The following is a 243793-nucleotide window of genomic DNA, read 5'->3' as shown; positions in this document are numbered from 1 at the left end:
ATCATCACGTATTCAAATATATTCATAATTGAAAAACATTTCGCTGGAGGCCAGATGGGAAGAAAAACTTTCACTGATTATATTCTGCAGCACCTTGACCATGAATATTCCAATCTCATCACGACGTTGATCCCTCGAGGGAGGGAAATGGGTGTCTCTGTGGCGAAAAATTGTTGAGTAACCAAAATGTGCTTTTTGTCTTATACTTTGTATATGCTAAGCAATAAAAAAAACATCAAATAAATCCAACATATATACAAATGAATGGCCGAGTGAAAAGAGAGACGCCACTTATGAGATAAATACCATCGCCAACCGCAGCACTTCTTTTACGTACACCACATTTTATATTTTCATTTGAGCTACACACCGGCTACTTTCCAATTGTTAACTCTCAGCGATGGAGGCTTTCGGTAAAAATTAGTCTCAACCCGATCACCATCGAAAATGGATCCACAACTTCACTGAAACTCGATCAACCAACTTTTAAGTATATTTAGCGTGTCTCACAAGTGGAGGTATTCTAGTCACAAATTACATATTACCGCGTGTTGGTGTCACGAAAGCTTATCGGAAGTCTCTACATACGAGTTTAATGTTTAACCAAAAAATAATAAAAGAGCAGAAGAAAGCTAGAAATATCGAAGGTCAGTGTCTTTTGAGTGTCTCTCCTCCAACATCTTGCACGCTCCTCAAACAATCAACAATAGCTTTTGGTATTGACTTCCACCTTCTCCGCCGAATTTCTCAGGAAACACGTGATTTTATTGTGATTGTTTTTTCCTCATAAAACTGTGAAAGTGAAGTTTTTTTTCCACCGCAAGTGGACATTGAGAGGAAAATTTTAATTTTTGGAAATTCCAACAACCCTCAACCTTTGACGGAATTCATCACACCCAACAGCATCCAAACAAAGAAGCGAGTCATAAAACTGCAATGAGACCATAAACTTAACACCTTCATCAACAACAATGAGTTTACTGGGATTCCTCCTGATCATTGTCATCTGGATTGATTTCTTAATTAATGTTGGATCAGGTGGACTAGTTGGTGCCCAAGAGAATGATGGCTACAACCGTGTAATTGGCTACTCACTGAGAGAATCAATAAGCCAACAACTACCCAAAGAAGCCAAATTTTTCGATGAATTTGACTGTAAGTTTGAGAGAAAAAATATTTTTAATTAAAAATTTCCCTTTTCAATGACGAAAGACATTTCATCATCACCCGGATTTGGTCACTGATTTTCCCCAACTTCTTCTTACTAACCACAAACGCACCACATTGAAAAATTAGGTCAAAAGAGACAAAAATCTCAAACAAGAAGCTCTCACCTTCCCAAATTTAGTGTCTCAGGCCATGTGAAAAATTGTAAAGCGCGTAACTCAATTTGAACCCAACATGTGCGTAAAGAAAGCAAAAGCAGCACAAATAATATTTTTCTTGTAATTCATCCAACATGAGAGAGAATTCTAAGCGTGTAACGTTTGGTATTTCCTTTTGCAAACAAATCACTTAATTACACACTTTAATTGCAAAGGAAAGTCAATGATGGAAAAGTTAATTTTAGTTTTCGTTTGTGTGTGAATTCTCTGTGTTTGGTTTTGAGTAATTAATCACTCAAAAATGATTTTATTTTTAATTTTTGTTCAAAGAAAAATAAATAAAATCAGCTGATTGATGCATGAAGCAGAGAAAAAGTTCAATAATCTTTAAGATTAATCTCATCAGGGGGAGGACAAGTAATGATAATTAGATCAAAGTTAAAAAAAGTTATTTTATTCTTCTAAACAAAAAATACTGATAAAATTGTTTTTAAAATGCAGAACCAAAGAAAATTGTAACAGGGAAAATTAAATAAGTTTTCAAAAAATTTTCTAATAATAAAATTAAGGAACACCAAATAATTAAGTTCTTAATATAAAAAATCGTTTTGTGTTTGTTTTAAATTTTCAATATGAAGAAAAATTTATAAAAAAAGTAATATATCGAATTAGGATTCCTTAACGACTTTCAAAAAAATTTTCAGGATTAAAAAAAAATTCAGAAACCTTTTAAAGGAGTTTTAAAAAGGAAAATAATATTAAAAAAACTAAATATCAAATATCATAAAATTGAAAAATTATAAGAACAGATTTTTGACAGAAATCTATCTTTTAGTTCTTTAGAAAAAAATATTTCTTCCACTTCCTTCGAGCCTTTTTCAACAACTCTTAAATTTTATTCTCCAAGAATACATTTTAGGCTCTCAAACATCTCAATGATCCACCCCTTTTTTTAAGCATTTTTGGAACTAATCTCTTTTTAGCGTATCGCGACAAAAATTTCCATAAGGTTTTGACTCTACGTGTTTACTTTTGGTGTGTCATCTTTGGTATATAACAAAAGACAATTTTATATACTTTCACCGTATTTAACAATACAAAAGTGAAATAATTTTCAGCTTCTTTATTTTACTACAACTCCCCCTCCCACCTGCCTTTGGGACTTCCGTTGCGATAATTTGCATGTCTCATCGCACTTTGCAATCTCCTTGTTTTCACCCTGTGTGTTGTGTACGAAATTCTTCTAGATGATTGGTAATAAAAAAAAATGAAATGGTTCACATGAAAAAAAAGTTGTGAATTTTTTTCTTGCACTCCCAATCTTGAAATCATTTTTCTCCTCAATGAATCACACGAATCGCGTCTTTTTTCCTTTCTTCGCTACACCATGCTATTGTCCATGCGTGGATTTTTCTACACATAGCTGCACAAATACAAGAAAGTCACGCCGTGAGGAGGTTTTTTTTTAACATTATTTGAGAGATGTGTTGAAGAAGAAGCAAAAAAAAACAGTCTGGGGGATTTTTATACGTGAAAAATTTTGTGACTACGACAGAGGAGTTTTCATTTGGATTTTACAAGAGAGGTGGTGGCGTGTACAAGAAGTGTAGTAAAAATACAAGTGAAGAAATAACGCACAAACACAAGAGCAAGCTCGTTGAATGAGGTAGTGGGTAAATAATTGAAAACTGTAAGAAATTTCACTGCACGATGGATAACTTCTTCTCTCTTTTGATAGTATTTTTACCTCTTTCTTCTCCCAACACTTTAGTTCCACACCAAACTCCAAGACGTGATGGCAATTTTTGGTTCAGTCGCGACTAAAAGTGCAAAATTCACCTTTTTCGCAATATAAATTCATCATCCGAGTTCTCCTTTTTTATTTCTCTCGCTCGGCCTCTCAAATTTCTTGCACCTGTGCTTGGAAGTAGTTTATACCATAATAGTTTAAAAATTTAACAGTGCAGTGTTGTGAATGCATTTTGTTGCGCGAAAATGCTGCTAATCTCCAAAGCATTTAGATCAAATTCTAAATTGCTACATTGAAGAAGCAATTGGGTCAACTTTATAGCCAAAGTGTTACACATTTATATTGAAATTTCCTCTTTCCACTTCATTTTCAATTGCTTCTCTCTCTCTCTACCATCTCGTTTTGTGCTTTAATTGCATCTCATATTATACATAGAATCTCATTTGAATTAACAATCTGGTCCAACGCAAAGAAAGTTTCAGCAGTGTACCAGACGAGGAAAAATTTGAATTGAAACGAAAAGGAATGTGAAGAGACGATAAATGCTCAATGATGAAGTTTAAAATTTTATTATTATTATAGTTTTTTGTGAGTTTGTGCAGAAAAGCAAAGTTTAGAAATTTCCCTCGTAGTAAAATCAACATTTTTTTGCTGTGCTTGTGCTTCTTCTCGTACAATTTATTTTTAACGAGAAATCTTTATTCTCGCAAAAAGATCGAAAGCTATACATTTGGAGGAAAGTTTTAAGGTGAAAGAGAAGCTTAACTGAAAAAGGGAAGAAGAAAATGACTAGTTGGAGAATTTGGGCAAAATGCCACAAATTGAAAGTGAATGCTGTGATATTATTTGTGCTCATGAGTGCCCTTTTGGATATAGGGGGTCACATCACATATTCTACGTCGCGTCAAGAGCAGGACCTCCTCCTACTCGATGCCCTCACGCGAAAGCACCCCTCAAGTTACAATTCATACGAATCAAATGCAATTATGGATATGTTGGGAAGAAGTACGATCGATTTCTATGAAGAATTTTCCCCAATTTTTTCCTCTAAACTTTGCCTAACCATTTAAATAAATTACTTTTCTCTCTAATTTCCAGTGATTCCTCAAACATGCAAATACAAGGGGAAGAAATTCGACTGTGGCCTATCAATATCATGCGTTCTCGGTGGGGGCAAGCCAATGGATTTGTGCTCAGGTGGAATGATATGGTCATGCTGCATTGATGAAGATGTCCAGCCAGCCACAAATCCCAATCACGGAGCCATTCACAATGCCAGTAAGTATCCCCCACAACATCGCATTCACTCTCTATCAATTTTCATTTCACACACAAACACCCAAGAGTGCGTTCAACACTTTGATTTTAAGGTCAATGCAATAGAGTCAACAATAGTGATGAAGAGAAGAAAAAAATCATTGAACTTTCTCCCAAAGTGTCAATGGCAAATTAATTTCACTAACAGCAAAAGGAATTCAATTTGCACTCACGTGAAATATTATTTTCACTCCCCTCAAATGTTATTTCCAAAACGCATTCTCCATCTATTTTTGTCAAATCTCTTTTTTTTTCTATTTTTGGACACACGGCGTGAAATCAGGTGTTGAACGAAAGGAACGTGAGAAAATCGAAAGAGTTGGGAAGATGACGAAATATTTGTAGACAAAGCTTTCATTTGAAAATGAGAGTTTTTCTTGAGCATTAGTTTTTAAATTTTGCATTATTATATTATACATGGTTTCCTTAAACGATGAGCTTTCCCATTCAAAAATGAATAAACTCCTTAATTTTATTAAAATTTCATTAAAAAATATAAGAAAAATTAATCTTAAAAAATCTACAAAAAATAAAATTTAATTTTTCTATATTTTAACGAAATCTGCATACACGGATATTTAACACAGATTGTGTTAAAAATTTAGAATAGAACTTTTTGAGCTTTTCTTGAGCTTTTATACTACATATGTATGTACATATAAGAAAAGTAGGTATTCTTGAGTTAGTTTGAAAGAAAAATTAAAAACTTTGTTTTCTGTGGACTTTTTTGGAAGACCAATTTTTCTTTTACTTTTTTTTAAAAAACAATTTCAAAGAATATAAAGGAGTTTATTCATTTTTGTATGGGAAAATTTGTCATTTTTTAGTAAACAATTGAGACATGTCTCATATTGCAGAGGACCAAAAATGAATAAGTTTCCAAAGAAACTTTAATTCTCCGTTAAAGATTATTTGGGAAAAGTCATTAAAGATTTGCTCAAAAATGTAAACAATGAAGGAGATGAAGCAGAAAAAAATGCCTCATCAAAAATCATTGACGAAGCATTAAAGAGTTAATTCTTCGTCGATGATTTCTAAATTTTACATTTTCAGTTTTTCCTACATAGAAATAAACAAACTCCTTTTCAAAATTTTATATAAATTAGATTTTCATAATTAAATCTATCTCATTGTTATCCCTTTAAAATGCTTAACAATACATAATTCATATTCCATCGCATTTAATCATGTAATTTATACATTCATTACACGTCGTAAACAATGATATCCCACCAAATGAATTGCAGACTTCATAGTTTTAACGAATTCACATTTTATTTTGTATTCAATTAAAATTTTGCACAGAAGTATTAGGCAACACAAGTGGCTTCTCATATCCATATTTCATAGAAATGATAGCAAAAAAAATATTTGCAGCATGATAAAAGAAGTATAAAACATTGTGACATCATCGCAAAAAAAAGCCGCATGAGGTGAATTTTTGAGGAAGGAAAAAAAGATTAGACTTTGCAAGACAAAAGACAAGAAAATTATACAAAATTAGATGCGAAGCTCTTCTTTGGCATAGAGCAGGGAGTTATGCGGGTGGAATAAGACTGCATGTCGAATGTTACACTTTGTCTGTGCAATTTCGTTAGGTGTTGAATGCCATCCAATTTTTTTGGAGCATTTCACAATTCTTTTGTGGCTGTCGTGCAGAAATTGTGCGCACGGAGACATGCCTGCTGCTAGGGGGGAAGCTTCCTCCTCCTCGCAAGTCTCCCATGAACATCTAATGAGATTATTTCATTCAAAGTATTTTCACTTTAATTTATTCCACGAATACTGCACTTGCCCTACTAAGCGCTGAATTATTAAACAGCCTTATTTTATTTCTTTCGCATATATAATTTAAATTTTATTTGGAATTTTGGAAGCAAAAGCAACAAATTTCCACTCTACTTCCGCCCATGAGGGGCCCTTTTTCCCGGGTTCTTTCTCATCTCTCCCTCCGCAGTCATTTGCTATACATTTTGTATAGGGTACCTAACTCCCCCATCATTTACAGGTATAACAGATTGCAATGTAAACCAATTTGAATGTCACTTTTATTTAGCCCCAACAAACACACCAAACAGCAATCAACGTCCATTAAAGAGTGAAGAAGAAAACAAACCCCGCACCGTACATGCATCACGACTGTGAGAAGATTTTGCCCAAGTAAAGCACAAATTAAATCACAAGAAAACGCAAAATGAAAATGAAATCGTTCCACTTGAAAAACTCAACGGATTTAAACATTACATTGACTCACATCATTTTTATATCTTTTTTTTCTTCTTTTCGCTATGTACACGCCATACGGAGAGTGAAATGAAAAAGAAAATTATGTACTTCTTGCATCTCTATATTTTTATTTAATGGGAAGATAATTGCATTTTATTAATGGACATTCACTCCATTATTTTTCGTTAGAACCTTCTACCGAGAAGCCCTTTTTTGTCAAGTCACGTGCTTTTAGAGGCGAGGGGTTAAGTACTGTTCTTTTGTCGTAAAATCTTAACCATTTAGTATTACGCAATATAAAAATATTAGAGAAATTATTAAGAATTTTGAGAGGATTCTTTTATGGACAATTTAATTATATATTTAGCAATTTAATAATATATTGTGAGGATTATGGGAGCACAGGAAGTTAAATTTTGAGATCATATAACACAAAATTAGCCAATATAATAATTAGAGAGTATTTTAAGGTAAAGAGGGTAAAGGTAAATCAAATAAATCGTTAGATTATCATGAAGGAAAACCATACAAATTGAAAATGAAATTTCACGTTAAATTAAAGAATTATCCACGCTGAAAATATACCTCAAACATTACACTGTGCAACAAGATTAGTGGATTTTATCTTTGTTTTAAAACTCTTACAAAGAAAAATGGTTATAAGTGTTGGGCTTTAAAAAAATTATAGGATTAAAAAGAGGGAAGGGGGGAAATCGAATGAATTTAAGGAATTAAAAAGCTTTAAAACTCTCCGAAATTACGAAGTTGAGAGTAGAATTTTTTTTATATTAGAATACTCAGAATTTTAGCAATTAGAATTAAGTTTAAATCATCAGAGTTTTTTTTTTGGTAGCTCTTAACCTTCTTTTCTATTCAACAAGGGTATTTTTTTTAATAAGTTCAGCAGAGATTCCTTCTTTATTTCTGTGCTCCTTCGCAGAAAAGCTCTAAGAGAATTTCCATCCTGGATTTTAATTGAAAAAAATAATTATGTAAATTATGCTAATCATATTCCCACACTAGGACACAACATAATGCCTTTTAGCGAATATTTCCTGAATGAGACAAATTTCAGGTGATATAATACAATTGTTTGGCTTTTATCCAACTGCCGAACACTCCGTGACACAGAGACCAACCTATGTGAAACCAACATCCTTCCCACAACGCCCACATCGTCCTGCGCAGGATTGGATGCACGAAACAAATCATTTGGGCTTCCCCGTGCCCAATCGCCCATCGAGTATTGTGCCGGATCATCATTTTGGCATAACAGATGAATCACCGTATGATCCACTTGTGGATGCCATTGCGGGACCACCATTTGGGGATGATGTGGACCCCTTCAGGCCACATTACCACATGCAGACGCGCCCAGATGACGAAGGGTCGCCTGTGCATGGGATAAAAGGTGCAGCAAAGAGTAGAAAAAAGCCACAGAAAAACAGACATGCACAAAATAGTGGAAAAAATCGCACCAAAGCACCCTCCCACACTTTCGTAGCAAATAAGCACGGAAAAGCTTTAACATTTCATTTCAATTCTAACACTGAGAATTTTCTCTGAATTTCCCTGCAGGTTGTGGAGAATTGTACATGCGATCCAATCGAATTGTGGGTGGACACTCAACGGGATTTGCATCACATCCGTGGCAAGCAGCTCTCATAAAGTCGGGATTCTTAACGCGAAAGCTCAGCTGTGGCGGTGCCCTTGTGTCCAATCGATGGGTCGTCACGGCGGCCCACTGTGTAGCCACAACACCAAATGCAAATCTCAAAGTTCGCCTGGGTGAGTGGGATGTACGAGATCAGGATGAACGACTAAATCACGAAGAGTACAACATTGAGCGGAAGGAAGTTCACCCAAATTACTCTCCAGCGGACTTTCGCAATGACTTGGCTCTTGTGAAGCTCGACAGGGCTGTGGTGTTCAAGCAGCACATCCTCCCTGTGTGTCTGCCGGGGAAGCAGGTGAAGTTGACCGGGAGAATGGCCACTGTGGCGGGATGGGGACGTACGAGGCATGGGCAGAGTACAGTGCCGTCCGTTCTGCAGGAAGTTGATGTGGAGGTCATACCAAATGAGCGATGCCAAAGATGGTTTCGAGCCGCTGGACGTCGAGAAACAATCCACGAAGTTTTCCTCTGTGCAGGATACAAGGAGGTAAATATTTCCCCAATTTTTCTAATCAATTTATTCAATTCTAAAGGGAAGACTGGGGTAGAATTATTCATTAAATAAATTATTAATTAAATTAGTTATTCAGACTCTTTCGAGCTCTTGTAAAATTAATTTTGTAAATAATTCTTTAAGAAAATTTCTCTCTCAACATTCTTAGTTTAAATCCTTGTAATTCTATGCATTTTCCGAACTTTAATCTTCTTCAAATGTTAATCAAACTGGGACTAAATAAAATCACTGCAATTTTGAGTCAATTTTTGATTTTTTTTGTACAAGAAATCGCTGAAATATTCAAGCTAAATTAATTAAGAAAAAAATCAAAGCTTTTAATCGCAATACAATGCAAATAAATAATTAGAAAAGCTTTTAATTAATCAACGAAATGTAAGAAAATATTTAACAATTAAAATATTTTTCTTCTTTGCAGGGTGGCAGAGACTCGTGTCAAGGTAATCAAAAAAAAATAGGAAAAACTCATAAAAGAGCAAAAAAAATATTGCTGAAATTTTCTTCTTTTTTCTTAATTTATGCGCATTTAGGTGACAGTGGAGGACCACTGACGCTAACACTCGAGGGTCGCAAGACACTCATTGGCCTTGTATCGTGGGGAATTGGCTGTGGGCGCGAACACCTACCCGGCGTCTACACCAACATACAGAAATTCGTGCCGTGGATTGAGAAAGTCATGGGAAAGGACTACAAATTGTGATGTGATTTCCAAACTCTCTTCGGGGGGAAAAACCTCGCTCTCAAATTGCAGCCTCGAAAAAAAATTGGCAAAGAATTTTTTTTACCGAAAAAAAAAATAGCTCCACATTTCAAAATCAACCCGAAAAGGCGAGGAAAAAATATTTAATTTATGAATGTATTGGGGAGTTTGTAAATAATGTGTGTGCGTAAGCTTTTTGTATAAGGTTAATTTTTAATTTTTTTCATTAGCTAAAATAATGTAAAAGAAAGGAATTTTTTTTTATAAAATTAAGATATTTGTGTAATTAAATGAGATGTGGATGATTTATTTATTTTGATAGAAAAATCTGTGTCTTTATTTCGCGCTGAGCTTTCGTTCATACATAGCGAGAGCTTTTTGAATGTTTAATGCCTGTCTTTCTCTCATGTTTTCTCTTGGGGTCGATAAAACAGAGTATTTGCCGGGTGCTCTCATCAAAATTGATTAACAAGTCATTTAGAGATTGAAGTTTAATCTCATCAAAAATGCGAGCTGGAAGAATTGAAGAGGGAGAACCGAAAGTCAAGAGAATAATTCTTGAAACTGTTCTTTTACGCCATTCACCTTTTTATATCATCGTGTTCTCGTGCAAAGGTGATCACCGCAAAGAAGTTACGAGGCAGGAAGAACAAACCTCAGCTGAGGGGGTAAATTGGCCATTCTTCACTCTTAATTTTTGGTAGCCACTGAGATTTTCATGCACCTTAATTTATGTACATTTCTTTTTTTTTCTCCTCTTCGCTTCCTCTTTTTTTTCTCGTTCTTGTCCATCTCTTTTTTAATACCTCCACACCGTGTTTTCTTGTGACGAAAATTACAGTTATTTTGTACATCATACACGTTAATTTCTTCACACACCATTAGAGTTTAAAGACTTCTTCTTGGGAGTAGCATAATGCATTTGTATGTTGTAAGAAAAATGACACGAAGAAGCCAAGAAGAGTGGTGAAGAATTAAGAGAGAGAGGAAAAAAAGAAAGAAATGCCGCGAGATCACGAGAGAGCGAAATTACAAATAGTTGTTACACAACAGGTGTTTTTTGAATAATTCAAATAAACAATTCTCTCTCACTCGCTCCGCGGGAGAGCCATGTGTAAGAGAGACAACATGAGTTTACCGGAGAAAGCTCTCACCGCTCTGTGTGATCGTGGAAAGCTCAAATTTTGCTCTAGAATTTCTTCCAAGGAAAAACTTTTCTCTTTTTTTCTTTAACATCCAGAAAAAAATTCCCATTTCTTCGTCGTGATGAGAAATTAAATGAGAAGCAATAAAAATCGAGCAATAAGCTTCTACCGCATGATCGTGTAAGTATTAATGGGCCATGTGATCGACATCATTCATTACTAACAATCATAATATTCTTGCTCGCCTGTTGACATGCGATCGTGACACTTACATCTGGAGCAACACACCGAAAATATTTTAATTGCAATTGTGAAATATCTCGGGCTCTTCTTGTATGTTGAACCTCTCGCTGTAATAGCAGAGCATAATAATATTTGAGGCCAGTGTACTCAACGGTGCACACATGTTGACAAGATAATGGAGAATTATGATAAAATGTTTTAATATGAAAAATTCCACAAGTGAAAAGCTCTGCAAAGGCACCAATAAAAATTTCGGTGCATTTTATTTTTATTGAACTGCGTTCAATTTAAATTTAAATTAAGATTTGTTTTAAATATTAACTGAAAATTAACTCTAAAATGCAATAATATTGTTTTTTTTTTTCAGTATAGAAAAAATTACGAAACTATTCATCAGAACACGAGAAACTAAAAGAAAAGAACCGTAGATTGAAACTAGTTTCAAAAAAGATAAATTATCATAATTTGGTATTCAGTTTAAGATAAAAAAAAGTAAAAGAAGAATTTATAGAACAAGAATAAATTATTCTAAGAAAGTTCCACGAAATAAAAGAATCAAAAGATTCTCAGAATGTGAATCTTCTGTTTAATTATAAGTTTCGCGGAACACAAGAAATCAAAAGTTGTACAAAATGAACTGTCTTCAATTTTATGATTTCCTCATAAGTTTAAACAAGACAATCTTTCCTTAAAAATACCTATATGATAATTTTTAAAGAAAATACCAAAACAATTTTTAATTAAGAAAATAAAGAAACTTCAACAGCCTTCAAAGAAAATAACCGTCTCAAATCAGCCTGTAATTTTTACAGGTGAAATACGACAAATTTGGTTTACATGAGAACTCAAGATGAAGAAGAAAAAAAAAGACTTTACCAAACATTCGAGAGCTATGTTATAAATATTTTTAGCTACCTCTGGAGGATCATCAATGAAGATCACTTTGGATCGCCTTGAGATCAATTTGCAACTCGATGACAGTGAGGTTTTTGCCATTTGCTGCCTCTTCTTCTTTTATCAAATCTCCGCGATGTTGTGTTGTGTCCCCCTTTGAGTCGCGTCCAAGAATCTTCTTTTGCTTCATTCCTTCGCGCGATCGTACATCCATATGATCGCCGTGAAAGAAGAAGAAGCTACCACATCCAAAAGGCAACAATCTTTCTCTTCCACCGCAGCTCAAGACAGGTAAAAATGTTGGTGCAAATGAGATGGAGAGACCGTGCGGAGACCACCTCACTCTCGCATTGCTTGGAAAATTGGTGTTGAGGAGCTCCACAGGTTCAGTACCACAGTTCAGTGTGATTCTAACATCTTCAGTGTCAAGGTCTTTCGCTTGTTTCTCTCTCGCGATCGCGCGACCAGACTTCTTTTTTTTTTCTCTTCCACCACAACTTCCCACCAGAGGAATAATAGAGAGACGTTTGCATCTCATAGCATAACTTGGCAAGATATTGCAGTAGTCAGTTGATGATCACACTGTGGTGGACAAGTGCACTGCCGTTGAGAGTGTCCACCATTACCGCATTTGTGGGGGCGATCTTGAGGATTTTTTTTTTCAAGAAAGAAATCAAAATGTTTTCCAGCAAAGGTGACAAGATGCAGTGAGCCAAAGAGAAAAACATTTCTCCTGCACAACATTTGCACGTGATCGTGATTTTGGAAGGATTGTGGTGATCTTCAGGTGTTTCTCAGGTGATCACTGCAAGCAATCTTCGCACGCGATCTTGCGGGGCGATCTTGAGGCAATCTTCCCAGAAAGAAAAAAAAAAAGCTAAAACTCCCTGGGAATCGATGTCACTAATTCAGAGTTGTGGTCAAAAAAGACATCGGTGAAAGACGAAGGAAGAAAAAAAAGCGAAGCATATAAAGCACAGTTGGGGCAATAAGACGGGGCAACCTGAGAGAGATTTTGCCGTGTGTTGATCGCAATTGAAAGAAAGCAGCGAAGCCAAGAGTCGATCGAATTATCATGGAATTCTTGAGTGTGAGGAGCAAACCGTTAGCCAAATAACAGTTCTGTTGTGGTGTTTCTTGGCTATGTCAGTGTATTGCTCTCTTCGGTGCTTTGGTGAAGAGTTCATAATTTTCAATGCAGCCACCTCATGAGTGTGGCTCGTTGTCTTCCCCAATCCCGCACATTTTGCCACTGTGACACGACAGCTTATTTGTTTCTGTGATAAGAGAAAAAGTGAAAATTTCCCGCCCCACACAAACCAACATTTTTCCCAACAAAAATTTCTGCTGCAAGCATCCAAAACGAATGATAATGCCAAGTGAAACTATATTGGTGCATTACATATTGCTGTGAATTGGTGCTTTCTGTTGTAGCTTTTTTTTAAAGAATTTAAAATTTATTAAATAAGAAGAAGCTACGATATTCTTCTCCTCTCTCTAACCTCTCGGTGGTGTGGTGTTTGTGCGTGAGATCTTTTCGGGATTTTTCTTTTTAATTTGGAGGAATAAAAAAAAGAGAAACCAAAATCCTGCATTTATCAACCGAAAGATCGCTGCGCGAAGGAATAAAAGAGAAGTTGCAGTTGGTGAATCATTGGATCAACTCTCACACACCCACATAAGGAGAAAGGTAAGAAAATATGAGGATGTGAAATATGGTTTGAGGTCAAGGCTCAACGATTGAATTTCCGCCTCTTTCTCACGATTGGTGCGAGCTTTTTTTTCATCTCAATTTACCTCACCTCCTTCTAACATTTCCGCATACAATTTACCACAATATTATTGAATATTTCTGTCATTCGGAAGCTCACGTATGTTGTATATAAACTCCCTGGCTTTTGTGATCGTGATGCTGTGTGAATGCTCAAGAAGCAGAGAAAAAAAAGCACAAATCATCTTCTAAGGTGTGAGATAATATCCAATCATTTCATCATTCTGTGTCACGAAAAGTATCAAGAAATTATTGGAGATAATGAAGATGACCCAGATGGTGGGGAAAAATGTCAAGAATTTGCAAATTTTCTTTGCTGAAAAAATCCCCATTCGCGATTAGACGAAAAGACATCAATGAGTGCACGAACGACGAACCTGCCAGAGCGGTTCTCCAATATAGTCGGGGTTGATTTATCCGTTAATTAAATTAATGCCTCTTCAAACCAGGTGTGTGTGCTTTTTGTTCCCCCTCCCCCCATCTGTGCGATGATGCTTTTAGCCTAGGTGAGAATGTGCTATTCGTAAAATTAAAATAAAATCTCCTCTGTGTTGGGGATAGAACATCACATTCTGTAGTAAAAGTTGAACGAACGGACTTGATCGCTCTCTCGCGAAAAATTATTTCTAAACTTGATGCAAAAGTTAACTCCCGGTAGAAAGAAATGTACATATGTACGTATACCGTACTATATATAGCGTATGATTTTCAATATTGAAATAGTTGCAAGATAGACAAGAAGCGATAAATACACCACAATTTACACCCAAGAATACAAATAGAACAGGAATTTGTTATAAAGGAGAAGAATATATATTGCCTTACATTATATATAAATAAATGTTGAGAATAAGGGAATATACATTAATGAAGTAAAAAAAAGAAGAGTGTAAATAGAAGCATGAAGCAGATGAACCAATTGAGAGTGTGAGAGAAGAATTTTTCCATGTATATCTGTGAAAGGAAAATGCAGAGATTCAAGAAGGAAGAATCAAGCCTATGGGGATTCTTGTCATCTCATTTTCCATCCACATGCACACACACACATTACCAATAATATGGAGACAGATAGAATGAGACAAGAGAGGAAGTTCTTGATTACCTGTGGTACATCGTCGTACACCCATTCCCAATTCCGTAAGGTGCGCACGATCAAAACTCAAAGCAAAATCAACCGAGCATCGTGCGCGGAAGAGAGATACCCTGGCGACGTGGAAGTCTCCCCGCGCATTGAGGAGAAGGTCTCATCGGTCTCATCCATCGAAGAAGATCGAGATGCAACATCTTTTTCCATTATTTTGGTCTCATTTTTGCATTTTTATCCCATTGCACCTCCCATTGGTCTTTGGTCATCTTCACAGTCGCACATCATTTTGCTTTATCTTCCTCTCTTTTCTTTATTTTTATTTTTTATTTTTGCGCTTCATTTACCTTCGCCACACGGCATTAAAAAAATATCCACCCATCTGCACTTTGTAGCTTCTTTGGCTTCTTTTTCAATTGCAACAATTTGATTTAATCACCATGGAGAGAGAGAAGCCCACGAGGACGCTCTGGGAAGAATTTAATCTCAAGGGACGGAGCTTGGCGCACACAGTGGGTAAATGCCAAGCATCACAAGAGATGCAACAAACGGCAAAAGTTGATCAATTTTGCAGGGTTAATTGAGGAAATTGCAAAAAAAAAACAATGTGAAGAATAAAAGAGAATTTAAGTTTGATTTGTTTAAGGATCAGAAAATTCCGAATATTCTCAAATATTCGTTAGAATTTTACTTTCTCTCTAATTTTCGCTAAATATTCACACACACAATATTCTCAACTAAATAATTTGAATATTCCTCCAACATATTTTGAAAAAAAATCTTATAAACCTCGTAAAATATCATGAAAATTTCTCGAACATTCGTAAAATATTATGAATATTCTATAAATATTTTGAATAATCTAAAAAAAATTCGCATGAACGAAAATTATTATTTGTATTAAAAATTATTCGAAATATTCTTTAAATAAAAGGAATATTCACAAAAAAATATGAAAACACTTTAATTTGCAGACAAATATTTCATACCTTGTCCACAAAAAATATGATTTTTCATTAAAAAAAAAAGATTGAATATGATTTGGAATATTTGATTAACTTAAAGGCTTTTTAATTCATAATTGAATTCAAATTTTAATCGTTATTTTAAATTATAAGAAAATATTCTTTTTAAACTTTTCAAAATGTATTTAAAGTTTATTTTAAAATAGAAAAGAGAGAGAATTTTTATTCCTCTATTCTATTTTATTTTATTCTAATACACAAATAAAAAAAATCTTGCTCTTGCATTTCTTCCGAATAGCCCTATGTAAATATGCACAAAATTGCCCCTGGATTTTTGTAGGTATGTTTATATTTGCGATCTTCAAAAGGTATTCTTTATGATTTAAACGTTATGCAAAGGAGAAATATGATTATCTTGTCTCCCCATAATCTATCGCTGTATATAAGATTTACAATCCATTGTAAAATGTCTTCTTTATATTACCCTCTCTTCCTCAACGCATTCCTCACCTCCATCTCTTCATCCAACAGAGCCCAATTGTTTGGACACGTTGAGCTTGTAATTCAAATTTAATCAGTGAAGTGTGCAAAAAAGAGATTCACGATGATTCAATTCATGGGTCAATGTCTTGGCATCACACAGAGCTCACAATCTCGCGCAAAATACTTTTAATTTATACGTTAATCATTGTTGTGATGCTTTTGACACATTCACTTACCGCGTTCTCTTTTTTTCTGGGGTGTAGCTCATCTGTTTTTTTTTAACTCTCTTTCTGTTTAATTTTTACAGATGTACAAGACACAGCAAGGAGGATCTCGATGGAGACAATGGAGTCACAAAGTTCTCGGGGCAATTCTCATTCTCATCTCTATGGCGGTGTGCCATTCATCTCCAGTCTACTTGAAGAATTCTCACCATTTGTCACACTGTAAGTTCTTCCTGAGGGGCAAAGAAAAAAAAATAACACGAATGAAATCAAGAACTTGAGGATCACTTCTTATAAAGTCTGAAGAAGAAAAAAACATTTGCGCAGAACTTTCATTCCCAAATGTCTTGAAGAAAAAATAAAACTGTAGGTGGGCTTGTGCATGAATCACAATGAAAAAATGCGCAAAACTTTCGCGCCTTTAGTGTCAACGTGCTCATTTTCTCTCTTTGCATATTATGCGACAGAAAAGCAAAAGAGAAGATTGATGCGAAGTAGGAATTAAGTATTTAACCCATTTCTCCGGGTTGAACAACAAAAGCCACACAATTATGGGTGTGCAGAGTCATTTCACTAATTCCTCAAAATCTCTTTCTCTCTCACCACGTGACTCTCGGTGGGGTTTTCCGGGCGCATGTTTTTATCTGTGAAAATCCATGCATAAATTTTTGACTCATTCAATGGGAGTCTCTGTATGACTCTGTCTTTAGGATGGAAGTAAATGTTCAAAAAGACAGTCAATAACCGCGCATTGACATACATTTTTGCATCTCTCATTGTCCGCATTTCTTCTTAGGATGCGGTTATGATGACGAAGAGGAAGTTTTCCAAAAGAAAAACACTTTCTTCTGGTTTCTTCAATTTAAAAATTCTTAAGCAAATATTTTCAGTTTTTTCCATGCTTCTACAAAATGTTTAAATAATTTTGTATAAAATTACGACGTTTCTTCTCATATAATTTTATTAGAATCTTTTTTCTCATCTTTCTCTTTACAAGACACATCATGAGACCCATAAAACTTACTTAATCTCCGTATGAGATATTTTATGCTCAATTTCTTCACTCTCAAAACTCGAATACAAATTACCTTTAAAAATTTTCCAAACAAAAAAGAATTATGCAAATTAATTGGGATTTAATTAAAAATCCTCGGAAAAAGAGCTCGAAAATGTGATTAAATTTTGTTGTGTACGATGAGGTCACAAATTTAGTACAAAAATTAACAAACTTTACCTAATTAAGTGAAGGGCACACAGCACAGATGTGCTAGAGGAGACGGCTCGACTTTTGTCTCAAGACAATGTTAAAAATCTTTTCACTCTCCGAGACGTCGTGCGATGTTCTTGTGAGAATATAGAACGTCCCGTAGAAGTTCTTACGGAGGGCGAATCACAGGTGGATATGGAGGTTGGTTTGAAAGCCAATCCCACAAGAATGATATGGCATAGAGGAGAGGAAAAGAAATTAATTAACATGTTCCATAGGAACATCCTTGACCCTATTCAATCGTCAAAGAAACAAAAAGAAAGACACAAGATCAAGAATTCTCTGTGAGAGTGTTGTAAGAATTTTTGGTGCCATGTTACGTGGAGATGAGAAGGAAGAAAGAGAGAGGAAAGCTCACCTATGTGGTCGATATTCTTCACTATATGTGGCGCATAATGTGTAATTTCATTACATTGTACGCGGGCATAGTTTTCGTTCTTAATGTAGGAGATGATTTTCTTTGGATTCACTCAGTGAGATTCTTCCACCTGAGAACCACCCATTGAATATTCCCGTTACGTCCATCATCATCATATTACCTACAGTTGGTCAGATACAATTCGCATTTTGCACAGACATAGCTCCCCCCCCCTCCCATCACACACAGTATGTTGTATACAATAATTTCCCTTCACACAGAGTAATTATATCTAATTTCCCTCGCAACATTTCACTGACATGCCCCATAGGCCATCATGACAAAAATTTGTCTAATACAAAAGAGGTAGATTTGTATCAAAAAAGCTAAAATGGCGAAGACGTAGCCCCAGAAAGAAGAATTCCATCTAGAACGGGGCATGTTAAAAGCAAGAGAGAAAAAAAAAGAAAGAAAATGGCAAAATCGTGTTGAGCATCCAAAATAGCGCCCCAACTTCTTGTTCTTGGCACCCAACAATATTGACACAGTGTGTCGGTTTGTTTGTGAAAGAGATTGAGGTCACAAAACATGCCCAAGACTCTTGGTGTTGACATTGACACCCGCGTGGAAACCAACATATACTCATCCCGATTGACCGCAACAAAAGAAAGACCCCGAAAAGGGGGCAGAAGAAGAGGAAAAAATAAATAAAATTTGACGCACGTACGCAAATGAGTGCAGAGACCCAAATATTTTCTCTTTAACGTTGAACTCTCCAACTGACCCAACAATAAATTCAATCGAGCGCACTTAACTTCTTCCTCTTATACACGAAGAGATCATTAGAATATTTATCTCGGAGAATTAATCAAGATATTAATACGTCTTTCTGTTTTTTTTTCATACTTCCTCTCCGGTGTCTTCAAACGATCCTAATGAAGATCAATCGGGTCGCAACATCCGGCATCTACCGTGCAAAATTCGACGATCTGGCGAAGAAGGAATTTGCATGTTTGCCATCGATTGTCTCAAATCCAATGGCACACATCTTGGCACCTGCATAGATAGATTCTACTTTGGGTCGTGCTGTCACATAAAGGTGAGTTGTTTGGGAAATTCGTTGCATTTTCTTGGATAGCTCAATTTAATTTTCTCTTATTTATCAACGTAAAATTTAAAATTTAATTTTTCAAACGACTAAAATGGGAAAATTGAAAGCTTAAAGCTTTGATAAATGCGCATAAAAACTATAAATTCTCCCTTAATTAACTTGATTTTCTTTGGAAAATTAAGAACTTTTCCTTACGCTCATGGAAGAAAGCCTGAAAATTCTAACATTAATGGAAATTCATTGCATTTTCTTGAATATGATCAATTGGAAGCTTAAAGCTTAGATTTCTTTGGCAAATTACGAATTTTTCTAATACTTCCGCAGAAAAGTTTAATAAATCGACGGAAATCACAAAATTTGTTGAATTAATTTTAAAAATCTAATTATATAAAAATTCAGCCAATTCTAACGCAGAAAATAACAATCTTTTCAAAGAACCTTATAAAGTTATATTGTTGAGAAGGCTCAAAAGAATATTCTAATCGTTTAAGTAGCATCATTAATAAAAGCGAGACCAATTTATACATCAACCAGGTGTGCAATGCTATTTCCTGATTCATAAAGCATAAAACTTCCTCACTATAAACCGCATAGATCATCATGATTCCACACAGACCGTTCTGTGCGAAATTTTCCCACAAGCACAAGCTTAGAAAGGAAAATCATTGAAGTGGTAGAAAGAGAAGAAATGCAAAGAGAAAACTTCTTTTACACCATTATTACTTTTTTATTCACTCTCTATGTTGCGCATCTTCTCATAATAACTCCAAAGAATATTATCATGGTGAGAAAAGGTATTTAATGCAATTAGAATAAATTTATTCATCACTTTATCACCTACATAACATTCTATATAAAAGATGTTGAGAGTAGAAAGAAGTTTTTTCCCATAAAACATTAAAAAAAATAATTAATGTGCTTTTAAAAGAATATTTAAAAGAACAAAAAAATGTATTGTTTGTATTCTTGCAGGACGATCAACTGCTGGTTGAGACGGAAATAAGTGACAATAGTATAGATGAGAATACAATTTCTCACTTTCTTCATCAGCAAACGCATTCAAGTAGTAGTACGGTACGACCCTCATTGGAGGGTGAGTTGCCCGAAAGGACGGAGAGACCATTGGTACCCGTGTCAACAATTTCAGCCACCACTAGTCACATTTTATCGTCGTCAGAAAGTAGCGTTCCAGCACTTCATCATCATTATACGACCAATTATGATGTTATTAGCGTATCTTCCTCTTCTTCACCGTCATCCTCATCGAATAAAACGTCGCCGGTGCCCTCTTCCACATTGAGTACACCGTTAGAAGAAACGAGATTCACATCACCTGTACCTTTGCCCACAACAACACCTGAAAATGTTAAATTGTCCACATTTCAATCAGTGGAGGTTGTCACGAAAACCCCCGCTGAGGAGGTCACTACAACACCTGCAACCACCCACAGTACACGCTATCCAACGCGAAGAACAACAACTGAGGCACCAATTACAACTAGTAGTACTACAGTCAAGTCATCATCATTTAGTCCCAAACCCAAGCCAAAGCCTTCAAAGCGTCCAGCATCAACGAAGAAGCCCACAACAGCTACATCAACCACAAGTCGTCCAAAACCAACGAGACGACCCACAACAACAGCACAAAATGTTACGTCGGTAACGAAGAAGCCTTCGAGGAAACCCACAACGGAGACAACAACACCTACTCCGATAATTCCCACGAGGAAGAAGACCACAACGGCTTCTCCCAAAACTACTGCAGCACCGAAAAATACCACAGCAACTCCGGAGACGACCACAAGGAGCGCTGTGAAGGAGAGTTCGACAACAACCACCACGATAGCAACACCCACAACTACGGTAGCTACGAAAAACACTGAAAAGCCTGTTACAATTGCAAAACCGGCAACAACGGCCAAACCAGTAACTACGGCAAAACCAGTAACTACGGCAAAACCAGTAACAACAACAACACCTAGGCCAGAAACAACATCAAAACCAGCAACAACAGCAACACCAATTACAACAGCAATTCCATTGACAACAAAACAACCATTTGGAACGGATGAAGAGGAGAAGCCCTTAACAACACTTAGCTTCGTAGAGACAACGAAAGCTCCTCGGCCTAAGCCCAAACCAACGTCTTCTATTGTTATTGTTCCTCCAACAACAATTGCAACAGTAGAACAAATGGAAAGTAGCACGGTTGCAGATGTTCAAACATCAGTTAGTACAGAAAATGCAACGTTAACGTCTCATTCAACAACCGCAGCGCAAATGATAAATCAGACAACAGTTGAAGCGACAACACTACCATCAGGACTTGTTACGTGGACAACTATTGATGAGAGTGAAAAGAATAAGACAGCGAGCACCACCGAAGGATGGATACCTCTGCAAACAATCCCAGTGGAAACAACATCGGAAGCAGCTCCTGCAACCGAGGCAATAAATGCAACAACATCAGCTGCGGGAAATTTCTCCGTGTCAACTGAGACAACAGTGGCAGTAGGAAATGCTACAGATGGGACAAACACCACAGCTGGAGATTTAGGGCAGAACAGTACATCCGAGGCTACAACGCCCATGCCGTCGTTGGAAGGAATTGACTACAGACAGAGTGAGTTCAAAGCAAAGTCATGGTGAATGATAAAGCTGTAGCTAGGTCGTTACTGTGGGATTTGTCATTAGAGTTGAAATCTTTCCTCGAGTATAGATTAAAGTTAATTCTTATTAGGAGTTTTAATGAATTTTTTTTAGAAGTTGGAAAAATTGAAGGGTTTTAGATATATTTTACAATTTTGCGGTCAATTATGACAGAAATCTTTTCTATTCTTTCCTTAAAATTCGGGAATTATCAAATCTCCGGTATTCTGTGAAAAACATTTTAAATTTTTCAACAGTTTGCTTCGTAAAAGGAAAAATTTCTATTTCAAGAATCTTTTGAATCTTTCTAAAAGGATTTTGAATTCTAGGATAGAAAATATTGGGTGATATTCACTAATCAGACAGACCTAAGATTCTTGAAAAAAAGACTTAATTTTTCTTAAGATTTTCTAAGTTTTCTTAAAATTCTTTAGGTTTTCTTAACATTCATTAAGTTTTTCTAAGATTCATTAAGTTTTATTAAGAATGTCTTAAGTTTACATAAGTTTTCAAAAGATTCCTTTAAGGAAAAAGATATGATTTCTAAAGATAAATTTGAAATACTTAAGTTAAACGAGCAAAATGCATATTTTGTGATGATTTTTACGAATTTCTATTCCCGAAAACGATCAGAAAAAAATCTTGGTAAAATATTCATTTAGCCCGATTCAGCCTGACTGAAGAAATATTAAGTTTAGCTTAAGATAACTGTAAAATATTAGATTTTTCTTAAGAAACCTTAAGTTTTTTTTCTTAAAGAACCTTGAGAGTTAAGAAGTCATATGAAAATTAAAAAAAAAAATTATTAAGAAAACTTAAAGAATCATAAGTAAACTTAAGCCTTTCCTGAAGAATCTTAAGTCTGTCTGACTAGTGAATTTCACTTGACTTTAAAAAAATACAACTTAACTTTTAACTTAAAAGAAAGGAAAGGATTCTTAACCCTTTATAAAATAAATTTATTTAATTTTGGAACAAAAATAATTAATTAAATTCAAAGTCAAATATCTAAAGGAATTATAGAAGAAATCTCTTTAAACGAAAATAGAAAATATCTTTAATCTAAAATCTAGAAAAATATTGAAAAGAGATGAAATCAACTCTGATAACTGGGGGAAGAAGACAATCCGTTGAATCTTGGTCAAGACAATTCGATCAAGTGAAATTATTGTTTCCACATTTTTTTTCCTCCACCACGTACATCACCCAATGAGATCATATAATTATACCCCAAGCCGGTGTGGAGCACCGCAAGGGAAATACAAAAATATATAATGGAAGTTTGGAGTGTTGATCTGAGAGAAGACGATGTGGATGTTGGAGGGAAAAAAAACAGCCAAGCTCCAGAATCCTCAGCACAAATAAGAACAAGGGGAAAAATCCCATTTTTGCGGGCATCTTTTTCAAAGTGGTCGAACAAGATTTAACGTCTTTTTTTCTTCACATACACCACAAGTCAATTCACTCGCGCCCGATGATGATGATCTTACTACAAACTCAGCCCTCGCCACAGAAGTCTGACTTTATTCGCGACATTCGTATCATTTTTCAAACATCACCGGCACTCTTGTGTGTATCCTTCGTGGGCACACTGTGCAAGGAATTCCAAAGTGGGGGATCGTATACCAAGAATTTGCTCCCTTCTGTGCTAATTTTGTTGTTCTTGTTCTTGCGAAAATTCCACGCGAGTGTCCTTAAGTGGTTTTCTTAAGAATTTTCTCTCTTTTTCCCGCCACGCAATTTTTGCCATTTGGATCGTTTGCCGCGTGTGGTGGATCATGCATCCCGCCATCATCAACTCCACTCTTGTGGTGCTGGCAGTCTGTGGGAAGCGAATGTTTCCGGAGCCAAGAATTGTCGGTGGTACAAAGGCATCATTTGGACGGTGGCCATGGCAAATCTCACTGCGACAGTGGCGAACATCGACCTATTTGCACAAATGTGGAGCGGCACTTCTCAATGAGAATTGGGCAATCACAGCGGCTCATTGTGTCGACAAGTGAGTATTATAATTTTCAACAAGTTATTTAGCATCTCTTTTCGCGGGGAGGGAGCTTTGAGAGAAGACAAACAAACTACTGGAGAATTGCCAGAAAATGAGACAAGACGGACAAGACGTTGGAAAAAGAGTGCAAAAAAAAAACATCAAGTAAATATTTAACGTGGTCTACCCATAGACTGACAAAAAATTCATAAAACACGCGCGTAACGAAAATATATAAAACATTCACCTGAGAAACTTTCAAGAGCTTCGTAAGCTTCTGTTGAAATCATTTTCTGCGGGATTTCTCAAACTTCTTAAAATGCGATTCTATAAATGAATTCTCTTTTTTTTTTGACTTTCAGTGTTCCCCCATCGGATTTACTCTTGCGTCTTGGAGAGTACGATTTGGCGGAAGAAGAGGAGCCCTATGGGTATCAAGAGCGTCGTGTACAAATTGTAGCATCACATCCTCAATTTGACCCGAGAACCTTTGAGTACGATCTTGCCCTTCTCAGGTATTTAAATTAAATCTTAATTTAATACAAACTTACTTGATATTTAAGTCAGTCAGGCAGTGTTTTAGGGATCAAATTTCGAATTTTCATGAGCTTTTGAACATGACGTATTAGCCTTGTTTTCATAGCTTTCCTTACCTAATAAAATTTTTTAAAAAAGCCTTTTGAGATTACTTTCTTTTAAAGTAAATTTTCAGAAATCTTCTTTTTATTTATTTTTGTCTTGAAAATTAAGATTTTTGTGTCTCTAGCTTTTGATTAAGAATTAGAACTTATCGAAAGCTCCGAAAGTTAATTTGCCTTTTAAAGAAGAATTTTCATCAAATACAAACGCCAACATCAGAATTTTATAACTGAGGTTTGTAGTTAAAATAACAATGAAAAAAAAATCAAGTAATAAAGTTGGCATGTAAAATATAAATAAAAATACATTGGGGACCCGTACAACCCCCCATAATCACTTAATTCAAGAACGTACTCAATTAAACAATTTGTAGAAAAAGAAAATTGTTAATTAAATTGTTCTACAAAAAAAAAATCTAATTTGTTCAAATAAAATTTCTTAAGTTTATTTGGTTGAAAAATTGAAAATCAAATGTTCTAATCTCAACAAATTATAAGCTCTTAAAAGCTCTCTAAATAAAAGGAAACCTTCAATTTTAATTTTAATAAATCACTAAAAATCTAAATTTAAAAAATTTTTCTTCATAGAGATTCAAACGATTAAAGCATAAATAAAATAAGGCTGTACTATGAGCTCCTTATGTAATTCCTTATTCACTGCAAAATTGAGCTTTGTCAAGAAATAAAAAATGAATAAAATAAATAATTTTTCTTCTCTTATCACCTAGATTCTACGAACCGGTGATCTTCCAGCCAAACATCATTCCCGTCTGTGTTCCTGACTCAGATGAGAATTTTATTGGGAGGACAGCCTATGTAACGGGTTGGGGGAGACTCTACGAAGGTGAGTGTGATAAAGAAAAGAAAAAACTTCCCCCCCCCCCTTTACGAAAAGCTCATTAAAAGTGATGACGAAGCACTGCTAGTGATTTATTTATCACCCCAAAAGAAGCGCCAAGAGGTGATCACCTGCCGAGGTGATCATTAACTTCAAACAAAGGTGATACAATGGCCCTATTAATGGGGATAACCATGCTGTAAAAAAAAAATAATCCCGCGCGATTTATGTGTGAAATATACTCAATGTGCAGATAAATTTTCGAAAATAAGTCTTCGATGGTGATCTTTGGCTCGGTGTTTAGAGGCAATAAAAGCCGCACACAGAGATTCTGATTGTGCTCGCTTTCGTGTAAATTGTGTAACATGAGAACCCATTAAAATGGCTTATGGCAAACATATAGGCATGTTTAATTGTACATCAAATCACATTTTGTGTCTTTTGGATTTTCTTTCTATTTTTTGAGCATGAGAACAAGCTTATTTGTAATGCCTTTTAATTCCCTTTTAGCATTATATTGACTGATCAGAAAATTGAGTTGGATTTTGTGGCATAGGGGAGGATGGGGCATTGATGGATATTTAATCGGAATTAAATAAAAATCTACTTTATGAGAATTCTTCACAATTCTCCGTTAAGTTAGTTTTAATTTTTCCAAGAAACTTCACGAACTTGAGATGTTTACCAACTTCTACATAACAAACGCAATATATTGAATTAAAATTAATTAAATGTTTTTTCTTCCATCTTCATTTGCCCAGATGGACCCCTACCGAGTGTCCTACAAGAAGTGACTGTTCCTGTGATAGAGAACTCAATTTGTGAGGCAATGTACCGAAGAGCGGGCTACATCGAGCACATTCCGCACATTTTCATCTGTGCCGGTTGGAAGAATGGTGGCTTCGACTCCTGCGAAGGTGAAGAAGCGCACAAAGGCCACAAGTTGCCCATAAAAATTATCCACAATTTAGTGTACCTGCACCATCTTAATTGATACGACAAATTGCATATTTTTTTCTTCTTCTTCATTTTCAACAGGTGACTCGGGTGGTCCAATGGTTATTCAGCGTCACGACAAACGCTTCCAACTAGCTGGTGTGATATCATGGGGTATTGGATGTGCAGAACCCAATCAACCCGGAGTCTACACGCGAATCTCCGAATTCCGCGATTGGATTAATCAAATTCTGCAATTCTGAGCAACAACGTGAACAAATTCTTGTCCTTAAAAAAAGTGTTTCAAAGTGATGTGCTTCGCGGGAGATTTTTCAAGAATTTTCCTCATAAAAATTTGAGAAAATTAAGGAGCTTCCATGGCACGAAAATTTCAGAGAATAAATCTGAAAAAAAATTGAGGGACAAAACAGTGACTGTCCTAATACGATTTAATTCTTATAGTTATTGTTAAAAAAGATTTTTTTTATTAAATTTCTTGTTCAAAATAGTTATATGTTATCTTCAAAAAAAAAAATGTGGTTTTCTCGCAATTTGAGAAAATATATAAATAAATATTATTTAATAAAAAGACAACAATTAGTGTGTAAATAGTGCTAAAAAAAAAATTAGTTGAAAAAAATGTGTGTGAATGAATCAAAATGATTAACTGAAGAATTCTTTTTTAATGCAAAAAAATAGTAAAAGGATTTTTATAGAAAAATTGTGGACTAGAAAAAACTAAATAGGTAAAAGAAAAACCAGTGATTAAGTTATTTGCAATTCAAAAATATCAACTATATATAATGTTAAATCCTCATCTCACGAGATGATAAAATATATAAATAAATTATTTATATTTTTATTATTTATTCTTCTCCATCGACTTCCTTCCACCTTTGGAGCATAATTCCCTTCTTAAGAAAACAACAACACTAAAAAAATCAACAGCACAATTTTTGCATAAATTTAAATACTCCGTGTACACTCTTTTATGTAAATAACACAATGAACAAAATATAATGTATAGAAATATATATAAAAAATGGTGTAAGAAAAAAATCTATAAGAAATCTGAGAATAAAATATTGTGTGAGTCTTTTTCAAAAAAAGAACACAAGAAAAATTTACGACGTTTGGTCATTTAATTTTTCTCAATTCACTTCTTACTACTTCCTTCACAAATTCATTTAAGACGTGTACTACTTATTCTGCTCTGTAGATACTTTTTTTTTTGCAAATAATTGCTGCCTTATTTGGTATAGTCGTGGAAATTTTTTTAAAGGTACTTTTTGTCCTCTTTGCATTCTTTTTGAAAGTAAAATTGAACTTCTTGTGTTGTTTAGCTTCTGGAACGAATTTCAAAAAGTTCTTCTCGATGAGGTTTCGATAAATAGCGAGTTCTTATATATGTACGAATGAGTTTGTGAGGGTTAGAGGTAGGAATTAGAACTCTCATTTTCCTGAATTTCAAAGAGATTCGAAAAGCTTCTTCCAAGCAAATATTTAAAGTCTTAAAGCTTTCCTTAAAGACATTCTTTTTATTTTCATTTTGCTTTTTAACATTTTTTTTATTTAATTTATTTAATTCAATCACAAAACGTTCTAAAATTGTTATCCCATAAACAGGTACGATATATTTAGTAATTAAATCAATAAAAATTCCAATTGATTAATTTTTAATTATTATCCCCAATCGAGATGCAAATAAATGAATTCTGCAATCGCTTTGCTATGTACAAATTTGCCTACATTTGTGCGCTTTTTTGCAATCAATTCATGAGATTTTTTAATTGAAAAAATCCGTTGAAACAATTCCATAATCATCTGCACCTGTTTCAGCGAGTTCAACAAGAAAGTGTTCGTTTTCTTAGAAGGTGTCATCGCTTTATAAATATCAATGGGGGTAATAAAAAAATATTTTTATCCATTGACCGAGAAAGCGATTTTTATTGGAAAATTTGCATTTCTTTTGAAAATTTTGTTTACTTTTGTCAGGAAGAAAATTAATAAGATAATAATTTGGGTCGTATTAATAATTTTCTTGCAAAAACAAACATAACAATTTGTAGATAAAATTAGACGGAAGAAAATAAAATTAACACAGATATTTGCATGGGGTTTTTCCATGGTGATTTGAGCTAATTCTACATAGTTTAATAGCTAGTTCTGTTAGAATAGAGAACTTTGCAAGATTTTTTTTTAAATCTAGTTTCAAGCTATTCACATTTTTTACAGAAAAAACTAATTTAATTTAATAAAGAGAATTAATTTAACTACAAAAAATAGTTTCAAAAACAACTAATTTAAAATTCTTTACCTAAAAAACCAACAGAAAATTGCAAGAAAAATAAGAGAATTAAATGATTAAGCTGATTAATATAACAAAAGTAAGTAAAGAAATATCATAACTGGGTTTCTAGGTAATATTTATAATGTGCGTCGTTGTTGAATATACGTGAAATTAAACAGACAATGCGCACATTATTTCTCCCCAGCTTAATCTCAAATTGTGATTTTGGACGAAAAATCAACTCAAGAGCCAACGTACTAGCAAATCATCGAGCATATTCTTGTTAATTTTTCTTCAGAAAAACTCTCACAAGTGAAATTCATGTATAACAAATTTCTTAATTGATGAAGAAAAATGGCACACAGCGTACACGGAAAGATCATGACATAGGAAGGTACATAATATAGGTTTCAAAATACTACTTCCACCACACATGTTGTACGTTGTGGTGTTTTAGAGCGGCAGACTCATAGAGAAATGTGAGAAAATTGTGTGAAGAGTGGAAAGATCAAATATCCATATTTACCCAAATGCGTCAATATTTAACCATTTTAGAGGAACATATAAAGTTTAATAATAAAATAATAATTAAAAGAGAACTTGGCTCGTATTTTTCATGCAGAAAATTGTAAATTAATTTCCGTCTTTTAATATAAAAATTAATCCTTTGAATTAGCAATAAATTTTTCAATTTTTTTCCTTATAAAACTCACATTGAATAAACATTTAGATTGAGGTCACGTGAAGAACTTCTTTTCTTCTTTAATCCGTTCCTTTCTCAGTCAGAAGAAAAACTTTCGATTTTAGAATGAAAAAACATTCAAAAAATTAACCGCTCATCACAATTGCACCTGATTAAAATTTCTTTTCCTTGTCGTTAAAAATATATACATGAAGAAATGCTTGAGTGAATTTTAAATGTGCATATAAAATGTATGTAGATCATATTAATTATGCAAAATGTCTTTTTCAGGCTAAAGAAGATGTTTTAACCCACTATTCTGCAAAATAAAAAAAAACATAAACACGAAGACATTCATTTAAATTCATTTCACGCATAATTTCCACAATAAACAACAATATGGTTGTTGAATTTAAATATTAGCGTACAAAGCACTTTTATGAGTAGCTTGGGAGCTTAGGTGTTGAGCTGCAGGGAAGGAGAACCCTACTGTGATAACTTCTCTCTTTACTAATTTAGAGAATTTTTGTGTTATTCTTTGAAACAGAAATTCCGAAAGGAAAATTCTTGAAAAATTTTCTACTTTTTATGGTTTAAAGTACAAGAATTTGCGTTCTTCCTCTTTGGCCCGCGAATGAGAGGTTCCCCACCTGAGATTTAGAGTAACACTTTGAATTTCTTAAGATAATAGAGATGTTACATTCAAAAGAGAATTCACAAATCAATTCCATTTCTGTAAGACACACTCTTGACTCTTTTTTTTTTCTTTTTCTTCTTATTAACCATGCCTCATATCCAATTCTCTGTAAAACCCATCAGTATTGGAAAGCATGGCAAATTAGTCTGTGAATTTCATCAACAACAACCAATTTTTCTCTTGAGCCTCAATCGGAAGGTGAGAAATTTCTCATGTTAGTTTCTTCTTAAAGCAAAGAAAGAGTATTTTAGGGTCACAAAATAATTCTTTTTTGGGGTGAAATGCATCAATAAAGTCTTCAGTGTGAATCCTGACGTGAAGGGGATAATTAAAATTGAGAGGAGAGAGTTGATTTCTCCATAAATACCGCATCTTCAATCGTCCTCCAAATCATCCATTCGATTTTCAATCACAAAGAAGACAATTTTCAGCAAAATGATTTCAAACAAAGTTCTTTAGCTACATAGTTATATGTAGTATGAAATTATTGAGAAAATGCAAATGAGATGAGAAAATAATCATCTGAAATGGGATCTATTGGGTTTACAGATGGAATTTTTCTCCTTCACTGCAAGTGATGATAAATTACGTGGTAATCAACGTTTTAAATTACAGTGCGTAGGATGCACAAGAAGAAGAAAAAAATGAATGCAAGTAGATCGCCGCAGCAGGAACTAATTAAGATTAATGCAAAGAAATTTTTATCAAAACAATTTAAACGTTTTTTTTCGGAGCACCTTCCATATAATTATTATTACCATGTAATAATTTACACTCGAATTAACCTACACCATCCTAAGCTACGCGGTAATAAAACTCATAGCACAAATTTCCCATCGATGGGGGTACTTTACCAAACAACATACAAATCCACATATAACACAAAGCTCTGCTTTTTTCTCACATTATACGAAAGCAAAACCAAGCGAAACCATACGAGTTTAAACCATTAACTTCCCATAAGTAAGCACCTCTACCTTATGCGGCATCGTGTGGATCATTGTTAGATATTAATTTGATGTACGATGGAAACTAGAACAAGACATAGAAAAATTATAGTTTTGAGAAGAGAATTTCAAAAACTTGCTGTTTTCTTTTTCCTCATTTTTTTAACGCGCCAAAAAGACGCTCGCGGAAAAGCAAAACATGTGTGTGCAGACTTTTTTTGTGTGACATGGTGCCCTCTCAGAAATATTGTAATGTGACAAAAGTGAAAAGTTTCCGGAAATTCTTTCTCTTTTTCACTGCAAAATACACAAAAAAAACTTTTCCATCATCCCGCGCTGACATTCTACATTCTCTCACAATTGAGCGAGGACAAATATGTGAATTTCATGCAACGCATATTAATTTTAAGTGTCACAAACGCAAGAAAAAAAAGAAGAGTCAGCATTTTGCCATCAATTTACTCTCTCCTCATCAGAGCAAATACAAAATGTCACCTCTTTATCCCCCAAAGCACATAATAAAAGCAAGTGTAATGTAGGTAAGGAAATTGAAGGGAACTAATGAGCGTATCTCAAATAGAAAGCAATAGTTTCAGCATTCTATATTATATATCTTTGCTTGAGGTCTTTGGAGACACTGGTTGAGGCTTTATTTGTGGCTAAATTAGTTATTTAATTATTTTATCGTGATTTGCACGTTCTTTCGAAACTTTCATTGTTTTTAGAATATTTTATGTTAAACGAATATTGTAGTAAATCATATTGAATGATGATAGAAGTATTAACGACTGTGAGGTGTATATGTAGGAAAAGAATCGGTTGCAGTCTGTTCTCAGGTGTTTTTTATTACATAAGTAGCTACGTTGCGATCAATTTATGATCTTCATCAGGCTAATTGTATTGTGACACCTTTGTCAAAAGAAAATGCACTCATCCCATTGGCCGCAACTTGACGTCATGTCATCTGCTCCTCGACTTGGCGTTTTCTTTTTCTTGTGCAGTTCCTTCTGACTGTGTTATGTGCATTTTCTTAATTTTCTTTTGACAAAGGTGTCACAATACAATTAGCCTGATGAAGATCATAAATTGATCGCAACGTAGCTACTTATGTAATAAAAAACACCTGAGAACAGACTGCAACCGATTCTTTTCCTACACATATTGAATGATATTTGAGTGAAAATTGAGTTGAAATTGAATGAATGTGCAAAGCTTTGAAGGCTTCTCATTGATCATATTTTGGTTAATATGACATAATTTTATAAATTAATCAGAAAATGACTATTTTTGTGAATATTGCACCAAAATTGAGCCATTATTGAACTAGTTTTGGGCAATAATTGAACGATATTTTATGGTCTTTTAACATTACCAATTTTGAAGGAAATTAGACTATTTTAATAATTTCCTGATTGAATGGAATATTCTAAACTATTTATTTTTTTTTTAAAATTATCTTTCTCAATTTTTAATCAATCAATTTGGCTGAAGCTGTATTGACCAATAATTGACTCAATGGGAAGCTTTAGCTGATTGTTAAGGAGCTTTCCAAAATTATGTGAAAGGACCTCATGCGCAATACAAGGGCGAAGTACCTAATTGAAAGAAACGCAGAAAACAATTTTAACCCACCCAGTCTTGTAGGGAATCAAAAAAGGATAAAGAATCGCCAAAAATATTCACCAGTATCGACTGGGGTCACAGCGAAAAAAGGCAATAAAGTTTTGTAAAAATTCAAAAAAATTGGCCGCCATTCGCCATTTTGTCCCTTTCAATGCATGAAGCATATGTTTCAATGCTTCGTCATGAGCTTGTCGATGGGAGTTTGACATTTCATTCATTTTTTTTTTGGGAGAAAATAAAAAGAATTGCGTATTTTTTAGTTTAATTATCGTGGTAAATGTGTTTTACGTGTTGTTCGAGAGTGAATTTTATATCTGAATACCTGAAGGATGAATTCCCTCACAGCTTGTGACCGTCTCAGCGAGCACATCTCTCGTTACAAAACAAAGCAATCCAAAAACATTGGTCGTGGATCGTCTTGAAGATGGCTTTTTCACGAATTGAGAGATCATCTGCGCTGGAATCCTTTGCGTTTCACACCACCAAGACGGACAAGACAACAAAGAGGATGGATTGCTGGTTTTGTGATTCCCTGGATGTTGTCACGCAAAACCTTACGACGTTTCTTGGCACCACCTTTCCCAAGACCTTTTCCACGACCAATGATGTGCTCGCTGAGACGGTCACAAGCTGTCCGGGAATTCATCCTTCAGGTTCAGATATAAAAATCACTCTCGATCAACACGTAAAACACATTTACCACGATAATTAAACTAAAAAATAAGCAATTTTTTTTATTTTCTCCCAAAAAAATGAAATGTCAAACTGTCATTAACAAGCTCATATTGACGAAGCATTGAAACATATGCTTTATGCATTGAAATGAACAAAATGGCGAATGGCGGCTAATTTTTTTTGAATTTTTTCGAAACTTTATTGCGTTTTTTCTCTGTGACCCCAGTGGAAAATGGTGAATATTTTTGGCGATTCTTTATCCTTTTTTGATTCCCTACAAGACTGGGTAGGTTAAAATTGTTTTCTGCGTTTCCTTCAATTAGGTACTTCGCCCTTGTATTGCGCATAAGGTCCTTTAGGAAAAGTGATCATAAATTTTATTATTAGTGTGGGAAATTCGATATAACGAACACCTCCAACCAATTAGAGATAAAGAATATTTTTATTACCATAGGTTAGCAAAAGTTGCATGAACACACCGACGACGACACAGAAAAAAATCTTCCTCTTCCAATATTTTCACAATAAAAGGTACACACACGTGATGGGACTTTCGAGTGAACACCGTGTCAAGTTTGAAGATCAGCGTAGAGAGATAAATCTCAACATTTGACCTCACTTTTGGTGTCATTTGCGTTAAGTATTCTTTTCTCTTTGAGCACCTTTTTAGTGGTAAAACTCTCTGCGCTTCCTCCTTCATTTCGCCTCATAATCTCTTTCTAAACAGACTTTCCCCACACATTTTCCATTGTCCATTGATTCTTTTTTATTTTCCTTAAAATGCACCTCCAATGGGGGAAAAATTAATCATATACTTTGGAACAATGGATCATGATAAATTATCTCAGTTGACATTCACCTAATTCCAGTGAGGATTTTTCTTTGCTTTTGTAATACATTGAAAAGAATAAAAAATCGGTTTGTAATGTTTCCTATAGTTGAATGTGGTATAAGAATCTCTCTTTCCTCCATACTTTGACGCCCCCAAATTTAAAATCTCTATATTGATGCACTCTTCAGTGAGTTTTAAGATTGAAAGAGAGAGTTGAGAATGAATTAGATTAAAAATATTCCCAATAAGAATAGAATCGAAAAAATGAATCAATTCAATCACAAAAATTCAATTAGATATCAATGGGTTAATTTTTCTGACTTGATTATGTTTTAAAAAAAATCCGTTGGAACGATAAGAAAAAATAACAAAAAAGTAAAACTTTGAAAGAATGTTAAGAAAAGTCTGCATGTCCAAAAGAAACTTTTATGAATGAAAAGTAATTAATCTTTTGAATTAAGAATCTAAATCTCTTATCTATAAATCTCATGATCCACAAACATTCATAATAATGGAGGCTGTTCTTCACATGTAATTACCTCTACACAAGGTCTGTTCTCAATCGTCATTCTCTCAACGCACTTTACACGAAGATTTCTTCTCAATATTCCTCCCACTTGCACCTCCACTCCACCCCCACCTGATCCATCTGTGCAGGTAAAAATGCTTCCGATCCGAAACTTTTATGCATTTCATCTCGTTTCGGTTGCTTTTCCGCCATATCATGCTCCTCGTGTATACGATGTATCGCTCCTCTGCCACTGCATGGCTCAAACTACATAGGTAGGTATGTATATACATATAAAATGATGGCATCCAAAAGCAAACGAGCGAGCGAGAACGAAAAGATGCTGATGACGATGTTTGTGGTGTCTGTGAGTCGTGTCTTAATACATTGAATACCGCTATAAAGTGTACCAGTGGCCTAATTTCTCGAATAAAAAAAAAGAGCCAAGCTACACACATAGCACTTCTTGAAGAAGAAGTAAGTCGCGCGATTCCAATTGGATTAAAACAATAAGCTCACACACATAACCCGCAATTCTCTTGGCGCGTTCTGCATTTCTCATGCAGCCCACCACCTATTCATATATGTACGTATATATATAGCATTTGATTAATACTTCTCAATCATAATTTTGTGGTCAATTAATAATTGTATGTATTGTGCCCGCTGGCAGGTGTATACATTTTAAATTAGGAGAAATTCTTCATGAGAATTTAAAGCTCTTCTCATATCGAATTTAACTTGCATTGCGCCGTACAAAACTAGATGATCAAGATCAATGATCGAGGCGTGGTGTGAAGCCCTCAAACTCGATCGTGTGTGGACCAAACTCTTTCTGAGGGTCAAGAAGATGGTCAGAATTAGGTCAGATCGTGAGACTTGCTTTTGAAGCTTTCAAAGCTCCCTTTTTCCCACCTGAAGATCCTTTCCCGTTTCCCTATAAGAATTTATCAATGACAAACTTCCATTGAGGAATCTTCAAATTGGTCGTGAAAAAGAAGAAAATATTTGGTGTGTTGAAGTAAAAAAAGACAATCCAACAGGTGGCATGAACTTGAAAATAGAATTACCTTGACTCAACTTCACTGCCACTCAAGTATCTCCCTTCCCCATTCATCTGACTCTCTCTTGCACACATTTCTCCCAAAGACTTCTTCCCGCCGAAGAGACCCCGTTGATAGTCTCGCGCGAACATTGTTGAGCTCATTGCTGCTGCGTCTTCAGTTGGTCTCGAAAACCCATCGTGGATGGTTGTTTGTCTTTTGGAGTACCATACACAACCACACCACTTCATTCAAAAAAAAAAAAAGAAGAAGAAACCATCTCAATCCTCCTTATAGTGCTCGTTATTGTCTAATCTATTCCTAATCGAGGATTAAAGAAAAGAAAAAACCGCAAAAGAATTCATTGCAAAAAAAATCAAGTTTTGTGTGGAAGATGTTGGTGAAAAAGAAGAAAATTATGTGATTCCAAAGAGGCGAGAAAGATTGTAGAAAATCTTTGGAAGGAAAAAGAATCTTTGCAAACGAATAAGAAGTGCAATAATCCAGTTTAATCTTCAATACTCTTGGCAACATATTTTTTCCGCACCATTGCGAGCATTCTACGAAAGAGATTTTGCCCCAATTCGTGAGTGATGTTGGGTAGAAATTTATGTGTCATATTTTGGTGGACTCTATAGATGCTAATTTTGGAGTTGTTTTCTCTTCTCATAACATTCCTCTGTGTGCATATAGGGCAACTTCTTTGGCCAACATAGCTCTAAACACCTTCTAAGTTAAGAAATTGTTACTTTAAGAATTTTATTTATTTATTTTTTAAGTTTGTTCTGAAAGTGTTTTAATAAGAAAAAAAAAGTTATTCAAAATGTGGTTCTATAAATGGATTTTGATGACAATTCTTCTCAAGAATTCAATCAACGGATTAAGTACAGTCTCCAGTGATCGTGGTAAGATATTCCTTCACAAAATACTATTCATATAATAATATTTAGAACATGTTGCACCCATTAGAACCAGAATGAATACAAGACACACACACACACATACACACACACACGTCACGATCTTAATCTTTTGCACCCAGCTGGTGGGTTGAAGATGTTATAGAAGAAGAAAAAAAAATCATCATATAGCTCTGAATCTATAAGTAAATAATAAATTATGTCAAAACGGTAATACATTAGCATTCCTTGGAGCATAAAATTGTTGGAAGTTTGGCACACATTTTATTCATCATAAAACAATATAAATTCACAAGACAAGATGGAAGGTAGAGTGTTAAAGAAGCGATGAGATCAATAACGATGCACATCAGACAGCCGTGTTGGCACATGCCAAACATTTAGTGCGCGCTTTTCTTTATCGAAAAAAGTGTTATCTAATGCCATTGCATAAAATACAGTGGAGCCTCGTAGTGAAGCTTTAATTTACATGACACGAAAAAAAAATAAAAATCGGTCATTTATACCTATATTTATTAGACTTTATAAACTATAAATTATTAAATCCATTAAATAATATTTAGAGCACAAAGAATTAATCATTTGAGGGGCTTTCAACTTCTGTAAAAAGCAGAATATAAATTAAATCAAAGATTATTCGAGTTTTAGCAACTAATTACGTATTAGTTGTCATTTAAAATTGCAATAGATTCGTTATGATACGTGAAAAAGATATAATTTTATTGAACAGTAGCAAAAGGCATAATAGACTGTAAAAATTAAGCACAAACAGCAGGTCATTTAAAAATTCTACTTTTAACGACTATATCAACAATTTTCATATGAAGAATAAGATTTAGATCGCATAGACTAGAATATATTGAGCCAATATAGCATCTAACTTTATTTAATCAGCGAAACATAAACACAGAGGCGCCTGGTAATTTTCAAAAAATGATTTTCAGTGCGAAAGACATCAATAGTGGAGACGCCGGGTCACAAAACAATTCATTAACTTTTTTTTTCATTTTTTTTAAATTAGCAATTTTATACAATAAAAAAAAATATCATTCTGAACAGCTTTCAGTCAATTAAACTCCCCTTCGTTCTTCATACACAAATGAATAATATTTTCTATGAATAATTCTTTCTTTTGCTCTGTAGTAAATTATTGTTTTAGGCTCTACTGCGTGACTCCACTGTATTTCCGAAACTTTTTAAAAAAAAATAAGCCAAATTTTTTGGGGTTTTCCTATAAACTTTGTAAAAATCCATTCAAACGTAATCGTTAGCCATAAAGCAGTAAATTAATAAAAAAAAAAAGTAATCTTGAGAATATTAAAAATTTAAAAAAAATAAGTAGGTAGGTATAAAGATAATTTCTGCAGAGTGTTATAATAATATTTTCCCTTGTCTTTGATCTACATTTTCTCGTGAAAATGGCAACATAGATCGGCAATGAAAAGAGTTATGTGAAAAAAAACTAACACAGAAAGAAGAATAAATCCAATACGGAGTTCCCGATATGCTTCACGTGTTGAAGTCTCTCTCTACGGTGTGCTTAGAGAGGAGACGAAGACACGGAAGAAGGCCCCAAAGGGAAAATTTAGCATTGAAAAGGTGGTATCAAAATAAGTAAAAGTTTTAATGACAAACCGTTTCATTCACACGCAACCTGGGGTGGGAGAAAAGTATTTTTGGGGCTTCTGGGTTAATTATCTTGGCCCAATGTTGTACACAGAAATTGTGCAGAAAATTAGTGAAATTTCACTTCAATTAATGGGATGAAGAGGAGGTATAAGTCGAAGACCTTCTTCAAATATTCAATTCCGGTTGATCATTCGAGGAATTTATAAATGTACAATTATCTCTTCGTATCTCCTCTTCTTGCCACACTGTGCGGTAGGCGCGAGCGCGCGCATTTCAATTTCGATGAGACCGTAAAATGAAATTCACCACAATCATGTGCTTGATTTATTTCTAGGACACTGACTTGCTTATTAAATTTTTGTGTTGGATTAATAGAATCGCCATAGCTTCATTGTGATTTCAATTGGCCTCATTTCAATTCACTTTTCATCATTACAATTTTTTTCCTTCTTATTACTTCTTACACCATATAAGATCAATGATCTCTATTCACAGCCGCGTACTGACCAACACACTCCGGTAATATAGAAACCACGCATCTGTAAGAGATGCTGAAGTAGATTTTTATTGAGATTTATTCACATTTGCAACACTTGATTCATATTTTTTAGAATAAAATATTGTTAATAAAAGAATTTCATTAAGAAAAATTTAATATTTAGTTCTTCGAAATTCAATCAAGATCGTTAGAGAAATTAAAAGATTTAAATGCCACAGAAGACAAGAAAACAGTAATTCTTTTCTTTATGAGTTTTTCTGTCATAATCATAAATATAAATAAAAACAAATCTTTTAATTAATTTATAGTGTCTTACTAGAATATCGATTAAGAATTAATTTAGAATCTTCTCAATGAGAAATCATCTCAAAGAATCTCTATAAATCACAACTAATAAATTCAATGATTACTTTCACAACATATATATCCATAATGTTGCTCATAATTCTTTCAACGAAAAAAAAATAAAGAAAAACAACGCACATTGATGGGGCAACAAAAAATGCATTAAAGCGGTTAAGAAGAGACAAATTGTTGGGAGAGAGAGAGAAACTATCGCGCATCATAAATGGATCTTTTGCAATAATTTCAAGTAATATATGAGAACGGAACATTTCTCTGATTCCGTTAAATTGTATTAGCGTAGTGGAAAAAAAATTTTATAGTATGTCCACATTGGTTGCTTCTTCATCATCTCGTCCAACGAGAATTTCTTTGCAATGAACATTCTTGAAGGTAGTTTGTGTTTTCTTGCGCCCAGTCGTGTGGTCTTTTTCGATTTCTACTACAGGTTATGTACACAAACTAAGAAAAAAAAATTAACAGGTGGATAAGAAGGAATCTTATGTTCAATCTTCAAGTAATATTTTGCAATAAACCATTACAGGGGAGGGCGAAGGGGGCTAGGTAGTATGTTGCAAATGAGCACAGAATGAAATATTTTCAAGTTCAAGATCTTATTTGTACGCACCATAGCTCTTTTCACTCTGGCTACTGTTTGATGATGAGGTTGAGGGCATAAATTGCCTTACTAATCCGTTCTCTTCATCGCTCGATCATCATTCCCCCGAGCTTTGTATGTGCGGTGTGTATGCTGCCTTATGCTGCTGATAAATGCACATACTGATAGGCTGATGCGGGGAGATAATGTTTGCGAAAGTGCGGTATTTTGCCATTATATTGGAAATTATGCAACAATTTCTCTGGCGCAATCTCTTTTCCTGCTTCATTGACTCCCAAAGAGTGCACACAGGCTACACCCAGAGCCATTGACTTTTTCTCCTCATCGTCTCACACCAATTGAATTTCGTCATTTTACTTTCGTCCAAATAGCTTCTCTTCGCGCTACTCTCAATCATCAATCGCCGGAAGGCCACGTGGGTGATAGCATAACAGAGATCACGCGCCAATTTCCACGGGGAGGAAGGTGGATTTTCCCAAAGACAATAATTTCATGAAAATTCCCTCACTATTGAATTGCCCCGTTAAGTATCGGTAGATTTTTTTTCTTCTCACACCTCTTCCACCATGCGCGTATGATAATGAATTCACCACGAATGTTGCGCGGAGTCCTCAATAAGCCGCGCCATGGTATCAAGAGTCAAGCACACGTCACCTGTGCTGGAGGTATAAAAGAGATCAAACATAAATATTCTTCTTGAATGAATTCTCTTGTAAGAATTATAATTTTCGGCAAAATAGTACAACTGGGTGCTAAAAAGTCTAGCAAGTTTTTTTTTTGTCTCTTACAACTCTGCCTAATTAAATAAAGTGGCAGATGAATGGACAGGAAGCACGAGCAATCGGAAATGGACCTCAATTCTCTCTTTTTTGCCAAAACTGTTCTTGAATTACATTCTTGACAGCATCAGTGTTTTATAATTTCTCAATCAAATATTTCTGATGGCTCATTCCTTTTTTATGCTTCCACTGTCTTATCTCAAAAAGACGGCAATTAGCAAGTTGTTGCATATTCAATGAAAGTGGAACGATGTAATGTCTTAATTTGATTGAGGGAAAAAAATTCATTAATGTTTTTTGCTTATTATTGGAAAGAAGCCATTTCCTCCATTATGATCAGCGCACTTTATTGAATGTGCAGAAAATTAAGTCATAGAGCAGTTAGAAGGAAAAAAAATTCAGCCACTCTCTATGAATCAATTTCTTTTGATTTCCGTGTAATCTTTACTGAAATCTCATTGATTGACCGCCACGGGATGTCCAATCAATGATGAAGAATTTTAAATTCAATAATTTCGAAATTTTGTCAAAGATTTTCCCAATCAAATTCGATTAATGTTTTATGTTTCCGCGACAAGCACAAGTTGTAATTTGGTTAGATATTGTTGATTTAGAGTTGAGATTAAATTGATTTTATAATTTAATTTAAATTTAATAACGTTAAGTTAGGCTTTACTGACTTTATTTTTACAGATGGCACAAATCGCACAAATTAATTTAAAAAAAAAAAAAACCTTTAAATTCCTCAATCGTTGAAATATCTTATTTAACAAAATTGTTCTACGATTTCTAAAGTCTGATGATGAAGCAACTCATTCTAGATTTGGGAACGTCGCCATTATAGGCTGCCATCTTTTTTAAAGCAGCGTAGAGAACATAACCACACATTTTAGATTATTTAAAAATTTAAATTCTGTGTTTTGTGTAACGTTTCCTCAAGCTTTAGCGTTTCCTAACCGTCTTCAGGCTAAAACCAAATTATACGATTATGGTAATCCGATTCAAACTATTTTCGTTCGATTTAACAAAGTGGTATGCGACTTACCTAAGTTTTAATTCTATTAGCCTTTTTTGCGGGTCCTATCGTACCTACAAAACCTTCAAATCTGAATGAAAAACTCAACAAAAAGCTTTTAAAACATAAACATCCAGAAAACACTTTCTTTGGTGAAATAACATTTTATTAGCAAAAAGAACTTCACCTCAAGGTAGTTCCCATGCTGCCCAAAATAATTTTTCATTTCAGCCCAAGCAGTTGTAAAGTTAAGAAAAAAATCTAATGTGAGAACACTTTAATTGTTTCACTGTCCATGAATTCTTAAAGCTCATCCGGAGGAGTTAAAAATTTCTTTTTCAAACCATTGAAAACATACGTTAGAAACTCTTGTTTGAGATTTCTATTTATGACCTCATCCGCGGCCAATTTTTCACTTTCAACCACAATGTACCATCAATGGGAGACACGTGTTGGAAGTTTACTTATTCTTGGGTGCCATGATCAATTTTTACAAAAGATTTCCCCACCCACAATGACTCCTCAACTCCGTATGCTCTTTGCATGTGATGTTTGGTGCATTGTTGAGGTATTGCATCAACTGTCTCGCGCGCCGAGATTTTCTTCCGTTGCTGGATGCGCGTGTTCTTCAGACAAACTTCAAGCCGGTTTACTGGATGAAAAATCATTGAGAAATCTTCGTGGTTGTATTGTCAATCTTCATCGGAATCACCGGACCACACATCTCTCGCTCGCGCTCATCTCAAGATCGCGACACAGTGACTCGGCGCGAAGAAGTGCTAAAGAGAGAAAGACATGCAAAGTATCTCTTCCAGTGTGTGCAATCAATTCATTCCCGTTATGTCCTGAATTCTTAAGTAGCAGCCAGTATAAACTGGGACACCAACATATGCCCCCTCCTCTCCCCTTCCTCCGGAACGCATAGCAAAAGACATTGGATTGAAGACAATACACGATGGACGTTGAATTCTTGCACTCTTGTTGTGCACCAAAAATTCCCGGCCACTTTCTTTTATCACTGCCTCATAAATTTTCTTTACATACCTACATATATAGCCTAAAGCTCTGCGCAAGATATCTTGCAGTAGTTAGAAGAGCTCATATAAAAGATATATAGAATAGATGCCTTTTAGAGCCAAAGAGTCTGCTGGGTTGATATTAATCGAACATCTAAGGAACTTCTTAAGAAAGAGAAAAAGAAGATTTGCTGAGAGAAATGTTGCCGCAAAGGAGAATAAAGAAGCCAATTGAAATTGCATTTTTATGCCATCACAAGTAGCAAATAAATACCACTGATGAGGTATTTGAAAATAACAAGACACCGTGTGAGGAACGTGCGCCACAAATTCCAATTTAATTTCAATTCCCCATTCTTTCTCTTACAAGAAAAAAAAAAAAGACTTGGACACCTTCAGAGACTGTGTCACCGAAAATTGTCAATATTGTCTCAAGATGAAAGTCGTGAAAGAAATTTGGTTTTGTGTAAATTTCGCAATTGGCTAAACAACTTTTCAATTGTTCCGGAAGTGTTCTGTGTGTGTGCCAACAACGTACAACAAGCCTTTTTGCTTAGTCATACTCTTTATTTATTGATACAATGCTAATATTTCTCTATTTTAAGCTCTATTTATATTTAATGTGTTCTCATGAATATTAAAGAGTTAATAAAAGACTTTAAGATGGAGAAAAGCTTTTAGAAAAATTGTTTTTTATGAATGGGATTCTTTAATTCTTTGAAAATATTACTAATTGCTCTCAACTTTTGAATCTCAAAATGTTTTAAATACTTTTTTCTAAGACCTTATGAACATTAGAGGAAAGCATAGAATATTAAAGAAAAACGAAAAATGTTTTTCTTGTAAAAATAAATAGAACAACCGTTTTTCCATCTTATGTGCCATTTGAATCTTTTTATTTATCCAGTAATTTTAATTTAATTTTAAAGAACTTCTATTTTCTTTTAATATTCTTTAATCTTTTAGAATTTTTCGCCCATAAATTCAGTGAGACTTTCCACAAGATTTTCTTGAGTTCATGCGAGTAGTGTTAGAAAACAAATTAAGAGAAAAAGAAATTAAATTTGAGTGTTGAATCTCTATTCAAGAGCAACCAATTGAATTTAGGCTATTTTAGATTCTGTTCATATAAAATATTCGTTGTCTTACATTTTTTTAACGCCGCCTTTAGTTAAAACTCACGGCTACATTAGGTATTTTGTAGTACAGATAAGTTAAAAATTGAGTCACCATAAGGTGAAGACTGAGTCTACATTAGTTAAAAATTTAGTCTACTTTAGTCAAAGGCTGAGTCTAATTGAGAAAAGAATAGAGTCGCAAAAAGGGGAATTGAGTCTCAAACCATCTTTTTCTGCGTCACAATAAGGTAAATTTGCGTCAACATTAGTTTTAACCATTGAATTTATATAAAATACAAAATATTCCTTGAATATCTTTAAGATTCTCTTCAAAGAAGTCATCATTTGTCTTAAAAAAATTGAAGCAGAAAAATAGGCTAAAAATCCCCTTTGTTCCAAAGTGTTAAATAAAAAGTAAACTGTGTTGTTCACTTTCTCACAATGAGAAGAAAATTTAGTAGATAAGACATTTACAGAAAATTCCAGCATGCACATGCTTTGCGAACAAGCAAATTCAGCACTTTATGCAGATAAAGCGATAAAGATCGAATTTCTCTAAATTCAACTTTCATTTAGGAGAGAAAGAAAAATCGACAGAGGAGTCATTAGGGGGGCTATTTAGTCAAAGTCTTTAGCTGTAAGAAGATGATTCTCTCGCGATAGCAAAAAACATAGCTAAACCGCGTGTACCAAATTAAACTCTGATTAATTACCTTTTAATTGCAACATGGCTATAAATCTTTTCGTTTGATTTAATTTCACTGCTGAAACATCATCGTGCGGAGTCTCTCTCTCCTAAAATTCAACTCTATATGAGGCATCTACCAACAACGTGATTCAAAGAGGCGTCACTTTATTGCATTTAATGTTAGAGACATGGTGCAATAAAATGATGGGAGAAATTGGATGTTTTAACGTGGAAAAAAATCTCAAATTAGACATATTTTCAAGAGAATCAATTTCCTCACCAAGACAAATTGCTACAGATTGAGGGAAAAATGTGGCACATCAATGGAATTCCTTTTGCAACATCTCTTCACCTCCCAGTCTTGCCCTCGAGCTACTTGCGCGCCAACTTCTTGCGAAGTTTAGCGCAAGAAAACATATCAAAGCGCAAAAATTTTTGCACAAAAGAAGAGAAAATATTATATAGAGACAAAATAAGATGGTATGTAATTGGTTAATTAGGCAAAATTTGGAGGTTGATGGTGGCCACCAAAAAAACAGCCCGAAAGAAGAAAAAAAATTAACAACCAAAGCTGAATGAGTTCAAATTAACTCCTGAACTTTCTTTAATCATTCATTGCTATTCAAGATAGATTGGGGATTTTCTTTTCATGATGAGAATGAATTTAGAAGTGTACAATTTGTGAATTAGAGATTTTGTGCGCGCCAGAGAAGCTTTATTGAACACCCGCACGCGAAATTGAAGAACAAGCGCGGATTTGAAGAAGAAGAGAAAAAACGCGCAAAAAGGGAAATAAATTGACCATGTTTGTGGGTCAGAATCAGAAGTCAATGAGGCACGAACTTGGTGTACCATGAGAGAAGATCGTGACTCAGTTGCCAATGGGGAGCGAAGAAAAGTTGCTGAGAGAGAGTCTTGCGGAGCTGTGCAAATTGTCTTTTCACTGAAAACTTCTTTTTTCTTGTCATTTTGCAGAATCGAGAAAATTGTTCGGAGGCTACAGAATCACACCGAAATTCTGCAAACCATCCAAGTCACTGCCCAAAGATGATATTCGAGCTCATGGTCCCACGATCTGCATGTTCAACCATGAGTGCACACAGCGACAGGGACAAGTTGTTGGTGCCTGCATGGACGGGTGAGTTGATCGAGTTGTAAGATCTTTTCGCTTCTCTTTTAAGAATTGATGTTTGTATATAATATCAAAGGTTTCCACAAACCATCTCAACTTTCTCCTCCCATTCACATCCAGATTTCTCTTCGGCACATGCTGTCAACTCCAGGGAAGCGTAGACTCCCCCCTGACGCCACCAACAGACGAACTCGACGATCGACCCATTACAAATCAAGCAATATCGCAATCATACGAAACCTATGGGAATCACATTCTTCCCGGGAATGCCCCATACAATGAGATTAAAATTCAGGATAGACCTGCAACGACACCAGATAGTGCCCAAAAATTCACAAGTCACTACTATGTGAACAATGAAGCTGTTGTTGTGTCATCCCCCTCATCAGTGCACAAAGCATCCACCTATATGCCCATGACATCGAGTTCAACACCACCCCCGCAGGCTTCAACGAAAATCGGAGATATCTACCTGCCCATGGACTCAAGTCCGAGTCACTACAGTTCCGAAATCCCCACAAGACTCTCATCACCATTCAGCTCAACTGAGCCAACCACCCAGGAATATTTATCTGCAAGTCAGATGAATTACGTCACAAACAGCCTCCTGGACAACAACTTCAACACACACTTCACGCACAGCGATATAACACATCCAGGAGCTGATGCAGATCTTCTGGGTGACGATGATGCGGGCTACGCAAGACCCAGCGACTTCACATCCGCCGGCACATTTATCTCATCCCCAACACCAAAACCATCCACAAAGAATACACCCCCTAAACCAGAATTCAAACCCAAACCAAAGCCAACGACAGCAAGTCCCAATAAATACGTCCTGGTTCACACAATATCCAATGATAAACCGAGCGCAAAGCCAACAATTGGAGAGAATGATATAGAGTCAATTGAATCAATAATTCTAATGTTGAATGAAACAAACACAGGGCCACAGTACAATGCTGCTTCGACTCCGGAGGATCGTGAAACAACCTTCTACACCACGAGATATCCTGGTTACAATTACACTGATATTAATACGGATAAATACGGACCAACAAGTTTCTATGTAACGACGAAATTCCCAACATCTACGGGGAAGCCAAATCAAGCACAGAAAACAAAGAAGCCAGCAACGAAGAAACCACCATCTACGAGCTATGTCTCCAGCACGGTTGCCGTAACACCACGACCAGGTGCAACGACAACGAAGAAGGGCACAAAGCGCCCAAGCGGGGGCACGAAAGTTACACAGAAACCTCCATCAACAAGCTACGTTTACTCATCGCAGCCAACAAAGAGACCCACAAGCGTCACAGTGTCTACGAGTCCACAGAAATTCCAAACATCACCACCTCCACTCCTTTCCAGCACTACACCAACGGTCATCGTCTTGAGTCCCTTTGATCCCTCAAGTTCAACACTTCCACCAGAGCAGATCATTCAATCGAAGCCAATTGAACAGGAGTTCTACAATGAAGATGATACAGGATATGGTCAAGTTTCTGTTACCCAGAGACCTTCTCCTACTGTTGTGATTACCCCAAAACCCGCTCTTGGATCCTCCCCCTGGCCACAGCAGTCTCGTCCCACTAAACCTCCGAGTACATCATACGTTTATAGTCCTGTTGTAACCAAGAGACCAATTCAGCAGGCAACACCACCGTATGGGCCATCAAGTACATTCAGTTCCAACTACTACAGACCTCAGTATGAGCAAACTGTCTCCTCAACGGCCATTTACACAGCTGAAGAATCCGATGGGATCTATAACTACATTCAAACACAAACTGATTACAACAATAATGCCGTCTATGCTGGTTCAACTCTTCCATACCCAGAAATTTCAACCATCAAAGAAGATTACTTAACACCACAAGATGATTTGGTCAATTTCCCTCCTGTTAGAAATCCCAATTTAAATACTTCCCTAAATTATCCAGGAGCTGAAGAAGAGGAAGAAGTCGTTACACCAACATTCCTTGAAGATCAGAAATTCAAGGATAAAATGGATCTTCTTGTAAGCAAAATTGTTGCATCGTTGCAATCGAATTTTGATAGTTTGGCTGATGTTGTGCTCGAAAGGAATACAACAAATGTAATTCAGAAGCGTCCAACGGCTAAACCCGGAGTTGCTACGTCAAAACCACCAACGAGGAAACCAACACCTAAACCACCACAGAGAACAACTGTGCCGCCGTTGGGTGTTACATCGCGCCGGCCACCAACGAAACCTGCAGCTACTGGAGCTACACGGCCGGGTGTAACAACGAGAAAACCCACAGCTAGGCCGGGGCAGATTACCAGTAGTCGCCCAACTAGGAAGCCAACAACCACACTGCTAACAACCCGAAGACCAACGCAGAAGGTAACAACAACAGTGAGACCTACAACACGGCCAACGAAGCGAATCAAGACTACAACTGTACTATCCACTACAAATGCTGAAGACTATGACACTGAAGATGTTGGTGAGGAGCAAGATGGTGAAACATCAACACCTGTGACTGATGATGATGGGAGGATCCGTAAGTTTGAAACTTTCTAAAAGTTTCATCTAATTAAAAACATTTTTTTTTGTATTCCAGGATGCGGTATCCGACCCCACGTCAAGAGCGCGAGGATTGTAGGTGGGAAGAGTGCTCACTTTGGTGAATTCCCATGGCAAGTACTCGTCCGGGAATCAACATGGTTGGGATTGTTCACGAAAAACAAATGCGGTGGTGTCTTAATCTCCAACAGCTACGTGATAACAGCTGCTCATTGTCAACCAGGGTAAGCAACTTATGAGAATTCTTTCTCAATGAAAATCTTAACAAATTAAATGTCTTTTCGGCAGATTCTTGGCATCCCTTGTGGCTGTTTTTGGGGAATACGACATTTCCGGCGAAGTGGAATCTAAACGTTCTGTAACGAAGAATGTTAAGAGAGTAATTGTCCATCGGCAGTACGATGCTGCTACTTTCGAAAACGATTTGGCTATTCTTGAACTTGAGAGCCCTATTCACTACGACACCCATATAGGTAAGAATTATGAATTAAGATTTCTTTAAGCAGAAATTAAGAAAATTATTTGCTTTGCAGTGCCAGTTTGTATGCCGCCGGATAATGCAGATTTTACGGGAAGAATGGCAACGGTTACAGGCTGGGGTAGATTAAAGTATGGCGGTGGTGTTCCGTCTGTTCTTCAGGAAGTTCACGTTCCCATCATTGATAACAGTGTGTGCCAGGAAATGTTCCAAACTGCTGGACACAATAAGAAAATCCTCAAATCCTTCCTCTGTGCTGGCTATGCCAATGGGCAGAAGGATTCGTGTGAAGTAAGTTCAATAAAAATCAATTATTAATATTTTAAATCATAGATTTTCTATTGAAGATTGACAGCTTTAAGCGATCATAAAACCAGATCTTAAAAAATCGTGATTATTTAATTTTAGGCTGAGGATCACAAGATCATTGAAAGCTGAAGATCGCGAGATCGCACGATATTTTAATATTAAATGATTAAAATATCTTCCGCTCATCCCAAGCTTCTTGATCATATAATTTTTAACAAAAAACAAAGAGATCGTTAATTTAAAACAAAAAGATCGCATAATTTCAAACTAAAGATCGCAAGATCGCATAAAAATCACATTTACAACGACTTTTCATCTCAAATTTAAATTAATTTTATTTATTTGATTTTCAGGGTGACAGTGGAGGTCCTCTTGTTCTTCAACGGCCAGACGGACGGTGGGAATTGGCAGGAACTGTCTCTCATGGAATTAAATGTGCAGCCCCCTACCTTCCTGGTGTGTACATGCGAACAACCTTCTATAAACCCTGGCTTCAGAGTGTCACAGGAGTTCACTGAGAAGAAGCACAAATTCCGTCAGCAAAAAACAAAATTGATTTAGTAACAAAAATTTGACAAAAATCACCTTTAAAAAAAACTCCAATGTGTTAAATGTACAAGATCTGCCTCTCTTGAGAAAGAAAAATTCCTCTCAATTTTATTATTAGACGATGATCATTGAAATAATATTTTTCATGTGGAATTAATTGATATATCTTAACACATTTTCCGATTAAAAGTCGTCTTGAGAATCTCCCGTATTCTCAATCGATATGAAAATCAATGGAGTTGAGTAGTTAAATAGGAAGGAAACTCGCCTTTATTTAATTTTTAATGAGAAAAAAGTATAAATTCGGTAATTTATTTATTTTGTATTGTTGAACAAAAAAATGAATTGTGATGAATGTGAGGAATTGAGGAAAATTCTTTCTCTCTCTTTTCTTCCTATATTAAAAAAAAAAAGAAAAATGATGAAATTGTGTATGAAAAGTGTGTAAAAGTGTGTATTATTTTGTAATTTAGTCCTTTAGACTTATTTATTGTTATAAAAGAAACATTGTTAAATTATTTATTTTGTACATCATAGAGAAAATAAACTGTATTTATGTTTATGATTAAAATCTATAATTTAAAATCTATATTTTACCTCGAAAATTCCTCCTAAATCTCCCCCCAAAGCAACTGAATGGAAAATTCTTTTTATTTAAGAGAAATCATTTTGTGGCGCGCCTGTAAGTAGATTTTTAAGTAGATGAGACCTTTCCCATGCAACTCTACACCTTTTCTTCTGCCAAGCCCACAATTCGTGCTTGAAGAAATTGATTTTGCCATTTATAATTGCTTCTGGGAAAATTTTTGCGTTCCCATTGACACTGTGCGATGAAATGAATGTTCCGCATTTTGCAAAAATTATTCAATTAAACTCTTTTTTTATTAGATGCTTCTTTCTTTGTGCCTCAAAAGTCTCTTATAAATTTGTTACTTTACTTTTAAGACATTACATTGGGTTCTTTTGTGCTAAAATAAAAGCAAATTGTTGCTTAAAATTTATATATTTACGACGAATCAACAAGTAAGATAATATTGAGAGAGAAAAATGATTAGAAAGAGTTTAAAAACTTCTCTTTTTTTTCTTTACTTATACTTTTAACAAAACTATATAAATTTAACCCTTTCATGACACTCGAATATATTTATTGAAAAATTACTTAAGATACAAGCATTTCTAACGTTTAAATTCCAATGATTTTCACATAAATATATTTAATTAAAAAGGGACACTTTCATACTTTCAAGCGACGTTTCGATAAATTTATTTTGATTTTTCAAGTTAATTGAAACATAAAAATAATTTCCATAACTTTTTCTCCAAAAGAGAAGTTCTGAAAAGAACAATTTTACCTAAAAACAATCTCTTCTCGTCTTCTTTTTTAACATAGTTTTAACCCTTTCGAGCCCAACATGAAGCATAAAATCTTAATCGTCGCAACATAACATTATAACGATTGTAATTTTTATTTATTTGACGAAAACTTCTAATTATTATTTAATTAATTTTTTTTAGCAAAAATCTTTAGAATAAATCAAGAAATAAACATAACAGCGAAATCTAAATTTTTCTTAACTGTTTTTTGAGTTTATCTAAACATCCTCCTTGTCTTTACAGCATTCAAATCGTGAAGCTTCAAGTGTTTGTGATTGAAGTGTTTTGCATGTCAGCCTGTGATTCTTAAAGCAAGGTGGAATTCTTCGGGTACTTCTTGTATTCCCACGTACAATGGGGAAGGTATCTTCGTAGTATAGAGAGTATGTTTTTGGACATTCCAGTATGCTTCTCATACTATGTAGCGAGAGCCACTCGAGAGAGGTTTTTCTCCCACTGCTGTGTATACCTCAAAGAAGCGCGCGCACGCGAATGAAAAAAGCCGAAGACACTGGAAAGGCACCACAAGAGATCTGGCCAAGAGTGTTGAGTCTTCGCCGTGTTAGTTTCTCTGGTGCATTCGAAGGCAAAAGAACGTTAATTCGCAGACAGCTGTTTGCTCTCAAACCCTCTTACTACAATATTTTTGCTTAGAGCACGTCTCAGCAAAGTTTACTTTCCATTCAACTTTTTTTTTGGGTGGCTCACAAACCTTTCCCTCAAACGTACAAGACAAGTGCGGGCTTTTAGAGCAAAAGTAATAAATTAAAATAAAATAAAAGACATTTGAAAAAAAAAAGTGCTAAAATTGCGCAGAGACTCCACAAAAATTTGTGAATATTTGCTTTTCATTGAGCAGAACAGAGAACGTTTTCTCACAGAAAAATATTTTTTGGTGCCTTTCTTGACTTGCAATTTTGTTATTTTTTTTTACCTGAGAGCGAAGGTGTGTGCTTGCGTATTTAAAGTGTTTCTCAACATCAGAAAAAATCCCAACTCTGAGTTCTCCTTCTCCTTTAATCTCGTATTCCTTTCCCACTCTTTTGGATTACAAATTTGTTCAAAATTAAAACTTGAAGAAAAGAAAGAAAAAAAAGCTCAATAAGCAAAAGGTGACCAAAAAAAAGTGCCTGAGACTCTCATGGTGTGCCGACTATGGATTAATTTCAACTGTACATTTTGTAAGTGTCCATAGAAAAGAATGAAGAAAACATTCCACAGCATCACTAAATATTTCTTAATTATAAAATGCGGCTTGGTTTTATTTTATTTCTTCGTTTTTTTTTTGCACCCAACCTGTAGCTCCAATATAGATGAGAAATATACAAGCCCAAAGAGATCTTACAAAAATAATGTGTCCATTGTGTGGTGGTGTCGTTTTTTTTATCTATATACTTCTATCTTGTTTGGGAAAAATAATAATATAGGTATAAAGAGAGCCCGGTTGGAAAGAAATTGTGCGCGCACTCTTTAACTTCTATTCTCCTGTGTGGAATTTTAATGCGACGACGTTGTTCAACTGTCTTTGTACGCGATTAGCCTTTTTTTCCCTTCATCTTTGCTCTTTTCTTGCTCAATTCTCCAACTTCTTTTCTCCCATCGCGAAGAAATTTTACAATACACACGGAGATTCTCCCTGCAGATACTTAAGAATTTTCGCCACAATATACCCATTTTATACTATATATACAAAACCTTTTTCTCTCTCGTTTTTTTTTTCATCAACTTCGCGTCTTATAAATAATAATAGAGATGGTAGCAAATAAGCTTCTTCATTTATAGCCCGACGAGAGCATTAAAATGGTATTAAATGCGAAAAAAAGGGCAACATTGAGAGACTCGCGAGAAATCAACTTCTTGAGAAATACCAACAGCAAGATCTCTTCGGCGCTCTTGCACTCTGGTTGCTGCTTGTATATTTCATGCCTCCAAATGGAAATAGATCATTCACTTCCATGTGAACAAGATTATGCGCCAAAGTTAGAAAATCCATGCAAGAGAATAATAAATTCCTCACTACATTCGCACACACCATGATGCTGCCAGAGCAGCTTTACCATTTAAAATGCAATCTCGCAGCCGAAGAAATATAAAAATCACACCTTTCTTGAAAAATATATATATTCAAAATTACTTTAATAAAAAAAAATTATTATAATTCCCACTTTTGAATATATTTTTAGCACCTCGCGCGCATTTTCACTTTGAACACTCGCACAGAGTGAGAAGCTGATTGATGAGAAAGCTCCGAAAAAAGTCATTGAATAACCAAATAAAGCAAACTTTAAATATGTGATTAGGCCACTTTGGGCATGAACTCTAACCTATGAAACTGAAAGTAACACAAATCAAATAAAATTTCCTAATACGATGATTTTTTGTTTGAAATCTCTTCGTGAGATTTTGCTTTGAAAATTGTTTAAAAAAAAAACTTGATCTTTTTATAATTCGCATTCCTAATGACATTTTATTCATTTTGAAAATAAAATATGGTCTTGCTGGGGTTTATACGTCGCACAGTCATGAGACTTAAGCCCTACAATGAGGCTTTCAAGCAGATTGAACTCGGACATTAAATAAATTGAAAGATTTTCAGGAAGAGAAGAATTTTTTAGTTAAAAAAAATTTTAAAATTTTATTCAAAAGATTAAGAAAAAGTTTTTCTTTATTCTTCTCTAAAAATAAACTAAAAGCTAGGAGCGAAACTAAAAATCTATTGAAAGATCTAGTTTTAAAAGTCAAGACTTAGAAGATAGACAGTATTAAACCATAATATTGGGCATTACATTTTAATTAAACGGTTTTAACTAATAACTTGTGCATTCTAACGTTGAGCGATTAATTTCTAACACTTAATGTTTCTTATCCAATACTTGACGTTTTTTTTTCTAACGCTTGACGTTTCTATTCTATTGTATAACGTTTTATTTCCAACGCCTTGCGTTTATTTTCTAACGATCGTTCTTAAAAAGTTTCCATTTATTTCTTTAAGCCTGAAAATAATTTCTTCTTAACCTTAAAAGACTTCTTGAATTCACATATGTTTTAAGGACATTTAAACCCTCAAACATCCTCCCTATATCTGCTTCTTGCTTAAAGTCAATTTTAAAGCCTTAGAACTTTTAGAATCAATACTAGAATTTAATAGTTTTTCTTAGTTATTCATTCACTCGATTTTTTCCTTTCATTCCCTTCATTTCATTCTAATTCTCTTGCATAAAATCTTGTGGCATTTATTTTGTCATTCATCCACTTTAGACAACTTTTATTACATACATAGCACAGCCAATAAATTAGAAGCTAATGAGAGTCCTAATTTAGTTAAGAGAAGTAAACTCGATGGCCTCGATACCATCACTCTTCATGCATTTGATTTTACAACAATTCTACACACGTTTGGGCAATTGGGACGTTTCTTCTGTTTTTTGCATGAATTGCAAAAGAGAAATAGACATTAATTCGCATGTTGACAATGTTTACAAATTCACAGTGTATACGCGGAAAACGATAATAGCAATGTCCTACTGGGCAAGTAGAATAATTTATTAAAATGAGTAGTGCCGGGAAAGTTGAGAAGAAGCCAAATGTGGAAGATTTTTTTCTTCTGGAAATTGAATTGAAAATCTTTGAATTCTTTTGAAGATCAAATTCTGATCTCAAGAATAAATTCTTAAAGAATTCTAATTAAAATAAAATTCATTTGAAACTCCTTTTCCATGACTAATTTTTAAATAGCAAATCTAATTAGATTATGCTATTGTATTCAAGGTGTTTTGAACATAATGCTGTGGCTAGAGAATAACAAGAAACATCCTTTACTGATAAAAATCATTACCAATTACCTACAGGGAGATACAAAAGGCGTACAATAAACAATCATCATCTTATAGATTATTTTCGTTCAATGAACTGTATGCTATGCATGCGGAAAAAATGGATTTGAAATGAACGCATTGAGCTCTCTATAAGTTTATAATAATTCTTCCGGCGACACTACAATTTTGCCGCCCCAGTCATAATATGCCCGCCAACCTTTGAGAAATTATGTACAATATAATGACAGGTAAGACGGGAGAACACAACAGCGCCAAGTCAACAGTGATTAAATGATGAAGACTTTGAAGAAAATACACTAAAGAAGAGACCCCGTATGGGCGAGAAAGAAGTGGATGGAGAAGCAGCAGTAATTAGATTTGAGATTTGATCTCAAAAATATATATCTTTTTCTTTTGTATCACGGCTGCATTGTTACACCTTCCGACACTCTCGCGCGCCATCCAATTGGTACTTTACCCGGCACAGAGGAGCTTTTGCAATTCCACAACCATGCGCTGAATTGTTATGAAATAAGCAATATTTTCTAATATGCAAATTTCCTGGCTTTAAAATACGTTATAAAGAAGCACACATTGGATGTTACCTGGAGGAAATTCTTCTTCTTCTCAAAAATTATCGTTGCGGCGATTGTGTTTTCTCTCTTGTCTTGCAAAGCTATGCTGCGCCCGTAACATGGGGGGTTTTCTTGTGAAAAATATACAAAGCTCTTCTTTTTCTTTGCTGTTCACCTGCGCGCTGCAATTTTCAGAGCCTCTTCGCCAAAACGAATCTTCTTCTTCCTCGGTCTTCAGCTAGAAAAACCGCAAATTTGCCACTTGATTGCTCAATTTTTTCTTCTTCCTATAAACTCCAACTTTAATCTTCTCCCATGTTCTCTCCCTTTTTCCCGTGAATTCTTCCACACATTGTTGATTCTTTAACGGGAGTCACTTTGGGTGAGCAAAGAAGTCTCATTTTCGCTTCGCATTCCTTTATTGTGTGTAAGGTATGGTATAGTAGGTACCCTTCTCTTATACAACTTCCTATAGCTAACTTTTCGCGCATGAAAAGCCACTCCACACATTGTTGTACCCCGAGTAAACATATATCGCATAAATTACCATGTTCACAAACTATCAATGGAAAATCATGAACTTTTCAGCAAATCTCCGCGCGCAGACGGACAATTTTTCTAAAATGGTTTCGCGTTGTTGATGAAATTATGTGGAAAATTTTAACAAAGACTGCGTGCCTATTTGGCTAAAGTAGACCTCACTCTCAGCGTCGATTTGACCACAAGAAAAAAATATAGTACACTTCCAATTTAACCTTTTCATGCTTCTCTTATTTTCTTATGTATCGTTATTTATGTATAGATACATATAAAGCGAAATATATATACATAAGCAGAGGCGGTGGATTGATAATAAGGGTAAAGAGAAGGTAAAGAACGGATGAAATTTGCCTCTAAGTGCAGCTTCAATTTTTAAGGTTTAAAGGTTTAGACTAGGGCTAAGTTTATTAGTTCTTGACTAATTTTTTTAAGCCGGTCCGAAGTTTTTTTTTAAAGGTTGGGCCTTTAAGGTTTTAAAGTTTGGTCAGGCGGTTTCTGTGATGATCTGAAGGTTAGATCAGACCTACCTTAAAAAAAAACCTAAGCTTAGTTTAAGAAGCTTAAGGCAATATAAGATCAATACAAGAATATAAGATCTTGAAATAGCTTTTAAAAACTGAAGTCTATCTAAAACCTAGCTTAGAGAACTAAGGCCTAGTTTAAAAAAAATCAGTCTGGCCCTAGAAACAGACTAATGCTGACTTGGTAGTGAATTTTCCCAAACACTGTCAAGATTTTTTAAGAGATAAACCATTAAAAAACTTTTAAAAAAATGTTGAAAAAATTTTAAAATAAAAGATAATAAAAAAAATCTAATTCGGGTTCGTAAAACATATTGTGGATTCTCTGTATATTTCAAAAACGATTTTTGAGTCTCATAAAAAATTTAAAAATTAACGAAACAATTTTTATAATTAAAAAAAAAACAATTCCTAATATTTCTTTTTTACTTCCATTAAGAACGTAAAAAGTCTTATTCTATCGAGATACAATTTAAAGGATTCTCGAATCAATTTATAAAAATTCTTTGTAATCCCATTTTTAGTTCTTTAAGTAAATTTTACTTAACTTACCAAACCACCCACATATGTAAACCAATTCTTTTGCAATATATTCTGTTTTACTCTTTCTCTCTCCTCGAGAAATTCACATTCGACATTGACTGAGTTTTAATTGTAATAACCCCATAAAAAAATTAACAAATACCACGGAAAGATTTTTTTGATGAGGAGAATTAAGTGAAGGAGAGGCAAATAAAACCCAAAGTCTATACAATAAAGAAAAAAAAAGCCACAGCTCTAAAAAACAAACTAATTAATTGACTTTTCTTCGTGAAAATAAGATGATGTCTTGTAATTTATATATAGAAAGCGTCTCAAGACCGAAATGTGTGTGCTATGCAAAAAAAATGAAGATATGAAAACAAAACTGATTTACATGGAAAATGAATTAGATATGGAAAAAAACAGCTAAAAATCATTCACATTCATTGTTTAGGAGTGATTTAGCAAACAATTCAATCAGTTCAAAAATATGAAGAAGAAGAAAAAGGTGAGCAAATAAACAAACGAGTTTCCCGCCTGAAGAGAGTTCATTTGCTCTGTTTTTATTTTGTCACATTTGAAATATATCTGCATTTAAAATGAAAGTAATAGCATTTAATGGGATTTTAATAGCAAAAACACGAGACGCTTTTTATCCACATATGGCGGCTTCTTTTTCTCAAAACTCAACTACCCCCTCGGGGCCATCATCTGGCTCAATATTATAAATATATACCTACCTACCTAATGCTTTTTTCTCAATGCAGACGCAATCTTTCTTTCTTTTCTTCTTATTGGCTTTTTGCCGCAAAAACACTTCACATTGTACCTCTAAAACAATTATTTATGGTTCAATAAAAGAACACGATTGAAATGTCCTAAAGTCATACGCTATTATATTTGTGAAATGAAAACCTCTTTCATTCAATAAAAGTACACACATAGCAACAAAAAAAAACTTCAACATTGCATATGTATAGTAAAAAAAAACTTCAAGTTCAGTTGGAAGAGTAATTAAATGGTTAAATTATCTACGGTCCAATTTCATGTTGCTATTGTTGATGTTATTATTGTTGTAAGAGGCTTTTTAACATCTCTTCTCATTTTTTTTTTCATCGCTCGTCTTAATTTAATAAGAGATTGAAATGCTAAAAAAAAAATCACGAGCCACGCAAAGAGCTGAGAAAGAGAGAAAAATCAAATGAATCCCTTCCATTTCCATACACATCAGCTTGTAGCTACAACAGCACCATAGCAAGTTTTCATGATGAAACTGTGTCAGCGCATTTGGAGCTTCCACTTTTTTCTTACTTTAAGTCGATGGTGGAATCAGCGGAGTCTGTACGGTGTGGAGGCTCATCAGAGAGTCAGTGGCCCCCCGAAAGCAATCAATTGTCCAGTACTTTCACTCAAGAACACATTCCTCTCGCACAATCATCTTTCCACCGTTGAGTTTTTGCGCACTCACTAAGACTTTGTGTTTTTCCTCACAAATTGCAACTTTGCAATTATTACCGGAATCTTTCATCGAAGGTAAAACAATAATTTTTGGCCGTTATGCATTAACACAAATACAGCTTTTAGTTTGCTGTGAAAATTTGAATATTATTCTTAACGAATTTCTAACGTTAGAAATTCTCCAATGAATTTCAAAATTTCATATTTCCTTCTTAAATTAACAGTTTAGTAATTTTTCTGAGGTTCTAACTTGGTTACTAAATTGGATTGATTATCTCCTTTAAATTTCTAATGTTAAATTTTCGTTTTTTTTATTATTATTTTTTATTCCATCGGATTTTCTAACGTTTGTAAAAATTAAAAGAATTTTTTTTTAATCACAATATTCCAATTTTTCTCCCAAAATCATAAAATTAAAACTTCTTTACATTTATTTTTAATGATTGACATTATCGGAATTTCAAGCATTAAAAATTCCCCAAGTCATGCTAGTTTTTTTTTCTTCTTGAAACTTTCACTGCAATCTTGAAGAAAATATCAACTCATATTTTACACATCAAGTTTTTTTTGTTGTTGTATGTACCCTCAATCAATGGATGGAGCAAAAAAGTCTGTGAAGGAGTAAATTTATGATAAATGAAAGAAAACACGCACTAAAGATAGATCGAAGACGCAACAGAGTGCAAGAAAGAGTTGAATAAACATTTTTTTCTTCTTCTATTCACTCTCTCAAGTATCTCTTGTCCAAGTTTTTCTTCATCTTCAACTCCCCCCACACACAATAGGGCAACCGTTAAATAAATTTACAAATAGCATTTCAGGTAAAGTTTGTCATCTTGATGATAATCTCTCTCTCTTCGTGGCTTTTTCATGCATCTCTCTCGTGGGGCACGCTGAAATCCTCCTTTTGTCCACAAACATTATAGTATTTGTGGTGGCCTTCTTAAGCAAGTGCGCCAAAGAAAAGAGGTGCGCAACATCAATGGGGGGATTCATGATTCAACGAAAAAAAAAACAAGCAAGATTCACACCATTTTATACACACAGCAGACACATTGCACAGAAATGCAGCTAATTTAAAAATCAGAGACGAATCTCGCGATAGTAATTTGAATATTAAGTGCCTCGTTTTTTTTTCTTCTTCTTTCTCTCCCATCTAATTGAATTAAACAATTTCCGCAGATACTTTGTCATCCGTGAAAGTTTTTCCGTTTCGTTTTATTTTAAATTACATATGTCGCGCTTAGTATTATATACATAAACATAATCTAAGAAATTTAAAAGATATGTTAGGTACCCACCATCATGCATTGATGTTTATGCAAATTGCAAGAAAAAAATGCAAATAATTGTAAAGAAAATTATGCTGAGCGAAGAGTTCAACAAATCCCTCCTCAGTCCATGTCTGGAGATTTGAGTGGTATTTAGCACAAATGGACAAATAATGCCCCACAATATGGAGAGAGAGGCTGATGGACAAAAAAAATTGTATGTAGACAAAACGCACTGGAATCGTGGTGCAAAAATTAGAAAGTAACAATTTATATCCACAAGTCGAACTGCAAAATGCTGCTGCAGATATTCTCCTCAATTCACGTGTCACACAATGTGGAAAAATGCATATATGTACGTGGTAACGAAAGGAAGAAAAGAGTCAATATCCATGTGCAATAAAGAAGAAAATCCACACACAGTATTTTTCAAATCAACAGCCATTTAGTCGTAAAAGCCATTTGATTCGTGTGGAGACATTTTTACTAAAAAATAAAATAGCATAAAAAGAGTGAAAGAAAATGTGCAAGAAAAGTTTCTACTTTTCTACTTTGTCCTATGGACTTTGAGAGAAATGAAAGAAAAAGAGAAAAAACATAACATCATTGAGCTTTAAAACTTCCAATAATGTCTGTGACACGATTTTACTCAAAAGAGTCAATAGTTAATGAGATAGTCTTGAGTTTGCCTTATTTTTTTTTCTCTCAACATACTACACACATACTACACTTTATTTCTTTCCTTAATCCCCATGCGCCAATCATGTTATATATATGAAGAAAATCTCTGGCCGTTTGCACCTTCAAACCAATCATAAAAGCTTTCCTCGCCATCAAACAAGAAAGTTATTTAGACCGGCAGTCTCGAGCCAAAGAATTTATATGGTTGCACTTAGACTAATCAATTTAATTGCATATCGACGCTGATCATTTTTTTTTTCATCGCACATTCGCTCACATACTCGCGCAAATGATGGGGCTATACGCCGAGGAGCAAAAGCACGACAAACGAATGATTTATAAATGAAATATTTGATTAATTCTCTCTCCTTTAGCTCACAGCATCGGCGCGCATATATTCTCTTTTTTTGTGAACCTTGGAAAATTATTATATATGATCTTGCACGTTGTCCAATAAAGTGAGGAGAAAGGCTTTCACCTCTCTGTGTGAGAGGTGTGGTCCATGGTGCTGTTTTTTTATAGATTGTAATTAAAAGGAAATTCCTTTACTCAAGTACAACTATATAGACATACACACATCGTGTAAAAATGCCTTTTATCTCACCTGCCACGGATTGTGAACAAAAGACCGCCAAAACACTCCTTTTACGTTAATGTTTACGTAAGAGGTTTATTCGAAAAATCTGCTGATGTTGCATATTTGAGAATAAAGTCAATGTTTCAATATATCTGTTACTTGCTATTCAATCTTATATTTGAATTTGTTTTGATCAAAATCAATTGGAGAGAATCAAAATTATGTTTCTTCTGAAAAAACTTGCGGCCATTTTGTTTGAAAGGATTAGAATCCGAAAAAAATTATTAACGTAAACGATAACTAAAGTTAAATATGATTATAAAATAAACGATTAACGTATGATTATTAAAAATTTGTTCTGTGAAACTCTAGAAACTAGAAAAAATCTATACAACATAAGAAACCTAAAACAAATTTCGCGAAATACGAAAAACCATAGAACATGAATAATTAAGAAAAATAGTTCTATAAAACCAAAAGAAAAATTAATTAGACATGGAAAATTTTAAACTAATTTCTAGAAATTCTATAAACCAGAAAACATAGTCAGAACCTGAGAAACAGAAAAACTCCAAAGAACATGAAACATTTGAAATTTAATCTAGCTGATTAGGAAACATCAAGAAACCATTGAACTTATAGGACCTTATTCTCTGATATCTGAGAAACATGAAAATTTATAGAATGCTAACATCCAGAGTTTGGTGAAACACGAGAAACCAGAACGAAATAAATAATTGCAAAAAAAATCCCTAAAACGTGTATATCAAGACGGAATTACGTAAAACGTTAACCAAAGAATAATTTGCAGAACATAAATAAGAAATTAATTTAAAGAAACACAAGAAACCAGAAAAAGATCCTTAAACTCAAGAAAACACGAAATAAAAAAAGGCAAAATACAGTCAGAAACATTAGATCAGACGTAGATCATCCTCCAATCGTATTAAGTTTTCTTTTCTTATGTTAAAATATTATTTTTTTTTTTTCAAAAATAAATAATGAATTTCTCTTGCAATTTTAGCGAAGAACCCTGTGGGACTTCCCTCAACAAAAAAATGCATTGTGGTCGAAAGTTTTGCCCTGAAGGAAATTCGTGACATATCGCTGCAATATATACATACATAGCATACCTTTGCAGTGCTAAAAGCCCCTAAAAGCACCTTCCAAAAAAAAGCAAAACTTACTTTGAAAAACAAATAAAGCAAGACGTGAAAAAAAATAAATAAAATCATTTCACTTTCTTTCGTGCGAGATGTTATTTTTTTTGTTCGGACCTGAACATTTCATTCGCATAATTGCCACATAATTTTCACATCTCCTTCCTTCACACACACCGCACTGTGGTTGTGTACAACACCCCAAACACTTTATGGGAAGAAAATGAAACATTAAAATATTTTAAGTGCTATTTACTCTCTTTTAGTTGGGTGTGTGAGGAGAATTAGAGATGCGATTCTCACACGAGTTATTTGCATTTATTGTATCATTTGTTAAATAGATAATTATATATGCATTTTATAATTGTTTTCTCTCACTGGAATTATATCTTTTTATAGTTTTTATTTTTTTTCTCTATCTCCAACAAGTTATGACCAATTATATATAATTTTCCACGCTTTTTTTCGGGTGATGTGCACGAGAAAAAAATTGCGCGTTGAGTATTTTGAGGGGTAAAAGAAGAGACGTCTTCTGCCAGCATATCAACAACTGCTCAAGCAAATTGGATGATCTCATACATAATTTACGAGCTGAGAAAGATGAGGAAATGCCAAAAAAAAGATGTCTCTGAGAAAAATCAACAAAATGATAAATTTATCATTTAGGAAATTCACCTTTTGCCAGCGAAAATGAATATATTTCTTTTTGTAAAATGATCTCTTGTGTTATCTGGAATTTATTATTTTTTCCCGCCATTTTCTTCATCAACGCAGCATCATCATCGATATAATGATGTTTTCTTATAATATATTATGAAAAATTTCACTAGTTAGATTGGCAAAAGTGAATTTCCAATCCTGTCACTAACCTCCAATATATATAAAATAAAATGGAGAAAGAGAGAAAGACGAGAAGATTGAGCAGAGAAAAATAAAAGCAAAACTTGGTGCAAAAAAGTGCTTGATCGTGAGTTTAATGCTTCTCCTCTACGATTGGGGTACATTGCTCCATCTCTTTTCCATCTGACTTCATTTTAATAATTTTTCATTCATCATTGACCCTGATGAATGGACATGTAAATAAACAAGACAACTCTCAGCCCCAGTGCGTACATAAATGGATGAGGTGAAATTTGACTTTCATCTTTTTCGATATTGTTGTTGTCTCGCATTTTGCTATTAACACACCATCGAATCCAGTTTTTGATCCATTCCACCAGCTCCTGAGGCACTCTTGCTGCCACCAGACCAACCCAAGTAAAACCCCATCTCCTTTAGCTCTTCAACTGACCGCTCTCAGTCAGACCGTAATCTCACGTACCTATTACTATGTATTGTATATAGCAGAGAGGAACAAATCAAGTGTGGAAATTTTGCAAGCATTCCCACACGGTCTAGGCTTCTTTTTATCATCAAACATGCCCTTTTTTGCACAACAAATGCGCGCATAAACCATTAAACTTGAATGTCCACCACACCATCGCCACATAGAAAAATGATCCATTTGCCTTTCCACGCAGAGACAAAAAGCTATATACACGCTATAGCTATATACCTACATAGCAATAATGATTTCATTTAAAATACGCGTCCGGAGTCAAATGAACAACGAAGAAAAAAAAGATCTCAAGTTGACAAAAGCATCAAAATTGATGAAAGTTGCCGGCAGCTGTTAAAACTTTTTCTTTCATTTGAATTGTCTTGCCTTCTTTTAATCCCCCATACCTGAAAAATTCCACACAAAAAAACCAGCCGCGTACGAGAGTGAGAAGCATCCAAAAATCGAGAGTAAAATGTTCGCAAACTTCGCGTACAAGTTTCACTAATCACCTCGCAGTTTAATCATTTTTTCGCTCTCTCAGAAACTAGACTGTATGGGGCTTAAAGATTTCGGAAAGGTGCTTCAAGTGATTCCTCTTAAGTTTGAGTTCGTAATAGGATGTATTAGTTGTGCGTTGTTATTTGATTTATTAGTGGAATTTGTGAGAAATTATGGGAAAGAGAAATTAGGATTTTTTCGTGAATGTCGATCCTTTTTAACCCTGGAGGGTTTTGCTGGCAAAATTTACTTACTTTACTCCATAACTACGTTAGCCCTTTCGCGTTTTTTTGGGTTATACGTAGACCCAAACTTGAAACATTTTATTTTCCCAATTTTTTTTTTATAAATTCAATTGTTTTTCCTAGTTAGAAATACATGAAAATTACGCAGAAGTCGAAGAAGACGTTTTGCTTGAAAAATGTACTCTGAGATCATTCATAGAACAAATATCGTGATAAAAAAAAACACATGTTTCAATGTTTTTATGCTTCACGTTGAACGGTGAAAGGGTTAAATCGTCACAGATTTTAAATTTATTAAACATTTCGTGATAAATTCTTCATTTGTGTGTGAAAAATTTAATTACCTCAAAATAAAAAGAAAACTTGGAAAAACATTTTCTTTTTTGAAATAAAATTGAGTTCAAAGTTTTAAGGTTAGAAACCTCAAGCGTCCAAAGGTTAAAAAAATGTCTGTTATTTTTTTTTTAATTCTGAAATGTAGGACTTTTTAATGTTTTTAGTTGTGATTCTTTCTTCAGAGAATTTATTCTCGAATCGTAGTTTAGAAAAATTATTTTTGTATAGACTAATCTCCATAAATCTGCATAATTTCATTTTTTGCAGAAAATGTTTACAAAATTTTCCTTTTTTTTCTCTATAAAGGTCCATTAACGTAATTTTCAAGAAAATTTACTTACAGGAATTCATAGGTTCATCCGGTTCATCTGATTAACATAATTTCCATCCAGAACATTCAAATTAGAACCACTAAAACTATTTTAAAGATTTAAAAATAATCAGAACTCTGTTGTTCTTTCACAACCACAAAAGTTTTTCCTCATGAAAACTACTGAAACATAATGTTTCATGCAATAAAACATGTTAAGAGAAATTATTTGCTAATGGCGCGTATTTAAATGAAACAGAAAGATTTTTCTGTTTTAACGTTTTTATCACAATTTCTAAAAGAATTAAAAAATTAAGATAATTCTAAAATTAATATTTCATAAACTTTTTTCCCAAAAAAATCCAATTTTTTTTGTGAGAAATACCAACTACTTTGTAACGTTAGATTTATGGTGCACACGCAGCAAGACCCCAAAAGTGGCCTTCTCTCATGCTTTCTCCTCTATTTCCTTCCAGATCATCGATTGTAGTAGATTGGCGCACACAGATAAATCACAATGGGGAACTCCAATAGTTTAGCGCACTACAGTCCGGACATTGAGGAGAAATGGCATCATTCCCTGCCGCAACCGACGTACCAGCAGCAAATAAAGGTCCTCCCCGATCTGGGGGATGGGGCACGTCTTCGGCCCACCAATAATGGCGTCATCCTCCACTCTGGTGGCACCCTCACAGGACGCAGGGAATCCATTGGAGCCATCACGAGTGGTGTCCATCGATCACGCAGCATCTCCTCGTCGACGCATCATCATGAGATGAAATACAAACCTGGTGCTCTGCAGCGGCATCACACTCAACTCGAAATGGTACCCAATGGGAGGAATTATGCTGCTCAGGAGATGAACTACAAACGCTTTGGGTCGGAGCCTGATTTGCGCTTCACCGAGGATGACATCATCCAGCAGCAGGCGCGCAATCAGCAACAGGGCAAGATGCCGAAGGGGCGAAAGAAGAAGGTACCCAATGCTCCAGCAGCACAGCCTGGCTATGAATACGATCCTAGTCGCTTCGGGTGGAAGCCACGGCAGGAGATTGAGAACCTTCCGGTGCAGCAACCGCGGAAGTTGAGGTTGTTCAAGACAAAGGCAGAGTCAAGTAAGAAGCCCAATAATCCCGCGAAATTGGCAACAGAAGCATCCGATATGCACTTCAGGAAGCCATTTGTGGACAGGAGGAATAAATATTTAAGGGAAAGTCGCCCATCTCAAGGTAAAAAAAAATCATTTCTTTCATAATTTTTATTTGAAAGAAAATTCATTTCTTTCTCTTAAAATTTTTTTAAATAAATTCAAAAGGCATTTCCTCCAAGACAAATGGAAAGTTTGCAAAAATCCCTAATTAGGAGATTTACGAATGATTTCTATTTGGAAAAAAAGAGTCATTTAGTGGACTACAAATTGATTTTTTTTACGATCAACATCTTGCATATTCATTCACAACATTTTCGCTTAATTAGATGCCCCACACTGATTTTTTTTCCAAATGAAGAAATTTAATCTCACATTCTCACACTTCTCACGATTTGTCCAAAATGAAGGAGAAAAATTGAAATGATTTTTCATTTAATTTGTGGCTTGTATCCGCCTTCCTCCACAGACGATATCAACTTGAGACAGCCAGACTTTTCCGGCACAGCCAAATCAAAGATCCAACTGCTCCCAATGCCGCAGTATCGGCGGGAGAAGTCTTTCGATCTGAGCCTCTTGCTGAGCCGAAAGAAGGATGAGAGTAAACCCACACCTGTCCCAAATACCTTCAGGAAGCTCTCGGATGGGAAGGAGTTGGATGTGAAGATTGCTCCCACGAATAAGGCAAAAGCTCCAACATCTCCCATTGCGAAGACAAAGGTCCGGCGAGCATCGCAACCACCACAGGTGGTTGGAAATGACTTCCAGAAGGAGCTTCAGGAAGCAACGAGAAGACGCTCAATGGCAGTGAAGTTGCAAACGACGGATAAAGCCCAGAAGGCAGCTGCTGATGCAAAATCTCCCGCCAAAGAGATGAGCCCTGCGAGGAATTACGCAGCGCCCAAGAAAGCACCCACGAGCAAACCTCTGGGTGACATTGAGCAGAAGATTGTGGCAAAGCCAAAGGAGCAGATCACAATAAAAGTCCCAGCACCGGAAACACCAATCCCACAGCCGCCGTCGCAACCTAATCCTCAACCTGCACAGCCTCAGGTGGAGAAAGTAGCTCCCAAGACTTTCTACTTCGGCATGGGAGACCCTCAGAGTTCAAAGGTGGTTGATTTGAATGTTGAAAAGGTCGAAAATGAGGCCATTGACATCTTCGCCGAGAGTATCCTCAATCTCAAGCGACGCCCACGCCTCACAGACTCCTCAGAGTCAGCCATGTCATCCGATGCTGAGGAGAATATGCTGCAGGATTTAGCAAAGGGAGACGATGAAATGGACAGCATATCCCTCAAACTACGTCCAACACTCCCCAAGAAGCAATTTGAAATCCCGAGATTTAGTCCAGCAGCTGCATGGAGATTACTCTCATCGGCAGCAGACACTGAGAAGGAATTCAATCCGTGGAAGATTGAAAAGCCAGACAACTTCAGCTCGAGTGATCGTCCTCCTGACACCTCGGTAAGTGCCCCAAAGCTGCACAAGAAAAAAATCCAAAGTTATAAAATTTCTCAAAGTATCCCTATTGAAAAAAAAATCTCTTTCTAGTCCCGCAATGAGGAGAGAATTGAGCGAATCTATCGTGAACCAATTCCAGGCCTGCCGGACAACAAGAGCGGCGACAGTGGGATATCCGGTGATGCAGGGCTCCTCGAATTGACCGATACATCGCCAATTAATGTAAACAGTGCCACAGGAGAGGACCAAAAATTGGGACCTTTTCTCTCACCATGGACCCCACAGCAAGATCTCGGGGAGGAGAGTAGTTCCGACGGGGATGAATTGAAGGATAAGGCGCAGAAGGAGGAATCCGATCAAAAGCACGCCTTCAGCTTATCCCTGCCACGTGAGAGTAGCATCTACAGCGACAAAGTGGACAAGCAGTCCTTCAACAGCCTCCAGAGACTCCGAAGAACTGTTTCAGGAGCTCTAAATGGGCATAGTGAACCCGGACAGCTGGACATTCCACCCTATCGCAATGATAATTGGTTTCTAAGTCGATCTGCTCCAAATTCCATCGAGAAGAATCCTCTTCCATCCATTTCTGATCAGGTAATTCATGCCTCCCTTCAAAAAATAAATTATTTGAAAGTTCCGGAAGTTTAACAATTTTGAGATTTCTTTTTTTCCAGGAGGACATTGACAAAGATATTCCACCACCAATGAATATTGTTCCATCAATGCAACCTCCGTCATTTAGTTACTTAGCCGGTGGGAAGCATTTTATGTACCTGCCGCATCGATCGGTAGTTAAGAGTGACTCACTCAAGGAGAAGAGTCCACCAGTCAAGCGAGAAGAGGAAACCCAGCAGAATCACAGAGAAAGTCTTCAGGATTCACCAGCACCGTGGACTGTGAGTAAAAGACTTCTTATTGATCTTATTTAATTTTTTAAAACAAAAAAAGACGCAAAAGGACGCTTGAAAATTGAGGATCGCCATATTGAATTTTCAAAAAGTAACGACTTTTTCTTGCAACCAAAAAAAAAACTTTCAGCCTCCAGTGATGAAGACATCAAAGTCAAAGAATCATCGCTTCACCTTCCAGAGCACAGTGCGTCAAATTGAACGACGCCGGCTGGCTGAGAAGCTCTCCAAGGAGGCCGAACAGAAGGAAGCACAGCGCCTTAGTGAACTGGAGGCAATGCGGAGAGTTGAGGAGGAATTCCAGAAGAAACGTGCACGGGAGAAGGCCTCAATTCGGCAGCAATTGAGGATGTTCTCTCTCGAGGAGAACGGCAGCAATTGCACGAGTTTGCCGCCTGAATGGCAAGTCAATACAGTAAGGAAAGAAGCCAATTGATCGTCATCCAGGACACGTCTAACGGGGAGAATTTTCAAATTTTCAGGCCAGAGCTGATCCCGATGGAGCCGTTTCGAGTCCAACACCAAGTCCCACAGCCGAAGATGGCCAGGACACCTACAAGCGTGATGCAAGGAAGCTAAGTGACGACATGAGTATCTTTATGCCACCACCAATGTCCCGGAAGCCCCTTCATACGGAAATCCTGTCCGAGATGCGCCTCTCCGGGCGACGGTACTTTGACTACAAGCCCGAAAATGCATCCTTTGGCAATCGTGCTAATCACTTGCCGCAAATTGTGGGCCACATCCCCGCCAGGAGAGATGTCGAGGAAGCCATGCGCTTCTAATGAGCCTGCGTGTGGAGCATTTAATATCCATTTTCTAGTCAGTGTTCTCACTTCTTCTACCTTCTCGAGAGTCCCCCATCCTGGACGTGAATCTCTTCCCCTCACAAATTCCCTTCCTTTGAATTTCCTCAAAAAAATGGTTAATGGGCTTATGGCTATATTGTAGTTGCAATTAACGCGATTTCTTCCTGCAGAAGACGTTGGAGAAAGAAGTTACCTGACTTTTTTTTTAATTGAAGCAAAAAAACTATTTTTTGCATTCTATTTAAATGGGGTAATCATTTTTTTTTATTTTTTTAAAAAGCTTTGCACAAAAAACATTAATTTGTACTTCAAAAAAATGTTAAATCTTTTTTTTTAAGATGGAGTTTTAAAAGAATAAAAGTCAATGTGCAATAAGAATTTTTTCAGATCACTCAAAAGTAATTTTACAGATAATTTAAAATTAAACGATAATATCAGGGAATGTAAAAAAAAATGTAGTGCAGTAAAAAAAATTATTTGGCAGTTAAAATTATGTGTTGATCAGTAAAATATTTTCATTATGAATAAAGGTTAATTCATTAATAATTTGATAATTAATTGGGATTATTGGTTAAAAATCCATGAAATAAAATTGATTTTTTGTTACTCTAAAACCACATTAAAGAATTTTATGCATAGGACAAAATAAATTTCTTTACTGATCAATGAGAAAAAAACTTTTTTTAAGTTTTTGATCAACAAATCTTACTGATCAATTTAAATTTTAATAGTCAGTTTTGTTTTCCAACTGCCTAATTTACTGATTAACTGATTTTTCTAATTTTACTGACCAAAAATATTTTAATCCAATAGGGCAATTACAGTCCAATAGTCAATTACAATTTTTACTGACAGAAAAATTTTCAGATATTCATTTCTTACTGTTCAAAATGATTTTAACTGCTAAAGAAATATTTAACTAATTGGTTTTGTTTCACTCGTTTCACTTCTTTAAGATTATTGAAATAGTTCAGAAAAATCAGAAAAATCGGTTTTAAAATTAATTAAAATTTAGGCATTAATCAAGCAGATCAAACTGATTGATTTACTGATCAAGTTGCTTTTAAAAATGTACAGATTTTCCTTAATTTACTGACCATACCGATATCAATTATTTAAAGCCCTAAATGGCTACTTTGATTAATTAGCCTGTGAATTTCAATATTTTAGTTTTAGAAATTCGTTTTTTTTTTACTGCTCAAAATTATTTTATTCAACGCTGAAGAAAAATTTTACTACATAAAGATTTTTTTCTCTTAAAATCGCTTATAAAATAATTATTTTACTGATCAAACAAAACAAACTGATTTTTTTACTGATCAAATTGAACATTTTACTGCTTATTTTTTTTTTACAGTCGTGCTCTCGTGGTAGGACCGTCGTCAAAATGACTTCTCCGCGGTAAAACGGCTTCAGAATGAAGTATTTTGCCTTCGCAGTGGGACAATTAGTACTATTGGAAAGGTAGGATACTAATTGTCCCACTGCGAAGGCAAAATTCCTCATTCTGAAGCCGTTTTACCGCGGAGAAGTCATTTTGACGACGGTCCTACCACGAGAGCACGACTGTACTTACCAAAATTGTCCAATTATAAGAAATTTCTGAAAAAAAAATTCCAACAGTTTAATGGGGCCACCCTGTAATTATGATCAACGCTCGTACAATTCCTTGTGAAATGATTACCCCTCTAAAATAAATTCTTAATTTAACAAAGATCATTGTTTGAGATACTAACAGATGTTTATTTGAGAAAAGAAAAGAAAATGTTTCAAGATAAATATGCTAAATGGAATAAAAATGAGTTATTTCTTCTTAAAAAACGACATGATGTTCTTTGTTCCGGAAGCTGCCTTGGCGCGTGCTTTGTCCTTTGTTGATAGCTTCACCTCCGGAGTCTTCTCCTGCGGTGCGAGATCTGAATCTGCAAAAACATTCTCCTTGCTATCCTTGATGTCTGTCTTGCTCTTCTTGCCCGCTGCTGTGTCCTGAAGTGTCTTGGAGGACTTTCTCTTCACCGAAGAAGCTGTTACTTTGTCCTCAATTCCCAGCTTTGTTTTCAGGGAAGAGCTCAAATCCTGGGAAATGTAGTCAGATACAATGGTAAAGGCATATGTTAAGTAATTCATTTCATCCTCAGTCTCATCAACGGCGTCCGGGGAGACAAATGTAGCTGAAACAGCTCCCTGACCAACAAAGATTTTTTTCCCCTTCAGAACTTTGGCAACTTTGTGGCATTTCTGGCACAACCAGTCCATGGTTTTGGTTTCATTGTACTTGAATCCCTTCACAATGCCCTTTCCCTTCTGATCAGCCACCTGAAAGGGATAAAATTAGGTTCAATTAGGTGCTTCAAGGAGCAGCAATTGATGCACAACTTACTCGCAACATTTGCTTTTCTGTGAGGATTTTCTGCAGCCGGAAAATGTCCGGGAAGTCCTGATCGACTAGAAAACTATCCATTGGTGATGCCATCTCACTGCAGACATCCACCAGGTAGGGTAGGATGAGGAAGAGGGGATCAATTGGGGTTGTCATATAGATATTCCCATCAGCCTCGATGGATTCATCCACAAACCAGCAACGATGGGGCTGACAGAACTGCAGCAATTCCCGGATAAGTTTCCCATCAGCTGATACAATGTAATTTGATCCCTTGAGGGACGATGGATTCTTCAGGGTAATCACATCCAAGCCGTTGCTCTCGCATCCTTCCTTAACCTCCAAAAGACTCTTGTCCAGGAAGCAAATTCGCGTCTCTCCCTTAGCCCGCGTGAATACTTCGCACGTCTCAGCACCATCTTTCTTCCCACCTTTCTTCGTACCTCGTACCTTGGACATCTTCACACCTTGATTACCACAAAAAACGCCACAAAGTGCCGGCAGTGAAGCGGAGTTTGTTGGCCTGGGCTTTTTTGGCGCGCAAACTCTGACATTTCAAACATTCGCGCTTTCTCTTCGGGAAGAAAAATTAAATAAAAGAAATTCCACCGCTAAAATATGTTAATTATTTTATTGAATTGCATCTCACGATCTTGAGAATATACAGATATTCCCCACGGATTCTTCTCTCTTTTACAATACTACCCGTGAAGCCCATTTCGTGGAATGTCTTCAGCATTTCTCGAGGTTTATTCTCACGAAGAAGCAGAAGGTAGAACGCGGCACTTTGTGACAATTTCTCCCCCAAGGATGGTAGTAATCTCCTCACTGTGGCACATCCATCTACCCCACCCGCCCAGGATTTAGCTAAACATCCAGCAAATGTCTCCTGATCCTCCGAATTTGCTTCATTCTCTTCCGTGGGCACGTAGGGTGGATTGAAGATGAGCAAATCAATTGAATTGGCCCGAAAGCTGCTCAATAAATCCATGGCAATCACATCCACGGTGGCTCCATTGGCCTGGGATGTCCTCTTTGTGGCCTAGAAGATTAAGGAGAGTCATTAGAAAACTTTCCCAAGAGCCTTGGTTTTCTTTTCTTTTTTTTCAGGTGTTCAGGTTGCTTCAGGTGTTCGTCAGAGGAAATTCCCGCTCTCCCAAGGAAAAGCAGCAATTAATCGCGTTTCTTGTTTGACAGTGACAGCGCGATACAATTTGACAAGGAGTAAGTGAGAAAAAACAACGAAAACCATCTTTCTAACAAAAGGTATGGGTACAGCTTAAGAACGGCTCTTCTTCAGTGGTTTCGCTTGTCGTTTCTTGGGGATTGTCCTCCTCTCTCACTGTTCCACACACTCATTAGGGTTTTCCGCAGGGTTTTCCTTTTGGCGGATATTCTTTGCCTTGGTTTTATTACCTTGCAAGCATGCTGATTGATATCGATTGCAATACAATGGGCAGATGATGAGAGACTCTTGGCCAGGGCAGTGATGATAACACCACTTCCTGATCCAATTTCAACACAGAGAATGGGCTTCTGAGCCCTAATCTGTATGAGATCTTCCTCGAGGGCATCCAATAGGAGAAAACTGTCTTCTGCTGCTTCGTAGACAAACTACAATGAAAAAAATTAAAGATTAGATCACATTTTACGGGAAACTGGGGCTAAATCAATGTTAACCCTTTCGCATTTTTTGGGTCATACGTAGACCCAAAGGTGAAAATTGCATTAAATTCACGTAGAAGAGGCCAAAGAAGAAGTTTTGCCTGAGAAATGTTCTCTGAGAATGTTTCATGTGGACGTAAAAGGGTTAATTTATAAATCGCCTATCCCATGGAAAAGTATGGTAACTGCATAGAAGATAAAATTCCAGCTAAATCCATTACTCGCACCTTATAATCTTCTTGTGTTAAATGAGTAAGAAAAGGCGTTTCCATCTCCAGGTACACAGCAAGTTTTCCGGGAAATGGTAAATGTAGATTAAATATAATTTAATTTGTAGGAGCGTTTGCCGAAGCTTCTTCGGATGAGCCCAAATGCGGAGCAGAAGTGGCAAGTTCCGAATCAAGGAGGGTTTTCCTTCGCAATTTCTCCCTATCCACCTGCTGATGGAGCCTATTGAGGCGATCCTGAGCTCCCTGGAGAACGTTCGTGACCACTGTGACTTTGTGCTTGACGTTAATTAATTTCTTCACGTAAGCATCCAGTTCCGGAGGTGTTTTCTGGGATTCCTGAATCTTCTTCAACTCCTCATGCAATCTATCTAGTTGTTCTTTCAGCTCCAATTGTGATACTCTGAAAATAGGAAAACTCAAAGAGATAAGAATTTTATTGAGAGGGATTTTCTTGCAGGTGATTTCATACCTTGTAGTGCGAACTTTGTCATCCAATTGATCAATGGCAGGCTTGAATAGGCCCATCAAACCCTCAGCGAGGGTATCTCTTGTTGGATTATCACAGAAATTCTCAGTATTTTCCTCCTCAAGGGATGTTGTACTCTCGCTGTCGTCACGATCCATTTTTATGACAACATAACCTCAAAAGCAAAACAGCGCCAACGTCAAATCGCGCGCTGACAACCCAGCTGTCAAGCCCCCGCAGGTTATTATTTTTTCTTATCGCTGTCGTGAGTGGGGATAATTGCAAAAAAAAAAAAGGTGCAAATAATCATATGTTGGAAGATTATGATATCGCTTTGGTCATGGTGACGATGAAGATTGAAGAAATTGCCGAGTGATACAAAGAAGTTTCATTTCATTCATTCATTCGAGTGCGTAGAAAAAGGAAGTTTTACTTTAGCTCTGTAATAGAAAACCTTGACATTCTCTCTGCCACACAGAAGTGGATAGTTTGTAAACAGTTTGCATTATTTCTTGCATAAGTGCGTGATTTATTTGAGTTTTTTGAATAAGAAAAGCCCTAAAACGACGGAAAATTCATCCTCAAATGGCATCTGAGTGTGATGTTGTAGCCCCAAAATCTAACAATAGGTATTACACTGATTTTCATCATTTTCTTAATTTTTCTGCACGTTTTCATTGAGCACCGTTTGAGTCTGTGAGATAGAATAATTAATTCCGCTCTATATTGGCAAAGTCCAATGTTCTCTGGCTTTCGTCATGCATTCCTAATTACAGAACTTATAAATAAACTAATCGATGTAATGAAGAAAATATTCTAAAAAGCCCCAGACAACAGGCGAAAGCTTTGGCAAGAATATTTCTGAAGGTTCTGAGAGTTAATCTGGAGTTAGTAACCTCCTAATGTTATGATGAAATAAAATCAAAATGTGAATTCTTAAATTTTTATTCATCACCTCAATGAGTCGGCATTATTTCGTTCTCCAGCAGAGCAATTTGTCAAATTACCCCACGTAACCTTGACTCTCAATTATCCCCCCTCAAACGAAACACAAACTCTCACATAAGTCGATACATTCATGTTAGATTTTATTTCCTGATATGTACACCGATAGAAAAACACGCACTATCCGAGGAAAAAAAAGAAGTGACGCATTAATCGCATCTGACCCATTTTACCCCATCAAAAATAAGAAGGAAATTGGAACTACAATATGAGCGAGAGAAAAACAGATAAAAAAATCTCTATGTGAAGCTCATTCTTTAGATTAGAAGTCTCAATGAAATCAGCAAGGAAACAAGTGGTTGTGTTCGCGATAAAACGTGTGCAAAATTTTCAATATGGAAAATTGCTGTGAAAATTAGCAAAAAAACCCCAAAGAAAAGTTCAAATTTAGTGCATAAAACGTTACTCCTGATATATCCTTAATCTGTGCTATTGTCAAGGAATGCAATTTGTGTAATAATTTTGTGGTGCAAAATGCTGTTTATCATAAAATACGTTATTTTCACACTTTCCAGTTGGGTTTGGGGTATTTTCAATTGGACCACCAAATCCCCAATAATGCTGCGGAATGCAGAGAAACGAATATTTTCATGTAAGTATTGAAGGTTGAGATTCTCATTATCTTAATGTTTAGTTTGTAGTAAATAGTTGGTATTCAAATGGCAGCAATAATAGCAAAAACTTAAAAGTTCAATCAGTTAAATATTCTTCTGAAGGACTTTTAAGAAGAAGTTAAAAGTTCATGATACTTTCTTACAATTTTATTTTTTATTAATAAATTTAATTTTTCGACATTTACTGTTGCAAGTGACGATTTGTTTACTAATATTTTATTCAAAATCGATCAAGACGTTTTAGTACAGTTTAGTAGTAATAAAATACTCTAAAAAGGAAATACGTGTATTGTCAGCCGGGTTAAGATCCTTGCACAAAATCCCGCAAATGGCCAGCTGGGATATTTTTATAAAATAAGGATTTTTGAAATTCAACGGTTACAAAAAAGATGGCGTCAATCTAAATGAACTGTCTCATGCTAATTTATTGTTCTTTGCAGATCTCAAAAATGCCTACCGCGGATGGTTTGTCGACATTGGACCAGTTGTGGGGGAAGCTGACAAAATCTGGACAATTTCCCTTAATTCCGACTCACCGAAAACTCCCCTCGTGCTCCTCCATGGATTTGGCGCTGGCGTGGGTTTGTGGATTTTAAATTTGGACTCCTTCGCCGAGAATCGTCCAGTCTATGCCATTGATATTCTCGGTTTTGGTCGAAGTTCACGTCCAAAGTTTGCCTGTGACGCCATGAAGGCGGAAGGGCAGCTGGTGGCGTCGATTGAGGAATGGCGTCGGGAGATGAAACTCAATGAAATGATTCTGCTGGGACACTCAATGGGGGGCTTCTTGGCCGCCAGCTATGCCATTAGTCATCCCGATCGGGTGAAACATCTCATTCTGGCCGACCCGTGGGGATTTCCGGACAAACCAGCGGACTACGGGAGTAAATACAACATCCCGGTGTGGGTGCGTGTTCTTGCCTTTGCCATGCAACCCCTCAATCCACTGTGGGCTGTACGAGCTGCTGGGCCATTTGGGCAGTGGGTTGTCTCCAAAGCACGTCCAGATATTATCCGGAAGTACACAACAGTAGTCAAGGAAGAAGAACTCATACCGCAGTACATTCATCAGTGCAATGCTCAAACTCCTGCGTAAGTTTTCCTTTTTTTTTTTCAAAATGGCGGTTATTTTTAACTGCAAAGAAACTAATAAAATAATTTCTCAATATTTCAGTGGGGAGAGCGCATTCCATTCAATGATGTCAGGCTTTGGATGGGCGAAACATCCAATGATTCACCGAATGAAGGACCTCGATAAGGACGTTCCCATCACAATGATGTACGGATCACGTTCCTGGGTTGATAGGGCATCCGGTGATAGTATAAAGCTCTCCCGCATCCACAGCTACGTCAACATTCAGGTAAGAAAAACATTTTTTTTGCTGCAAATAAATCACAAAAAAATACTGGAAAATATTAATTTTCTAATTAGGTTATCAATGGTGCGGGTCATCACATCTATGCCGATCGACCGGAGGTATTTAATCGATACGTAAACGACGTCTGTGCCCTCAGCGACGGCCAGAAAGCGTCGGGGGAATCAATAGACAATTCAACATGCGAAGTCACCACAACAACCACGGAGGAGATTGCAACAATTGCAACAGATGCTGCTGCAGAGAAAGATGCTCCAGTGATAGAAACAAAGTGAAATAGCCTTAATCATCCATCAGCCACCCTCAACTCCTGTGAATTTATAAATCAGTGAAAAACTTGCATAATATGCACAAAACGTATTATCTTAGAATTCGTACAAAGTGAGAATTATTATTAATTTATATCAAAGAATTTAAATACATGAGTTTGCAAAGAAATTATTGACTTGTTTTATTCTTTCTCAATAAAGCTGTGAAAAGCTCGGAAAATGTTTTATGATTTATTTATTATCTTGAGAACGTGGTGCACGAGTTTTGCTGAAGTCTTTAAAGAAATTAACTCCTTGTTTGATTCAGTTTGGCTCTATTTCTGTGTTAGGCAACATGAAGGTTATTTTGCTAGTTTCTCTGTTAATTTGTGGTAAGAAAAACTAATTAAAAAATAATTTTTTCTACTAAAGAAGTCTTTTAAAAAAATTCTTTGAAAGGGCTTGAAATGATTTCCGGGGAAGATGAATACTATGAGGAGTCAGCAAAGGTTTACCATCAACCTGATGATAGCTACGTTAACGAGAAAATCCAGGAGGAATTACAAAATAATCAAGAAAATAATCAACATGAGATGACGGAAAATGCAAAAGAAAAAGTTCAAAATGTTCATCAAATTCCCGATCAAACGCAAAAGTTTTCGGAATTCAACCAGCGTCCTTCTTTTGAGGGTCAATTTCCCGGCCCAAGACAACATCCTGTGTATCCTGTAAACTTCCTAGGACCACCTGTACGTCCCCCATACACAAATAGTGGAAATGATAGAGAAAGTCAATCAGATGGAAAACAACAAGAATTAATGGAAAATCCAACTAAAAATCAATATTATCCGTTGAATCAACCTCAGATGGATTTGCAGTATAGGCCACACTATCCTGGTATACAAAATTATCCACAGATTCCAGAAAAACTTGAAGAGGAAGAAGTAGATGAAGATGAATATCACCAACCGGAATTTACGTATCGTCCTGCCGTTGATCCAAAAGGATTCGGGCACATGGAGGGCTATCCTGGCAGGCAAAGGTGAGTTTTAATTAAAGTTTGTACGAATTCAGCTAAGAAACTTGTAGAAGAAAATTAAATTGAAAATTCATGGCAATGGAGACGCCTGGTAGTCACTAGGCGCCTCCATTGCCGTACAAGATCAAGAAAAAATATCAATAATGATGCTGAGTTGTCTACTTTTTTTGTTCTTATCGCGTTAGACCTAGACATTTGACTTTCTAACAAATGATTCTTACAAGCTTATCAGCTGCAAAAAGTCGTGACTCAAAGTGATTTTATTGTTTTAAGCGTTTTAAGTATCCAAAGGTGAATACTTCAGTTTAATCACCTCACTGCAGTTGCTGGCTTAACAACAAATAATTCCGATTTATCAGTTTTTTTTACTTTAAAATTGTTTTATGACCAAAGCAGAAATTCATTAAAAAAAAAAGAATTATTAATTAAAATTTATTTTAAAAAATAATCTCATTAAAATGAATCAATTAATTTTTTTTCTCTCCCAACAGATCGTACAGCTTTGGAAGACCTCATCCGTCATATCCACATTTCCCGTGATTTTTTTAAAGCCCAACATAGAGCGAATTAATATAATTTTTCAATTTATACAATGAAAGTTGGATTGAATCCTTCAAATTAATGAAATAAATTCAATTGAATGAAGAGAATAAAAACTCACCCCCTTTTTGTTCACGAAGCTCATTTCTACTCTCATTTAATCTTCCTTTGATTCTTGTTTCACTAACTTTTAAATTTGTGATATTTCCCAAAAGCTTTGTCGGCCCCCCACCCACCCACTGCTGGGTGGAAAACGAGATATTGGCGTGAAAATTGAAAATTCCCAGCAGAGCACAAGAGAGTGGAATTTCAATGCGAACGCCGAAGAGGCAAAAGTGTTGGGGATTTTATTGATCAATTAATTAATGGGATAGCGTTGCCGTAATCCCATAAAATCCTCCCGATCCACTGTATTTTGTACTGCCTCCCCTCTGCCCATTCCATTCATTTTTCACCATACATCAACCAACTGTTCACTCCACTAAATAAAATCACCCTTTGTCGCAAATACACCACATTTAGGGTACATTCTAAGGGCATCTTTGGCGTTGATTTGCTGTGAGGTGAACAGCTTAGAATGGTTGAATTTATATTTTGCTTTTAGTATTGAGCAGAGGGGAGGGGCGAACAAGTAGCTAATAGTTAAACTATTGAAATTATTTTTTATTACATATTTTATTTTTATTAATGTTTAAGCTGCTGTGGGTGATAATCACCCCTAGTTAACCCTTTTATAAAATATTGAAGTAAATAATAATTAAAGATTCATAAACAAGTATCGATCAAGCCGTTTTTTTTTCTCATTAATAACACTTTGATGATTTTGCTGGCCACCGTGGCCAATTTGAGTTTTTTATATCGTCCCAAAATTAAAATTTATTTAATATTTCTTGATAAATTCTAAATCTATGTGTAGGGAAATTCAATTAGCTCAAGTTTGTAGAAAAAAAAACCTTGAAAAAAATATTGTTTTAAAAGAAAGTTAAGGTCAAAGTTTTGAGGTTAGAAACCTCAATCCTCCAAGGTTTAAATTAGAAAACTGTTAACTAGAATTTTTTGAGCAAAATTATTTATGATTTCCTTTATTTTTACATTTCATTTCGACAATAATCTTCATGTTAAGTTTTTTTGCATAGAAATTTTTTTTTTCAAAGCTAGAGAAACAGAATAATTTTAATATCGATTGAAAATATTTTGAAAACACCAAGGAAATTCTTTGATAATCTTTTTAAAAAATATAGAAAATTGCCGACTGATGAGAGGATAAAAAAAATTTATTTTCCTTTAAAAAATTCCTCTTTAACAAATTTGCTCTAAATCTGAATTTTTATGCAAAAATTCTTAAATTAATTAATTATAAAAATTCATCTAGAATAATTTTATTAAATATCTTAATAAATTTGTCACAGAAAATTCAGCCATTCCCGACATTTAACCACCCACAAAAATCAATGCAGGAAAATCTATTTTCCAAACAAATTATACAAAAAGTTTATCTTGAAGAAAATGTTGCAAATTTTCCACCCTTTGTACCCGTTGAACCCTCCGGAAATTCGTGCCTTTGCCTGTGTGTGTTTGAAATTCAAAGCCATGACTCCCTGTGCGCATTTTCCATCCATTTTCGTAGCCACGGGGAATGGGAAGAAAATCCTCCTGCAGCACTCACAGTATCAAGTCCACAATTTAACCCAACAATCTCCATTCTAATGCACATCATGGCAGGTAGGTAGAGCACGGGATGTACTTAGAATGCTGTGCTATGTGTCGCACATATATATTTGTGCTATAACACCCCCCGCCCCCTCCTACAAGGGGATGAATTTTCAGGCGCCACAGCAAACACACAGAAAGTGAACACCATGTGCGGAAACCCCTAAAGCCAGAGAGTAAGCTTTCTGGTGTGTGGCAAAGCTTTTCCACCCACCGAATGTTGAATGTGTATACCACCCCCCAGACGAAATATATATGCATTGATTCTCACCCCTTGAGTGTGGATTTGAGGGTGGATACACTCTATTGCTTTTGTCATAGAGTAATCGGATTGGAGCGTCATTTGTTACGTTGTGTATTTTCATTGGTGAACACATTTTTCACCATCTGAGCTTTTCGCTCTTTCTCTCATTCTCTCTCCCCCTCTCATTTGCTCTTTCATCCCCCGCGCAACATGAAAATCCCACAACATGGCAAATGAAATTTTTCAGCACACACAACTCTTGTGGTTTTCGCAAAAGAGATTTTTCTTTTGATATCTCGTGCCACCACCCTCCACGACAAATAATATTCTTCCCTCTCTCTATATATGTATATTGTATATAGCAATCAACTATAAGAGAAAGTGCCCCAAATAACACGACGAGAGATGTGACAAAATGTCGTCACATATAAAAGTTTCATAAAGAAGTTTGTGCAAAGACATCCGCAAAAATCTTATTACATTTCATAAGAGAAATTCATTTTATGTCTTTTCGTCTCCAGCAAGGAGCCATCCCCACACATAGGGGATGTCCGTAAGCACAGACAAAGACTATCAACCACCCCTAAATCATCCAAAAATACTCCAAAAGGGTGAGGCTGAAGAATAACAAAATAATACATCAATGGCAATTTCTTTGATTGAATTTTTATTATGACATTCAATCTTGTTTGATTCATTCGTCCCCCCTATTTCTTTCCCTCATCCATGGATTTTTGCAGAAGATTTAGGGCACAAACAAAGACTTCTATTTTATGTTTTATGCTCCTCTCACAGACTAATGCATAAGATTTTGATGAGAAATGGAAAGAATTAAATAAAACTTCTTTTTAGAAAAATATTTTAGAGAAAATTCTTGATTTCTCTTCTTTAACATTAAGTGAGATTTCGGATGAATTAAAAATTAAATTTTAAATGTTTTTTTTAGTTAGGATAAAAAGAAACAAATTCCCTAACTTAAATTTTAGAAAGAAGCTTCAAATATCTACGAATTAATCTTCAGTTCATATTAAAATTTTTTCAAGAAATAAAGTCTTCTTATTTCAATATCTTTCAAACCTTTCAAATTATTTTTAAACTTTTAGGCCCAAAGAAGTCTCAGAAAAACGAGAAAAACTAAAAATAAATTAATTACCTCGGTATTATATAAAGAAAGAATTCTATTTATTTGTAAAAAATATTATTTTCAGTAGAAAATTGAATTATTTAAAAGAATAATGGGGGATCTCACCTTGAAGTGTAAAAAATCGAATAAATATTGTAAGACGAAAAAATTAAAAAACCTTTGAATTATCTTCTTTATACAGGTACATATTACTCCATTCCTTTTACACACACACACACATATATATATATATATATAGATTAATCAGCATAAGATTAATATCAACGTAAATGAACATAAAATTATAAATTTTTGACTGAACCTTAAGAAAATCAGATAATACATTAATTGTCTTACACCTTTGCGTCTTTCTTTTACATATTTACGTGAGTCTCCAAGATAAAAATTAAATGTTACTGTTTTAAACTCCTCAGATAAATTGAGAATAATTTAGAATAAAAATTAAAAGAAATTAATTTTTCTTTTCTTTAATTTTCTTTTTAATTCTGCAAAAGTTCTTACAATGTAATAGCATCATAGACCATTAACGTATTAATCCCCAAGACTTTGGAATACCCGCACCTAAAGTCTAATCCTTAAAGCAAATCCCATAAAACACCCCCACCCCCATCGTGGACTAAATAAAATGAAAGATAAAAAGCTCACGACTAAATGTGAGAAGTTCGCTAAATGTGACAAAATTAATTCCATTTGAATTTTGAATTCTCCAAGAGGGAAGAATGAGAGATTTTTGTGCGCTATATAGTAAAATCGATGAGGACTCATTTGCATTTAATCTACCCATCCTTCTCGTCCTAGCACCGCACTGTGAATTTAGAGAGCGAAAAGAGCCAAAAAGGAGAAAGTCGAAAATTTAGAAATCACGGAAAATTTACTAAATTGAAAAATCATTCAACCCCTTTTGAGCACAACCTCACCCTCAACCCTCTAAAAATTTTCTAATCTGTATACATCTTGTGGCGGATGGAAATTAATCGATGCAAAAATTAAATTAAAATATCCACCTTCAATCAAAATCCAACCAAAAGAGAAATTCTCTGTGATTTTCCGGTGACCGAAAAGTTTTTCCCAAATGGCGCTGAAAGGGATGGCAAAGCCCCCGAATTGGGGTGAGTTAGAGCAAGATGGAATGATTGGTGGAATGAAGAAGGAGAAAATGGAAAATCGCGCCTGAATTTTAACACGTTAAAAAGCTCCCCCATGAACAACAAAACTCCCGCATTTTCATCCCTTGCGTCGTTTTCCTTGGTGGTGGTGAAAAGTAAGGGCTTTTCCTCTGCTCTACAACCCCTCCTCTCCCCGCACCGCTGCTCTTGTGTGTGGAAAATGTGTGGAAATGGTTGCGAAACTCCGCCCCAAAGGCGTGACAAACATCAAATCAAAGCATAGAATCGTATTTCAGTTCAGAGTTCAGGAGCTCTACATGAGCAGCAGGAGTGTTATGAAAATAGCACACAAAGTCAACCTAGCACTGTTAGAAAAAGTATGAATTGGAGAATTTATTGAATTAAATAATATATTGAAGAATATTTTCATTAATTAAAATAAGAGAAATTAAGAATTTTTGAAAAATAAAAGTTTTTGTTGAAAAAATGCAAAAAAAAAATTTACAAAGCTTTCGGCATTTGTAGCGGAGTTAGAGCATATTTTGTTGCAACAAAGAGCTAAAATTTAATTTTTTAAGAGAAAGAAGAGTAGAATTAAGTATAATTGTATCATTATAGCATTATAGCATGTAAGTTGTAAACTGCCTAAATCAAAAAAAGAACTGTAAAAAAAACTAATCTAATCTTTCAGAAAGAATTTTTAAGTTCTTAGAAGCTTTTAAGCTTTATTCTTTAAGCTCTCAGAGATTCTTCATCCAAAGAAGACTTTAAAGTTCTTTAGAAATTATAAAATCATAAAAAATTCGCTTTCATGAGCAGAATTTAAACATCCCGAGCATTCATTACGGTGTATTAAAAAAAAAGGCGCAGAGTAGGGTAAAAATGTCGAGGACGATTTCCAGCATTTTGCCGAGAGATTGTAGCAAGAGGAGAGTGTACCAGGAGAGATGTGGCATGCGGAGTGTTTCGGGTAAAAGAGGGGTGAATGGTGGTGTGTGTATTTCAGTGGGATCAACTTCTGGTCGAGAGATGGTTGACAATTCGTGTGGCTGTGTGAATTCAGAAGAGCACAAGAGGCGGGAATTTCAGCATCATTTGCTGGGAAAGCTTCCACCCTATTTCATCTACAATCACACACACATACGCCAACGAAAAACACGGCACCAGAAGCCACCGCGGCACCAGCAATTTTCCTCATCTCAAACAGCATCAATAAGAAATTGATGGTGGTTGATGCAAATTTATCTCGAGCGAGAGGAAAGTGTGGAAAATCAAAGTGTTTTGCAGTCAAAAGGCCAAAAGTGGTTGAAAAAATTTTTTTGGGGGAAAATCTATTTCTAAAAAATTTTCTCTTCCCTTCCATTTTTCTTAAATTGTGAATTTTTTATTTTGTAAAAAAAAATTATTCGTGAAGTTTTAGAAAAGAAAATTCAGTGGAAGCTTGAAAGCTTTGAAAAGGGTTTTCTTTACATAGTCTTTGTGCTTTAGTGGTGTGTTGGAAATCATGGAAATTTCAACAAATAATATCCCCGATGGACAAGGTAAATTTTCCCCCTAAGAGTGTTGTCTGTTTTTTCAATATATAGAAGAGTTCTCATTGTGGGAAAATTATGAAAATTCTGTGAGGTGAGACGATTTCAAAGCACGTCCGTTGAGTGATATTTTTCATCTCATTTTCTTAATCAAATTGTCATTTTTCCAACCGCCCTCCGTCCATCAAATCCACCCCCGGAGGTGTTTCTTTTACAATTTTTCCTCAATTTTTCGCACAATCCACCAGCACAGTGTATGTAAAAATATACACAGACAATTTGACACATAAAGCCCTAAGGTTGTTCGCCTTTTGAATACTAATGTCCTGCCACGAAGATTTCCTGTGAGAATTTTTGCAACTCCCACAAAAAAAGCTCTTATAACTCCACTTACACATATTGCTAAAAAAAAGAAAGCTGAAGAATTATTTATTTGTGGATTTTGTTTGGAAAATATTTTCCTCAATTTTTAATTCTTTTTATTAGGTAAGAGTTTTTAAAATCATTTTTCTTGAGATTTAATAAAACGAAGCAAAAAGAATTTATCAAATTGAGCTTATTGTGCTTGAATTTACTTTCTTCTTTCAAAGAATAAAATTTGTAAACTAATTTCAAAAGCAATAGAAAAAAATTAAATTCCGGAAAACAGCTAAAAACCTCCTTATAGATTCTAAACCAACCCCTTAAAATTCTCAGATTCATAAATATTTCAAATGAATTTTCTTAATAAATTTAATTTCAAAAGAGCTAAAACTTATTGAACAATCATCGCACTACATTATATCAAAAACAAAACCAACACTTGGCCTTGTCTTACTAATTTTTCTACACGTGTTTGAATTGTTTAATTCCGAGCCACGATCTTTCCTACAATTCCTATTTAATTTGCTGCCCCCCAGCACCACTCAATAAAAGAGCGTCTCTGTGCCTTCATATTTTATTAAACTTTACTCAGCTGATTTTATACCACGAAAAACCAACAGATTCGCAGTCAATACTCCACAATTTATACACCGAAATTAGAGAAACTGGATGAGAAAAGACGAAAAGTCACATTTATTGAGAAAAGAATTTAACAAATATGATAAAAATCATATAAATAACTCGCAAATGATGACACCACACACACAATAACATTAGCAATATCACGACGTCTCTTATCATGAATGTGCCGCGTTGAATATTTTATTTATTGTACTACCAATTGATTAAATATCAAGTGAGAAATTTCTTGATATATTTATCCAAATAGAACTTCCTTTTATTTTCCCCTCAAATTGTCTTGCAAATAGAGTCTGACTTTGTGGTACAATGTTAAGGGTTTTTTTTTTTTCTATTTAATTCTGTACACAATAGAATGATATTGAATTTTGCAATCAAGTGCAAAGAATGTGCAATTAATATTTCCACACAACTATAGATTTTCCTTGAGAACATTTTTCTTACATTAAATAAATTTAATATTTTCTTTTAATTATGGGGTGGATTACGAAAATTTTTGGTGGATTTTTGCATATTTATAAGCCTATTTAAAAACGATATTCAATGCGAAAACACCTCATTTGATGAAGACGAGAAAAAAACACAAACTTATAGTGACGTCATTCTTTGCATTTTTGAGTTAATCTTTGCCAGCTTTTTTCAGCTAATCTCAATGAAAAATAAAAAATCTTATTGGAGATTATTTTTATTCTTTTTTTAATGTTCTAAAAAAAATTGGGAGTGAATTGATTCTCCCCTCGAATGAAGAATTTTTCCATGCTAAAGCGGACAAACTCCTTTAATTTAAACAATAACCCAAAGTAATACTCTGAAAATTTTCTTTATTAATTTCGACGCTCCCGAAGATTATGAACTATACTCCTATATTCAAAGATAGGAATATGGTTCATAATCTTCGGGCATGTCGATTTGTAGTCAAATAAATTCGGTTAAAGGGGTTAAAGAACATTTAAAATTTTATTGAACCAAATTTCAAGAACTTGGATTGAAAATTGACTTTTCTGGACAATTTTGAAAAAAAGCCTTGGGCACATTTGAGTTAAATATTGGGTTAAAAAAATTAAAGAAAACTAAATTTATTTTTCATCTAAACCACTTCCTATTCTAAATTGCAAAAATTCTAAACTGATTAGTAATGAGAATGAAAATTTTTACAATAACAACTCTAAGAAAAGGAGCTCAAGATATAAAAAAACTATCCCTTAAAACCAATGCAAAATAGACCAAATAAAACATTCTAAATAGGCCTCATAAATGTCGCAAACAACCCAAGAAAAGAATTAGTTTTTCTTATTGGAAAAACATTGTTAGCAAAAAAGAGCTCACCCCCGCACAAAAATACCTCCATATAGTCATGATGGGGGCGCGAGAAAACAAGAGGAATCGCATGAGAAAATTTCAAGTGAGAGATAAAGAAAAATTACTGAACATTAGGGAAAAGTTTTCCAATTCTTTCGGAGGATGAGGAAATTTTTATTGGAAAGGAAAATTGCTCTTCTCGCAGGAAAAACCATTTGAAAGTTTTGTTGCCCTATTCCACTGATTTTTTTTGTTTCGCGTCTTGGGGGCGAGAGGAAGAAGCAATATTTGTGTCTCTTTGTTGCCAATTCGCGAAATACCTCAAGCAGAAATTAAATTACAACCAAAATGTCAAATCCGATTTTCCACCCACTCTGTCCGCACCAGGCTCGTCATTTCATTTGCATGATGCTCACGAGGAGGGAGGGAGATGCCTTCGAATTTTGAATGGTTGGTAAATATGCTGAATTTGAACGTGAAAGGATTTCATGAAATGTGAATAATTGCAAAATACCTGGAGAAAACAATAAATATATATACTTTTAATGCTGACAGTGATCTCTGCACAAAAACCCACGCCTCACTCCCACCAAAGGGGATGTATTCTGTGTGAGAGGAATATTATGCTCTTCTTTGGGAAAATGGGTGAGAGATGGAGAAGAGTATCGTAATGAAATTTCCCATCATTTGCACTCATCGTTTCGCTTTGTTGAACACCGTCAAAAATGATTAACATTAATTCGACAATAATGGACGTTATATATTGAATTGATGGAAGCAACAGAGAGTCAATAAGTGAGTCCTTCGTGCATCCACAGCCCTGTCCTCTAGCTAGACCAACTACTCTGCTTTGGTGAAGGGTTGCTTCTCAATTCAATAAACGATATATTTATCCATTAACTTTATTGCATTACATACCACCCACAAATTGCCCTTGCAAAGGACTATTTTTATCACCTTCCTATACGGTTTATATAGAGAAGCTTTTAGTAGAATTTTCATCAGAGTTTAGGAGTTGCAGTTCACAAAGACAAATTTTTCTATACGAATTTTCCTCACACAAAAGAAAGCTTTTTTCTATCAAAATTCCAAGCAAGAAAAAAGTCCAAAAATAAAATCTTTATTGATGTTGAATAGAAGATGTGAAGCTGAAGAGCTTTTTTGCAATTTGAAACATCTCCCCAAGAAACGTGACATGACTTTAGGAACCATTGAGGGCAATGCCTTCATGCCGCCATGTAACTATATAGAATTACTGATAGAGATGGAAAATTAGTTTATTTCGCTTTTCTTTCGCAAAAGGTGACTCACGTATAACTTTTTATCAATTTCCCATCAAAAACTTTCTCACAGAAAAAAAAAATTCCTTTAATAGATTTTACATTTGAATTTCTTTCAGAGAATTTTCTTCCATTTATCCCCCAAATTGGGGTAAAGAATTCTTCATCCAATGAGAACTCAAAGAAATTCTTTCACTTGAGAATTCTTTTTTGTCACATTGAATAAATTGCGTTGGAAAGGCACAAAAGTATTAAATCAAATAATTGACAAATTTCATTACGACCTCGTGCCTCCCGTATGAACTTCAACCCTCATCGTGTGCAATTTGTTGAATTGCAAACCAAAGTCGAATCATTTTGCCAACCCCCTCTGTACCGGGAAAATATACATATTTTGCGTGTATGTTCACCCCTCGGATGCAAAAAAAAAATCACTCTTCTCAATTAGAGGGTGATTACGAAACAATTGACCCATGCTAGGGAAGAGGAGGCGAAGCTCTGAAAAACAGAGGGATGGGGTGATTGAGAAGAAAAGGGGTTTAAGTGAATTATTCACTTTGAATGGAATTTATTCCGGAAATATCCTTGGCAAAGAGTTTATCCTTCGGGGAATATTTACGTGTCATATAATCAACACTTGAGGATTTGTAATTCATAACCCAGCAATTTTCTCAATTGATTCAAACCCTTTTTGGGTGTGGGAAGTTTTTATTCAGCAATGGAGATTGTTTACGAAGTCTGCATTATAAATAAAACCATCATCCCTCTTTTTGAGCACGCAAAATTAAATGTTTCAATTTCAAATATAATTAATTCATTTTGTTCCATATTTGTCAGATCACAGAGGAAGCTCCCCAGGATCATGCTTCCCGACGCCACCGAGCCACTTGATGCCGTGGCATCCACCGCCGAATGGAAATGCCGCCGGAAATGGTGGTGGAAATGGCACAGGGGCAATTCACGACGGCAACGGAAATACAGTAATGCCGGGAAATGGGAGGAAAATTCAAAATATGAGTCTCGTGTGCGTCGTGTGTGGGGACACGAGCTCTGGCAAACACTACGGCATCCTAGCCTGCAATGGTTGTTCAGGATTCTTCAAGCGCAGCGTCCGACGGAAACTAATCTACAGGTAAATTCCCTTTCATGCGGAGAATTTCCCTCAATTGCTGGGTGATAGGGGTGAATAAATATTTTTTTTATATTTATTTTCTCATCCCCTTTTGCCGTAATACATATACAATTATATCTGTAAAGCCACGGTTTGGCTTTTTCTTAAACTATAGAGCGCGCACAGATTGGCAAGGGTTGTATTGAATAGTTAGATGAGAGATTAATTTAATTTAGCTGATATTTCCTTTTATTTAGAAATATTTTTTTTTACTCCTTTTACAGAAAAATTAATTACATTTTTTGTTTTAAAATGCCCTCAAAAAATTTTTCCTACCAATTAATTCAACGCTTCATATCACTGTTGGATAATTTGGCCCTCTAGTGCCGAAAAAGTTGAAAAAAGGATAATTTCTATAAAGAGAAGCATTCTTGATAGATTTTCTATTTTCTTTTAAACTACCATTAAATTCTATTAGTTTAGAATGTTTAGATCGTTCGACTTCCTATAGAAGACTCTTTTGAAAATACAGAAGTATTTTTTTTAGAAATCTTATTAAAATAAACCTAGAAATTTTATAAAATAAAAAAAAACAGAAATTTTATAAAATAAAAAAACAGAAATTTTAGAAAATTAAAAAATTGAATTTTAGAAAATTCTGAGAATAATATTTGAGTTATAATTCCAGAAATATAACCAATCCAACAAATAAAATTAAAAGATTTTGGAATTTAATTGGAAATTAACATTAACATTTTAGTCTTCATCAATTTTCTCTCAGTTTAAATCCAAATATTGGGCCTTATTCAGCGACCAAGAAACTCTTGAAATCTTTGAATTTTGGACTGAAATTCCAAGATTTCAAGCGAATTTCAAGGGTTTCTTGGTCGCTGAATAAGACTCATTAGGTAATCTTTATCTAAAGACATGGAAATAAATCTCAACTCTGATACATATTCCATGCTTTGCCATCGAAATGGTATCAGATGCTTGATGATGCCATTTAAACGGGGGATTTAATATTTAAATTTATTCAGCGACATAAAAATCCGTGAAAAAAATAACTTTTAGTCCTCCAGCTTACATTCAATTTCCCCGCCCCTCCCTCCCATGGGGTGCATATCAATTTGTACGTATATATTTCTCCGGCAATGCAAACACCAGAAAATTATTAATTTATTCACTCTCCGGCATCACTGTTGTACACTTTTGCAGCTATTGCACAGGGTGTGTCGTATGAATAAGATTGTGGATTAAGTGTGGCTCTATGGTGCAGAAGGAGCAAAATAACAAGGATCAAGTGAATCCCACTTGGTACCAAATGTGACCATCAATTTGCCGAATTTGCCTCATGCCTCCTACTTCTGAAATGCATCACATAAATCCCATCCATTGAGGAATATTTGCTGTACGCCACCCCACACAGATGGCATACAGTGAAGGCAGCAGCAGAAAAAAATTATTTTCTTCATTGAAAGATTAAATTTTTGTGCTGATTTCGCTGTGCAAACAAACAAAGGCATTAAATGGACATTTTGGGGAATTTGCAGAGTCTTCGATTAAATTGCAAATATGTATCATCAAATGTGCTCAACACTTAATCCGGTCAAGAGCTCAACCCCCCAAATGAAATCAATTTATGTAAATTCCACCCAAGAGCGAATGAATCAAAACGCAATTATCCCTGATTGGATGGTGGTGCGCAAAGGAGCAAAAATGTAGCAGATTTTTTGGCATTCGAGTGAATCCTTCATACGCCAAAGTTGCTTGAACTTCATCAGCAGAAGCTATGGAGGATTTAATCCTTGCGGTTGGGAGGACTATACCTATCTAGCCGAAAAAAGCAGGGGTGAAGTATTCAGGATCTTCTCAATGAATTTGCTGTGTGGAGAAAATCTCATTTTTGTCCTTTCTTCCACCATAGCGCAGATGGTCAAAGAAGACACTTGAATTGATTTGTGAAAAATTGAACTTCTCACCTAAATTTATCCTCTTGTCGCATCCTCTCTATCTCTTCACCAATTATTTCCAACTGTAGGATAAAGATGGGAGAGAGAAAGAGAGAAAAGAGATGAATTTTGTCAAAGGAATTGAATTGAAAAACAATTCACTGGCAGCTCTAAGGGGTGACTTCATTAATTTCAATGAGATAAGCATCTCATTGAACATATAAATTGAACATAAATTGAATATTTTTCACAATAATTAATGTAACTAAATGCAGTTAGTTTCGGGAGGGTTTTTCTTTGATTTTCCCTGAAGAAAGAGATTTTTTTCTTGAAATAATAAGGTAAATTCTTCGAGACAAAAATATAAATACTTAAAAATTCATTGAAATGATTCTTCCTTAATTTATTAAAATCGGAAAATAAGTTAGGCAAATATTTTAAAAATTTTAAAGAGGTCAGAGGTTAAAAATTATTTTTTAATCAAACATTTCTTAACCTTCTGTAAATCATAAGGGATGATAGTAACGACCCCTCACATTATTTCGCTCATTGCCTAAAGGGGCTATTTATTTATTTATTTATTTATTTATTTATTTATTTATTTAGTTTATTTATTAATGAATTAATTGATTGCGAAATCAAATTATATTGACTCTATGAATATTCGCAAATATTCTGCATGCTTTACGAATATTTGAATTTTTTTATCTCTTTGTTAACCTCTTAATTATCTACTTTAATTAAAAATTAGTAAAAGAGAAAGAAGAGAAATTAATTAGATCTAAACGATCTTATTGTTCTTTTTTTTTTAATTTGCAAAGCAATCGTGGGGAAAAAAATAATAAAATGCAAACGAATTTAACTTCTTGTTCTAATCAATTCAAAATGAGGTGTTCAATGAATGAATCAAAGACCAAAAGTAAGACCATCCGTTAATATCCGTTAATAATCTTAAAAATTCAATAATTTACCTCACTTTTCAGTTTTCCACAAAGTCTTGGAGAATTTTGCAAAAATCGGTCGTGATCTCTACGTGGAAGCTGTGGAAGATGGAATTTACTTCCGCGCATTCAATTCTAGTCAAACTTCTTTCCTTGAAATGCATTTCTTCAGGGAATTCTTCAATACATACCAATTTTCCTCTTCCGCCGGAAGGATTGTCTGTCGCGTGCCCCTCGTGAATATCCTTCGTGCCGTTTCAGGGGCAAATACGTGCATCCTGACACTTGATCGTCGTACGGACAACATGACAATTCAATTGAATATGAGGATTATTTTTGTACCAATCCTGGAATTTGTAGCTCTCGACGTTGAATATCCTCCTGATGATGCTCCGAATATGCTTCTCTGCATGGGGAATATCCTCTCCAATGTTACGATGAATTTTCCGGATGATTCTGATGTTACAGTGGATGCATCAAAGGAGCACGTAGTGGTGAAGAATTACATGGATGACGGTGTTGCGGAGGAAGACCTTCAAGGGGATGGAAAGAGGTGTTTTAGTCTGCAACCAGGAGAATTTTATATCTTCAATATTACCCGCAAAACGAGGATTACCTTCAGTTTGGTGTATTTCAAAGCATTTCTGGCCATTGTGGAGATTCTGGGCATGGAGACACTCGTCAAGTTGGATTTTGGCAAAGAAGGAGAACCCATCTTGTGCTCAATTCGCTCAATTAATGAAATTCACGTGGAAGGATTCTTACTCTCGGCCACTCTTGCTCTAATCAGGGATGATTCCTCCGACGTTGATCGTTAATTTATTTCTTTGAGAATGCTGAGAGACACATACATATTCCTGTTAAATTTTTGTATTTAATGGAAGAATCTTCCTTATCAAAAAATAAAGAAGGGAATTCGTTTAATTTTCCTGTTTTAAAGGGATTTAAAAAATGTAAATTTTATTCGGAAAAACCGTTAAAATTCGTTAAAAAAATATTTTCAATCAATAAAAATAATTCTTTTTTTTTTAAAGAATTTTCCTAAATTTTCCTTTGCAGATGCCAAGCAGGGACAGGACGTTGTGTAGTGGACAAGGCTCACAGGAATCAATGTCAGGCGTGTCGGTTGAAAAAGTGCCTCCAAATGGGCATGAACAAGGATGGTAAGATCATCACAAAGAACCCTTTTATGATTGAGACTCACACACGCCAGGAAGTAGGGAAAAATCGGGATTTTAATGATGGGCAGGAGTTTACACAGGATATTTATGCAAATTGAGCGCAATTAGCACATCTTTTGCCACACACTCACCACAAGAGACGTGAAATTTAGTGTAAATTTAACCAATTTAGGCGACAAAGAGGTCCTTTTATCTTTCATATCGCGCACAAGGGGGTGGGTAGGAGGTGCACTTTGCATACCCACCCCCCACCCCGCCCTGCAGCACGTGCATTGCCATTCCGTCGAAAAGAACACCCCCCTCTGATTTTTTGGCGGGAAAACTCAATCAGCAAGGAAAGGCAAGCAATACAAAAAGAACCCAGGAAAGGTGTCACAAATTGAGGACGCAAAGAGAGACAATTTGCACGTCCTGAAGGACAATCTGCCGCAGGGAATGAACAGGGCTATGAGACACGTGTCCCACATTGTTTTACCACCCGTGTGTTTTCCCATTTTCAACACGCTGACTTGCATATGACCTGCCATTCGTGGTTTCCGCCCCTCTGATTTTCCCATCTAGACGTATGCAAAAGTTTATCCCTTGCGGAAGTTCTTGGTCATTTGCAAATGTAACTTTTTAGGCAGCATTCTGCCGAATGGATTAGCGCGTCAGACACACAATTAAATTGTTTCGTGCATTTGAGAGACTATAAAGGATTTAATGCGGAATTTTTAGGGATATCCTCAAGTTGACTGTTTATTGACTCATTCACTTGGGGTTCAGTTGGGCAGACGCTGTAATGGCGTCTCAATGATTTTTTTGTGAGAATTTTCTTTCTTATTCATTAAATTTGTGGAATTTATGCATTCTTAGGGGAGGTTTTCTTAGGAAAATTCGCTTTTTTTAATTGAAATCAATTTATTTGATTGAGAAAAGAACTTTCGGAAGATTTTTTTAAAGGAAAGCGTGGCGTCCTTTTTTTTTTTGGTAAATATGGCAGACGAGTATTTAATTCAATTTCTTTCCGTTAGAGAGCGAGTAATTAGTATAATTTTCCTTGGTATTTTCTTAAACCTTTTAACTCCCCAAAACGTAATTCTTATTGTGAAAATAAAAAGTAAAAACCTCCAAATATGTAGGAATTTCCGGTTTTGTATTTTCCTGAAGATATTTCACAGATAGCACACGGGGAGTTTACTTCACTGGGAAAGAGAATAGCACATTGTCCTTCAAGGCACCATTCAAAAGATTTAAACGTAAGATTTTGTTTCTAACGTTAGTTATTTCCGGCATGTTTCCTTCTCTTTCCTTTTAACAGTTAAAATATTAAAAATTCTCTTAAAATTTAGGGATGCTCTTTAAACTTCTTTAATAACTAAATTGTCCCAAAATTGATTTAAAGAAAGAACTTTGTGGTGGCAAAAGATTAATTTGGAAAATTAAAAGTTTAGCAAAACTCCTACCCTTCTTGATAATTAAAAAAAATAATAAAAAAACAATAATTTATTAAAAATAAATATTTATTTAATAAAAAATTTTTCTTTTTACAGCTGTACAGAATGAGCGACAACCACGGAATACAGCCACAATTCGTCCGGAAGCCCTTCGGGATATGGAGCAGGGACATGCCCTCAGGGAGGCTGCTGTAGCTGTTGGGGTGTTCAGGTAAAAGAACGCACAGTTATGACGGGGAATGTCTCCTTCCTGAGAGACCCCACGTGGAAGTTGCCAATGATTCCCAGAAGTTTCGATAATATTTTCAGTCCGCCCGTTTCGCTGCTACCATCCAATCGCTACGGTCCAGGACTTCTAACTCCTCCAGGTTGGTTACACACAAAAATTTTAATAAAATTCCGGCTAAAAGAACAAATTTTTCTTTCATTTCCTGCAGCACTCAATGCAATGCCCGTGAGCACCTTGTTCCAGAATCCATCGACATTCCCATTGACGAATAGTATTGCTGCCCATCACCATGGATCCCCTCTGGGGGCATCTGGTGCATCTCTCGGTGGTGGTGGCATCATGAGAACAGGTAGCAGCAACAGCAATCACGAGAGTGTCTGCCCAATGAATGCCTCAACAACTTCCAGCAACAATTCCCAGCCAGGAGCCTCACCGCCGCTGAGTAATTCAACAAAAGAGAATAACCGCGTGGAGAATTGCGTGAAGGTACCTCCGGAATCAGCAAAGAGTATGTCTTCGGTGGGTTCTGTGAGTCCAATTCCCTCCAACGACAACGATGGTGAGTTGTACTTCCCTCCTCTTCCGGCAATCCCTAAATAACGACAAATTCTTTTTGCACAGAGGACTCAATCGATGTAACCAACGACGAGGAAACCGACCGTTCACCCAATGCACCTTCAATGCACTGCTTGATGCCACCGAAGTTCTATGGCCATCCACAGGAGACGATTTTCGAGACAAGTGCTCGACTCCTCTTCATGGCAGTTAAGTGGGCAAAGAATCTCCCAAGTTTCGCAAGTCTCCCATTTAGGGATCAAGTAATCTTGCTGGAAGAATCCTGGGCTGAACTCTTCCTCCTCAACTCCATTCAGTGGTGCATGCCACTGGATACAGCTAGCTGCTCTCTCTTCTCCTCCGCTGAGCACTGTGCCAATCTCACAAATCCCGGCGTCATGAAGCAAACTCAAGTAGCACAGGATGTCCGGACACTCCATGACACTCTATGCCGCTTCAAGTCTGTCCTTGTGGACCCAGCTGAATTCGCCTGCCTCAAGGCGATTGTTCTCTTCCGCTCTGAGACGCGCGGCTTGAAGGATCCGGCTCAGATTGAGAATCTTCAGGATCAGGCACAAGTTATGCTGGCCCAGCACTGTCGTAGTCAATTCCCCGGACAAATTGCACGCTTCGGGCGGCTACTGCTGATGCTGCCACTCTTGCGGACAATTCATTCGCACAAAATCGAGTCACTCTACTTCCAGCGAACCATTGGCAATACGCCCATGGAGAAGGTTCTCTGTGATATGTACAAGAATTAGAATAACACATTAGTGCAGTAAATCCATGTAATGTCTGGTCAGTAGAAAATAAAATTTGGTGAAAATTAAGTTTATTTTAAGTTTGGGGGGAAAATGGTTGCTTTAACGGTTTAAAATTTAAAATTTACCCTAATGCAACTTTGAGGCTGTATTCAGTCCATTTTCCCGCGTATTTAAGGCCCTGTTCTAGAAAACCGTTTATAGAATACAAGAAAATCAAAATTCCCGTGAAAAAATTGCCAAAATAGCCGAATAAAAGAAAAGTGAAAAAAAAATCATTTTAAAAAATCCATAAAACGATATTCTACTACATAATTTTTTTCTAGTGCAAAAACATAGAAAATTGCCTACAGCGCCTCTAGCGTAATAAAGTCAAACTAAGGTGCTTGTATTTATTCTAATTTTTCTACACATTTTAACCAATTTCCACGTGAAAAATAAAAGAAAATCTTCCGTAATGAGTTTCTAGTATTTCTGGGAAATAAGAAAAGTGTGAAAAACGTCAATTTAGCCTTTGAATTAAAAGAAAAAAGATCAAAGAGTAAAAAAAAGTGAGGTTAAATCATGTTTTTATTTTGACGTGTCGTTTTTTCTTTTGAAAAAAATTGAAATATTTTTCATTTCCAGGAGTTTTCTCGAGGTTGTGCAGTGCTGATAAGGAATTAAGAAGATTGTGTAAATAATGTCAGATCTCAATACATCCGCATCTGACCGGAGTGACGACACGCTGTACCGCAGTGCTCTGGATAACAGTGGATTCGGTTCGTGATCTTTTCCTCCTCCTCACCTTTTCTGCTTCATTTACTAACCATCTCATCCGTGGGGGGAATATTTCAGAGTCCGAGAGTGATGCTACCTTGTCAGCAAGTGAACTGAGTAGCAGTACTGTGGGGAATACCATGGAGAGTAGTGTAAGATTGAAGGGAAAATTGAGATTCTTCAGTGGCATTAAACTTCCTTCTTTTCAGGTGGACACGTCAGTACGTGAGGCAGATGATGAGAGAACATTCCTGACACCAGAAGCAAGGGCACGCCGGAAACGTAGCCACGATGAATTGATTACAATCAGCAGTGAAGGTCAGTGGATGAAGATTTTATCTACATTTTCACATGTTTCTCAATCCTGGGCTTTTATTTGCAGATGAATCAGACACAGGAGGAGCTGTGTCATCATCCACAACGGCCACAGTGACGGAGAAGCTCACTGATACGCCAAATCCCACGGCAAAGTCTCCAAAATCCAGCTCAGAGATTCAAATCTACGAAAGTCTCGAGGAATTCGACAGGAATCTTCCGCCGACAGTGAGACTCCTGACCACACCACATGGCAACCGGGTGTACCTCGTGGGGACGGCGCACTACAGCGAGGAGTCTCAGAATGACGTCTCTCTCGTGATCCGGAATGTTCGCCCAAGGGTGGTAGTGCTGGAACTCTGCAGCTCCCGGATTCACATTCTCAAGTACGATGAGAAGACCCTGCTGGAGGAGGCGAAGGACATCAATATGGCCAAGCTGCGGAATGCCGTGCAATCCAATGGGATGGTCATTGGGCTTCTTTTCATCCTCCTACTCAATATAAGCGCCAAGCTGACAGAGCAGCTGGGCATGGCACCTGGTGGGGAATTCCGTCGTGCCCTCGAGGAATGCCAGAAGATCCCTCACTGTGTCCTACATCTCGGTGATCGCCCCATCAACATCACCCTCCAACGCAGCCTGTACGGATTAACCTTCTGGCAGACACTGAAGCTCGTGTGGCGCCTCGTGACGTCGGATCTGAAGATCAGCAAGGAGGAAGTGGAAGAGTGCAAGCAGAGTGACCTCCTGGAGAAGCTGATGCAGGAGATGGGTGGGGAATTTCCCGCCTTCCAGACTGTCTTTGTCCAGGAGCGTGACATCTACCTCTGCCACTCCCTCCAGATGGCCGCTGCCCCCCATCCCGATGGCCAGCCACGCAATATTGTCGGCGTCGTGGGTATTGGACATGCAGCGGGAATTGTGGCCAATTGGGGCAAAGTTGACCCGAAGCGTATTCCGGAAATTCTCGTCATTCCACCCCCAACGCTCCGTGGAAAGATTATCCGGGGAACTATCAAGTACGGCTTCCTCGGGCTCGTGGGTTATGGCATTTTCCGCGTTGTTCGTCCCATCCTGCCACGAATTTTATGATGTATCCTCTTCATTCTCCTGTAAGCGCCCTCCTCACCCCCCAACAATGCAACAGTACCGACTTCCTGGCCAAATGTGTGCCAAGATTTTCAATTAATTTTGCCTCATCTCGCGTGTATTTGTAAATAATCTCTATGGTCCAATAAAGAATCTATATATCGAGGAAGAATTTTTTTTGTTTATTTTTATCCCTTAGGGAGGTCTGAAGCTTCCAAGAAACCCTTAAAAATTAGAATTGATTCGCTTAATTGATTTTGGTCAATTTCTTTTAGGTTATGAAGGACGCCATTTAAGGAAAGTTGCTTGAAAACTAAGATGGCGACGATGCTGACACAAAAATAGAAGAAAAGATGAAGAAATAATTGAATTTATTAGATAATAAGAGAAGAAATTACATGAATTTTGCATAGTTTCAAAATTCTCCTTGCAATCTCAAACTTAATAGATCAAAATAAATCAATTTTTAAGCAATTTTCAAACAAAAATCAGTGAAAGTTCAATTTATTATTAAATTTTTCATTTAATTGAAGTAAATTTAACTAATTTTCATCTGAAAATATGGAAATGCTGGAAAATCAATAACCGGATGTGAAGATGCACAAAAAAAAACCGTTAAAAGTAGTTACAATTTGAATTAAATCTCTTTCGTCAATTCGTCAAGTTTTCTTTCAATGTGGTAGTGTTACGGCCCAACTATCGAGGTGAGATGGAACGCGTGAAAATATACCTCTATCTCACTTCCACACCAACTAGTAGCGCCACAAAATACCAGCGGATATATTTTAAAACTGCAGCTGCTGCATGAGTGTGCAAGAAAACAGTCCAAAATTGTAAGAAAAAGTAATTTATTCAGTGTGTTTCATTGTGAAAAATATTCATTAGATCCCAGAGAAGAGAAAGCAACGTACAGAACATGGTGAGTGATGAATTTAATTGGTAAATTTTAGAATTATATGAGGAAAGCCGGTGTAAACAATTGACGGCCATCTTGTAAAATTATCCCGGCAAAATTCACGTCAAATAATTTTCGGAGAAAAATTTTCCGCCAAAAATTGTCTTTTTGTCAAAAATTTCCCACAAAATTTATTTTTCACGACAAAATTTTCATTTTGTGGGGATTTTTGCAGTGAATTTATGTATTTTCCACGCGGGTTTTATATTTATTTTTTTCACATCTCCTATCTCTTTCCCACCCTTCCGTTGGATTTATTTTCTCAACAAAAATCGATTAAATAATTCAGGCCGGATGGAGAGAGAGAGAGTGTAGTAGAGAGGAGAATAAACATCACGTGGGCTCTCGCGAAATCAGCCAATGGGTGTGCGGGAAATTCAAAATTTGACCGTTTTCCTTTGTGTCATGCGCAGAGAGAGAATTTCTTAGCGGCAGCAGAGAATTTTCGAGACGAACAAAAGTTTCGTGCGCCAGTTGAGTTTTGTTTGTGGACTGAACTAGTGTGTGTTGCGTGAGTGGAAGATTTTTCTCATACAATTTTTTACCGTTTTTTGCGGGAAAAGCAAGGAAAATCGTCAATATTGATCATTTTGGGTGTGAAAAACAAAACAATACGTCAAGGAAAAGTCACAACTGTCAAGTGAGCGCACGTAGAAGGTTCTCTCGTGCATTTTCCCGCTGAAAAATTCCCTCCTGTGTATTTTTCCATCCCCGACCGTTTTTTTTTATTCATTCTCTCTTCCGTAACCGCCATTTGTGGAGGGCGAAATGTGTGAATTATTCGATGATATGAGCTCAGGATTTCACGATGTTTTCCTCAATAAATTTTCGGTGAGTTTTCCAATTAAATCAACAAAATGTAAAAAAATATTGAAATGAAAAAAAAGTTTCCCATGATTTCCCTTTTGGCGGGATCGACGAAAATGTTCACCCATCCCGCTCGCACACACGTACACCGGTATGGGTGTTTCAAGGCGGGAAATGGGGTGCGAGCGAGAAAGAACATTACAGTGTAGCCGGCCGGGTTTGTTGGGCTCACACGGCCTTGGAATTGCGGACGAGGCGGACGAGAAGAAAAGGAGGCGATGATTTCGATCGCTCGCTCAAGAGAAGCTGCGAGCTAAACCTTCCCTCCCGTTCCAACTTTTATACATATCCAAACTCTCCCCTCTTAGTGCGAAAGGGATGGGCGATGCATTTGCCATCTCATTCGCCACCACATCATTCCCGGAACGATGAGCCAACATCACGGGAAAGGTTCCCGCGCTTTTCCAACCAAAAATTCACACGAAGTTTATTTTCTTTTTCTTTTATTTATTTTTTTGTCAACGTGGAAATTGTCATCATTTTTTTTTAATTAAAAAAAGAAAACATTTTATCTCTTCGTGGTTTTTCTGGGAAAAGCTTTTTTAACCGGTTAATCATCATCAATTTCTATTTGGAGTGAAATTGCGCGCAAATCGGTTATCGCGCGGGGGTGTGATAAGGTCTTGAGAAGAATTTTCCAAACATGCGCTCATTTTCCCATTTTTTTATTAAAAAAAATTATTTGTTTTGTCATTAATTTTCATATAAAGAATATTTATTTAATAAGGAGAATTTCTGAGAAGATTAAAAATAAGAGTGCTGCAAAATTCGCTGTGTGCTCGTATTTGTAGTGCAGTGTGATAAAAGTATAGATTAGTTATCATTTATTGGTTGTTAAGTCTTATTTTCTTCTTAAATTCATCCTTAAAAATATTAGAAAAAAATTCTTAATGAAATTCAATAAGAAATAAAAAGAAAAAAAAATAAGAACATCAATGGGAATCGAACCCACGACTTTACTATCAATTCAAAGGAGAATATCCTGTCACTTTGAACCTCTCGGCTATCAGTTAAACTACTTTGAATTAATTGAAATGAATTATTTGTTGAAATTTTCCCGAGAAAATTAAATCCTCAGACAATTTTTTTTTCACAGCTTTTCTGCAAAATAAACATTTTATTTAATTTTAATATAAAAATGTAACATTATTATAAAGAAAATGAAAATATTGCTTGAGAGAGGCAATTCCAATTAAATATTTTATTCGCCACATTGTGCACCACAATTGACCTCATTGGCAGTGAAATATAACTCTTTCCCGCGCTTTCTTATCAATCACACATTTTTCCACTCATGTAAACACACAATGAAAGGAATATGGTGTGAAATAAAATAAAAATAAAAAAAATAGAGAAATTCCTGATAAGCAGGTGACGTTTGAGATTTAATTCTCTCGCACATTCAGCAATTTTCGTGTGAGAGTGTTGAGAGCGAACTTCCCAAACATGCTGTATGTATAGAAATAGAGAATATTTTCAATTCTTTTCGTGTTTGGCGCAAAAGAAGAAAATTTTTCGTTATTTTTCTGCGGCTCACGACATGTCTCCCCAAACCCAACTTATGAGAGGAGAGAAGAGTAGAGAAAAAAAGGTGTCATTGACATTAGAAGGCGATTTGTGGCCGATTTGAATGTGCGAAAAGAGCCGAGAAAAAAAGCGCAATATTATTAAATTAAATTGCTTTTGAAGAAAAAGAAAATAAAATAATAAGATGAAAAGATTTCAGCTGTGTGGGGGGGTAAGAGAATTTTCCGTGGCTGGAAAAACATCAAATTTGAATATTGTCATCGTATTTTCTTGCTAATTTCCTCACAGCGGTCTTTCACACCTTTTTTCTCTCTTTCTTTGGTAAATTTGAATATTTTACAGAAGAAGAAAAAAAAAGATTAAATTGCGCCGAAAATATTTGTATATGATGTGGCGAATTTTTTTGCGTCGAAATAATTTACAATATTCTCAGCAGATTTGTGTGAGAGAGTGTGAGAAATTTTTAAAGACGTGCTGGGGAATTTTTTTAACGTTAAAATTAGATTATTGACCTAGGGTATGATCCGCACGAATCTTTCGAACTCTCCTCTTTCACTCAAAGGCAAAATGCTATACATAAATTGAAAGTAAATGTACCTTCGATGAGTGAGGGATTTAAAAATATATGTATGTATAGAAGATCTTCCCAAAGTTGTATTTAATGATGATCCCAACAAAAAGGTTTCACGAGTGTGAGGGAAATATAACATTCCAAGAGAATTAATTATTTTCTGCTTCTTGTCCAAAAAGAGATGATTTAATACAGATGCATGCTGAAAGTAATGAACCAAATGGGTTTACTTTTTGATTATTTCTTGACATGGGTAATTTCTTTCTATGTAAGATTTTTAGACTAATTTTTAATGAACGTTTTATTAGAAAGTAATTGTTGATGAGACTAAATGAAGGTATTTAAATTAAAATCTTGTTTTCCCTTTACAGAAATTCCTGAATTTTAAACCCTTTGTCATTTAGGAATTTTTAATGACTTCAAATGTTCTTTATTGGTCAAACTAAATACTTAAATTGTAATTTTTGTTTAAATTTATCAAGATTTTTATTAATTTTGTGGGGAAAAAAGAATTTCATTACTGGACTCGATCCGGAGACTTTCAGCTTATAAGGATACAACGTTATTCATCACACCACATTACAGACCTTTATGAACTTATGCATGTAATAGTTTTATTCCATTCTGTTTTGTTGATATAGCTCCTAAAAAATATTGAAAAGAATAATAATGAATACAGGAATAATTAAGATAATCTAATAACTTGATTTTAATTTTTTATATTCGTTATTTCTTGATTTATTCATTATCTTAGTTTTGTGCGAGACTAATTTAGCCACATACTAAAGCGGAAGGGATTTTACTCCTGAACAGAATTAGTAAAATTCTAACCTCTTTTACTGTAAAAATAATAAAAAATAATAATAATTAAAATGGTTAATTTCCTGAAGGTAAATGCTTTCCTAAAAATAAAGTTCTTAAAATTTAATAGAACTTCATTCATTAGGCTCCCCTGTCTTCTTTACAATATTTTTCAAAGAAACTACAACACTTTATTTAGATTCCGAAGTCAATTTTCGATTTTTTTATATTGAAATTCAACATTGCATCAATATTTTAATCATCAATCTGTATAAATGCAGCACTTGCTCACTTTTTTCTGCATGGACCACATTCTTCGGGGAAAGATTGTTGTGAATACAGAGGAATTTCATTGAATTTTATACACTTGTTCCATGGAATATTTCCATGAGAAACTGCGGTGTGCCCAAAGAGGATCTCTTCTCTATTGTTGGTTGATCTTGACCTGAGAGAAGGAGAGAAAGGTATAAATTTTTTTTTTGGGTTGAAAACATTTTTCCCAGAGTTAACAACCCTCTGTGAAGGATTAAGACAGGTAGATATGGGTCGCAAAGGGCATGAAGGACTAGAAAATTCCTTCACAGTCAGTCCTTGAGTTTCACCACAAACAGTTTTAGTTTCAAAGTTTCCTTCAAAGTGATAAGACGTTCTGCAATTTCTTGTGCAAAAAATCTTTGAAAGGTGATTCTTAGAGGAAATTTTACGTGAAGGTTCGTACAGTTTTTTGATTAAGTTTAGTTCTCTAAAAATTAAAAGACAAATAACTTTGTGCATGACGATGTTTTTGGCGGGAAAGTAAATGTGCGCGCCTTGTGGTGACCACGTGCTTGGAAAGAAAAGTTATTGACACACACATAGCAGAGGTTTTTTAATTTCGTTGTGTCTCACCACCTCTTCGTCGATTAAATGCATATAATAAAATGTTGTGAGAACATACCGGCTTATTGACATCATTTGCATATCATTTTGTATGTCTCTTTAACGCATTGGAGGGAAAATTAGCATTCACAATTCCTCTTTCTCTTCATCGCTGCGCTCTTCCTCCATGAATTTATTTATGCTCACAAAATACCGGGAAAAATTTTCTATGAGCCGCACATGAATTTTGTTGTCAGCAAAATTAGCCGGTATGTGCTTTGGAATGAGATGGAATATTATTTCTATATGTAATTTTTCTCTATTCTCTACCGGCTAAAGAAAAGAGAAGAATAATGTTTTTTTTCACATTGAATGAAGTAAAAAAAAATACAAATGTGTCTTCTAATGTTGAGGGAATAAAAAAAATAAATTTATGTGAGTTGAGCAGCGAAAGAGAAAAAGGCAAAAAAAATGTTCAGCCATGAACTGTGCCGATGACTCAATTCGGAATGGATTGCTGGTGGTTCTTTTTCTTTCTCTTCACTAAATTATTTTTTATTTTATATACTCGGATGGAAGTTCTCAAGCTCTTCACCTTTTGTTACATGTTGCTGATTTTTTTTTCTTGCTATCATGACTGGTTTTTCGCGCGCCAAAATTAACCATGTGCTATAGAGGCGCTATAGGTTAGAATATTTATTTCTTTCTGGGCTGGTTTTAAGTGGATTTTTCTCAAAATGAATCCCACCTACCGCATTGAATCACATTTGGGCACTTTAAATTGGAATATTAGTTCAGGGAGGTTGTGGAAAAATACGGCGATTTTTTCTCAAGACAAGACTGTTATAAATTCATAAAAGACGCGAAAAATTGGGAATTTATAATTCGTCAATTAGATCAGTTAAGAATTATGAGAGAAAAAAAGTTTTATACCTTTGGATTTGAACCGGCGACCTTCAATTCAATAAGTCGACAACCCTAGTCATTGACCTAAAAGACAAATTATTCTGCACCAGTGAATACAAACCCTCCAGCATGAGTAGCAGACTAGAATGACTAAAGGTACGAAATAAAAGTGATTGAATTTCATTTTTGGAGGGAAATCTCAAGGAAATTGTGATTAATTAATATTAGTTGATTATCTCAATAAATAATTGAGTGTAATGATTTTGTGGATAATTTTCTCGGGGGCATCCCTTTGGAAGGTAATTCGATTAATGGGTGGGCTGATTAGGAGGAAGGAGAGAAGTATTGTGATGAAGAGGAGAAATATGAGAGATGTGTGAGGTGATTTCAGGGCCAACATTGGGTTGTATGTAGTGTGTACATAGTATGTTGGAAAAGGAGAGGCAATGAAGAGACAAAAATGGCCACCAGGAAGTGGTTTGAGAGAGAGAATGATGAAACAAGAGAAGAGAAAGAAAAGGACATGTGAAGACAAAAAAAGTCCACTTGAGGAAAACTTGATGGAAAGGAGCAAAAGTTAAAGAGAAAAAAAAAGAAGTCTTATGCTTTACCAAAGAGATACCAAGCAGACAACCGAAGACACGGCATAAGTGTTGAATGCATGTCCCTCCTTGGTGGATGATGGCAAAAAATAAAGGGAGGTCTCGGGTGAGAGTGAGAATCAATTGCGAAAATGACTATAAAAGGGAAGAAGAAGAATACAATGGGATGGTTTTTTTTCTTCTTATTACTTGCTCTTGTACGTTTCCTTTAGTCTTCTTTTCCTCAACTTCTTCTCCATCGTTGTGTGTTGAATTCTTACAAAATGCGCGCCATGGTTGGGATGTTGGTGAAGAAGAAGTCATGTTCCCAGAACCAGTTTTCTACATGAGAAAATTTTTCCTCTAAAAATACTTTAATGCCTTTTGGAATATTATTCTCTCTCTATACTCTCCACGAAGAGCCAAACCACCCATACAAAAAGTTTACATGGGGCTTCTCTCACTTACGATTTTTCTTACATGGAGTAGACGCATTTTACGACGATGATGGATAAGGTGTGGAGGAAGGAGAATGCAGGAGAGTGGAAAAATTTTATTATAAAATTAAAATCACTTATGGAAGTCACTATACTTTGTGCAGAGCTCAAGCAAAAGTCCTTTATATTGTTCTCTAAAAGCATATAACACACGATGAATTGATTAGTTTCCCTCTTAAAAAAAATCTTTTACTGATTTTCCTTCCTCAGTATGGAAAAGCGTAAACAGACACAAGTCATTAAATTTATATGTAAAGTACTCAAGGATTGGACGTGGGGGCAACATACAACAATCTCCGGTTAATATTTCAAAACACGGTAATCTTCAGAAGTGTGTTTATCATAAATTTTGAATCTTTTTTTTTTAACTCTCAAGAGTGTCTTGGTCTCTGTCTCACAAGGTTTCGGTAGAGAAGATCACGATGATCTTGCTCTTGTAACATACATTAATGCGCTCTTGGGAGAAATGATGGGAATGTTTCTATGGCAAATCAAGAGTCAGCTGTCTCTGCAATTCGCCACGGAAAGCCTTCAATGGTTCCCCTAGTTCCGTATTCAATTTGTTTCAATTTTTCATCTCAATATCACAATTTTTTGGTTCATTTAAAAATTATTTTTGAGAATGAAAATTTAGGAATTAAGCGATGTTTTGAGGTTTGATTTGAATTAGATGTTCAACAAACTTTCTTATTTAAATTCTTATCGTTAGATTTTGATCATTTGAGATTCTATGATTTTAATAAGATCTGCTAATTTTTGAAAGCTCAGAATTCCTATCTTATTTACATTTAAATTGAAATATTTTCTCACAAAAAAAAAAGATTTATTTCTCCAAAATATTAAGAAATCGTTTTAAAAGAAATGAATTTAATAAAAAAATAAAATCTTAAGTATTCTAAGGCTCTAGAAAAAATCTTTACAAACTAATTAAATAAAAGAAAATACCGAAGATAAGACTTCCATAAAAAATCCTTTTTTGTATAAAATTTCAATTAAAAAAACTTAAAGAAGAATTCGATTAAAGAAAAATTAAACGTTGAATATTTTTTCAAAACCCAAAACCTGAACTTACTTAATTAGGAAATTAGTAAATTCTTTCCTAAACAATTGATTAAAAGAAAAAGGCGTCTATTAAAAAATATCTTAAATTTATATTTTTATATATATAAAAAATCTTTACTTTTAAACTTAAAAATTAAATGATAAATAAACGTTATTCCCACAAAAACTATTAATTATTTGTTATTAGGAAAATTCTTTATTAATCAGTTAATTTAAGGGAAAAGTAATAATAGTAAAACATTTTTAAGAAAAACCTAATTTTATATAAAATTTCAATTAAAAATACTTGTTTTATAGCTGAAAGTTTAATTAAAAAAAATAAAGCCTAAATATTCCCGTGAAAATTGAAAAATTTTCAGCTAAACAATTAAAAGTGAAAAAAAAATTTTTTTTTTTTATTTTAGTTTAAAGAAAAAATCTCTTTTAGTAAATTTTAAATTAAAATAAAATATAAACGATAAATATCTCGCCAAAACCTATTTATTTTAATAGATGAGAATAAGAGTTTGATGGCATTTTATTGGTAATTCCGTATTAATGGTCCCATGGAGACAGAGAAGAAAATCATTATTCAACTTTGTACTTGAATCTCATCCTCCCGTGAACGACCCTTCTTTAAAATGTCACAAGAGAGAGTGCTATGTACACATAGGTAGGGCGAGAGGCGATCCAACAGTCATCTCATCTCCCTTTGGGGCAAACTTCTATTCACCTTCCTTCCGGACTTGTCCTTTCTACACAACAGTGTGACATTCTAGTGTGTCTCGCATAGGGAGTGGCAGGCAGGCAGGCAGTGGCTCTAGAGCTAGAGATCAAGGGTAGAATGAACATTCCATGCTAAATCTCCCGACAAAACACCTTAATATTTCATCCTCTCGCCGCGCTCTTTCTCTCCCGCTCTTGCCGAATCCACTGACCCGAGGGGTGAAGGGTGGTGGTTGTGTGCGCCATCCTCTGAAATTGAGCTTGGCGGGCTGTTTTCTGTTAGGGGGGTGGTGATGGTGCTTAGGGGTGAATGAGCATGCGCATTTGACATTGGGTGGTGGCGAAACTCGAAAATGTTCACATCTCATGGTGTCTCCCTTTTGGAATTTTCAAGCCATGAGAGCGGCATTTTTAGCATCCCCCCGAATGGCAGAGCCAAAATAAATCATAAATCACGTGCTTCGGGGTACGTTCGGCTTTCAATGCGAGACTCACTGATGGGGTTTTTCGGTGCGGTACTCACTCAAAAACAACCCCCGTGTGGAACAGCAAAAAAAAAGTTGCCGCAGTTGGGAATTTTGTATGGGGTGTGTACTGTGTGAGGTTTGGGTGAAGAGACAGAACAGGGGGTGAGTGGGTGGTTGGTACAGAGAGGGTAGGAGACACCCAAACGCACACATTCTCACTGCAATCGGCGAAATTTTATTGATTTTTTAACTTAATTCCGTCTCTCATCCAATGGCGCTCAACTATTTTTCTCTCGCGCTGGGACTTTGGATTTTTTTTTTATTTTTTGGGGTTGATGAACAGCAGCAAGAGAAAATTTTTTCGGCTGGATAAAAGTTTTCACACGCAATTCTTCTTTTTTTTTCACTGAGAGCTTTTTGATGGCCCCAAAAGGATTTGTGGCTGGATTTAGGGGTGCTTTTTATTGGGCTGTTAAAAAGCACTGTAAAACAATCTTATCACCGTCGTGTCATCTGCTGAAGAATTTCATAAGTCCTCCACACCGTTTATCTGCACGAAATGATGTGGATTAAAATAATGTTGGAATTTTTTTTAGCATGACATTGTTTTTTTTTTGAATTGTAATTGGTATGAAAAATTTAAAGAACTATTCTGTATTAAAAAAGTCTTAAATAAAAAATGCATAAATACAGTCATTTTATGGATAATCTCATAGTATAGAAAATGCAGAAATTTTAGCATACTCGTTAAGACACTTCCTTTATATCCTAAACATCCCCGGATCGAATCCATAAAAGAAATTTTTTTCCTCAAAAGTGAGCACAAAAATCACCCCAAAAATAGTTTCTTTTATTAATTAGTGAATGATAAAGTAGTAAAAGAACAAAGAGGATGAATTCTCTTCATTCTCTCGGGCATTTTAAACAACTCTTTCAATCCAAAGTGCATTAATACGACCTATTTTATTTTATTTTTATTTCGTTGTAAACTCTGTTTTTATTCCTCCATCCATTTACCTCTTTCTCCATGTTTCTGATGACTTAATTGGAAATTATGTGTTGAGACAAAACACCCTTGGAGGCCAGAACTATATAATTCATATTCCTTTTTTTCGGAAACTTGTAAAATTTCATTCAGCTGCTGCATATTAATGATGGCTTTTTTACATATGGTTTTTATATAGACACAACATTTTTTTTTGGGACAATAAATTGGCAGTTGTGCGTGTGCCAAAGAGAGAGGGGGAGAGAAGAAAAGGATAAAAAAGGAAAGGAAGAAAAAACAGAGTCAATAATCAATTTGGTTTATTTTGTCTGCAAACTATATTATTGTGTGTTGGATTATTGGCAAAGAATATAAGGCCTCAGCAGTTGTTTGGGTGTCTCTTTTCGCAGGCAATATGTATAGATATGTAGGTATATATTTTGCCTTTTGTACATGAACTAAAATCGACTTTTGGCGCGCAAAACACGTGCTCAGGGAGTTGAATGAATTTTATTTTCAATACGAATTACATGAGTTTTTTTTTTCGTAAAACCTCCACACATTTTCTCCTTTTTCCTTAAACAGCTGCCATGTTGTGAATTGTGTTGTATAGGTATATTATTTCATCGAATGTGTATTAAATTCGGTTACGTAATGCTCTTTTACCTCATGACATGGGTCATAATAACCAAAGGTAACCAAACCTATACAAAACATTTTCCAATGAGGAATAGAAGAGAGAGAGAGAGAGAGTTCAGCATAAAATGAAGAAAAAACATTGATGTGGCAAAAATTAAATGGCAAAATAGATGGGGGAGGGAGGAGGTCTTTCTCCTTCATCGAGATACGCATTTGGAGTGTTTACGTGGGGCAATATTTGCTCTAATGATATTTTTTTTTCGCCAAATGTGTCTTGTGATTATGTAGATGGCATATGGAGAGAGAGATGGATGATGTGAATAATAATAAAAAAAATTTACTATTCACATTTCGTGTCATTGCTCCCAAAAATGTAAACGAGTGAATATTAAGCTCAAGAACTTCGGGGTAATAATGTTCTTTCCGTATAGCAAAAAGAAATCAACGAGATTTCTTTTTTTAAACACGCAGAATGTGGAAGGAAGTTGAAGAAGAAGATTTGAAATATGTTTGATTGTTTTTTGTTCTAATCCAAAAATGGGTAATTTCGAAGCTTTCAAATTCTTTTTAGAATTCTGTAAGAATTATTATTTTAGTTTTGTCTTATTAGAACATTTGCTTATGTTCAGTGTCCGTCCATTCCAAACGGTCAGAGTTCAAAATACGGTTCAATCGACAACGGCTTGTATTTGAAAAAAAATTACAATGTTTTAAATGGAGCAACGATTCTCAAACAACAAAAAAAATAAAGCTACTTCCTCTGAAATAATATATAATGAAGCAAACTGAATTTATGGATTGTAAGGAGAATAACAAAAAAAAAAGCCTCACAGTTGGTTTTCGAAGCTCAGAGACTCGTTGTTGTTCATTTTTTTGTTGATGTTGTATATATACTTGAAAGAAGTGCAATGAAAAGAGAGCTTTGTTTTTGCTTGATGCGATGGCGGCAAAACAACATGTGCGAGTATTAAGAATTTTTGCCGGCAATTGCCGGAGAAATAATAAAAGAGCGTATGTATGCAAGTCCAAGACAAAGACTTATTTTCATTCTCCTTTTTTTCTGCACTTAAATTTCACCAAAACACATAAGAGAGAAATTTTCCTTTCTAACCACATTCATTCACTTCCTCCCACAACCCTCTAGCATAAAATTGATTGGATTATTTGTTTTCCTGCAGACACTTGAACTTTTTCCCTCTTTTTCTATGTATGTACTTTGCTTTTCTTGGTGGGAAGATTATCTCGAGAGAAAATCTCCCGTAGCGTGCAAAAAGTCACTGAAACGTAACCTGAGACTCTCCAAGAGTTCTTTGCTGGTGATTTTTTGTTTAAAGTGAAAAGTAGCAAAGTGGGAACTTTGGGATATTTTTTAAAAATAATACTTGTTTTTTAGGTTTTTTTTTTAAATATTCTATTAAAAAATTATTGAAATTTCTTTAAGGATAAATTATAAATTAGAAATTAGTCAAAAAATTTCATTTTTTGAGAAAAATTTGGTACTGTTTAAAAACATTAGGTTAGATAATAAGTCCTGGCAGTACTATAAATACTTTAAGTCATATAAATATTCGTAGATTATAAAATAAATTTTCTTTTTCTTTCAATTTATTTTTCAATTTTCATTTTGATTTTATTAAAAATTGCATAAATTGTAATTAAAATCTCACAAGTCCTCAAAATCATTCCACAAGTATTGTAAAATGTATTTGAGGGACTGAAGAAATATTTACTATGACTTATCTGAATAATAAAGAAATATTAGTTTATTTAAAAAAAAAATAAAATAAAATTTTGACAATTTGCTTTTCAAGAACTTTTAGAAATTTCATCTCCTGTAATTCTTTAGAATCCCATAAATCCTTCATGATTCATTCTAAGGAAATTACTAAGGAAGCCTAATTAAAAACAACACTAATTATCAGAAATTCGAAAAGATTTTTGGGACTTATTAATAAAGAAACTTTTCTTTAAACTTTTTGAATTTTTATATAAATATTTTTGGTAAGTCCTGTAAGTTTATTAATTTAATTTGAAAAAGAATTTTTATTTCTAGGATCATTTTAGGACTTTTAAGGATCATTTTGTGGAAGAAATTAAATTAAAGTTCGAAAATAAAGAAAAATCGTTAAAACTATGTATTAAAGAAATTAAAAAAAAACTATTTACTATCCCTTTAAATCACGGTTTTTCTTTATTTTCGGACTTCACTTTAATTTAATTTTTTATTCAGAATGATCCTTAAAAGTCCTTAGATGTTGCCTAAATTAATTCTAATTTTATCTTTTTTTTATTAAACAAAAATTCTAAAGAATCTTCAGAATTGAAGGTCAAAATATGCAAAAGATTTCCTCAGGTCGTTGACACGGTATGCAAAAGGGCGCTAAAAACTTTTCATGAAGATTTTCATTAAAGACTTCTTCTCCTGCTCTCTCTCTGCATGTTTTTCTTTTAATACTTTTTTATATTTTTTATTTACATTGTGATTGTGGCTTAAGGAGTACGCAAAGAGGGGGGGTCCAAAAGCCACACACTTGAAGTTCTTGTGTGAATTTTTTGGCGCGAATCCAATGATGGATTGCATGGAGGCTAACATAGAGCGAGTGCACAACATTTATTTCCTCTCACAGCACATACTGTGAGATTGAAGATCAAGGATAATTGCAGATGTGGAGGAAAAGTATTGAGAGATGATTGCTATTTTCGTCTCTTATGTGGTTATAAATTTATCCTTATTTTTTTAATTTTATTTCTTGCATTTTCTCGTATTGAGAACGTGAAGTCAGTGAGAGAGAAGAGAATATATTTATAAATTTTTGGCGTGAGAAAAGGCGGTTGTTGTAGTTGAGTGTTTTTGGCGGGACCCTCGTCGTTCAATATTACAAACTTTTTCATCTCATTCATCTCTCTCACATTGAATATTGTATGTTGTATATATTCCTCCTCTTGGGCTGTTGTGTTGCCTTTTTGCCGGGTTTCTTTCTTGTTTCAAAAAGACTATACCCACCGAAGTACCTACGAGGCAGACTACGAAGAGTTTTGCCGCGCAATCTCACGAAAATTCAATATTCTCGTCGGTTGTGAGTGTGGTGTGGTTGCCTGGTGGAGAGGTCCGGGAAGACGAGTGCCCCCATAGTGTGTGCTCAAGTAGTGCGAGTGAGATGGTAGGTAGCTCAATCGTTAACCCTACTATAGACGGATACGACTTTTTTTTGTTGTTGTTGCTTCGCCCTTCCAATTCCCCCCTCGGTGTTCTTGAAATTTTCTCATTCCCGCCAAGAGTATGAGAGTGAACTGAAGAGAGACACAACCAATGGCTCTAACCATGGTTGGGAATGAGATGGTGGGACAGATGCAATTCGTTTGAATTTCTAGTCTCTCTTCTCTGAAATACAAACGAACATTTTTACTGGGTATGTGCACTCTGATGGTATTTAGGAATTAAAATTGGTGAGATGTGTGAGAAATAATGATAAAAATTCGGTACAATTCACTGGGGCCTTACGTTGGTTAGAGGTACACACCAGGTGTGCAGGGTTGGTGTGAAGGAACACCTTTTCATGTAGGGATGAATGGCTCTCTTCCTGCACACACAACTCACGTAAAAGTCTGAAGGAGATAGCATCAAAATAAAAAGGGGAAAGTTGTGAATTTTTCCTCGTGAGTTGGAAAAATTTTCGTAACGTTCATACGAAGCATATGTGCTCTATATAAAATTCAAACAAACAAGATTATAAAGAGCTCAAATATAGCGGTGAAAAAAAAAGCAAGACAAGAAACCCCAAAGACGTTACATGAGAGAGGAATAAAGAAATAACCCAAAGAGAGTCCCATTTTAACATTTTGGACTTTTGGAATGAAACCATCTGCCGGTGTGGTTTCACTGTTGGTTAATTCTTCAACCATGCGAGGGGTTCTCGCGCTCACACACAAGAAATTTTCCATTTCCAAATGAATATAAAGGACAGAGCGAGAGATATGTGAGGTTTTGTTCTTTTGGCGCCAAATTGGATATCACTTCGCTGTGAATCGTGACGATAAAACACGTTTTTGGCGCGTACTTTGTGCCTCATATTCCCCAACAACATACAACTCCTTTGTCCCGCAGAGACCATGCACAGACAGACTCTGCGGAGAGATGAAAATGAGAACAGACGAGGGGGTCTCATGCGATTCCCCCCCCTTGAATGCTACTCGTGTGTGCACTTTTGCGTAACTCCCACGTCTGATTCACAAGGAATTTGAAGGTCTTTCCTCTTAATTTCTCTCATATTGGGGGGAAGATTAGTTCATTAAGAAACTTTTTTCTCATGGTCGCTAATAAGATAGATCTATAAAGATTTAATATTTATTGACATTTTGTAAATTGTTTGTTAAAAATCTTAATTTCAATCACTTACATAAACTCTGAGGTCTCTTAAAAAGTCCAAAAAATAAAAAAAAAATGAAAAGACAAAAAAAATTTCATTTGACACAAGTTGGAACAAAATCGGTCGAGTAGAACTCGAAAGAAACTTAATTCTTTACTGAAATATGCCTCCATTTTGAAATTTTTCTAATTGTCAGTGTTAAGAGATCAGTTTTGTCTGTCTTGTCATTTTAAATCAGTTTGAATTTCAAATGAAAAGCGAAAGAATCTCAGCTAAAAATAATGAATTCCAAGCAATTCATAATTTTAAAAATTTCTGCATCCGTACACTTTGCTTTCTAAATCCGATTTGTCATTTTTGCCGCTAAATCATACTTTTTTCCCCACATTCTATATTTTCACCACTTCGAGTGCGCGCCAAGTTCAAATATTATTTTCTGTCATAAGTTTTCCGAACAATAGCTGTCAAAAGGTTAACATCAACGGCATTAATGAATAAATTTAAAGAGAAAAAATTCTTTAATACTTAAGAAAATGATGAAATTGGAGGCTACAAACCTAAAATCTAGAACATATGGCAATTTTAAAATTTCTCAGAGGAAATATCTCTCAAGATGACCCTGAAAAACTTATTTGCATTCTTTCCTTCGTTTCTGGATCTTAAAAAAAAATGGTTCATAAATAATCGCGGAGAGTAAAAAACCCCGACAAGGGGCGTCTTGGAAGAATAGTAAAAAAAAGTGGGTGGATTTTCTAAGAAATTCCAGAGACATTTTTACTTCCTGTTTGTATTAAGGGGGGTTTCTTGGACAAACTGTTGAAATTTCCATATTTTTAATGTTTTCACTTTTCTTGGGGTTTTTCTTAAACTTGGTTTTCCGATGTTGGTTACATTTTTAGCCTAATTATTGAAGAGTAAGAAAATCACTTTCCGCCATTTTAGATGCGACGCCATCTTGTGGTTTTCCTCAAAACACAAAGGTAGGTTTTTCTCAGGATCTACTGGATGGATTTTGATGGGGTAAAAAGCAAATGAAAGAGGAAGCATCAACGAACAATGTACCGGAATGATTTTTTCAATTTCCATTCAGAAGCTATAAGAAGTGCACAAAAATATATTTCTACTTTTCTCAGCTTCAAAGTCGAAATTACAAAATCTGTTCTGGTACATTGTTCATTGATGCTTCCACTTTCATTTGCTTTTTACCCCATCAAAATCCATCCAGTAGATCCTGAGAAAAACCTACCTTTGTGTTTTTAGGAAAATTTCAAGATGGTGAAAAGTGATTTTCTTACTTTACAATAAAATGTCTTTAAATGTGGTCAACACCGGATAACCAAGTTTAAGAAAAACCCGAAGAAAAATAAAAATATTTAATTTCACCAACTCTCAAAAGAGACCCCCCTTAAATGACAATTCTTTATTATAAATCTGCAAAGTTTTGCAACTTTGAAGACTGATTTATTTTTCTAAGAGAGAATTTCAACAGAATTTTTAAGAGAATTTTTTTTCTTAAATTTTTCTTTGTAGGATCCCGGACCTATAATGGATTTCTATATATCAGATTCAATGCAAGACATGCTGGACATTGATATAAGATCAGAAGTTGCCACAGTAGTTGGTGGTGCGAGTGAATTCTCATCATTAATCAACTACGATCTCCCATCATTGGATCTCGATTCAAATTCAAATGACGGAGAAATCTCCTGGCTTGGGGGACCCAAATGGTCAGCTGGGAATGACATCTACGCAGACGTTGGGGCGTGCGTCAATCCGAATTCTGTGATGCCCGTAATTTCGTCGTCGGTATTCACAGCATCACCGCGTAATCAGCTGAATCTCAATACAAATGTCAATTTAGCCCATGGTGGGTGCTCACCGGCGAGTCCGAAGGAGAAGAAGAGTCACTTGACGTTCTCACCGAATCCCATTAAGATCCCCATGGTGAAGGATACGACGCACACAACAACGGTGAATGGGATGAAGGTTAGTACGTTGAATAATTCACGTATTGAGGCGATAAAGAGGGATTTGAGTGATGATCTCAAGGTAAATGAGAAGCCCAATGGGAAGCACCACCATCAAATGGGTGGGATGCCACAGATAACGACAAGCACAACAAATGGGGGGATCCTGAAGAAGATGAGCGGCAATACGATTGAGTTGGCAGTGGGTATTGGGGGATTGACCTTTGCCAATAACAATACGGGCAGCATTGCTAAATTGAAGCAGAATGGCACAATAAAATCCTCCCTGACCAATGGCAATATAATTGTACATAAGCGCGAGCGCGAATCTAGTCCGCATCACCATTCAAATGGTATCAGTCATCACATTGGTAATGGCATCAATGGGGGCCATGGGAAGTTGCTGCAGAAGAGTATTGTGATGACATCAAATGGCCACACACGGCACACGCTGGCCAATGGGACAAATCTCATTGCAACATCAGCTCCGGGGCAGACGAAGATTAAGATTAAGGCAGCCGGGATGGAATTCCCGAAGCCAGCTTACTCCTATTCCTGCCTCATTGCCATGGCACTCAAGAATTCCCGCAGTGGCAGCCTGCCCGTGTCGGAGATCTACAGCTTCATGTGTGAGCATTTCCCATACTTTAAGACCGCTCCCAATGGGTGGAAGAACAGTGTGAGGCACAATTTGTCCCTCAATAAGTGCTTCGAGAAGATTGAGAAGCCCACGACAAATGGGGGGCAGCGCAAGGGATGCCTATGGGCAATGAATCCGTCGAAGATCAGCAAAATGGATGAAGAGGTGCAAAAATGGTCACGAAAGGATCCCCTTGCTATTCGCAAGGCAATGGTGTTCCCGGAGAATCTCGAGGCACTGGAGAGGGGTGAAATGAAGCACGGGCACAGTGGGGATAGTGACATTGAGAATGAGGGGCATTCGGAATCAGAGGGCAACAGTGATTCCGAAGCAGAGGCAGAGGAGAGTGAGATTATGGATACCCCAGAATCCTGTGATGATGACGTCGAAGGGGATTTTGACGTTGAGGTAGGGAGAATTTTCTTTTTTTAATTATCCTTTTGTTTAATCAAATAAAGTGTTTATGAAGTTTTTATTTTAATTCTATAATGTTTTAAGTCAGACTTAAAAAGAAACTAAATTAAAACCTTATGACCGACTTACAAATTTTAGGTCAGACTTTAAAGAAACTGACTTAAAACCTTAAGACCGATTTAAAAAAAATAACTGACCTAAAACCTTAAGACCGACTTAAAAAACTGACTTAAAACCTTAATTCCCACTTAAAAAACACTGACTTAAAACCTTAAGTCCCACTTAAAACCTTAAGACCGATTTAAAAAACTGACTTAAAACCTTAAGTCCCACTTAAAAAACACTGACTTAAAACCTTAAGACCGACTTAAAAAACTGACTTAAAACCTTAATTCCCACTTAAAAAACACTGACTTAAAACCTTAAGTCCGACTTAAAACCTTAAGACCGATTTAAAAAACTGACTTAAAACCTTAATTCCCACTTAAAAAAACACTGACTTAAAACCTTAAGACCGATTTAAAAAACTGACTTAAAACCGTAAGACCGACTTAAAAAACACTGATCTAAGACGGACTGAAAACCGACTTAAATTTTTAAGCCCGACTGCGTAGTGAATTCCACCCATTGACTTGAAAATTAGCTAAAAGTTTATTTAAAAAATTTTAATAGACTTAATCTTAACTTTAATACTACTGATTTCGACTTGAATAAAGCAATTCTTTGTGGCTTTTAAAGCTTAAAAAAATTCTTTGTCAATTTATATCTAAAATTTTGCAAATTTTTACTTAAAAATCAATCAAAAGTTTATTTAAAAATTTTAATAGGTTGTCAGTCTCATATATTCCTGGTTTCAACTTTAAAAATAAATAATTTGTCTTTTTTTTATTTTTTAAATTTAAATTTCTTTTTCAAAAGATATCTGAAATGTATTGTTGATTTTGGCGTCAAAGATAAAAATTTATTTTCTAAGTTGGAAATTTTAATTATTTCTACATCTTCTGTTTAATCTATTCCTGATTTTGACTCAAAAAAAAATCAATGATTTGTCTTTTTAAAAAATTTTAAAAATCATAATTAAAAGACATTTGAAGTGGTGCTTAGAAGAACTTTAAAAAAAAATCAGTTAAATGATTATTCTGTGATTTTTGAATGTGATTTGCTTGAAAGGAAATCTGATTGGTAGCTGATTTCAAACTACAACCTTTAAAAATGTTCTGAATTTTTAATATATTTTTTTTGCATCGCAATATGTCTGATATAACATTGATTTCCACGTACAAATTCAATAAATTGTCTCCTTTAAGATCCTAAAAAACGTTTTTTTTTTTTCATTAATTTTATTTAAAAGTTCTATAAAATTAAAAAAAAAACTTTTAAATAATTTTCCTCGTCGTTAGCACAAGATTCGAACCCACGACTTTAAGCTTGTGAAGGAGTTTCCTCTGAGCATTGAGCTAAATATTTGAATGTTTTTTGTTGGTTAGGTTGCTGATTTGTACGATGAGATCGACATTGAGGACTCAAAGGAGCTCCTGTCGCTCAATCATAGCTTTGTGGATGACAATGGGGATGTCCTTCCGCTGCCAAAGCGAGCACGATTGGATGTTAACTATTCCATCACACCTGCCACGCCAAATTCTTTTGGGCTCTCGCAAAATCAACACCTCAGTACGTCCACACCGCAACCGTCTCACAATCGTCGAAAGATGCAGCTTGTTAACCGAATAGCCTAGGCTGGATCCAAAAAAAAATGGAAGAATTAAAAAAGAGGGGGGTTAACCATTGCTGGTCACTCCCCAAAAGGCAACCAAATGTGAATATTGAACCACCCACGCGAGAGTATGAAGGAAGTTGTCTCTTATATAGTAATTCTCTACCCCCTCTCTATGGAAAATAAGTGTGTGAATGTGTTTCTATATTAAAAAAAACATGGTAAGTTTCCTCTTGAAATTTCCGGATTGTGATGTGAGGGAGAATTTTCTTTTTTTTTCTCAGAAAAATGGGGAAATATAAAAAAAAAAGAAAATGCATTGTAAATTGCAAAAACCGGAATGCGTGAATGTCCTTAAAAAATGGGATTTTTTCTACCTTTATTTGTTTCTAAAATGAAGGAAAAAAAATCTCAAAATCACAGCTGGAAGACTCGTTTGAAGTCAGGTCCAAAAAAAAGAAGAAAATTGTAATAATTTTGAAATCTCTGTGACATTTTAAAAGAAAAAAAAAGAATGAACGTGAAGTCTTCAAGTGTTGAAAAAAGAGAGAAAAGAGTTTGAAAGAAAATTCCAAGCAGAGTAAAAAAAAAGTTGTAGCTTTTAATAAAAAAAAATTCTTTACGCTTTTTTTTTAATAATAATTATTATACCTATTATATATTATGTATCTCTTTTTGTAAATAATTTTCCTTTCACACCCCATTCTCCCAAATAAAATAAAAAAGAGAGAGAAATTGCAACTTAAATTTTTTATATAAAAAAAAAATATTGAAAAAAAAGAATAAAAAAAACTATTAATTGTAAGTAAATATATCCATTAGATGATAGGAAGAAGAGTAATAAGCGAAAAGAAGAAAAGCTTGAGAAAAGAGCGTTAATGAAGATTTTTGAGAACAAATGACAGGGCTGACAGTGATGGTTAAGAAAAAATTAATTATCGGATGATAACATAATCAGAGAGAGTATGAGGAATGTTTTTTTCTTTTTTCGAAGAGGAATTTTTGCATAAACTTTTCTAAACCAAATAATAAAAATTAAATATTAGGGCAAACATTCTTCAAACGGTAGGTCTTCCGCAAATTTAATTAATTTCTCAATTTTTTTTTTAAAAAGAAAAGAAAAAGTTTGTTTTTTTTTGTGGGAGGAATTAGAGAAAATTTCTCATTCGTGAGATAGAAAAAGAAAAAAAAGCAAACAATTTGTAAATTTATCTTATTAGTCCTTTTGTGTGCAATTTTTCCCCTTTAATAAATTCCACCCACACCTCCCCCCTCCCACCTTTCCCCTCCACAATTGGATGCGCACCTAACTTTAAAAAAATCCCCAAAAGGAATATTTTTTTGTAAAAAGTTATTTAGTAAATAAAAAAAATGTAGATTTTCACGGTTTTAAATCACAAATTTAATCAAATAAAAAAAGTGGTGGCATTCTGCAAAGGATTTTCAAGCAAAAACTGTGGGATGTTGTAAAGAAAAAATTAAAAAATGAATAAATAAATAAAAATTAGTAAGAAGCCAAAAAAGGTTTCCAATTTGCAAAAGTAAAAAAAAATATCCTTGTAAAATGATTTTTTCTTGCAAATTTAGTAAATAATTCCTTATTATAATTATTAGAAGTTGTAGTTGATGTGTAAAAAAAAAATTTTGAAGAGGACATCTGTGCCGGAAAACTTAGGGCGGAATTAAGGGATTAATGGTGGCTGCAAATGGCAAAATGAGGGAGAGTAAGAAACTTAAAAATCAACAAAATTCGTGACAAAAATATTCAAAAAATTTTAGAAATTCTGAGTATTATGGACCAAAGAAAAAAAAAGGAATATTTGAAAAAATCCTTAATTCTTTAAACCGTGAGTGTTTGAATAATATTCTTAATATTTTAATGAATATTCTTAAGATCTTAAAAAATATTCTTAACATATTAAAAAATATTCTTAATACTTCAAAAGAATATTTTTCATATTTTAAAGAATATTCTTAAGATCTTAAAACATATTCTTAAGATATTAAAAAAATATTCTTAATACTTCAAAAGAATATTCTTAAGACTTCAAAAGAATATTTTTAATATTTTAAAGAAAATTCTTAAGATTTTAACAAATATTCTTAAGATTTTAAAGAATATTCTTAATAAAAAATACTTCAAAACAATAAGATTTAAAACATATAAATTTCCAAACTCTCAAATCTACCCCCATTACCCACACAGTTTATTTTAATTAACTTTGCAGTTTATTTTTAAGTTTTCTTTTTTAATTAAACCTTCAGCCTAAAAAAAATAAAATTTGAGTTCTGCATAAAACTGTTTAAAAAAAAAATGGGAAATAGAAAACCAAAAATAGTTGAAAAAGTTCTCAAAATGATTGCAAAGTTAATTTAAATACAAAAAAAAAAATGTTTCTTCGAGATAATTTTTTGCAGCACTATTAACCCTTTCGCGTCCGCATGAAACATAGAAATGCTCTCAAAGGACATTTCAAGAGTCAAAACGTAACGTATTTCCAACTTAAAAAAAAATACAAAATTCATTTAAATTCGATAAAATAGACGCGAAAGGGTTAAGATGGTTTTCGCTATATGGCCTAACTATTACTTTCCATGAGACGTGAGAACTAATGGTTTTCCCATCTTTTGGTGCTCTTCTTTGAGGCATTCATCAGGGAATTTTTTATTTATAGAAAATCCATTTTCTAAGATTTTCTTCAATTTCTTTTTCTTTCGAAATAGCCAGAGAGCAAAAAAATATAACCCTTCCGTCAATTGCTATTTAAGTCGGCGCAGATGTCGTAAAGAACTTAATTTCAAAATTTCTCTCCATTTTTGCATTTTGCAAAGAATTTTAAAAATGCAGAATTTGTCCACAATAAAAAATTATTGGAAATAATAAACTTTTACTATTAGCGAAAGAAAGGATATACCTAAAAGAAGGACGAATATGGCTTACATGGAGAGATAGGAGAATACATAAAATTGTATAGAAAAAAAAAGAAAATGAGAAAAAATTGCCAATTCAGTATTCAGAGAGAGAGTGAGAAGAAAAGCAAAAAGGAAAATTTTGGAAGGAATTTTTGGGTGGAAAAGAAATCTTTTTTAAATGAAGAAAAATTGTAAAATAGTGTTATCATCCCCTCGCCCTGCTGCACACTGTGGAGGTTCATTTTTACTGAATCTCCCGGCGAAAGAAAAAAATCCTCTCGCAGTTTCTTAATTTATCTTCACACATTTTTTTTAATAATGGAAAAATCTGTGAAAAAAAGCCCCCGATGAGAAAAAAAGAAGTACAAATAGAAAAAAAAGAGAAAAATAATCCTTTATGTTAATTTTTTTTATTATTATATTATTTTTAAATGAAAAAAAAAAACAATCTATTGCGAGACATTGACTTCGTCCTCCGGATGCAGAGGATTGCGAGGAGAGAACGCGATATAAGAATCCTATTTGCTACTATTCTAGTGATAAGAAAAAAAAACTTTTTGTAAGAAAAAAAAAGAATTTTGTATGAAAAAAATAAATGAAAAATCCAATTTTTGCGTTTTTTTCTTCTTTCATAATGGGCCTTATTCAGCGACCAAGAAACCTTTGAAATTCGCTTGAAATCTTGAAATTTCAGCTCCGTCCGAAATTCTGTTTTTTTTTTAGTTTATAGATGCCTTCTCGTTCTGCCAAATTGTTGTGACACGCCCAGAGATAGGGAAAATTTCCCCACGCTTAAGTGAAGGGAAAATTGTTTTGTTTTTGTAGAAAATGTAAATAAATTCCTTCTCTCTGTGGGCACTGAAGAAAGCTCCGAACAGAGCCGAAAGCTCTGGAAAACGTGAGTTTTTCTGGGTGAGAAACCTCCATTTAACCGACGAAAAACCCGGAAAATCATTATTATAATCTTTTTATTTTTAACAACTACCCTTCCATGTCATTTCCTGCGGAACTACGCTACACTTCCTCCACTAACCGGAAGTTCTGATGCTGCTTCTTTGGGATGACATTGAAGTATTTCTTGTAGATGGTTTGTCCTTCACGTCCAGCATAGGCCTTCTGTACCCAGGAGTGATTCCAATTGAGATCTGTCTTCTCACACGTGATCACCACCTTTCCCGACTGCATTGCCCACAGGGTGCCATTCCGTCCGAAGCCCACATTCAGCCCCGGATGGAAGCGAGGAGTTCTCTGCAAAGCCAAAAGTGTTCCACTCGTCACAGTTGAACCATCCTGTCGCTTCCAACCTCTGTGCTTGGGTTTGGCATTCCCCTTTCCCTGATTCCTCGTACTTGTTCCTGCCTTTTTACTCGCAAATCTCACGGAAGCTGCGAAAGAAGATCAAGAAATTGGTCAGGAAAAACAAAAAAGTGAGGTTATGATGAACTTCTTTGTGGGTGTTGTGTTACCATTTTGTGGAACAATACTGCCCAGGATTCTTTGGTAGCTGCCAGTAATTGTCTTCAGGGATGGAAGGAAGCTCATCCTGCTACCAAAACTCCCATATAAGTCCCCGGAAAAACTAATCAACAAAAGCCCCCAGAAAGGGAAGAAATTAAGAAGACTGCGCTGAAAAATTAACTCGGCTCGAAGATTTGGGAAATTTTTATCTGCAAAATCGGCAAATGAAAGAAAATCAGGAATAAAAAAATAAAAAATCAATAAAATTACCATTTATTAGTTGAAATATTCAATTACTTTTCTAAATAAATAGATTTTTCGATCGTGGAGAGCTTTTAGAATATTTTTAAAATTAATAATTTCCCATTTTGACGGTTATATTTCTCCAAGCATAAAAATAGTTTGAATGTTGACCTTCCAAGAATGAGATGTAAGATAAGTTGTTTGCCCTTGCGAGAGTGAGAAGAAATGATTAGGGAAATTTTTGTGTCCGCCCTGATTCTTCAGATTCCAATGATTTTCTGAATCTTATTAAATAAGTTTTTAAAATGTAATTTAACAAATTAATTTTCTTTTTAAATGTTTAATTACACAAAAGAAGGCTTTGAAGAAAATATTAAAAAAGAAATTGAGAGAATAAAATCTTAGAAATCATAGGAAAAGTAAAACAAAACAAATAAAAACAAAAAAGATTCAAAAGACGATTTGAAAAAACAAAAAGAGAATCAGGTGATTTACCCCTTGGCGGAATCAGGCGGCCATATGCAAAAACGCCTCATAACGCGTCGTGTTGAGTTGTCGTGCAGTGCTTAGAGTCGTTTGGAAAAAAGACAGAAAACTCTGGAAATACCCCCAATTTGTGGTGAAAAATTGTGGAAAGTGTTACTTGTTATTCCGTGTAATGGCATCGAAAACGAAAAAGAGTGGAACGGGGACGCCCTTAGCGGCCAGCACGCCCGTACCGGGTGGAAAGACATCTCCAACACCGGGTCCGAATGTGCGGCCCGCAAGTCCGCTCAGTCCCACTCGCACAAGCCGTCTGCAGGAGAAGGCTGAACTGCAGAACCTCAATGATCGCCTGGCCATCTACATTGAGCGCGCCCGGAGTCTGGAGCAGGAAAACTCCCGGCTGTCGCTCCAGATGCAAACGTCGCAGGAGACGGTGACGCGTGAGGTGACCAACATCAAGTCTATGTACGAGCATGAGCTCTCTGATGCCCGGAAGCTCCTCGATGAGACGGCTCGTGAAAAGGCAAAGCTGGAGATCGACACGAAGCGCTTGTGGGAGGAGAATGAGGATCTCAAGGCGAGGTAAGAGCGCCCCCTCCCTGAAATGAATTTCTTCTTCACTTCAATCCCATCTTGGTGGTGCCCCTGAGGCAGTGACCATGAATTATTCTGGCCCGAAAAAAAATCCGCTAATTTATTCCAACGCATCGACCTCTCGCTCTATTGCTCGCGCTTCTCGCCGGGAGCACCACCACCACATGCCTTGCCTGACGAAACGGCCACAAATGTGGAGTGTGATGTCACCCAGCGGAATGTCGACGAGATCATAAATCGCACACACGCACGCAATCCCCAATGAGAGCACTAACTACTCTCCCAGATTCTCTCTCTTTCCAATATCTTCCCGGGTTATTTCATAACATTCCACGGCTGATAAGGGAGGAATTCCACGCGAATCCTTATCATCCGGAAACCCAGATAGGAATTAATTTTATTTGTCTCTCTTCTCCACGGGGAGGAAGAAGTGAAATCTCGCGGTGTCGCTGTGTGAGAAATTTTATTTGTGGAAGACCTCAAAAACTACTCACAGGGTGATACATCATCACAGCAAATAAAATTCTTCTGGCCTTCCTGGAAGTGCAGATGACGTACTCCTCTAGTCTCATGTGTTCTCCTCAAGTACTCTTCCAAGATAAATTTCTCAATTTTATGACTTCAGATTATTTTTTTTTAAAGTTTAATCTCTCAGATTTTATGGAATTTTAATGATTTTTAGAATACTTGGAAGTTGGAACGTTTAGGCAGGTAGATTTTCCTTAAATTACTCGATTGCTTTAAGGATTACAAGGAAGAATTATTGGAATTTAGGTAAAATTAATCAGGATTCTTCTGACTTGATTTATTGTCATATTAATTTGCAAAAATATTAATTTATAGATTATTCTATTTGACAAATCTTTAAAAAAAAATTTAGGTTTAGAAATTAAGGGTTTTAATAAATTTATGGACAAACTGAAAGATATTTCTTTAGTGAAAAGGACCAAAAATCCCTATTTAGCAAGATATTTTAGACTTGTGTGTCTTTTAAAGTTTTAATATGGAAATTTTATGTGAAAAGTTTAAAAAAAACCCTAAGAAAGCCTAGAAACCTTTTTAAACATTTTAAAAATTTATTTGATCTATTTTAAAACATTATAAAAAAGTTTAAGAAGAATAAAAGAAAGCTTAACTATCTAATTTTGAATCCATGGCTTTAATTTTCTGATTAAAGTTTATTTTACTTAGCTCTTGATCTAAATAAACATTAAAACATAAACAAAATATGGGGAAATCGTCTTTTAGATAGAACGTGTAAAAATTAGAAAAATAAATACCGTAAGATGGGGTGTTTTGGGATACGCGGGGTGTTTTGGGATTTATTTTTAGAGGTATTTTTAAGGCTAATTTGTAAGAAAAATTGATTTGATTTTTAGGGCAACCTTAGCTAAAATTTTCCGGGGAGTCCGAAAATGGCAACTATTTTCATCCCCCTCCACCCCCACCCCCCCCAAAAATACCGTTTTGCAAAGGTTTGAGGTCCTTAGAAGGCTCATTGCAGTGAATAGAATCTAGATTTATGAGAGAGTTTGAATCTTTAGCAAAAGTTCAAAAGCTGAAAAAGGAAAAAAAATAATTTCAGTGAATTTCTGATTTTCTTCGGGCTCATTAAATCAATTCCTCTGAAAGTCTAGACTTTCCTGAATTTTTTAAAGATCCTTTAAAACCTTTAGAACTTTTAGAATTTATTTTTTTTTTAATTTTTCTATTTAGTTAGTCTGACAGTTTTTTATTCTTCCCAATTTCCAATCCTTAGGTTAGGTCTTTAGATCGTGTGAAACCTAGAACTGCTAGAACTATTTTTTAAATGTTCTTTCCGGTTTTTATTTTTTATTCTTTTCTACAGTTTTTTAGATCCTTTATTTCTCAATGATTTTTCCAAAAACTTTCCCTAAAGAATTTTTTTGAAAAAAAAGTTCATTTTCTTACAAAAAATTAATAAAATTCAAATAAATTAAAATATTTTCCAACAAAGAATCTTTTCTTGAACATCCTGTACGTGATATATTGACTCTGAATCTGTGTATGAGGTCAAAGACGAGAGAAAGAACTACTCTCGCGCGTGCAAAGAGAGAAAAGTTGCTGCTGCAAAAGACCCCAAGGCGGCACAAATTGCGTCACGGGAGGCCATCTCTGTCGCATAATCTCTTGTTTATGCTCTTCTACAAATTTATCCAATCCACCTGTCCTCTCCGCATAAAGATTCTTCAATCATTTTCTAGATTTCACAATCATTGTCGCGCGGAAATCTCACAAATCTTGAGCAAATATTGAATTAACATTACACACACAGATAGGTAATATTACCTTTTCATTGAAGACCTCGCGTGAAGAGACAGAGATTCCATAAAAATGAACGATGTCGAGGTTTTTCACGAAAAGAGATGAAAAATTTTTGAAATTCAAAAAAAAAAAACTTTCGGGTCTCTCCGCGTCATTTCTGTTTTTGGGCGTGATGTCACCTAAAAACATACAAAAACGATACGCACAGATACAGAGAAAAAGAGAAATAAAAATTAAATAAATGTGTGAGCCCCGCGGCACACGGAGAGGGGCCAATAAAATGAGGGAGAGAAAGAAGTGTGAAAGGCATTTGAGGAAAAAAAAATGTTGATTGTGGTTTTTGGAAAGAAAATGGAAGAAGAAGTGAACTGTGGGAGTGCCTCATGATGGCTTTTTTTGTTGTTGTTGTTCTATGAGAGCGAGAATAGAAGCATTTTAGGGTGAATTTTCGTTCCAGAATATTAAATTAAATTAGAAACTCACAGAGAGGCGAAAGAAATTTGATAATTGAATGATTTTTGTTGAGATTTTCTTACTTTGAAGCTCAAAAATAATTTTTTTCAGCAATAATTTATTAATTTTTCGTGCATTGTGCTAGAAAAATTATTGCTGAATGGCAAATACATATTCTTACAGCTGAATGAGCTTCTTTTCTCCCCCTTTTTTTTGGTTGTCAATTTAAAGAGACGCTAAATAGGAATTAAATTGCCAGTTTTTCCCTGAAATTGGTAACCAGCAGCAACACAATAATCAATTGAAACATGTGCTGTACTTTCGCAGAAGATTTCCTTGCCATATGGGCTAAGCCATAAGAGCATCTGAGAGAGAAACTATGCTCACTGAATTTCTCTTTAATCTCACAGAACATTGAGAGAATTGTTTAATTTAAATTTCCAAACGATTCAAACCCTTTTTTTCCCTCCATATTTCCGGTGATGATTTAAAACTCAAAAAAAATCTTGGAGTTTAAATGTGGAAATTAACCCTTGGAGGAATTTGCTGGCCATTGTTGCAAATTTAATTTTTTAAATCATCAAAAAATTCTCTTAGCATTATTGTGATTTTTACATTTAACTGAGTAGGGAAGTTCAATTATTTACTTCAAGTTCGTTAAAAGAAAACTTGAGAAAACATTTTCTTTTAAGACAAAAATTAAGGTCAAAGTTTGAGGTTAGAAATATCGGGTCCTCCAAGGGTTAAGAAGCGCAAGATTGGCTTCACAGAAATTCTTCTTTCGTGGAGTTTATTTACTCACCAACTGAGCTTGTCTGTGATGGCCGAGAGATGATGTTTGTCTCACTGGGTGAAGGAGAAAATCCACAAAGATGATGTTATGCGTGTGTTGTGATGAGGAGAGTGTTGAAAGCCCAGGAGATGCGGGATTTTGTGGGCCAAATTCGTGGCTATTTATAGAGAAAAAGGAGACAGAGAGAGAGAGAGTCTCTGGGGCGGATGAGGAAAAAGGTGGATGTGAAGAGGAATGAAAAAAAAAAAAGAAAAACTCCATTGAAGGTCAATGACCAAACGCGTATTCTTCTTTCACTTTCATTCTCTGCTGGGACGCGCTTCCTATGTACATGCAATGCATTCCTTTCATCACCTTTCACCGGGAAAAAGGAATATTTTTTTGAAGCTTTAAAGAATTAATTTTTGTAGAACTTTAAAAGGGGATTTTAAGTGCACTCTATAGATGCCTTTGAAGGCTGAAATTTTCTTCAAAAATGTAAACAAATCAAATTGATAAGATATTGATAAAAATCTGCTTAGTTTTATCTAAAATAATCCGTTACCTATTTTTAATATTTATTTGACTGTTTTTACGAAAATTTTCATAGATTTATTTGAACTAAAAAGATCAAGATCATTTCTCGGTGATCAATTGAGTTACAATATTTCGGAGAAAACTAAAATTAGGTTTGTTTATAGAGGGCTTGGAGGAGTTAATTTACACAGTAGGGAGGCGTGTGGCAAAGTGATGCAAAATAAGCATATTAGGCAATGATTTGATGTCTTGAATTTAATTTTTAATAAAAATTCTGAGAGGTTTTAAATCAAATTTAATAAAGAAAAAAGGAAAATGGTGTCGATTCTCTCAAAAATCTTTTCTTCAATTGTTCTAAGATAATTATCGTTTTATAAAAGAATTTGTTCTTCCTTAACGGAGTCTGAAAGATCCCTAAAGAATCTTAAAAAAGAAAATTTCCTTAAAAACACGATGAAAGAAAGAAATTAACTTTCAAAAACTTTAAAGAATTTTCATAGAATATACTAAAATTCTTATAAGTAGACTAACTTTTAGAAATGAAGAGATTTTAATGAGAATTAACTCCAATGTTTATAATTTTTATCATTTTTTGAAGAAATTATTTATTCCCTTCATCAGGTCTTCAAAACATTGGAAATTTCGTTTTTTTTTAATTGCTGCATAATTCTTTTTAAAAATTTCTCGTTTAAGTCTAATTTAAAGCTCTTGCAGTTCTAAGGGACAAGAGATTATCAAATTTCTAGACTTTCTAAGTCCTAATCTTTGTCCAAATTTTTTTTTCTTTAACCTCTAGGCCGCCAAGCGGGGTCGTTGAACGACCCCAGCCCTATATTTCGTGCTATAACTTAATAAATATAAAAGTTAGCGTTCCCATCTTTTGGAAATAAGTTCTTTGGTTATCTGAGGAGGTTGTGTAAAAATTTCAGCTCAATCCGTCCACCACAAGAAAAGTTATTAAGAAAAATGTAGAAGAAGGGAATTCAAAAATTGGTGTAACGGCCATGCTGCGGAAAATTTCTTAGAATGAAGTTAGTCACATCATAAATCATATGGTTGAAGGGGGTTGAAGGGTTGTGTTTACTTTCTCACTTTACCATCTCAGTGTCAGAATTATCGCGAATAAGTAACATAAACAACATAAAACATAATTAGAAGCATATAAATGTGCAAAACAATAAAGAATATTCGAGAAATATTGCTATTTATCACGGTGCGGGAAGTGAGGGGAATGTGGGGAAGTAGTGAAAAAAAATACCAGTTGCGGTCAACTTCGTGGCAAATTTCTCACGAAGAAAGTGTGAAAAATGAGTGAAAAATGTTTTTCCCTAATATCTTCTTCTGCGTGTTTCCGGGTGGCGAATTTGTGGTGCAAGGGGCAAGAGGACTATATAAGGAGTCTAAAGGTAGTGACCCGACAGTTCCCGGTTTTATAGTTTATGAGAAAATCGACTTCCTTCTTGGGGTCGTTCAACGACCCCACCTTGGCGCTCTAAGGAAGCTCCAAGGTCTTGGCGGCCAGCAGGTTAAACAGCTGAGTCTTTGTTGAAAAGAATTCTAACAATACAACTTAAAAAAAATGATTAGAAACATTTTCAATTGATAAGAAAAAGAAAATCTATAAAAAAGTCTCTAAAGATTCTAAAAAATATATATAAAAAAAGATTTTTAAACTTACATAATTAACATTTCAAAATGTAAAAATTTCTTAAACAAAAATTAATAAAAGAATTTGAATAAAATAATTCTTTAATTTTTAGTCAAAACATTTCTTAATTGAAAAAAAAAATCTAATGCCGCATTGCCTGATTCTCGTAGATTACCTAACTGATTTCTCCGAGAATTCAACTTTTCTTTAAAAAAAAATCCCTTTAAAACAAACAAGAAATGAAATCCTCCCACACATGGAAAAAAAATTATGCGACGTGTCCTTTATTGCGTGCCCCTTTGGCATTAATCGATTTTCCAGCGTGTACAGTAAATATTTCTTTTATTTTTGGCATCTTCTCTCGCCTTCCGTTTTTATTGCCACAGCCACGAAGTTTTTTTTTTAACATACTTTCAAGGAAAATCGATCAATTTGCTAACTTTTCCCTTCTTCTTCGTTTTCTCTTTGCCCTGGGTGATAATGGGTACGATAGACTCGACAAGAAGACGAAGGATTTGGCATTAGCTGAGAATAGTGCCCGTATGTATGAGTCGCGATGCAGTGAGTTGACAGGCAAGTACAACACTGCGTGCAATGAGCGTAAGAAGTATCAGGATGAAGCCAAAGAATTGGCAAAGGAGAATGAGAAGCTTCGACGGCAGCTGGATGATTTGCGGAAGCATTTGGAGGAGGAGACATTGGCGCGTGTTGATTTGGAGAATAGCGTTCAGAGTTTGCGCGAGGAGATTTCCTTCAAGGATGGTGTGCACCAGCAGGAGCTCACGGAGACACGTACGAGGCGTCAGGTGGAGATAAGTGAACTCGATGGGCGCCTAAATGAGCAGTATGAAGCGAAACTGAAGGAGTCCCTCCAGGAGTTGCGTGATCAGTATGAGGCACAAATGAAGGCGAATCGCGATCAAATTGACATGATGTACGATGCAAAGATCAAGAATCTCCAGAGTGCCCTCAATGCAAATACAAATTCAGCATCGCAAGCCTTTGAGGAATTGAGGCAGACTCGTATTCATATTGATTCACTCAAGGCGAAGATTAATGAGCTCGATGGGCAGAATGCAGCCCTCAATGGGCGCATCCATGATTTGGAGAAGCTCCTCGATACGGAGAGGCTGCGTCATGGGGATCTCGTGAGGAGCCTCGAGGCGGAATTACGTCGACTGCAGGAGGAGATGAATCAGCAACTCCAGGAGTATCAGGACCTTATGGATATCAAGGTGAATTTGCAAGAGAAAACCTTCCTTTCCCGCTTTATTGGGTGTTTCCTTCCCAAACGCTCCCGGTTGTCCTGATTTTTTTTGGCTTATATGTTTGAGTTGTTTTAGCTGCTGTTTTTTAAATTTACTAATTTACTAACTTTCTTTATGTGAATTAATAATTAATTTTTTGTGATTAACTTTCTTAAAAAAAAACAATTCTAACTATGTTGCTATTGTGTGTTTTATTTAATTAAATTTTGTGTGCTTTGTGTGTGTTTTTTATTTTTTTTTAAGTAGGTAAGTAAACGTAACAAACCTTTTTAATTGATATTTTTTAGTAGTTAGTGTGTTAACGTACTTAGAACAAAAAGTCTAATAAACTAAACATCTTTAGAAAATTAATAAAACTAATTCTGAATTAATATATTCTATAAAAAAAAATATGTTAAAAATACAAAAAACATGAGAAAATTAATAATTCTAATAAAAAAAATATATATTTAATATGCAAATAATCGTGCGAATTGTAAGAACAAGGCTGTAGTCTTTTGAGTTTGTTCTTGTTGAATTAGTAATTTGCACCGTGTTGAATAGTAATTTGTATTTAATAACTATTCATTAAGTGGATGGTTCACGTAGAGAAGAAGAAGTAAAGCTTGTAGAACTATTCAGGTTTTTTTCTACCATCGCTTTACCTAATGTTTTGAAGCCTCAGGAAATATTTTTATTAACTTTAAGTGCACTAGAGCTTGACTAAAGAAAAAATTTAAAAATAAAATAGAGAAAACAGTGAAAGCAAATAATTCAGATTATTTGTCAAATAAATCAAAATATTAGTTTTTAGTCCTAAAATGGCTTTCAGATTGAAGAGCAAAAAGCTTAAGAAAATATTTAATTCAAACTTAAAAAAAACTAAAATCAAGACGAAAAAAATAGTAAAATCAAAACCAAAAGTAGTAAATTTCAGGTTTAAAAAAAATAACTTCAAACATAAAACACAAAAGCTGTGTCTGAAAGAAACACAGCTAAAATTATGGTAGAAAAACTTTAAAAATATTTATTTCAAACTTAAAATAAAAAGTCTCAAATCAAGCCCAAAAGTAGAAAATTAATGCGCAAAAATTACTAAATTCAAGCTAAAAAAACATCAAATTTAAGCCCAAAAATATTGTTTGGTTTTCAGTCTTAAAAATGCAGAAATTGAGTAAAAATTTTTTTTTAAATATTTAATTTAATTTAAAAAGCCCTAAAGGTGCTAAATCTAGTCGAAAAGTAGTAAATTTAACCACAAAAGGTGCAGTTTTTTTTAAAATTATTTCTTTGTTTTTTTTTTGTGAATGACGTATGTACATATATGTGAGTTAAAATAGTTATATCTTAGAAAATATTCGCACAGTTTATCATAAAAACCCAAAATATTTGCCTATGTTTTGTTTTTGAAACATAAAATAATGTTTGACAACTTAAAAAAAAAATAAGGAAAAAAAAATGAAGATAAATCTTCCACCCTGTCGGGATTCGAACCTTCTTCAATTAGTGTATCAAACAGAGTGTTATCCTACTGACCTACTAATTTCCTTAATATAATTTTTAATGATTTAAAAATAAAAAAAGATTGGATGAACAAATTATTTGATTTTAATACCTTTTATTTATTATTTGAATTTAAAACAAAATTTAGATAAAAATTTAAAGATTTTATGATTTTTCGTCATTCGTTTTACATTTGAAACGGACACTTAATTTAATAAGACAAGATTTGCTTGAATAATACTACACAAAAACCTTTAAAACATTAAATAGGTCATAAAATATAACTAATTGCTTTTTATGTATTAACTTTAATGAGTAGTAAAAGAAAGAAATATATGTTTTTCTTTTTCTGCATGATTCTTAAGTTCTTTTTTTATTAGTTAAAAAAGAAAGTCCTTAACAAGGAAAGATTCCTTAAGGGTGGTCTATTTTGAGAGGTAGTGAAACTAAACTTTGTTTGCAAATGTTGGCCACATTTAAAGACTTATTATTGAAGAGTTAGGAAATCACTTTCCGCCATCTTAGGTGCGACGCCATCTTGTGATTTTCCTCAAAACACAAAGGTAGGTTTTTCTCAGGATCTACTGAATGGATTTTGATGGGGTAAAAAACAAATGAAAGAGGAAGCATTAGAGGAGAATGTACCGGAACAGATTTTTAAATTTCGATATAGAAGCTGAGATAGGTCCAGAAGAATATTTTTCTACTTTTCTCAACTTCTGAATTGAAATTCAAAAATCTATTCCGGTATATTCTTCTCTAATGTTTTCTCTTTCATTTGTTTTTTACCCCATCAAAATCCATCCAGTAGATCCTGACAAAAAACCTACCTTTGTGTTTTAGGGCAGTTCAGTGGAAAAGTCGGAAAATCACAAGATGGCGTCGTACTTAAGATGGTGAAAAGTGGTTTTCTTACACTTCAATAATTAGGCTACAAATGTAACCAACATCGGAAAACCAGGTTTAAGAAAAACCCCAAGAAAATGAAAAACAAAAAATATGTCAATTCTAACAATTTGCCCAAGAAACCCTCCTTAAGTTCTTTTTTTCTTATAGTCAAAAAATAAGTCCTTAACTAGGGAAGATTCCTTTAAAGAAATAAATCTTCCTTTACAGGTATCCCTGGACATGGAGATTGCTGCTTACGACAAACTCCTCTCGGGCGAGGAATCTCGCCTTAACATCACACCAACATCCGGTGGAGCTACAGTGAGTTCATTGTCATCATTTTTTCGCTCAGGAAGCCGTCAGGGCATCACAAGGCGCACCCCATCGCGTCAGGGACCCCAACCGGGGGCAAAGCGAAAGCGCACGTACCTCGAGGAGTCAGAGGAGCGCAATTGGAATGATTTCTCCGTGACGGCATCCGCAAAGGGGGACATTGAGATTGTTGAGGCAGACCCAGATGGGAAGTTTGTGAAGTTGCGCAATAAGGGGAATAGGGAGATTCAGATTGGGGGGTGGCAGCTGACACGCACTGTGGGCAGCAATGAGACTGTCTTTAAATTCCATCGTACGGTTAAGGCGGATGCTGATGCCGTGATAACGGTGTGGTCAGCTGATGCGGGTGTTACGCATGAGCCACCAACAAATATTGTCATGAATGGGAAGAAATGGTTTGTGGGGGATAACATGAAGACGATCCTCGTGAATACGGATGGGGAGGAAGTGGCTGCATCTGAGCGCATTCGTACGCACTTGTCCAGCTTGGCGTCCAGACATCGTGAATCCGGCTACGGTGGGGATGATTTCTACCATCATCAGAGTCTCCGATCATCATCGCGAGCATCCCCATTTGGTAGTGCTGATCAACAGGGGACAGAGAAGTGTCGTGTTATGTGAGTCACACCATCACAAATCCCTCCACAATCAGAGAGCTTCCCTGATGAGGGGGTTTAATGCTTCAAAAAAAAAAGGAACTTTTCTGCTGCAATGCTGAGGTAAGGAAGAATTGATTGATCGAAAGAAGAAGAACTGGAAGGAAAATAAGGGATGATGAAATTGCATTTGTCTCTTCTTTAGCATTTTCAATTCTCAATGGAATCATTTTTTTTTAAATACAAAACACGTTATTTTTTTTTCTTTAGTTCTTAACTTTTTATTGAAGGAAAAGAACAATATAATTACAATTTAAACAGAAGAAAAGAAAAATTAATTTAGGGCTAGCAGAGAAGAAAAATCCCTGGACTAACGAGTAAATCGTGAAGTATATAAGAATTAATTATTATTAACATTAAATGAAGAAAGCAAAATGAAAGGAAGATACTTGAAGATGGGAATGAAAGCTTCTTTGCTTTTTTTTCTTTGTTGTACTCCCCTCCCCCCCTGTCCGGAAGAACAAACAAATAATTTTTCTAATTTGTTTGAAAGCAAAAAAATAAAAATTATTGTGTTTGAGACTAACATTTCTTTTGTTTTCTTACAATCAGATTCTAAATCTGAAATTATTTTTGTGTCCAAAGTAAATTTTTTTTTTAGAAAAATCGTGCAAGAATTTTGAAAAAATAAAAACTCATCTTCAACCTTTAAAAAAAAAGAAACATTTTTCGTGCATAAAATATTTTGCTTCCGTATTAATGAAATCTATTAGAGATTTATTGTAGTGTTATAGAGCAAGAAGAAAAATAATTGGGCATGAATTTTTCAGTCCAATCTTTCATTTAAAAAAAAAAAGAATAAAATAAAGTGAAATAGTGAACGAAATGCCTAAAATCCAATAAATTGGAGTAAAACAGACAAAAAAACAGACACAATTTAAAGAGAAAAAAAACTATATTAGAATGTAAAGAATGAGAATTGAAATACAATTAATAATTAATTAAATAAAAAAAAAGAAAAATAAATTTTTTCTCCTAACAAACTTTAATTTTAAGATTTTAGTTTCTCTTTTTTTGCTAATTTAGTTTATGATTTATTTTTTTAATTTACCTTTTTTTTTACCTGAGAGAATATTTCTCGGTGTACTCTTCCTTTTTGGATGATGGAAAATAATACTTCTAAACAGTCACATTTTATTTAAAACAAAAAACAAAAAAAAATTAAAAGAACAACTCTAAAAAAAAAAAGAAGGAAAAATCCTTTTTAAAACATCCTGAATCCTAACGCTAAAACTGCCGTGAAATTGAAAAAAAAAATAATTTTTTTGTAAGATAAAGTCAAATCTTTTGCTATTTTTTGTGTCTCCTTTCAATAGTCATTAACAATAATTATTTGTGTTCATTTAAGGTCTTTTATTTGCGCATAATTTTATTTTATTTTTGTGCTAAATTGTAGGAAATAAAAAACAATTAAGAAAAAAAAGTGGAGAAATTAAAAAAAAAAGTTTTTTTTTGGTAAATAAAATGAAATGTGAATGAAGAAATTTGATAAAAAAAAATGATTATTAAAGAAGAAAATACTTAAAGGAGGGTGCTAAGAGAGCTCTTCAATGGAGAAGATAAGCGCGTTTATTTTAAGGAGGATAAAAACACATTACACAGAATAATATTAACTGTATATTTATATGTACCAGAATAAAGTTGAATTCTCTACAAGAAGTTTTTTTTTATTTATTCTTAAATTCGGTTCAATAATTGGAATTTATTCGATGATTAAAATTCTCTAAGAGGGAATTATTCGGTTTATGGAGTTGAGTTAACGTTGTTAGATACGCTAACTTCGTTATGAAGCTCCCAGAGGCACAAACCAAGAGAATGAAGCTCCATCTAGTGGTTCAACAGCAATAATGTACATTCCACATTACAGATGAACTTCAGTAAACGAACATTTTAAAGTTTTTGAGGATAAGAGTTCAGAATTCTTATGACCAATCAATCAATCTCGTTTTTTCACTGAACCCTTAAATTTTCGGAAACAAGTTTGCCTACAGGAAAATTTGTGAGGCTATGATGCTTCCTTTTTACAGGACTAAATTATAAAACCTTCTAAGTATATGGATGGAGTTCTAACCGACTTATAGGCCATATGGTTACCACCTCTAAGGGTTTCACCCGAAGACTTCGATTTTAGGGTATGATCTCCGGGCTATATTTTTTTTTTACTTTAATTATCGGAAGTACAAGAAAACTAAAAAATCAGAAATTGAAATAGACTCTGTAATTTGGGAAGTTTCGATTTTTTTTTTAGCTAAAGGAAAATCGTCTTAAGTCAGATCTGAGTTTTTCTAAACCAGAATACACTTCTTTAAGCTAGACTACAGTTTTTTTTCAAACTAGGTTTAGGTTTTTAAACTCAGTTCTAAGAGTTTTAAGCAAGACCTTTGTTGTAGACTAGAATTAAGTTTTTTAAGGTCAGGCCAGTCAGACTTTTAAGGTTTCAATGTTAGATCAGGCTGAACCGGCAGAACTAAGTCTGAATGCATCTTAAAAGTCTGACCTAAAGGAACTAAGGTTCGGCTTAAAAAAAAATAGGCCCGACTTAATAAACGGCTTAGCTTTGTTTCTAAAGTCGGGCTTATATTTTTAAGACAAATTTGCATTTTTGAGGTGTCACACAATTCACCTTACAATTGTTTATGATAAAGCTCAGAATGTAATGTGAGGTGATAACCCTAATAGGTCAAGAAAGTTAAGAATTTGGGTCTGAAAAATTCAAAGACACCCAAATATTGCACCATTCGATTGCAAAAATAAAAAAAAATCTTGGGTGAAATTCATTTAGTCATACAGTCTTAAGATCTCTTAAGAAAGACTAAGACTAAGGGAGTTATCACACTACAGCATTAAAGGCTTACATTAAATTCTGAGCAAATGGCTCAGAAAACTGAAGTAGGACAGAATGAATGATGTTGTCTCTCTCTTACTTATGGAGAGGATAGAAAATCAAACACCCCATTAAAATTCAGATGCCGAATTTCTGCAGATGTCTGTAGGAAAAATCGTCAGTTCCGAAGAAATTCTTATAGTGGATGTTTCAAAATTTTTTTTATGGAATATGAATAAATACCTACATATGTGCATATTATGTATGTAAAGTCGAAAATCCCCTAAATGCTACATACATACAACAAAACTTGTCATCAATCGCGACATTTAATGTAAATCGACGGTTACAAAATATACCATGTTGGTCCCATACAAAATGTATAGGACTTAGCATAGTACAATTTCGAACCGACGAAATGTAAACATTGAAATGTCATTTTCAAAAATAATGTGAAAATTTTATGCCAGAATATTCTTGTTCTACTGGCGAGAATTCATTTTATCCCCAAATAGATCTCCAATTTGGTGAGAAATGTAGTATTTTTGAGTTTCTACACTTCATTTCCAAGTGCTTACTTCCTATCCTTCCCATGAGCAAGAGAGAGACAACAATGTGGTGAAATCGTTCTGTCCTACTTCAGTTTTCTGAGCCATTTGCTCAGAATTTAATGTAAGCCTTTAATGCTGTAGTGTGATAACCCCGTAAGTTTTATTTTTAAGCAAAACTTCAGAATATTTAAATTTTCTTAAGAATTTCTCAAGTTTTATTAAGAAAAATTTAAGATTTCTTAAGAAAAATAAAAAAAATGTCTTAAATTTTCACAATTGAAACTTGAGATTTCATTAGTCAGGCTGAATAGGTTAAAATTCATATTTTCCGAAGATTTTTCCTGACGGTTTCTGTTTATCTTAATTTGAAAAAATCATTGAAAAATATGCATTTCGCTTGATACAGTCTGACCTAAGAAATCTTAAGTTTCACTTTTGAATACTTTGAAAATCATAACTTTTCCTTAAGAAATCTTAAGAGAATTTCTAAAGAAAATTTTAAAAATCCTTAGAAAAATGAAGTATCTTTTTTTTAGTTCCATTTGAAAAAGCTTTAAATGTCTGAGCTTTTAAAAGATTTTAACCCTCCGTATACTATGAGGGGTAGCTGACCGACCCCAGAGCTATATTTCAATTAATTGCGCCTTAGTTCTTAAAGGTATAGAACCAAGCTTCTGTAAATAAGTTCCTTGGTTATCTGAGAAGATTGTGTAAAAATTTGAGGTCAATCCGACCACTAGAAAAAAAAGTTATTAACAAAAATGTAAGAAGAGGGAATTTAAAAATTGGTGTAACGGTCAAATTTATTCCAGTTTTCTTCCATTGTCAATCTTTGTCTCTTTCTAGACGTTTGTAAATTCAAAAAAATCAAGACAAATATCATCAAAAATTCCATCTAAAATGTATTTTTGTGTTCTAAAATGGACAAAAGACTTCCTAGGAAGTACCAAGGAGTCTATTAAAGCTGAGTTGATAGAATGAATTTGCTTTTTTGTGAAAAATTCTATGGGGTCGGTCACCTACCCCAATAGTAATGCGCGTGAGTGTTTTGGTCACAGTATATGGATGGTTAATAGAATTTAAAGCCTTTCAAAAACCTTTAGAAAAAGCATTTTCTGCAATATTAATTGAAAAAAAAAATTCTTTTCTTCACAAAACTAACGTAATTAAGCGCAACTTAGGATTATTGTTTAGTCTTTAAGACTTAAGTGGAAGTTGTGGAATACAAATTGACTCACATCGAGATCTCGGGAAATTGGATGTGATTCATTTTTTGCTCTGTACTTCAATGCAGATTGTCTGTATGAGTTCTTCATGACAGCGCAAATAGTAAACAAAACTTTAATAATTTAGTTAGTGGTTGTCGTTTTTAAGGGAAATCATTTTCTGTGTGCATTTCCACCGCCCTTTGCAATAAATGTTGGTGAAAGTATTGGGGCGAGATGACAACGCGCAATCCCCACACCCTCATGGCAATGTCCGTGGACGATACCTTTGATTTCCTCTTCAAGATCGTCCTCATTGGGGACTGTGGCGTGGGAAAGTCGTGCGTAGTGGAGCGCTTCAAGTCAGGGAACTTTGTTGAGAGGCACGGAAATACCATTGGGGTGGATTTTTCCATGAAAACCATCAATATTGAGGGCAAGAAGATCAAGGTGAGTCCCTCCGCATCCAGTCGGAAGATCTCAAAGAATGTTAAGAAAATGATTTTTTCTTCTTCTTTGTATATTTTGTTGTTAAAGCTACAAATCTGGGACACAGCAGGGCAAGAGAGATTCCGCACCATCACACAGAGCTACTACAGATCAGCCAATGGAGTTATCATAGGTAAATTAATCAATGGGCCATTTCGAGGGCAGCCACCACAGCTAAGCGCATTCATCCAATTTTATTGCACAATTTAAAAGCTTTTCGATGAATGTTAAAAATTTAATCATTTGACCTTTTACGCGCGCGATTTTTCTTTCACACTCTCTTAAAGAAAAAAAAACAAGCAGAATCCGCCCTCCTTATCGTCTTTGTTCTCTCACTTTAAGACACTGATTAGCATAATTTCTGCGTGAAAATTTATGTTTTTCTCAGAATTATCTGTATTTGTCACCACACGTGCTTTCAATTAACTTCAATTACAACATTTTCTTTTTCGCAAAATCGCTCCCAAAGTTGTTCTAATCAAAGTTTTTTTTCTTATAACCAAATATGAAGATTTTAATTTGATTTAAAAAAGAAAAGAAAATTAATCCATTTCTCACAGAGTGGTGGACTTTCTTTTGCAAAAGTTTTTGGGCAAAAGTGAAACATCCATAAACATGCGAAATTTATGATTATTATGATTAATTTCTTCATGTACGAACAATAGCAATTTTCGCAGACAAATTGAGCATTTTTTTTTGCTTTAATTTAAAGAGAAATGGAAAGTGATCTGAAAGTTTCATCCAATTGAAAATTCATTTCATCCACTTGAATTTCTTCAGAGCACATAGAGAGGAAACTTTTTTTAACCGACTGACAAAAAAAAGGAAGACTTATTTGTTTTAGTGGGAAGTTATCTGATTGTAGTACCGCTGGTACTAACTGTCATGGTATAGGACAGATTGGCTTATGTGTGTGGGGTTGGCGGGAGTCTTAAGGTGACTCTCTCTCCCAACCACCGTAGTACGGTTGGCTCAGTTGCTCGTGGGCCATGGGGTCGTACGGACGGACCCACCCCATAAGTCTGAATCGTAGTACCTGGCTATGACAATTGGCACCTCATTGTCAGGTATTTTACAATTCAGAAGTGGGATAAGCCCAAAACTCGTTCGCGGAAGTGGAACGCGAGAAAATAGTGTTGAAAAGTGGAAATACGCGAGTGAAAAATTCCATGGCGTCACTTTGACGTCACCGTGTGGAATTCGCGGAAAAAAGTCCACCGTTTTGGGACTTTCGCGGCGTAGAAAACCACGTTGTGGCACCCGTAAGTGCTGTTCAGAGTTTTTCTCGTCGGAAAAGTGCCGTGTTTGAGGAAAACGCGTTGAAAATGTCAAGAAAAACGTGAAGAAAAAGTGCCACTTTGGCATTTCGTGGCGTTATCGGTCGTAGATTTAGCGCGAAAATGTCATTCGTGGGGCTCTTTCGGGGCATGGGAAGTCGCGTCGTGATTTCCTTCGATGCGAAAAACGTTTTCGCAAAGGAAAAAGTGTCGCGAGTGTAAGAAATTGCGTCTTTTCGCGACGCAATGGGACACAAAAGTTGCGCGTGCACCGATTAACGGTACATTTTCGGTGCGCGCAAAGACTCTGTGCGTATGTGTGTGTGTGTGCGAGCGACGAAGAGCGGCGCAGCATCTTCATCGAGAGAGCGGAAACACACACACACCAACGAAGTCTCTCCTCGATGCAGCGAGACTCGCATGCGGAGAATGCGGCATGGGTGTGTGCGGTGAGTGACGAAGAGCTCCGCAGCGTACATCGTGACGACAGCGACTCACACACACACACAACAACGAAGGAGCATCATGCAGCGGCCTGACACGCTGAGGATGATGCGGCGGAAAAAAAGACATGCAGGATGATGCATGTAGAGTAAAAGAGAAGGAAAATCGCAAGTATTTTCTCTTGGTAGGAGAGTGGTATTCTCCGATTAATTATAATTGATAAATTATATTTTTATGGTTCACCCTGAAAAGCGCTTTTCATCCCCCTGTTATGTCATTCTCTTGATGAATTTTATGTTTATCTGTAGCATGTTAAGTTTAAGAGAATGTTAAATGGAAAATTCCTTACAGCTGTCAACGGAATAAATTATGGTTTTGAGTTGCATAAAAATTATAATGAACCAATGAGTTGAAATTTTCATTGAATTCGGAAAAAAGGAATTTTAATGGAAATTTCAAGAATTGAAGAATTGGTTGCATTCTTTGAAATGCAAAAAAAAATAAATAAATAAAAAGGAATTGAAAATTTCAGGAAATGAATATGAAAAAAAAAGAAAAGTTTGTTTCATGGATTTTAAGTTGCATGAAGAGTAAGAGACCAAGCAGCGAAATTTTCAGGGAAGTTCAGTTGAGTAAAATTTCAAAAATAGAAAGGGAGAATTCTGATTTTTGGTTTCTCAGGCAACAAGGAGCCGAAGGAAAAATTGGTTGCAATTAAAAAGTATGTCGGTTCGAAAATTCTGCAAATGGGAGTGGTCAACTTGGATTCCCTAACACGCCTATAGGATGCAGTAGTCTCACAATGTCAAAAGGCCTTGAAGAGTATGGCAGGGTAGTGAGGACGGTTGAGTGGCGTAGAGTGAAGAGTAGTGATTCCTTTTGGGATCGATGTTCAGGGAAGCACTTGATACCAGGGCGAAAAGAAGATCCTCAGTATCTTGGTTTTGTATAATTTGGTATCAAGAGAGAGAGAGAGAGAAATGTGTTTCTGTGTAGATAAGAGAGTGGTTTCACTGAAGCATAGTTAGGGCTTGAATGTAGTGAAACAGACTAGTGGCGTTGTAGCATAGGTAGTCTCTCTTTTGTGCAATGCCTACCGAGGCATCTGATGATACCTGAGCGGAAGGAAGTTCTTCGAGGTTATCGCTCTTATCACTGGTGTGGTATCATGCGAAGAGAAAGGTACTTGTATTGGTACGTAAATAGTTATTTACTGAAGCGTATAAGTATAGCATTGCAGTATAGTGCACGGATAAGAGGTAGTGTGTCGAAGTAGCGTTTCTCTTCTGATCAGGTTTACTGAAGCATTGGATACCTGGGCGAAAGAAGTTCTCTGAGGTTATGGTTTCGCATAATGAGGTATCAGGAGAAGAGAAATGTGCTTGTGCACATGGAAGAGCAATTCACTATGTTTATGTGATCAGTAGAAATACTGTGATAAACTGGCTCTTCAAGCATCCATAGAACCAATCTGATGTCTCAATAGATATGGTAGAATGGATGAATAGGAATGTAGGTCTGGGCGATCAATGGACGCATTGTAAGCTAGACAAGACATTCAGGTCATGTATTTATGCAACCAGTTAATACTAAAGACAACATTCATGAGTCTGCGTTGATAGGATGGTATAGAGAGACAAATCATGAGTCTGTGAGTAAATGATACTGGTGTAGATAAAGCATGACGAGGTTTTCGTGGAGAGGCATCATGCTTGCATGGTGGGCCTGTTACGTTGAAAACCTGAAATGTCGTATTGGTTAACATCAATCCAAGGGCAAGGTCCAAGGTTCTTGATAGTTAGTCATACGGCGAATGGTTTCTCGGAGACACTAGTCTCTATGGAACGAGCTTACGGTTCCTGGAACTGGGTAAGCTAAGTCTAGACATATGTTCCATGAGAAACAAGTAACATGGCGAAAGCTGTGTTGAGAGAACCTTCTGTAGGTTCATGGGTGTGATGATTTTGTGTCAGTGCACTGGCGTACTAAATCAAACAGAACCCTTGTGTACTTGGGCTACCAGGTACGGTTCCATTAGGAACATTTTGATATGATCTTCAGTTTGTGAATAGAGTTGTTGTCTAATACAGACTTGTAATCTATACATAGGACCGCAGTTGTTATCGCATTCATTGCAAATATACTGGTCGAAGATCACGGGAAAATTCGGTCAATCTGTCTTGCTTTTCCTAGCTTGTGCCGAGGACGTCACAAAAGTCAGGAATGGCCGAATGTAGTACCGCTGGTACTAACTGTCATGGTATAGGACAGATTGGCTTATGTGTGTGGGGTTGGCGGGAGTCTTAAGGTGACTCTCTCTCCCAACCACCGTAGTACGGTTGGCTCAGTTGCTCGTGGGCCATGGGGTCGTACGGACGGACCCACCCCATAAGTCTGAATCGTAGTACCTGGCTATGACAATTGGCACCTCATTGTCAGGTATTTTACATGATTAAGTTTTTTTGGAGGTTTAGTTAAAATATTTGACTGTTTTTTTTTCATGGAGTTGGTTGTTTGATTAAAAATTAAGCGTTTTAGGGATAGATTCTGATAAAAATCTTTTCTTTTCTTACAATTCGTCAGTTATAAGATTTTTGATATTCTGAGAAAAATCTTATAAGATTTTACCTTTATTTTTTCTTTCTTTAATCTTTCTTTCGTTTTTGATGAAAAATTACATTTCCATGGCTCTAAAGATCTTTCTAACTGTTTTGAAGAACAAGAAATTCTTTGTTTTTTCTTTTATTAGAACGACCATAGAACGATTTTAAATCATAAAATGTCAAAATCTTACTAAAACTTTCAAGTTGTTAGACAAGAAAAGAAAAGATTTTTTATCAGAATCTACCCCTTAATTAGGAACTGAGGGATTTTTGAAGGATTTAGCTGTTAGTTCTTCTTTATTTTCATATAAATAATTGCGTTTCTTAAGCCAGGCCTAAATGTTTTTTTTTTTCAAGCCAATTTTAAGAAAGAGAAGAAAACCTAAAGCTAGGCTCAAGTTGTTTTTTAGGCCTAGTCTAAGGTTTTAAAATTAGGCCTAAAACTTGTTTTTTAAAGGAAAATTTTACAATTTCTCCCAAATTTTTGCTTAACCTCGATTACTCATTTCTCCAGTCGGGTATTTTTTTCTTTTCTTCGAATAATTTTCTATTCGAAAAATTATTACATAAGGAGAAAAAAAGTTATTCAGCGTCAAAATTGATGAAAAGCTGTTATTAATATTTTTTCTGTGATTTTCCCGCCCACAAGTTTCCACAGTTCAACCGTTGTGCAACCTGCTATTATTCTGTGGTCTCCATTCAATATTTTTTCTCTTTAAATATTACATATAGAGGAAATTATGTTGAGTTGCTTTCCATTCACAAAATTAATATTTCATTCACTAAAGCCAAAGTTTCGATGAAAAAAATAAATCATGAAAGATTTTCTTTCTCCTTTTTTTGGTTCTTTTTTGGGAAATTCTATGAAGAAGGAAATTGAGAGTTTTCTTATCGATTTGTTTGATCAACTAATGTAACTTCTTATGAGTTATTTCTGTTTGTTTTTGCAAAAACAACATACTTGCATTGCCTTATCGCGCATTAGGCCTCTATTTGAATGTTTTTAGTGTAATAGAATGTTGTATCAGAAGGAGATAAGAATTTTTTTGCGTATTAAGTTATTTTAATTCAAAATGGAAATAGAATTTGTGTACTCTGAAAAAAATAGTTTGTATTTGAGTTTGTCAAAGTTTGTAATTCCCATACATTTTTTAACAAACATGGAAGTGAAAAGGAATCAAAGCCCTTTTTTGTCAAAGGAGATTACTCTTTAATCTCCAAGTATGTTATTTCAAAATAAACTATCCAAGTTTGTAGAAGCTTAATAATTGTTTGTAAAAATTTGTATAAAAATTCGCATAGCGCTCCTTACAAACCTTAGCAAACTTTTACAAGTTTGTTTATTTTATTTGGTATCTTTTAAAATAAAAGACATTCTTTTAAATGAGAATCAACAAAATTTATTCATTTTTTTTTATCATTACAAGAATTTAATAATAATAATTACATACTAATTTTTCTCTGATGAATCCGCTACCGCGTATCATAGTCCATCCGTATGCTATCAGGAGATCTCTTCCAACATTTCACAAATATCGGTTAGGTCGGGATGACTCCTTTTGCATTTTTCCCTTGTGTCGTTCAAAAATTCCAGGCCTAAGGGTTTTGGGGGGCTTTCTGAGGATACCGGCAATCTGCTACTTCCTTCATTCGCAGCGAAATTTTACCCTATAGGTACTAGGTACATAGATGAAAACAAAACTTAAGTCGCTATCCAAGGAATTCCTCAATCATCTCGTTATCTATAAATAAATAAAAAGGATATTTAATTCGAGGATAATGCCATTCATGATTGAGGTTATCTTGAAATATCTTACCATTTAATAACCTAGATGCTCCAGGAACTTCAAACTGTACACACAAGTATCTTCAAGAATCTTTACCTTAATCTGTGATTTTCACAGAATATCCTTTTTATCGTTTTTTTTTTTAATTTCCTTAAAAAAACAGCGTCCACTCTAATGAAAATTTAACAAAATAACAAACTTTTGAACAAACTTTATCAAAAATGTTTGTTAATGTTTAATTTTATAAACAAACCAACATATAAACATGTTTGTAAAGTTTGTAAAAAGGTTGTTCTTCCAAATTTATTTTAATTTGTTTGCCAAAATTTGTAAAATTTTTGTTAAAGTTTATACTTTTTTTGTATTTTTTTCTCAATTTACAAACATTTTACAACCAATAATCTCCAAATAACAAAAATGTAGATTACATATTTACATCCCAATTAATATCCTTTAACAAACTTTGACAAACCTCGCTACAAACTATTTTTTTCAGAGTAGCTACAAAGAAATGATTCTTAGGCGCGTTAACTTCTTGTTTTAATAAAAACTGCATTGAGTTTATACTAGCCTTTCATCAAAGCTTTATCCCTTAAGCAAATGGTAGCAAATGAAAATGTTAAGTCAGAATAAATCAGTCAATCCGAGCTCTTTTCTAACAAAAACAGATTTTTTTTCATTTTTTTTTTTCAAATTTATTCTGTTAAATGTTTTTTAAATAAAGAATTAGTCTGAATAGAATTTAATAGAATAATTCCCCCTCGCCCCTTTGCAGTGTACGATATCACAAAGAGATCGTCCTTCTTGAATCTCCAACGATGGATTGAGGAGGTGCGACGCTACACTGCCTCAAGCGTAATCCTAATTCTAATTGGCAATAAATGCGACATGGAGTCTCTGCGTGAAGTTGAATTTTCCGAAGCTGAGGCTATGTGTGAATTTGTCCCCGAGATTCTCTTTGTCATGGAAACCTCCGCCAAGGAGAATACAAATGTCGAAGAAGCCTTCCTGTGTCTTGCCAATGAGCTAAAAGTAATGCCAATTTGTGCTTTTATCCGCCCAAAAAAAGGGGGTGGTAAGTTTGAGAATTAATTAATTTACAAAAGAAATTGTTTTGCTGTTGCAGCGCCGACATGACACACTCAATGCTGATACGGATGAAGGTGGAATTGTCTTGGGCAAGAGTAAACCACTCAATCAATGTAGCTCCAGTTGCAATCTCACGTGACTCCCGTCCTTACAAAAAAAAATAAGGAAATTTTCTCTAACAGCCACGTAGTGCCTTAAAAGTAATGAGATCTAAAGAAGAAAAAATTGCCGGAGAATCTCAATTTCTAGAACTAAAATCTCTAATGGCCTAGATTAGAAAATTTGTGAATATTTTGTCTTTTGTTCACGTGCTTAATTAGAATGTTTTTCTTTCTTCTATTTTCTCTCTCAATGAGCAATTTATTTTCATTGTCTAATTTGTGTTATGCGACATGGCGAAAATATCACAAAAAAATTTAATTTATATATAATTATGATTTTAATCTGTATAAAAGAAAAACGTGACCTATTTCTCAGTGATGTCCACGAACAATGATATTTTATTTGCGAATGTAACGTGAAAGTTGTAGAATAAAAATAATAATTTAAGAAGATAAAATTTGAGTTTTGATAATCATTTTTTGGGGCTTTTAACACATTCTCTGCAGCTGGACGCCATGGTACGTTCACTAACGGTTGAATAGTATTCTTTACGCGGTAAAAAATGTCACAAAATGAACGTTTGATACGTATTCGTGTCGAAAAATATCAAAAAACAACCCAGTTGGAATATATTTCGTAGTTTTTTTCAATAATTATATTATTCTTAGAATTTTTATCGGAATGATCTACTTAGAATATTTTTCTTTCTTGCCCTAGCTGGGTAAGAAGTGAGTGTTGCTGTAAAGAACACAAGAAACCACAAAACAACCTAATAAAAAGGATACAAAGAAACTTCCGCAGAATAGAAGAAATTGGATATAAATTCATGAAAACGTTAAAAATACAAAAATTGTTTTTATAACAATAAAAAAAACTAATTTCGTATTTTTTACGATCTGCAAAATAGTTTTTTATCCAGTTTCTTTTGTTCCACAAAATCAATTTCGCAATTAATATGTTTTTAACTAGTTTCTCGTGTTCCGTAGAAATAATTAGGAATTTTGTATGTTCTTCATAATTTCGGTTAGATTTTCTATAAAATTGAAACTATATCAGCTGGGAAAACTTTTTATACGGCAATAACATTTTGTTACAAGACACGTAATAAATAAAATCTATCTTCGAATATTATACTTGAAAAGGAATTTATTCGGAGTAGCAGTTGGTATAATGAAAGGCTTAGGCTCTAAGGGGGGGGGGGAATTTAATTTTCTCACCGTTAGAGCTTGAGGATACTATTTAAATATAATAGCAAAACGTCGCTGGATTAGCAAAATTTAGTCTTTACATTACACCGACTGCTACTCTGAATAAACTTCAATTTTCACCTCAAAACAGTCGTTCAAAAATTCTCATAATACCCTAATTACTCAAAACCTTAGAGTGTTAAAAATGAATAAAATAATATTTAAAAATAAGTAATATCCAAAACACAATTAACCGGTGTAATTATTTCTTTATTCTTCATCTTGCATTTTATTATATAATAATTAATAATTTTCTTTTTCATTTTCTATTCATTTTTTTCTTCATTTAATTTTAAATAAACTTTGATTTTTTTCTTCATTTTATTATCAATGTTATCTCATTATTCATTTTCCTTCCTTTTTCTTTTTAAATTCGATTTTAATCTTAATGCTTTGTTTTGCTAATTTAATAATTTTCTTTCCAAAGAATTAAATCCATTGAGAAATTTAAGAAAAATTTGTAGGCAAAGATCCCTTTTGATCTTTGAGCAAAGTATTCAATGAGATCTATTAATTTATTTTTAATAGAAAAAATTTAGAGGAAGACAAGAGAAAATTATCTTTTTGGCACAATTTGATTAACTTTGTTTTATTCACTCCAAAATGCAAAAGAAAAGAATTCCTCAAAAAGTTCAAATAGAATGAAGATGAATTATTATTTTTTTATTAAAGAAAAATCTTCTCAGAGGAAGGCTAAAAGATTATTATTTATTTATTTTTTTTGTTTCAAAATGTCACAGTGATTAATCTTTTGCATCTTCTAACACATATTTGTGTGCCTTAAATACTAAACTAATTTGTCATCATTTATTTCAACATGTGGCAGTGATTTCTGTTAACACAACACTTCGTACAGAGGAGGATTCATGTGAAGAGTGATAAAGTCTACAATTTAAAATTCTTTTTTTTCCTAGTGATTAACGTTTTTTTCATCTTCTAATTTTACTATTTATATAATTTTTCTTTTTTTCTAAATATTTTCTCTCATTTATTATCTTATTGTTTTCTTTCTTCTTTTTTTTTCTTCTTAAAACACTAATAACAGAGAAGGTGCGCGTGGTGTGAAAACCCAAAAAACTTTTCTTTGGGATATGTTTTTTTATAAATACTTTTTCTTTATTTTCTTCTACATTTTTTATGATTTTTTTTGACTTTGAAGAATTTTAATTTTTGGTAAAAGATTGAAAGTAAAATTCAACGAGTTATGAAAGAAAATTTCACAAAAGTCTTTGTTTTAAAGCTCATTTTGATATCTATAAGCATAACGTTTTGTTTCTATTTCGGACCCTTTTTTCAGAGCGTCCCAAAGAAATCTTCTTAAACTGAATTTATAAATGATTTTTTAAAAATATTATATTCAAAATAATAATTCGTTAAAAGATAAACTTTTAATTGCCTAAAAGATCTTTCAAAATGTAAAGCTGTTGGCTTATAATAGAGACGTTTTTTTTTTAAAATCTTTTTTATAGTCTGTTTCTGCCAGGACTGTATGCAGAGAAAGTTTGAGTTTTTTTTAAATAAAAAAATTAAAATAATTTATTTTATTTTTTGGGGATCTGTATACGTTAGAAATAAAGGAAAAGTTAAATGTTAAAATTATATTTCAAGTTCGTTTTTACGGAATTATTTTACAATTATTTGAAAGCTTTGAGTTACATATATTGCCTAAAAAGTAACCAACATAGTTAAAAAATCGTTTTTTTTTCTTCAGCTTAAATGAAACTTTCAGGAGATTCTGAAAGCCTTATTTATCATTCTGAGAACTTTACGAGTTCAAATTGAAATTGAAAGCGAAATATTCAAGAATTTTGTGAGTCACTTTTTGCCCACAAAACAGTAAAAGCTTTCAAAAGCTCTCTTTTCGCACTTATTGCCCAAATACAATTTCAGATATTCAGAACAGAAAATGAATAATAAAACAAACTCCCTGCATACGTCACTGCTTAATTAATTCATTCTTAAGCTTTTCAAGCTGATTTTTTTATCTGTTTTTGTAAAAATCTCTATTTATTGTTCAATTTTCATTTTTTTTTGTGAAAATTTTGAAAGGTAAATGTTCCAAATCGACACCAACTCATCCCTTCGCATCTAATTATTTTTTTTTATTATTCCTTTTTGGGTTCTTTTGTACTATTTTGAATATTTTATTCCTTCAAATTCTCCTATTTGTGATTTTTTTTGTTTATTTACCTAATATTTCAAATTGCCTAAAATACCATAAATATCTAATCTTTAACAGCGTCGGAAAGAAAAGGAGAAAAATAGTGACGAATTTAGTGAGTTTTTCGCATTTTTTTTAATTACCTAGTATTTTTTTTATTTTATTTAATCCAATTTTCGTGAGCGAGAAAAATAATTTTTTGATCTAATTATTCGATACATTTTGTGCGCACAATTTCAAAATGCTCCGTGAAGGGTTTTTCTCTTTTCTTTTCTTGTGATTTTCATTTAAATTTAAATAACAATTTCCATGCGATTTCCTTTCCGACTGACTTTTGCCGTTGCTTCAGGTACACGACCGCATTTAAAGGTAAAAATGACTGTTTGCTGATTGAAATTGGCTTCAAATCTGCATCAGCAGCCACACGGAGCAGAAGAAGAAAGATAAATTTTTATTTATAATAAATTTTCTTCATTTCCGCGTGGAAAATGCTTCGCGGTACAAAGAAGATTTTTCTTTGTAAAAAAAAGGGGGAAAAGAAGAAAATAAACTCACTCTGTGCTAATGTGAACTTCGGGTGGCTTTGCAGTGGCATTTTGTATCACGAGAAAGAGCTTTGTAACAATTTCAATGACGTGACACGTCTGGAAGGCGAAATCACCTTTTTGCCGGCTCATTTCCGACTGCCGCGTCCCGGTGGGAGAAGATGAAGAAGAAGGAAAATCAATTGTGGGAGGAAATATACAATGAAGACCCCCCTGTCCCTTACTGTACCTCACTAGAGGAAAGGGTGGGAGGTTGGGGAAATAAATTTAACGTAAAAAAGGAGAGAAACGAAGGAAGATAAATGAGGATTGTAAGGGGTGGAGGGACTCACCTGAAAGAGACATCCTGTGGGAGAATCGGTTGACTGGTGTTGCTGATAGAGCGTCTGATGACGGCACCGGCATCCCTCGGGGCAGTAGTAGGTCTGCACAAGTTGAAAAAAGAAACCACAAAAAATCCCTTTTTATTGGTCAGTTAAACCCATTTTTTCGTTTTACATTTCACTGCTGAAAAAGCTTTACAAAAAAAGGTTGATTTGATGGAAGAATTTGGCAATTTTACTCAGCAGCGCAAGAGTATTTCGACTAATTCAATTGATCAAAATTAACAATTTTATTCAATGAACGAGTATTTTGACTAATTTAAATGGTGTAAGCAGTTCGCGCAATGAGATTTAACTGAATCATTCTGCCAATTATACTGAAGTTCTTCATTAATTTTTACTCAAGTTTTTGTGTTTTTTCTAAACTAATTCAAATGCACTCTTTAGAAAAAAAAATTGGTTTAAATGACTGAAGTAATCAGTTACGATTTTCCATCATTTGAATTGGTCAAAACGACTGAAATTCTTCAGTAATATTGACAGAATAATTCAGTTGAATCACATTGTGCGAGTACTGCAATGATTTGAAGTATTTCGGTCGTTTTGACCAATTCAAAAAGTGAAAGATCGTGATTGATTACTTCAGTCATTTAAACCATTTTTTTTTCAAAAGAGTAATGATGGAAGAGCTTGATTGAATCATTTATTTACTTTATTTTATCATTAATTTAATTCAGCGATTTTTCCTGACATACGTTTTTACTCTTTCATTGAATAACTTCTGTCAATTTAGGCCATAAAAATCAATTAAAATAACATTGTTAAGGTGCCCTTTTGCTGATTACTTCAGTTATTGTAACCAAATAACTACAGTCATTTTGATCATTAACCGTCCGTACATATACTGTGACCAAAACACTTACGCGCATTACTATGAGCTTTAATAGATTCCTTGGTACTCCCTAAGAAGTCTTTTGTCCATTTTAGAACACACAAAAAAATTTTTAATGGATTTTTTGATGATTTTTTCAATATTTTTTTTTGAGGTTAGAATCGACAAGAAAGAGACAAAGAGTGACAAAGCGAAGAGAAAATGGAATAAATTTGACCGTTACACCAATTTTTGAATTCCCTCTTCTTACATTTTTTCTGGTGATCGGATAGACCTCAAATTTTTATACACAATCTTCTCAGATAAAAGGAACTTATTTCCAAAAGATTGGTTCTATACCTCTAAAAACTAAGGCGCAATTAATCGAAATGGGGCTCTGGGGTCGGTCAGCTACCCCTCACAGTATACGGAGGGTTAATATCTGCCTTTTGATCCTTTCATTGATTAATTTCTCTCAATTAAGCACAAAAAAATCAGTTATAATAACTGATATATTTTGCTAAAATGCCATTTCACCGATTACTTCAGTCATTTACACCAATTACCCCGAAATTATCCAAAAAATTGATTTTAATCCCAAAAGAATTCTCAACTCACCGGTCTTATGTGAAAGACAGCAATGTCATCGGGGTAGGGTGAGAGGGAAAGGCGGTAGATTTCCGTAGCAGGAACACGGTACTTCACCTGCAGTGTCTTCTGATCCAGCAGAAGCATTGAACTCGTGGACAGGACTAAAAGAATCGGGACGAACTTCCTCCCCGGAAAAGGAGAAAATTAATTCTAAAACTTTTATGGATTTTTCTTAATTCTAATTCTTTTACCTTTCCGCTCGTTCTTGTGATCTTATTAATAATATCCGCAAAGACCACGTACTGATCATTTGTCTCCATTGAGATTCTCTTCCACTGAATATTCTGCCTCAGCCGCACGTAGTCCCCGATAAAAGGACGTCCAATGGATTTGGAATAGCAAACTTTCCTGTCTCTAAAAATAATACTCGCCGTCACTTTTTCGCGCATCCGATTGCGGGCTGTTTGGTCGAACAACTTCCTGTATTTGTGGCACTACCAACAAAAAAAAATTAAGAAGAAATGTCCAGGAAGTTCCTGTTAGAAGCTTCTTACCCGCCATCGATGGTAGATTTTGCGTAAAAGTTGCGACGTTTCTGCCAAGTAATGCGGCACACGTGGCCATTCATTGCAAAGTGGACTCATACTGTCCAGTGGAAGACGATGTGGCAGTAGGATGAGGAACTGGCGACGTTTCCAGTTAATGTAGTGCCTTTCAATCACCTCAACGACCCAATTGATCTGCCTTTGGTACTTCACCACGCGATATTCTTCCCGGGACTGTTGTCCATTAAGAGGAGAAACGGCGTTGATTTGGGAAGAAAATGATAAATTAGAGATTAAAATTTTAGAAGAAATTTCTTTTTGTTGTTGATTTTTTGAGCAAATTCTTATTCTATTCTTTTTTGCATTTCTGTCTAATTTTGATGAGAAAAATATTTCTGATCAAGAGGAAAAATTTAATAAGGGTTTTCTAACCCTTTCTTAACAGATCAGAATCTTGGAAAGAAATTCATGATAAGAGCGATTAGAATTTTATAAGATTTTTTTAAAAAGTTTTTTGAGCGAATTTTTGATCAGAAATATTTTTCTCGTCAAAATTAGACGAAAAAGAATAGAATAAGAATTCGCTCAAAAAATACTAAAAAGAATTTCTTATAAAATTCTAATCTCTTATCATAAATTTCTTTCCAAAAGAAAGGAGAAATCGAAAATGATTCTGATCTGGTAAATTCATTAATTAACTGACCACAGAAATATTTAAAAACAGAAAATGATACTTCTTAGACCGATAAAAATTAATTTTTATCCATTCGGCGAAATAATTTAGTAATAACCAAAATGAGTATTTTACTGACTAAAAATATACTCTATTAGACAGTAAAATACATGTAAAACAGATTTAAAAAAAAATAAGGTAAATTAATATAAAAATTCCCACTGACCGAAGAAATTCTTTGGCTGTATAAAAAAAATATCTTTTAAACGAAAGATATATTTTTCTTGAAGAAAAGGATTAGTTCACTAATCAAACTGAATACTTTACTCAGCAAAAAGTGATTTACTGATCAACAAAATACAGACAAAAATAAAATTTAGAATAGAATATTTTTTGATTAAAAAAAAACTCAAAATCCGATCTATGTAACACATATTTAATTATTCGAAATTTAAAATTTTACTGACCAAAAATATTTTCTTTAGTGCTTGTAGAATGAATTTAGTATTTTTTTACTGACTTCATTACTGGTCACAAGAAAATTTTATTAATTAAAAATAAAAATTTACTGATCGAGGAAAAATGTTTTAAAAGTAATTTACTAAATTGTTCAGGAAAATTAATCATCTGTCTTTAGACAGATTTTTAGATTTTATTGGTCAGTAAATTTTTAAGTTTTTAGTTATTTCTTTTCATATTCTGTTATTTTGCTTAATAACTTTTATTGCATATTCTACTGGAATCTATAGAAATATAAAATTGAATAAACTTAACTGACCAAAAGCAATATTTTGCAATATTTAAAAAAAAAACACTTTTAACATTAAAGAATATTTTGCTGACTAAAGAATTTTTTTTCTTGATTTACTGATTAAAACTTTACTGATAAATAAGAAATATTTAACTGGCTTATAGATTAATGTTCTGGACGCAAAGAAAATTTTACTGGCTGGACAAAAATACTTAACTGATTCACAAACTTTACTGACTAAATTTTTTTTTTTTAATTTTTAAGTAAAGTTATTGAGTATACCTACTTTTAAACATACTTAACTGCTCAAGCAGATTTTTTCTTACAGACAAAAAATGCATTTTACTGATAAAAAAATTATAATTAACTTTTATAATATTTTACTGACCAAATAAATTTTATTTTATACTGAGCAAATAAACTCTCTAGCTAAATAAATCATAAATTTTCTTTAAATAAAGGAAATTTTCTTACCCTCCACTTCCTCCATGCCTTTGCAATTGCAATTTGACTCCGTCGAAGTCGGAGGAACTGCCTCCGTTCCCTTGATCCCCGGAATGTTTTCTGAATCAACGTGGCAAGCTCTGCGAGGCGCATCCGTCGGAATTCCTCCATCTCCGTCACTGTCCGGGGACTACGGATGAAGACACGTTGCGTGCAGATGGTGAATTCCGCCGTGGGCAGTGGCAGAGAGCGAACAATCAGCGCGATGGCTTCCACGATGGAGCCACGTGGGAAGTGTGGCCATGTGAGATTGTTGAGGAGTTTGTAGCGCGCCAGGAAGGCTACGTGGCTCATACTGAAGCAGTAGCCACTGCGCCAGACACTGAGAACTGGCATGAGGCTGAGGTAGCGCACCTGATGCTGCACGAGGGACATCTCAAAGTGTCGCGGCTCCTCGAATTCATTCGGTTTCAGGCAGAACACGTAGTGACACTTCCGGCGCGTCAAGGTCTTCAGCAGTGTCTGAATGCCAACACGGAGATTATTTGCCAGCGACGTGGGCCGCTTTGAGCCACGCTGTGCTCTGATACAGCCCATAGCTAACGCTCCGCGGCAGCTGCTCGGAGTTCTTCTCCACAAAATTCACCACACTGTAGCTCACTGTGCCGGCATAGTGGCGAATTTGGAAGGTATTCGGGCAGCTGACTGTGTCATCAGCGAGGAAATTGGGATGCCCATCGGAGCACTGATGGATGCGCGTGAGGTAGATGTCGTCGCAGCTTACGTGTGGCTCATCGAGGAGACTGAGAATCCCATAATTGGGGCGATCGAATAAATCACAGATGCCAGCATTGTCAAAAAAGTCCACGTGCTGCCACTCCAAGCCCTCACGCACGTACAATTCCTGCTGCTCACGCAACACCATGCTGAGGAAGTGCTGCTGCAGGCGTTCGCTGCAGTAATTGATGGCCAGCTGCTCCAGGGAATTCCTCTCGAGCACCTCAAACCCTGAGAAGTCGAGCACACCGAGGAAGCGCTTGTGCCCATTGAGGCGTGTACTCTTTATCTCCTCATTCACGCGTGACACGAGCCACACAAACAACCTCCCATAGAGAATCCTGCACAGTGTTAGCTTCATCTTTGTCGCCACCTCTGCATCCACCTCAATCCAATTATCGGGGATTTGTGTCCAATTTGCACTTGTACGCGTGAGGCAGAGCACGAGGACGTCCACGTGAATCTCCAGCAATTGCGCGATCTCCACAATTTCATACTCATTCGCAATCGTGCACCCTTCCGTGCCGTCAATGTTGGTCGTTGGCAGGAAAACGAGATTCCCCAGCTTCAGCACAACCGCCAAGATGCGAAAAATCGACGTGATCTCCTCGCACGAGAAGCCCATCGTGTCGAGGCTTCGTTTTGAGCGTGAAAACGCCAGACGATCCTCCTCTGTGGCCAAGCTGTTCTTCAACACTTCGTACTTTTCGATATTCCGTTGCAATTTGAGAGCTTTCAGCAGGTGGATGTCCGCTCCGGTTAGCAGTTGGTAGAATATATTGAAATTCCTCTCATTTGCCACAAAACTCGTCACGCGAGTCTTCTCGAGCATGTCTTGAAAAAAAAAATAGAAAGATTTGTTTCTTAATTTAATTTGAAAATTAAAGAACTTTCTTGAGAAAATGAGTTTTCTTTTCTTTTCTAGATGTTTTAATGAAACTTCGAGAAGATTTCCTTTTAATGAAAAGAAAGGATTTTTTTTTCAACAATTTAAAAGAAAATTGATAATTTATTTAATTCTAATTACAGTCGTGCTCTCGTGGTAGGACCGTCGTCAAAATGACTTCTCCGCGGTAAAACGGCTTCAGAATGAGGAATTTTGCCTTCGCAGTGGGACAATTAGTATCCTACCTTTCCAATAGTACTAATTGTCCCACTGCGAAGGCAAAATACTTCATTCTGAAGCCGTTTTACCGCGGAGAAGTCATTTTGACGACGGTCCTACCACGAGAGCACGACTGTAAATTAATCAGGAAATAAGCTCAAGAGCAAGCCAATGATTTCATTTAAATGATTTTTGAAGAGACTTTGGGTGAAATTCACTAGACAGACGAGTCAGACAGACTTAGGATTCCTTAACAATGAATAATTGACTTTCTTTAAGTTTTTTTTAAAGTTCCTTTAAGTTTTATAAAGTTCCTTTAAATTCTCTTAAGATTCTTTAAGTTTTATAAAGTTCCTTTAAATTCTCTTAAGATTCTTTAAGTTTTCTTAAGATTCCTTAAGAAAAAAGTTAAGATTTCTTAGGAAAAATTTAAGATATCTTAAATAAGTCGAGCAAAATACATATTTCTGATGATTTTTATGAATTTCTATCACAGATGCCAGCATTGTCAAAAAAGTCCACGTGCTGCCCAAAGGTGGCCAGAAAAAATCATTGAAAAATGTGCATTTATACGATTGCTTAAAAAATCTTAAGTTTCGCTTAAGAAAAATTAAAAATCTTAAATTTTTCTTAGGAAATCTTAAGTTTTTTTTTAAGGAATCTCTTATAATCTCTAAAGAAAATTTAAAGAAACTTTTTTAAAAAAACTTGAATATTCCTTAAGATAATTTAAGTCTGTCTTATTAGTGAATTTCACCCTTTGAGTACAAATTGAAATGGGGACGCCTGATACCCGGCGTCATCACCTTCTTTTCCTTCCAAATTAGTCACAAAGAGTTTTCTTTTCTAAGTTTTTAAGCTCTTCAAGAGATCCCCAGAAGCTCAAAAAAATTAAATTATTGGATCGTTTTTAACAACCAAGAAATCCTTGAAATTTCAGAAGACATTCTTGAAATTTTAAGAATTCCTTCGTCGCTGAATACGATCCAATTTATTATATATTTTTTGATTTTCTTCTGAGTTCTTTTCATTTTGAAGGAAATGTGGAAACGCCGGGTACCTGGTGCCTCCACGATTTCTTTAAATCCATCAAAATTATATAAGAATATAACATGAAGGTCAGTCTAAATTTTTAAGCTCTTGAAGAGACTTTAAAGAGCTTAAAAATTAAGTAAACTTTCATGTTTTATTTTAATTTAATTTTAATTTAATTTTAATTTAATTTAGTTTTAAAGAGGGAAAGTGGGGGCCCGGGTTATAGGCGTTTTCATTTTAATTTCAGCTTCAAATTATACTCAAGAATAAAAAACTTTTCACAAACTCTTGGAGAGCTTTAATCTATGTAAGTCTCTAAAGAAGAATTCTTCAATCTCCAAAGAAGCTTTTACATTTTGTGGAGTTTTTCTTGAGATTTCTTTTAAGTCTTCTTTTGAGATCTTGAAAAACTCTTCACAAGAACTCTTGAAAATTCCTTAATTTTTGATCGGATTAAGGGCTGGATTTGCAATGTATAGATCCAATGTATTGGAAATCCGGCGCCTAAAAATCTCATAAAATCCATGAAAATTGATAAAAATAAAATAAATTTGACAATTTTTAATGAAATTTCGATTGATTTAGAGGAAAAGTAGAGGAGACCTCAAGTACCAGGCGTCTCCATTTTTTCATAAAATTGAAAGAAAAATTGGAGGAAATCAAAAGCTCACACAAAGCTCATCTTTCTAAGAGATCCTTTTATTTTATTTAGGCGTTTCCATTGCAATTTCTTCTCAAAATTAAGCAAGAGTTCTTTCAAATTAAATAAACTTCTAAATTATGTTACTTACAGTGATAAATATGTCCACCGATGACGTCTCCTTTAAAATCAATCTCAATATCGAAGAATTTTCCCTGAAATTAGAAAAGTAAAACGTCCCGTAAAAAATCCTCCCAAAAGAAATCTTCTAGAGATCATTAAAAGATCACAAGAAGATGCCAAGAAAATAAAAAAAAAAGCTCACAAATCGACTAGAATTGCGATTCTTGGTCGTTTTAGCTGATCCCATGGCACTCATAAAAACCTCCGCATGAGCAATTTTCTCCCTGTATTGCTGCAATTCCGCCTCTTCGGTGGTCATGCGATTCCTGAGGATTCTCCGGAAGTTCTCAACAATGTTCGAAATGTTCCCATAGCCGGTGGAGCTTCGTCCAAAGTGCGGTGGTGGCGTCTTGGCACGTCTCACGGGTGTGCGATCACAGTCCATTGAGCACTTTGACGTCCTACTCGTGGTGTTGTTGGCTATGAAACCGTAACTTTTCGCTAGACCATCCAACGTAGCGAGCTTCTCCTGCATGCCAACCTCCTTGCGATGGAGTGAACACGATCGGCGGAAGGGCACGCAGTCATCGTAGAGAGCTCGCGAAAGGACAACATTCTTCTGATGGTGCTCCCCGTGATGCTTCGGGCACATCCTGCTCACACGTGGCGTGGAATGCGTGTGAGTTTGGCACTTTGACGGTAAACACTCTGAGCTCTTCCAGTCTGGCATTCGGTCGTGGCAGCACCGCTTGAGGCTTCCATACCCCCCGGATTTGTCGCTCTCAACACTCCTCTGGCGCAGAATGCAGCTCCCACGCGATTGGCTGCCCGGAGAGTCGAGCGTGGCTTCATGCTTGGGCGTGGAGGAGCGCGAGGCATTGCTGGAGCCACGGGAGGAACAACAGAGGGACCCCGTGGAGCCCCTTTGGCGGGATTTTGAGTGATTCCGTCGAATTTGGGGGATTCGCGTGAGGAAGTCCACCACCATTTGGGCTGTTTCACTCTTCCCACTTCCACTCTCACCCGTCAGCACAATAGCCTGGTCCTCATGGAAGTCCAATAGATTCCTATAGGCACCACTCGCAACGCCAAATCTGTGCATAAGATGCGAGAAATATTTGTCTTGAAAAATGTCTTAAAAATGTTTAAAAATCTTCTTCAGAAATTTAATGATTTTTTTAAAGATTGAATTTGGTTAAGCTTAAATCATTTTATTTGAAGCCATTAATTTTCGTAGAATAGAATTTGATAAAATGGGAGTTTTTAACGTAAATTCGCAGGGAAAATGAATCGAGAAACAATGTAAAGGAGGAAAGGATATTATGCACAATATATGTTTAGTAAATCCTTTTTAAATTTTCTTTAATTTTTAACTTATTTTGAGACAAAATTTATTAAATTAATTTGTCTAATTCAATTAAGAATAGGGGAACCTGGGGTAATTCGGTGAATTTTTGGGAGATAATTTTTCCTGAGTTCCGTGGAAATATTTGAGATTTTGACTCACAAAAATTAGTTGGTGTTCCACTTCGTGGCCAACACCAAGTATTGTAATCGTCGGAAAAACCGGCCACCTCAGATCGGGTTCAAACTTGGTATGAGCACGTTTTAGACATCCCACATTACGAAAATGGTGGTGGAAAATTTTTGATCCGGCCGGCCTGCCGGCCGGCCTGCCGGCCTGCCGGCCGGTCGCCTAAACTTTGCCTTATAACTTTCGAACGGTAAGAGATAGAGACTTCCGGTTTGAAGTTTTCTATAGAAATATGGGTGTAAAATTTCATTTTTTCGCATTTTCAAAATCCAAGATGGCCGCCGTCCGCCATTTTGAAATACTATCAATCACTTCCCTTATAGCTAGAGGTCTGAAATTTTAGTATGTTGTAGAGCTCAGAGAGACGTTTTCATCAACAATTCATACTTGACAATCGGTCAAGCGGTTTAGCAAATATGGCGGCCTTAAGCAAAAAGTGTTTTTTCGATACAACTCGAGAACGGCTTGACCGATTTTGATCATCTTGGTATCAAATGAAAGGTTTCAAGAAGCCCTACAACTGTATAGAACATTCCAAGTTCCAAAAACATCCGCAAGAGGCGCTAAAATCAAAAACAAAAATTGCCTAACTTTAAGAGGCAATATCTCCCAACATCTGTTATAGATTTCCTTTAAATTTTGATATGTTGTAGCCTGACTCAATATCTGTCACCAGTCCGAAAATGAAGAAAATCTATGTCGCCGTTTAGAAGATATGGCCATTTGAATAATTCTTGCATTTGAAAAGTTCTAAGAACCATATCTCTTGAACCGCTTGTCCGATTTGACTCAACTTTGTATCAAATTAAAGGTTTTGCAATTATCTACAACTTTCTAGAACATCAGAAACCTCTAGAACCATTCCTTCAGGACGAAAAATGCGAAAAACTGTTTTGGTGAAACAAAAATCCGCCATTTTGTGTTCTGGAGGTGACCTTGAAAATTATTGAGATATATGTCAAATTATAGCTTATTTCAAGACCTTTCCAAAACTAGTCATGAAATTTCTGTAGGTGTTATAGAACAAGAGATATGACAATTTTTATGCATCAAATTGCTGAATTTCACTAAAAAATCAACTTTGCCTACTAATATTGTTCACAAATAGTATTACAACGCATAAACAAACTTCTACACGTTGTGGGACACCAACTCTTATAACTGGACGCGTTATGATTGACTTTTTAAGATTTTCACGATTTTTTTTTTAATTTCCTTTCTGTGCAATAAATAAGTCAATCATAACGCGTCCAGTTATAAAAGTTGGTGTCCCACAACGTGTAGAAGTTTGTTTATGCGTTGTAATGCTATTTGTGAGGAAAAGTCGATTTTTTGTAAAATTTAGCAATTTGACAGATTAAAATGCTTATATCTTAAGTTCTATTAAACCTACAGAAATTTCTTGACTAGTTATGGAAAGGTCTTTAAATAAGCTATAATCTGACATACATTTCGATACATTTCAAGATCACCTCCAGAACACAAAATGGCGGATTTTTGTTCGACAAAAACAGTTTTTTGCACTTTTCGTTCTGAAGGAATGGTTCTAGAAATTTCCTATGTTTCAGAAAGTTGTAGAATTTTGCAAAACCTTTAATTTGATACCAAATTGAGCAAAATCGGACAGATCGTTCAAGAGATATGGCTCTTAGAACATTTCAAATTCAAGAATTTTTCAAATGGCCATATCTTCTAAACGGCGACATAGATTTTCTTCATTTTTGGACTGGTGAAAGATATTGAATCAGGCTACAACATATCAAAATTTAAAAGATTTGCCTAATGGGGATTCTAAGATATTGCCCCTTAAATTTAGGCAATTTTTGTTTTTGATTTTAGCGCCTCTTGCGGATGTTTTTGGAACTTGGAATGGTCTAGACAATTGTAGGGCTTATCGAAACCTTTCATTTGATACCAAGATGGTCAAAATCGGTCAAGCCGTTCTCGAGTTATATCGAAAAAACACTTTTTGCTTTAGGCCGCCATATTTGCTAAACCGCTTGACCGATTTTCAAGTATAAATTATAGATGAAAACGTCTCACTGAGCTCTACAACATACTAAAATTTCAGATCTCTAGCTATAAGGGAAGTGGTTGATGGTAGTTCAAAATGGCGGATGGCGGCCATCTTGGATTTTGAAAATGCGAAAAAATGAAAATTTACACCCACATTTCTATAGAAAACTTCAAACCGGAAGTCGCTATCTTTTACTGTACTCAAGTTATAAGGCAAAATGTGGAGTCCGGGCCGGCAGGCCGGACGGCCGGATCAAAATTTTTCCACCACCATTTTCGTAATGTGGGAAGTCTAAAACTTGCTCATACCAAGTTTGAGCCCGATCTGAGGTGGTCGGTTTTTCCGATGATTACAATACTTGGTATGCCACGATTGTGGTATACCAACTAATTCCCCTTTATCCACAAACATTAATATTTTTTTTTATTTCTCCCCAAAGAACTTCCAAAATCATTATTTATAAAAACTTCCATTTAAATTGTAATTTGATTGAAAAGTTAATGAGAGAATTTTTCAAACAACATGTGAAAGCTAATTAATTTCAATTGCGGTGAGGACACAAATGCGATGAAAGGCGAGGAATTAATTTAACAACTACATCATTAATTTTATTGATTTTTAGGGAATAGTTTGGAAAACTCCAAAAGGGAATGGAAATGAAATGGAAATAAAATCATGAAAAAGAAATGATGAAGATTAAGGGCTTAGCAGGGTAATTCATTGAAACATTCCTTAATGCTTTAAAGAGTTTTTAATTACATTGGTTTTTCTTTTTAACCCTTTGTAAGATTTTTTTAAAGCATTTTTTTTTCAATAAAATAAAATCATCTGATTTTCGGAATTTTTTTTATTATTGTTAGTCGATTGAGGAAGTTTTTTTTGTTGTGTTGGTGACTAATCTCCTTTTCATGAGAATAATTGTTTGAAAATTCAGGCGCTGTCTTGACGAAATCAAAATCATTTGCCTTACAGTTGTATCGATTGAAAATCATTTAAAAAAAATGTTTATTCCAGAGTTCATTAGAATTCATAATTTTTAGAAAAGAATTAAAAATTCTTTTGAAACTTAAGAAAAATATTATTCAGTTAAATATGTTAAAAAAAAGAAGGTTCTGTAATTTTTCTGACCAACATTTAAAGCAAATTCTGCTTGAATTTCATGCAAATTCCTTGGGCAAATCTGGGATAACTCCCACGCAATCCCAACCATAAGGTTGAACATCAAAGTAATATTCAATAAAAGTTTAATACAATTTAAAAAAGGAATCTTGTGCTAACACTGGAAACTTTTTAATAAAATATTCCAAACTATACTTTTTTTTTTAGCCACATTACGTGCTAAAAATTCAATAATGTGGATTCCACTGAGCGACCATTAGATATTCCTGCTGCTGGTGAAAAGTTTCTTTTTTAAATAAAATTCTTTTCTCTAATGCAGAATAAATTGGTGGAAAGTTTTCGAATTTCAGACGGGAGGATATAGGGAGACTATCAAAAAGGCATTTTTGGGGGATGAAATCAATATTAGAACTAAATGAAAAAAAGAAAAAAGAGAATGAAAAAGGACTCACATGTGAGGTGGTAGCTTGAAGAGACCCCGTGTGGCGTAGGTCTTTACGAGTTCCGGCGTTGTGAGTGGGAGTGGCTTGAATGGATTTATGGACACGAGGTATGTCCCGATGTAGGTCTAGAAGAAAAAAAAAAAGATGAAAAGAGAAGAGAAGAAGGAAAGGAGTTAGAATGCCAGGAAATAGAGAGAGAGAATGAGAGAAAAATGTGTGGAATGTATTACATAAATGTGATCTCGTTTGTAGCGGAGATGGAGGTTACTGATGAAATTGTCCTCAGTGGGACTCTCCAGTAGTACTGAGTCCCAATTCCCCACTTCCTGCTCCATATTTGGCATCGTTCACACCGCAAAAAAATCCCCTTCCGTGTGTCGCGCGACATTCTTTCACGCCTCATGATGGGGTGTGGGTGGCCATTCGCCCGTTTCCTCAGATCCGGGGGCGGAAATGCGCGTGGGGAAAATGTCAAAGCTCACAAATTGCATTATTGGGATGAGTTCAACTTCTTCGTCTTCACACACACATACACACGAACTGAATACGGGGCCCCCTTTTTCTGCTTTCCTTTTTCCTTCCGTCAATCCCTTCAATTTGCTCCGTCCCACCGTTTCCTGTAGCCAACCTCCGGGAAACTTTCTCCACAAAGCATTCAAAATGAAAAAGAGAGAAATGATAGAATTTTCATTAATTTCTCCTCGTGAAAAATCTACGCAAAAGAATGCAAAAAAAAATTCTCTCAAAGTCACAGAAAACGAAAGTTTTTCATCACACTCTCAGCAAGAAAAAGCTCTCAACTTTCTTCCTTCCAATTTTACATTTAGATAAAAAAAGGAAAACTTTCATTTTACCTTCTTGCGAACTTTTTTTACTCTAAATTTTATCTTTTTGCCTTTTTCTTTGGAGGAGAGAAAGAGATTTTTTTTGGAAGGAAATGTCGGGGAAGATTTTTCTCGGGATAAAACACGCCACTTTCCCAAGCGCACACACTTTTCACACTCACATAAGTTTTTCTTCACGAACAAGACGAGGGCAAGGAGTTGATAACAGCCAAAACAACATTTACTCACCATTTATCTCCCTTCCGCAGCATCCCATTTAGATTAAGCTATCCTCTTCCACGCGAAAGCTTCCCGAATGTCCTCTCGAGCTTTGTCGGGAAAATTCCTATTAAAGCTCTGTGTATATGCTTTTTTGGATTATATATGTGGTGAAGCATATGCTTTATCATGTAAATATTCAAAAGCTCTGTGGGAATACATTTATCTATCTGTTGGAGAGAAATGTGAATTAATTTGTTAATTTTGAGGAAATAAATTTAGCTTCCTATGGAGAGGATGAGGAAAATTTTCATGTAGGTAATTTTTGAGGAAAATTTTCTGCTTGAGAACTTTCTCAAAGAGATTTTTCTTATTATCAGGAGAAGAAAAGAAAGTCTTTGCGCATTTCTAGACTTTATTGTTTGTTCAGAATGTTTTAAAAAAAATCTTTTTAAATGATTCTAATTTTTTTTTTAGAAAAATTAAGATATTTAAAAGAAATCAACCCTAAGTCGAAAAATTGAATTTAAAAATTTCCCTTGAAGCGTGGAATAAAAAATAAATAAAATGTTTAAATTCAACATGGAGGTCAATTCTGTCAAAAAGCTTTTCCTTTCTTCGAACAAGAAAGATGTTGTAATATTTTCAAAGTTCTTGAATCAATCTTTTGCCGTGTTTTAGAAGAAGAACAAAAGCTTTACTTTTCCAAAAGTCTTTTTGAAAGTTCCTAAAGATTTTTTCTATAACGACTAAAGAAAGAAAAAATCTGTCAAAATTTTGTAATATTTTTCACAGAATGGGTCGTATTCAGCAAACAAAGAAATCATTGAAATTGTTGAAACTTTAGGATAAATATTAAAGATTTCAAGGATTTCTTGAACGCTGAATAAAAGGTTTCATAGCTCTAAAATTGTAAAAAAGGAAAGATTTTTTGAAAGAAATCGACTCCAAGATTGAAAATTCAATTTAAGAAATTTTTCTTTAAGAATAAGTTTTTTTATTCGCCTTAAAATTACTTTAAGCATTAAAGAAAAATATTCAAACACTGAATTAGAGTTCTATGTAGTCCTCAAGAAGATCCATAGGCAAAGATTTTTCAGAATAATTAAAACATTAGGTGAAATTCACTAGTCCGACAGACTTAAGTTTTCTTAAGAAATACATAAACATTCTTAAGATTCTTAAAGTTTTCTTTAAAATTTCTTAAGTGTTTTAATAAGATTCTTAAGATTGCTTAAGAAAAAAACTTAAGATTTCCTAAGAAAAATTTAAGATTTTTAAGTTTTCTGATGCAAAACTTAAGATTTCTTCAGTCAAGCTGAATTGGGCTAAATGCATATTTTTCGATGAATTTTTCTGATCGCTTTCGAGCGTGGAAATGTGTAAAAATCATTAAAAATATGCATTTTGATCGATCTACTTGAGAAATCTTTAGATTTCTTAAAAAAAAACTTAAGAATCTTAAATTTAACTTAAGTCTCTCTTAAGGAATCATAAATCTGTCTGACTAATGAATTTCATCCATTGCGAACTAGTTAGGTCCATCACAGGCTAACCTGAAATTGAAGGATAATCCTTGAAATTTACTTAAGGAATATTTTTGGATGATCAAAATTCCGGATTTAAAACTTTCCAAAATATTTGCTCAATCAACTGAAATTGAAGTATAAAAAATTCTAACGTAGAATGAAGAAAGTGAAAGAATATTTTAATTTTTTTGTATAATTTATTGTTATACTTAAAATTTTTCGTCACTTTTCTTTATTCTTCACATATTTTTCCATACATCACTAATTTTAAAATTAATATAGGGTTTTTAGTGGATTTTTCCTTTCGTCATTATAATTCTGTTTCTCCCATCAATCCTTGTTCTTTTTTTTTTAATTTTTTTGTTACTCATTTTTATAATAATAATTAATAATTCATGCACCTACTTTATATTGTTTTCTCTGTTTCTCTTCCTTTTAATCCTTTCTCATTTTTTTTTTCAATTTAATTAATTAATTAAGACAAAAGGGAGGGGAAAACATATGCCAAAAAATATTTTTTTAATTTCTTTTTATCCTTTTTGCGCCCTCGAAACTTTTTATCTAATTTCTGCATTTTTTTTATACAAGAGGATGTGGGGAGAGGGTGGAGGTTAAAGTTGTGAGAGCTGATGAAATGATTAAAAAATAAAATCACTTAATTACATTAATTTTCTTTTATATAATATATCTTTTAAAATTAAAACAGTCACACAGTAATCTCAATTTGTACGTTTTTTTGTGAATGATTCTCATTTAAATTCTTTCTTTTTTTACATTTTTTTCTTTCCCTTAATATTCATTGGAATTTATACAAGATTCTTATACATATTCCCTTGTTTATTGATTGTTTTTTTTTCTCACTAAACTCTCATTTTTTTTAACTGTACAAATTGAAATTAATGCCGTGGAAAATTTAGCTATAATTTATGTTTTTTTCTCTCTTTTCTGCTTGATTTTTCCTTCTAAAATGTATATATTTTTTCGAGAATTCAAAAATTCCGCAAAGATTTCGTGAGAAAAATATTTTCCTCAAGAAATCACGAAAAGAATTCATTTTTCTCTTCATCGGGAGATCCTACAATCACTATTAACTCTTTTCTGATTTATTGGGAGGGGAAGGAGGGGTCCATTTCGTGTGATTAAAAATGTTTTGTGCGAAAAATAATTATACCATCTCTGTCTAAGAACTTTTTGTTGTTTTTGTATTTTTACTGCACCCTTAAAATATCCTTTCTAATGCTTCATTTGTGTGTGTGTGTGTCATTTGTGTATCCTTAAGTCTGTCTATGTGTGTGATGAAATGTCCTTAATACGTCCTTTTGATCGTTTTTTTTTTAATTTAGTATTTCCATCCTTTTTTAAAACTATTTTCTTATTTTTTGTCAACACAAAAATTATATTCTTTCTTTCACCACATTCTTGGCTTCTTTCTTTTATCTTCTCTAAATTAAAATGATTTTTTCTCATCTCATTTAAGCTTTGATATAAAATTTTATTATATTAAAATTATTTTTATTTAAAAAAAATGGAGAAAAATTCTTTATTATTTGAAGAAGTAAGAAAATGTAAAAATTAACGATTGTCACATTTTACACTGAACGACAAAAATTTAGCAAGATTGACTCGTATTCTGCTGTTAAGATTTTTATTGTTCCTGAAAAAAATTAATTTTTTGTTGAATTCAAAAATTTTGAAGAAATTGAAAGTTGTTAGAAAAAATACACTGAAAAAAAAAACAAAATTAACCCTTGGAGGACTTAGCTGACCACCGTAGGAAATTCGACTTTTCTTTTTTTTTTTTTAATCTTCACAGAATGAAAAAATTGAATGAACGTCTCAAGAGAGTAGAAAGAAAAGTTTTAGAAAAACATTTTCTGTTTGAAAGAAAATTGAGGTCAAACTTTTGAGGCTAGAAACCTTAAGCTTCCAAAGGGTTAAAGAACTTTTCGAGCTTTTGTTAAATATTTGTCGTTGAGTACTTCTTATTTTCTGCTCTTGCCTATGAAAGAAAACTCTTTTAAATTCACTTAAAAAGACTTACTACATAATAATTATCCCGAGAAATAATCAAGAATATCCTTTTTTTCCTTTATTTTTCTTTTGTTTCCTGTTAGACTATTTTTTTTATCTTTCTTTAATTTTATGATTCTTTTACATTAATATTTTTCTCTTTTTTTTATTCACTTTTAATGCACTTTTTTGTCTCTCTCTCTCTCTCTAAGAATGTGAGTGGAAAATAATAGAAAAAGAGATGCTATAAGTTCGTTCCTTTTCCTTAAAGATTTGTCATCAAAATTTCTTCTTTTTTTTTACTCAAATATATTCACTTATTAAAGCTTTTTGTTGATTTTTTTCATCTCTTGTTCGTTTTACTTTATTTTCTTGTTTTTTTTTAGTCCATAAAGTGCCTTTTTGCTCATTTCTTTTCTATATATTTATGTATTTTCCTTTAAAGTTTATTCCTTTTTTTCTTTTGTAAAAAATTAAAAGAAATAAAATAAATTTTTTAACAATACATAGCTCTTTGTTTTCCATATCCTTCTCAGTTCTTTTCGTTCTTTCTCATTCTTGGAGACAATCGTAAATTTATTAAATTCTTATACAATTAATTGCACACCCTAATAAAAGAAATTACTAACCCATGACTTTTCTTAATTTTTTTTTACTTTCCGTTATACCACCTAAAAGGAAATTTCTTTCTTAATAAAATTATAAAATATATAGATTTATCATATTCTTGCATGATGTCTGGAATTTTTCTCTTTTTCTATATCAATTTATAAACACAAATTTTGCCTTTCGTTTTTCATCTCTAAAAAATAGTAACACAAAAATATCATCCCAGATTAATTAATTAAATTTAAAATGCTAAATATACAAAAAAAAAGAAATCTCATAAAAATATGAAATTATGTAGCTAAAAGAAACTTATTATGGGGATAAAATATAGAAAAGATTGCAAAATAGAAAACCTTTTAAAAAAGACTTACGGGGAAATCCATCTGCTGCTTTTTATGGCTCTTCGCGATGATTGATTTTTAAATATTCTTTAAAAAAAAATTTGGAAACATTAATTTTCTCTTTACTCACGACAAAATAGTTTATCACAAAAAATACTAACATTACTATATTGAAAAGAAAAAATATTCTTAAATAATTTTCTCATTATATATTCCTTTGAAAAATATTTGATGAATGTTTGCAAAAAGAATCTTTAAGAGAAAGCTTTTAAATTTGTTGTTTTCTTTGCTTTTTAAACAGAAGAAAATGATAATTTTTCTAAAATTTTTTATCACTTTTTCTATTTTGGGCTGATTAATTCAAATTATTTGAGATTTTTGCTTACTTTCAATAGAATTAGGCTTGAAAATAAATTAAGAATTCTTGCCCTTATCTTGATTTTTCTTTAACCTTTTGAACGCTGTGATCAAAATTCTCACACGCATTGGGATATTCGTGTTTTAGCAAATCAAAGCTCTTATTTTAACTTTTTAGGCATTCAGATTGATCAGTGAGATGTAACTTGAATCAATTTTTACAGGAAAAATTAGTAAAACCATGAAAATGACAACAAAAAACGAATAAATTTGACCGTTATACCAATTTTTGAATTTCCACTTCCTACACTTTTGTTAATAATTTTTTTGTGGTTGGATCGACCTGAAATTTTTTCATAATATCCTCAGATAACAAAGAAATTTACTTATTTATAAGAATTTTGGTGTATAAGCTAGAAATATAGCTCTGGGGTCGGTCACTTACCCCTTACATGGCAATGCGAAGGTTAAACTTAAAAAGAAATAAAGAATTCTTGTCCCTTTCTTGATTTTTCTTTAATAAACAATTTTTAAGCTTTTTTTTAGGACTTCCCACAGAATCAATCCCCCTATTAAAATTTGTATTATATTCAAGAATAAATCAGAATTTTTTTCAAACTTACCTTAAATTGTTTCATAAAGTTTTTAATAAGTTATTTAAAAAAAAAAACATTGTTTTTTAATGTATATTGAATGTCTATAGACCTGATGAAGGCATTAAAACATTCTCGAAATGTCAAAGATAATCAAAGAGAAATGTCCAAGAATGTCATTTCGTGTATTTTGTAAACATTTTTAATTTAATTCTGAGTAGTTTTAAAATATTTTATGAATCCTGAAAAGGATTTAATTTTCAATGAAGATTCCCTTCGTAATTTTGCAAACATTCATCAGAAAATATTTCAATATTCTGCAAAAAAAATCTCAAAAATTACCTTTTTGTAATTTCCAAAATAAAAAAAAAAAATCTAATATTAAAGTGAAGAAAAAGCTTTCTTTAGCACTATTTTGTGACTTATAACGTGTAATATCTCTGTATTTGCTTCTGCCTGTGTAAGTTGTGTGAGGTAACAAAGAATTTCATAAATTAGTTTTTTTTAGCACTGTGTTTCTTTTTCAAGGAAAAAAGGCTACAAAGGAGTAAAAATTGGTTATCATTTCTTCCTTCTTATCATCGCAATTATGAATTTCACGTTGATTGTATTCAAATTGTTCTATTAACAGTGTTTTAACATCTATATTGTGTGCACATAATTCGTCACAAACAGCGTCCTGCGCGCAATTTCAACTTCTTCCTCACTATGCAATAAGATTTCTTTTGGATTTCATGTTTTTTAAGTGTGTTTGTTTTTAACATTAATGTTGGTGGAAAACAGGTACTCCGCTAAGTCCTTTTTGTTTCCTTATTTATAAAGTTTTTCTTTTAATAGCTTAATTCCCATTTTCTCTTCTTCTCAACAGCATCGTTTTCTTCTTTACCACTGCTTTTCTTATTACACTTTGTCACTTTTTTTTTTAAAGATTTTCTTTTATAGTTTTCTCTACTTTTATTTAATATTTAATTACTATTTATTATCGCGACTTGTTCTCTTCGCTTTTTTTTTTTACAATTTTCTTTATTTTTTTCCTGAAAATTCCCATCCGAATTAAATGTCTTCTCGAAGTTAGATGAAAAATAGTGCTGCTTTCTATCCTTTTTCCTATTTTTTTTTCATTTCTTTTTTTTTAATGTGTGTATGATATACAATTTGTCACATTTTTTCTAATAATTTTCCCTTTGTTTTTTTCTTCAAATTCTATGTTTTTCTTTTTTTTTTTTGTTTTACTAAAGTCAAATGATGGCATAAGGATAAACTTTCAATCGCATCTCATTGTTTTTTTTTCTTTTATGTCTTTAGCATTATTCTTATGGTTTTTTGTACTTTGTTGTTTTTTCATCATCATCATCATTAAATTTACAATAGTTTTTTTATTACTCTATTTCATCACATCATTGATATATTTTCACGTTTTTTTTCTTCTTTTTTTTCACCTTTGTGCTTAATTTATATCGATTTACATTTTTTTCAAATATTTTTTGGGCTTTTTTATAAACACATTTTTTGTGGATTTTTCTTGGTTTTTTCTTAGATTTTCTCGAGTTTTTTTTAGCAATGAGTGTTTTGTGTGTTCACGATTAACTTTTTTGGCAGTTTTCTTGCTGAAAATTTACAAAGAACGCATTTAGAAATTAGCTTACCTACTTATGAAGATTTCTTTTAATGTTTGCTGGGAAATTTAAAAATTCTTTTTGTCAAATCAAAAAACTTTTTTTTTTAATTTTGAAAAGGCTTTGATAGATTAAAGTTCTGGGAAAAATTCTAGGGCTAAGAAAAGCTCAAAAAATTCATCAAAATGTTACTCAATTGATCGTTAATAAAAACGTAGAAGTTTGCATAATTCTAAACGCGTTCTTTCTGTGAAATAAATTATTTTCAAAACATTTTTTTTCGAGATTTCTTTTTCAAAAAAAAAAAAAAAAATGTTAAGAGAACTATTTATTATGGTAGTGTTGTGTAGGGTAGAGAGGGGCAAAATGAATCAGTAAATCAAAATATATTTATTAATTTAATTAGACTGATTTTATTTTTCTTTATAAATAATTTTATTCTTTGTATTAGATGCTCTATAAAATTGATCTATAAAAAAAGGTTCCTAAAGACATTTTTGACACAATTTGATAAAATATTAACAGACAATTTTTGACAGAATTATTCAAATCGAATTAATCTGTCAGACAAAAATTGTCAACTATTTGTATAATTCCGGATTTTCATGAAAAAAAAATATACCTAAGCAAAATATTTGACAGATCATTTGTGTCAAACGTTTTGACAGAATATTTGCAGATCACTTGTGTCAGAAGCTTTGACGGATCGTTTCTAACAGAAATATTCTGACATAAATTTCAAAATAAATTATTTCTAAAAGAATTTTCTTAACGAATCTATTCTAGGTAAAAAATTCTTGATGCAAAAAATCATTAAAGAATATTCTTAGCAAAGAAAGAAAAGAAATCTTTAGAAAAATTATTCTTTCTTAAAAAAAAATTCAATATCGATAAATGATACTAAACCTGATTATTGTGAACTGATGAAATATTCCCTTCAGCATCCAAATTTCTTCAAGCCCATCCTTTTTGCTTTAGTGATCCATTTTGCCCTTCTTCAGTGTTTCAAAACTTTCATTATTTTTTCACTTCACATAAAGATCTTTTTGAATTTTCTTTTTTTTTTTTTTAATTAAATCCACAATTTTTTTCCTCCTCAAAATGAATCTTGAAGGATTTTTCAGGGGATTTTTCTGTGTTCTTTTTTTTCATCACGATGGTCATGCAATATTTTTCATCTAACATCTTTCTGTCCAATATTTCTTTTTAAAACCGAATTTTCTTTTAACGTTTTCCAAAAAGTTTGATCTCATTTTTTTTAAATTAGAGTTTTGTTGATTTTTCCTCATGAAAAATCCTCAAGTTTCTGATTTCACTGAAACTTCTTCAACTTTTCCTTTTGTTCTCTGTTGCTTCATCTTAAGTAATGTCTATCTTCGCGTATGATGATTAAGTTTTCTTTTTTTTTTTTTAAACTTTTTCTTTGTGATATCAACATGGGATCATATATCGTCCTTAAAATGTGTATTTGTGTGTGATTTTTCTCTCTCTCTCTGTATTACTTTCTTGTAACATATCGTTTAATCTTAAATATACAATATAATTTTTTTTATTAAAATAAAAAATCAGGATTAGGTCCACGGGGGGTTGGGGGGAGGGGGATAAGATTTATGTTTGTATGTGTGAATGTGGGGGAGTTTTTTTATGTAAAAGGGGGAGGTTTGTTTTTTTATTGTTGTAATGAAACTATTTTGCAAGGTTTGTTTGTTTGTTTTTAAAGTGAAAAAAAAATGTAGGGGAGAGGGGGGATGGTGTGTGTGTGTTGCCATCAGTCCATTAATTCACCCACTCTATTGCTACCTTCGACCAATGAGACCATTTGGTGTTTGTGAACTAGCTGTATGCCACAGTTCCAGCTCCACAAGGAGGGGAAAGTGATCCGATGGGATGTGCGGATGTGGACAACCAACGACTTTATTTTCACGTAACCAATCCGCCGAAACGGGCCCCAGTAGCCCCAATGGCGTCATCCCGGTTCTCGTGTAAAAAATATAATCAATAATACCTTTAAAGTCGAAGGTGTAATTCGTGTAGGGCATAATGTCTTCACTGTATGCTGAGGCCAATTTGAAGGAATGCGTAAATTCATTTGGTGTATCACTACCGCATAACCGCTGTAGGCATGCTTTGTACCCCAACTCCTTGAAATCCTGATGATCCATCGACACCCTTCCTGAGCTGAGGAATTCAATTACCCCCGAATCCGGGAGGGAATTGAAGTCCCCACATAGGAGGAGTTGCACATTGTTGCTGTCAAACTTATGACCTGGCCGAAAGCTGTGACCCGCCTCATCGAGAATACTCTTCAGCTCATTACTCAGCATCATGGTTTGTATGAGTTTGACATCACAGAATTCCGGGTCCCAGTGAATGTGTGCCGTGCACACGAGAATTGGCTGCGCCAGCTGTGCAGCTTCGGGTGAGAGTCCCTCCCACGCGGACTCCTTCACCTTCAGCAATGCCGCAAGCCCAATGTTGTCCTTTGGCATCACACGATTAAGCATGTTGTCTGATCCCTCGGCATTTGCCATTGCCAGCTGATTGAATTCCACCAGGTGTTCCTTAATTAGGGAAAATCTGCAAAGGAAACAAAAACGAATATTTCTTTTCTATAAATCAAAAAAGATGGCTTTATCTGAACGAAATTATTGGGATCTTTGGAAATATTCTGATGATTCGCCAAGGAAATTCAAATATAAGCCTATGTCTACAAATGTTATAAAAATACTTAAATCAAACCGAAAAGTAAGTAAATTTAACCCAAAAAAAGACTAAATTCAAGCTGATAAATATTCGGCTTTCATTCCTAAAACAGCACAGATTGAGAAACAAAACATTAAAAAAAAATATTAAAGCCTTAAAAATAAACTAAATTTAACCCGGAAAGTATTAAATTAATGCCTAAAAGTAGTAAATTGAACCCAAAAAAAAAAGACTAAATTAAACCCAAAAAATCCTAAATACGTTTTTGGATTTTCTTTCCAGTTTTGAGCTATTCGGTTTTTAGGAAAAGAAGTGAAGTTAAATATTCAGATCTTCGGATGATTCACCTAAAACCCCAAAATATTCGCCAGATAAATACCCCTTGTAATCAAGAGATCAAGAGAATGGGAAAACGTGGTGAAAGATTGGACATTGCTGATCGTGGCTGAAGTTTGTGGCAAAGGATCGACAAGGTATGGAGAGCTCCTGGGACATCAGACTGGATTAATTCCCATATGGAATCCAAATCAAGCCACGAAAGAGAAAAATAAAAGAAAAATTAAAGAATCTTCTCTGAACCAACAGTTTAGAATCTTTTTCTGCATAAGAATGAAATCTGGCTAAAAACAAACTTTTTGTAGCTTTAACAAGCATCTCAATGCTTAACTTTATTTACATAATAAAACATCTTTTTATTTAAAAATTTGTCTCTTTAATGATTCCCTGAATTTTTTTTGCTAAAATTTAAGTTTTATATAATAACAAAAAGAAGCATAATAATTTTAGTACAGAGGTAGTCACTTCAGACAAACCAAGTTAGTTTCTCTTTAAACATTCATTGAGAACGATTCAATTTCTTAAGCATGAAAATGGATCTAGAAGATCATGGGCAATTCTATGCTTTAGATTATGTTCTATTTGTGATTGTGATTCTAGTGTCAGTTAGCATTGGTCTCTACTATGCAATCAAGTCAGAGAAAAAGGCAACAACTGTGGACGATTATCTACTGGGTGGAAGAAAAATGGAACTTTTCCCAGTTTCCTGTTCTCTCGTCGCAACTGCCGTTTCAGCAAATGCTTCTATTGGCATTACAGCAGAAGTTTATGCTTATGGGACCTATATGTGGATTTTTCTGTATAACTCGGTGATAATGGGAATTTTAGTGTCGTGGATTTTTTTACCAATTTTTTCCGAACTAAAATTAACTTCTGTGTTCAAGTACTTTGAATTGAGGTTTAGTCGTAGAGTTAAATTGCTTGCTAGTGGATTATATTTGTTTAGTAGCATAATCCATTTGTCCTACATAGTTTATGTTCCTGCTGTGACCTTTCAACGTGTCAGTGGATTAAACACTCACGCAATGATGATTATTCTCTCAGTCATTACGGCTCTATATACGTCAATTGGAGGATTTAAGGCCGTAATATGGACAGACGTAGTGCAACTTCTCTTTATGTTTGGTTCTATGATTATTATTATATATGTTGGAATTTATTCTGCAAATGGAATTGAGAATGTCTTTAATGCAGCCAATCGCGGAGGAAGAATCATCATTGCTAAGTATTTTTGAATTTTTTATCTTTTTTTTTTGACGTTTTATCTAATTTAATTTAATTTTTCTTTTTAGTACAAATAAAATAAACTCAAGATCATCATTTTGGAGTCATATTTTCTCTAGCGTCTTAATTGGAATCTACCAGAATGGTTTAAATCAAACGAATATCCAGAGATTTCTCTCTTGCTCAAATTCAAGAAATATGAAATTATCAGTTTGGATTCTCGTTGTCTTCTGGAATATTTTCCTACTTCTTTCGGTATTTTTGGGAATTATTATATACGCGAATTACGAAACCTGTGACCCATTTAAAGCTGGAATCATACGCAGAATTGACCAAATTGTTCCACATTTCATTCAAGACAAGGCCTATCTCTTTAAAGGATTCAATGGAATCTTCATTGCGGGCATTTTCTCAGCTAGTCTATCAACAGCATCATCCTACCTAAATGCTCTAACTGGGATAATCTATGAGGATTTTATACGACAAAAGTTTCCAAATTTAAAAGAAAATTATGTTGAAAATATTCTGAAGAACACTGTCTTAGTTTTGGCTCTTCTACAAATTGGATTAGTTTTCTTTATTGAGAAAATGGGGACAATGATGCAGATTGCATTTCAAATCGTTTCTATCAGTACATGTGCACTGCTTTCACTCTTCTTTCTTGGAATTTTCATTCCTAAGGCTAATAGCAAGGTTAGTTGCATCAATTTATGTTTAAACATAATAAATTTTAATGTTTTCTTGAAATCCGTTTTAGGGAGCACAAGCAGGAGGATTGGCAGCCTTTGTTTGTGTTCTTATCCTTATTATTGGAAGTCTTAATGTTAAACCTGAACCTTCTCTACCTTTTCGGACTGATGGCTGCTTAAACCAATACAACATAACAGAATTTAGCGTCAATTCAACTGTTAAACCTTTAATTGAGGAGAATAACGACGTTTCTTGGCTGTTCAAGATCAATTACAACTACTACGGTATAATTGGGGTAGTTGCAGGCGTAGGTGTTGGATACATAGTGAGCCTACTCACTGGAGGCTATACTGTTAAGGACCAAAAACTTATTGCAAAATTTTTAAGAAAGAAACGTTTACAAAGGGAAGAAGAGCAGTTAACACAACATGAAATGAGTTAAATAGATAGAAGGGGTTAAATAATAATAATTTAAAAAGAAATTAAATGAGCTGATTCGGTTAAGAATAGCATGTTTAAGAATACTGTGACAAATAGAATTTTCTTATCATTAAAGAAAAAAAAGGGCTGTAAATCGGTATTAATTATTTTAAAGACAAAAAGCTTAAATAGATTCTTTGATAAATCACGAAAAAAACTTCTCAACCCCCCAAGATTCTTCTCAAAAATCATAAATCTAAATCAAAGAAAAAATCTCTTCTCATTCTACCGAGATTTTGACAACATAGAGACATTCTTTGGGTACAAGGTGTAAAAGTAAAATCTCTATAAAGCATCGCTTGTGTGAAAGAAGTAATTTATCATGGACCTTCTCTCCTTATGATTGATTAGCAAGATGTGTGTGTGGGGAAAAGACGAAAGAGTGATAAAAAAAAATTAAAATCTCACCTTGATGCTCGGAAGAAGATAGCACATCCATCGACGTACTTCCTCTCATTTTCCGCCATCGTTTTGGCGCGTGATTTTGGCGAGAAGATTCCTTCGTAGCCGTCATTTTTGAGTTCAGGCTTGAAGAAGTTGTAAAATTGATCCGTCTCCACTTCCTGCAGGCTGATTATGTCGGCAGAATAGTGACGAATCTCATCAAGAATTGCCTAAAAATTTAAAGAGGAAGAAATGTAAAAGTTTTCGTAAAGAATTTTCCAAATTAATTTGTTTTAATTTGTTCTTCCTTTTACCTTTTTCCGATACTCCCATGCGAGTGCCCAACTCTGGCAATAGCCATACATTTGTCTCGTTGCGTATTTATCGCAGAGGACGTTGTAGCACATTACGGTGAATATACCTGCGCCGGAGGAAAGTTTTACAGAAATGGCAAATATACACAAAATGATTTTGCAGAGAAATTTGCCTCGTTAGACAAGTCAATTGAGCAAGGAATAAGACAGAGGGGGACGCATGTTAAAATATATTATTCATTACAATAAATTTTAAACGTTAGAGAAGTATAAAATTTACTGACCACTCGATTAAAGGTTAATTGGGAGACTCTCAATGCGCGACACAAATTCTCTTACTTCTTTCTCTACTCTTTGCCACATATGTAGGCTTCTTAAAAGTAATCTATCCACCCGACATCTTATCACTTTGTTTACGGTGATGACTCTCTCACAGAGTCCACCAACACCACAGAGATGCGCTGCTGCTGGCTGCTGTGGCAACAAAGTTGAGGTGGACTTGTGCGTTATAAATTGCTACTGAAGAGATTTATCTACGAGTGAGATGTAGGCCGGTAAGAAGTCAGAAAGAAGCACAACATAGAGTAGAAGATTGGCCAATTTTTGAACGTGCGGTGCTATTAAGAATTCTTTCACATTAACTATTAGATACTAATTTGGATAATCGCAACAGTGTATTAAACTGATTAAGCTAGAGTGGATAATAATGTTTTTTTTTTCTTTAAGATTTTGTCTTCATCTATAAAGGATTTTTCGGATTATTTTATAAAAATTTAGCCATCAGATTAAGCTTGAATTAAAAAAAAATCTTGAAGTCAAGGGGTTAAGTATTCTCTACATTTTTAACCCCTTCTGCAGTAAAAATTTATTTTCTTTCTCAGTGTGCTCCCTAAATTAGCATATCATATCTCTAATCTAATTTTCAAAGAAGAAAAGAAAAGCAGAAAAATAAGGAAAATTAATTAATTCAACCAAGAAAATTATATGTAATTTGTTTTTCAAATCTCACACACTGCAAGTAATTAAATTCAATGCTTACAATTTTGCTCCAATTAAAATAATAATATTTGAATTTATTCATCCCTAACTAGTATTATAATTTTCACAGTTGGTAGTTAAAAGAAAATTTAATCTTTATAATCAAAAGGAAACATTTTCTCTCATGTTGTGGATAATATCAATGTCAGTGAGCAATTTGTTGGGAAAAAAAAGTAATTTGTTCTTTCATTGGCAAATAGAGTAATTTAATTAAAATTCTTTAGAAAATAATGTCTCTTTTAAGTTTTTTTTTTTAAACTGTGCACGGGCACCTATAAAAAGCAATCTAAGGTGAGAGTTAGTATAGAGAAAATATCCGTAATTTGTGCATTTATGTTGCGAGAAAAAATTATCATATAAACTGAGATTAAATGCATATAATTTTCATTCAAAATGTTTCCTGCGTTCTCTCCTTTAACATTTATGTATTATGTTTGCAAATAGATGGAGAGTAATATCTTGTGGCGCAAGATCTCGCGGCTATTCTATGGGGAGAAGATGGGAAAAAGTGATAACTACGAAAAAGAAGAAGAAGAAAAAAAAGATTTAAGAGTTTAACAAGCGCACAGAGAGTTCCCTTTTTTGCAATTTGCATTAATTAATTGACGAATATTAGATCAGAGGGCTGCGATAACATAATGTCGATGTGCGAGGAAAGAATATTCAATTAAAAAAAGATTAGAAAAAAATCTTACATGCTGGTCGAGAACGATTAGGACGAGCTAATGGAATCCATGGACGTTGTGGCGGAGGTCCTGTACTAACTGCAAAGAGAAAAAGGAAAATTATTATTTATTTTGACTAATTCTTGTAAGTGGAAAAAAAAATTTTTTAAAGTTGTTGCATGAGATTTTTGAGCATAAAAATTCGCAAAAGTTTGGAGCAAAAACGCGTAAAGTGGAGGAGCTTTTTCTCCAACGATGTGTAAATAACCCAGAAGACCCATCGTTTGTATAGTTCCCCTTTTATGCTCTCTCCTCTCCTTCTTCTTTCACGGTTGCACAGTATTTATACAAATAGGGCTCATTAGTAATACCACAGAGTAAACAAAATCCCCGAAGAAGTTGGTTGGAGAAGCATGGGTAAAAAAAAATAAATAAAAGCGGGGAGACTTCTCATATTACATGGAAAATAACAAGATCACTTTTGCCGCGCATAACCAAAGAGTCAAATATCAAAAGGAGAAGTGAGAAGCGAACTAAAAAGCAAGGAAGGGTGGGAGGCTAATGGGGGGCACATCAAGAGTGCACCACATAGCTCGCATATGTATGTACATAGCAATGCGAAGATGAGAAAGAAAACGATGCGCCAAAACCATTGTTGAACATGCTGACGAGCAACAATTGATACGACGTGCAACATGATCGTGAATCGACATAAGGGTCATGGTTATTGATCTGTGCAAACAAATTTATTTTACAATCCACCACATTTCAATCCCCATCTCTTCTCTTTTTACCCAAGTAAAATCTACCGCATTTTGTTCCTTTTTTTTTTCATTTTTCTCTTCCTCCTTACTCCTCCGTCCACCTCCTCCCATTCACCCACAGACGCCACACTGAAGCAATCTAAAGCAATTTCATCTTCTTTCGCACTTCATCCATATAAGCACGAGGCACTTCGCCGACATATTTCATAATAGAATGAGAATGATTTCCAAGCATCGCAAGATGTAAAGTGATATGCGGCGAAAGAATTAGTCGTGCCATTTTTATTCATTTACCCATAAAAGGGAATCACCGACACGATCAAATGCCGGGAGTTTCGTTTGATTAGCTATTGGGATGAATGATTGAAATTGAGAATCAAACCGAAGAATATATTCCTCACAGCATAATGCCAATAAGAGCATGAAGTTGCAGAAAAATGATCTACTGATCTTCAAATGATATGCCTACATATTGTCTGTCTAAATGAATTTCAATTTAAAATGTAGGGCACATACCTGGAAATTAAGAAATATTTTTTTGTGGTTGCTTCATATTGGAAATTTTAAAGGAATTCCTTGTTTTATCGATTTTTGAAGTAGTTCTTCAGGAAAGAGTGTTAGAATAATAATTTAGAAAATAAATTTAGAAAAATTCCTTTCATTTTTAAGGGAGAGATTCTATGAACAAAACAAACAAAAGGAAGAACTTTAAAAGATAAGTTTGAAGCAAATGTCAGGCTTTGAGCAAACACTATTAGAATTCCACATTTTTCTATATTAAAACTCCATTAGTAAGATACTGTTTGTTTAACCTTTTCGCGTTTTTTGGGTCATATGTAGACCGAAATGTGAAACATTTTATTTTTCTAAATTTTTATGAATTTAATAGTTTTTTCAAGTTACCAATACACCAAATTCCCGCTAAAGAGGCCAAAAAATACGTTCTGACTGAGAAAAGTACTCTGACAGCATCTACAGAATAAATAAGGTGATAAAAAGAGCGCATATTTCAATGTCTTATATTTTTTAACGTTCATTTTTAACGTACAGATAAGTTAAAAACAGGGTCATTATTAGGCAATAGTTGAGTCAAAATTAGTTAAAAATTGAGTCAATATTAGGTAAAGGCTGAGTCTGCATAAGGCAAAATCTGAGTCATCATAAGGGATTTGAGTCACAAAAATTCTCTTTTGGCGTCGTAATTAGATGGACTCAATTTGAATTGAAAGATGGTGACTATTAAGGGTTCAACATTAACTAATCAAACTAATCTTAAACTCTTCATTTTCTCAAGATCATTTAAGAAATATTTTAATTTTAGTTTATTGCGGAAGTCAATCAAAACGCATATCGAGGGCTGCATTGTAAAACCGGCTAAGTCGGTTCGGAGCTCATACCGACTTAGCCGGTTTTACAATGCAGCCCTCGATATGCCATTAAATTGTACCATCTGACAGGAAAATTAGTCTGAACTTTTACACTCAAATCTAATGATTCTTCTAACAAATTATAAAAGAATGCAGATAATTTGCTTATGGTTATTTTTCAAATATCCATTTAGATTTTATTACTAAATTTTCCCTGAAGGTTAATATCCCCACCAAGATCCTAATTCTCTTCTTTAGCTAGAGATGAAAAGAGAGAATTTTGCCCACCCATAGTAATTGAGTTTAATTTAGTTTCTATATTTAATGACTTCACAAGTCAATTAGAGCAAGTTCAATTAAATCTATCGCATTTAACTGCACCAGTTTAGAGATCCCTCCTTCTGATTTCTCATTCATTCAAGCATTTATTTCGTTTACTACCTACCTATACCTCCTTTAAGAAGCTAAAGAGAAGCTACACACACAAAGTGAAAGTTTTATGAAAATCGAATTAATAAGAAGGAGAACTGCTTGATTTTTTAGCTGTGATTCTTTCTTCAAAGAAGCACAGCTTCTGTGTACACTCTAAAATGCAAAGTCGTCAGATCGGGCTCAAACTTGGGATGAGCACGAATTAGGGTCCCTACATTCCAAAAAACGTATGCGCCAAAAATTGTTCCGTCCGGCCGTCCGTCCGTCCGGCCGTCCGGAACCTTTCGCTAAATTACAAGAGAACGGTAATAGATAGAGACTTGCGGTCAACGGCAAAGTTCATATATCAGGTGGAAGACATCCGATTATGAAGTCAAATCCGACACCCCACCCCTCCGTCCGCCATTTTGAATAACCTCAAAATTTTGTTTTCGCTATATCTCAGCCCCTGTAATAGCTAAAAATCCGAAATTTTTATATGTTGTAGGGGCCATCAATACCTTTCCAACGATACCTCATTTTTGAAAATCGGTCAAGCCGTTTAGTCAATATGGCCGCCACAATTTTTCATCGAAAATCGGCCATAACTCGAGAACGGCTTGACCGATTTTGATCAACTCGGGCTCAAATGAAAGATATTAACGCGCCCTACAACTGCTCGGAACATCGCAAGTTCCAAAAATGACCGCAAGTGGCGCTAAAATCGAAAACAAAATTTTCGATGAGTTTTCGATGAATATCTCGAGAACGGCTTTATAGAATTGCTTCAAATTTTGATATGTTATAGCTGGCTATAATATCTTTCATCATGCCAAAAATGAAGAAAATCTATGTAACCGTTCCGGAGATATCGCGTTTTAAAGTTAACATGTCATATCTTGAGTTGCATAAGACCATATGTGTTTTATATATATACACATATAGATATAAAAGTAAAGTAAAATATATATAAATGCATAGATATATACATTATATATACATATAAAAATTCAAAGATAAAGATATATAAACTGCAAATATAAAAATTAAATATAGTATGGATGGAACAGTATAAAGCGAAAGAACGGTAAGTAAAACTTACAGGCTGTGATTCTTTCTTTGTCAATGAAATGTGAAGATGGCAGAAAATTGAGGATGGGCAAATTTTGAGGAGAGACTTACTCGTGAGCCGAATCACAGCCAACGCCCTCTACGATTCAGACTTTCTTCAAAATTTCAGCGCGTTGGCTGTGATTCGGCTCGCGAGTAAGTCTCTCCTCAAAATTTGCCCATCCTCAATTTTCTGCCATCTTCACATTTCATTGACAAAGAAAGAATCACAGCCTGTAAGTTTTACTTACCGTTCTTTCGCTTTATACTGTTCCATCCATACTATATTTAATTTTTATATTTGCAGTTTATTTCTTCTTCTTTAACCACCTCCTTCATCTAGTTCTAGAAATTTGAAATTGCATAGAGATTATTTTCCATTTGCATCCATTTCGTTTGCTCTTGAATAACCATTTAATATTGATTTCCTATCTGTATATGTATTTTGTTGGTGTGGTAAAGTTTTTTGCTATTTGCATTGATTCTCAATTTCACAGCACATAGGCCTCATTCTCTTTCGCATGCCCTCACATAGAGACATGGTGGTAAATATAGAGTGAACGAGGGGTATAATAAGGTATCTAAAAGGCTAAATAGAAGTGTCCGCGGTCTGATCAAGACGTATTATTTGCAATTGCAATCCACTCGTGTACGCATGGGATTTGCAATGGATTTTAAAAGATGATGGCATGGCAAAGGGAATGCAAGTGATGTGTACATTTTGTCTTGACAATTGCATGCAATATATTTCCACATCTGCGTGGTTCTTCTCTTGTACATTCCTATATGCTCTTATGATGCTAACTATCATATACAATACAAATCAATCATCGTCATCGCAAAGGCAGCAACTGCGTGCGGAGCTTCTGGTGGTACAACCGTGGAGCAGAAGCCACCGCAGCAATCAAACGTGAGCCACAAGATCTCATTGCAAATAGCATATAAATGAATGCATAGCTCGAGGAAATCACTGATTATCGTCTCTCACAAGAAGTTAAGCTTCATCCTCGTCTCTCCAATAGGCCCCTCACCGCATCCTCCTTGTATTCCTTTTCCCTTCCATCTCTCACTCTTTGCGTATTTGTCCGACACATCTCACATGCATCGGCATTGCTGACAATATAATAATTACTTATGCCAATTGCTAATTACCAATTTGCGGACTCTCACTATCCACTCTGGTTGTGCTCGTTGCTAATTCATTTTTCCACAACCGCGTGAGCCAATCAAGCGCATCTCAAGTTCAGTAATGACTGCAATCGCAACATCGCGACCCCCAACAAGCAATAATAATACGCGGAATTCAGCAAATATACACTCCACTCGTAAACAAAAAGTGCGCGCAATAAACGAGACAACGAGAGTGTTAATTGAATACCTCGTTTCTTTTTTTTACTCTTAAATCCTCTTTGGCGCTCTTTTACCTTCAACTTGAATTTTTGCAATTTGTTTTGCTTCTTTGTCTCCTCATTCAGGGGTATATATTACCATTTCATCTGTGAGATCTGTGCACATTTTTTTACGAAACATTTCTCACCTCGAGAGGTTGGTAAATCGTGGGAAAAAAGTTTTGGGCAGCATAAAAAATTTTATTAGCATAACTTTTTAAAGAAATTGTTGGTATTCGAACCCGGGTCTTTTAGGTGAAAGGCAAGTGTCTTGACCGCTTTGCTAAAATAGTATATCAAAGAAAGGTAAATATGTAAAATACCTGACAATGAGATACCAATTGTCATTGCCAGGTACTACGATTCAGACTTATGGGGTGGGTCCGTCCGTACGACCCCATGGCCCACGAGCAATTGAGCCAACCGTACTAGGGTGGTTGGGAGAGAGAGTCACCTTAAGAAGACTCCCGCCAACCCCACACATATAAGCCAATCTGTCCTATACCATGACAGTTAGTACCAGCGGTACTACAAATAAAGACAAGAAAATGAATTGTAAATATATAATAGTGGAAAAAATAAAGAAAATAAACGAAAAGGAATATAACGGATGAAATTCACTAGTCAAACAATATTCCTAAAGAAAAACTTAAGATTACCTATGAAAAATTTAAGATTTTGAAGTTTTCTTAACCGAAACTTAAGATTCCTTCACTTAGGCTAAATAAAGCTAAATGAATATTCTTCGAAATTTTTTTGATCTTCTTCAGGCAAAGAAATTCATAAAAATTATCAAAAAATCTGTTTTTTTGCTCGATTTACTTAAGATACCTATCTCAAGTTTGGCTATAAGAAATTTAAGAATCTTAAATTTTTGCGCAGAAATTAGAGAATCTTAAGAAAACTCATGAATACTTAAATCCTTAAGAAAACATGAAGAATTTAAAAAAAAAAAAACTTTAGACTTTCTTAAGGAATCTCTAAGTCTGTCTGATTAGTGAATTTCACCCAATATTCTGTTACTGATTTTCCCCTTAAATCTCCCCCCAAGGATAAATAAATATGAAGTTCACAATGGAGTAAAGTAAAACCAAATGAGTATATAGTTTTTGTCTCGCGCCACAGACCATTTGTGGACTAATGTAATGAATATAATTTTTAAAAAGTGATTATGACGACAATACTTTGCATTGAAAATTAATTTACATGTGGCAGAGTGAAAATTGTATTTGAAATAGCAATAAAATTTGCATTTTAACAACTCCACAAGAGAACTCATCCTTTTTTTGTGTGTGGTGAAATAGAAGAAATATAGAGTTGAGTATTTAATTTAAATAATGTTCAATGGAGCCATAAAAATTCTTCTTACTGTGTTTTCCTTACTCTATAGGTCTACTCTAGATTGCAATGTTGAGATAAATTCCTTTTCTTCTCTCCACATAACATATTTTCCGCATTTCAGCCGCAAGTTGCATTTCCACAAAGTTACCATTATGGTGATTCATTGCACATGCTGTGTAAATTATGATTAATTTACATAAAAATCAGCAAGATATGGGTACATGCGAACAAATATGCATACTAGAGGAGAATTCCATATTTGTGTAAATAGGTTTTTTTTTATTTTAATAAAACTAAATAAATAAATAAAATCCACACCTAATACAACATTTATTTAATTGCCATGTAATAGAGGGAGCGAATATGGGAAGAGGAGACATCTGCGACCATCACTTGTACCCCTTCAACAGTATTATTTTTCTTTTTTGTTTCTTCTACACACAAATGATGGGAAATGAATGGTGGGTATTGCATTGAACAAGGATCCTCTATAAGATATGGCAAAAAACATTAAATAATCGCGGCTTCTTATATTGAAGATTTCTCTGTTTTTCTCTCCACACACGATGCAAACTTGCAAAAGGTAGATATGTTGAACATGGCTTAATGGGATTGACGACAATTTTAGACGCATAAGCTTTCCCTTTCACACTCATAACTTCAGAGTATGGGGAAAAATAATTATTTATCTGTGGAATCATGCTAAACACACCCTTTTTCATGGCAAATCATCAAGACAATCACCATGTGTCACTAATCATTTGCAAAAATCTTTTGCGCGCAGCATGTTAAGGGAAAAGGAGAAAATGAGATAATTTCTGAGAAACCCGGAGAGAAGACGCTCCATTATAAGGGAGCATGTAGTTAATATTTTCTTATCAATCAATCACACGAAGGGAATATTCGCAATATTGCAATGTAGAGATGACAATGTACTAAGGGAGAAGAATTTAAGTTGAAGGTATAATAGTATCGTGGACAAATTTAATATAGGGGAGATTGACAGAGGATGAATGCAGATTTATAAATAAAAAAAGAGCTATTTGAACATAATATTCTTTTATGGGGCAAACACATACAGCTTCCGAGGTAACTAAGAACTGTATTCATTAGAAGGAACAAGAGGAATCTTTTTCCATAAATGAACACATTTAATGAGAATAATAGAAAAGCATTTAAAATTCCTACAATGCAAAACAAACTAAATTATTAACCAATTCTTTTTTAAATGCTTTATTTTACCCCATACTCGCCGTAGGTTTATTTGCAAATGAAGCCATTAAAATTAGCATAAATAAGTACATCATTTGCTATGAAGAATCAACCCAAACCCAAAGAGTGTTGTGACGAGTAAAATGAGAGTAAGGTTCCGGAGAATTTCCATCAATTCAAACGCAAAGGCACATAATCTGCGATGTTTGTTACTTCTTTTGAATTCCCAACAGAGACACACTATGTCAGGATTTTATTACTCCATTCGCCAATTTTATAGCCAAATTGCACACTTGAATCATTTTCACTTACTTTCCATGTCAGCAAGCTTTATTATTATTCTTAGAAGGAATTTGTGTCTGGCCGTTAAAATTCTACATTCAAGACATTCAACGTCTTCATCCGCAGAAGGTATTTTGAAAAGTAATAAAATTTTAAGTTCAATGTATTTTATTGTGTGCCGCTTTTTGCGGAATATTTCCCTCAAAACAACACCCTCATTTTTTTTTATTATTTTGAAGACAAATTAACAGTTTATTTGCTAAAAACATTCATCACGTGCTTTTCACTGTGTCCACATACACCTTTAAAGCATCAATGACAGGAAAATTCATGGGAAAATTGTTCTAGTGTGGCAAAAAGAAAATTCCATGCAAAGAGGTCTCATGTCTAATGCAATGAATCATCCACAAGACGTAAGAGCACACAGAGAAGTATGTATGAACACATAATGTTGAGTGGATGATTAATCGTCAAAAGTGACCAAGATCGCTTTGTAATCCTATTTAAGAGGTGATGGAAACACGTTCTTAATCCCATGATTGTCTTCTTAAGTGGCGAAACTGACAGAAATTTTTGTTCGCGCGGAATTGCACAAAAGAATCATAAAATTAATGTAATGTGAAAGAAAGAGGAAAATAAAATTGGGACAAGAAGACTTTTATTTGACAAAATTTATCATATTGATTGTCACCAAATTTTGTGAGAATTTTTTTTCATTGTACATTGCGTCATAAATCTTGAAGAATTGGGTTTAAATTGCTTAATAAATTGCATTGTGTATTGCTATAAAATTAATCATATTTTAGGGGAGAAAGAGCAAAAACATTGCTTTGTATGAGGAAATATTTATCAAGATAATGGAGAAAATTAAAGTTTTTTCTGGAGATTTTTATTCAATGATTTTTTTTAGCATTGAATCATTTTACTTAATTTTGTATTGATTTCTGGTTGCTCAGAGATAAGAACTGATAAAAGGAAAATATAGGAGTATGTCTTTCGCTTTCGGAAACATGTAGTCCGGCATTGAATTATTTTCCAATTTATTCAAAAATGTTTTTACCAAAAATTTCTTTTACAATAATTTGCTTATTTAACAGAATTAATAAATTCTTTTCTTTCTAACCCTTCTAAGAACAAATTAAGAGCACAAACAAAAAGTCTGACTGATCCAGGCCATCCTCCTCTAAATATTTTTTTGAAAATAATTTCCGCATAAATTCTCACAGAGGAAAACATAAACTTTACTCATCATATAAAATAACTTATGAAGTTCATTAAAATAAATCCATACAGTTCAAGTTGAACCTTCCCAAGTCATGGTCAAAAAATGCATTCTTCATGAACAAAAAATATGCTGCTGTCAAGCCTCGGCGGACTTTTTAATAAATTCGCCTTTTTGTGCGGCAATCTTCAGCAGCAGCAAAAGTGGACACAAAGTACGTGGTTGGAAAAAATATACAACAAGAAGGAAAGAAGCATGCAAAAATGTCCTCCCGCCTTCATAATCATCAGCAGTTGGAAATGTTTTCTTCTTCTGTTATGTCTTGTGTGCAATCCGCCGTGAGTTTTGTATGGATTATCACGACTCTCTCAAGTGATATTTATTGCGTTTAACAATATAAATCATACTCTTGTTCATTAGTGTTCCTAGACTGTTCACAATATAATAAATGTGTAATACATGGAGGCATCAAGATGAATTAAGTGGAATGAGGAGGGTTGAAGCATTTAAATTTGCATGTGCTCTTCTCACATGGTGAGGAGGCAAACACACAGAAAAAAAATAAAAGAACAACCAGATGATCTTCCCGTGTTCTTGAGGAAGCGAGCAATGAGGTAGAAAAAGAATTTTGAGGAGTGGTTCGCTTGACACATCTAGAAGATCTATCTTGATCTTTTTTATACACAACATAGCGCGAAGAAGGTGTTGGGAAGGGGGAGGCAGGAGGGACGCAGAGAAGTAAAAACCTTGTTATACTATGAGGTTTTCCATCTTCGCCCAGCAGCCACCATGAAGTTTCTCTCCGCTCTCGTGCAATTTGCACTGAAATCTCGGACGTTCGGGGCATTTATTGTGGCAGCACCACCAATTCTCAATGGGTGGCATATCAAATCATAAATATTTTATACTACATTGAACATTTTACCAGACAGACATACCACACGTACAGACAGTGAAATCGTTTGGTACACCAGAGTGAAGAAAATTAAATGATCTTTCCCTTAACATTTTCTCTTTGGCTGCACCCAAATGCACGCGCGCGCGCAAGATTAAACTGATCGGTAAAATTCATTTTGGTAATGCTGAACATTTCACCTTAGACGAGACTCTCGCTCATACATTTAACATTATCTCATCTCATTCACAATGTACCACACAGCAGTGAAAAATTTCTATTGCCTCCAGATGTTAAATTAAAATAAAATATTAAATAAAACCTTCCTTTTGCTCTGTGAGAATTTCTGTCACAATTTAAATCTTTTCCTCGTATGTGAAATGACATTTTACAACTATCACAGAATAGGGAATAAGGTTTTTGGTAAAATTTATTCATCTTCATCCAAATCAGCTACATCTGTTTGTCTGAACATCTTATTAAAGATAACAGATTTCTTTTTATTGAGATACCTTCGTGTGAGAAACTTCTGATGAGGAAGTTTACTATGAAGCATCACGTTGTAATTAATCGTCAAAAGTCTTTGCATTTTTATATTAAAGCTAATCACCACGTCAAAGAGATCACAAGCTCTCTTACCATGTGATCAATCAATGAAAGATCACTGATCATGTCTTGTGGTATTATACAAAGACCCACAAACAAGATCATCTTTAGATCTCTTTTTTTTCTGTACGCTGTTCTTGACTGTGAGATGTGTATTTAACATTGCAGAATAGCCCAGAAAATCTCCCACGGAGATGAATATTTTTTCTTTTTCGCCTTGCATTCGCCATTACTTCTCTTTTTTTTTAATTTTATTACTTGAGGATAAGAAGGTAGGTAGGTTTAGCAAAATTTAATGCAAAATATTATGTGTGTGTGCGGTGACGAAAGAGGCTGCGCATAATAATAAATTTAAGTTACACTTGGAAGATTCACTGAGCTTTCAGGGCATTCAACTAAAATACCATTTACCATGGAATTATGCGTTCAATATCAGTAATGTCCAATCACAATAAAATTTCATTGAAATAATAATAAAATAATAATAAAATTTCATAAGCAAAAGTGAAGTCTTTGCTTGTATATTTTCACAAATGATCTTTCTTTAAAAAAAAATACCGCATGAGGTAATTCAAATTCTTGTTCTATACTAAATTTATGTTTTCCTTTTAATTTAAATTCAAAATCAGAATTCAAAATCAAATTCGAACATAAAACTATATGTTTTTCATTGGAAATTTAAAGTAGATTTGAAAAAGGTAGATAAGTTCCTACGGAAAATTAAAGAGAACCCTCAAAATTATAGAGAAGTCCTAAAATAAAAATCTCGTGAAAGAAGTCAATTTGAATGTAGAGAGAAATAAGAATTTAGTCTTCTTTTTATTTCACTGTCTCTTTCAATTGCTTTTCGCTTATTTTACCCCCCTTCCCCTGGCTCAAACAACAATAAAGGTGGAAAATATACATAATGTTGTTGTTGGTTGCATTGTTAAACATACAAAACGCGTTTTGTACAGCAATTTATGCAGCATATAAATGAATGTAGTGCTTCACAGTGTCTTTTAACTTTTCTTTCTTTACCCTCTTCACAATCATACCGAATGGTGGAATCAACCACCTCCTCCTCGTGTGGATTCTCTCGAAAAGAAGAACCCAACATCTCTTTAGCTTATGTTGTATACGAAGATGAATATATAATGTTATAATTAACTGTTTACTTTATCAATGTGCACACACCGCCAAGAGGTAGACAAATATGGAATTCTTACTACTTCATTTTGTTTTCTTTTTACTACATGTCCCCCATGTGGATGATTGTTGGTAAATACGCACAATGCTAAATTCAACACAGTCCGATCGATATATTATTATTGAACAAAAGGTCAGTATTTATGCGATAGTGATTCCCTCCTCTTTTGCCACAACTCCAGACACTGAGGAATTTTCTTTAACACCCAACTCTCAATATCTCGAGATAATTGTCATTCTTTTAAGAACTTCGATTGGTTTGTGCGGGGCAAAAAAGCAGAAATGGTAGAGGTAGGTGTTTTCACTGTCTCAAGAAGTGTAGAAACATCTTACAACTCTTAGACATATTTGCAGTACCTGCCTGCTGAAGGAGTTGCAAACATATGAGGGTGCTCTAGAATTTACAAGCTAACCTCTCCTTATAATTATTCTACATGTCTGCTGTAAAGATTCTGAATAGATAAAATAAACTGAAAATAATTTAATTTCAGTTCTAAGGAGCTTTTATAAAATAGCGACATCTAACATCTGAACAGTTTTTCATTTTTAAATGAAGAATATTAAACTTTGTACTTAAAATTAAACATTTTACATTTCCCTTTTTTATTAAAAAAAAAAAACACCTACCTGCCTAACTATAAATGTTTTATTGCTGCCATATGAATTCGTGGCCAGCTATTTAATAAGTCGCTTCAGACAAACCAGGTTAGTTTCTCTTTAAATATTCATTGAGAACGGTTTAGTTTGTTAAGTAGAAAAATGGATCTAGAAGATCATGGGCAATTCTATGCTTTAGATTATGTTCTATTTGTGATTGTGATTCTAATGTCAGTTAGCATAGGTCTCTACTATGCAATTAAGTCAAGAAAAAAAGTGATAACAATAGATGACTATCTACTGGGTGGAAGAAAGATGGGACTTTTCCCAGTTTCCTGTTCTCTTGTTGCTACCTCAGTATCAGCCACCGCAAGTGTTGGCATGGCAGCTGAGGTGTATGCATATGGGACCTATATATGGATTTTTGTATATAACGCTATTATTATGGGAATTTTAGTGTCGTGGATTTTTTTACCAATTTTTTCTGAACTAAAATTAACTTCTGTCTTCAAGTACTTTGAATTGAGGTTTAACCGAAGAGTTAGACTACTTGCTAGTGGATTCTATCTATTTTGTAGCATAATTAATTTATCCTATATAGTTTATGTTCCTGCTGTAACCTTTCAACGAGTTAGTGGTTTAGATACCCACGCAACAATAATAGTTTTATCAGTTATTACTGCTATATACACTTCAATTGGTGGATTAAAGGCAGTAATATGGACAGATGTGGTACAGCTTATTTTTATGTTTGTTTCAACTATTATTATCATTACTGTTGGTATAAATTCTGCTAATGGAATTGACAATGTCATCGATGCTGCCAATCGCGGAGGAAGAATCATAATTGCCAAGTATATTGAAAAAGTTTATATAGGTACTATTTTCTTAACTCTAAGCCCCTTCTTTTTATTTCTTTCAGCACTAATATAATAAATTCAAGAACGGCACTTTGGAGTCATATCTTTTCCAGCGTCTTAACAAATATTTACCAATATGGATTAAATCAGACGAATATTCAGAGATTTCTTTCATGTTCAAATTCAAGAAATATGAAATTATCAGTTTGGATTCAAGTTATTGTGTGGAGTGTCTACCTGTGTCTTTCACCAATTTTGGGGATTATTATGTACGCCAGCTATGAAACCTGTGACCCATTTACAGCAGGAATCATACGCAGAATTGACCAAATTGTTCCACATTTCATTCAAGACAAGGCCTATCTCTTTAACGGATTCAATGGAATCTTCATTGCGGGCATTTTCTCAGCTAGTCTATCAACAGCATCATCCTACCTTAATGCTATGAGTGGCATTATCTATGAGGATTTTATAAAACGAAAATTCCCACGGATTAAAGGAAATTATGTAGGTAGGATAATGAAAAGCATCGTCTATTTCCTAGCTATCCTGCAAATTGGATTAGTTTTCTTCGTGGAGAAAATGGGAACGATAGCGCAGATTACATTTCAGATTCTTGCTCTGAGTACTTGTGCACTGCTTTCTCTCTTTTTTCTTGGAGTATTCATTCCTACGTCCAATAGCAAGGTTAGTTTCATCATCTTTTGTTTATATCATTTTTCATTCAATAAGTCTTGATTTTATTTAGGGAGCTCAAGCAGGAGCAATAGCTTCACTTGCATGTATTCTTACATTAATCATTGGAAGTCTTGATGTTAAACCTGAACCTACTCTACCTTTTCGGATGGATGGCTGCTTGAGTCAAGGAAACATAACACAACGTATCATCAATTCAACCGTTAAGCCTTCGGTTGACGATGTATCTTGGCTTTTCAAGATCAACTTTAACTATTACGGTTTGATTGGAGTAGTTATTGGCCTAGGCGTAGGTTATATTGTAAGCTTACTTACTGGAGGGAATACAGTTGAAGATCAGAGACTTATTGCAAAGTTTTTAAGGAAAAAACATGAACAAAAGGAAGAAGAGCATCTAAGATCCAATATAGAAGCATGATTAATAGTTAACTTTTTATGAAGGAGATTTCGTCAAAATTAAACTTTCAGCATCTTCCATAAATCTGCACCAAAAAACACTTTTTACAGAAGTCCAGTGCTTAATATATAATACAATGACTATATAACAATGTCAGAAGTTAGTTTTATTACACAAAAAATTTAATTTATAACTTTAGGCAATAATTAAACAAATAAAATTTTTTATTCAACATAATTCATTTAGAAGTAAACCGGTAGATTCTTTTAAAATTCCTTAAAACTTTGTATGAAAAAAAAGTTTGATAGTGCTTTACATGAAGGATGATCATATGTAGAGTTACGATTAATATTTCATGACATCTCACAAAAATTTCAGAGTTGACTTGGTTTTTTTCTTGGTGATATTAAGAGAATTGTAGAAGTACTAAACTCTAAAAGTTTCATTAAAAGTTTTATCAATAAAAAGTAACAATAAACTTTAAAAGAATATTTTTTCCTCAATGATTACGCATTTAAAAACGTGCTTCAGACATACAAGGCCAGTTTGGCTTGCAGTGTTCGTTGAGAACGGATTAGTTTGTTAAAAATAAAAATGGATCTAGTGGATCGAGGAAAGTTTAATCAATTGGATTATATTCTATTTGTTATTGTGATTGTAGTGTCAGCCGGGATAGGCCTTTACTATGCAATCAAAACTAGAAAAGCAGTAACGACTGTGGATGACTATCTACTGGGTGGAAGAAAAATGGGGCTTTTCCCAGTTTCCTGTTCTCTTGTCGCAACTTCACTTTCCGCAACTGCAAGTGTTGGTTTAGTTTCAGAAGTATACGCCTATGGAACCTACATTTGGATTTTCTTATATACAGCTGCAGTAATGGGAATTGTTGTTTCTTGTATTTTCTTACCAATTTTCTCCGAACTTCAATTAACTTCAGTGTTCAAGTACTTTGAATTGAGGTTCAACCGAAGAGTTAGACTACTTGCTAGTGGATTCTACCTATTTTGTGGCGTAATCTATTTGACCTATATAATTTACGTTCCTGCAGTTACGTTTCAACGTGTTAGTGGATTAGACACTCGAATAACTATAATAGTGTTATCTGTTACAACTGCTATATATACCTCAATTGGGGGATTCAAAGCCGTAATTTGGACAGATGTAGTGCAACTTCTCTTTATGTTTGGTTCCATGATAATCATTATAGTTGTTGGACTTAATTCCACAAACGGAATTGAAAATGTCTTTGATTCTGCTAGTCGCGGAGGAAGAATCGTGATTGCCAAGTAATGAAGTTCCAGTATTTTTTTTATAGATTTCTAACTATGTATGAATATTTTTTTTTCCAGTACCAATATTATAAACTCAAGATCATCACTTTGGGGTCATATATTTTCCGGCATCTTCCTAACTATTTATCAATATGGATTAAATCAGACGAATATTCAGAGATTTCTTTCCTTTTCAAATACAAATAAAATGAAAATATCAGTTTGGATACAAGTTATAATGTGGAGTATATTCGTATGCCTTTCGCTGACTTTAGGTATTGTCATATACGCCAATTACGAAACATGTGATCCATATACTGTAGGAATAATAAGGAGAGTGGATCAGATTCTTCCGCATTTCATTCAAGACAAGGCCTATCTCTTCAACGGATTCAACGGAATCTTCATTGCGGGCATTTTTTCAGCAAGTCTATCAACAGCATCATCCTACCTAAATGCTATGAGTGGAATTATCTACGAAGACTTTATAAAACAAAAGTTCCCAAGAATTAGGGAAAATACCGCAGGAAGACTAATGAAGAGTACTGTCTTCATTTTAGCTATTCTGCAAATCGGATTAGTTTTCTTCATCGAAAAAATGGGAACAATAGCACAGATTGCCTTTCAAGTGATGGCAATCAGTTCTTGCGCATTGTTGTCTCTCTTCTTTCTTGGAGTTTTTATTCCTAAAACCAATAGCAAGGTTAGATTAATAAACTTAAGTTAAAAATTTTCTTATTTATTTATTTATTTTTATTTTTATTCAGGGAGCTCAAGCAGGGGCTGTGGCATCACTTGCAATCATTCTCATAATGATCACTGGAAGCCTTAATGTTAAATCTGAACCTTTCTTGCCTTTTCGAACTGATGGCTGTACGAGCCAATACAACACAACACAACCAATTAGCAGCTCATCTACCAAACCACTAAATAATTCGCAAGATGATGTTTTTTGGCTTTTTAAAATCAACTTCAACTACTACGGACTAATTGGAGTACTAACAGGCCTAAGTGTTGGTTACATAGTAAGCCTTATTACTGGAGGGAATACTGTTGAAGATCAGAGACTTATTGCAAAGTTTTTGAGAAAGAAAACTCTTCAAAAAGAAGAAGAGCTATTAACATTTCGGGAAGAGCAGGGAAGTAATAAAATTTAATAATAAAAAAATTTTCATAGTCAGTTATATTAGGCTATTTTGGGGAGTTACGTAAAACTAAATTTAACGAACAAAGCTTAAGCCTTAAGTTTAAAAATAAGATTTCATTTTCTGAATTCAAATATTGTCATTCTTTGTTCAGTACAACTATAACTTTCATTTTCTTCCTTTATACATTTCCCACAACTGATGTTTACAATTCAGTTTGTACTATAAACCAACATAAAGCTACCTATCATATGTTTTACGATGTACCTTTTTATTGCTGCATGTGGTTATGTGAATGAGTGCGAGACATATTGAATATGTCTGCAGGTTCTTTTTGTTCTTGCAATTTTAAGACTCTAAAATCGCGAGACTTTTATCGCTTAATTCTTACAGCACAATTGCACCGAGAGATACAACTGTTTGATACATTGCGCCAAGAACACTTCTGGCTGCTGGGAGGTGGTGGTGCAACAAGTGGCGAATGGCAAAAAAAAAGGAAAAGTGTGAGATACCTGAGAGTGAAGCCAACAGAAATAAATGACTTTATTTATTGTTAATTGGCCACATAAATTTTTCTCTATACACTCCTTGTGAACAATTCAGCCCATCAATGGTTTTTTCTATATGTATGATAGCATACATAATACTCTTTTGGATCTTTTGAATGGGGGCTGCCAGTAACAGATGGCGGTAGTTTTCTTCTTTAATAAAAATCTAATTGGAAGAGATTAAAGTTTGAGGTTTATTGTTTTTTAAAGTTAATTAATTTCATCGCTCAATATACACCACGTGCTTCAATTTGACCTATCTTTATGAACTTCGCGAAAAAGTTTTATATAAGGAAAAGGTATCTTCATTTGTATGGTTCTACCTTCGAATTTAATGACTAACAAATTGAATGTACCGCAGTGAATGGGAATTTGGCCCAATTTTGAAACTTAATCAATAAATTGGTTCATTTTGCCGCGTAATTGCACATTCACGAAACTTTGTAAATTAGCAAAGTTCCCATTCACCGAAAAAGTATATTAATTTGCGCGCAGTATTTCCCAAGTTGTGTGACCCCTTAAACCACAAATTTCACCACTAAATCACCGTCTTTTCATCTATAACAAAAATCTATAATCAGATGAAAAAATTAGACGATATTGGATGAAAGACTTTATTGTTACAAATTATAATTTTACTCAGAATCTCGCCTCGTCAAAGGAAAACGTTTTTTTTTTCTTGAAAGATGATTTTATAAGCATGTGCATGAAAAGATTTTAATTTATCTCCACATTGACTAACGAGTAGTTGAGAAAAATCAAGCAGAGCAATTTAAGCTGTGAGATGAAGAAAATATCCTTTTTGCCTTTGCGCACCAAACCGCCGCCTTTAACACCCATGCGAAGGGAATTTATTGCAATCTGACATGTTCTTCTTGCGTCTCCCTGGGTGCGCACACATTTTGATATACAATCACGATAAACGTAATAGACACACTGGCGCGATTTATTCCACATATAATACATACTGGGATGCTATGCTAGCAACATAGAATGAGGAATCACAATGTTTGTGATTTTCTCGTTTCATCTTTCAAGTGTTAAATTCTTCCCTCCAGGTTAAATGAGAGAGCCAACCAAAGAGTACCTACTATTTGTTGCGCGTGGTATGGAGAAGACTACCCAACATCATGGGCAGTTGGTAGGTAATTAACTCCTATATCAATGAATTGTTTCATCTATACGTGCAACTTTTTTCTCCTGCTCTCTATCCTTTCCCCACAGCTATTGTGCACATAGATATGTACATATTTTACGCCCTAGAGTATCTTTTGCTTTTGTAATTTCCATACTAAAGTGATACTCTATATAGCTTTGTGAATTTGCAATTATTTTATATCTCTTTTCCTTTTTAGAGACCTCCGCAAGGAATATTAAAAGAAGGACAATCACATAAAAATCTTACCACAATAATTTTACAATTTGCATTGAAGCGCATAAATTTCAACGATAAACATGGGCGTTAACACTAAAATGGTATAGGTTTTTGCTTTTTAATTGTATTGTTGCAATAAAGGCGAATGTACCTATACTTAACTTAAATTATATTGATTTAGTTTAATTTACAGCATTTACAAAGACTTAAGGGAAAAAATTATAGTATTTTCTTTAAACTTGTTCTTTAAGATTAAACTGAAATTAAAAAGCTTTTTAATTGTTTTTCTTTTTTAGGATTTAACAATGTTTTAAAATAGGTACATAAGTAAGTACCAGGCGTCTCCCCTAGCAGCTTCCTTTCCCCCTTTTCACAATATAACACAAAACTTTTAAAAGCTACCAGGCACCTCCATCTTAATCTCCTAAATATATGATTTGAAAGCACATTTAAAAGGCACTGTATTACCCGGCGCCTCCACTGCAACTTCTACCATATTTTTCAGTGAAATTGAGACGTTTAGAGACTATTTTAATAAACATTAATTACTCATATGGGATGCTTTCAATTAAAATGTAAAAATTTCTTTAAAAAGAAATTAAATGGTCATTCGAGAAATGTTGTAAATTAGCTCATTAGGAGTTAAAAAGATTCTTCGTTAATTAACACGATATTTCCCAATAGAAATGCTCACATTTGGTGGGAGAGAATTGAAGAAAAAAATAATTAAAAACAGCAAAAGTTGCCGGAAGATTCGGTAACAGCAATGACTTTAAATGCAAATGTCTCATTGCAAAAACAACCTCATTGAGATGCAGAGTAGTTCAATTTGCACCAATAGATGGAAAATTGTGACAAAGTTGCGACACATTTTGCTGCATTTGAGCAATATTCCTTCAGAGACCACACACTCGAAATTACCGCACTGGAGTTTATTTCATGCAATTGCCAATTGATTTTACTTATATACCGCCGCATCTTTCTCATGGACCAAAATGCGGTGGGTGCACCAAAACGGGGAATGATATCTGTGTATGTTTTACACATGCTGTGTTAAATTAGGGAGTCAGGAAAATGAGGAAGAAGATCACATTGAGAATCATCTGGAGGAGGTTGAGAATGAATTCTAGACTAAAGTCGTGCCTCAATAATTATCATTATCGTAAAATTGAGTGGTTTCCTTTTTTCAATGCAACTTTTATATTAAAGAAAAACCCCGAAGAGGATATCGCTTTTACTCAATGAAAAACCACTCTGTGCATTTGCAATTAAAGACACATTTAATGCCATTTTGCCTTTACATCCTATCTCCTTCTCTCATTTGAATTTACCTGAATCTCTTTTTATTCCACCTCCTCAATTTTGTTTAAAGCCCATTTTCTGTGTGCCTCTCACGCGCGGTAATTTTATTCTTCACCGCTTTGCATCTCCCATTGCCAATTGCATTTCTTGTTGTACCTTCTGCACTCTCACTACCTCGTGTATGTTTATTAATTGTGCAATTGCAATAGCAGCTTTTTTGTTGCTCAGCTCAGAGACTTGAAATGCGCAAAAGACGTTGTTGAATGGGTAAAAGAAGTTGAACGCGCAAGAAAATTGTCTCTCTCAATGTAGATATCTGCGTGGCTACACTAATTCTCTTTCCCAAAGTAAACTAACTATGAAAAAAAAAACAACATATTGCTCTCTCAAGTGCAGTGTGCCAATTGCAGAAATCTTTTGGGAAAATCAGTCGACATACAAAATATTTATATATACATTAATATACGTATATACATATAATTTTAAATGGAAGTAGAGTGGAACGTCGTCATTCTGCATTTTTCTTTATCTCTCTCTCTCTTCGTCTGTCTTCAATCTCTTTCATTATGTGTATATTCTTTGCATGCTTTTTCGCGATGAGACTCCCCCACAAACCAACAGACACACTGGAACACAATCACTTTGGCCACACCGAGATTATTGCAACATGTTGGTGGATAGGTAATAGAAGCTCATGTAGAAGTCTTCATCTTCGCTCGTTTTTTGTCTATCCAACATAGAAATCTAAATATTGTGATTTATATGTAAGAGAAAATAATGAAAGGAAGTTGAGAGACTTTGCTGGATGCTTAATCCTTTCTATTAGAGCTTTCATTAAGAATTTTTGAAGTTTATTTTGCTTAAGAACTTTTGAAGTTTCATTGGATGATCTGATTTAATTAATTTCCGTAAATTATCTATAAAGAAATTCTTTCTTTGGGAATTTTTATGCTTCCGCATAATAAAATACTTGTATTGATTGTTAAAAGCTGTAAAGCTTTATGTGAAAAAATCTTCTACGTTACGATTCTTCTTTATTTAAATCCAAATAAAATCTTAATAATCAATCAATTACAATATTCCACCAACAGTTCCCTCATTAAATTGTGCAAGAATAAACAGAGTGAGTGTAAGACAGTAGGAAATTATTGTCGTTTTTTTTCTCATAAGTATATACTGAAAATATGAAAAAATAAAATAAGAAAAAGTATGCAGACCTTTCTCTTCTTTAGTGTGCAAAGCATAATTCCCCGGGAGAAAGGAGGATCTCCCATAAATCATCCTCTGACCAAAATGTCCAGCTCGAATATGCATTATATACATTCCTTTTTATATTTTCCTCTTGCACAACCAACGTGCAAGAAGTTATTGAACAATAATTTTATTAGCTTTAGAGTGCAGTAGCCCACAGAGGGAATATTTTACATCTTTTTTCCATGCTCGGAACACACTCTCGCGTCTCATATAGATACATTTTAGCATAAAACCATGGAGACTCGGTGCATTAACGATTTCGTAAATAGAGAGGAAAAAGAAGGAAAAAAAATCACACCATCAAACACTAAAACTCCATGAGAAATATACATACATATATACTCGTTTTAGTCATATAAATGCGGTCATGTGTGAATTGCCCAACTATTTTAGCTATATGGATTTGTATTATATAGTAGAGGTACCTCCAATTCCCCATTGAAGAGTTGGAGATTAAATGCATGAAGTCACTTCTTTTGGGATTGTCTTTTTGTACCTTCACTCTTCGGGTGTTGCACCGTCAGAGTGTGTTGAAAACTGCAAGATTGGGCAAGAAATCATCACGCGACTCCTATACAATTTTCATGTACATCGCCTTCCTTTTTGCAGAGAGCGCGAGAGAACTTTTTGAATAGACAAACCCAATGTTTCAAACCACGACCACGACAATAATTCCCCTTCATCGTGTCAAATGAATGAGAAGAATGTGTTTGCATTTCATCACCCATAACCATCGCGTGGACATTATAATAAAAGAATTTTCGTGAAGAAAATCAACTTCAGGCGGAAAAAAAGCTCTATCACTCCGGGAAAATCATGAAATTCTTATTCAATACACTACAATTGCCTTTATAAATGGGTGCGCACACGTGAAAATTTTATGATTTCCTAAAAAAATAAATTATGTTCTCTATTTGGGAAACGACACACAAAAGACTACATAATGTGGTGTAGCTTTAAGTAGTCAATAATTATTTTTTAACAGATCCTCACAATTTTCTCACACATTTCTCACGCCCATGAGAACCACTAAATGGTGGTTTGTCATTAAAATTTTCTCCACTTGTCACATTCAATGTGTTAAATGTTTTGCAGTTCACTATTTAGCAAGATTTTTTTAAAATAGTTTTCCTAATAAAAGGTTTTTGTTGCTAATTTATCAAAGCTATTGTAGCTTAAATCACAGCTTCTGTGTATGGCTATATCTTTTAGGAATCGACATAGAAGTTCTATATCTTCAGTTCTAACAAAGCTACTTTAAAGATTTTTTTATGAGCTTAAGAATAAGAAAGATTAAACGGATTTTTTTTAAATTATTTTTTAAAAATAAAACTTATTATTTTTCTTGACATTTCGGTAACTAAACATTCCATCCTCAGGGTTTGTCGATATAAAAAACAATATTTTTCTACTTCATTCCAGATTAGAAAACAAACATTAAAATGGTTGTTATTAAAACAACGCCTGAGCAAAGAATCCCAACTACTGTATACAAGACCCTCCTTAAGTTTTATTAGATCTCTCTTTTTTTCTTCCCGTCAAAAGTCTCTCACATAGCAAAACATTTTATAGCTATGATCTAAATGAAATCAACAAGTTTATAACCTACTGGGTGTTAATTTTCTGTTGATCATCGTAAAATATATGTCAATTTAAATTTTATGCTTTTCACATTTACACACCACACGGGGGCCCTTTTAGACTATATTTATTTCCCCTCTTCTCTGCAAAAGTATTAAAATTCCACCGAGTCTTTTGTGCAATAATCCCAGAAAATACAGTCACTTTTCTCTTTTCTTTAGCTTTTTCGCCGATGCCATAGGAGATGGAATAAAGATGATTATCTTGGTGAATATTTTTACACCTTGCAATTACTTCCCCATTCCTTCTTCCCGCACCGCCGCTCTTCTAACATCGCGTATACATAGCACACACAGCAATTTTCCTTTGAACACCCATCCCAACACATCGGCGCGATGAACTTCAAAGCAATTATACCAGTTATCGATCAATTATCAGCTCGTTTCATCAATTAGAATAAATTTAATTAATTTTCACTACACCAATTTATATGGTTGTGTGTAGGTATGTACGTACATTCTTTGTATGAATGTCTTGATTTGTACGAAAAAAAAATGAATCCACGTTGATCATTTCTTGCGTGTGTTGAATACCTATGTACATAGGTAGGTAGGATAGGTACATCTCCCGGCTAAAAAGCACACCTTAAGTAATTTTTCAATACCCCCACTTTTAGGATCATAAATCATATTGACAGATTGAAATAATTTATACACCTTCATTATGTACAATCAAAACCCATTGGCTTTTTGCTATCATCATTCCTCCTCTTGGGAGTAATGTGAAACGAAAAAAAGAAGAACAAAATCCGCAAGTCTTTCAACATAACTTCTCAATCGCTAAAAACAAACCAGAGCAATTGCATGAAACTTGACAAGTGAAAGAAAATTTGCAAACCTACGAGAAAGGTTTTAGTTAGTCACATTTGCTCTAACAAATGATCCTGTGAGTTATTTGATACTTTTTCGGATGGAATGGAGAAGATTAAAAATAGAGAAGAAAAATTCTTTTGAGAATTATTTCATGTCAAGAGATATCCCAAGAAGAACAGACTCAATTTCTTGACAGCCCTCAGACGAGTAGGTTGATGATAATTCAAATATATGTATGTAATATATGAGAAAACGAACCATGGGGCTATCAACTATTGCCTCTAGATGCTCTGTAATATTTTCTTTTAATAATTTATTCAATCTATTTAAAAAAAAAAACATTTTTTTTAAAATTTTTTTTCAATCTCCAAACCTTCTAAAACTACGAGAGACCTCGACTTTTTATATTTAGAATGTAAATAAAAATTAAAATTCATTTATTCTCAAAGCTCCCATAAGTTTACTCACAATAAACAATTTGCATTTCAATAAACAATTTAAAAATTAATTAAATATCAACTTAATATGTAAAAGAACTTAGAAATCCAGTAAAGAACCGGAAAATTCTTAAGATTGTTTTTCTTCTGTACATACAAAGTGACAAATTTGAAATTAAAACGCCACAATCATTATTATTGTTGGTAGTCACATGAGAATTCAAACTGCACCGAGAGAACAAGATGACATTTTATCAATAAATCAAATAAATTGTACAAGTGAAAAAATATTCCGTAAGACGGGTTGTAAGTCATACTAAAATGCAAATGCATCAGTTCGCAAGAGAAGTAAAGCTAAGAGAAGAAAAATGTCAAGAACGAAGAACAAAATGAGAGTGTCAGAAAAGTGACGATTTACACGCCCCACGATCATTCGCAAAAGAATGATATTATGTGTCTATTCTCATAAAGGATTGAACTGTATGCAATTTGTTACAACTTTATCATGCCCCATTGCCTCTAGAGTTTCATCCTGAATGTTTATATTGTGGCGGATATAGAGAAAATCAAGTGGGTAGATTCCATGCAATTCAACAATAAATTACTTCTTTCCCAAAATGACATTTTAAATATACATTTCTTGAAGCAATTGTGGCATGAGGTGGATGGTCGGTGGAGACACAAAAAAAAGGAATACTTACTTTGATGTTTTGCGAGAGGAGATGCTTTTCAAGGAGATGCTGCCTTCAAAAATGTAATGAAATGTGAAAAAGAAACCCTTAGAAGAGATTGAGGTCTACAAATGCTTCTTAATTGCCAACACATAATAAATTGATGGTAGGTAATGTAGAGTTTTGCACAAGAAACTGCCTGCGTGTAGGGAGAGAGAAAAAAACTAAGAAGAAGAGCACATACTCATCAAATGAATGAGGATCGCATTTATTAGCAGGGAATCCATTTGATTTTCTCTTTTCGGCAAAACCATCTTCAATGTGCGCTCAATGGTAAGAAAAACATAAATTTCCTCTGAATTACCATAAAAGTATCGAGACATAAAATGGGATGGATTCTCCAATGTCAACGTGATCAATGACTGTACTGTGAGAAATATTCCCACACCTCATGGAGAAAATAATACATAAATCGCTACAAAATCGATTGATACTCCTCTCTAACAATATAAATTCTACATGATAAAATAGTTCGTCACACACATTAAAATTTTAACGTATAAAATGTTTGGCAAAAGTCATTGTAATTTAATATTTATTTAATGCATTTTCTCCCCACATGCAAAAGCACAGAGAATCAATTTGAATTTATTGGAAATTTCCTAATGAGTCATTCATAAAGAAAATTAATTGCAACTAAAGAAATCAATATACGGGTGGTGAGAGGAGAATATTAAAATTTCTTTTATGCGCAGAAGGAATGTTTTACAATTTTATTCTTCTTACTGTTATGTATTTGTGTGTGGGATGTGTTCTTCTATAGGTGTCTCAATTTATACAAAAAAAAAAACATCAGAAGAAATCTTAATTTTATGTTGTAGAAACGATAAATTGAGATGGAGACGCCTGGTGGTTATCAAGAGTCTTCAAAAACTAATATATTGCAGTGGAGGCGCCTGGTAATCTCATTCAGATAAATTGCAAAAATAAAATTATAAACAATGGAGACGCCTGGTGCTTACTGAGCGGCTTCCCATAACTCACCTCAACGCAAGAAAAAATATTCAAAAATAAAAAATATATATATAGCTGGACAATAAGCAAAGAATATAAAGACATTTTTTTCTTCAAAAACAGACACATTTTTTTATGTATTGTTTTGTTGATGTTTTCAATTAAAAAATTACAACCATAATTTAAAAAGAATGACGCAGGTTTCATTCAAAAAAACACTCAACACTTCCAAGTACAATATTTGTTTTTCTTAAATATTTTTCTCTATGAAATACTTCATGAGTTGTCAAGTGTTTGTGTTTTGTGTAAATACGGTGGTTCTGTATTTTCAATTACCACGTTAAACGATAGAATATATAAGTGAGAATTTGGTAGCTTTTAGCAATTTATCTAACATTCTATCAATTGAAAGTTGTTGAAGATGGTTCCATTGAACCCATCTGTATACAAATAAATCACCACGAGAAGCTTCTTTGCCATGTAAATTATCGTTTTTTGTTGTATTCAAATAAATTTTATTTAAATTTCTTTGATTTTTTTCCTGCGTGTAGAAAATTGATATTTTCTACGATAGATAGTTTATTAATCTAATATGACAGACAGTGAATGCACATCACTGATTTATTGCAGAATAAACTTATTTGAATGCAAGAGAATTGATAAATGCAAAACAACTCTGTCGATGGCGTTCTTCTCTATACATACATGCAAAAGACGAAGAGAAACTTTAGAGGAAAAATCAGATAAAAAAAAAGTTGAGAGACACATCAAACAATATATTAAAGTAGGTATGAGATATAAGAGGTGGTTGATCTTGTTATATTCAAATTATTCAATTGACAATTCTACGCGGAAGATGCGCTCTGTGTTCCCGAGAGAAATGTCCCATTCACGTGAAATTGACATTAAATCAACATTTTTTGGATTGTAAATGGGAAGTTTCCATCAAAAATATGCTAAAATGTTCCCTTCTGCTTTGCTCTCTCTCTTCTTGGGAAATACACACTAAAACTGCATCACTTGTCAATTTGAATGAGAAATGTTGAAATGAAATCGTTTTCTGTCACCATAAAAAGATTTCTCCGGGTTCGTCGCTTATAGTTGATGTCTTTCGTTTTGACTGGTGTGTATATTGGACGTATTTTCCATTATTAGTGCGCAAAATGCAAACCAATGGAACAATTTGAATGACAAATGAAAACTCATATGATTTTACTAAATATACAAATTAGCTTTCCCCGCACTCCCTCTTTAACCCTACATAGTCATCTATATTAGAATGAATAGCTGGTGACATTTTATGGCACTGCCTGGCGGTGTGCGCGAATATTTACTGTACGTACACATAGATGAGGCTTTTGCAAAGTCAAGATCAAGGTGAAATGCTAATTTGTATATAATGCCGTGCTAATATAAATGGATAAAGCAAAATAGAAGAAATACATACAACACACAATGGGGAGGTTGGAGAACGAAAGAAAAAAAAACTGTGAGGTAAAACGTAATATACTCTGTGACTATCATCTCATTGTGTAATTACAATTTAACCATTATGCTTGCTATATAGGTAAGTCTCTCTTCTCTGTGTGAATCACCCAAAAACCACTTTATAGATTGACGATTTATTCACTCATATATTCACTTCTTTCATTGCTAACGTTGTATATGATGAAAAATATGTGGTAAAGACTATGAGAGATGATAATTACAGAGTTATTATTGCTTATTGGGTTCTTGTACAACATTCTTTTTCCAATAAAAGGGTACTCTTCCCCATCAAAAAGTCACAGATGTTGCAATTGAGATGAGTTGTGAATGATTTAAAATTATTCTTATTTCATCGTTAAGAGCTTTAGCAAGATAAAGAAGATAAACGTAACAATTTATAATATAAAAAAAATTTGCCAAAAAATGGGATGAATGGGATTGAAAGAAATTTATTTAAAGGGTTTTCTTTACGTATTGATTTTCCCTCTCCTCAGAACTTGCCCGAAAAAAAATGAATCACAACACCTGCAACCGTCTCAGCATTTATCTGTGTATACCTTCAACTTTGTCTTCTTCAATGGAAATCAACGAAATCAGTTTTGATCATCAGCAATTGATTGGCCGTGTGTAAACCAAAAAAGGGCTGTCCTGACACAATAATTTCGAGCCTAAAGACACTGCTTTTTATTATTTATTAACCTTCATTATTATAAAATATCCACCGTATATGGAATTCTGTGTCTCAATGCCTTTTTTTGCACTTGGTGCGCTGTGTGAGAAGAAAATCATTGCATATGAAATTAACATTGCGCAGGTACCGCGTGGTGTGTTTTATGGAATTCTCGGAAAAAAAAGGTATGAAGAAGGGGGATTTTATTGATGCATGTTAGGTGAAATTCCATTGAGAAACAAACCCAAAGAAACAATAACAGGATTTTATTTTTCTATTTTTCTCATTCATGGATTTTAGCTGTGATTCTTTCGAAGAAAAGAATAGCACAGCTTCTGTGTCCACTCTAAAACTCAAGGTCGTCGGATCGGGCTCAAACTTGGTATGAGCACGAATTAGGGTCCCCACATTCCAAAAAACGTATGCGCCGAAAAACTTTTCCGGCCGTCCGTCCGGCCGTCCGGCCGTCCGGCCGTCCTTCCGGCCGTCCGGCCGTAGTTTGGAGCTCAATTACAAGAGAACGGTAATAGATAGAGACTTGCGGTCAACGGCAAAGTTCAATTATCGACTGGAAGTCGTCCAACTATGATATCAAATTCAGCCCCCCACCCCTGCATCCGCCATTTTGAATTTTTTTCAATTTTGTTTTTGCTATATCTCAGCCTCTATTATAGCTAGAGGTCTGAAATTTTAATATGTTGTAGGGGCCCTTAAGACCTTTTCAACGATACTTCATTTCCAAAAATCGGACAAGCGGTTTAGCAAATGTAGAGTTCTATCGTAAGTGGGCTATAACTCCTAAACCGCTTGACCGATTTGGACCAAACCGGTTTTGAATGAAAGATCTCAATGAGGTCTACAATTATCTATACATAGGAACTTTCAAAAGTTACCGCTAGAGGGCCTACAATCAAAAACAAAATTTTCGATGAGTTTTCGACCAGTTTTCGATTAATATCTCAAAAACTGGACGATAGATTTCGATTAAATTTTAGTATGTTATAGGTGATAGGCACACCTTTTAACCAAAAAAAAATAAAAAAAATTTATGTCGTGGTTTCAGAGATATAGACCAAAACAGGTTTCCATATGTACCGATTGTTGTAATATTGCCTTATATCGGCTTAACGGTACTTGATAAAGACTTTTCGATTGAAGTTTCATCAGGTATAGTGGGCATGACCTATCAGATTTTACTAATTTCAAAATTCAAAATGGCCGCCTTCTGCCATTTTGTTACATCAACAATTACTTTCATCTGTTCACATATATTTTAAACAAACTAATTGGCGCCCCGCGAAGCGGGGCGCCTTTTTTATACATAAAAAATATAAAAATATAAAAATATATAAACCTATAAATATACATATATAAATACAATGATGGTCCAGCAGAGTAAAGGGAATGTACTGGTAAGTTTCACTTACGGGCTGTGATTCTTCCTTCAGATGACAGTCAAAGTGTGGTGAAGTACAATGATGGTCCAGCAGAGTAAAGGGAATGTACTGGTAAGTTTCACTTACGGGCTGTGATTCTTCCTTCAGATGACAGTCCAAGTGTGGTGAAAATTGAGGTGGATAAATTTTTAGGAATGGCTTTCTCACGCATCGAATCACAGCCAACGCGTGTAAATTCTGGGGAAAGGCTTACTCATGCGCGTTGGCTGTGATTCGTTGCGTGAGAAAGCCATTCCTAAAAATTTATCCACCTCAATTTTCACCACACTTGGACTGTCATCTGAAGGAAGAATCACAGCCCGTAAGTGAAACTTACCAGTACATTCCCTTTACTCTGCTGGACCATCATTGTACTTCACCACACTTTGACTGTCATCTGAAGGAAGAATCACAGCCCGTAAGTGAAACTTACCAGTACATTCCCTTTACTCTGCTGGACCATCATTGTATTTATATATGTATATTTATAGGTTTATATATTTTTATATTTTTATATTTTTTATGTATTTTCTCTCTCAACAACTTTGCATAAATTCCTTGAAATTATTGAAAGAATTTTAACAAAAAAAAGGAATGTTTTGAGGAAATAATTTAAAAATTTTCTTCATTCCCTCAATTGTTTTAAGAAAAGAAACTTTGTAATATTTTGTAATTTTGCTTTTTTTTGACTCTGCGCATGTTCTTATGCTGAACATTTTGTTTTTGTCCCCATCGTGTTTGCTGTCAATTTGCTATTGTGCTGAAATTATTTTTTGTTGTTTTCTTTTTTTTGTGGTATGTTTGTGTATATTATAAAAAGGGAAAATGATGTTACCACAATTATTTTCACTTTTCATCCGCGAAGAACAAACAAGACACAACGTAGGATGAGGTTATCACATTTTGAGATGATTGTTCTTCTCATTATTGTTGTATTCTTTTCGCCCGATGTGCAGCATAAAAACATTAAACGAAATACGCATGCTTTTTATCTTCAACTCTGCACACCACACCGGGTTAAATTCCAATGTGTGTAAGAGTGATGAATGTTTTAATACGTCAAAAAGGTTAAATGGTTAATTTTGTGTGAAGAATTGCTGTGTTGTTCCCTGTAAGAAGGCTTTGTCAATTAGTGAAGAATATTTGCAATTTTTATGGAATTATTTCTTCCCAAATAAATAGGGGAGACTTGGGTCTACTGAATTAACCAATTAAAATTCATTTAATGGTAAGTTCTGAGGATTATGCTTAAGAAACAAAAAAAAGAAGCTAAATATGAATTTATTCTGCTGGTTGTAATTAAGTTATTAATTTTGCGAGATTCTTTTTCACGCCATCACTGTCACTTTTTTTGTGCCTTTTGCTCTTAACCTCTTCGACATCTGAGACTTTGTTGGATGAAGAAAAAAAAAACATTCATGAATGTGAAAAATTATCAAGTACCTCTGCGCAGAGTAATCTTATGTACAATTCCTAGAATAGGCGGATATAAACATTCAGAAAGCTCCTTTTTCTCCATTCGTATTACAACAACAACAAAAAAAGTTCTGTCGTTAGTACTTGTGAAGTCCTAAGCAGATTAAGCATACATATGTCGCTTTTTTATGGTTTTGTGACTTCTTCTTGTGCTCTAAACAAAGAGCAAAACAATCCGAGAGATTCTTATAAAGGAGAGCCACAAGCACGAGGTATACGCATTTTGTATTCATTGTGCATAATTTTTCGAAATGCGTGAATATGCGATGAAGAAGAACAGTATGAGATAATATTACATTCACGCGGTTTGTCTTTAATTAAATTAAAAGAAGACGATGTGGACAACGAGGCCGCTCAATTCATTCTTTTCTTCGGCTTGTTTTTCTGTTTTGTTTCTTGATGAAGTTGACATCGACCCAAGAAGCCCAAGAAGTGAATTGTTTCTTAACATCTTTCTTATGGTTTGGGGACAATGTGCCTTCTTCAGGGTGAGAGATAGAATTACATTATTATGTAATTTATGAGATCACACATGTTCCACTAAAAATCTTCACTGTTTATCTTTGAAGTTGACTCCTTTGCGCAACAATCGGTCCATTTTTGTTCTTCTTCACCTTTTATAAGAAGCTCTTTTGGCAGTTTTACCTCAGGTTTGTGTTTAAAGAAAAATCCCCCGAAAAAAAAACTAACAGAAAAAAGTCCCGTGATGTGTGATGTCTTAAGAACAATTTTGTTCTTTGCAATGTATTTATTTTGTAAATTTCCCAAGAATAGCGGCATAGAGTAATCTTACAGAGAGTATGTGTTTTACTTTATTTTTTTTTACATGCCGCAGATGGGCCAATGCAAAAATGAGCTAACAATTTTAAGAGGAATGGAATACAGCGTTAAACGCAAAATTTGTACAACAAGAAAATTCTTTACTAAATTATTCTTTTAGTTTATTTATTCTTTGAAAACAGTGGAGACGCCGGGTAGAATGTTGTAAGGAAAATTACGCTAGATAGGTAATTACCAGGCGTCTCCATCACGATTCCCAGCTTAATTTCACACAATTCTAAAAGCTTTCAAATAGCACAAAAATCTTCTTCATGTGAATGGCGCAGATTTTGTGAAGAACACTATACTTTGAGAGGTAAAGACGTACTAAAATAATAGGAAAATTATTGTGGAGAATATTGCTCAATAATTTCTTTATTAGAATCTACCGTTTTCTCGCCAGTCACAAAGGCTTTTTCAAGTAAAGTGCATTAAAAATCGTCTCATTTGCAAATACCCCACCAACCCAATAATTTATGGGATTTTCGGTAAAAGAGAAGTCTGTAAATCTTTGTTGGATAAAAAGAAATCCACATATATTGAGAAATGGGTAAGAAGAAAGAAAAAAAACTTAATTGCTTTCTTTCACTAAATATCGTATTTCAGCATACTACATATGGGAATTTGAGGAATTGAATCTTCACATAAGATGAATCTTTCACGGGGTGAAAGAGTTAATCAAATTGCAATTAGTCACATTTATATTGGAATTTTTGGTTATTTTCTTTTAATGTTTTAGAGAGGAGTATTTTTTTTCCTCCAACATTTTAAAGAAGAATTCCTCTTTAGCATTATATTATTGCAATATTGTTGGCTAAAGATGTTGGCGATGTCATGAGGTAAATTGTTTTTCCTCATTCACAAGATTACTCTGCTACCTACTAAAATTTACCTTTTCCCAATCCTATTTAGCATTTTAATGATCCCCATCGAATTGACTTATCGCCAGTAACCAATTAGAATTGGCTATTTGTGTATAAATACTTCACCTACAATATTGTTCCACTCATTTCCATATTAAGTGTGAAAGATTTGCATTTTCACAGGAGGATGCATTTTGGTGAGAAAGAGAAATTCTTTTTCTTCGCTGCTGCTGTAGGATTGTATATAATTAATTACAACGATTCTTGTGTGTGAAGAAGACAAAATGTAGAAAAAAAGAGAAATGCCCACTGGGCATAATCAATAGGAAATAAGTCTATGAGAGAAGCCCTTTTAGCTCTACCAACTCTCTGCCTTTTTTCCGTGTTAAAGCAATCATCTGATTTTTCACGGAATATCAACTCACAAGTTGTCTTTTTTAGCCATGAACTCACAAATACTCCGTATTATATACATACATCTCTGAGGGTCACCTGTGGATGTTTTTGACTTTGGAGTATAGGTATTTTTCCATTGAAAAAAAAAGGTGAACTTGCTTCAAGACAATGTGACTTTATGCTTATAAACTTTTCATTGTTGTTTATTTATAATTCACATTTAGAGTTGCAAAGAAGAATATTCTCTGAGCAATTTATAATAGATTAAGATTGAATAATAAGGGTATCACTCTACAATCTCTTCTCCACATCTTGTTATAAAAATTATTCTTCTGTAAACTTTTTTTTGTATAGCAAGAAAAAATCGCAAGACATGTAAAACTGCTATAAAAGATAATTACTGTAATTGTACTATATGTACTTACATACAATTTTAAACGATTTCTATAGGTCACGTAAAGCAAAAATTCAATCATTAAATACCATATATTAAAAGAAAAAACTCGAGTCGTATAGCAGGTAGTTTTTTTTTAAGGATATCAGATATTGAAAAAAATCAGATTTCTTCGGTAAATCTTAAAATTTTCATTAAATTTTATAACCTTTCCTTCAATTTAGATCTTTGTGGGAGATTTTCAGCAAATTAAAATTTTCTTTCGATCACCATTGAAGTAAAAATCAAGAGCAGGTACCTTGTCTATGTAGGACTATGTCTTTTAATCTACTAAACCATATCAAAGAGCTTTTCACATAACCCCAATTCCAACAACAATTTCCGCAATACAAAACCACTCTGTCAGACATTAAAAATTTTAATGATCTCAGATTTATGATCTAATCCAATTCCAACTCTGTTTACAGCGAAATAAAGCGACACTTTGTGATTTAATTTACCGATAAAATATCCTCAATCATCGTGATGATCAACTTTGAGGTGTGGCGAAAAATTTTATTCCAACAATTCTTCCTCTTTTGTTTTTATATTTCCAAACACTTCTCTCCCATCTTTATAATTGAACGTCGATATAAATGGCTTTACATTGGGGCTTTTCAAAAGGAATTGTCTCGGTAGAGATCAAATGATCGACACACAGGTTGAAAGATAAAAAAAACCCCAATGTTCTCTAATCGTGGTGCGGAAATTGTTTCTTGAATTCATGATCACGGTTATAGAGGGAAGATTCCATTGAAGAAACATTTTATGTTATATCTATGAATTAATAAACCGACGCAATTGTGGTTAATTTGCATATATAGGTTTATGTTCTTTCGAGGTAAAAGAATATTTTTTTATTGACGATGTAAATGTGTTAATTGTTGTCTCTATAAAATGAAGATTTATCCCTTTTATCTGCATTAATTGAAGTAAAGAAATTCCCATCTTTATCTCAAACTCTATTCAATACCAAAAAAAAAAACTTACCTACAATATGGGAGTGAATATGAAAATGTATATAGTAAATATTATTTATTTTATTGTGATCCCGTTAAAAGACAACGTCATAAACCTTAAAATGTCTTCAGAAGAAATAGATGCATGAAAACAAAGGCAATACACGCTCTTGTGCTGCAGCAACGAATATAGGAAGGTGTGGCATTTAATTATTGAAATGAGAGAAAACACTGTCAGAGTATAATCGGAATAATATATAATTTATCATGAGCTTTGCGGGTGGATTTGCACCACAGGACACAACACTGCACTGCGTGCTCTGAAACATCAATAAAACTTCCTCCAATCTTTTACAGATTCGATTACAAAATTTTGTTTTAAATAATATGTAAGAAGGGGCGAGCAACTGGGAAGTTTGGGGAAGATTTGAGATTATGAAAATTATTTTTTAAAAAAAATTGAAAAGTTCAGAAATTAACCTTTAGAACTTAATAAATGAACATTCATTGAAGTATCAATCGTCTGAATATTCAGAAATTAGAATTTTAAAGCTTCTGTTCGTTTAGAAATAAATTCTCAAAATCGTTGGAAATTCAGACTACTTCTATCAGACTAATTAATATTGAAGGAGCTTAAAACATCTCAGAACGTTATAAACTCGTTAGATTTAAGAGTAAAACATTAAAATTTTGTCTCAATATGATTATTTTGCAGCATTTTTGAGCTTTTATGCTTTAATTTGAAAAATCTTTTTGCTAACCAACATAACTGACTTATTTAACACCATCGTCGTTTGGCATAAACTCCTCGTTATTCCAGCCACATCTATTTGCCCCCTTTGATACCTATAATCACTCCACAGACTGATGGTTTAAAGAAGAAGATAAATTCAAGAATGGCGCGGCTTTGAAAAAGAAAGTTTTTTGCTTCATGTGAGTTGCTAATTGTGAAATTGAAATATTAAATATTTATGCGGCGTACATGATGTGTGTAAACTTTTGATGTTACCCAAAAAGAACGCCCAATAATTTTGGAGTTTTTTTCCTTCTCTCCCTCATTCTGTTCACCTTCATTTCATCTGCAAAGTGGTATGTCGTCGAAGGAAAAAAAATAACAACAACAACGCATTTCATAAGTTGTGTATGGTTCCACCCAACTCCTCCCAAAAATTCAGTGTCAACGTTCGCTGTGACCGCAGTGAAATTGACAACATGCAAGAAATTATCGTAGTGATAAAAAACACTGTGTAACTAAATATTGCCTAACAATAATCCATCCGTGGAAAATGTCAGAGCTTTTCACTCACACGCCGTATCATCATTTTTTTTTTCTTTTTCTTCTTCTGTTAATTTTTTGTGTGTGTGGTCATGAAGAATAGGAAATTTGGGAGACATCTTATGAAAATTAATTTTTTCACGTCAAACCGTGGGGTTTTTTCGTGCCTTTTAACATCAACTTCCTCCCAGAGGCCTACCTGCCAAGTATATGCGTGTGGAGTAGAATGAAAGAGGTGCGCGCACCAATAAAATGAGAGACCTTGAAGACCCTTCGGGTTGAAACCTTAAACCTCAATTTGAACCTCTTTTTCACCCATTGCCCAGATAAATTGCCTCTATATACGAATTATTTTCCTTTCTTCTTGTGCTCATTACCGTGACTCCCAGCCGCCGTCCACAACAAGGGGAGATCCTCGAGCTCTCATGTCCACCAACTCTCATGAATTCAATCGTACATTACATACCCAAAAGACAGACCCCATCTGCATTTTAAAGTGTAATTGAAGAAGAAAACGAGAAGTAAGACCACAAAAAAGCTAACTTTGGCTTCCGCTCAGAAGAAAATTATTCAATTACAGTACAAAAGTGATTTGATAGTGAGTTTTTTTCTTCTTTTTCTGAATGAATATTTTGAATGTTCTATTCGTTGAATTTTATTCCATTCTAATGAAAATGACAAAAATGTCAGAATCATTGGAATTAATAAATTGAGAAAGAGAGAGAGAGAGAGAAAAAAAAGAATAATCTTCCAGGCGATTGAATTTCTTGGGAAGAGAAATCAAAAAAATGAATAAGGAGAAGCACGAAAAGAGGCATTTTCGGCCTTTTCGTGGAAATGAGTAGAAAAATTGAGCTACTGGTGAGAATAATTTGAGAATCTTTGAAAGATCACAAAAAATATCCTCAACATACCCTGAAGAAGGTGAGTTGTGGTTGAAATTGAAAGGTTGGGAATGTGAGTATTTTTTTTTGGGTTTAATTTTCTCCTTTATCACGCTACAGGGGAGTTCTAAGAACTCAGAAAATTGTTTGAAAATTATAATAAAATTTTGGTATTTGGGGTATATACATACGTATCTTGCTCAATCCCTGCAACAACTATTCGTGGATCTCGTAGATTTACTGAAAAAGCCTCGAAACTTACCTAGAAAAAAAAAGAATAAAAATCAAATTAAAATCAATATTTTATTTAATTAATTTATGATTTATTAATAAATTTGATGATTTTTACATTTGCAAATAAAATTCTTTTCTCAACAACATACAGAACATAGAATTTTCATGAAGAAAAATATCTTCATCATGCTTTAAAAGAAACACAAAAAGTTTTAAAGTATTCACTGCGTGAAGTAATTAAATGTATACAAAGCAGTCCTCCCCCAATATGAAGTATTTAGTAAAATTACGAGCCTTAACAAATATTCTTCCATGAAAATAATTCAGCAAAAAAAGCACAATAATTCCACTCTCTGTTGTGGAAAATGAAATTACAAAGTCAGTGGAGACGTGCATCAAGATAACACTTTCTAGTGCAAATTTTACAAATTCATAGTTTTTTGTTCACTCTTCTTTTTTTTCTTCTTTAACACATAAAAAATATATATATAAATGCATAGATATATACATTATATATACATATAAAAATGCAAAGATAAATATTAAATATAGCATGAATGGAACAGTATAAAGCGAAAGAACGGTAAGTAAAACTTACAGGCTGTGATTCTTTCTTTGTCAGTGAAATGTGAAGATGGCTGAAAATTGAGGATGGGCAAATTTTGAGGAGAGACTTACTCGCGAGCCGAATCACAGCCAACGCGCTGAAATTTTGAAGAAAGTCTGAATCGTGGAGGGCGTTGGCTGTGATTCGGCTCACGAGTAAGTCTCTCCTCAAAATTTGCCCATCCTCAATTTTCAGCCATCTTCACATTTCACTGACAAAGAAAGAATCACAGCCTGTAAGTTTTACTTACCGTTCTTTCGCTTTATACTGTTCCATTCATGCTATATTTAATATTTATCTTTGCATTTTTATATGTATATATAATGTATATATCTATGCATTTATATATATATTACTTTACTTTTATATGTGTATATATAAAACGCCCCGCTTCGCGGGGCGTTGGTCTCATGCAACTCAAGATATGTCATGTTAACTTTAAAACGCGATATCTCCGGAACGGCAACATAGATTTTCTTCATTTTTGGCATGATAAAAGATATTATAGCCAGCTATAACATAAAAAAATTTGAAACAATTCTATAAAGCGGTGCTCGAGATATTCATCGAAAACTCATCGAAAATTTTGTTTTCGATTTTAGCGCCACTTGCGGTTATTTTTTTGAACTTGCGATGTTCCGAGCAGTTGTAGGGCTCGTTAATATCTTTCATTTGAGCCTGAGTTGATCAAAATCGGTCAAGCCGTTCTCAAGTTATGGCCGATTTTCGATGAAAAATTGTGGCAGCCATATTGGCTAAACGGCTTGGCCGATTTTCGAAGATGAGGTATCGTTGGAAAGGTCTTAATGGCCCCTACAACATACCAACATTTCAGACCTCTAGCTATAATAGGGCCTGAGATATAGCGAAAACAAAATTTGGGGGTTATCCAAAATGGCGGACGTGGGGGTGGGGGGTTGGATTTGACATCATAATCGTATGTCTTCCACCTGATATATGAACTTTGCCGTTGACCGCAAGTCTCTATCTATTACCGTTCTCTCGCAATTCAGAGTTGTACTCCGGCCGGCCGGCCGGCCGGCCGGACGGACGGACGGACCAATTTTTGGCGCATACGTTTTTTGGAATGTGGGGACCCTAATTCGTGGTCATCCCAAGTTTGAGCCCGATCTGACGACTTTGCATTTTAGAGTGTACACAGAAGCTGTGCTTCTTTGAAGAAAGAATCACAGCTAAAAGACTTTTTTTTGCTTCTTTTGCCGCGCATCTTGCCTTCTTTTTCATAAGATCTTGGTAAAGTTATATATTGCAAATAAATAATTATAGTGATTACTCACAACAATACACAGAGATATACTTCAATACTAATTTCTCCTTATATAAATTTGCTATAAAAGTAAACTACCTTGTGGTAATGAACAGCGAATTGATCATCTTGTTACTCTTATACTCCATAATAATTACGATAATCGTACAACATGCCGTGGATGGAGTACAAAAAAAAACTCTACAACTGAGATGAAAGAATTATCCACCTTCACTCTTTCTCACAGGGTAAGACGAAGAAAAAAATATAGCGAGAAAATGGTTAAAAGTTGCTCGATATGGGAAGATAAAAAAAAAGACGAATTAATTGAATATTGTTTTATGGAGAAAATTCCGCAAGAAGAGGAATTTTTGATGGATTCCATTTGGGTCTTATCTGTCGTGTGTGGGTTACGTGCGGTAAGCGAAATTGAGTTCACAATCGCCGCTACTCTTTGGCGGTTAATCTCGCTAACATGCCATAGAAATCCTCCGGATGAGACCCCTTCTTTCTTGACCCACACCAATGAATTATTTTTCCATCGACATGCGCCTTCCACACACATTTTGCATTTTTTCAATCATTCATTTTTGCGCTGAAAATGTACCGAGAGCCCGCAACTTAATATAAATGAGATCATATTCACGTCTCACAGATGCTAATCTGAGAAAATATTATGTATACAGGTTACTCACAGGTCACGCTACTCACTGAGGTCTGTCTTTTTTTTCTACTCTTTGCACCTTTTCTTAAAATATTTCTTCATCTCTCAGCATCCCGGCATCTTTTAAAATAAATGGATTTGCAAAAATACGTGGTCAGTAGAGCTCTGACTTTTTTTTGTCAGTCCTAAATTTTCACCCCATGCAAGGAATTAATATATGGACTGTTCGTTCATTTTTTTTTCTTTCATTAACGTGTGTACCTGCAGCTTTCTGCTCAATTGTAAATTACTTGTAGAGTGAACGTTTTTTTTTTTTTGTGCCCGCAACTCATCCACTTTTGTGCCACACTCAATCACTAAATACCTCATCTTATTTAATAAATTATCCACCCTACGGTGAGATTAATATCGCGGAAGATTCTTTTTTTGCACACTGTAATGCCAAACATGCGAAGAAACGCGAAAACCTTTTTGCCACTCTTCACTGCTTCCCTCCAAAAAAAAAAATGTACTCAACTTGTATGTTCTCTTATAGTTTTTTCTTCTTTAACTCTCTCAAAGCCGCGAGGATTGCTCTAAAAATCTTTCTACGGCATTTCAGACGGTTTTTTTTTCCTCTGGGTTTGTTTGCAAAAAAAAAAAAACGAGCAAAAAATATTGTTAGAAGCTCACACAAAATTGGGTGTAGATTGTAATTAAAACTTCCAAATGATTTCAAGTGGTGGAAATTAATGTGTGAAATAAGACACCCACCGATCGGTGGAAAAAAAAACTTGATTGAAATTTCTTGCGGGAAAAACTATTACCGTAAAATTCGCAGCTTTTTCTTTGCGCAGAATTTTGGTGTTAAAATAAAATACTATAAAATAAAAAAATTGGCAGGTTTATTGTAGGTATTGGAATTTTCAATAGGGGACTTCAATTAAAAAAGAATTGTAGAGAAGTTAATATAAAGAATAATCATAAATTCATGATGAACCAAGTAAAGCCTAAATCTGAAGAACTCGTTTGAAGAAATCTGAGCTTATTTAGTACTTGATAGGCTTTAATTTAGTATTCATTAGGCATGAATTTAGTGCTTTTAGGGTTTAAATTTAGTAACTGTTTAGGCCTAAATTTATTAGGTACTATTTTAGGCTTGAATTTAGTACTTTTAGATCTTTTTTAGTACTTTAGCTTGAATGTAGTACTTTATTGGTTTAAATTTAATCCTTTTTGGTCTTCAATTTAGTACTTGATAAACTAAAATTTAGTACTGTTTAGGCTAGAATTTAATTCTTTTTGGTCTTGAATTTAATACTTTATAAGCTATAATTTAGTACTTTTAGGCTTGAATTTAGTTTTTTTTTAAGATTGAATTTAGTACTTTATTGTTTTTTTAATACTTTTCGGTCTTTAATTTAGTACTTGATAAGCTAAAATTTAGTACTGTTTAGGTTTAAATTTAGTTCTTTTTTAGCTTGAATACTGTGTGAAAATGCAGTTTAGGCTTGAAATTAATAATTTTAATGCTTTGCTTTAAATTCCTTTTCATGGAAAATTCGAATATTTTCATTCATTAACACCCCTTGAGGTTCCTAATTCATTTTGCTTAAAAAAAAGTGAAAATATCTCACCTAATTTAATATATCACCTAATTCTCAATTAATAAAACCGTAAAGTAGTAAGTTAGTTCAAAGTGAAGGCCGTTTTTTTATGACTTCTATGCAAGCAATTTAAGCTAAGAATTAATAGAAATTAATACAAAGATTTTCCTACGTCAAAAAAGCATTTTCTCCTCATTTCAATTGGCAAAATATGCATTTGCAACTTCCTGCAAGTGATCGTACAAATTGCAAACAATTAATATCCTCTTTCGTTTTACATTTTCAAACAACTCTTGTATGCACAAAGATATAAGTAACATTTAATATCATTGGGAATGGCGATTAAATTCCATGATACATGACTTAATACACATTACTAATTACAGCCATAGCGCGTTTTCACAAGAAATCGAGAAGCGCCTTTCTTTTTTCCTCCCATCTCAACTCGATATGCTTGCCAATAGAGTTAAAATGGGAATGTTTTATGAGATGCAAAATTGCATTACATGTAGTTTGCAAAAAAAAATCAGAGGAAGTTTGAAGAAGTAAAAGGAGCTATGAAACGCACATAGCAAAAAAGACACACCATGATATGATTTGCAATGTACGGTATGATTAAATTAACATCGGAAGTGTGTAAGTAAGTTTTAGGTCACTTTCACCTCAATTTGTGGTTATTTTATACACTTTATAATTCTTTCTCTCATCATTCTCTTTCTTTTGGCAGAAACTAATAATAATAAGACGATGAAGAAGTAAAAGAAGAGAAAAAAATCCTCATATTTAGACGCACAAAAGACAAACTGTTTTGCTCCGATGATCGTATTTTTTTTTCTTTCAACTTGGAAAAGCTTCTTGGTCAATTTCAGTGACTCATCATGGTATTTAATCTTTTGCTGACTTGATGGTGCACCTTTGAGGAGTTAATGAGAAATTGATGCTTCTATCGAGAGAGGAGAAAAGTGATGATATCGTCGGAAATGATGGAGCGTGCGTTTTGGAAGGTGAGAGATAGAGCAAAACCTTAATATATCACTTCACAACAACCTTCTATCCGTAATTCCTATACCACAAGCAAAAAAAACCGTGAGACATAAGATGTTAAAGGGAATTTTCGTATGATGATGATGTGAATGAGGTTGAATCATGTCTTTGGAGCAAGAAAATCTCTTTCGGCTTTCAAGAACATCTCATCCAAATCACACTTCTTTCGGTGATTTTAATCATGTGACGAGATTTGGAGTAGAGACACGGTGTGTACCACCTCTTTTCACCGCCTCACAGCAACGAGAAGAACAACTTAAAAAAAAATGCGCGCGCATGAAAATTATGATGTTGTATTCAGAATTTTGTCTCACTTGTCATCAACATAAATGCTAAAAAACATGGAAAAGGTAATGGTTGGTACAAGCTCTCTGGTGTAGAAGCACCAAATGATAAATGTGCGAAATGTCTTTTTTAGCTCATGTGAAGAAGATGTGAGGATACATGTATATATGTGTAACCCTAAGAATCATAATAATCTCTCAATCTCAATGCGCGAGACACTCGAAAAAAGGAGCACCATCGTAGCGCACTTGATCTTGTAAAGTGATCATACACAAGAAATGCATTAGAATCATCGTGTTTTTCCTTCCCCACACCTTTTATTTAGAACCCTTCACACAACCCGCCCCCCCTCTCCCCTATAGGAAAATACGTGAGCCACACATCTTATACAGCGAGAGAATTGAGAGAGAGCGCACAGAAAAAGGAAAAGGTAAGGCCGACATACCTTGAGTAATACACAAATTAAGAGCACTATCATCAATCAGGAAATGAAATACACCGCAGAGTGTCTCCTCTCATGTATTAATCGTGGGAAATAGCATTGCGCGCATTATGCAAGTTTGCAATTGACAAAGAACTCAACATGTGAGAGAGACACTCACCAATCTCCTATTGACTCTCGGTGTATGTAACATTTATGTTGTATCACCACTTTGGCTCTCTTCCTTTTTATTTTTTTTCTTCCACCACCATCATCTTCTTCTCGCCACTTCAACTCTCTCAATTCAACTTCAACGTGATTTTCTTCTGTATTTGGTCACTTCTCTTTTGGACTGCAGTGATTCACAATGGGCAACATTTTCAAACACACAATAACACCTCTTAGAGACACCATCCACTCCATATGGTTATAGAATTTAAATGATCTTTTCACGTGATTTTCCCATCACGCCGCGATAAACTTGAAAAAAGCCTTCTCGTGTGCGTAGCTTTTGGGCTATATGGATTTGGAAATGCTTAGAATTATTCATACCTCACATTTTTATTTGAAGCCCATTTTTGCTTTTAATATGGTTATGATTAAAAAAAAATCGCCATAAAATGAAGAGTTTAAGAAAATTAAGGAAATAACAAATATTGATTTGTTAATTAAAATAAATAAATTAATTAATTTCTTTAATTAAAATAAAAACAAACAAACAGCGTTTAAAAATATAAAAAAAATGTAAAAAAAACCATTAAATGAACTTTAAAAACACATAAAAATGGAATTAAATATAAACAGCACGCTAAGTGTCAAAAATAAATTAAAAATGCTTAAAAAATTTTAAAAGTAGAGCAAAGCATTATTTAAATTGTATTTTAAGAACTTTTAACGTTTATAATCGCTTCTTCGTTGAAAACGTTTAAAGGTTTTTCGGGTTTTTCTCACCTTTAAAAATACAATTTAATTGTACTTTACGTTTTAAAATGAAATGTGCTTAATCAGCCAGGAATGACTAACTTAATTTCTTCTAAATTATTTTTTTAAATCACGATTTTAAACAAAAAAGTGGATAAAAGCTCTTGAAATCTAATAATACTTGTAATAGAATTTTTATTAATTTTTTTTCTGATTTCATTTGCATGTTAAAGAGAACATTTTAATACTCTTGCAGGGTAAGGGAAATGTTGTACCCGATCTTAAAATTCATTGAAATTTTAACGATTTTATTAGAGAACCAAAAATTAAATTAAATTTTATGAATAAAAATAATCCAAAATTCATTCTAAATAGAATTTTCTTACCAATTTCTGACCAATTATAAGAAAAATGAAATTTATTTTTGGGGTAAGGGAACAGTGCTTGATCAAAAATTTAATTTTAATCACATGAACCATATGTTAAAAAAAGACATTTAAAAAAAAGCTTTAAAATCTACTAAATATTATTTTCTGTCCTATTAGAACTATTAGAAAATTGATCTAATTTTTGGGAAAGGGAAATGAACGAAATCTTAAAAATTTACATCAGACTCAACAATAACATTTAAACTCCAGTGGAAACTGACGGGATGTTTTAAGTTTTTGGTGTTTTAGGAAAATTCCTTCCGATTGCGTCGACCGTCCCTTGGCTGACGCAATCGGAAGGAATTTTCCTAAAACACCAAAAACTTAAAAAAAATAACATTTAAAATTAATCAAACAAATATTTCTTAATTCGATTTTCTTCTCATACTTGAAACATCCTAACTTCTTACCGAAAAAGGGAAATGTTTTGCTCAAGAATAAAAAAAGCTGTATCTGAAAGAAACACAGCTAAAATTCCAAACAATCAATTTTTAATTAAATAATTTCTTCCAAAGGAAAATAGCAACAAATAATAAGATCTGAAATATTCTATTTCAATAAGTTTCACTCTTTTCCTACCTCAATCCACATTTTATGTGTTGTATGTATATTTAATTGCAAAGTAGCTACCACAGCAAAAAGAGGTATGCATTAAAGTACTTTTATGCTGCATACTTAATGGTTTTATATGTAAAAAGAAGAAGAAGAAGTGTTACACATTCAGACAACCACACACAGACTATGGATGAAGAATAAAAAAAAACGAGACAAGATTGCAGTGGAAGTGAGTGTGGGTCGCGCGGTGGATTTCCGTTTCATTCATTTTATTGCACACGCTAAATGATCAATTTTCTGTGTTGAAGAAAAAAGAAACCGAGGAAGGCGCAAAAAAAAAGAACACAGAATTGCTGAATGAAGTGTTTGCTATGGGTAAGTTGGATGAAAAATGTCTGAAGTTCCCCTAATGGGGGCACACACAATTGGTGGGCTTTTCTCACAGCTTCGTGCAATTATTGATCGTTTGTTGAGCTTTGCGCGCGCTCTCCAACCTGTTGGGGGGTTCTTGGCGCGCATTTTGTTGCCAAATGAAAAATCTCACATCGACAATTTTCACACAAGAGCGAGGAGACATTTGGGTGGGAAGTACGTGAGATACATGAAAGTGTTTTACTTCTTGTTTAATGGGAGTCTCTCCCCCTTGTGTCAGGTTTTGAACATACTTATAGAGAGAAGTCAGCAAAAGGTGAAAGAGATTTTCAATTGGACAAGACATTCCCTCTGATTCATGTGTTGGCGTTCATCTTTCTGTGTACACTATCGCACCACCGTGTGGTGGCCCCACAGCGTGTAACAATTGGACACATGATAGGTGTGTTACCTATAAAGGGAGATTGAGGAGAACCTTTTACTTTTTCTCATTCTCCCTCAGCGCCATTTAAAAGTTTAAAAACATTATTATTGTCATGTATTGGGATTTTCTTTCGCAATTTCTAACCAGCCACAATTTCACAACTTGTCTCTCTTTTTCACCTCGTTTGCCTTTCCTGCCCGTTTTCCAATGTTTCAATTGATGCTATATGTTCACATCCAAACCAATTTCATGGTATGTTCACAATTTAAATGACGAGTAGGAGGAACTCTATGCTGCTACTTTTTTTTTCCTCCATCAACACTGCAATGTTGAGGAATAATTGTTAAAAAAAAATCATTACTCAGGATTTGAAGCAAAAGAAATTTGATGTCACTTCACAAAATTGAAGAGCCATCACCACTAACGGTTGTGGATTCAATTCGCAGTTTTGAATTAAAGTGAAAGTTGTGCCACAACATGATGACTTTTATGGTGAAGCCATGGGATTGCGCCAAGTTTTCCAAAACACTTGCGGTCGGGGAATTATGCTTTAGAATTTTATTTAATTGTGAAATGTTGCCATACACTGTGGGTTATTTTGTTGTTGTTTTGAAAATCCCCCGTCGTGTCTTTTCACATCCTCAAAATGGTGAATACAACAATAAATTTTTGTTTTGTGCTACAATTGTGGCATTTGAACTGCCTCTTTGCCGTTTTTTTTTTTTTGAGTTGTATGCAGTGGTTCTTTTTTTTTTCAAACATTTACACGTGAAAAACCGTATGGAAAAATTGTCATTCTCCTTAACCGCATATATGCAAATTTATGTATGAGTACTGTTGTGATATTTTGCAATGTAACAATTTAATTGTTATTACCACATTTCTCGTGGAATTGAATAAAGAGAAACACGAGTAGGGCAGAAGGAAGTAACATGGAGTGCCTCAAATATTTTATAGAAGAATAATAGGAATTGATTCTGTTAAAAATCGTTTCGTTTTAAGATTTTTGGTTATTTTGTGAAAAATATTTCAGAATCAATGAATCAACTGTCTGAAAGATTTGTAAAAAAAAAGAAGTAAAACATTGTTCTCTTCTGTAGCACAACAATAAAATAATTTAAAAATATAAACTGTCGAAATCTTACAAGAACCCTCAGGTTGTAGGAAAATAAAAGATAAGATTTTTAACAGAATCAACCTCAAAGTTTTTTTTTGTAAATTAGAATATGATTTATCACATAAAAAAAAATAAATCATTGTACTAAATATAGTAGCAGTTAGCAAGAAAAATTCTAACTCGAGAAACAAACTGCCCATTCTTTATTCTTAAACAGGTAGTCCTATAATTTAAACTCAATTTAATATCAATTTCGAAAAAACTCCCTCCATACCAAACAAAACGAAAAATTTATATCAAAACCATCTAATTTCGTATACCGCATTTAATAAGGAAAAAAAAGAATTTTCTTGTTGGTATATAATCTTGTATATAATTCAGTGTAAGATTTAGAACAAACTCATGGACACGAGAGCATGTGATCAGTTGCAAAAATCCCAACAGTTTTTTTTTCTCCACTCCATCTTCCCCCAACTCACAGCGGAGTCGTGAGCTCCAAGTGAGAAGATGAAAAGGTTTATTCGTGGTAATTACACAATGAAAGATTACTTAAGACGAGAACACACAGACTTTTTCCCATCCCATCATCATCTCCTCAATATTCAATCATCCACCATTTGGGTAGATCGAGGTGGGTACATTATATATAATATTTTTCTTCTTTTACTTTTAGACAATAGAAGGTGAGAAAAGATGCGTGAGTTCTATTGCGTAAAAAGTCGAGGTTAGTTTTGCAAACAAGTCAAGATTGTGTCTGGTAAAAAAAATTAGAAATAAAAAAACCTTTCTGACTCTAAACTCATTCTCATAAATTATCCCTACTTTTATTTCTCTCAAGCTGCCTTACTTCATTAGTTATCTTCTTCCCGAGAGTCCATTCCTTTTTTTTCACCTAATAGACGCAATTTTTTCAATTCCTTCTTGCGCATTTCAAAAAATTGATTAAGTATTTTAAAATATTCTACAGACAAAAATGACATTCAAAATATTTTGGGCAAATATAGAATCACTACACAATTTTATGTAGGTATATATTTACTCTGTCAATTTGCAAAATTGATCGCAATAAACAAAATCCACTTGAGACATCAAGAAATCCCAAGATAAACCACGCAATTTCTCGATTTATTTTTCATCTTTTGACCCATTCTGTAAACAACGTTTTCACATAACAAAGCTTCGTATTTTTTTCTCTCTCTCTCAAAAAAAAAGTACCCACTTATGTACGCATATGCAAATTGAATAAATTGTATAAATGAACACATAGAGATCAAGATGGAAAAAAAATAACCTTCGCACTGAGTATACGGTCATTGATACCGCTTAGAAGAATACTTCTTAGCGAAATTCTCGCATAGTTTTCCTAAGTCTTGACTTGCAAAAAAAAATGTAAAAATAAGAAAATTCACTGTGAAGAGCTACTCCTTAAGTTTAAAGATATTTTTCAAATAATTTTACATTTTGAATTATATTAAATAGCGTGGCAAATTCATAACAAACTTGTACAAAACTTTCACAAATTAATTTTTTCACGAATAAGGCTTTTTGTTGATTTTCAATAAAATTTATTCCTGACATATATATTCCAATTTCTTCATTCTCAATTCATCTGCACAAGATACATATATATGAAAGAAATGTAGATCGAACATCACGATCAGAGTTTGTATTGAATATCAGGAAGGGGCAAAAAGAATGAATTTATTCAATATGCGGGGTATACATAAATTTCTTATTCTGTGATCGTTTACAAATTATATCAAACGCTACCTATCTATTTATTTTATTTGTATTATATTTATATTGAAAAAGTACGTGTACATATCGACAAAAGTACACACAATGAAAATACATTAATCAATTCCCTTTTGTAGATTAAAAATTCTCCTCAATAGGAATGTATAACTGTTTGCTTCTCTTTTTTTCGTCCATCTTATTCATTTCCGTCTTGTATCATGAAATTTTTTCATGCCTTTTTCCCTTCAATATATGGTACTATTTCTTTCAATTTCAATATCATACGTGTGGATTTATTGAATATTTCGTGGATTGAAGTATAATGAAAAGATAAATAGTTTTGGGGAGATGAAGGAAGTTTGTGATTTTCTTTTTGCATGATCAATTGAAAATGAGACAACGAATGATGATGCAAAGTGGGTCAGATATTGGATACAAAGGTACCGAAGTGCATTGATATATTCAATTGATTGAAAATCCCGCGCTTGCGAGCATTTTCTTTCAATTCCGCGCCACACGTGATCTGCGAGATTAGCTTAGATTAGAGTAAAACACTCCGATGCGTGGCTTATACAAAATGAGATCGCCAATGCATTGTGTGTGAGAATGGACAGCAAGATCTAAAGCAAAAAAATCCCAATGCTTCTGGCAGATCTCTCTAAGCCGAAGTAACTATGCGTTGACTAAAAATGGTACTCGTAAATTGGTTGAGATAGACTAAAAGTGATAGATGGGTTTTCATTTTGAACGGAGCAAAAGACCTGCAAGACTAAGCTTGTCTAAAATAAAAAAAACAACGCAAAAATAAATTATTTATTATTTCTTCAACTATACACCTTAAATAAACCCATACATGGTTTGTTACTTTTAGTAGAGAGTGTTAATTCGTCATTTGAACACGTTCTACCTATCCTTACGCGCATAATATTCTTCATTCTCACACACCAAAGTCATGGGGAGATGTCAATTAATTTGGAAAAGAAAACAAACTACAAATCTTATCTTGAAGAATCTCTCTATGCGCGTCTCTTCTGACACTTTTTGCAAAAGATTGACTAAAGGTGAAGGAGTTTCATTAATGTCTTGACTTCTTTTTGTTGTTGTTGGTTGTACTTCTACTTTAGTGAAGTAAAAAGAAATTCTAAACGAGTGAAGATTGCTTTTTTTTTGCTCAACAAAAGATTCAATTAACATTTTGAATGATATTTTCATCTTCATCCCATCTTTCTAACTATTGAGAGAACGTTTATTGAACACATAAAGCAATTTAAAAAAAATAGGTGTAGTCCAGAAAGTCTTTTGAAACAACCAAAGGTTATTTCTAAATATGAATACTTATTAAATAATAAAATAAAAATAGTAAATAAATAGAAATACTCAAGGATTGTGATCATCATCCATCGCTGTATGGTTCCTTTCAATTTTCTCGATTCCTTTTGGATCCTTTGCCAATCAGGAAGGATTTATTTGATGATTTTCTTGGCTCGTATGGACGCTGTTCCTTTTCAAGCTCTTCGATCTTCTAGATCACTCATCTTTAGCTCTTTCAATGATGATTAAGTAGGGTTACCACCTCTACGGGTTTCACCCGGAGACTTCGGGTTTCGGGGTATGATCTCTGGGCTGCGGATTTAGGATGAATTTCTCCGGGTCACATGGTTTTAGTTTTTTTTTTGCTTTAATTTTCGACAGTATCAGAAAAAAATTAAGAAGTTTCGATTTTTTTAGCTAAAGAAAAATCGTCTTAAGTCAGATTTGAGTTTTTCTAAACCAGAATAGACTTCTTTAAGCTAGACTACAGTTTTCTTCAAACTAGGTTTAAGTTTTTAAAGTAAATCCTAAGATTTTTAAGCTATACCTTTGTTTTAGACTAGAATTAAGTTTTTTATGGTCAGGCTTTTAAGGTTTCAAGTGTAGATCAGGCTGAACTGAGTCTGAATACGTATTAAAAGTCTGATCTAAAGGAACTAAGATTCAGCCTAAAAAAATTGGCCTGTATTAACAAACGACTTAGCTTTGTCTCTTACGTCAGGTTTAAGTATTTAAGTTAAACTATACAATTTACCTTACAATTTTTTAAGATGAAGCTTTTAAGGTTTTAATATTTCAAACAGGTTAAGTCTAGAATGCAGTTAATCCTACCTCAGCATGATTTAAGAAACTTAGACTCAGTTTAAAAAAAATAGATCTAGATTAAAAGAACTTAATATTAAACTATAAAAAACTAAAATTTAGCTTAATAGAAAGACCTCAATTAAAAAACTTAAGCTCAACTTATAAAACTGAAGCCTGGTTTAAGTAAAAAATAAAGAACAATTTCATTGCCTATCGAGAGATCGACGTAATTTTCAGTATTACAGACATTTAAAAATTTAAGGGGGGGGGGGAAGTAAAATTTCCAGGTCAGAATGTAATGTGAGGTGATAACCCTGTGATTAAGACGTGAATTATCGTGGAAAATGTGAACACTACAAATCCTTTAAAGATCTCCGACTCATAGACAATTAGTCCTTCTTCCCAAACTTCAGATCCTTTCCTCTTGGCTGCTCTCCAAAAGATCCATTTGCATAATTCTCCTTCTTTCCGACGCTTCTGGAATTTTCCTGAAATTTATAAACATAACACACGTAATAACCGTTCTAACAAAATTTACGCAATAGAATTTCTTTAACACTCTTGAGAAGAAAAAAAAACTTCAAGAAATTCATCTAAAGCATAAAGCACCAATTTTTGCATTGAACATTCTAATTTTCTCATTAGGTATATATTACATTTCCTTTCTCCCGTGAAATTTTTTTCAACACTTGAATGAATATTCTCACGAACTTTTTTTTTGACAAATCATTTTCTTTCCTCTTCCTCACGCCGTGAATATACGAAAAAAAAAATTTACAAACATCACGTCTTGTCACAATTTTTGCCCACATGTTATTTGTATAATACTGTTAATGCACGAAGAACTTATTTTACGTGTTATACAGTTCATTTTTCTCTTTGACTTTTCAGCGTGGAAATTTTTCAGTAAAAATTGACAAGTTTTTTTTCTCTTTCTTACTATTACTTACAATGCGTGTATGTAGGTTGTCCTTTTTGGCATAAAACATTATTATTAAATTAGTTAAGTTTAGAATGCGTTAGCGGAGGAAGGGAAAGAGGGGGAGGGTTCAAGTGAAAAATTTATGTAACACGAATTTCTTTGTTGAACTTTTCCATAAAAGCCAATTTTGAGAGATAATTCCATCCAAGTAAAATACATTGTGGGATGGTGCGAGAATGGAGTTGGATGGAATATGGTACCCTAAATAATATTGTACCTGCTTATTACCATCATGTGTGTATTATTGTAATTTACCTATGAACTGGTTCACGAGAGGTGCGCAATGATCATGCACTGATATGGATGGGATGCCCTACTTTTTGTCTCTCAAACTGAATCTCAGCTCACAATCTATATAGCTTTTAGAGCTATATACATACATAGCTTAGGTTAGATAGGTGTAGGTATTCTAAATTGGATTGAGGGGCTCCACCAAATGCACCAAATACACAATTTCTTCTTTGGTGTGTAATATAATGAAACACATCAAATTGTGCATCGCGCAAAAGGCCTTTAATGCTCCATCCACACATCGTAGGTGTTCAATGGGTTATTATACAATTATTTGGAAATGGTGTGTCTATTGCACCTTCCCCGCATTATGCAGGAGGGAAAATATTATGCAGATATATCGTAGAAGAAACCTTACTCGGGAGATCAGAGGCGTTCTATAGCCAATTGTTTCGTACATATTGTACAGTGTGAGAGGAGAAAAGAGTTTTATGGGATGATGGTGAAGAGTTAAGAAAAAAAAATATATATGGGAAGTTCTCTCACAACTTTATAGCGTGGTTTTATATGGATTGTGCGGTGATTACAAGAGAAAACCGCCTGAAACTATTTGCATGTGAGCGATTTCAACACTTGACTCAATTTGCCCTTGCATAAGTGGATTAAAGAAAAAGCCCAGAGTCCATATACACAAACCATTTGTGATCCATTCAAATTTCACTCAATTCTCCTTTCGCCGTCCTATGTGCCTTCTAGCATTTATGCATCACGCGCAAATCAATCTTGAGATTTTCACCTCGCGCTTTTCGTAATGATCTTTACAACAAAATCAAAGAAAAAAAAAGAAAGATGCAAAATAAACACCTACAAAAGGTAATACACCACAATAAAGAATTGAATAAAATAACTTGATGGTATTTGAAGAACACGATGAGGGGCGACTTTTCAAATGTCAGAACATTAAATTGTCAATTACTGTGCACCATTGATGCTTTAATATTGTTATTTTCAATATGGAGATTAATGCATTTTGCGGGAGTTGAATGAATCGAGAAAACTTACTTGACATATCACGATCACAAAATAAATTTCAATCCAATTTTCTCTTCAAACCATCGTCTGTCTAACCACATTACATTCCACTTATATGTAGTATAGGGGGTATAGAGTTGCAAAAAGATACAATTTGAGTTAGCCTTTGAGATAAAGGAATTCATATTGTAAATTTATTGATTTCTGTGGTTCCGTACAAATATGCGAATTTATATCGGTTAGATTATGTATAGAGAAAAGTTTTAATAATTTAAATTTGACAGTTACTTGTCAAATTGACAAAGAATACTTATTTGTCAAAAAATTTCACAGTAGAGTTCAAACAGAACTGAAATTATTATTTATGTAGCTTTAAAAAAATGTTATTTAAATATTTTTTGAAAGATTATGAAAGAAAACGAAATTTTGAATTAAACATGAAAATTGTATTTTTTTACATTTAAAACTGTCAGTTAGTTGTCAAACAAACAAGACATAACAGAAAAGACATTTTATTAATAAATAAAATAATATTAAAAAATTCAAACATAGAAAATTTTCTAAAAAAAATAATATAAAAATGACAATTGTTTGACACATAGAACTGTCACTGTCAAATGAACTTAAATTCAAATAAAACCGTTGAAATGTCAATTCAACTCAATCAGCTTTGATACAATATTTTATTTTTCCAAATATGTAAAAAGAAGTTTCACAAACATACTCAAAGAAGCAAAAAAAAATCATCAATAAAGTGAAAATAAATTCGTGAAAGTTCTTTTGCTAGCGAGTGAAACAAATGTGCCCTAAAATAGTAAAACGAGCATTAATTTTATTTTCAAATGTAATTTAACAAATTGGTGTGTTGCTTGTCTTCCCAAAGTGAATGCATAAAATCTTACAAAGAGTGGAAAGAGGTATATAAACACGCGTCGTAGCATGACTTGATAAGCAATTTATGTGAGCAGCATTTCCATTCAGCAATTCGTTTTGAGTTTTATTTCAAAGGGAGGGAAATGCTTGTTTTATTTCATTTTTTTTTGTTTTTTACTTTAAAGATCAAGCAATGTCTGTGCGGTGAAAGTTTTCCGCCTTTTCTTCGCACTCTGATTGCAAAGATCTCACAGACACAATTTTTGTTGTCGTTGATTAAGTCATTTTATCGGGATGCCTCTAAAATCTACCGGATGTAGGTACCTATTACGTTGCCAATTAGCTACTTTTTCTTTCTCTCTCTCTCAAAATATGTTGTGGGTGTTTTACTTCTTGTTTCACATACGCAATTTTTTTGAAAATTTTTTTTCCGCTTCTCCGATTTTATATTGTGGGTATATTCCAAACAATTTTTATCAATTATTAATGCGATCGCTCTGCGATAAGAGCGAGAGAAAGAATTGATTTTTTATGGGAGAAACCCCCAAAGAAAGATAATTATCTGGAAGAAACTTAAGAGGAAAGATCAATAAAGATCCCATAACGTGCTAAAAGTTTTTCAAAATTACTTCACTTCACGTAACTTTAGCATTTTTTTTTCCTTTACTTTCTTTCATTCATTTTATGATTATTTCTCCAAAAAATGAACAAACGAAAATAGCAAAGTGATTTAAAAAAAATCTCCAGCACATCTTTACATTAATTTAATTGAGGGAAAAGAGAGAAAATAATAAAGAAAGCACCACATCTCACAGAAAGTTTATGCAAATAAATATTAAGAGATTTTGCTCTAGATTAGAGAGATTGATCACATAATGGAATTTAGAAAAATAGGTCTCCCCACTAAATGCATGTCTGTGTCAGCTGCTGGCTGGAAGGAGAGTGCCCATTATTGGGTGAAAACTGTCGATAGTATCATCATATCAGGTAGGTAGGTAAGTATACAGAAAATTAAAGGAATGCCCGCAAGATAGAGATTTCAAATTCAAAGAATGTAGCACAGACTTTTTGATATTGTTGGGGATCTTTTGTATTTTCATTTGGTTCATTTTTTTTGCATTGTTGGAATGTCAATTAGTTTGAGAAATTATATACTTTTCATCTCGATCTTTTGGCCAGATGCGATGCATTCAATTTAGATATAAAGATTCCAAAAAAAATACACAACAAGAGTTCCAATTAGTGGATGGACTGACGGGTTGCCTTCTTTATTTATGGAATTTACAGAAGTTTCTTTTGAGATGATTAAGCGCCAATCTGATGCTCAAAAGTCTCCACAAATAAATCAGAATTTAAACCACAAATATCAATTCTTTACACACCAGAATGGCCCAACAATAAAATTAACATATTTCTTAAAGATTTTAAAAATTCTGCGAATTAATCTACTTTGTTGCGAAACGAAAAGCCACGTGATGCTAAACAAACAGGCTTCTCAGCCAAGACTTTACAATGATATTTTTCTTCCTAAACACCCACGCATTCAGTATGATCTTAGACAGGAAACAACAATAACAATAAATGAGTCAAAAGCACTGGCGAAGATGACTCACTTTGTGTACCAAGCAAAACAAGGTGTAGGTATATGATTTAGTATGTGCGAAAAAGTCTATAAGCTCTCAAATTTATCAAGCTCAAAAGTGGCAATTTTTGCTGTTTAATTTTCATCTTGTACGGAGAAGGCTATTTATGGCGAAATTCACTTTTTTGTCGACTTGATGGTAGCAGCGCATTTTCAAGAGCTTCTTCCTCTTCTCATACTTACTACTTCCTCATAAAACAACTTTCGCGCATTTCTCGATTTCATCCCACGATCGACAATCCTCACGGTAAATGCGAAAGTTTCAATCTACAGTACAGAAGCACAAGAAAGAGGTTGCAAATACTTGAGATTTATGAAAACATCTTGAATATTTTGAGGAGAATTTGTGTAAAAGAACATTAAATAAAAGAAAATTTCCCATGATCATTGCTAAACATATAAAATTAAGAAAGAAAGAAATCTTTCCCACCAACGCACATTTTATTTAGAAATTTTATTTCGCTGGCGATTCAAGGAAAAGGTTGCTCTTTAACCTTAAAAATAAAATCTTTGCAACAGACCTTTGGAAATCTCTCAGTGAGAGAGAGAATCATAAATTGCATTAATATTGAAAATTGCAGATTAATTTTTGAGGAGAATGTGAAATCGCCAAGCCCCCCTAAATGGACATGAAATTTCAAAACAAATGAAGGGAAATAAGATCATTTAATTGAATCGTGAATTTAAATACCTATATATGTAGCAAAAATCGTGATACATTCACATAAATCTCAACCACCATATATATTCTATTGAATTTAGCTCTCTTTGAAAATTCACATCACACATCAAGAATTTTCATCTCTCTTTGCGCGCGTTAGGGCAACACAACAATTGCATTTTGAAGTGAATTGGGTTATTTCTTTTGCAATATCATCTCAAAATCCATTTGCACACTCCACATAATTCCCTCCTCTTGAAAATTATTGTTAGTTATATATCCTACATAGCATATAGAGCCACATTCTTTTCACCTCAATATTGCACAAATGCTAATGTTATCAGGTGCGGTGTTATAAACCATCCCAATATAATTGCATCACATCTAACACAGTGTGAGATTTATCAATTATCGCATTTGGAATTAATGAGGTGATCGAGGAGATACATACAATATATGACTGAAATGAAGAAAGATTTTTCAATGGACACAACACCGCTACAATCATTTGCTACTTTGTAAGCAAAAGATCTTTACCGTCTTTTGAAATGATCTACAACACTGCAGAATGGGTCGTATTACACTACCATTGGAAAATTCCGGCAATTTAAGTTTTTTGTATTCCTTCTAAGATTTTTTTTCTGGCTGCACATTAATTGTGATTTAAATATTTTTAATAAATCTTTAAAATTGAAAAATATTTACTAATAAATTTGTAATCATTGTGGTAAAAAAAAACTGCTTAACAATTTGTGGTATGTATATGAGATTTTTAATGAGAAAATTCATTGAATGATAAGTCTTTCTAGTTCAAGAAAATTTGGAAAAATACTTGGTATGCCACGATTGTGGTATACCAACTAATTAATGAATTTAAACTGAGAAAATCCTAAAATATTTATAGAAAATATTGAGAAAAAAATACATCTACTTCTACTGCCCGGAAATTTTTTGATGGTAGTGTAAAGGTGTGTGTAGTAAAATAGTGAGAGAATGACGCTCTCCCATTTAGTGCAAAAGATAAGAAGAAGAAGTTAACAGATTTTTTATTATGTATCTTCACTTTTTTTATGCTTCTCTTCTTTTTGATTCTCCATGCCAGAAAGTCTGCTAAACCATAGCAATTAGACCGTATAGCCGAATTTGAATATTAACGGCAATTATCGCGGTGCATGGTGAATAACTGAAAAAGAGATACGATTTTTTTTACAAAATGCTTTCCCATAAATACTAATAAAAAAATACATAATAAAACATTCCGTGCATTTTATGATCAGGAAAATGCTTGAAAAATTTATTCAAAAGTTCCTTTTTTTTAAATATTAACTATCTATAGTCAGTGCACAGTGGATGTGTTTCTTCTTTAAATTTTGTTGTTGAAATTCAATACGTGGGATTCGTGCGTGTGGACTATATGCAGTATATTGACTGAACCTACCTCTTCCACGCATGCAAGTTGTCACCAAAGAGCTTGGTGTGTGCACGGAAGAAGGCAAGAAAAACCCTCAACTGTACATGCAAATCACCTTTTAAAAGATGATTAATGTTCTTATTCGAAGAACAAATAGCAGAAGAAGGAAGAGAAGAAATAATAATAATAAAAAAAAACGAGAGGCAGCACTGAAAATGAAAAACAAACAATACAAGCGGTGTGTTTATGCATTTTGAATAATAATCAACTAATTGATGATATTTTCACTCCAGTGGTTTTCACTTTGACAGCAATAATAGCATAAATGCAATTATTAGATGATTTAAATGTCTTTCACCGCATCTCATGCTTTACGTGGATGGGATTTTTAAATAGGAAAAAAAAAGAAACAGGAACAACACAACAACAACGAGCAAATATGGAATGATTCACAGCAATAGTGAGGAGGAAGTTAAGTGGGAGTTTTGCAGAGATTTCTAAATTTATTTATTTTGGAATTAAAATTTTGAAAAATGTAAAATTATAGCAAGAATGTACAACATTTATTTAATAAAATCTGGAAAATATTTTTAAGGGAATAATTAATTGTTTTACGGTTTCTCGTGTTCTGCCTGCAGATACATTTTGTTGATTTCTTTCTAACTTTGTGCAGGAATTTTTCTAGTTCTTGTGGCGCATTCTCTTGTTTTATGGAACTAATTTTCGATTTTTTAAGATCTGTGAAACATTTTTCCTTGTTTCTTGTGTTTCTCAGAAACATTTTGATAATCTTTCACTTTCTTTGATATATTCTTCTCGTTTCATGAAGAAAGAATTTTTCATGATTTGCGAAATTTTTTTTCTGGTTTCTAGTGTTCTGTAAAATCACTTTGTTTATCTTTTAAGTTCTTTGAAATATCTTTCTCGTTCTCATGTTTTGCGAAACGAATTTTTGATTTTTGAACATTCTTTAAAAATATTTTCCGGGTTTATTTGTGGTATTGAATCTCGACTATTCGATCCATATATTTTTACATTTAGGATTTTTTTAAACAACAGCCTTATCAGTTCTGGTTTCTTGTGTTCTACGGAACCATATTATTGATTTCTTATTTTCTGCAATTTTTTTTCAAGTTTTTTTTTTGTTTTTCAGAAGCATTTTACTAATCTTTCACTTCGAAATATATTTCTCGTTTCTTATTTTTTACGTAACTAGTCTCAGATTATTGTTAATAATTCTTTTTATGGTTTTTTATGTTCCATGAAATTATTTTCTTGATTTTTACCTAAGGATAGTAAAATTTTCCTATAAATCCCACAACACCAATCATCTTTATTTTATTTTTTTGCAACACTCCTTTTAGCATAGAAAGATTGGAATTTCATCACCTAATTATCTCCGTCATCGTATATCCGCAAATTAGATGAGTCAGTATAGAATGGAAATTACTAATTGGTTAATTTCTTATACTATACATATTGTAGCACAATGAATGAAATGAGGTGCTCAATGATGGTGGTTCGCATTCAATTGCATTGTAGCGTTATGTTGAAAGAACAAAAGGTTTCGACAGAAGGAAGAATCCACACACATATCAAAATCCAATTTCCCTAAATGACTGTACAGAAACCTCGGTGGTGGAAGAAGCCACGGGGGACATTGGTACAAAGTCAATCACAACAAGAATGTTCGGTGTCCATTTGATTGACTCGCGCTATATTATAATTTTTCAGCATTTGCCAATTTGTAACCATATGCAAAAGTTATGGTATTGATACGACGTAACGGATCTTCCTATTATTGATTCTTTTATTTGCGAATTTTTCTTCATCTTCTATGAGATTAGAATCTCTCATGATGATCTTTTTTCTCCGCAATGATGCGCGCGGAAGATCCAATCGCAAAGTGTTGATAAACTCCCCGTAATTGCGAAAGAATCAAATGTCAAAATTTCACACAATATAATTGCAATTATTATCTATAATCACTTCTTTCTCGGACGTGTCACGCTTATGGAGACTTTCTTCTCATGTTAGATTTTTGCACATGAAGAGTGGTCAGATGATGATGTGAGAGACGCGGGAGAGAGACAATCATCATCGTCACCGCAACTTGTCAGATATGCCAGTTAATGTTGCGACGATGTTATACACAGAACATACATATATAGTGGATGCACAGAGAGAGAGTCTCATGCTGTATGATGTTGATTTTGCTGTCCAATGTTCAATTGATGCATGATTTCAGTTGATGGCTTGAATGCTGATCTATTCACGCACCAAAAAAAAATATTATTACCACCTCTGGCAAAATTCAATGCCCGCAAGATGATCGCGGGAGATATGTAGTGTTAGGTACATAAAAATGATACATAAAGTAGTAGAGACGATTTTTTTTTCTCCCAACAACATCGTCGTCTCTTCATATTCCAATGTGATATGTCGGGAGGTATCAATGTCTTAACAGTTATCTCCTTTTTCTTCTTCTTCTGCTCTGTTGCTGCTATATATATGGTGTTTCTGATGTGTTGGCTTGTGTTCATATTACTTACGGATTGACCTTATTATCTAGTGACCCACTGAAAATTTCTCATTTCACCCGAAGCACATGACGGCGACGAGTCGCGCGCTTTCGAATATTGTTAACCACTCTCATGTGTTGTTAAATATATTTCCGATGCGCGCGTCGCTTCTCTTTTTTTTGCCATGCTTCTCCACCTTTCTGTTGATGATGATGCCTCAATGTCCAATATGTACCTTATACTCCTCTCCGTGTGCACTACTCATCTTCGTCAGGTGAGATAATTGATATTTTCCTTCGAAACACATACACACACCGCTTGAGGCCGCATTGTGTTGATCTTTTTCATGTACACACAACGTACAAGAAAAAAAATCACAGCAAGAAGAAAAAAATTTCACTTTATGCCGAATTATTGCATAAAATTCTATTTCTTCTCGCTAAAACCAATTTTTTATGCAATGAAAACAGAAATTGTTTCTCTTCCAACTTTGGGGAGAGCTCAACACACTACACAAGACAAATTATGTGAGAAATTTAATTGTCTATTTGAACAAGATTAGGTCACTTTTACTTTTTCACCGGTATGACGAATTTTTCATTCCGCTGTTTCTCAGAAAATTTTTATAGTTCCGCGAATTATGGAACATTTTTTTTTGTTAGCTGAACATTGAACGGAACTCATACGAAGTGTTGTGAATCATCTTTGAGGAAGAATATTTCAGGATGTTGGATTTCGTGTAAAAGTTGATTGAATTTAATGTCAAACAAGACATTCTTCCTCTTTGCAGCTAAAATAATTTTCTCTAAAATAACTAATTTCCTTCCTCCCTAAAATATCCAATCAATCATTAAACAATAAACTTTCTTCAATTTTCAATTTTCTTTCATCTTCATTATTATTTTTTTAATGTTTTTGAAGGGAAGATAATGAAAAATTGCGGCAAAACTTCCTTGAAACATCTTCCATTCACCTTCTCTCTATTATGCATTATGCTTGGTAAAAAAAAAACTATATATAATACAAACACTGATTGGTACGAGTCACGATTTTTCTCTGTGGCATAGTTTTGACGTGAATTTATTATTGATGGATGAATTTCCGGATATTTTTCCTATACTATGTACTATGTATGTGTACATAGCATACCATATCTGAATGGGTGTTTCAATTTCAACATTAAAACAATACATTGAGGCTGCGTGGGGAAAAAAGAGTTTCGAAGAGATGCTGATACCTTACAAAAAAAAAAATATAAAAAAGCCTCCCATTCACAATCGCTTGAGAAAATCAATATATATCGCTCTTGAGGGATTGCATAATATACACATATGCATGTATACGTATACAAAACCACACGCTGAAGCTTTATTTTTTTTTTGCCGTGTGTAGACCAATTAAAAAAAAATAATCACTTAATTTGTCTCTAATAGATGGTAGAATTAGTGTCTGAAGATTGGCCGCATAAGATGGTGTAAGAAGAGTACAAAAAAAATTACTTATTTGTCTTAAGAACGCAAAATGCGTGAAAACTGTATCATCTAACTGAACGTTACAGATTTCTTTTTGTTACCTATACCTATCTTGATGCTACATGCCCCACAATTTATATTCTTTATTGTGATCTATGATTTTTTTCTTCTTCTTCATCCTCCTTTTTTGTATACATTGTTTGGGAGAACTTTCGTGTAAATGAGAAGCAATAGAAGATTGTTCCGATTGCCATCCACAATTGTATCCAATCTTTGCGCGACATTCTTTGGCTCCATTCCACGCTTCGTGTCCATCATTTGGCCGATATATACAGCTGTATATGTATGTATCGTATAGCCCTCTTTACGTGCACTATTCGATCTCGTGCTATTATAATTCTCGTGAGTGCAAAAAAGGTAAAAAAAAAAAGAAACAAATCCACACGAATATTATACACCAAACACACATCTATGGTGTTCAGTGAGGTGAGAAAGAATTAGTCTTGTGGTGTGAATCTTCTTGATGATTGCACACGATAACAGACCAATATTAGTGCTCTATATATTCCTCAACATCACAATTGCTGAAACAGGATGTGAAAGACTTGACCCCTTTTTTTCCTCGCCCATTAAACAGCCATGAACCTTTCCTTCTTCATACAACCTCCATCGCCAATTCACTCGGTTATTTTGCAAAATATAATGCCACATTAAAATCCCATACACCGAAAAAAAAATATGCTAGAGGTTTAGAGAATCGTTGTTCACTGGGGCTCGTCGCTAAAGTAGTGGACTTGATTCCCCAATATAGAGACACACGAGTCACTAGAATTGATTGTCACAATGACAAGAATTCTAGTAGTTCGTGTATTTGATTTTATAGCAGCCGTGACATATTGGCAATAAACAGATGGCGTTAGTGGTATTTTTTTTATTTTGAAAATAGAGAATATTATTTATTGCATTGAAATTAATAATATTTATAAAATAAAAAATTATATTCGAAATAAAATGAAAAGAATGGGATCTGTAATTAATAATATACCAACAGACCTATATAGGGAGCCTCTTTATGCATTTACATAAGAAAAAATCTTTTAAAAATTTATTTATTTGCATAAATTGAATTTAATCTTTTTTTTTATAAATCTTTATATTCTCTTTTTCTTCAACTTTTGTCATAATGATTAGATTCTCGGATGATTAATGAAGTGCGTTACAAGAATATGTCAAACGAGTCTGATACAAGAACAGAAAGATGCTTTGAGTGCCATGGTCCGGCAAAACTGAAACATGATTTTTTTTTAATTTTCATAAAAAATGTTGTAGGAGTGAAACCAAACAACTACAAAGAGACAAAAGCGAAAAAAAAACATTTTTTAAAAAATCCGTTTTGGGTTGAACCCCATTTATTCTCCATTTCCACAATTTATTTATTTTGATTAGATTGACATCCTATACAGAGAATAAAAGCTTCAAGGCCAGACCAAGCTCCTCTTGTTCCCCTAGCCACTGTTCCTTTCTCCCAGGGAGAGCTCTAATAGTTCTCTTCCAGGCCACGAAAAGGCATCCACCTGTCTGTACGTGGAGGGAGAGGATGGCTGGGCAATCATCACCGTGGAACGAAGACTGTGCCCCGGAAACCGGCAAAATTCTACAGCATGAAGATACTCTTCTTGGGAGACCTCCCCCTCGCTTACAATTTGAAGGTAGTGCGAGGAGCTCCCCGTCCCGCTCAAGCGGACTGCAACGATCAAAAAAACAAAACAAAATTCCAAGGTCCAGTGCGACTATGCAACATCATGAGCTACTTACCCCAATAGGGAACGGGGGGGCACGCAGGGGAGGCTCTCTAGGAAGTGCCGGAGTGTCCTCTTCACACGAAAAACTGTCAGGGAGCCGTGTACTGACGGACTCCTCCGTGATGACCGTCAAATTGCGTCTTACACACAGAGAGAAATTGCCCAATTTGAGTGCAACGTGATTGCTGAGAGAGACAATGCTTTGTCCGGAATGCGCGTAGGATATTTTTGAACAATTTCCTCTCTCTATGCAAGAAACATAGCGCCTCCTCAATCCCCGTGGCTTCTTTTGTGTTGACCTTGAATATCTTGAGGAGGAATTAACGTGTAGAGGCGGCGTATACCTAGAGGTTTTTCCAAAGGATCCCACGAAGATGATGCTGAGGATGAGCATTAACACGGAGGTCATCATGAGGGTGGTTGGACGTAACTCCGGCAACAATTTGGAAAAATGCCTCGTACAACGCCTTTTATAGAATTCACGAATTGTCCTTTGTGTGTTTGTATAATTTGTATCCGAATCCTCGGCTTTTACAGCTTTCACTCCTTTTCACGTCAGCCCACTCACTGCACCGCATAATTTCCTTCACTTTTTAGCGGTTGAGAGAGAATATAAAACTTGTCCCTTCCACATTTTCAGGGAAACAGACATAAATGAAAATAATTTATTTTTATATTGACAAAATGTAAACATAACCAAAGCATTGCGATAAAATTATTGCAGTTGTATTGCAGTTCTTGATTTAGTACCGTGGTGACATCTTCACAGATTTCTTGTAACTAAATTCATTGGAGACAAATAGTCTCAGATTCAGTGGCTCTATGTACCCATTCTGGAGACACACAGTCCACTGGGGCTACTCTCTGGGTGAGAGTAAAAATTTCTCTAGTTCTGGTGATTTTTTTTTTCGGTGTATATAACAAAATGTGAGTGGTGAGGAAGAGAAAACAAAGGGGCCTTTTTTTTCAATTTCAAGTGAACCTTTTCAATTCAACCCATTGCCAGCAAAGCCAGCAAATGACCGTCATCTCGCGCCTTCCTTCCTACATAGGTTGGTACCTACCTATACTTTCTTTTACACACCAAATTCTACACACATTTCAACTTTATGCACTCACTAAAGCGCATTTTACACACCTTTCCATACTCATATCAATGGGACAACAAAAAAGCTTATTACGTACAATGAATGGAGTCCATATTTCAACTATTCTCTACAGCCATTTATGTAATTCAATTGAATTTCCACAATATTATAAATGTTCTAACCATTTTAAGCGTCCTCGTCGTCCAAGGATTTTTTTCTTTATATACTTTC

General features: G+C 34.3%; 16 protein-coding genes and 1 long non-coding RNA gene across 27 annotated transcripts in view; 11 read left to right on the top strand and 6 right to left on the bottom strand.

Annotated features, from left to right (window-relative positions):
* Window positions 1-374: 374 nt before the first annotated feature.
* LOC129788055 (serine proteinase stubble) lies at window positions 375-9834 on the top strand. Of its 2 annotated transcripts, none has more exons than XM_055824027.1 (5): window positions 375-1155; window positions 4174-4353; window positions 8197-8780; window positions 9226-9247; window positions 9338-9834. In XM_055824027.1, exons 1-5 carry the CDS (start codon window positions 972-974, stop codon window positions 9505-9507), a joined length of 1140 nt encoding a protein of 379 aa, XP_055680002.1. In that variant the 5' UTR covers window positions 375-971; the 3' UTR covers window positions 9508-9834. The 2 variants fall into 2 exon arrangements, with proteins under 2 accessions (XP_055680002.1, XP_055680003.1); XM_055824028.1 differs by lacking the exon at window positions 375-1155 and adding an exon at window positions 3095-4080.
* A 2356-nt stretch (window positions 9835-12190) lies between these two features.
* LOC129788054 (serine proteinase stubble) lies at window positions 12191-27220 on the top strand. Its single transcript, XM_055824025.1, has 9 exons — window positions 12191-13479; window positions 16400-16538; window positions 18883-19040; window positions 20025-21675; window positions 23523-23700; window positions 24048-24200; window positions 25052-25167; window positions 25923-26078; window positions 26200-27220. The coding sequence occupies exons 2-9, from the start codon at window positions 16400-16402 to the stop codon at window positions 26358-26360; spliced, it is 2712 nt and encodes a 903-aa protein (XP_055680000.1). The 5' UTR covers window positions 12191-13479; the 3' UTR covers window positions 26361-27220.
* An 8310-nt stretch (window positions 27221-35530) lies between these two features.
* LOC129788053 (serine protease filzig) lies at window positions 35531-49609 on the top strand. Its single transcript, XM_055824024.1, has 7 exons — window positions 35531-36299; window positions 44995-45157; window positions 45272-47679; window positions 47740-47926; window positions 47991-48175; window positions 48236-48471; window positions 48843-49609. The coding sequence occupies exons 1-7, from the start codon at window positions 36218-36220 to the stop codon at window positions 49005-49007; spliced, it is 3426 nt and encodes a 1141-aa protein (XP_055679999.1). The 5' UTR covers window positions 35531-36217; the 3' UTR covers window positions 49008-49609.
* Window positions 49610-50976: 1367 nt separating this feature from the next.
* On the top strand, window positions 50977-69640 carry LOC129788048 (uncharacterized). Its single transcript, XM_055824016.1, has 7 exons — window positions 50977-51593; window positions 64719-65471; window positions 65859-66856; window positions 66944-67447; window positions 67528-67749; window positions 67892-68176; window positions 68244-69640. The coding sequence occupies exons 2-7, from the start codon at window positions 64760-64762 to the stop codon at window positions 68544-68546; spliced, it is 3024 nt and encodes a 1007-aa protein (XP_055679991.1). The 5' UTR covers window positions 50977-51593; window positions 64719-64759; the 3' UTR covers window positions 68547-69640.
* A 652-nt stretch (window positions 69641-70292) lies between these two features.
* On the bottom strand, window positions 70293-71493 carry LOC129788050 (ribonuclease H2 subunit B). Its single transcript, XM_055824020.1, has 2 exons — window positions 70951-71493; window positions 70293-70886 (listed from the first exon to the last, which is right to left on the bottom strand). The coding sequence occupies exons 1-2, from the start codon at window positions 71407-71409 to the stop codon at window positions 70374-70376; spliced, it is 972 nt and encodes a 323-aa protein (XP_055679995.1). The 5' UTR covers window positions 71410-71493; the 3' UTR covers window positions 70293-70373.
* A 69-nt stretch (window positions 71494-71562) lies between these two features.
* On the bottom strand, window positions 71563-73507 carry LOC129788052 (SNAPIN protein homolog). 3 transcript variants are annotated; one of them, XM_055824022.1, is made up of 3 exons: window positions 72843-73190; window positions 72367-72564; window positions 71563-71992 (listed from the first exon to the last, which is right to left on the bottom strand). In XM_055824022.1, exons 1-3 carry the CDS (start codon window positions 72885-72887, stop codon window positions 71576-71578), a joined length of 660 nt encoding a protein of 219 aa, XP_055679997.1. In that variant the 5' UTR covers window positions 72888-73190; the 3' UTR covers window positions 71563-71575. The 3 variants fall into 3 exon arrangements, 2 of the variants coding, with proteins under 2 accessions (XP_055679997.1, XP_055679998.1); XR_008750284.1 differs by lacking the exon at window positions 71563-71992 and adding an exon at window positions 73315-73507 and having other exon boundaries at window positions 72450-72564; window positions 72843-73245; XM_055824023.1 differs by adding an exon at window positions 73315-73507 and having other exon boundaries at window positions 71563-73245.
* A 4-nt stretch (window positions 73508-73511) lies between these two features.
* On the top strand, window positions 73512-76744 carry LOC129788049 ((Lyso)-N-acylphosphatidylethanolamine lipase). 2 transcript variants are annotated; one of them, XM_055824017.1, is made up of 5 exons: window positions 73512-73940; window positions 74832-74908; window positions 75371-76022; window positions 76105-76291; window positions 76363-76744. In XM_055824017.1, the coding sequence occupies exons 1-5, from the start codon at window positions 73897-73899 to the stop codon at window positions 76579-76581; spliced, it is 1179 nt and encodes a 392-aa protein (XP_055679992.1). In that variant the 5' UTR covers window positions 73512-73896; the 3' UTR covers window positions 76582-76744. The 2 variants fall into 2 exon arrangements, with proteins under 2 accessions (XP_055679992.1, XP_055679994.1); XM_055824019.1 differs by having other exon boundaries at window positions 73611-73720.
* Window positions 76745-76883: 139 nt separating this feature from the next.
* On the top strand, window positions 76884-78263 carry LOC129788051 (uncharacterized). Its single transcript, XM_055824021.1, has 3 exons — window positions 76884-76946; window positions 77014-77596; window positions 78085-78263. The coding sequence occupies exons 1-3, from the start codon at window positions 76910-76912 to the stop codon at window positions 78131-78133; spliced, it is 669 nt and encodes a 222-aa protein (XP_055679996.1). The 5' UTR covers window positions 76884-76909; the 3' UTR covers window positions 78134-78263.
* Window positions 78264-83772: 5509 nt separating this feature from the next.
* LOC129788046 (photoreceptor-specific nuclear receptor) lies at window positions 83773-95679 on the top strand. The gene is made up of 7 exons (XM_055824013.1): window positions 83773-83878; window positions 88288-88582; window positions 92511-92614; window positions 94165-94279; window positions 94378-94436; window positions 94506-94856; window positions 94919-95679. The coding sequence occupies exons 1-7, from the start codon at window positions 83842-83844 to the stop codon at window positions 95611-95613; spliced, it is 1656 nt and encodes a 551-aa protein (XP_055679988.1). The 5' UTR covers window positions 83773-83841; the 3' UTR covers window positions 95614-95679.
* A 282-nt stretch (window positions 95680-95961) lies between these two features.
* On the top strand, window positions 95962-97948 carry LOC129788047 (traB domain-containing protein). 2 transcript variants are annotated; one of them, XM_055824014.1, is made up of 5 exons: window positions 95962-96164; window positions 96241-96374; window positions 96451-96524; window positions 96582-96690; window positions 96755-97948. In XM_055824014.1, the coding sequence occupies exons 2-5, from the start codon at window positions 96296-96298 to the stop codon at window positions 97777-97779; spliced, it is 1287 nt and encodes a 428-aa protein (XP_055679989.1). In that variant the 5' UTR covers window positions 95962-96164; window positions 96241-96295; the 3' UTR covers window positions 97780-97948. The 2 variants fall into 2 exon arrangements, with proteins under 2 accessions (XP_055679989.1, XP_055679990.1); XM_055824015.1 differs by having other exon boundaries at window positions 95962-96169.
* A 578-nt stretch (window positions 97949-98526) lies between these two features.
* LOC129788045 (forkhead box protein A2) lies at window positions 98527-119040 on the top strand. 4 transcript variants are annotated; one of them, XR_008750283.1, is made up of 4 exons: window positions 98527-98695; window positions 115095-116579; window positions 118073-118520; window positions 118584-119040. XR_008750283.1 is itself a non-coding variant. In XM_055824012.1 (3 exons), exons 1-3 carry the CDS (start codon window positions 98693-98695, stop codon window positions 118319-118321), a joined length of 1737 nt encoding a protein of 578 aa, XP_055679987.1. In that variant the 5' UTR covers window positions 98527-98692; the 3' UTR covers window positions 118322-119040. The 4 variants fall into 4 exon arrangements, 2 of the variants coding, with proteins under 2 accessions (XP_055679987.1, XP_055679986.1); XR_008750282.1 differs by lacking the exon at window positions 98527-98695 and adding an exon at window positions 99202-99562; XM_055824012.1 differs by having other exon boundaries at window positions 118073-119040.
* Window positions 119041-122163: 3123 nt separating this feature from the next.
* Window positions 122164-122846, bottom strand: LOC129788044 (50S ribosomal protein L27). Its single transcript, XM_055824009.1, has 2 exons — window positions 122679-122846; window positions 122164-122597 (listed from the first exon to the last, which is right to left on the bottom strand). The coding sequence occupies exons 1-2, from the start codon at window positions 122752-122754 to the stop codon at window positions 122227-122229; spliced, it is 447 nt and encodes a 148-aa protein (XP_055679984.1). The 5' UTR covers window positions 122755-122846; the 3' UTR covers window positions 122164-122226.
* A 531-nt stretch (window positions 122847-123377) lies between these two features.
* On the top strand, window positions 123378-134979 carry LOC129788043 (lamin-C-like). The gene is made up of 3 exons (XM_055824008.1): window positions 123378-123981; window positions 130183-130924; window positions 133556-134979. Exons 1-3 carry the CDS (start codon window positions 123572-123574, stop codon window positions 134279-134281), a joined length of 1878 nt encoding a protein of 625 aa, XP_055679983.1. The 5' UTR covers window positions 123378-123571; the 3' UTR covers window positions 134282-134979.
* Window positions 134980-138932: 3953 nt separating this feature from the next.
* LOC129788026 (ras-related protein Rab-43) lies at window positions 138933-147144 on the top strand. The gene is made up of 4 exons (XM_055823991.1): window positions 138933-139346; window positions 139434-139518; window positions 146272-146528; window positions 146623-147144. Exons 1-4 carry the CDS (start codon window positions 139134-139136, stop codon window positions 146722-146724), a joined length of 657 nt encoding a protein of 218 aa, XP_055679966.1. The 5' UTR covers window positions 138933-139133; the 3' UTR covers window positions 146725-147144.
* Window positions 147145-148123: 979 nt separating this feature from the next.
* On the bottom strand, window positions 148124-164878 carry LOC129787939 (unconventional myosin-Ia). The gene is given in 13 exon segments (XM_055823807.1): window positions 148124-150503; window positions 150651-150778; window positions 150973-151065; window positions 152453-152605; window positions 152677-152919; window positions 152980-153204; window positions 154869-155418; window positions 155420-156449; window positions 158547-158610; window positions 158721-159612; window positions 163641-163756; window positions 163862-164269; window positions 164705-164878. Coding segments are annotated over 12 exon segments (3723 nt in total). The 5' UTR covers window positions 163976-164269; window positions 164705-164878; the 3' UTR covers window positions 148124-150388.
* Window positions 164879-168498: 3620 nt separating this feature from the next.
* Window positions 168499-243793, bottom strand: part of LOC129787959 (CCR4-NOT transcription complex subunit 6-like) — a 116232-nt gene continuing 40937 nt past the window's right edge. The window contains exons 4-8 of one of the 3 annotated variants that reach the window (XM_055823850.1): window positions 179594-179662; window positions 177861-177967; window positions 177571-177776; window positions 173735-174306; window positions 168499-171720 (exon numbers count right to left, since the gene is read on the bottom strand). In XM_055823850.1, the coding sequence (XP_055679825.1) occupies window positions 171668-171720; window positions 173735-174306; window positions 177571-177776; window positions 177861-177967; window positions 179594-179662 (1007 nt within the window). In that variant the 3' untranslated portion in view covers window positions 168499-171667. Of the gene's footprint in view, window positions 174307-177570; window positions 177777-177860; window positions 177968-179593; window positions 179663-243793 lie in introns of all 3 variants that reach the window. The other 2 variants (XM_055823851.1, XM_055823849.1) reach the window with 2 other exon arrangements.
* Window positions 238011-243384, bottom strand: LOC129788042 (uncharacterized). Its single transcript, XR_008750281.1, has 2 exons — window positions 242488-243384; window positions 238011-242416 (listed from the first exon to the last, which is right to left on the bottom strand). It is a non-coding gene; the product is annotated as an uncharacterized LOC129788042 (long non-coding RNA).

This window comes from Lutzomyia longipalpis, chromosome 1 (genome assembly GCF_024334085.1).
Source record: "Lutzomyia longipalpis isolate SR_M1_2022 chromosome 1, ASM2433408v1".
Classification (NCBI taxonomy): Eukaryota; Metazoa; Arthropoda; class Insecta; order Diptera; family Psychodidae; genus Lutzomyia; species Lutzomyia longipalpis.
This window is presented reverse-complemented; position numbering and strand designations above follow the sequence as displayed.

Bases quoted from the DNA above. Each gene is read 5' to 3' on its own strand.
- LOC129788051 (XM_055824021.1), top strand. From the start codon at position 76,910: ATGAAGGTTATTTTGCTAGTTTCTCTGTTAATTTGTG. The intron at 76,947-77,013 runs GTAAGAAAAACT...ATTCTTTGAAAG, and splicing joins AGTTTCTCTGTTAATTTGTG to GGCTTGAAATGATTTCCGGG. The intron at 77,597-78,084 runs GTGAGTTTTAAT...CTCTCCCAACAG, and splicing joins GGCTATCCTGGCAGGCAAAG to ATCGTACAGCTTTGGAAGAC.
- LOC129788026 (XM_055823991.1), top strand. From the start codon at position 139,134: ATGACAACGCGCAATCCCCACACCCTCATGGCAATGTCCGTGGACGAT. The intron at 139,519-146,271 runs GTAAATTAATCA...GCCCCTTTGCAG, and splicing joins AGCCAATGGAGTTATCATAG to TGTACGATATCACAAAGAGA. The intron at 146,529-146,622 runs GTAATGCCAATT...TTGCTGTTGCAG, and splicing joins GTCTTGCCAATGAGCTAAAA to CGCCGACATGACACACTCAA.
- LOC129788043 (XM_055824008.1), top strand. From the start codon at position 123,572: ATGGCATCGAAAACGAAAAAGAGTGGAACGGGGACGCCCTTAGCGGCC. The intron at 123,982-130,182 runs GTAAGAGCGCCC...TGGGTACGATAG, and splicing joins AATGAGGATCTCAAGGCGAG to ACTCGACAAGAAGACGAAGG. The intron at 130,925-133,555 runs GTGAATTTGCAA...CTTCCTTTACAG, and splicing joins AGGACCTTATGGATATCAAG to GTATCCCTGGACATGGAGAT.
- LOC129788050 (XM_055824020.1), bottom strand. From the start codon at position 71,409: ATGTCCAAGGTACGAGGTACGAAGAAAGGTGGGAAGAAAGATGGTGCT. The intron at 70,887-70,950 runs GTAAGTTGTGCA...TATCCCTTTCAG, and splicing joins CAGAAAAGCAAATGTTGCGA to GTGGCTGATCAGAAGGGAAA.
- LOC129788053 (XM_055824024.1), top strand. From the start codon at position 36,218: ATGTGGTTCTATAAATGGATTTTGATGACAATTCTTCTCAAGAATTCA. The intron at 47,680-47,739 runs GTAAGTTTGAAA...TTTGTATTCCAG, and splicing joins TGATGATGATGGGAGGATCC to GATGCGGTATCCGACCCCAC. The intron at 48,472-48,842 runs GTAAGTTCAATA...TTTGATTTTCAG, and splicing joins GGCAGAAGGATTCGTGTGAA to GGTGACAGTGGAGGTCCTCT.
- LOC129788049 (XM_055824017.1), top strand. From the start codon at position 73,897: ATGGCATCTGAGTGTGATGTTGTAGCCCCAAAATCTAACAATAG. The intron at 73,941-74,831 runs GTATTACACTGA...CACACTTTCCAG, and splicing joins GCCCCAAAATCTAACAATAG to TTGGGTTTGGGGTATTTTCA. The intron at 76,292-76,362 runs GTAAGAAAAACA...TTTTCTAATTAG, and splicing joins ACAGCTACGTCAACATTCAG to GTTATCAATGGTGCGGGTCA.
- LOC129788046 (XM_055824013.1), top strand. From the start codon at position 83,842: ATGGAAATTTCAACAAATAATATCCCCGATGGACAAG. The intron at 92,615-94,164 runs GTAAGATCATCA...TTCTTTTTACAG, and splicing joins AATGGGCATGAACAAGGATG to CTGTACAGAATGAGCGACAA. The intron at 94,857-94,918 runs GTGAGTTGTACT...CTTTTTGCACAG, and splicing joins TCCCTCCAACGACAACGATG to AGGACTCAATCGATGTAACC.
- LOC129788052 (XM_055824022.1), bottom strand. From the start codon at position 72,887: ATGGAAACGCCTTTTCTTACTCATTTAACACAAGAAGATTATAAG. The intron at 72,565-72,842 runs GTGCGAGTAATG...TTTTCATTGTAG, and splicing joins TAACACAAGAAGATTATAAG to TTTGTCTACGAAGCAGCAGA. The intron at 71,993-72,366 runs GTAATAAAACCA...TTAATCTTCTAG, and splicing joins TCAATCAGCATGCTTGCAAG to GCCACAAAGAGGACATCCCA.
- LOC129788045 (XM_055824011.1), top strand. From the start codon at position 99,500: ATGTGTGAATTATTCGATGATATGAGCTCAGGATTTCACGATGTTTTC. The intron at 99,563-115,094 runs GTGAGTTTTCCA...TTTTCTTTGTAG, and splicing joins TTTTCCTCAATAAATTTTCG to GATCCCGGACCTATAATGGA. The intron at 116,580-118,072 runs GTAGGGAGAATT...TTTGTTGGTTAG, and splicing joins AAGGGGATTTTGACGTTGAG to GTTGCTGATTTGTACGATGA.
- LOC129788055 (XM_055824028.1), top strand. From the start codon at position 3,861: ATGACTAGTTGGAGAATTTGGGCAAAATGCCACAAATTGAAAGTGAAT. The intron at 8,781-9,225 runs GTAAATATTTCC...TCTTCTTTGCAG, and splicing joins TCTGTGCAGGATACAAGGAG to GGTGGCAGAGACTCGTGTCA. The intron at 9,248-9,337 runs GTAATCAAAAAA...ATGCGCATTTAG, and splicing joins TGGCAGAGACTCGTGTCAAG to GTGACAGTGGAGGACCACTG.
- LOC129788054 (XM_055824025.1), top strand. From the start codon at position 16,400: ATGTACAAGACACAGCAAGGAGGATCTCGATGGAGACAATGGAGTCAC. The intron at 16,539-18,882 runs GTAAGTTCTTCC...ATCCTAATGAAG, and splicing joins TTCTCACCATTTGTCACACT to ATCAATCGGGTCGCAACATC. The intron at 19,041-20,024 runs GTGAGTTGTTTG...GTATTCTTGCAG, and splicing joins GGTCGTGCTGTCACATAAAG to GACGATCAACTGCTGGTTGA.
- LOC129788048 (XM_055824016.1), top strand. From the start codon at position 64,760: ATGGGGAACTCCAATAGTTTAGCGCACTACAGTCCGGACATTGAGGAG. The intron at 66,857-66,943 runs GTAAGTGCCCCA...ATCTCTTTCTAG, and splicing joins ATCGTCCTCCTGACACCTCG to TCCCGCAATGAGGAGAGAAT. The intron at 67,448-67,527 runs GTAATTCATGCC...CTTTTTTTCCAG, and splicing joins TTCCATCCATTTCTGATCAG to GAGGACATTGACAAAGATAT.
- LOC129788047 (XM_055824014.1), top strand. From the start codon at position 96,296: ATGTCAGATCTCAATACATCCGCATCTGACCGGAGTGACGACACGCTG. The intron at 96,375-96,450 runs GTTCGTGATCTT...GGAATATTTCAG, and splicing joins TCTGGATAACAGTGGATTCG to AGTCCGAGAGTGATGCTACC. The intron at 96,525-96,581 runs GTAAGATTGAAG...CCTTCTTTTCAG, and splicing joins GGAATACCATGGAGAGTAGT to GTGGACACGTCAGTACGTGA.
- LOC129788044 (XM_055824009.1), bottom strand. From the start codon at position 122,754: ATGAGCTTCCTTCCATCCCTGAAGACAATTACTGGCAGCTACCAAAGA. The intron at 122,598-122,678 runs GTAACACAACAC...CTTCTTTCGCAG, and splicing joins CAGTATTGTTCCACAAAATG to CTTCCGTGAGATTTGCGAGT.